Source organism: Dermacentor variabilis, chromosome 1 (genome assembly GCF_050947875.1).
Source record: "Dermacentor variabilis isolate Ectoservices chromosome 1, ASM5094787v1, whole genome shotgun sequence".
NCBI classification, from domain to species: domain Eukaryota; kingdom Metazoa; phylum Arthropoda; class Arachnida; order Ixodida; family Ixodidae; genus Dermacentor; species Dermacentor variabilis.
The window spans coordinates 31,294,802-31,583,159 of record NC_134568.1 but is presented as its reverse complement, the minus strand read 5'-3'; the positions used below and the strand labels follow the sequence as shown (position 1 = coordinate 31,583,159).

General features: G+C 46.5%; 3 protein-coding genes and 2 long non-coding RNA genes across 8 annotated transcripts; 3 read left to right on the top strand and 2 right to left on the bottom strand.

The window, feature by feature from the left end:
• The first annotated feature begins 37,111 nt into the window (after window positions 1-37,111).
• LOC142576251 (methionine aminopeptidase 1) lies at window positions 37,112-98,050 on the top strand. 4 transcript variants are annotated; one of them, XM_075686304.1, is made up of 15 exons: window positions 46,298-46,449; window positions 46,517-46,624; window positions 51,354-51,405; window positions 51,504-51,586; window positions 53,834-53,894; window positions 54,846-54,937; window positions 60,272-60,355; window positions 66,438-66,505; window positions 75,804-75,874; window positions 79,548-79,679; window positions 82,616-82,721; window positions 91,531-91,568; window positions 91,718-91,783; window positions 94,672-94,864; window positions 97,749-98,050. In XM_075686304.1, exons 2-14 carry the CDS (start codon window positions 46,577-46,579, stop codon window positions 94,833-94,835), a joined length of 1,065 nt encoding a protein of 354 aa, XP_075542419.1. In that variant the 5' UTR covers window positions 46,298-46,449; window positions 46,517-46,576; the 3' UTR covers window positions 94,836-94,864; window positions 97,749-98,050. The 4 variants fall into 4 exon arrangements, with proteins under 4 accessions (XP_075542424.1, XP_075542419.1, XP_075542413.1 ...); XM_075686309.1 differs by lacking the exons at window positions 46,298-46,449; window positions 46,517-46,624 and adding an exon at window positions 37,112-37,552; XM_075686298.1 differs by lacking the exons at window positions 46,298-46,449; window positions 46,517-46,624 and adding an exon at window positions 50,723-50,881 and having other exon boundaries at window positions 94,672-94,868.
• Window positions 98,051-103,634: 5,584 nt separating this feature from the next.
• On the top strand, window positions 103,635-104,705 carry lsn (vacuolar-sorting protein SNF8). Its single transcript, XM_075686284.1, has one exon. The coding sequence runs from the start codon at window positions 103,793-103,795 to the stop codon at window positions 104,522-104,524; it is 732 nt and encodes a 243-aa protein (XP_075542399.1). The 5' UTR covers window positions 103,635-103,792; the 3' UTR covers window positions 104,525-104,705.
• A 3,153-nt stretch (window positions 104,706-107,858) lies between these two features.
• Window positions 107,859-109,302, top strand: LOC142576238 (uncharacterized). The gene is made up of 2 exons (XR_012826808.1): window positions 107,859-107,931; window positions 109,136-109,302. It is a non-coding gene; the product is annotated as an uncharacterized LOC142576238 (long non-coding RNA).
• Window positions 109,303-123,751: 14,449 nt separating this feature from the next.
• LOC142576233 (uncharacterized) lies at window positions 123,752-126,220 on the bottom strand. Its single transcript, XR_012826807.1, has 2 exons — window positions 125,437-126,220; window positions 123,752-125,357 (listed from the first exon to the last, which is right to left on the bottom strand). It is a non-coding gene; the product is annotated as an uncharacterized LOC142576233 (long non-coding RNA).
• Window positions 126,221-134,799: 8,579 nt separating this feature from the next.
• Fatp1 (Fatty acid transport protein 1) lies at window positions 134,800-255,553 on the bottom strand. Its single transcript, XM_075686255.1, has 12 exons — window positions 255,234-255,553; window positions 159,503-159,653; window positions 157,986-158,223; window positions 155,483-155,644; window positions 151,829-151,898; window positions 149,009-149,210; window positions 147,737-147,929; window positions 146,479-146,622; window positions 144,500-144,637; window positions 143,168-143,332; window positions 141,901-142,047; window positions 134,800-136,641 (listed from the first exon to the last, which is right to left on the bottom strand). The coding sequence occupies exons 1-12, from the start codon at window positions 255,392-255,394 to the stop codon at window positions 136,484-136,486; spliced, it is 1,929 nt and encodes a 642-aa protein (XP_075542370.1). The 5' UTR covers window positions 255,395-255,553; the 3' UTR covers window positions 134,800-136,483.
• Between the last annotated feature and the right edge of the window lie 32,805 nt (window positions 255,554-288,358).

The following is a 288,358-nucleotide window of genomic DNA, read 5'->3' as shown; positions in this document are numbered from 1 at the left end:
AAAAAAACTTTGTGTCATCTTGTCACTTAGCTCTACGTGCAAAGCAAGTATGGACAACAGCAAAGTAACAACGTGTTGACGTCTTCTTCTGTGACCATGGCGGCTTCAAGCAGGAGGCTACATGTATTGTTAACACAACAACTTAGTCTGCGATATGATTTTCGCCTAATTGAATTCAGTGGCTTCAATTTTTTAATATTTTAAAACGAGCTTAGAAATAAGTTAGAAGCATAAAATTTGCAGTGTGTTTCTTTAACAAACCTAAATTTATTTTTAGAGAAATCACACTCACGAAATAAAAAAAACACATTTAGCACAAATCTAGGAAAATTTACGGAAATGTTTCATCCAATTTAGGGGGAAACTGGCTTCGCAGGCTGACAACAGGGGGTCACCAGGTGCTGTCTCGGTGGTTTGCGCACCGGCCCGCCGTAGCGCTTTTTTGTACCCCAGATGAAGTGAAACTGATGGTGCCTTCTTGGCTGTTAGTTCAGTCTATTGGTCCGCCGTGTTGACTTAGTCGAACGCCCAGAATCCTAACGTTTCGCTCACTTGGTCGCCAGAAAGGGCCGACCTGTCATTGTAAGGAGGACAATCACCCGTTCAAGGTCGTAGCCTCCCACCAGCAGAAAGTTGTAATTTTCTTTAATTTCACTGCCAGGCCTCTCATCACAAAGTTGAGGAGTATCAGAGACAGGATGGATTATTCCGGAACCTCCTTGGCGTTAGGAAAGTTCTTGGGTTAAGAATTCTTTCGCACCGGAGTTTATCTCAAACGTGCGGCCGGCCATGGAACAACTGTATGGAGTTTATAAACCTTGTGCTAGCGTCGGTATTCTCTGGAGCTGCCAGAAGCGCTGGATGTTGGACAGTATAACGTGCCTTATTTAGGGCTGACGCTGCGAGAACATCATTAGGGGTCCTGAGCGGGCCACGGCGCCCGCCAGCCTGCGCAGCAAAAGGCTGCCCTGCGTGCACTGGATCGGCCATAGGTCTATCTGGGCCACATCCAAAAAGACACGGTTCTTTTCCTCGAGGTGGTCGGTCACACGGATCAACACCATGCGCTCGAGCAGCTTACATAGCGTTCATGTCAACAATATTAGGCGGAGGTTGTCAATGCTGTTTGGCTTTCAGAATGAAATGCATAACTGAATGTTTCCATTCCAGAGTGAAGTCGACAGTACCCCAATAGTTCAGTTCATCGTGTAGTTCGAGCTTCCCGGCTCGTCGAGGTTGTGTAACGTTGGTAATGTACCGTCTTTAGCCAGGGGTACTGCGGGTGTTGGTGTCGTCCATAACAAGGAACGGTAAAGGTCCTTGTACGGGGAAGGGCGCCTCAGGTTTTATGTCACTTTTCAGGTCCTTTGCTTCATGGAAGTGCAGATCTGGCAGAGCTGTTACACTGACCTTCTTACACTGAAGGATTTCGAATTATAATAATGCACTTTTTGAACAACCATCAAGACCGCCAACATATTAGCTAGAAGCACTTACCTGACGAAATGCTGACGTGCAGTTGCAATTCTGTCCAAACTTGGGGAGAAAAATCATTGCATGCAGGACTCGAGAAGGACTCACGTGTGCGCGCGCGTGCGTGCGTGTGTGTGTGTGTGTGTGTGCGTGCGTGCGTGCGTGCGTGCGCGCGTGCGTGTGTGCGTGTGTGTGCGTGTGCGTGTGCGCGCGCGTCCGTGTGCGTGTGCTTGCGCGCGCCACTTACTCCACTGCAGGATAGAAATTCCGGCCAAGAATCCAAAACTCCTGTGTGCGTGCACCAATCATGCGTCATATATTACCGTACTTTCTTACCTCGGCACTCTGACGAAGGCTAAATTTTATCTGGCTTCAATATGATCCAAAATTACTGTCCAATAATTTGGTTTCTGCATGTGATTGGCGTTGCGCCGTGTGCTATTGATATACCATGTACTCATGAAAAAAAAAAGGAGGGACGGAGGAGAAGTCAAGATAGCAACACGTCTCTTTTAATGGCATCCTACTGCAGGTCGCGGCTGGCTTTTGGGGCGCCAGTCTATAACACTGAAGAAACGCCAATATTAACCCGGATGAAATAGCTGGAAAAGTTTGGAATAAGGCGCCGTGGGCAGAGCCGTTTCGTTTTTTCTGCGACGCCGGTTTCCAAACGCCAGCATGTGTCTGTGTCAAGGCTTCCACCTCCAACACGCAACCCGTTTATCATTTTGGAGAAGCGTGTCACAGCAGCCTTTGCTCGGAGTTTCGTTATCGCGCCGCTCACTCGGGCCCGCCGCCCATCATCAATCGCAAGCCAGGCCAGCGCGCTCATTGGAGCGATCAGGCCCGCTGGTGTGGCGGATGAAATTGTTTCGGCTGCGTTTACGAAAGGTTGGGCGGGGGGGTATTGTCGTTGTAAATGAACGAAAGCAACGAGCACTACTTCCGGCCGGGCTCGTCGTTGTTTCGCCCCCGAACTATACGCAGAATCTCGTCTAAATATGTTAACTATATCATATCTGTAATGAATAAAGGGCTTATTCAATTCGCCTTCTTAGGAAGCGGCAGTTTCAGCATGGCAATGCGAAGACAAATATGCAATGCAGTACGACAAATGCACGGTACGAAACAAGTGTTTAAAGTGATAATGCATGTGTTCCCCTTTGGCGCAACAAATGACAACGTTAAGCCCTCCCTGCAGGATGACGTTGACTAAATGCTCTACGAAGGACAGAGACAAACGCGGACAAAGTGTAACGGCACTGAAGGAGACGATCGTAAGGACAAGGCCTTCACCGCCGGTGCTTATCCAACGCATCAGTTCTGCTCTCGCTGGGCGCGGCGACTCAGCGGCTATGCGGACGCGGGTTCGATTGCCGGCCATGGGGACTCTATTCCGATGGCGACAGAGTGCAAAACAAGAAGGAGAAAAGAACGCTTGTGCGCTTAGATTCAGGTGCATGTTTGGATATGCGTTCTGATTAAAATTAATCGGAATCTCTATTTCGGCGCCTCGTATGACGCCCACTTAACTCTGAGACCTAAAATACTATCAACTATTTAATGTTGCAATAAACATATACTTTTTCCCAAATATGGGAGTGGAGTCTAATGAAAGAGTAGGATAAAATGCAGGTAAGGAACGAACACCGAAGTTCTCGGCGCCATAGTGTCTGAAATATTGTGTTCTTCACCTCATTTCTTTTTTGCGTTTTTTCCATAACCTACTCTTGATAGGAGCAAAGTACTTTTTGGCCATCAAATATTCATTTCGGGTCTTCTCATAACGCTCGTCAATAGCGGAATCGAATTTCAGGCCGAGCGATGTGCGCAGTATAATTTATCACGACAGCAGTTTGTTTTGTTATGGCCGTTTCTCCCACCTCGCAGTTTCATTTCTTTATCGCACATTTCGTAACGCCCCATCAAGTAACTAGCTAGGAAACGACAGCTCGGCTCGGCGCCACGACAAAGCAGCTTTCTCGGGCCCGAAGGCACACTTGCGAACTTGCTAACGATGCTGCTAATCTCCTTTATTAAAGAATTATCGATTAAAACCACCTTGTTAATTTCATTCGCTTCGCTGTACACCGGGGAGGTTTTCTCTTATTTCATTAACACCGCGCCATCTTTCCTTTCACGTCGAATGATTAATCGAGTTCCCCGACTCCTCTCGCACAATAAAGACTCAAAGCGCGCGGCGCGTACAAAGACGTCAACACAAACCCTCCGGTCATTTTTCGTTTGCTTGAACAAATAAAGGAAAGGACAAAGAAGATAAAGCAACTCGACCCGAAAGGGTACGCATACACCTTAACACAACTCTTGTCTTCGACGTCGCGCATAATTTGGAGCGTCTGCGAACCCAGATGCTCCTTTGAAAAGGAGCATCTGGTCAGCTCAAACTTTCCTTGAGAGGCACGACTATTCTTCGAGGAGATATTAATCAAGCTCACGCTTTCATCTAAGACCGTGGGCGTCATGAATATGCGCTTGCAGGTTTATCGCCCGCACGGAGAGTCCAGGCTGGACATGTCTTCTCACGGGGGCTCAGAAGTTGGCCTGCACACCACGTGCACGCGAGATGCGAAAAGGAGCGAGACAAATCAGCGGACAGTCGGGAGTGAATCTTCGAGAGGAGTCTACGAGACTAACAAGGGCGAAGGATCGGTGAATCGAGATTAAATGAGGCCTCTGGTTCTCAAGCGTTTAACAACTGCCTTAAACAATTCATTGGCTGCTGTCAGAATAAACTGTCAGCTAAGTCAAGTATATATATGCACTAAAGCTCTCGCTTATGCGCGAGGCTGATGATGGTCACTTGCCACCGTACTCGTTATCCGGTCACCTTGAGATTTCAATCTCCCGCCAGCAGGAAATATATCAGTAAATCTATTGTCAAACTGATATTGTTCAAGCGTCTACTCAGTCATGGCTTTTTTTTTTTTTTACTACGATAGCAATTACATGCACACTCCAGGCGAATTTCTGCCGTCTCCATCGCCGTGATGTTCTGTGTAAAATCCAAGGGCGATAACACCGTCGCCGCTCGTCGTAGGTTGTATGTGCGAGTGAACGCGTGCGAGGGTGAGCCTACGATGGCGGCTCAATATCGCGCGCGCAAGGCACATGAGGGAGGGGGAGAAGGTTCTACTCTGTTGACTGCTGCGTATGGCGCAGCCGCGCGGGCCCTATCTTGAAAGCGATCTGCGATGAAACAGAGCGCGTGCCGAGAGCTGATAGCTTCGTGTGCGCTGTGCTCTCGCCACTTAGTTCGCGTTGAAGCGAGAGGCAGCACGAAGGTCAATTCAGCGCGCTTCCTCACTCCAACATTTTGACAGCGAGTTTCCGCTGTCATCGAGTGAGATGTGCTCATGTTTGCTTGAGCACACGTGACACCATGCTTGTTAATTTGTTTAGTAAGCGAATGTTTACAAGTTTATACGGCCGATAAACCTACTATCCTTACTTCGTATAACTGTCTACTAATTTGCTATAGCAATCGATGCTTCGCTTAATTCTCGGGCGATACTGCGCTTTTTTTTTCATCTTTGGTTTCAACACTACGTAACCAAGAAAGAGCCTTACATTCGTCCAGGCTGCCTTCTGTATACAGGACACGGACAGCTGCTGCCTCCATCACAGCATATGGCTGCCCAAGCCCGGTCATGCGCATCTTCGCACTTCTTTGAGCCACCTGCGATGTTCCTCGAGCATTTGCAGATTTTAAGGCCAACCTCTCTTTGCCTACTATTCCATGGTATCACGTGGGTCGGTCGGTCGCTGGTCGGGTTCTTGCCGAGAAGATTCGCATTCACTTAAAGCAATTACGTCGGCGATATTCGAACCATGGCGCGTCGGCGGAGCATTCCCATGCTCTAACCACTAGGCCACAAGCATTTCTTTTCTTCCATGGTATTTATTACGAATATAAAACATACATGTGTAAGGTATTTACTTAGCGGCCAAGACAGCCATAGCCGCGTCTACAAGCACAAAACAAGCACTTATTTTGCCTTCCCGTCGGTGACTCAGGCACACGTTGTTGCAGAATAGGGTGGTTTAATCGAAGAATAGTAACCTACATGGCCACACAGGTGAGCTCACACGAGCATTGGCACACGTCTTCTTCTTTCACCGACCAGCCAACAACACTACGTGGGTCCCAGGCTTCAGTTAGGCCATAAAGAAATTCAACAAGAGGGGACACTCAGCGAAAACTGGCAACAGGAAACACGTCACCCCTAGTGTTCGGCCCATCCGTTAGCTGACGCGAGCATCGGAAAAAAAGAATGCGGAATGAACTTACAATGTTTTATTTTTTATTCTTTCCCGCTAAAAGTAAAAATTTTTGCGTATAAATGAAATTATACTTCGCGACTTAATTTTCTTCCGTCACCTAGCAACAAGCTAACGGCACGCCAGACACGCCAGATGCATGCGTCATGCGCCAGGCAGGCCGCCGAAGCGAGCGAGGCCGGCGGCGCATGTGAAGTTCGCCTGTTCGGCGATCCGTCTCTTTTCCTTTCTTGTCTTTTTTTTTCTCTCCCTTTTTTTTATTATGTAGGCTGGTTTGTTGGGCTCCTGGCGTATTCTTGCCTTCCTTCTGCACTTCGACACGGCACCACTGCACTATTGGACTACGGCAAGGTGTGCAATTTTGTTCGACAGTCTGCGACGCATTTCAAGCAATCTAGGCTTTCACGGAACGGAACTGAGACTTGTGACGCAGTTAGCGAAAAACAGCTTGGTCGTTATGGCTCAATTTATTTCAGTTAATGAGTTGTACTCGAAGATGTTTGCGACGTTTTCTATGGGTTTAAACATTAATGTAACTTATTCGGATAGTCTTTGAGGCACACTCGCCGCACCCGGCTTTGTGACGCAGTTAGCGAAGAGCAGCTCGGTCGTGTGACGCAGTTAGTTTCGCGTGTACTGAATCATATTGGGTCAAGTTCGTGACGCTTTCTTGGGCCGCCAACATTGTAATAAATTTCGTTACTTTTTCGGACACTCCTGGGGGCACACTCGCCTCACCTGCTGCGTTGTGACGCAGTTAGCAAAAAAAATCGCAGTTTCACCCAGAAAGGCAAAGCATCGATTGCGACAGCAAAATAGTAGACAGCTATACGAAGTAAGGAATGTAGTTTTATCGGCCGTATAAACTTAGAAACGTTCGCTTACTAACTGAATTAAGAAGCATGGTGTCAGTGCTCACAAGCAAACATGAACACATCACACTCCATGAGCGCGGACACTAGCTGTCAGAACGCTGCAGTAAGAAAACGCGGCGGCAGCAGCGAGCGAATTGACCTTCGTGCTGCCGCTCGCATCGACGCGAACTAATTAAGCCGCGAACTAAGCCGACGCGAACTAAGCCGAACTAAGAGTAAGCCAGCTCAATGGCTACAATTACGCTATCTGCTACAGGCGATTTTTAAAAATGTTCTATGGACTGAAATAAGTCGCAGTTTCGCTCGGAACGCGAAGCACCGATTGGGATCGCAAATTAATCGACAGCAATACGAAGTAAGGATAGTAGCTTTATCGGCCGTATAAACTTGTAAACATTCGCTTGCTAACTAAATTAACAATGATGCAAGTGTAAGCGTGACTGAACGAGGGCGTAGAAACAGACAGACACACAGAGACAATGCTGTCTCTGTGTGTCTGTTTCTTCCTATGTCCTCGTTCAGTCGCGCTTACACACTCTATCATGAATTCAAACCGACTAGTAGGCCAGCTATATGCCAGCTATATGCTGCTTATTTAACTATACAGGGTGTTCTTTTAGACCGTACAGATTTCTCATAAAGAAAGGCTATAAGCATAGCGAACGTGGCCGCTTCGCCGCTTATAACGTGAGTTTCAGAAGGCTAATTAAGAAACATGTTAATTACTTTTTATTAGAGTCTTGTGGCAGTTGTTTATAATAGAAAGTTGGAGGCTGTCACATTTTATCGCACCTTCTTTTTAAAGAAAATCACGGAAACTGTGCTTAATTCGAGATATTCATTGTCAACTTTCAATGCTCCATGCAGGCAATATTGAAACAAGCGCGAAGCTAAGACAGATCAATGTATACTAACCCTCGTTCCTATGATATCTGAACGATCACAGCACCAGAGACCCCTCTAGTGACTTCAGTTGGAAACTATGGTATGATGCACCGGCGCTTGGTCGGCCACGACGGTGAAGTGGACGCGAAAGCTTCGCTTACACCGACTCCCACAGTGCGTGACATCTTCGCGATTTCTCTTCCCTCGTGGTGGCGGAAAAAGTCCTTACGTTGAAGAAAATGTTCGGGCAATAATCGATTTCATGTGCGCGGACACCTATCCGGAATCCCGTAAGGCTGCCTACAATATTCACATGAAAAAGAATTGAAAAACACACAAAAAATATAAAAAGAAATATATACGGATCCAACGCAAGCGTTTTGATCTGTCTGAAACTAAGATTTAATGAAGTGGGTAATCAAATTGTTTACAACAAACGCCGATGCATACAATTTTGTTTACTTCCATGCTATGCAACGTGCAATCGAATGGAACCGTTTTTTGTTTATCCACCACAGGTCACAACTTTGTGGTCATGCAATTATTATATTTGCACGCACTACATCGCTCACAATATATGCTAAAATACAAACTTCAAATCATGCGGATGCGCACTGTGAGACTTATACGCAGCGTTGTCAAGAGGACGTAGGCGTCACCCCTTGCCCTTCGTTGTTGCTTCTTTTCTGGCTTATCAAGACTCCTCCATTCGCGGTAAGGCTGGCCTTTGTGTGGTATTGTAGAAGCGTAATACTGTACTACTACATCTCAGCCTACCTTTTTCTTCGGCGTCCCTTTAAAGAACTTTCGTAGGTAATCAAAATCACTTCGTAATCCACCAGCACTGCGTCTCTGAGAGTCCAGCTGTTGCTTCGGGAGTTTATATGAACTCCACCAAGTCGATCATTCTGCGCCTCCTCCGAAAGAAGTGCGAAATCATCAGGTCTGCGCCGGGGTATGGTGGTACGAAAAGGTGGTGTGGCGGCTCGAGGAGGCGTTCGGGCCAAAAATACACCAAGCCCATGGTCGAATACGTCCGGTAGTAGGAATGAAGGGAAAGGGGTTGATTTTACATTAGTTACAAGGCTTCAGTTACGGAAGCCCACTCCATGCAGGAGCGTATAAAACGTCGGAGTTATCATCAGGACACGTCAGCCACCCCGCACGAAATATCTCCGCTTTTAATACCGTCATCTTCCCTAGGCGACTAGACTATGGGATCTGATTACTGTATCGCGGCCAATCACGATAGTCGAACCGGTCGCAATACGCCGCCCATGATATCGCATCATTCCGCAGCACTCCACGTGCGATGGTATCAAATAGGGGACCGTATAGCGAACTGAGAATCCAAGGTCGAAGCCGTTGCCACGGTAGCATTCCGACGTTGGCTCTTTTTAAATTAATTCAGGCTGTCAGGTACTGGTAGGGGAACCTTTTGTGGACCCGTCAACAATCGTTGTCAACGCTGCGTTGACTTCTGAATACGCGCTGGTGGATGGGCGGGGTTGCCTCGTGGCAAACGTCTAATTAATGCCCTCGGCCGTGTTGAGACAGCAGCGGCGCCTTGAAACAGCTGCTGGGGGATGCCAACGATATGTCTTTCGAAAGACTGCATTGAGAAAAATACTTTCGTTGGGGGTGTGTTCTGAAAGACCACACGACACGTGCGTTCTGTCAAAATTATTACTATTATCATCCTTGGAAAGATTATTGCCGAGCAGCAGAGGAAAAAGATTACCCGTAGTAACTTATCAGTCTCTTCGCGCTTTTCTAACAGTCTTATGTATTACGCTGGTGGTGATGACGTTGTGTTCAGTGTAACACGGCCGCCGCGTTTCTCCTGCTGCCACGGGGAAAGGGCCTGAGTCGTACGACACTATTATTCTGGATTATCGCTTGTTTGGAAGAGTGTGGCTTGGGTCCTCGGGCACTATCGACAACTGAATACGGAAAATTCCACTGAGCAGTAGTGAAGCTCAATAGTGCAGCTCTTTGACTGGTCCACTTCCCGTACTCAATATAGAGTTTTAGAATAGGCGTTCAAAGAGCTTTGCGGGTGTTAGCGTTCGGGCACGCAGGAGTGAAGAGTTTTAGAATAGGGCTTTGCGTCTGCGGATAGCGTCTTGCGCTTGCAGCGCCACTACGGTGTCAAAGAAAATCTATCATTAAATAACTAAAGTATACCATTTTATGATCAGAAGACTAATTTTGACATTCGACTTTCCGCATTAAGTTACACTTTAGAGGTTATTCTATTAGCAGCAAGCAATTTGTTGCGCTTCGTTTTGAGTAACCAACTTTATACGTGACTTCATCAGTCAAGCTAAGCCGTGTTAGGCCTACGAGCCATGAAATCGACAATCGAATTCGGAATCAGCAGCGTCTAATGAATCAATCTTCATAAAACACGCTAGTTGAGAGAAAGCGATAACCAGTCACTTCTCCTAGCTTGCGAACTTCACGCGTTACCATGAACGGAACCTCGTTTGGTGCTAGGTTAGAGCCGTCGCTTCGATGGGTGCCGCCATGTTTGTTGAGGCAAAGCTTTTGTGGCAGCTTTTGGGGCTCCAGGCGAATCAGGGAAATAGTGTGCCCGGACCAAAACCCAAACGCATTTCGCGTCTCGCGCATGCCCAGTGGCTTCGACGCTATTTTTTGGGGCCCCAAAACGTTTGTGGCCCCTATTCTAAAACTCTCTAACGTTACGTCGCAATACGGCGTTGAGCTTTCCTTGGACGCTTCCGCGAGGCAATTCTTTCATCAGCGCTCACACAGAGGAAGCTGGGGCCCGACATAGACTGTGACACGCAAACAAAAGGAACTCACTTCCAGGTGACAACTACCACGGAGATCACTCTACCTGAACCTGACCTTGACAAGCTGTACTAATTGATGAAAGGGGCCAACGTCGAAGGCTACCGTGGGAACAGCGTCGACTTCGAATTCGCAGATTGCTACACGCTTGGGCCATATGCGTGGGGCGAAGGTGCAGCATAGGAGGCGGAGTCCAGTGGAACTGTGCGACATCATGGGAGGGATTTTGCGACCAATTCGACGATTTTGAATGGCTGAGATATAGTCATCAGATTCCCTAGCCTATTCTCCTAGAGAAGACTACTCTTTTAAAGGCGGAGACTCCTCGTGCAGTGAAGGTGGTGCTGACGTCTCCTGATGTGAACTCAGACGTTCAATATGCTCCTACATGGTGGGGGCTTCCCTCACTGGAGCCAGGGTAAATAATGTAAAATAAACCCTTTTTTCTTCATTCCTTCTACCGGCCGTACTCAATAGGCTTGGCGGATTTCTGGCCCAAACGCCACCTCGAGCCGCAACGTCATATATACGTGCGATTTGGATAAACTCAACCAATCTGAAACTCTACGGGGCATCGAAGACAGTCGTTAGCAATCCTACGTCATGCTGTCTAAGCTAAAGGTCGCATGTCAAACGCAGCCTTACGGTGATTAAGAAAACTAAAACAAATTATTCCTGACAGTAATGTCCTGAAAGCATGTAACCAGAGACATTGTAGATCTCCCTCTCAAAAAGACTCCCAATAACAAAACATTTTTTGCTGGGACTCATTGATGTTCACTATTCTTAAAAACATAAAGAAAAATTGCGGCAATTATTTGCGTAATTGCTGCTGTTTAAAAGAATTGTTTCGCAATAAATCCCCATTGTCTTCAGAAAAGCCTACATACACAAACAATACCAAGTCTAAGCGACTCGCAGTGGCTGTCAAGCACAATTCATACAGAGGGTACAGGTCATTGAACCGTTTATATTTTAACATCGTAACTGTCTTTTCTCCTCGAGGTAGCGCATCGACTACTTTATCTAATGCGGCATGAGACTCTTCGTTTCATTATATAGTCATTCATTTCGTCATTTCTAGGGAAAGAGTGTTCCAACGATTCTTTCAGTGACGCGTTCAATATTTGAATAGGTTCGTTCACCTCGAGCCTTCATCGCTCATGCCCCGTTAACAAATTGAAGCCATTGCACAAGAATACTACCAGATTTATGGTGGCAGTATTGATCAGGCCCAAGCGGCCTTAATGGTTAAAATTACAACTGGCTATAGGTCATTACTGGACCGACAAAGCACCCCTTCCATTTAGGTGGCGTGCCAAAAGCTAATAACTGCAGACGAATAACTAAATCCACCTGACACACATTTAACCTGCGCGCGTTCTCACACTTGCACGAATTCATTTAAACTGGCTTTAACTTCATTGCTTGGTCATAGGTAATTAGTGCTACCTCCGTTAATTCATAACTAATGTTTCACACCGTTTGCTGTTTCATTTTTAAACACAATTTAAACAAAAAAACTCTAAAGCCCATACACCTACAAAGAAAGAAAGACACCCGCCGCGGTGGCTTAGCGGCTGCAGTGTTGCACTGCTAAGCACGAGGTCGCGGGATCAAATGGCGGCCGCGGTAGTCGCATTTCGATGAGCGGCGAAATGCAAGAAACGCCCGTGTCCAATGCGCTGGGGGCACGTTAAGGATCCCCTGGTGCTCAAAATTAATCCGGAGTCCCCCCACTACGGCGTGCCTCATAATCAAATGATGGTTTTGCCACGTAAAACCTCAGGATTCAAAGAAAGGAATGCAGACACAAAGCTAGTGTCTGGCTTTTTTTACGTGAGTTGATGAAGTTTGCCTAGGGATTTTTTTTTCTCTCGATTTCTTTGAAGTGTTTGTCTGCATTATCAACGCAATATTTTGTCGTGGGCGTTCTTCACTCTTCTGGCGTTGATCACTTCTTTTGCTGATTTGCCTCTCTTCTGACACAATACGCCGAGTGGGACTATAACATAGACACTAAGTTATACGTACTTAGCTGAAAAGCTACTTGTAGGGGGTGTTTTGCTTATATTGTTTTATCTGCGCGAACATTTTGAACTTGAGCAAGCAGTAGCCGTTACCAAAAGTATTTGACTCTTCAGATCGCTGACCTTTAGATAAGGCGTAGAGAGAACGAGAGGATGTGTAGAAGCGCTACGAGGTTAGCCAGAAGCAGTTCTTGTAGGCTACACTGCACGTGCGGAAGGTACCACGTACAGACGTTACGTGATCTGTTCGTGTTGGGGTAGCCCGAGCTGCGGACGTAGCTGTAGATTTGGGGATAATAAGCATGCACAAGACAAGGCATAGGCGCCGACCTCGCGAAGCTTATGTAAGCTGCTCATAACGTTATACTCTATTTGCGCATCCTCCCCTTCACCCCCAGTATCGCGCGTGCCCCGCTCCTTAATTTTCTTAGCCTTACAGTATAGCTAGAATCTTTGCACCGCCACTGCACCATCTAGTGGCGTCTTGATGATATCGAGCGGTGTCCTCGTGCCGATTTTCAGCAGGAGGATCGGAGATATTAAGAAGTAAGTGAGTCGTCGTGCACTGCGCGGTGTTTTTCTTGCGCGCAGCTCTGGACGCGTAGAGAATGCACTTGTATACTCTCGCTGTCTTACACAAGGAAGCACACTCACGCACAGGTCTTCTGGGTACAAATTGCACTCACACTGGCTCCGCCGCGCGGTGATTCTGAAGTCCCCGAGGGAGACCGTGAGTATATTGCAACGCACGCGTAACGCGGACGTTGTGGGTTCTGCTCTCACCGGCGGCAATTTATCTTTTCGTCCACTTTCATTATGACGCGCAAGTATCACATGGCCCATCGAGAGAAAAAGCCGGCGTCTGTAGGAGCGAAATGACGCCTAAATTCCCATTGGCTGCCACGCCACGTCACGTTCGCTCCTCGACGGAGCAAAGCGGGTGAAAGTGAACACTTGCTGGCGCGCCAGGCATTGCGTCAGATGACAGGGCATCGCCGCGACGCCACGTCTCCCTCGCTCTCGAAGGCCTCTGTTATCCACACATTCCTAGTCCGAACAAGCTCTCACCTGCGTTCTGACTTCGTCTCGGTAATCGCTATGAAGAAGTGAATGTATAAAAATGCAGACTAAATTAGAAAAACGTTGGTGGTAGTGAGTTTAGAACCTACAGCCACACGCTCGGAAGCCGAATGCCTTGCCCACTGGACTAAACCAGCGCCTCTTTTATACCAGGCCTGTGCACTCTGCTTTATTACATCATCCTATTTGGACCGCAATTTCCATTGCCAAGTCCGGCGTGACGAAATCAGTGACGTCAGGATCACCGCGGCCAACTCGGGAGCCTCCCCATTAGACTCTATGGTAGTCGGATAAGGTAGCATGACGTCATGGATTGAAGTACACTGGCCTTGTGCTATATAGGAGGCGTTGGCTGGGCGTCTTAACGCGCTCACTTGCCTGCGAGGAGATCGTAACTCGAAGGACCGCTATGCGGCATTCAAGTGGACATGAATGTTTTCGCATTCACAATGAAGTGTACGTTTCCTGGGATTTGTTTTTCGTCATTAATTTAACATTTCGATTTAAGCCACAGTTAGTTTCCCCTATGCTTTCCTTGACTTCATTGACCGTTGGCTTATATGATTATATGATATTGTTACGTGTGGAAAGACACACACGAAAGATGCTGTTTACACGCTATTTACACTGGAGCCAGGCAGCCAGGCTGACACTCGCTCGTGCCAAGGGCACCGACCAACTTCTTCGTCGTTCTCGCGGCGGCTCGTCTCTTGAGCATCGCTCGATGATATCTTAATATTACCCCCCGGCGGCAAAAGCACCGTCACGGTGCTGTTAAATATCCAAGGTGCATGGAGAGTTGTAGGGCTTGAGTCGGGCAACGTGGACAATTTCACTTGTTGTCACAGCGGAGGACGTAGTGGGCGTGGCTAGAACGATTTCATAGGTGACATCGGTCACTTTGCGTATCACGCGATATGGGCCTGTGTAACAGGAAAGCAGTTTTTCACAAAAGCCGACTTTACCTGATGGTTACCAAAGCAACACGAGGGCGCCGGGCACAAACTGGACATCACGGTGACGGAGGTCGTAGCGTTGTCTCTGCTTGTCTTGAGACACTTGTAGACGAGCGCGCGCAAGTTGGCGAGCATGGTCAGCATGGGCGATTGCATCACGAGCATAATGGCTAGTTGAAGCTGTGGCGGACGGAAGCACAGTGTCCAGTGGTAGCGTCGGTTCGCGGCCATACAAAAGGTAAAACGGGGAAAAGCCAGCATGTTGGCTTTTATTATCGAAACTGCAGTTTCGAGACGGGAAGAGTTGTATGCAAAGGTAATGTAAGGTAGAGCCAGGTCCCAGTCACGGTGGTCGTCTGAAACGTATTTGGATAGCATGTCTGTAAAGGTGCGGTTCAAACGCTCAGTGAGGCCGTTCGTTTGGGGGTGGTAGGAGGTGGTAAATTTATGCTGTATTGAGCAGGCACGCATGATATAGTCAATGACTTTGGCCAAAAAGGTGCGGCCGCGGTCTGTAAGCAATTGACGCGGAGCACCATGCATCAAAATGATATCATGTAGGAGGAAGTCCGCAACATCAGTTGCGCAACTGGTCGGAAGAGCACGGGTTACCGCGTAGCGGGTCGCGTAGTCCGCCGCGACTGCAACCCACTTGTTTCTGATGTGGATTCCGGAAATGGGCCGAGAAGGTCCAAGCCGACACGATGGAAGGGTTCGGCAGGGATGTCGAGCGGCTGCAGGTAACCAGCGGGGAGCTGGGAAGACTTCTTGCGTCGTTCGCAAAGTTCACAAGCGGCGACGTAGCGTCGTACGGAACGGGCAAGGCCCGGCCAGAAAAAATGGCGACGTACACGGTCATAGGTTCGAGATACGCCGAGGTGTCCTGCCGTTGGTGCGTCGTGAAGATCTTCTAGAACGGTGGAGCGGAGGTGTTTAGGTATTACAAGCAGGAACTCAGAGCCGTCCGGATGAAGGTTACGACGGTACAGAGTACCGTCGCGGAGGACGAAGAGGCGTAGAGCAGCATCGGCCGGAGAGTGTTCAAAACGGTCGATGAGTGCTCTGATGTAGGCGTCACGGCGTTGCTCGTCGGCGAAATGAAGCAGCTGGGATACAGAGAACACGCAAGAAGCACTGGCAGTATTGGAGTAGTCAGAGTCGTCAACAGGGTAATGCGACAAACTGTCAGCGTCTTGGTGCAGGTGGCCAGACTTGTACACCACGGAATATGAAAATTCCTGCAGCCTCAAAGCCCATCGACCAAGCCGGCCTGTAGGATCTTTTAGCGATGAGAGCCAGCAGAGAGCATGATGGTCAGTGACTACGGAAAAATGGCGACCGTAAAGGTAAGGACGGAACTTCGCAACCGCCCAGACAACAGCAAGGCATTCGCGTTCCGTAATGGAATAGTTGGGCTCCGATGGTGCTATAGGAGGCGGCCCGCATAAGCAATAACGCGATCCTTGCCACGCTGACGCTGGGCTAAGACGGCACCTACGCCATGACCGCTGGCATCTGTACGTAATTCTGTAGGGGCATCAGGGTCGAAGTGGGCTAGAATGGGTGGTGAGGTTAGAAGAGTGACGAGACGAGAGAAGGCGGCGGCTTGTGCAGTACTCCACGAGAATTGTACGCCTTTCTTCAAAAAATTAGTTAGTGGCCTAGCAATTGTCGCAAAATCTCGAACAAAACGACGAAAGTACGAGCACAGCCCTACAAAACTTTGAACGTCTGCGGCTGTCTTCGGAACCGGAAACTCTCGTACAGCGCGAGTTTTGTCGGGATCAGGCTGTACTCCGGAAGCGTCAACGAGATGGCCCAGAAGAGTAATTTGTCGGTGGCCAAAACGACATTTGGACGAGTTAAGTTGCCGCTTCACCTTTCGAAATACATCAAGTATAGTTGTGAGACGCTCAAGGTGAGTGTCGAACGTTGGCGAGAAGACGATGACGTCGTCGAGGCAGCAGAGGCATGTGGACCATTTGAAACCTTGGAGCAAGGAGTCCATCATACGGTCAAAGGTGGCAGGGGCGTTGCATAATCCAAACGGCATTACTTTAAATTAGTATAGGCCATCAGGTGTGATGAACGCGGTTTTTTCTCTGTCCATATCGTCAACAGCAATCTGCCAATATCCCGAACGAAGATCAATAGACGAGAAATAGCTGGAACTGTGCAGGCAGTCAAGGGCGTCGTCTATAGGTGGGAGCGGGTAGACGTCCTTCTTAGCAATGTTGTTCAGATGGCGGTAGTCTACACAGAAGCGCCACGTGCCGTCGTTCTTCTTAACCAACACCACAGGTGACGCACAGGGACTCGATGAAGGCTCAATGATGTTTTTATCGAGCATTTTGTTCACTTCATCTTGAATTACTCGGCGTTCCGACGCAGAAACTCGATGCGGTCGTCGGTGAATAGGCGCAGCATCGCCAGTAAGAATCCTATGCTTGACCGCGAGCGTCTGGCCTAAAGGGCGATCGTCGAAGTCGAAAATATCGCGGTACGACGATAATACTTCGCAAAGGTCTTCAGCCTGCATAGAGGACAGGTCCATCGCAACCATTTTCTTTATGTTGGGATCAACGCCCGAGGCTGGCGCGAGGGGCATGCTAAGCTCGCGAGAACCATCGGTCGATAACGCTGCCATGTATTGGTCGCCGAGACAATCAACGGTGGCAATACCTTGCGGTAGAATTTGCTTTGCCAATCCAAAGTTACAGACAGGCATGCGAGCGTGGTTCGCAGTAATAGTAAGTATACTGTGAGGCACGGTGACGTCATACTGTATTGGGATGTCGGGCAGAGGAGTGACGAGGTACTCGCCATCAGGAACTGGTGGAAAAGACAACAGTTCAATGTAGGCTATGGACTTTGGCGGCAGGCGAAGAAAGCCGGTGGAGCGTAAGCTGCAGTGAGGTGCGTCAGAAGGTTCTGCAACATCGCCAACTCAAGGCGAAGGGTACTGGAAGAGCAGTCAATAAGAGCAGAATGGGCGGAGAGAATATCGAAGCCGAGAATGAGGTCGTGGGGGCAATGAGCAATTACAGTGAAGAGGACAGGAGTGTGGCGGCCGGCGATGCTGACACGTGCCGTACACATGCCGATGATAGGCACAGTACCGCCATCCGCAACGCGGACGACGCGTGCCGACGCTGGGGTGAGCAGCTTGTTCAGTCGTCGTCGGAAGGCAGCACTCATAATAGAAAGATGTGCGCCTGTATCGATGAGTGCCGTGAGAGGATAGCCATCAACGTCAACGTCAAGAAGGTTTTGGTTCGCGTTTAACGTGAGCAGAGGGTTTGAGGGCAGTGTAGACAACGCAGCTTCACCTCCAGAAGCTGCAGTGCCTAGTTTTCCGGCTGGGTCCGGGAGGCGATAGGCGGCGAAGAGAAGCGGCGGATCGTTGGGGCGAACGAGACTGGTGGCGTCGAGGTGAGGGCGAGCAGCTGTAGCGAAGGTTCGGAGCAGGGGCATCAGAGGTAGTGGGTTCATGGCGGGTGGCATAGGGTACAGAAGGTCCAAAGGTGCGGGAATAAGTGGCGGCGTAAGTCCGAGGAGGTGGTGGCCATCGGTTTCGGCAGTGACGGGCGACGTGGCCGATGCGACAGCAGTGGAAGCAGATCGGCCTGTCATCAGGGGTACGCCATTCGGACGGGTTGCGGCGGGATGTGGCAGAAAAGAACTGCCGGGGACGAGGAGGGCCGCTAGATAACTGGGGAACGCTGGGTCGAGACGCGGAACGCACAGTGTTCAGACCCATGTTTTCAATTTCCTGTCTGACGACGGCCTGAATCATCGCAATGGTGGTTGCTGGCGGATCGGGAGGCATCGTGTAGAAGGCTGGCGAACAGGCGGCCTCGAGTTCGCGGCGAACAATACGGGTGACGTCGTCGCAGGTGGTGGTCTGACGCGGTCGACCCTCACATGTCGACGTAGCAGCAGTGTTGGGTAGCCGCGTAATGTGGTGTGAGATACGGCGGCTCTTAGCCTGTTCAAGGCGACGGCATTCTTTTATAATGGCGTCGATAGTCGAGACATTGCCGAAAACAAGCAAATTGAAAGCGTCGTCGGCGATGCCTTTTAGCACATGTGCCACTTTATCTGGTTCAGACATAGCATCGTCAGCTTTACGGCATAGACGTTCTGGATGTAGAGACGTCGAGGATGTAGACGTCCAAGACGTCGAGGATGTAGGAAACGTATAGCTCTGTAGATGACTGAACACGAGACGCAAGAGCCTTTCTCGCGGCAGCCTTGCGCCCAATGGAGTCGCCGAACAGTTCCCGTAGGTTTTCTTTGAAACTGTCCCAACTGGTTATTTCGTCATCATGCGTTTGGTGCCACACGCGTGGGGTGCCGCCGAGATAAAAGATGACATTGGCGAGCATAATGGTTGGGTCCCACCTGTTATTAGCACTGGCGTGTTCATACAGCTTGATCCAGTCGTCGACATGCTGTCCCTCCAGGCCAGAGAACACACCTGGGTCACGGTGTGGGGCAACCGTGACGATTGGAGCAGTCGGACAAGCCGAAGCCGTTGCAGAGGCGGGCTCGTCACCGGGAGGCATGGTGACAAGCTCAGTGTGCCGACCACTTCGGAGTTCCGTGGTGAGGACGGGGATCGCTGACCTCCACCAGAAATGTTACGTGTGGAAAGACACAGACGAAAGATGCTATTTACACGCTATTGACACTGGAGCCAGGCAGCCAGGCTGACACTCGCTCGTGTTGTTGTTGTTGTTGTTGTTGTTGTTGTTGTTGTTGTTGTTGTTGTTGTTGTTGTTGTTGTTGTTGTTGTTGTTGTTGTTGTTGTTGTTGTTGTTGTTGTTGTTGTTGTTGTTGTTGTTGTTGTTGTTGTTGTTGTTGTTGTTGTTGTTGTTGTTGTTGTTGTTGTTGTTGTTGTTGTCCTGAGTGGCCGTGGCACATATCCACAGTGGGGAATTGGCCAAGAATCGGGTGGTTTAATTAGGTGCATAAAAATAATAATGATAACAAGGGAGTTAACAATTTGGGCGTGTGAGTTTAAAAGTAATCGTTTTGTGTTTGGAGAAAAAAGGATATAATCATATGAAGACCGGGTATAAAATAATAAAAATAATACCAAAGGCACCGACCAACTTCTTCCTCGTTCTCGCGGCGGCTCGTCTCTTGAGCATCGCTCGATGATATCGTAATCATATATATATATATATATATATATATATATATATATATATATATATATATATATATATATATATATACGACCTTTTTCTCCCCCTCCCCCCCACGTTTCGGTGGCATCTTCCCAAAACCAGAGTCCTCGATCAACGCCTGCTGCGTACTACCTTACCCGCAAAGCCCTGCCCATAGGTAGTGCGACTGAATTGGTGAAATTCTTCGTCGAGAACATCCTGCTACAATATGGTACCCTATGGGGCCCTTGAAGTCCTCATAGGCACGGCTTTTACAGCGCTGCTTACTCAAGAAATCCTGCAATACATACAAACAAGTCACCGCAGGACAACCGCCTATACCCGCCGCAGACGAATGGCCTTGTGGAGCGGCTGACTAAAACAATCGTTGACGTGTTACCAATCTACGTCGACGTCGAACACAAGACGCAGGTTCCCGTCCTTCCTTGCGCAACATTCGCTTACAGCATGAAACCGTTCAAGCTTACTTACGGAAGAAACCCGGCGTCGACGCTTGACGCTGCCGAACGCTGGCGACGAACGCAAGCTCGATGTCGCCGCCTATCTCCAGCGCGCCGAAGAAGCACGATAATTCGCCCGCCTGCACATCAAAAACCAGCATACGACCGACAGCCGACACTACTGCCTTCGACGACACTATGAGGAATACCTTAAAGAACCCCAGGGGGTCAAAATTAATACAGAGCCCCTCAATACGGCGGGCCTCGTAATCAAATCGTGGTCTTGGCACGTAAAATCCCAAAATTTAATTCACATTTTAACGAGCAATACCAGCCTAGTGATCCTTCGTTGACTTGGACGCCAACATTTCTGCATGGACTCGGTGAAAAACTACTTCGAAGTTATTTTCGACCATGCATTACACTCCGACATTACGACAGCGACGCAGCGTACGGTCTCAAGTCGCTCATATAGTGCGCCTTAAGCCATCCTGCATGCTTAAACGAACTTTGGGATTTTATTTCTTATGTGTTTTGTTATTTTTATTTTTCTACCCGTAATTGTTTTTCTCTCATGTTTGCAACACCGAGACGATCTGTTTCTTTTTTTTTTCTTTTTTTAAGAGGAGCCTTACCAAGCATGCATTGTTCTTTTTCCGGTGACCCTTTTTCACCGGCTGACAACTATTACAATGTTAGCGCTCGGCGTAAGACGCACCTTCGTGTATCGGAATTTTTTAGAATCTTGTCGCTGATTCTATATAGCAGAAGAATCTTCTCTAATCAGATTGCGTGCGCGATGCGAATAGTTGTACAGATATTATTTGCGGGTATTGCAGGCCCTTTCCGAGCCCTTGCAGGGGTGGTCTACACAGTCAGTACGTGAACAGCAACACAAAACTAAACTTCAGCAAAATTTGAAACAAGTGTAAACACAAGACTATACAAAATGCACAAGATTGGAAATCTCCCAAATTCTCTACACATTTCACGAACGATTCCAGAGCGGAACAGTTTACAGCGGCGTGAGATAGTTCGTTCCAATAATTTTTTCAATAATTAAAAAAAACGCTAGGTGACCCTAATCTTTGACTTAGGGGTCTCTTAGTGGCATTCGCACCTCGGCGTTGGTGTTCTTTTAGTTAACTTTAGGCGAACGCAACGCACGAACCCAACTCGGACGCAACTGTCTTCCATTAATTAACCGGTTAAATATCATGCCACCTTCTTGTGTGAGACGTCATTAGTGATGTCATTACTTCCGCATTCTACTTCCGGGTTTCCAGGAATTTCGCCGAAGTCGTGCGCGCGTGGCAGGTCTCTAAAGTCGGCGATTCTCTGCTTTGGTGTGCGGTAATCAGTTATTTCTAATTAATTCCTATTACTCGAGTCCCTTCAGTAACTCGTAACTAATACTCTGATATCATATCTATAATGAAACCTATGAATTTTGTATTATACAATTTTTTTTCTATTTTCTTCTGGTTTATTTGGAATTTCCTCCCCGATCGTCTCAGGAGGTGAACCGGAAGTGCTGCACAAGAAACAAGAGTGTCACTCGATGCTCGTGCCACTAAAAATTCACCCATGATTACGATACTCCCTAAAGCGAAATTTGAGCGCAGATCTACACGTGTTTTCATTTCGCGTGTCAATATTTTGTATTATGATAATATAGGTACACAGTTTATATTAGGAAAAGAACGCTGTGAGTAGCGCGCTTTGTTTCCATAGAGACGCCGTGCGCTACTCTGGCGCCATATCGAAGCCATCGTCTCTCGTCTTCTTCTCACGCTTTCGTTCAACAAACGACGAGAGCGGCCCGTCGTCGTGGGCACGGAGTAAGACATTTAGGAGGTGAAACTCCCGTCAGCGCGAGCTAGCGCGGGCGACCAGATAAGGTCACAATTGTTGTATGCGCCGACGGGGCCGTATGCAGTGGCGGCGCCATGCGGCGCGTCGAAGAAGCCGCAGCGAAAAAAAAAATGCAGCGCTCGGGCAGGCGGCTCCGGCGCGCGGCGCGCTCTCAACGGCGGTAATTTCTTTCCAGGCCGCCAGGCGCCGCCAGCACGATAACGGCTCCGCGGGCCTGTGACCTTTTCTGGTCGCCGCAAACAGCGGAGTTTCCACTCCTAAATGTTTCTTGCTCCGTGGCACGGAGTAAGACATTGGTCGTGGGGAAATCGTGCCACCATGCAGTTCTGAGCGGCGGCAACACCCAATAGAGCGTCAAGCCTTACTCGTAGCCGCTCACCATCGCCCCTTGCGAGAAAGAGGACGTTGTACTTCGGCCGGGCGCGGTCGCACGGGCCTTATCTTGAAAACGATCTGCTTTGGGGCACAGTCTAGGTAGGCCGACGGCTCGTAGCTTTGCGATCGCTGTGTTCTCACCGCTCAGTTTGAGTTGAAGCGATAGACAGCACGAAGGTCACGTCGCTCGCTGCTGCTGCCGCGATTCCTCACGCCAGCGTTTTGGCAACGAGTGTCCGCGGTCATCGAGTGTGAAGTGTTCATATTTGCTTGTGCGCGTGACACCATGCTAGGCACTTTAGCTAGTACGTAAGCGAACGTTTACAAGGGCGCGTTCTACTCCGTCGGCTGCTGCGTATGGCGCGGCCGCGCAAGCCCTGTCCTGAATACTCTTGTGTTAGTGCGCGTGCGTCGGTGTGCGTGTGTGGAGTGCGGTGTGTGCAATCAGTGCACGTGTGTGTGACGGGACTTGACGTCACCTTGATTGTTATTACTGCCGATATATAAGGCAGCCAACTTATGTTCAGATTGACTTTCCTTTCTGGAACTGTTACCGCCAATAAACCCTTATACATGTATAAGCCCAGGCGTTACGCACAGTCTCCTGAGGACATCACTGTGACGATGAGTGTGGGATTGCTGTCAAATTGAAGCACCGCTACCGGCACGCCTGCAGTACCTCAGTGGAAGGCGGCGACATGGCTGCGCATGGTCGATACGAACAGCTCGTCGAAGACGGGGACGAAGACTTCGAGTTGTACGTCGAGCGCTTCGAACGTTGCCTCCGAGCCACGCAGAGGCCGTATAACGTAAAGCTATTCCAATCTGTTTTTATTCCTAACTCATCACGTCAAACTTACGTAAGTAATGACTCAAGCATCGGGTGGTAACCAGCAGCGGTGTTTGAAACGCCCAATCAAACGTGTTCCTTATTTATAGGAGGTCACTTTATTGCTTTCAAAACGATTAGCATTGCCTACATTAACCAGTATTTCTTATCTAATTGGCTGACAAAATTTGAGAAGCACGCTCAGGTGGAGAGGGATTCGATGGGGCCGAGCCAGCGCAGTGAAACTAGATAACCGGATGAGGAGGATGGTGCAGGCGTCTGCGATTGGTCCACTTCCGCTTACTTAGCCTGCGGTGGCTGGTCGAAAATAACGGCGGCCTGCTACGGAAGGTTAAAAATGCTGCTAAAACGAATCCTCAGCAAAGAATAGTTGGCAGAGCGATGTCACATATGTGTGAAAGGGCTCCATAACGTTATACTAGTTGCCAGGCAGAATGTTTTATTACACGCAAATTCATGCTGCGTAAATCCATACACGTAAATCCAGAAGCTGCGAGTTGCCAGTGCCAGAGTTATTGGCAGGCAGCCATCTTGCATTCCTTTCAGAACGGAGCAGTTCCCGACTATTCGGAAAAAGTTCAGTTTTGTTCAGCATATTAATGCGTCTTTAACGCGTACACTTCACTTTGACGCGGTGAGTTTTTGCGGTTTTATGACGTCACGCGACATACAGGGCGCAGCTCGAAAACGTTTGACCAATAGCAGAGGGTAATAGCGGAAAAGGCGTCGAAACAGAAATAATTATTTTTCTTTCGTGTGGTAATAATAATATTTGGGGTTTTACGTGCCAAAACCACTTTCTGATTATGAGGCACGCCGTAGTGGAGGACTCCGGAAATTTTGACCACCTGGGGTTCTTTAACGTGACCTAAATCTAAGCACACGGGTGTTTTCGCATTTCGCACCCATCGAAATGCGGCCGCCGTGGCCGGGATTCGATCCCGCGACCTCGTGCTCAGCAGTCCAACACCATAGCCACTGAGCAACCACGGCGGGTTTTTTCGTTTGGTCTAATCACGCATAATCAGTGTGCATATATAATATCAGGTGGGGCGTTTTCGCGGTTTCGGTGACGTCATGTGACAGACAGGCGAAGTGGGGGTGGCCCGAAATTTTTTTTCACCAATCGTGGAGGGCTGCTTGCAGAATTGGCATAGAAACGTTTGGAATGGTCTTACGTTATAGCGCCTCAGGTGAGCGCCGAGTTGAAAGTATCGTTTTTGTAACAGCCATGGGGAAGTAAGCATATCAAACATTGAAGAACCTCCTGACTCCAAAAAAAAAACAGAAAACAAGGAGTATCAAGACCTGGCTAAGGTTCTAAAAGCTCACTACGCTCCAAAGAAGATAGTTGTCGCGGAAAGTTTCAGGTTTAACCGCAGAGTACAGCAAGAAAACGAGTCCGTGGCCATATTTCCTATTGAATTGAAACGGCTCGCCACATCGTGCGAATTTGGCGACTTCCTAAACAAAGTTTACCGCTTTGTCGCTGAATTAAGAATTAAGGTCACACAAGCAGAACTCCTGAAGAGGAGCAAATTGTCGTTCGTAGATGCATGCGATGTCGCGAAGAACATAGAGCTGGCCTACGCTGAGATAAAGAAAATACCTCCGAAATCGTCTAGGGAAACAGAAGAAATTATTACGGTCAAACGGGGCTTGTTCAATGCGAAAGGTTTGAACCAAGAACGCCTGGTAAAACGGCGGCAAAAGAGACATGGGCAAGGCAGGAGCACCAGGTACAAGGGTGTTTTCGATGTGGTCAGGACTACGCCGCCAACACTTGTACATTCCGGAAGTACCGGTGCCGTGTTTACCACCGAACGGGGCATCTAGCTAGGTGTTGTCAGACATCGTTACGTGCAATACAAATTGTTAAAGACAACGCAGAAAACATGGAAGAAATACATTGTGAAGGCGACGTACTACTGCATAATATGTTTTCCTGTACCTGTATCGGTCATATCTACACGGCGACTGTTAAAGTGTGGCCGGAATGTGCGAATGCAAATTGACACAGGGGTGTCTCTTTCTATCGCAGGGTGCTCATTATAAGAAATGTTGTCCTGACTGTCCTTTGGCCCCGTGCACCTTACGGTTGAAAACGTATCGTGGCGTTTCCTTAAAAGTACTAGGTAAATGTAATATGCTCGTTGAGAATCACAGCCAGAAAGTGAATCTGCCACTTGTGGTGGTACGAATGACACAAAAAATATGCGGAACCCTGTTGCTGAGCCGAGATTGGTTGGAGGCGTTAAAGCTAGACTGGATGAGCGTGTGCGGTATCAGTCTCGATAAAGCAACAACACTGACAGAGAAATTTGCCGAGATGTTTGAGCCAGCATTGGGATTATTACGTGGCAGTCCGGTAAAGTTGATCTCGAATGACAGCACAGTGCCGGTTTTCTGCAAGGCGAGACCGGTAGCTTTCGCGTTGCGAAGCGCCGTTGTTCAAGAGTTGCGTTCAGTGAATAACGGAGTGCTAGCTCCAGTTCAATAGAGCGAAGGGGCAACGCCCCTGGTAGTAGTCCCGAAACCCAATGGCAAAGTCGGGATTTACGGCGATTGCAAAGTGACTTGAATGCTCGTTTGCGGACTGACCATTACCCGTTACCCGGCATGGAAGACATCTTCGTAACCTTGCACGGATGCAGATACTTTACTGTATTGGATCTTTCTACAGCTTATCATCAACTACAGCTAGATTAGGCTTCCTAATTACTTGTCACAGCGAACACGCCTATGGGACTGTAGAAATACATGCGCTTGCCGTACGGAATCACCAGTGCCCCAGCGATTTTTCTAGCGGTTACGGATGAAGCGCTGAAGGAGTTGGATAGGGTGTCATGCGATCTAGATGATGTTATTATAACGGGGCAAACAGTGACAGAGTGTTATGAGAAAGTGGATTGTGTGCTAACGAGGTTCAAGGAGCGAGGAATCAAAGTGCGCAAGAAAAAATGCTAGTTTTTCGAGAAATCTGTAACCTACTTAGGGCATGTTCTTGACGAAAGAAGGTCAGGCCTTCTGATGGAAAGCCGCGATGGATTAAGGAAGCGCCTACACCTAAAAACAGGCAAAAGCTTCGGTCCTATCTCGGGCTGTTAAATTATTACGGCAAGTTTGTACCAAACATGTCGACACAGCTCTAGGCACTGTATGATCTGCTAACCAAGAAAACAAAATGGGAATGGACAGAAGAAACGGAGCAATGTTTTCGAATGACGAAGAAATGGCTGACGCAGGATTCCGTACTGTCTTTATATGACCCAACAAATGACCTTGGTCTCGTCTATGGTGCACCGTCCTACGGAGTTGGAGCAATACTATAGCATTCGCATCTAAAACGCTCAGCAAGGCGGAACAAAGCTACGCGCTGTTACGATCGGCCAGTGGCGGTAGTGACCTTCTAGCCTCTCCTGCCCCGCTGCGACGAAACAATGCGTCCCCTTCGGACAGGCGTGCAGCGCCAGTAAGGCGAGACACGTTTGGTGGACCGAATACTGTTTATTGGTTTACTGTTGCCTTCGCGGACCAATAGCACCAAGAACACTCCCGGAAATTGGTATTCTAAGGCATTTCCTCACTGACCCCTGTAACCGCCGCGGTCGGTTGACAACCCCCCCCCCCCCCCCAGCTAACTGCAGGGTCATCCCAGGAACCAAGAGGCGCCAGCTTGAGTCAAGCGTGACAACCCCTGTCTACGAGGCTCCCCTACTTTCTGTGTGTTCAGTGAACAAAGTTGCGGGAGTGAGTGTGCGAGCCCTCGCCCTCAACGCGGGTCCTTCGACGACTTTGAACACTCCGACTGGACAAAGATTCAACGGCAGTTTTCCCTGGCCTAGGTATCTAGGGAGGACAGAGGGGGTTTATAATCAGACGTTTTTCGGCTCCTCGTGTGCTTCACTTCAGTCATGCTTGCATCATGAAATGTAAAGTTCCCCACTCTTCATGTACATATTGTAAATAAATCCCAGTACTCCTCGTTCTCGATGATAACACGTACCTCCCTTCAACAACGTCCTTAGCGTGGGCGAGTCAGACGACAGCATGGGCCAGCCACCTCTTTCGACATGCCCGACCCCAACGCTTACAGCGCACATAGAGAAAGAGGCCCTTGAAGTGGTGTTTGGAGTACGCAAATTCCACAAATACTTGTTCGGCCGGAAGTTTTCCCTATATTCGCACCACCAACCGTTGCTCCGCATCTGAGGACACGATAAGCCGATCCCTGCCATGTCGGTAGCACGTGTACAGCGTTGGGCATTATTACTGGCCGCATACAACTACCAGTGTGCATATATACAGGGTGTCTACCAAGTTGACATTTCCAAATTCACCGAGTTTTCCAGGCTTTCCCTGAGTGCCTTTGCAAAATTCCCTGAGAACTTTGTTTTATGACAAGGAGGGCTGACGCCATGTCTCCCGATGTTGTCACTCTCTAGTAAGCATATTAAAAAAAACAACCCAGTTTGAATATTAAGGAGTAGTGTTTATCTTATTCAAATAGAAAATAGAAAGTATGTGTTAGTAAAATGCGCTGCGAATAAGATATCTCCGAAAAAAAAATGGCAAGGCCCATTGCAAATCGAGTCGAACATTGTCAGATACGAATAAAAAGAGATGCATACAAAAACAAATCTTTTCGAACATGAGCTACTTCTATCAATTGATGGCAAGCTACTTGGTATGAGGTACGAACTTTGTCACAAGCGTGGTTCTCTCTCAACAGCTGGTAAGTCAACCTCAACTGTCCCGACATGCTCTCAGCCCGCACACAACGCCTCAGTGTTGCGTTTTACTGCTTTAAAGAGTTTATATTGGTTCGGATGAGGGTCACCTGCATTTCGGCGTCAGCCAACACTGTTTATTGAGCTCAAGCTCCTTCAAAGAAGATGCGGCCCCCGACTTCCTTTCCCATTAATTCCTCAATGCGTCGGTCCTTTCTGTTCTCGTGCTCCTTCCGCCGCGCGTTCGCCCCATGGACGATTTGAAGCTTCCTCTGGGTCAGTTGTACAGTCAACGTCCGATTTTTAGGGCTCCCTAGAGGCCACGAAAACGTTCGGAAAATCGGGCAGTCCGAAAAAATAAATGGATGTTTTTTACTGCCCTTAAGGGCTCAAATCGCCACAGACACGTCCGATAAAGCTCTGAAGGCCTCCCAGTACACTTATTAGGCATATCGGTGCTCGTACTGTGACAGAATGCGGCGGGTGCACGCGTGTATAATTAAGGAATATATACTGTGTCCCATGACAATTACCCCTTGCCACGCTTGTTAAGCTTCGCCGCAATACTTTGCATATGCTGCACCGTGTAACATTTTTGTATTGAGGCAGAGCTGACTTTCGGAAACCGGCAATATGCGAAGCACCGCGTTTTCCGAGCTTCGAAGCCAGTCGTGAGGATTACAAAAGCAGAGTCGGTGCCATTGCTGACAGCGGCGAATTCTTTCAATGAAAAGCACGGGACCGAATGGCAAGAAGCTTAATAGCGAACGTCGAAGCAGCTAGGCCTAGCGTTGCCGCAGTGGTGGCTACGCCTCGAACTGGCGTGCGAGAGCCGAAATAATCGAAATGGCGGCGGTGGTGGCTTTGATTAATGCCGTTTCGGACCTGCGGTCACGGCAATAAGTTCGGAAAATCAGACGGCGAAGGGTTCTTGCGTCCGAAATTTCAGACGTTCTTAAACATTTACTCTATGGGGTACGTTGGTGGTGCCGCGAAGCCGTCCGAATTTTCGGGCATGTCCCAAAAATCGGGCGTCCGGAAAATCGGTCGTTGATTGTACACTGACAACTCCTAAAGCCGATGACACAGCTTCAAAGACGATTCGTTACGATTGTTCTGTTACTCGAGCCAGCCAGCACGCGGCAGTAATGCGCTTAGAATGTCCATATAGTTGCAATGAAAGTGCTTTCCCGAGCGTGAAAGAAGCCCGCAAATGCACGCAAAATTACCACGCGACTGGTCGCTCGAGGCACTTTGCATGTATTCGCGGGCTTCTTTCACCCTCAGGAAAACACTTTTATGTAGCACGTATTGAGCAACAGAAAGCTGTATGGGGAGTTTTTTTATGTTGCTCTACAATTTTCTCATTCCCACTTTTCATCTAATTACAATATTTGAGTTGATTATTTAAGAGTAATTATCTAATTAGGCGCAATGAAAAAATCATTTGAGTATCTCCAAGCGACAGCAAACAACATTACCTTGGTTCTGTCCAGCTACCTGGCATTCCCATACTTTTAAACTCTGGCTAAAGTTAGCAGGGGCACTCTGTATATATAAACAGGTTATTTTCACAATGTATACGCTCATTTCACCACATAACAAAAAATACCAGCTTATAGTTTTCAGCCTACTATAAGGGTTTGATTGAGAAAGACATCAGTTTGTTCTGCGAGGCACTCAATAACTGCTGTGGCATATTATTTATTTCACAGCACTGGATACGGTAGCCAACCGTTATTAAACCTCAGAATAAATTATTAGCACAATGCATATGATCAGGCACATAGCATTTTATTGCACTTTTTTAATTTATGCTTTCTTTTTAATTGTCACACTATAACAACATTGCACAAAAGCTACTGCACTGAAATAATATACTCGTACGTATTTGAAAAACAGAATTTTATACTACAATAATAATCAATCAATCAAATGTTTATTATAGTGCCCAGGAACATCTAGAGAGCCTTCGTACTGGTGCACTTAAAAAGCGCGAGCAAACATGTACGGACAACACAAATGTGGTAGACAAGACAATGTGAGATAGAGAAACAAACAAGGAAAAAGAAAACGAGGAAGCTTAAAAGGGAGTTAGTCATACAACATGATTATCTACATATATACAAGACACAGGAAATGAACTATGAAATATGTCAATACAGGCACAATTTTTATTATGTTTTTTGGAGTCAAGCAGTCTTAAATTCAAGAAGGCTAGCCAGGGAATGCGGAATGCTGCCTGGTATACTGTTGCAGCACGAAAAATTGCAAATGATCAAGAAGCTTTGGGAAATGTATAATGTCATGAACCGCCTTATACAGGAACAAAAGGTCTGATTAAGTCTCGAGTCTAGAGGTGCCAGTTGAGGTATGTTTGAGAAGACTGAACTATGGTCACCAGAATGGCAAAAGTGGTGCTTAAACATACGTGTCAATTTGTTCTAGGCGCGTTCAATGAGGTCAGAATTAGATTTGCACGTTGCACCCCCACCTACACAGGCATGCTCTAGTAGTAGAAGGCACAGAGCAAAATACAACGTCAGAGACAGAGCAGGTGAGTGGAATTTCTGCAATATACGACATACAATTCCAAGAGCATTAAAGGCACATTGAGCATATTTAACGTGTGTAGAGAAGCCTAGCATTTTGTCAAAGTACTCACCAAGATCTTTCATTTCATGGCCTCGCAGTCTCTAATTGGCGGACGCCGGCGACGCGTCGCAGCCTCTGATTGGTGCACGCCGGCGAAGCGTCGCCACGCGTCACCCTGTTCGCGAGCGACGCTTTTGACGCATTTGACGCATTGGCGCGTGCCTACGCGTGCCAGTGGTTGGGCCTTTACTCGTAGCTAGAGTGTACTAGAATATGGGGGGGGGGGGGTGGGGGGGGAGTGGGACGAGCGGCTGGAGCGCCGCATGCTTTGCGGTCAGGCGCGCGACGATCAAAAATAGTGTGGCGGCGCTGCGATCGAAGTAGATTGGGCCGCATCAAGGTCGCGCCGTTGGAAACTGCTGGCGATTCTGCTCGGCGGGGTCGTTTGCTTTGCGCGCTACTGTTCGCGATCACACCACTCAAATGGCGTTTATAATTGCATATGACATGTATTTATGCCTTAGGAATAGATGCCTTTCTTTCTCTTCTTTATTTCATTTTATTGATTTTTAAAGACGCTCGGTGACTGCGCGTGCATTGAGGCCGCAGTGTCGGCTTTCATTGTACTACGTTATTGTACAGTTCGCTTTGCAGAACAAATATTTTTCTTGTTCTTCGAGCAGCATGTATACCTCGTGTGAATTTTCGCGCATATAGTTTTTCATCAGTAGGTCTTGCGAAACGCAGACAGAAAGAACATATGTAAACGTCCTGCTTGCCGCTTCAAACAAATAAAACATGTCGGCCCCATCCGGCGCCCTGTACTCAGATTTACGGGAAGTATTCTTACAGAAAAAGAAAGAAACTGTCGTGCAGCCTACCGTGTTTGCGTCGTGCTTACGTAACAAAACGCGGAGTAATTCGCACGGGTTCTTTTATTGCGGTCGGCCCTCGGGTGCCGAAAACAGTTTTAGGTAGCGATTATATATGCTAATCTTTGGCCCGTAAGCCGTGTGAAATTTTTTGTCCAGTCCATGCTTAACAGCAACAAAACTCAGTGCCCTTCCACTCTGTGAAGAAGGATGACCAGCGATGCTCTGTATGTGTGCCCCTTCATAGCGAACTGCACCTCCGCCGCGGGTTGGCTCGGTATTGTACTATCTTCGGGATCGGCCCACGTCTGGGGAGTGCTTAACGTCTACGTCACCTCCGCCGCGGGTCGGCCTGGCATTGCACTATCTTCAGGAATTTTTCTACACGCGGACGCGATAGCGGGGAAATTAGCCCTTAACACCTTCGCTGTTAAGTGGATATGTCGTTGCGCTGCTAAACTCGAGCTCACGGGTCCAAACCAGGTCGCGGAATTCTATGGGAACGAAATGGAAAAACACTCGCGTAATTATGTTTACGTGCACGTTAAAGATCCCCAGGTGGTGAGAACTGAACAGGGTGCCTCATAAGTATATCGCCAGACGTGAAACTCTAGAATTTGTTCAATTAAAAAAAAAAGCAAGAAAAGAAGAAGGTAGCTGCGTCAGGCTTTTTTGTAGGGGTGTAAACGGGAAAACAAATTTTCTCTACATGTAATGCCGTTCCCGACTGTACGTCCGCTCAACTAAGCAGCTTCTGCAATATAAATGGCTTCTTTCAGTTATCCGGAGCACTATCATAAGGACAATAATGGAGCATCTAAAGGAACGGCATGTCTCATATAAACGTAGATATATTTGTAGATCTGCTGTGTTTGTTGAACACGATAAGTATGGTACCACATTGGGCACCCAGTTTTAATTGGTTACAGTTTTGCAGACATGGTGAAACTGTCAAAAGAATATTTTCCTTGCCTGAAACAACTTTGCAGGTTTACAGGCTGTGAATGACAGCTATGATTTGTTCCCCAGAACCGATTAGCACCCGTGCGTTAATTCTTTCAGGAACTGGTGCGCCTCTGCGCAACATCCACGACTCTCCAGTAGCACAATCATTCGGAATACGAGTCCTCACTTGCATCAGCCTCTCACCTTCGAGGCTTCAAAAGTTCTGTTATTCGTTACATTCGAACGCAAATGGCTATTCAATAATTTTTAATAGTGAGTTCTGAAGTCGAATACGATCTGAGTAGCAAACACGATGTGATTACACTATTTGTTTCTTCTTCATTTCGCCTGCTTGCACGTTGAAGGAGATCGCCAGACGAGCCACGGAGATTACTTTGGCAAAGACTTCCCGGTCTCCCCGATTGAGTCTGAGTACATAGACAATATCTTGTCCCTAACACTGTTGTTCATATTAACGTCCAATAGTTGCCTTGATTCCTTTTCTCCGAAAGCCTTTTGGTTCGCCTGGGGCTGGTGCAGCTTTTTGCCGACGCTGCTGCAGGTTTCACCGAGTTCACAATACGGACAGTTGAGCTGACTGAACCACTAGAAGTCCTACAACATCATTCTTTAAAATATAAAAACAAATTTTAGGTTAAACCTTACTGCGTGCTATCGCCATCTTTAACACATTGCTTAACTTCACCGTTAAGCGTAGGCTGGACTGCCTTTGAATCGCCGCGACGAAACGCGCGGCGACGAGCGCGCGGCAACTCCTGCATCGTTTGGGTGCGCGCCCTCTTCCTCCGCCGGGCGCGACGCGACGTCGAGTGAGCACGGTGCGTGCGGATGCGTTCCAATGCGTACGTCTGTTTGGGGCTTTACGCGTTCTGCACGCTGTGTCAGGTCGCGAACTTCGGTGATGAACTTATGGTTCCTAACGCACGCGTTGCGGCTGAAGACTTCAGCGGCTGCCATCAAAAAAAAAAAAAAAACCCCGCGCGGAATTCCGATCACAACGCACGCAGCTTGCCCGGGCTTGCCTGCACGCCACGCGAAGAATCGTTCCGGAAGTCACGTTGGTTCGACGTCGTCACGTGAGGCGCGTCGGGCGGGTGACGCGAGCGGCAGCTTCCGGCGCGGGCACAAGAAACCTAGCAGTGCAAGGTTTCCACGCCGCCGCGCGTCAACATGCGATGCAGCCTCCGCGCCTGACGCCGTACGCGTTCAGGCGCGCCGCTGCACGTGCGACGCGTAGCAGCGCGTACGTCTGGTTGGGGTTTTTAAACGCCGTCAGACAACGCCGACGCTCGCCGCAGGAGCACCACCCGTATACGCGTGCCTACGCGCACCCACGCATGCACAGACAGTGCGGCACGGCTGGTACGCGTCGAAACGCGCCGCAGGATCTCAGTGAACAGCTGCTCTGTTATCGCGAGCTTCGGCTGCCTCGCGTGGGCGCGCCAGGCGACGCAGCTACGGCGCGGTACATTCAACTCTCAGTGAAGCATATTTATATCGTGCAAGCAAGTGCTTAATATTTCCTTTTGTGCGTTGATCTAACAGCTCTAAAAATATAACAATTACGCTTACAGATATCGAAGCATTTTGAAATACTGTCAATAACAAAATACGAAGTGGCGTCTTCCAAGGCGTCTATGAGTGAACCCAGTGAACGCGTGCTGTCGCGCGCATGGAGGCGCTTCTTTGTGGATGCAAACAACCATTCCTCGCGAGGCGTGGCAGGCGCAAGACGCGTAGACGCGAGCTTCTGCGCGACCGCAAGCGTACATGTGGTCTGGGTTTAAGAGCTGCGCTCTAAAACATAAGCACATTTGTAATTTAAACGAAATAAACACATTCGGCGGCAAGCAATGAGAACATGCAATTTATTAACATTTCAGAGAGAAGACAAAACTGAGACTAGTAGCAATATTCCAAAATGCAAACAGTGTACTAAATGTAAACAAGGACTAAACAAGTGTAAAACAAAGACTAAACAAGTGTAGAATGAAAGTAGCTAGCGACTGTGATAATGAGCTTGGGTTACTTCATTCAGGCCCACATAGGTGTTACACTTAGATGCAAATAACTCTAAAAAAAGAGGTCGCTAAGATTCGCAATCAGTAACACAGCTTCTCGTGCAAGTCCTCCCATCGATTTCCCTGAGCACACTGTTTATACCCCCAGCCTCGAGGAAGTCGATCAACTAACCGGCACAAGCCCACTACCATCGTCGTTAGAATTTCCGGATACGGCTCAGTCACAGCACGTCATCATCACTAGAAATCACCACGCAATTTAGGCTGTCTTCATGAACCTGGAGAGGCATGGAATATGAAATTGTAGGCTCCTCGTAGCAACTCATCTCAAGTGAAATACAATCCCATTGGCGATTGATCTTTTGGGGCATGGAATAGGAAATTGTAGGCTCCTCGTAACAACCCATCTCTAGTGAAGTGCAATCCCATTGGCGATTGATCTTTTCCACTGGGCAATCCGGTGGGGAATCAGAAGTTGCAGTCTCTTCGTAACAACCCATCTCCAGCGAAATGCAAACGTCATCCTCCCCTTCGCATTTGGCATTTTCCAGTGGACAATCGTTCAAAACTTGCCGGTCGCAGCTTTGGTCGTCCCCAGTCGAAGAGGAGAAAGCGCACAGAGACTCTTTTGGTACGTCTTCGCTGTCCTTTGGCGCTAATGTTGAGTCGGACGGGCCAAAATCCCCCGGAAGTTGCTCGATGTTGCCACGAACTGCAATGCTCCTTTTGGCAGCAGCGGTAGGAACGCCACCAGTTCCAGACACTCCGGCTGCAGAATCTGTCGTAGCTTCACATCGCGCAGACGCCGCTCCCGGATAGTCTCCAGCCGCATCTAGTGTGGGAACGCTCTTGGTATCCCGGCCCGCCGCGACCTCACGGTGCGAGGGAGCCGATGCGAATATTTTATTGTCAGGAGCGTGCTGGCGGTCATCGGGCAGCGGCCGCAGCGGGCGTTGACTGCGCACTGGTGTTACCTGGTAAGGCGACTCGCGATCGTGGTACGGTGCCTCGTTGGAATACTGCCCCCTGTATCTGTGGTAGGGCGCTCTGTCGTCAACAGAGGTGGCAACATTGTGTCCCCCACCGTAAGAGAACGAAGGCTGCTGTGGTGTAGCACGACGCCTGAGGATCGGTCTCCACGGATTTAGGACCTGACCGCCGCCTGCCCATGGTAGCTGCAGTTCGAACCCGAGTGCTGGCCAGCTGACGCCTCGCCGTCGGCTACCTGCAAACGGTCGGATCCAGGCGCCAGGCAGGCGCCAGATGTCTTCGAAATTGAGGCCGCTCGTGTTGGACAAAACGTTGGAGGTGCCTCTGTTGCCTTGCACTGTTTCGTTGGAGACGCTGGGCACGTTGGCCAAACTATTTCGGGGCAGGTCGATTCTCTCACTTTGGTCGCCTTGAGTAACCGTACTTGATGCCGCGCGCAACGATGAACGCTGAGCGTTGCCATGTTCCATTCTCCGAACTCGTCGGTGACACGGTGCACACCACCAACAAACGTTATTAGAACGTTGCTACCAACGTTCTAGAACAAAAGAAAAAAACTTTCTGTGGCAGCATAGCCAAAGCTACGCGCACGCGCTCGCACGTGCGGAGCTTCTGCTCTTTTGTTATTGCGCCAAGTAGTGCCGGCGTTTTGCTTGCGATTTACACATGGAGGAAGCATTACGTCACGTAGCCAGCCTTGGCAAGCGAACGCTCCGTGAAGCCATAGTGGTGGCCCAACACGTGACCTCTTGCGCCGAGATCACGGAGCAAGAATCGAGATTTGTTGAGACCTTTGGTTGCCAGTAGCTATGCCAGTAGTTTTTATTTGGTGCGCGCTTATTCAGCTGCCCTGTCGTGGCTCTGCTGGCTCTGCCTGCAAAACGGGATAAGACCAACCGCGCACTTTGACGAGCGGTGCACGTGTTGGGCCACCAGGTCTGGCTTCAATCGCGTTGCGGTGTGCTCTCTCCTATCTTTTTCCTTCCTCCATGGGTTTACAGGGCGAGGAAAACCAGACATGGATATCACAAATCCAGAAAACCAGAAACAGCAAGAAACGAAAATCTTTTTTCTAAGCAAGCTTTTTATTTGTTATGACATAAATGTTGAACAAAAGCTAAATATATTAATTGGTACGGCTTGTTTTACGCTACGTAGCTTCCAGTTGCTTGCATTTGCGGACTACATGCAAATGCGCAGTAAAAAAATATGTACTTTGGCTCCGTAGCTTTGGCTGCGCTGCCACAGAAAGTTGCCGACGGGTGTAAGATTACTCCGCTGTCGAACCTCGGACGCTTCGCTACGGCTGCGGCCATGGGCTGTGGCCATGGCGACTACGTCCGCAACATAAAGTAGTGCGCCACCTGTTGCACGCTCGGAAGGAGAAATCCTGTCTATCCAGAACCAGAAACCATTACATATGCTCCAATGTTAAAAGTTACATGTGCACTAATTTCTGTCGAAGTAACTTCTGCATGCAGCTTGTTTCACATTTATGGAGTATTCAATTGGTCTTTTGAGAAAGCGCTGTGATGGTCGCGTAATACGACAAACTGTTTTACGGCAATAAATGACTTTAGTAACATTATCCTGGATTTGTTAGCAATATAGGTACGTGTTTATTGTCGTAATAAAGCTTAGTTACAGTGTTAAACGGCCTTTGAAGCCCAGCGCGAGTCCTGAGAAACGTCCAGCAGAATTTAATTTTCGTTTCGTTCACCATCGAGTTTTAGTCGGTCCGAACCGCGACACCTCTCTCTCCGCTATCATGTTTGGCTGGCCGAGTGCTGTGTTTGGTGAAGTTTCCGTAGTAATTGTGCAACGACGTGTACATCGGAAAAGGACGTAGTTGAAGCTCTGGCACTCACATCATCGTCTTTTTCCCGGCCAAGCAGTGCTGAGACGAGAGAGCGATGTTTGTTTTGTTTGATTTCTCGCGGAAGCCTCAAGTTGAACTTGCTTGTCGCGTTTGACTGTGATGCCGACAGTGCGTTCAGTCAGAAGCAGGAGTTACGCGCAAGTTGCGGTTCATGGTTCGCGTTGATAGAGGTTTGTCACGAGACACCGTAGCTTTTTGCGGTGAGCAAGGCAATGCCTTCAGGAGCTACGTGATCGTGCCGAACGGCTTCATTTTTTTCGGACAACGAGCAAGTAAATGCGTGCACACAGCGAGCACAACTTCGCTGGGAATTGCCTGAAGACAGCTCAAAGAAATGAAAACGTGGCAGGTACGGGCGTGGCAGGTCCCGCATTTGCTCTTCTTTATTTATTTTTGTATGAGGGGCTCCGTGCATCCAGTATTGTCGCTATTTTCACTAATCCCGTTATTGGCGGAAAGCCTGCCTTTGCTGCGTAAACGGTGTACACGCCTAAGTCAGGACTACGGGACGGGGAGGGACCGGGGCCGCAGCCGCTTCCCGTTGCTTCCACCATCATTATGATGATGAAAGTAACCAGACAGAGTTGCGATATGCACAAGTGCAGAGCGTGTATTAAGGAGATTGACATACTATATTTAATTGCTTTATATGCGTACATACCCAGTGACACATGTAAAGACCAAGCTAGTACAGACAACTTGGGTAACTGGGTATGTGAAAGAGGTTATATATGCGGACGGATACACAAACATACCACAAAGTCGGTAAAGTGGCAAAAGGGTGGTAATCGCGTTAAAAATAAGAGTTTGCGATGAACAAGAAGGGCTTTTAATGCAATAACATTCTTAAAGGGACCCTGAAACGATTTTGACGATTTTCTACAAACGTACTGAGTCGTTAGAATAGGTCCTTCTGAGCATTAATTGACGCATCTAAGTGCTCCGCGTAAAGCGTGTAATTTATTATAAGGTTTTAAAAAGGCACATCGCTGCCGATCGTAGCACACTGCTCGGTGGAATTTTAAGCCGCCCCCAGTGGCCGCCCCTACCCATATGACGGAAATCACTCATATGACGTCAGTGGGGCGAGCTATCCGATTGGCTGACCAGGGCGCGTGAAGGATAATTTTTCCAACATTATGGTAAACAAATGATATTCGTAATAGTTGGAATGTTAGTTAATTTGTTTTTATAAAAAGAAAGTAACATAAAGAGAATGCACAATAACAATTTTTCAGTACACGTAGCACTTCCGGCACACAGCAAGTGTCGTCTGCTTGTGTTACAACGTGCTCCGTCTTTGATGAGAACTCCGCCGTCAGTGTCGGTCTGTCTTTTCGCGAGCGCTATGATTCGACTTTGTTGCGCTTTGAACTGCAAACGTAGCGACTGGCAATATGTCAAGCTGCGACATCGTGTCCCTCTGCAAGCCAGTAGACGAGCGGACTGGCTGCAGCGCATCGGGCTGCCGCTACCCGATCGGCGCCAGGATTTGTGCGATTGCGGCCGTCACTTTACACCGGAAGATTACTAATGCAATAGCGTTTCGCGATTCCGGTATTAGGGTAAACCCAAGCACAAGGGCACAGGGCCTGGCCGTGTCCTCTTGCGTGTCGTTTAATGGAACGAACAGAAGCGCAAATGTGAGTGGTCTCTGCACGGTGCAGCCACCTGGTGGCATAGAGCTCAACCACACACAGTAGCAGCAACAAAATAAATTCTTTGCTGCTGTTGTAAATTTTTCGCAGGAGTGTAAGCGTTAACACGTTGTTTTTGTAAATGTTTAAAATGTTTTACACTTGGTTAGAGCAATATTAGCTCTTTGTTTGGCTGGTTAAGCTCTACGCCAACGGGTGGCTGGACCGTGGAGACCGATCAGGCAGCTCACGTACATCTACGCTAAAGTTTATGCCTCCACCATTGGGCCGAAACGTTCGGCTAGTGTGTTATTACCGGAATACCAGACACGTTCGGCGCTGCGACAGCATGCTCGCAACGCACGCTGCTTCGATATTGGCCTCGAGCTCCACCACTGGAAAAGCTGGCGCCACCGTCGGCGTGACGTGCTAGGAGGGATCACGTGGACATAGCGGCTGCGTCGGCTGCTTCGGGCGCGCCGAAGCGAGCTGAAAGCGAGTTTAAATTCCCTCGTACGCTGCGGTCCTCATTTAGTGGCGAAATTTTCCCGCTTCGAGTGTCTCCTTTACAACGCTTCAAAGCACTACAATAAGTAGCGGCTGCCTTTGAAGACGCGCACCATGGTAGGCTACTTCTCGGTGCCGCAGGGCCGGACGCACGTAACGAAGGCCGGCGTCAGCCTTATTCACACGTAGCCGCAGGACAAGAAGCTGCGTGAAGCTTGGCTCGCGAAACATAAAACCGGCAAACAGTCATCGGCTACAACTCGGGTATGCAGCAAGCACAGACGCGATGAAGATTTCTGCTACGGCGCCCGGTCTGCGATGTTCTGTAAACGCGCACTGAGACGCTCGCCCGAGTCCGCTGCCCGACTAATGTCATGACGGTTTGGTCTATGAACTTGTCGATGCTATAGATACTGGCAAGTTCACTGGAGTGGAAAGGGAGCGGGAAGAAGCACATATTAAAAAAAAAAAGCATGGCATATGGTCATGTTTGTGTTATGAATTAATGCACTGGATTACAAAAAAGAAGCAGCGGGAAATCGCACGCTGAGAACACCGATAAACATACAGTGCGACGCAACTCGAGAAATAATATTGAAACGACCAAGAATCTAGAAGAAAAAAAAAAGATTGAATCGTCGCGAAGGCACATCAGTCTCCGTAGGCGTCGAAGTCTCTACAATGAAATTATTTTTGAACAGCTCAGATAGCGCCAACGCAACAATGGTTGCTTGTATACTGTCAAATAATTCTGCGGCCTAAAGCTCATGGCACGTTGCGAAAACGCGCACGCGGCGAAAGCGAAACAGTGCGCGGACAAGCATGCAGACGCGCAGTCGGTCGCTGCGAATCTGTGCGATCGCTTCATTGAGGCTTCATTCTATTACGCTCTATTTAGTTATACAAACACTACAAGAACATATTTCACATATCTTGCTCTCAGCGTTTACCTAGCTTTCACACAAGAAGCCGGTTCGGGAGACTCCATCGCGGCGACCGCGCGCAGTGGCGTTCACTGTACGTATTCGGTAAAGAGATAGCGTCTGTAGACCATCCTGTGCTTTCTGCTTGCCTAAGATTATTAGTTAGACAATAACAAACTTTTCTCGTTTCGAAAGTACTTACAGAAATGTCCGGGAGAGCTCCCGCGTGGTGTTTTAAGTGAGCGCTGACAGCAAAACCTATGAGGAGCGCGCCACGTGATCCCTCATACTACGGCAGCGAGGCGCTTCCAATAGAGGGCGACTCCGTAACTCCTCGCCGCCAATAGCTCTCGCTTGGGGTCGACGGCCAAGCGGCTGGCGGAGAGGTTTCGCGCGGGCGGGGGCGGGCTCCAAAACAACCGGAAGTGGACGATTGACGTTGCATCGTGACGCAGAACCAGTGAAGGCGGAGCTCAGCCGCGATCGCTCGGCGAACGAGTTGAGGAGGAAAAGCATGACTAGGGAGGAGGGTAACTTCTAATCGCGTGTAGCTCCATTACTACGTAACGCTTCACTTAAATTGTGGGGCGAATGTTTTACTTAAGCTGTACCCTACGCGTCTACAAAATTTGTCCGAACTGTTTCAGGGTCCCTTTAAAGTACTTCACGCACTTTCTGGGGGCTGTGTATCCGTTTGTCTCTAACCGTTGTCCCGCCTACCTGGGTCACTGGGTGGTCAGTGGTCGAGTGGGTAACGCAACGCGCTGCTCTGCTGAGGTAACAGGGTTAGAAACCAACGATCGGACCAACATGGGTCACTGAGTATGGGACAATGTGTACAGACGTGCCATATATTCTTCAACGTAGTTCTTTTACGCCGGCATCTGCCACTGTAGGTACGGGAGTGAGTAGGCAGCGCTGTTCAGTGAAACTCTTTGACGCCGACTTGGAGCACTGGGTATGTGACACTCGGTCTGCGATGAACTTTGATGCCTATCAATCACTGGGCACCGGCGCGCCATGCTTCTCGTCTCGGAGACCACGCGCGGACTTATCGGCAGTGCCACTAGAGGGAGCAGCGTGTCCAGGAGGAAGCGCGAGAAAGTAGCCCGCGGTTGCGGCATGACGTGTTTCTCAGCGTTCGCATGCACCGCCGCGCCATGAATTTTGGAGGCTTCGCGGCGGCAGCGCTTGATTGCGCCGAGTGTTCTTAGGGAAGCGTGAAAGCGCAGTCCCGCTGCAGTACACGCCTCGTGCATAACTCGTTTCGACTGTGGCAATACGTCTTGCTAATGTATAGATTCAAGGCAATATTGCTGCGTGACTGGCAGCTCAAGGCACTTTGCGTGTATTCGCGGGCTTCTTTCACGCTCGGAAAAACACTTCTATGTAGCACGTATTGAGCAACAGAAAGCTGTATGAGGAGTTTTTCATGTTGCTTTACAATTTTTACACAGTGTGTCCCAACCATCATGCACCAACATTTAAAAATATGCAAATGCCACGTAACTGGACAGAACCAAGTTAATGTTGTTCGCCGTCGCTTCGAGATATTCAGCTTGTTGTGGTTTTTTTCCATCCAGCCTAATTACATAACTAGTCTTAATTAATTAACTTCTCAAATATTATAATTAGATTAAAAGTGTGGATGATAAAATTGCAGGGCAACCTGAAAAACTCCCGATACAGCTTTCTGTTGCTCAATACGTGCTACATAAAAGCGTTTTTCCTAGCGTGAAAGGAGCCAACGAATACATGCAAAAATGCCGCCCAATTGGCCGTTGGAGGCATTTTACAAACAATAAATTTATCGATGATCAAAGGATGGTAGCATGAGTTCGCTATGTGGAGTTCGCATGAGTTCGCCATGAGTTCGCCATGAGTTCGCTGTGCAGCAGAAGCTCCCTTCATCGCGATAGCGATGAAGGGAGCTTCTGCTGCACAGCTTAAGAACGACCATTCTCTTGAAGAAACACCCGCATGCAGCAGAAACTTCTAATCTAAGTGCTCAGCGCCTACTTCGGAAATTCGAGAGGAAGAACTACGTGGCAGTGCGGGGGAAGAACTACGTGGCAGTGCGGGGAAACCTACATGTCCAGCACTTCAATTACCTTCCAGAACAAGACATACATTGCAGTGAAGGTGTACTGCGGATAAAATACAGCAGGTGGAGCTAGCGCAGGGACCCAACTTTAGAAGTATTTTTCTTTCGTCAATAAAAACTCTCATTATATTTCCACAAACTAGTTATGTGACCTGCTGTCTAGTGAACTGTTATTGATATTTTTAGATGAACCCCAACAATAGGCCATTTGCAGCAAAACACACGGCAGAAGTGCCATTTTTCTCAGATTCAGGACCATGTTTTCTTTCCTGTTGTGTTTGTTGCAACGTTAAATAGCTGTCAAGTAGACGCGCAAGACTTGAACAAATAGAAATTTCAATCAGAACACGACACAGAAACGCTGTACTGCTCTCTCCTTCAACGTTTAAAGGGTCGGCTTTTTTTTTTTTTTTTTTTTGCAAAATGCGTCTTCGAGGGCGGATTTTTATAGCCGTGAATGAATCTTAAGTGAATGATTCGTAAGTAAAAAAAATTATACATTTTCTTTAGGTCACAACAAAGAGACGAAATATTTGCGTGCAGTATACATGATTTATTCTCAAATATCTGATCACACTGCACTACGTTGCATTCACAAACGTACTAAAATTCACACATCTTATTTTCTGTCTTCGCAAGAGCCGTAATTTGCATCTTCCTAACAGTTAGTTAACGCGTGGTACTTTATATAAACGTCCTCGGGAAGCACCCGCTCCCGAAATGTTCTTCCCGTTTCAGATTTCGAGCTCCTCTTTCAAGTGTGTGTCTGTGTGTGTTTGGGGGGGGGATGTGTGCTTGTGTGTGTGTGTTGGTGTGTGCGCTTCCTTTCTATGAGACGTGGTGAAATCATTCGAGTTCCATAGGGGCAGTGCACAATCACCGGGCATGGAGCGCAGCCCCGCCGCAATGCCAGTTTGAGAAAGCGGAAGCAAAACGCACCGACCGCTCTCATCGGGCAACTTCGTCGGTGCGGTCCTTCCCATTGATACCGCGCAGTGTCCCGGGCGCAGTGGCGTAGCAACAGGGGGGGCCGGGGGGCCGTGGGCCCCGGGTGCATGGGGCCAGTAGGGGAGGGGGGGTGTCATATACGTCTGAAGACACCCCTCTTTCCGCCGGCTACACCCGGGGGGTGGGGGGGTGACGGAAGACCTATGGGCCCCGGGTGCCAGACGACCTAGCTACGCCACTGCCCGGGCGCCATTCAGAAAGCACGTTATGTCCTTTGTCGTGGATGCAGCAGCAAGTTGTCAAATATTTCAGATCAGCTGTTAATCGGGTCCGTGGCACATTGCATTTTGTATGCTTTAAAGGGCTGCCTTAGATTCCCTTGTAAACTGACCACTATTGCGGTGGCTCCTGACTATAGCGCATGCAAGTGCAGGCAAGCTCTCACGTTGATGTAACGACAGGAGTTAGCTTCAACTCGATTTCGTTAGACTTCTCCGTAATACATTTTGCGCTCTATGGAGATACCTGTTCTTGGTGCAGGGAGCGGTCAACTCTTTCCCACGTAACGTGGACGTGTAAACTACGGCCTCCAAATTGTCTTCGCGCGGCGTTGAGGCGCATTAAGGGTGTCTGACGGGAGTAGTGGTGGGGTGTGATAGCCGATCCAGAGTATTTGTTCTGTGTTGGCTACGGTATTCGCATTCGGGAGGTTGGGAGTCTGCTGAGCCACAGATATGGCGAAGCCTATAGCAGCCTTGGGTATAGGGTGTTGGTTTGTGCCTGTCTTATGTGCGCGCCCTGTCTCCGCGGTGTAGTATTGTGCATATTTTTGGAGGCTCATCTGGCTTCATGATACTTCTTTAATATAAGGTGCGCGAGTTGTAACAGCATCTGGGTTGGTTCGGGGATATGCGTTGCTCGGAGTAGCGTTTCCAGAGCGAGCTCGTCAGCGCATTAATTTCCGGATGCTCCCACGTGTCCAAGGACACGTTTTTCTGTCGGTTTTGCGAGGACCATTTGTGTTTGTGTAGTCTTTTGCGTAACTTGGTTGGTAGGGATCCCGCTTGTAGCGTTCCAGCGATGGATGTTGCTTTTTCATTTACACTTGGAAATAGGTGTGTTCGTCTGCTGGGTAGTATTTGGCCGGGTACCTGGGTACGCCGGAGTATCCTGCCATCGCTTTGCGAGTAAACGCGAAAAGTACACGCTTTTCAGGTGAAAAACCCCTGGTCTTGCTTTCGTAGCTATGACGATACCGCCATCGAAGCCTTCTCAAGTCGCACGCAGACTATAGATGTAGATGCAGACTATGGTAGGTACCGCTTTAGTAGCCGTAGACCAGTGAATAACGACACGTCGTTACTTCGAATTCGTTTTATTGTAAACTATCCATTTGCAGGCTATACTGAAGTTCATGTTCATGGCTGGGCGGAGCACATATATATACGCAGAGCGGGCCCGTGTGGCACGTGCTGTAAAGATCGCCTCCCGTCGCCGACGACCCTGGCACTGCATGCAGCAGTGGCGCTGGCAAAATAGTGAGATCGCTGAAGTTGCACCGCGAAGCGGCAAGCCTTGTGTTATACGTGCGTCCCAATGACACGGGCCGACCACTGCCGACAAAAAAAAAAAAAAAGAACTGCCGCCTCACCGTTAAGGGCTCTGTATCGGCCGCTATTATCCCGTTTGGACGGAAGTTTAGGCGGTGGTTAAACGGTGTTGGGACTCAGGCTAGTCTAGAGGGGGTTGGCGTAGCCCATCGTAGTCAGCCGGTTGTTGCGACTCGGTGTCTGAGTGGCCTTTATGGTTCCGTGGCTGGTGATGTGTCAGGTGCCGGGCGATCGAGAAGTCCGGAGCGACGTCTAAGAAATGAGAAAAAAGGATTAATTTACATTTTTACATGTTGAGAGTTACATGCACTAGCACGAGTGCGAGCATGATCAGGAGCACACGTACATGTCAGAGCAGCCTCCCACAACAAGATCCACTTTTTATGCCTTCTTTTTCCCCTTGCTCTCGTGGGGGAAATTCACTGTTCTTTTTCTCGGCCAACCACAATCCTTGATCCGTTGGAAAAATCACGCCCATGACGTCGCGTCGTCCCTCGTATACGCCCCCGCATACGAGGCAGTGACGTGACAAGCTGGGAACACAATGTGAATATGAATATATCTTTATTTCCAACAGATTGGGGGAGACAGGGAAGAAAAGCTGCAAGTGCAGCTTGAAGTCGTTCCCACAGAGGTCCTAGACGTTGTCCGGTAGAGTGGCTGAGATTGTTTCCAGGAACGATGGCTGTTCTGTTGCCTCGACGAGCGCGCCTTTGTTGGCGTGTCACGTCTATGTCGAGTCAACTATCGTGCAGGCGGGCGCTCGTTTCGACCGTCAGCTTTGGTTACGCTGATTTGGTATGGTGCTTAAACGTCAATCGTAACAACGGGAAGCAAAGCGCGTCGTTCTCCGTATTGTGCTAGGCAAAGGGATATCTTGAGAAGCAAAAGTTCGCACCAAAATTCCCCAGCTTTCTGTCTGGGGACTTTCGGGTCGGGGAAACGCTAGAAAGAAGCTTTCGTGGCACTGACCCCTTCAGAGGCTGTCGCCACTCGGCACGCAGCGGCGGGCGAGGAGAACATCGAAGCACTCTAACCCAGGCTGACACGCGCGTGGAGCCCACAGGAAAGCCCCGCTAGTGTGCCAACGCTGTACGTTGCCATTCTGTCCCGTAAGAAAACCGGTGAACCCAGTCCCGGCCATTTTTACCCGCCCTTCAATGTTACAATATCGACGCGCGCGGCAGATGGAGATTTAGACGCGCCTTCACAGGCGCTTTATTTTACTCTCCTGGCCTTGGATTCGGGCCCTGGCATCACAAGGGTTTCGCTTCTTTTTCTGTCACACATGGCGAGCCAAGAAAACGAAGGCGCACGCAACACGCGTATGTCCGGAGGAACGGCACAGAAAACACGAGGGAGGAACGGCACAGAAAACACGAGCTGCGCGTGCTTCGCCATCGTCGCGTGGATCAGTGGGGCCGTCTCAGAAGGGAGGACAGCGTGCCAGCAAGGATAGAGAAATAGTCGTCCTCACCGCAAGGAGCAGCGGCGTGGACGGGTCACTCAGCTTCGTTGTAAGTCGCACTGAGCTAACTGCAACAAGCATCTCCCGTCTCTGATGCCGTCCCTCTGCGCACACAGGACGAGACAAGCATTGGCATTTGCCCCTGCTGCCGCGGTCGGACGCGTCTTGAAGAGACAATGGCGGCGGCCGACGTTGAAGGCTCTTCCTCCTCTTCGTCGGAAGAGGTGAGCGCCAAAATCGAAAACACCGGACGCCTGCTAGCCTTTACAATGTTGCCGCTGCACAAAACGTAAATGCTTTGTGCGCTAAGTGAGGGCTCGAGTGGCTGCATATTGCTGTGCCTTCCTTAAAAGAGCGATACCCATTACGATAAGCATTACAGACGCGGCCCCGTGGTGCGGCGCATGCGCGAAGCTGTCCCGTCTGCGCATTGGCAATAAAACCGAAGCCTATATACCAGGCATGAAGTCTGTATGAGAGTGGAAATTTGGGCTTGTCTGTCAGTGATACGAAAGTATTGGAGGAACCTGGTTATACTAGGTTTTTTTTTTTTTTTTACAAAATTTACTACAGACGGAGCTCTGGCTCTAGTGTCTTCGAGAGCTGCAAGCGTGGCAATTGCCCATCCAGCGTGGCACTGATGGTTGGCACACGGATTTGGCTGAACTTCGTCCTTCGGTCTTCAAGCGAGTTTACGACTTTGCAAAATTGATCATTTTCGACAGAATACTGCGTTATAAGTGAAACAATGCGTAATGATTATAAACGTGCATGCAGAGAGACTTGACTGCCTTAATCTGTATACAGAAGCATGAGCGCTTGGAAATTTGCGAGAAAAAATAAATTGTGGTTTTACGTGCCAAAACCACCATCTGATTATGGGGCGCGCCGTAGTGTGGTCAGGATTACTATTGACCATCCTGGGGTTCGTCAACGTGCACCAAACGCACGGCACCACGGGGGTTTTTGTATTTCGCCCCCATCGAAACGCGGCCGCCGCAGCCGAGTGCCTCGAGCGGCCAGTCGCGGGGCAGTTTTGCGTGTACTCGCGGCCTTCTTTGGACGCTCGCAAAAACACTTTTATGTAGCACGCATTGAGCAACACAAAGCTGTATCGGGCGTTTTTCATGTCGCTCTACAATTTTCTCCTTGGCACTTTTAATCTAACTGTAATATTTGAGAAGTAGAATAGTTAAGACTAATTATCTAATTAGAAGGAATGAAGAAAAAAAAGTGTTTGCGTAACTCCAAGCTCCGGCTACGTGGCATTCGCATATTTAAAAAAAAAAAAAAAACTCTGGCTAAAGTTAGCTCGGACACCCTGTATGCTCGTAGCGTGAGCCGTCAGAGCACCAGGTGTTCCGCGTGAGCTTCGCCGTGCGACCCGACCGCAATCCAGGACGTTCACGAAGTATACCCGTGCAATAAAAGCAACCAGCAAAGAAAACGAGATGAGCTGTGAGGGCCTCACCTAAGAGTTCCTAGTAGGCGAGGCAGACATGTGCTTTGCCCCTATAATACCGTGAGTTTCAGAATACTCGCAGAAAATTGTTCAGTAACTTTTTCGCCAGTGCTTCAGGGCAGTTGTCTAAATGGTCAATTTGGAGGCAGCCACATTTTAATGCCCCGCCCCCTTTTTTTTTTTAATCTTGAAAGTCGCACCTAATTCGAGATATTATTTGTGAAATTTTAAAGTCTATCTCGGCAGTATATAAACCGAGCTTTCCAGTGAAGACGGAAAGCCACATGATAGCCACATGATATTTTCATAATTCGCGGGCTTTCGTTCTTCTCCGTAAAGGAAGAAAGAAAGAAACTGACAAAAAGAAAGGCAGGTTGATGTGGACCTTGAGAAAAACATCTCATTTTAACGTCTCTTACGATTACCTACGACTGCCTAATTCGCATATTGACGATTGGGACAATAGTAAAAAATGGCAATTATTTTAATTAACTTATTTGATGTCAAGGAATTTAAAAAAAAGTAGTGGTTGTTTCTCAACTGTACTCTGAACAACATGCACTTGGTCTTATTCGTGTATGGTTATCCGTCTTCTTTCTTTAAGGCTCGGTGCATGGTAGCTGAGGCAGCCTGTATATTAACGACCTGCCGATTAACATTTTATTTCTCCATAAATGCGGTTATTCGTTGATGACTGCCTGCTCTATCGCCAAATTAACAATAATAACGACGTTTGGCTTTTCACTCTGATATCGGCCTAATCAAAGCAAGTCATCCATTCTATCTTTTCACCGCGGACCATCTATACATATACCATCCGCGAATACGTAATCTCTGGCAGCTGTCATGTGCTCCGTGAGCACCTATACAAGTATAGTGGGATCAGACTCTGCTCCAACCTATCTCGGTCTACCCATGTTGGCCTTATAACAAACGAAACTGTTACCTCCGCCGCAATCTTCTGTGAGCTCCCTCTTCCGTCAAACATTTAACTTATTGTACTATCGTCAAGCCTAATCTCGAATACGCATGCGTTCTCTGGAAACATAATCATGGATTCCAACATGCCCGTTGTGTCTGCAGAACTTTCTCATTAAAAATATGGCGGCCATTCTTTTCGAAGCTAACAAGAAATCAAGAGCTATACATTCAGTATATCGTGCGACGAAAACAACTGAAACTAAGTCTGCGTTCGTTAAAACGTTCTTACGCTAGAACTGTTAGTAAGAGCAGATGCCAGTGACGTTGTTGGACATTTTATTAGCGAAGGTGGCCGGCCAATGGTTAACAGCACGTACGAACGAAACGCCTTGTTAATTCGGCCCTTGGTGTTTTTACATGTTTTCTAAATGTTCTAAACTTCTAAATTGGCCATAATTTTAATCATTCATTATTCACTACAGAATAATTACCTCAGAAAAACACGAAACTCTGTAGGCTTCTTTAGGTAGCTGCAGAAAGATGCAGTAGGCTTTATCCACATCCGACTTGACCTTTTTAAAAACGCTTTGTGCACGTCAGCTGCGACACCCCGTATAATCGGAGAGCCGTAAAGGCGCTTAGAATACTGTTCAGCTTAAATACACTACAAGGTAAGCATGGTGTTTTATTGGGTAATTCGCTGTACTCGGAAGACGCAAAAGTCGTCAGTGGAATCACCATTGCAGGAACAGAGACAACAAGAGAGAGAAGCACGATAGGTAGTTAGGTTAACCAGATGCAAGTTCTGGGTTTGATACCCTGCACTGGATGGGGGTAAAGGGAGTTATAAAGTTGGGAGGAGGATAGCTTAAAAAGTACCATCAGAAAGAAATTAAGGATGACTGTGGACGTTAATGCCATTAAGCATTGAAGCAATCTAGCGATGCACCGCATTGCCAACGCCGAAGCGCGCCATGCACTGAAGCCGGGCTGGATGGATGGAGATGTATGTATGTATGTATGTATGTATGTATGTATGTATGTATGTATGTATGTATGTATGTATGTATGTATGTATGTATGTATGTATGTATGTATGTATGCATGCATGCATGCATGCATGCATGCATGTATGTATGTATGTATGTATGTATGTATGTATGTATGCATGCATGCATGCATGCATGCATGCATGCATGCATGTATGTATGTATGTATGTATGTATGTATGTATGTATGTATGTATGTATGTATGTATGTACGAAGGAGGAGGCTTGTTGAAAAACCTTTGCCTATAGGGAACCAGCGCAGGCCAGAAGGCGCTACGACAGTTTTAGCTTGCATCTAAAATATGCTGCCGCCGTCCGGTAGAGAGGCCACGGAAATGACATGGCATTATGAACGATAACAGGCGCACGCCTGTATCAAAATTTGCTTTAGCCCGATGCGTCCAACCAAAAGCGAACCGCAGATCGACGAGGGAACACGTCGATTAAAGAAAGAAAGCAAAGGAAACCGTCCGCACGCAGACAGGAGCGATCTCCTTATGCATGCCAGCTGGACTCTAGTCGGCCGCTGGAGCTGTCTGTTTGTACACAGGGCGCTAACAGTTTGTTCAGTGCCTACGGGCGAGTGTGCGAAATCATGCTGGCACCAACAATTCGTGTTTTTGCAGGACGTCATCTTGGCACGGAGTTAAATCTCCCGCCTAAATCCAATTGAATCGGTTATGTTTTTTTTATTTACTTTTTTCTATCTCTCTCATTTAAGTTAACCTGAACGTGCAGCTTTTTTTTTTTTTTCAACACTCTTTTTAATTCCACATTTTATGTTTGTTGATACATAAACCTAGTAAAATTGGTCCACGTTTGTACTAAAACGAAGTAAATCAAGACGGCGCTACCTACACCTCTGTTGCGAGGCGCGTACACGCGCCGTTCGTCCACTGACACTCATCATGGCGGCTGTAGACATGGAAGGTGCGCAAGGTGAAGTGTTGCAGAATATCTGTGGTACAGCAGGGTGCAATAGCTCTGCTAAGCTTCAGTGTCCAACATGCATAAAGCTGGGAATCAAGGGCTCGTATTTCTGCTCACAGGTGAGATCGCTCCTGGTGTGTTACTGCAACTAAAGCCTCCCGGCACATGCGCATCGCGCGACGTTCTTTCTGCCCATTCATGGAGAATACGGCCAGTCGCGCCGTTTTTAGACTGCACATGATCTGCTGATATTCAGAAGCTGTCGTGCGTACGAAATGTATCTCCGCGGTTTCCTCCCGCGCACGATCAGATTTCCTTTTTTATTATGGATTTCTGGCACGGAAATAGTCTTGCTTTTTCTGGCTACCTCGGGGTTAAAAACATCCTTGAGCGCCTGAAGATTACCGTTTTATTCATATAGTGGGGCTTCCTTAACAACTTGGGTAAATATTTTGTTGCTTTCATTGAAATATATCTTTATTGTAGGTTAGTTTACCAACGTGATGATCGCTAAACCTCTTCGCGATAGCCTTATATTTGGTGTGTACCGTAGCCGCGCTTTATCTTATGTAATTTTTTTTTCTACCGTAGGACTGCTTCAAAGGAAACTGGGATTCCCACAAACAAGTGCATCGGGTGGTCAGTGAGTAGAACATGTGCAAACAGCAGCGATATAACGTTGCATTGGTGTTCGAGCTGTCTGAAGGAACCGATTTCTCATTTTTTCTCTGACCGTTTCAGAAAATGCGAAGGCTGCTGCCAGTGCCATGTACAATCCGTGGCCTTCCTTTTCGTTCACCGGGAAACTGAGGCCGTTCCCTCTTGTAAGCGCACGTTCTTTCTTTATTTATTTTGGGGTGAAAAAGCACGGGCTTGTGAACTGTCGTGTGGAGCTTTGTTCGAGCAGAAGGTTACAGCTGTTGATAACGGCCCGTTATGAAACATTGGAGTGAGGTTTGCTTTGTTTATATATATGAGGAAACGCTATCACCGCTAAAACCTGGACGAAGGATCAGTGATAGCTTGGTGGCCTTCCCTCATTCTTCGTCTCTGATCAACTGATTGCTTCGTGAGAGCAGTGTGGAATCTTGTTGTCGACTTTTTGAGCCCATCATTTATAAGTTCCGAATGTAAAAGCACATCGGCGTGTTTTATTACTTGGCATCACTGTTACTAGATTCTTTACTAGACATGTTATTCAAGTGTCTGCTTGAAGACGAGTCTGTGTAGCTTGTCTGAAAACTACAGCAAATTTTGCTTCAAGACATGCATGTCCTTTTAAGCAGTGTTTTTCCTGAATAACGCTAATTGCTACTTGAGACGAGAATGAAAAACAAGCAGCTGCTTTTTTTTTTATCTGTCAGTGTTTTTATTGCTGCTTTCTCTGGCTCGTTCCATGGCCAAACATGATCGTGCTCCTTAGCAATGTGTTGACACAGCTTACGTAACCAGTGACATTAGTTTTACCTTAATCTCGGTACTCCATTAACCTCCTTTAAAAGTATGTTTGTGTTAGAATGCACAGGAACATTTCATGAGGCATGAATAGCATAATGATTCCCTATTCACAGCTTTCACATTTTGGCTGTAGATAAGAAAAGAGTGGATTGCAGTAGCACACTGCTCTTTGGGGTGCTCGTGTTACACTGTGTTGGCACTGTTTTAAATCCCTATAAGGGCACTTTAAAAGCAATTTGTAATATCTATGCCACTATCTTACTGCAGTGACACTTTACTGTCAAGAATCAGTGTCATGCAATATCTTGGCGATGGTGCTGTCACATCCACACAACATTGGAAAAGAAAAAAGAAAGCAGTGAACCTTGTCTCTTGCACGCAATAGGTGATGTCCTAAACATGGTGTCTGACGTGTTTCCGATCCCTGCAGTTGCTTTTGGCATGTGCATCCAGCAAAAGCATAGCCTTTGAGATCTGTTTCTGTTACCTAGAGAGAACTGTTGATGCGGGTATGGGCATCAACACCACCTATTAAGGGGAGATGCTTCGCGAAACCATTTTTCAGTTTTTTTAATTATTTGTACTAGAGGTTTGAAAATACTATCATTTATAGAGTTTTTTATTTAGATTTCAAACATATCTAGTTTTTCTGTAGCTGCTATAATTTTTTAGTTATGCGCCCTACACAATGACAAAATATAGCGATCATTGCGGGTGCTTTCTTGTGTATTAAATTTTCACAAAAAGCATCATGCTGTAGCTTATTTAGCTCATTGTAAACATCAAAGTGCCAATATCTATCCAAACAGCATGTAAAATTACTAGAACTATGAAAAAAAAAACAAGACATTTTAATTGTTTTTTTCACAATCCCATGAAATGTAACCTTGTACTTTTGCTACTACAGCTGATAGATATTACAATTTCAAGTAGATATCGGCACTCTACATATCTTGAAGTGTATGTATGCCAAATTTCTTTAGTATAGGACAAATATAAGTGCATTTGTCATTTCAAGTGCATTTGGTTATTTTCATGGGATTTTTAAAAAATTTAGCGGAAGTGTACTAATTTTTGTCATAGTTCCACTACTTGTACATGCTGTTTACATATCGGCACTTTGCAGTTTACAAAGAGCTAAATAAGCTACAGCGCGATGCTTCTTGTGAAAATTTAATGCACAAGAAAGTGCCTGCAAAGATCACTATATTTTGTTGTTGGGTAGGACATGGCTCAAGAAATATAGCAGCTCGACAAAAACTAACGACATATTCGAAATCTGTTTGAATAACTCTAGAATTGGCTCGATTTTTGAACCTCTAGTACAAATATCTCAGGGATGAAGTTGACAGGGCCATGTCCGAACCAGTAGTGATGCGAACTGAAGGCTTGCATTCTGTGTTGCTGTGAGGACTTCTGGGCAGTAAGTGAACATTTTTGGCCAGCCAGAACCCATCGACATGGCGAATGATTATGACTGGTCAGTCTTCACCACGCCACAGGTTGTCGCTTGTCACCGCCACTGGCCATTTGTGTGCATGGGTTTATCGCTATTAAAGTGTGAATGCTGCACGGCAAACTTAATACACTATCTGAAATTATCTTCTGTGCAGTCCCAAAAGCGCGAGGTTCCTGAGCACATCATGCGCCCTGACTACGCAGATCATCCAGATGGTCAGTCCTGTACTTGCATGCTGAACAGAAAGTTTCACCTTGTACTTTCTCTATTGGTCATGTAGGGGAGTGCAACATCAAAGCTGCCCATTTATTTTAGCCAGACGTGAGTGATTAAGTTTAGATGTCTTCAAATGCTAATTTGTGCTAAGTTGTGGCTCCGTGGCTGGGTTGTGTGGCTGAGCACGAGTTCACGGGTTCAATTCCTGACTGTGGCAGCCACATTTCAGTGAGGGCGAAATGCAAAAGCATTCATGTACTTAGATTTAAGTGCACGTGAAAGAGTGCCAAGGGACCAAAATTAATCCAGAGCCTTCCACTGTGGCAACACTCGTAGTCTGGGTTGTTTTGGGATGGTAAACCCCATAATTTAATTTCATAAAGTTTGTTTTACATTTGCTAGTTTCAACGAAGGCTGGAAGGTAAAAGCAGCAGTAGCTGCTCGTAGAATTGCATACGTTTAGATAAACCTATGCCCAGGAATTCAAAGTATGTTGTTTTAGGTGTCGACCCAGCATGCACAAGCTTTTGAGGAAAGTATTCAGATGTTACAACAAACGTGTTTATTATTTGCTTGTAGATAGTACATATTCCACTTCCCACCACAATTTTTAATAGTTCGTGTGCGTGTGTGTATGACCATGATTAAGGCAGAAAAAAAAACTGAATTATCTCATACAGTCACCAATCTATTCAAAAGGAGCCTGAAACTTGCACATAGAGCAAACCACTAAGATGGTAGAAATATAAGCAGCTTGATTGTGTCTTTTCCTTTATGGGACTAAAATGCAAAAACACTTGTGTACTATGCATTGGATGCATGTTAAAAAACCCCAGGTGTTCAAAATTAATCTGTAGTCCTCCACTATGGCTTGCCCTCATAATCATATCATGATTCTGGCACGTAAAACCCCAGAATTAATTTTTTGTCTTTTCTTTTTATCTTCTTAGGCATCCCACTGAGTGAACAAGCTGCTAAGCATTCATCAGCCATTAAGGTCTTGGATGAAGAGGAGATTGAAGGTGTTCGTCTGGCTTCTAAGGCAAGTGGCATTTAAAATAGACATGTAGAAATTATGCAAAATTTCTGTAGTGACAGCATATCGGATCTACAAAGTGTACCAACATAAATTTTGGCATTTGTTTAAATAGCACATAGTCTACTGTTTTTCCTGTACTATGTTGAGCAGTCTTTGAAACCGTTGCTCAAGAGAGTTTTACTTGAAGGGACATCAAATTGAATTTCAGTTTTGGTTGTATATTGTAGACCGTATTGTATAGACCAGTAATGCACCATTCTGGAATTCAGAGCTCTGATCTAAATATTCTTAGAACTCGGGAAGTGGAGAGACAGCTGGCAACTCTGTCAGCACAGGTGTGAACAGCTCCAGCGCACAAGCCTTTTGTGAACAAGTGTTGCCTACAAGTAACACATCAGAAGAAAAAAAAAATTATTGCTTAGTTTCACTATTGAATGCATAGTTTCAGGCTAAATGTCTTACGCCAACACCGAATGACAGGCAGCAAGTGTCATTTGTTAGTTTAGAGCAGGTGCACAGGATGAAAAAAAAGTTTGCCACGCAACTCACTCTCTTTTGAAAGCACGTTAAAGGAGACAGACCAGTGCAAGATCACACATGCAATGTAATGCAAATGCAATGTGCACCTGAGTTTATGTAAGTTCCAAATGACAAAACTAGAAGGGGGATGAAGCCACTTGTAGTTTTGTGCCTGGTGTTGGCCCCCTATTGCAGAGAAAGTTTCCCTAAAATATTTTTTGTTTTCATTGATGCTTATTTTTGGTGTATTCTGCGCATTAATGTGCAAATATATATACATATATATATATATATATATATATATATATATATATATATATATATATATATATATATATATATATATATATATATATATATATATGGGGGGGGGGGGAGGGTGTTTCTTCAAAGTTCAGCACGCAGAACCCAACGTAACATATGCAGGAAAAAAACGACAAACTTTTTTGAAGTAAGACGTGTTTACTTAACGTTATCGGCTGGTAGACCAGTCTTTGTCAAAGCACAGGGAGAGTGTGTGTGTGTGTGTGTGTGTGTGTGTGTGTGTGCGTGTGCGTGTGCGTGCGTGTGCGTGTGTGTGTGTAATTTTCCAGGTCATATCTCATCCTTGAAGGATTAACATGCACGTAGTTTGTCAACATCTTTATCTTTCTGTTGACTGCAGCTAAATTCGGTGCGACTGTGCTTAATTCATTTTGCATGGAAAGTGTACTTATGCTATAGTTGAATCTGAGACTTAAAGAAACAAAACGTGAGAATAAACAAGCTGTGGCACCTGCCCTCTCAGGTGCTGATCAATGCCTCCATCTGAAACTCTGCCTGCGCTCGCTTCAGAAAGGGTCCTGTAGTGTAGCTTTGGAAACCTAGATAGCACATCAACTCTGCGCCGGGAAGTAAATGAAAAACCATGGGACAACGCCCTAGCTTGGAGGAATGCGCATGGTAGCTTGCATTTCTGTGCACTATACTGAAATAATTTGCAAGCATGCCGGAACAACAATCCGTCTGTGGCACTGGCCTCTTGTGTGCACTGGAAAGATTGTTCCTCAAGGAAGGTGACTCGTAGGGCTTACATGCAAGTCTTTTAATTCCATTTTGGGCAACTCTAGCTAGCTAAGCTAATGTAATGAAGGCAAGCCAAAGGCATTGCACGCTTCTGGTATCATCTACTGTAATAAATATTGTACATCGTAAGCACTTACCTCATAACTTGCTCATATTATTGAGTCCCCTTTTCTACAGTCTGCTATATGAAAGGTGTAAACATGCTAGTATCTGGAGGAGGTAAGCCTACTATGTACTTATGTTTGTACCCCGAGCAAGTTTTGTGCAATTTAGTTAAGTGCTGTTGTGCCTCACAGACGTAAGGCACAAATGACCAGTGCTTTACAAAACTTATTTTGTGCCAAGTTCTGCTGTTAGGTGTTGAATGGCACTTCTGTGTGTGTGGGGGAGGGGGGGGAATTAACAAAATTATTTGGGAATGTGTTTTCCTGAGTATATAAGCAGTTAAAAAAAATAAAAGTAATCTTAGAGGGTCGATCTTGTGCCTGGTGTGTTTGGCATGGAATGATAGAGATAATACGTAGATCTTCCTTTAACTAGTGAGTTAATTTAACATCCCCTACCTTTTCAGAAAAACCATGTCATCGAATAACATGAATAGAATAAAGACATAGGCTTCTTATTTACATTTTACGATTGCTGAACATAGATTGTAGCATACAATTTCTAATCATGCCTCAGGTTTCTTGTTGCAATATATAGCCCTATTTCCCAGTGCAGTCGGCATCACCCTTGTGTGGGAACCGCTGTTGTGTGGGAAATGCCTCCGAAGCACTCGGGAGCCAGTCAGCGACGTCTAACGGTAGTTGCTGGGCCCAAACGTGCCCAGCAGCTATCTTTAGATGTCGCTGGCTGCCTATGGAGCACCCCAGAGGCCGCCATTCCCATGTTTTACACAAGGGCGACGCCAACTGTACATCACGGGTCATTGCTACTCCTCGGGCAGCCAGAATTTAATGTTATGAATGGGCAATACCTCGGAGCAAAAGCTGGAAAAAAGTGGACAGATAGGGCATGAAGGCTTGCCAAAAGCGGCCTATAACCAGCATGTTTCCCGAACAGTTGCCAGTGGGGTCTATTTACCGCAGGTCTTTTGCAAACACGCTTTTGGGAAGAACATACACAAGCCAACAATACCATACCGCCTAGAGCCATGGCAATTTGCCCCAAAAGCCCATGGTCAAGCAATTTTGCTCGCTATGTCTCGCAGGTTTTTTTTGGGGGGGGGGGGTTGGGTGACCTCTTACTGTATTTTATGAAATTGATGTTTTGCAAGGAGAGCAGGTTGGGCTGCATCTAACGTACATGCACATGGTATGCATGTGCATGCACTATGTTAATGTGTATATCCTTCTCAGAGCCAAAGACAGCTGAGGGATATAGTCACTTCTCAAATTAGTTCTTATGCTAAGTTAGTTCTTATCACCAACCAGTGTGTTAAGAACGTGAAAAAACTCGTTTTTAAAGCAAATCTTTCTGTACATCTTTCCCGGGGTTTAGCGTTGGTACTTGTTTCCTTGCCAGATGTATTTGTGGATACATCTAGATAACTTGTTGCTGGCTTCTGTCTGGCCTAGTAGTCAACTTGGGTCACTTGGCATGTAGCCATTATTTGCCAATCCCCCAGAGTGGATGTGCCACTGTGACTCAAGGAGTATGAAGCCTTAAATGTATTTAAGTAGATTTGTGTCGAATTTTCCTTTGCCATAGACCTCTCATTAGCATTCTTCCCTCGACAAGCATCATACATCATCTTCGTTCTTGTGATGCAGGCAGCTAACTGCTACAGGCGACGAGGCTGCGCTCGTGTCATCTGCTGCTACTGCTGCCTCATTAACTCAAACAAGCTTTGTGTCAATTAGATTCCATCATTGCCTTATATCTGCATGGTTTCTGTTTAAATACCACAGTTAGATGCTGAAGTCAGCATCTCCACGTGCACGGAGGAAGTAACAATCTCGTCATGTACCCTGTCATAAAAATTGCTTTTCTTTGCCTGAGCACAGAGGTGAAGGTGTAACATTGTGTGTCAAGGTTGGCATGTTGATGCTGGATCTCGGACTTTTGTGTCAACTCCTGGGGATTCTAAATATGCTTGACCCTTTGAGGGTCTATGATGTAAATATATGGCGCCTCGAACAAGTCCAAAAATGGTCGATGCCGTATATTTACGGCGCCGTCTGTACATTTAAAAAGCGCGCCAATTTCCTAACTTTTTCTTTTCTTTCATGTGCTGCCACTATGTGGGAATACAGGGAATTTTTTTCGCGCACCTCCCTCTGTCGGTTTTCGTTGCATGGTTTGTTTTAGAGCTAGTTTGCTCCCGTGCATCTATATACTACTGCTCGCGCATTGGCGCATGGGTGGGCGGGCGGGCAGTGGTTTGGTTTTTGTTCTGCTGGCGGTGTTGGCTTCTTGCACTTGCAAAACTGATGGCTATCTCGTTACTAATTGCTCAAAGGGCGACCGCTTGTTTCTCGCTCGTTTAGTGCTCACAGGGGTGTGCATAGGAAGGATGCCGCCGTGCATGCATTCCTGTTGCTTTTTTGTTTTTGACACATGAAAACTAATTGCCTCTAGTTGGCGATGAGATGAAGATTAGCGGAAGTTTGTCACACGTGTGGCTTTTTTTGATGCGCACACAACTACACAGTTTTCTTGAGTGTGCGCACCTATGCAGTTCGATTACGCTATGGATGTACATACTATTAGTGCAAGAGCAGAAACATTTGAGTCTTGCGAAATATTCTTGTGTGTGCATTTTCAAAGCCTTGAACTATGTGTAGAACAATGCATAGAATTTTTTATTCTTATAAGTTTATTTCCTTTTTTATTTTTGTTATTCATGAATGAAGAGTACATATGTACCAACGCAAAATATTTTTTTCTCACTTTACGATTACCCTAGAAAAATTACGGTAAATTTTTTTCTAAATAAGTCCCTAAGAAGAATTGGAACCTGCAATAAGATATATCGACCCCGGGCGGTCGCATATGGTGAAAAAGATTGACCCTCAATGGGTTATTGGGTACTTTTCCTCATCTGTGATGACACAACAATTTCAATCAAATTGGTCTGAAATTTCATGACAGCTGATGGCAAAAATTTAACCACATCCATACAGCCCCACATATCTGATTTTATATCTAGGATGACTATTTGGCATAATCACTTTCAAATTAATTTTAAAATTGATTGACAGCAATGTGCAGTATAATGTACTAGGGAGAGGGATCTCACGATGATGTATATGTGTATGACAGATTATACTGTTGGTGATGCCTTTGACCTCTTGGCAGACACCAAAAAACTGGCTTTTACGATAAATGCTGTCTTGGGGTCTTCAGTCAAGACTCAGGCTGGAGCAGGATTTAGGTTATGGGAAACGTGTACACGCTATTGCAAAAAAAGGTGAGGCCAGCAGGCCTCCTGGCCTTTATCTTTTTTGCGTAGGGTGCACAGTATAGCCCATATTTAAAGGAGACACCAAATTACTATTTTGAGAATGACAACTCAGTTTTGACACAAAGGCTTCGGTAATAATCTTTTACTATTATAGATGTATCTGACGCGCTGCATCAAGCATTTTTCTTATGATGTTCATGATTTGTTCCAAGTTATGTTGATTTCAACAATAATTCAGTGTTCCCTTTAACAGTTCACTGTAGTGTATATCATGGGCAACACTGGCCAAGTGTCATGGACAGGTTTATGAAACTAAGTGGCATTAAAGGTGTGCATTCATTTTTCAGCTTGCCAGAGAAGTGCTGGATGTTGCACTTGGTGCCGCCGAGGTTGGAGTTACTACTGATGAGCTGGACAGGCTTGTGCATGAGGTAGGTGGCCAGGAGGCACAATCAGGCTCAAAAGATTGCAAGACACAGGTTCCATGTTAGTTAGGAATTTCTGCACTGTTTATGCATGGAGCTTATCATTTAATTCATCACTATGTAGGTAATAAAAACTACTAATACTGATTAAAACATTAAATTCAAGGCTATCTGCCCAGGCTTTATGGGTATTCCACTTTTTCGCAAATAATGTTTCCCACAAACTTTTTTGGCAGACTGTGCAATACAAGTAGTGTGTTGTTTTGAAGCCTTCATGCAACATTTACAGGAAGTTGGACAGTTTTCTTTTTCATATGCTTTTCAAGCCTTGCAAAGTAATTGCTCAAGCTTTGCTTTTCCACAAGAATGGCATGACTTCTTGACTTGCAATGCATTTAAGTTTATGAAGAATGCCGATGACAAATTGGTGGGATGTTGCATTTAGTCGCAATGAATAGGCGTTTGACTTGGCATCTTTAAGGGAGTACTGACGGAAAATTCTTTGGGCTCTGTTCTTGCACTTACTCAGTAGCCATTGATCCAGTAATCATGCGAACGAAACTTGTTTGCTCCAGTGCACAATGATTTTCGTTTAGTTATATGTTCATTTCTCACGGCCAGTCCCGGTTTCGATTTCGAAGAGCACTTCCTGCCCCGTGATGTAAGAGGCATGCTTGTAAACAGCGATGATCATACGAGTGCGCAAACCTGTGATGCACACTAGCGCACTGTCTACTATGCCATCTGTGCTCCTGTTTCATCTGCTAGTTTGGTGGGAAACCTGTGCATTGCTACACTATTGTAGTGCTTTTTTGGGCAGTAGTCCACTAAGTATGATCCTGGCATTAGATAGTTTTAGCCACATTTTAGCATTTTCGCCAACTTCTGACTGTTTGCAGTTTACTGATTAGTACTAAAGAGGTGTATAGCAGGAATAACACTGGTAGCAACATCTGGTGACGCAGTGCTTAACCAGAGAGCACACAATACTGCAATTTATGTATTCTACCTAACTGTGGGTGTAAAACGCTGGTAGCAGCATAATGATTAACATAATGTACTTTTACGAGAATCCCCTTTGACAATAGTACTGACAAAAAAGAAAATTGAATGCATTGTAGTTGGACAAATTGTCACAAGATGCCACCACCAGCTTTGCTACTGCTAGCCACGGCACCAGTAACCTGGTAATTCGTAAATGGTAAGAAGTTTGCACGTACAAATGCTTTATGTGTGGTCAGTACAAGGCACCCAATGCAAAAGGCGCTGAAACGTCTTCCGAACATTGAGACAAGCCAATAACATTGCACGTCACCGAAATCAATTGCCAAAACTCGCGACATAACATTGTTTACAAATAAGACCTGCACTGATGACTGCATCGATGTGTGTGGCACTTTCCAATTCATTGCTCGCACAAACGTCACAGTGACATTAAAATGTATTCTAATCTGCCTTTGTCTATTGATACTTCACAGATGATACCTATGAGCTCACAGCTATGTAATTATTTCGAGTTAGAATTTTTGTCAGTACCCCACTAACCCGAAAACAGCACAGGAGGTTCTTGATTGTGCAATGCTTTTTGTGGCAGCTCTAAGGGCACAAGGTTAGCTTTGCCTACGTCATTTGTTTAAAGGCAGGTAAAATTTTGTAGGCTATAGATGCATGAAGTGAGAAATAGTCCTTTCATTTTGCTTCACCTAACTAACGTGAGCACAAACTCGTCCATTTGTGATTGCTTTGAAATTACAGTTACTGCTCTAAAACTTATCTGTACTTTCTTATGCGTTTTGTAGATTCTTTGTGTCTTGGTATTAGACTTTGTAATAGAGAGCTTTAGCTTGTCCGGCGTTCCAGCAAACGCAGGCGGACTGGGCGCTTTACCGGATGGGCGGGAGGCGTAAACATGATCGGCTTGACAGGTGCTGTCACCTTGTGGTGCAGAGCTGAACCACACAAACACAGAGCTAGCATTGCATCAACCAAGTATATTCCAAATAAAGGGAAAATGAGACATCCACCCAAACGTAGCTAAGTGCTACAAAGGAAACCCATACGGGTTCCTCGAAAGAAAACCTTCACAGTTGAAGAAAAATTCATCTTGGTCTAGGGCTCGAACCTGGGACCAACACCTTTCCGGGGCAGCCGCTCTACCATCTGAGCTAACCAGGCGGCTAGCAGATTACAGGCAAAGTCGAATTTAACAACTCAGAAGCAAAGGCAAGAGTTTGACGTAATAGTTCTGCGGAAACCCGCAAGGTGCAGAGAAGTAATTAATAAAGTGAAAATGAGACATCCACCCAAACGTAGCTAAGTGGGTAGATGTAGCACTTAGCTATGTTTGGGTGGATGTCTCATTTTTTATTTATTTATTACTTCTCTCCACCTTGTGTGTTTCCGCAGAACTATTACGTCAAGTATGTTCTACTTCGGTGCTGATGTAAATATTCAGCAGCGCTGAATCGTGACGCGAAAATTTAGACCAGCAGCAAAAAAGAACACACTTGGTTACTGCAATACAGTAGGGTAGCTGACGGATTTTTCGGACTCCAAAAATTAGGACTTGATATTCCGGACTTCATAAATGCACCGTCAGGATTCCCATAGAGCTAGTGCATTTTCTCGACCGATTTTTCGGACGAATTTAGGCCCAAAAGTTGGGTTTTGCAGACTAAATTGCTCATTTTGAGCCACGCTACGGGATCTTGGAGGCCACCATGTTGGATTTCGTGCCGGTTTGGCCAGGCTTGGCTTCCAGTGGCCCACTCATAGCCCCCAAGATTGGAGGTGCACGTTCTCAATAGAGAGTGCAGCCATCCTTCCGCCTCTGAGGCCATGCCCGCTCTCAGCTGACAAAATGCTCCAGGGGACGGCACTTTTATTGCAATAGCAATTATACGGACACTCCAGGTGCATTTCTGCCGTCGCCGTGAGGTTCTGTATGAGTGAAAGCGTGTGAGGGTGAGCTGGCGAACACGGTTAAATCTCGCGTGCGCGAGCAAGGAATGTGGCTCGGATGCGTGCCCTCTCCTGTGGTGCAGGAGGCAATGGGGGTCAGGCGAGGGAGGAGGGGTGGCTGCCAGGGTGTCTCGACGTTATCCTCGCCCGCCGCTCCGTACAGAGTGAAGACATTGCGGCATCTATGACGGCGTTGGCCACTTGAATCGCGGGCGCCATAGAGACGCGTTGCCGGCACTTGTTTCTTGAGAGCAATCTGTGACGCAGCCAAATGGCGCGCCCTTGCGGGCCTCATATTCAAAACGATCTGCAATGTTTGCAGAGTTTGCATAGTGCTGGTAGCTTCGTATGCACTGTGCTTTCGACGTTTTGTTCGTGTTGAAGCGACGGATGTACGGAGGTCAATTGGCTCTCGGCTCCTGCCGTGATTTCTAACTCCACCGTTTTCACACAGTTTCCACTGTCATTGAGCGAGATGTGTTCGTTTACCTGTGCGCGCGTGACACCATGCTGGTTAATTTAGTTAAAACACGTTGACGGGCTAGTTGGTTTGAATCCGTAATTGAAGGGGTAAGCGCAACTGAACAAGGACATAGGAAGAAGCAGACGCGAAACACAGCGCTGTCTCTGTGTGTGTTTCTTTCTGCATCCTCATTGACTCACGCTTACATATTCTATCAGAGTTAATTTAGTTAGTAAGTGAATGTTTACAAGTCTATACGGCCGACAAAACTACTATCCTTACTTCGTACAGCTATCTACTAATTTGCGATCGCAATCGGTGCTTCACCTTTTGGGTGGAACTGCGAAATTTTTTTTTTTGGTCTTTCTTTTTTTCAGTCAGCACTATTGTCATATTCATGTAATGCGGGATCAGTTTTGGTTAATACAGTCGCCGACCGTTTATTCGGACCTCACGGTGACTGCGGAAATGTCCGAATAAACAGGTGTCCGAAAAAGCAGATTAAGAAAAAAAAATGAAATCCTTTATTTCCACGCACTTATTCGGGCTCGGTAGTAGGCTTGAAGAAATCGTGAATGCGCGGTAGCACGCTGTTCCGTTTACGCGCAATCAGATATGCCTGAATCTCGGAGAGGGTCGTACGGTCACTATAGGCGGCTGAAAGCACAGTCACTGCTTGTACACGCTCCGCATGCGACGGCAGCGTAGCACATGGTGCGTCATCTTCCGACTCAAGAGTCGTCCGGCGGTGCAGCAGAAACCTGACGAATGATCTCGCCGTCATAGAGTTCTGCGCATGTCGGTACAGCAGCGTGAGCACCTGTGAAACTGCCAAATGAGACGGTGTCCGGAACCACTGCACAGGGCTCGGCAGAACATTTTTGGCGTCAGTAGCGTGCAAATCGGAAGGCGACAAATCCTAGCCTCCCGGCACCCGCTTGCCGGTATTCCCCAGCGCAGGCTGCGCGGGCACTGTCGGCGCCATTAGAGACTTGACGCGATGTTTCCGTATGCCGCGTCGGATCACCGAAACCTCGACACAGCACACAAAGCAAACACCACCGTGCCGACACCAGTCACACAAACGAAAAAACATGGCCTGCTCGCAGCGTTGGGTGGCTAGCAGCGTCGTGCGCGAAGAAACAAACCAGCTGCTGGATTTTCTTGACATGGCTTACTAAGCTGAAACCGGAACTGCTGCAGAGCCACTCTATCGAACCAGGCGGAAACGATGATGATGAGCGAGGATATTCAGTAGCGCCACTTCGTGGGGCAGCAAGGAAGGTCCGTTCAAAACAAAAATGGCGTTCAGCAAGTTGAACCATGCACCGGTCAGAGTCGGTGCATGGTGCTCTCGACTGAGTTGGCTCAAGGAGTGTCCGAAAAATCAGACGAGAGGTTGCAAGGTGTCCGAACTTTCGGCAGTTGTTATACATTATGGTCTATGGGGAGAATGGCGGTGCCGCGAAGCTGACCGAATAATCGGGCATGTCCGAATTTTTGGAGTCCGGAAAATCGGTCGGCGACTGTATTTTGCATGTGGTGTGTCCAAAGAGCAGGTGTGTCTTGGAGACGTTGCATCTTTGTGTGTGTTTGTGCAGCTTTGCATTTGAGTGATCGGCACCACCTCTTGTGCCTTCAGAAGAGCCAAGTGGTGCAAAGCAACGTGGCTCGTTTTTTCAATCTCCATGGCAATCTCTGTGGTGATGCTCTTGTCGACTGTATATGGAGACATCACTCTTGTGCAAATCCAAGCAAATCTGATCACCTCCAAGCGTATGAGGCAGGGCATTATTAGATTTTCTTTTTAAGCCACTCTAAGCCTAAGTTTTAATTTTTGGGGTGATCGAGTTTTTCGGACTGTTTGAGTTTTCAGACTATTTTTCCAACCCCGCGACGTTTGGAAAATCGGTCAGCGACTTTATTAGCTCTGTGTTTGTCTGGTTGAGCTCTGCCCCACCAGGTGGCTGCACTGCTCCGGCCGCTCACATTTATGCCTTCCGGTTAAATGCCCAGTCCGCCTGCATTAACCGGAGTACCGGACAAGCTAAATCTCTCTAATAGCACAGTTTGCATTCTTCACTCCAATTTTTTACTTGTTTCATGTCATGATGGGGTAGTGCATGTAAAAAAAAATCCACAGCTAGCAATGTGGTTGTGAGTGCACCATGCTGGCCAAGTAAAGTTACCCTCCAGATGTCAGTCTTGTGCAACTCATATTTCAACTGATAATTCAGTTCAGCTTAGTCACATCATGGAGATGTTAGCAGGCCCAGGCAAAAAGTGAAACACTTCACTTCTCTACCATTTGATAATAACTGCAGGCAATCGCTGCTTTGGAGGTTCTTGCTGTGCAGCACAACTAAATGCTAAATTGTCCTGCAAATTAGATGCAGGAAAGTCAAAAGCCTAATATGGTAGCTTTGCTGATATAACTGCAAGTGTAACTTGCTTTCTTTGCTTTGTTTCACTACATTTGTGCACTTTGGAGGCCATCTTAGGTACCTTCTTCAGTGAACACCAACAAACCTGGTTTTCACTTGTTGGAAGTTCTGCATGTGTTGCCATACAGGTTCTTGGCGTATTGGAAACTGTTTTCAGTGCAATGTTTTACAAGTGTGCATTATCAAAGTCTTACACTGCATTGTTTTTGCTTGGTTTCAGGCAAGCATCGAGCGTGACTGCTACCCATCTCCACTTAACTATTACAAGTTTCCCAAGTCATGTTGCACGTAAGATGGTGCTTTTACATTTTGTGCGGTACCTGGCTGTATATTCCTGTCATACTCGTATCTTGGCTGTTTCACCTTCTGGTCATCCAGGACGGGAAACCTATTTTGTGAGGGAACCATGGGGGCATCACATGTTCAAGCAGGGCGATGGTACAGCCACCCAACTTTTTAACAGTAGCAGCGTGGAGGAGCCAGGCTTGGTCACATTCAAGCGCATGCGAGTCACAGCGTCGTCTGCTAGGTTGTTCCACTTGCTGCAACCACATCTGCCCCGTAGCAAGGCACTGACACATTGATATTATAAAAGCATTGACATCTTTAAAGAATTGGGTCGGCTGTAGCCCCAGTTAATGACAGCTTAAGCTTGCAAGAAAGGCCCCTCCCACAAAAGAGAGATGCATCTGCTTCAGATTCCACTGAAATTCTGTAAAATGTTTGCCTTTTGGAGTGCACAATCTATCCTGCCAACATTTAAGATTTTATTGTAAAATGCTCAATTTTTTCAAGCTTGCTTACGATTGCCATATTGACGCCACCTAGTTTAGAGCAAAACTCGGAAAGAATACAAATAACCCCTTAACTTTATTATTTTGCCAAAAGTGACCATATTTTGCTTTTTTTTTTTAAGCACTTGTTCTCAAACTTCACTCCATCGAAAACCCTTTTAAAGCTTTTTCAACCAATTTGCTTCTTGTTTTAAAGGGACCCTGAAACGATTTTCACGATTTTCAGAAGGACCTAATCTAACTGAATCGTTAGATTAGGTCCTTCTGATCATTAATTGATGCATCTAAACGCTCTGCTTAAAGCATGTAATTTATTATAAAGATTTAAATATGTACATTGCCGCCTATCACAGCACACTGCTCGGCGGAATTTTCAGCTGCCCCACACATATGACGCTAATCGCCCAATTGACGTCAGTAGTGCGAGCTATCTGATTGGCTGCCCAGGGCACGTCAATGATAATTTTTCCACCTTTATGGTGAACAAATGATGTTCGTAATATAGTTGGAATGTTAGTTAATTTATTTCTATAAAAAGAAAGTAACAGAAAGAGAATGCACAAGAACAATTTCTCACTACACTTAAGCACTTCCGGCACACAGCTGGCATCGTCTGCTTGTGTTACAACGTAGTCGCCATGCTAAATTTCAAGCTATAGACAACAACACTTAGTTTGGTTTCTTAGCCTTTTTTTTTTCATTTCTTTTTCTTTTTTTCTTTCTTTTTACCCAGCCGGCGTGTCAACTGCGTCTGACACGCCAGCTAACACGCGGGTGTTAACACGTGCTTGACATTCGGCCAGGTCACTGGCCTTGTGCACAGCGCTTCTTTATTCTCAATTCGACACGGTGACACACCTTCGCTCGTTGCCGCACCTACCCGCCTTACACCCTCTCCCCTTTTGAAGAACCCCACCTATATATACTGTGGCAAGGAAAGCATATGTCGCCTTGAAGAAGACAAGTCCACTTGTTGAAACGTTGGCTCCTGCTTTCACCTTGTTCTCGTTTTGCTCATCGTCTTGAATTTCCTTCCCCGTGTTTTCCCAACGTAGTCGTGGTCATAGTGAGTCTCAGTCTTTTCGCGAGCACTGTGATTCGACTTCGTTGCGCTGTGGACTGCAAAAGTAGTGACTGGCAATATGTCAAGCTGCGACATTGTGTCTCTCTGCAAAGCAGCACACGAGTGGACTGGCTGCAGCGCATCGGACTGCCGCTGTCCGGTCGGCGCCAGGATTTGCGTGTTCACAGCCGTCACTTTACACCGGAAGATTACTAACACAATAGCGTTTCGTGAGTCCGGTTCTAGGGTAAACACAAGCATAAGGGGACAGGGCCTGATCATTTGATCGTGTCGTTTCACGGTATGAGCAGAAGCGCAAATGTGAATGGTCTGCACGGTGCAGCCACTTGGTGGCACAGAGCTCAACCACACACAGTAGCAGTAACGAAATGTATTCTTTTTTGCTGCTGGTGTAAATTTTTCGCAGAAGTGTAATCGTTAACACATTGTTTTTGTAAATGTTTACAATGTTTTACACTTGGTTAGAGCAATGTTAGCGCTTTGTTTGGCAGGTTAAGCTCTGTGCCGACAGGTGGCTGGACTGTGCAGATCGATCAGGCCGCTCACGTACATCTACGCTAAAGTTCCTTCATCAGCTTGAGTTAATGCCTCTAACCATCTATCGAAACACCCAGCTCGCCTGTGGTTACTGGAATACCAGACATGTTCGGCGCTGCAACAGAATGCTCGCAAAGCACACTGCTTCGATAGCTCTCAGTTGAGGTCAACTGCCTAGCAGCTGGTGGAGAGTTTGGAGAGGCTTCGCGTGCTCGCTCCTAGAGAACCGGAAGTCGACGACACGACGTGCCATCATGACGCGGAGCCAATGAAGGCGGAGCTTAGCCCTGATCACTCGGCGAACAAGTTGAGAAAATGCATGACTATGGAGCAGGGTAATTTGTAATCGTCCATAGCTCTTAATATGAGACCTTTCACACAAATTGTGGTGCAAATGATTAACTTCAGCTGTAACCTATGCGTCTACAAAATTTCTTCGAACCGTTTCAGGGGCCCTCTAAGGGTTTATTTTTGCTGGTTTATTTTTCGCCACCGAAAAATAAACCAGCAAAAGCAGCATTGCGATTGGGTGCAGTAGTCACGTTGGGCGCAGGGTGTGCTTCTATTGGCTGTTGTAGATTTTAATTGCTGATGAACCTCTCACGCGCGCATTTACGCAGCAGTGAGCTGCACGTTCCAATCAATGTGACTGACGATCATGGAAGCTTAACGCACATGTTCCATTATGAGCCCCAAAGGAAGCAAGTTTCAAACGGACCATGCATACGGGAAACCATGGAAAGTGTGGAACAGAGGGAGAAAACTTCTTGAAGCAGATGCCGCCGGCCTTGTTCGCGAGGCATGACCGGCGCGCATGGGTGAGCGTGTCTGCGTGCGATGCTGACGACGCGACTGTGGGCAATAGTGACAACGCAACAATGGGTTAAGGTGACGACGCGACTGCATGCGATGGTGACAATGCGTCCGTGTGTGGACGCGATGGCAACGTGACATGTGCGAGAGCAGAAGTTTTTGCATTAAATATTCAGCTGCGGATTTCAGCTCCAACTCTCACCAATGAAGCGATTGCACGAGAGGAGGCAAGAGTGGACGTTTTGAATGTGCTGTCATCTACCGTATTAATTTACTTGCATAATGGTCGCATCGCGCAATGATCACACCCGTGAATTTTGTCTTCAAATGATTTTTTTTCTTTCCCGCATAATGATAGCACCCTGAACTTGCCGCAGCAATATGTCGGGTGCCAAGTCTAGCTAATGATTGCACTTACCATCTGTCGAATGCTGCCGAATGCTACGCGAACGACTCTTAAGACATACCAAACGGTCTGCACGCACCAAACAGATTCTTAAGCAGATGCCCCATTTCATTCCTTTCATCACTTTCCGCACTTCCAAGAAAGAAAAAAAAAAGCTGCAACTAAACTTGCCTTGGCTTTATTGTTTTTAGGCTTTGTAATGGGGGAGGTTGTAGTCAACAACAATAACAAAAGAAGGCGCCTTTCAATTCCTCTCGTCTGCACACGTGGGCACGCAATGAATTGTGAGCGGCAACGATAGTAGCCACGTTTACACAGATATGTTAGAAGTGTACCCTATTCATACGCCGACTCTTGTAACACAGCTAAGATATTCGCCCACCCTTAGAGGAAACATGCTGTATTAGGATAGTAGTGAAGACAAATGCCGCAGTTTTCACAGCATGCCCGCCATGTGTTTCAATGTCACTGGCAACTAAGCGCGCCCATCTCTGTTTCTGTCCTCTCAAAGTGGACCTGGCTACATTATTGCTGCAAACTTGCCGATATTAACGATATTATTCATTACTGATACGGAAGAAACTGTTTGAATGCATGAGAAGAAGAAAATTCGCGTTCGGCACATTCGGTTTGCTCTGCCAGCCGCTATTTTTGTTTAGGTGTCCGCACTATTTCAGCGGCAACCACCTGTTTGTTGACCTGTTGTCATCCCGCAGCAAACACAGGATGAAAAAAAAATTTTTTTCTTCACTGAAAATTTTAACCTGCGTAATGATTGCACCCCCAATTTGCGTCAGATTTTTTTACAAAAAAAGTGCGATCATTATGCGAGTAAACACGGTACCTCTGCATGGCACATCAAAAAGGCAACTAAGGTCAAGTCAAGTCAGGTTTATTTACAGCATGTACAAAGTACAGTGTTGAAGGCCACCCTGGCAAGAAAGCTGTAAACATACAGCTTGACGAGGCCAGGGGGCCACCACCAGGCAACATCAGCATCGCACACATCCGCAGTACAAACAATAAGCTTTTGTAAGTACATAGCTTCATTAATACAACACGTGGTATATATCCACTTCCCTGGGCATGAATAGATCTTCATGCATGCATAATCATTACGACCGCATTGAAATTCAGGTGAATAACATTAGTGCCAGGGGAATATGCACTGTTACACTTTAAGAAATGAACATTATTAAAAGCAACAATAAAAAGGAAGTTAAGCAACAGTAAAGAATGTGCACATGCAACTTACAAGGAGCGAAATGAATATACATGTGATGAGTACATTCTGAATAGGTATGAAAACCAACTAATTTACAAATTTCAAACAGTTAGGTGAAATTTATCAAAGACAAAGATATCGCGCAATAGCATGCGTGATAGAACCGTGTCTCCATTTACGCACTTCTGCAGTTGATTTAATTGCGCAGGTACGTTGTATGTCAGGGTTTGCATAAAGTAATTTGTTCGATGGTGCCTTATCATCCATTTTTCCGATCCTCGTGTTACACGGGTGCTGGGTCATTCTACGAGGGCTGACACATTTTTAAGAATTGTATGGTTTTTTTATTTGCAAATTGTAATTGGTGTAGAAGACGGTATGCGTAAAGATCTTTGACGTTAATTATTCTGCTTTCTTGAAATAACGGTTTTGTAGGATGTAAATAGTGAACATTATGAATACAACGACTAGCTTTCTTTTCGAGCAGCAACAGCCTGTTAATGCTACGTTGTGTAGTCGTGTGATGCTGAAACTGGTGCATGAAAGGTGCATGAAACTGCTGCAAAGAAGTGAAAAACTACATCAAAATGAAAAATATGTGTCCTCACAGGCAAAGGACTACATCCTAGGCGGGCTTTAGGTGGTCAAAGTAAATATTTAAATGTTTACAATAAATGAAACTTTGAGCTCTGTTTTCTCATCTTTCCTTTTTTGTGCAGTTGCTTTCAGTCATCCCAGTGCCATTTCACAACAAATGAAGACAAAATCATTCTGTCTTTAGCACTTAGATCCTGAAACATTGATGAGTGCAATAAAGCCGTCCATATTTATCTGCACCTGATAAAAAAAATTTATAATGGGATTTTTGCAAAAATTGTTAGGAAGACAATATGCTTAGGAAATATTTTTTAAAAATGTTATGCTCATTTCGGCATATAAAAAATGCCGAAACCAATAGCTTTATTGCACAGAATGGGCATTTGTGAAGATGCCGACATGAAAGTAATTTGGGGATGACCATTTTTGAGGCTGTCAAGTGTTGTAACTAGAAAACTATAATAGATAGCACAAAACTGAATTCAGCGGTGATATCAGCATAACAAATCACACCTGTAAGCCAGATTTCATCAGTTTATTTCCATAAATTAAAAAAAAGTTTCCATTGCCACGTGCCCCCTTATGTGGGAAAACTTCATTTTACCTCTTCACTTGGTCATTTATTACCGTATTTACTCGCACAATGATCGCACTCACGTAATGATCACACCCCTGAATTTTGTCGTCAAAATTAATTTTTTTTAATTTCCCGTGTAATGATCGCACCCCGAACTTGCCGCAGTGATATGTTGTGTGCCAAGTCTAGCTAATATTGATCGCGCTTTCCATCTGTCGAATGCTACGTGAACGACTCTTCAAGACAATTAAGCAGTCTGCACGCACCAAACATTCTTAAGTATATGCCTCATCTCATTACTTTAATCACTTTCCGCACTTCCATGACTAAAAAGAAGCTGCAACCAAACTTGCCTTTATTATGTGTAGGCTTTGTAATGGTTGTGGTCAACAACAACAAAAAAAGGCGCCTTTCGATTCTTCTCATCTGCACTCATGGGCATGCAACAAATCGCAAGCGGCAACGATAGTAGCCACGTTTACACTGATACGTTAAATGTGTACCCTATTCATACGCCGACGCTTGTAACACAGCTAAGATATTCAACCCCTAGCGGAAACGTGCCGTATTAGGATAGTATTGAAGACATATGCCGCAGTTTCCGCAGCATGCCTGCAATGTGTTTCTGACCCCTCAAAGTGGACATGGCTACGTTCTTGCCGCAAACTTGCCGATATTAACAATATTATTCATTACTGATACGGAAGAAACTGTTTCAGTGCACGTAGTGTACTCAACGAGAAAAAAAAAAGATTGTGTTTGGCTTGCTCCGCTGGGCGCCATTTTTGTTTTGGTGTCCCGCAGCAAACGCGAGACGAAAAAAAAAATTTTTTCTTTTCGCGGGAAACTTAACCCGCGTAATGATCGCACCCCTGATTTTGCGCCAATTTCTCTGACAAAAAAGTGCGATCATTATGCAAGTAAATACGGTATATGTACTCGTCATTGCCGCATAGGGTACAGATGCCATTGTTCCAAATCTACCAAAAGGCACAAAAATCATGCGATACCAAAAACATGGTCTTTGAGTGCCTACAAATTGCTGCCTTTATGTAGTACTAGAAAGCAAAAGGCTGCAGTAAATGCGCCCTACTAACACTGACAAAATGCCTGCCATCTATGTTGTAGAACACAAAGACTGAATCAACGCGGCCTTCAAGGCGCTGAAAAAGTGCAGACATTTATGTAGTAAAACAAAAACGAGCGAAATAACCACGCATTTCAAGCACTGGCACTTCAGCCATCTACGTAGTAGAAGAAAAACTAAGTGGACATTCCGAGCTCGTCCAAATCACTTTGAAAACGCAATTATTGCTGTTGATGAGCTAAGCTTGTCTGAAACACAAGGGGATAGTCACTCGCCAATTTTTTGGACCCATCAATTATATGGACCTGCACGTGCAGGAGTGACACCGTTTGTAGAAACGATGTAAAGGCAATCGAAATTTCGTCTAGCGTTACATACACGTGCACACACACATAACTTACATACACAGTACCATTTAGTTCGGCACCCTTGACTGTGGCGTCGTGAGGAATAGAGTACACTTAAACATTGTTCGGCGCAGATATTTTACTCTGACTATAGAGCAAAGTGCCTGTTGACAGTGTCCCTACAGAACAAAGCGCGCAGATCTTTAATGAACCTTGAGTAGTGAGTAGTGAAAAAAGAGTTATAGTATTCTTTATTTTTTTGGCCACGACTACATTAAAGGGGTTGGGACACCAAATTTTGAGGCTATAAAAAGCATGTTGTAGGCTGCTTCCGTATGCAAGGACACCCAGAACGAGGTATTGGACGCTGCAAACATTTCAAAATAATTTTAATTCAGCTCCAAAGAGTCATTAAAAACTCCTTCTCGTAGTCGAGACCCATCGCTAGCGCGGCAGTTACTACGTCACAGAGGAGGAACGAAAATATTGACGTCATAGCACACCAGCACAAAAACGTGACGTATGATGAGTAGCGATGAAATGCCGATTACGGAGCCTGCTGAGCCGAGCAACCGAGCATAGCCTCCTCTACGACCGAGCTACAGGCATATAGAAATCCTTTCTTAATGCAAAGAAGGGGTAAGGCGTAAGGACGTAAGGGTAAGGACACAAGAGGAGAGAAGTGGACAACACGAACGCCGCACGCCGGCCCGCGAACGGCAAGCTGCGTGCGGCGAGTTGCCCTGTGGACGGGCCTTTACACGTTTGAGCGCTCGCCGCCGGCCGACTTCGAAAGGGACCAGGATATGCGGCGTTCGTGTTGTCTGCTTCTCTCCTCGCATAGCCGCATAGTTCGGCAGCTCGGAGCGGAATCTCCTTCGCTTGGCCTTTCCACGTTACCGGCCCGTCCACGTTACCGGCCCGTCCACGTTACCGGCACGGAAACTCGCCGCACGCCGTTTGCCGTTCGCGGGCCCCCATGCGACGGCGGTTTTGCTAGCGAACGGCGAGATTTCCTTGCCGTAGAGAGGACGGGCCCGGGACCCCTTTGTGCGGCAGCCGTACGGCGAAGAGGCCAATCAGCGACCGAGGAGTGGTCACTTTGGCATCGACGGCAGCTTCACCGCCTCTGATCGTTCAGCGCCGCCGATATCGTCGCTAGGCCTTTTCCGGTTCACTTCAAAGCTAAAGCTTACGGCGCTTCGGAATGAATCACCGACTCTCACAAGTGCTGGCAGAGCACGCGTATTCGCGAGCAGACGACGCAGCATAGTTTTACGTCACTATTTTTTGTGGGCCACGTGACCAAGCCATGTTGCGTTTCCTCCTCTGTGACGTCATAGCATCCCCTGGAGCCCAGAAACCGAAACCGAAATCGCTCGGTATAATAATGCTATTATGAAATTATTTATCGGATATATATGAATCCCGCTGTGTGTATCGTGCTCCCTGAAACGTTTGAATCAACAAACGCATGAACGAAAATTTTGATGTCTCCACCCCTTTAAGTTCAAGGGTTGGCAAATCTGCACAAGTGCCCCAGTCCTTGAGGACAGCAGTGAACAAGCGACGGTCACACAACACGCACAAAAAGCCAAGGTTGGCATGCCAAAGTACAATGAGCATGGTTCACACCATGCACACCCATGCACTAACATGCATAGAGAAAGAAGAAGAGAGACAGTAACAACGGGGAATGTTAAAAACATAAAGTTTGGTTAACCTGACCTTGTGTCTAAAAAACTAGTCACACGTGTGTGCACACACGCGCACACCCTTTCTCTCTGCATGACAGCAAAGAACATCCGCCTAGGAAAACTGGGTTTAATTGTGGTGCGAAATAAATTTGGCCAGCTGCTTTGCAAACAATAGAGAACCTAGTTGAGGCTAAGAGGGTGGTCACATCTACTTGACTGTCACATCGCTAGTGCTGGAGAAAGTGCTACGTTTTGCATATTTTTCACTGTTGGCACACATATCAACACGTGCAGTTTTGTCCTTAAGCCTTCTTTCAGAGTGTACGTTGTGCTTATCATTCTTTTCAAAGGCCTGTTCTCTCTTTTCTTGGAGAGAACTTTGAAATGCCTGTGTAACCATACATTGCATTCCATTTGTACAGGTCTGTGAATGAAGTGATCTGCCATGGGATCCCCGACATGCGGCCTCTTCAAGATGGTGACCTTTTGAATGGTGAGGAAGAGGTAATCTTCTGTTGGGCTGCATTCTGGACCAATGCAAGTTTGCATTTGTCCAAAATGACGCTTCACAAGTGTTATGTTGCGCAGTTGCTTACTTTCATCGGCAGAAATGTTAACTGTACAAGAAGTTTCTTCTTTGCCTTGGCTTCATATTGTAGCTTTGTAGGTGACTGCCTTGAGGTTAAATATTAAATTAGATGGAAGCATTTCCTGTGTGGCATAAGAATACTGCAGAAGGTCATCCTAGCGATTGTGTTCATTATAGCATTAGTATAGCTGAGCTAAGAGTGAATGTTAGCTATGGCCACTTATCTGATGCCTTCCTACAACATTTATTCGAATACAGTCGAACTTCAATATAATGAATGTGAATATTGTGAAGTAACCTACAATTTGATGGGTCATGCATTATTTAAGTATATAAATTATGGGGTTTTACGAGCCAAAACCACTTTCTGATTATGAGGCACACCGTAGTGGAGGACTCCGGAAATTCGGACCACCTGGGGTTCTTTAACGCGCTCCTAAATCTAAGTACACGGGTGTTTTCGCATTTGGCCCCCATCGAAATGCGGCCGCCGTGGCCGGGATTCGATCCCGCGACCTCGTGCTCAGCAGCCCAACACCACAGCCACTGAGCAACCACGGCGGGTGCTTTATTTAAGTAGAGTATTCTCCTGATGTAATGAAACTGAAAATGTGGGATTCAACGTGATGCCGGTTATAATGAAGCACAATTGTGTTTGCATGTGGCTCAGTAATTATCTTTTGCTAGCAGAAATGCCAAATACAGTTGCCAACAAATTATTTAGGCTCATCTTTCTGACCAGCATAATTGGACTTCCCCACAGCACTGCCACCTTTTCCTAGAAGCAATGTATAATGGAAACCGAAATTTCGTATGCTTCCTGAAAGAAAAAAAAAACTTCATAAAACTTTTTGAAACACAGGTAAGATGAGCAGTACATAAAGAAACAACTACAGCAGAACCACTGTGATACAGTCGTGCCTGATATGAATTTCGGGATTACAGTCGAACCCGGTTACATCGAATTATTCTGTATATCAAACAATTTCTGAACACAGTATAGTTACAATGAGTATATATAGCAAAAAATTACGCTTACATCGAGCAAAAAAAAAATAGCAGCGACTCCCTATATATCGAACGACAAGCAGCTCAAAAGTGCCCTCGTAAGTTGGCTTTCCCTCGCGGCGGGGAAACCCGGCGGTGTGGCTCCATCCAACCGTCGACACCCCCCTGCAAAAAATGATCCTGGCCCGCCCGCAGCTCTTGCTCAGACAGCCAGTCAGAGGCTCTTGTGCCCTCATCATGCAAGATGGTGCAAGTGCGAGTTGTCTCGCTGCCTTTCTGGTTCATTGTATTTGTGCCTTGTGGGCCTTCTCCCGCAGTGTTGCTATGATGAAGTGGCCGAATTTGCTTTTCGCCGTGAAGCTTGAGATCATAAGTCGGGTCGAACGCGGTGAGAAGTCGGATGACCCCATAGCGTGCAAGATGTCGAGGAGCACTCTCAGCACGATCTTGAAGAATAAGGAGGAAATTAGGGCTAAAGTGGACAACCTCGCAACCCGGTGCCCGTGGCACCTGACGCGTACGCAAGCCCATGTACAAGTGGTTCACCCGAGATTGCTTCAGACGTGCCGGCTTCCGCGTGTGCGGTGATGACTGTAAATTCTGATTAGTGCAACGAAGCCATTGCTGGTGTTGCCGAAGTTTGGAGCGAGCTGCCGGAATTTCTGGAATTCCGGCAGCTCAGAATTCTGGAATTTCTGGAGTGTAGATGATGGTGTCGTGACCACGGGAGAGCCTGAAAACGAAGACTACATTGATGACATCATACCGAGCACTAGTGAAAATGGCCACAATGAGGAAAGCAACGATGGTCCTTTGCCCACATCCTCCGAGGTGATTGGTGCGCTCGCACTAGTCCAGTGCTTCTGCGCGAATGTGGAGGGTTGCGGCCTCAGCTGCTCCGACTCTTTAGACAACGTGGAGAAGTGCGTGCGTCGCAGGCAGTGAAATTGCCCACGCAGAAGAAAATACAGAACTATTTCATGCAGAACTAAGCTAGTTTCATCTATAAAGTGATTTTATAAACGGTATGTGCCTTTATAACGGCCAATTCTTCAGCAGGTTTATATAGAATTATTCCCTATATCGAACTGATAGGCATTTCTTTTTGCAAGTTCGATATAGCCGGGTTCGACTGTATACGAATTTTTCAAGTCCATTAGCTTACAATGTGCTAAATTTCTAATCCCCCCCCCCCCCCGTGCCTGTGTGTGTCTGTGTCTGTCTGTCCGTCCAAAAAAGGGCTTTTGCATTGTTAGTGTCATGCAACTTGTCGGCAGTTTTCAAACGCCTTGTAACTTAATGAGAAAACAGCAATAGCACACGACCCAGTCTTGCCACGTCAGCAAAATCAATGGAATTAGTTCCCATGGGTAGCCTTAGCTCTGTGTTCCACGCCTTCCATCGTCTTAGGTGCCCAAAAACACTTACTTTTGCACCCGTCAGATTGCATTATACGAGTAGCTTTACCACTGCAAAGAAGAGTAAAGAGATTCCCTTATCTTATGCAAATCATGTCCTTATCACCATCGGGCAGCAGGTAGGACACAGCAATGAAATATACTCAAGATAACCCCACAGGTCTTGAAATGTCAGCCTCGGAACCCGCAAAGTGCACTGCTCGCTGCTGTCAAAATGGGCTTAAAACAAGCGCGCCAGTGATTCAAATTCATGTCAGCCATTAGGAGCTCTTCCTGGGCGCCACGTGACTGCACTAATGAATTGTGTCGCTGGTTTTGCCTTTCGCGCTCACTTTTGTTGTTTTTATTTCTGCCTGGAGAACTGTAGTGCTGAGGCCATCTCCGATCTCGTGTTCATGGCAATACCAAGATGGCAGCGCTGTGGCAATGGAAAGCCGTGCACACGCACTCATCGGTACAATAGCACCTCTCGAAGCTCGATGATTTCCTGATGTTGAAGACAACGCACTAAAAAACTGCACTTTTCTCAAGTTCTGCTGCGCATTTCTTCCACATATTTCACCAAGAGATAAAGGGAGATTTTAGGATTGTGGAAAAAAAATTCTTTAAATCTGAAATTTTGAGCAAGTCAACCATTTCATTGTCGCATCCTCCTGTATTTCCAGATTTCTTTAAAGACTTTTGGTGATGTGAATTTAGGGTGATACAATTTTTTCTGTTGCCCCAGGAGATTAATACCATTTAAACTCCGCTGTATTGAGGAACAAAATAAAGGACAAAATGTGCATGGTCAGTGTGCAGTGTCATGCACCTTGTTCAGTGCAGATCTTTTGTGTTATTGATATGTATGATAAATGGAACAAAACCACTGCATCTGCCTAATGAATTTTCTTTCATCTTGGTGAAATTCTCATTTTCTCTGCCCACTTTTCAGAGTGTGTTAACTAGTATTCTTGTTGCCTTCTAATACAAGAATGTGATGGAATGAAAACTGCAATAAGCGCTCTGTCTTGTGCTCTTGTTCGTCCTGTGTCACGCTGTTTCTGTTTTATTGCAGTAAGTGTTCGCTTGTGTGTTGGTGTTGGAAGGGGTCACCTTTGACCACATGCGAGAACTCACATGCCCCTCCTTTATTTCAACTGTGCTTGCAGTGGACATAACAGTGTACCACCGGGGCTTCCACGGGGATTTGAATGAAACGGTGTTCATCGGCAATGTGGATGAGAGCGGCCGCAAGCTGGTTCAGGTTACCTACGAGTGCCTCAGCAAAGCTATTGAAGCAGGTATTTAGCCCTTGTATATCATGCACTGCTTTCTCTCATTCAAGGATGAACTTGCCATCTGGCTGAAATCTGTGTGGAGTGGGCTACATCATCAGCACCATAGTTTGTGAAGTTATGTAAATATATACTGTAGATGCACTTGCCTATGGTGAGGCTGTTTGTCGTCGCCTTGTCCATTGGTTGTTGGTCATACCATGTTTAAGGGGTGACGAGGCACTTTAAGTTACTTTTTTATTTTCTTAAATAATTTTAACGAAATTTGCACAGTTCATGTTTTTTTACAGCTGACTTCAGAAATGCAATTATTTTTTTTTTCCTATGATGAATATTTTTCGTGCTATCCAAAGGATGATGTTCTTTGTTTAGGGCCTAATGAGCTAATTAACAGCAACTTGCATGGTAACGTATAGCACACTGAATTGATTCTGTATGTACAGTGTGTTGTAAGCTATAAATTGTTTTAGACAATTTTTGAGCAAAGTTATACGTTGTCAAACTTAGTCATAAAAAATACCCACATTGATGATAGAAACATATCAAGCTGGGCATTTGTTATGGCAAAGTTTGACAACCTATACTTCGCTTCAAAAAGGCCTAAAACAATGATTTGTAGCTTATGACACACTATGAACATTCATAATCTATTCTATCTGCTGTACATTGCCGTTCAAGTTGCCGTTAATTAGCTAATTAGGGCCTAAACAAAGAACATGCTGTTTTGGATATAAACAAATATTTATAATAAAAAGAATTATTTCACTTTTGAGACCAGCTGGCTAAAATACGTTAACTCTGCAAATTTTATTCAAATTGTTAAAAAAATAAAAAAAGTTTTTCGAAGTGCCTCGTCCCCCCTTAAAGTTAATTGGTGCAACCATTATGCAGTCGTAAGTGAACCATTGAGATACTGCTTTCGTGAACAAAAAATATGTATTGTTTACCCCAGATCTAATTGTTATTTGAGGAATAGTCATGAGATCCCGTCATGAAGTAGCCGCTCTAAATTTGCAGAAAGCTGTCAAGCTTTGCTTTATCACCATTAGTCTGACAAAAGCATTCATCCCTGCAATAGGTTGTCAAAACTCTCAAACTGGGCTCCACAAGTGGTGTTGCTTAGCTCCATAAATGTCTCAATAGAGGCGTTACAGCCCCACTCCCTCCTCAGACCTAATTTCTGCACATTTTTCAATATTTATTTACTCAATTCACATGTGGTTCGTGTCACCAGTGCCAAGGCAATGGCATGTACAGTGCCAAAGCTGCAAGCGTGGCATGTTGGACATGCAATTGCATCGAGTGCCGAGGGCAGGCCACGTCGTTTTCTTTGCCTCGCAATTCAGTGGCCTGGCATCTGCAGCCCACTTTTTTGTTGGAGTGTGAGCTTCTTGTCTTGTGTTTTTATCGTAGTAAAAGATCACCATGGCACTGTGCCATGAATGAATCTTGCTCCACCTGACAGTGTGAGCAATCAAATGTCATTGTCTTTTGATGAGCACATGCTTCATTAGGTTGTTTGATGATCTGCTCTTTTGTTTCCTGACTTTTTATTGTCTGTGTAAATTTCTGCTACATATTTAAGTAGTACTTTGTTGTTCTGGTGATACAGCAAAACTTCCTTAATTCAAACTCCAAATGGACTGCAAAATTGTTTGAATAAAGAAGAGTTTGGCCTGAATTGATAAGAATTTGCTCTTGCTACTAGCCCTCTAACGTGACAGCAAGGAATAAATGGTAATGTCATTTACTACTTGGTTTCACCTCACGCCGAGAGAAAATACGAGGGACATTTTGTCATTATTATGTAAATGAACTGTTTGTTTTGGTACTTTTCAACTTAATATGAATGAACTGTTTTGATGCTTTTCAACTTAATACCCCAACAAGCTGCAAAAGTGTTTAGGTTTGTACCTATCAGTTGGTGCCACGGCATCTAGCACTGGTCATGTATTGGCGACACGAAGCACCCTAAAAACCTAATTCTTCACTGCTTGATTATTTGACTTATCCACTGAAGTGCGATACATGATGAAAGTTTGCTAAAATGTTGATCAAGTGGCATCTTACCTCGATTCTATGGGGAGGCAGGCCACGGGCCTTACGTATTGAATATCACGCAAAGCTAAAATGCTAAATTTCTGGGATATGCAATGTAATGGCGGATAGCAACAGAGAACCTTGACCTTTTGCTCGTGTTTGAAGTGTAGTGTCAAAAGAACGGTTGTGTGGCTTTTGGAGTTTGCGTTCATGGGAGTTTTTCCCTGTTAAAGCACATGCGAATCTGCCAGGGCCAACCGAGCAGTTCAAATTACCTGTCACATTAATTAACATATTTATTATTACAGTGGACTCTCTTTGAATGGGTTCCACTTATCAGGAGTTCCATTTACTGAGAGGCAAAGCTGAATACAATTGCATGAATACAAAACCAACCGACCATGAGGTTTCGTTTCGTTTAAGAGGCAGTTCTGTTTAAGTGATTTCCATTTACCGAGATTCCACTGTACTGGGATTTCACTGCAACTGCCTATACTGTTCTACTACCAACATAGCATATGGCAAGTTAGCCTGCACTATTTTAAAATTAGTAAAGAGTGTTAGGAAACATGTCAGTAAGTTGTGCTCAAAACAAATTTCGAATCGCATAAAAGTTCAGAAAAGCTTTAGTGTGTCTCAGCAATGTGACCAGCATTCATGTGTATCCATACTTTGATGGGCACCTTAGTGTAGTGGGCATAAGAAAGCTGGCTGGGTTTTTCAATGCCTGAAAGTTAGGGATTCCGTGCTCTGGCAGTAGTACTTTTTAAAGTTGAAAAGGCTTGTGTTACTCATGTTACCTAACTGAAGCATAACTGAAGCATGTTACCTGTTCGTGTTTCATTATTTTCACTCGACTTTTGTCATGTTGACTAGAAGATGGTCATTATTTTTAAATGCAGTTCAACCAGGCATGCGGTACCGGGAGATTGGCAACATCATCCAGAAGCATGCCCAGTCTCATGGCTTTTCGGTTGTGCGCAGTTATTGTGGTCATGGCATTCACAGGTAAAAAGGCAGCTCTTCTTGTTGTGAAGGCTCGCATTCACTTGCAAGTGTAAACCCCCCTCCGCCTTTTTTTCTATCGTAAAGCTACAGCTTGCGCATTGCAGCAATGCAAAAACACATGTGAAATATGATAGGTCGGAATATAGTACATTCAAACAGCAATATAATTAGGATTAAACATTTTCTATTAAAAGTGGAAAAAATTTAAGTAGTACACCGTATTTAAAAAAAAAATGTTTGCCCCAAATTGCCCCCAGATGCCCCGAAATGGGTCGGTGAAAGCAAATTGACAAGACGGCAATAGGTGAATAGCTGCACGTGCTCTGATAAAAGGAGCCTGGGAAGGCCAAAGTCATGTGTCCAAACAATCTTTACTCTTTTTCTTATTTTTCTTATGTGTGCTTGTTTAGCCTGCTGCTGCAACAGAAATTGGAAGGGAGGTTTGAAGGGGAGGGGGTGGAGTACACAGAGGGGGCGCGGGAGCCCCGGACTGGGTCCTTGCAGTCTTCGCACTGTGGCTGCTGCAGTAGGTGAACCGGGCAATTTCATTGATGGTACCACAGGGTCATTCTACATAGTAATTTTTTCTGTAATATTCGTTGGAGTTCGGTGCCCGCACAATGTTACATATAAAATATAATTCTATTTGTATTTTTATAAACATACTCGCTCTTAGTTCCTGTATAGTGTCAGCACTGTATGGCATTGCGCCCTTGCTAGACTGCTTCTGAAAAACTGTTATTCTGTCTGTTAGATGAAACTACAGTGCTAAATTACAGGATCTGCAGTCATAAAGCATATTATAGCGTCAACAAAGTTAACGAACCAGACATTCGCCAGTAGAAGAAAAACTGGCAAGCTCAATGCAAAAGTTTATCCACCAAACAAGCCTTGAATGTTCATCTGGAAGAATATATAATTGGAAAAAGAGAGTTTTATCTTGCCATGGAAATGAAAACTGAAAACGCTGAACCCTAGTTATAATGAAGTCGCAAAGATACGTTTCTTGTATCCAGTACGACCGACGAATTTCCGTTAGACTCTGGTTAATTCAGTCCTAGCCAAAGGTGCTGGCTGGCACCCATATATTTCTATGGATCATATCTTTCATTATTTAGATCCTGAAGTTGGCCCTCACCGCATAATTCAAACTTGACTAGGGAGCATGCACACTCCTGACCCCATTGGTTACCCCCAGTCGTGACCACAACGGCTGTAGCATCTGTCTTGGAGGAGCTTAGTAGAGTTAACGCTTCAAAGACATGTTATCCCCCGCTGAAAATGCAGACTTTCAGCCTGCCTTTAGCCTGCCTTCAGCAAATTGCAAAGTGAAAATAGCAGCTCATAATAAACTACAGCCGACGACCAATAATTTGGACTCCACGGGGAACGTAAATAAGTCCGAACTATCGAATGTCCAAAAGAAAGAATGTATCCAAAGAAAAGATAATTTTACTTATGTTGTAAGATCCCTGTGCAAGGAAATAAGTGGTTGATTCGTTGCTGCACGCACTTCCGCTTATGTGCAACCAAGTAAGCCTGTACTTCTGCCAGTTTTGTGCTGTTGCTGTACGCCCGTGCAAGGACTGCAAAGGCTCGAGTCAGATCCGCATGTGAAGGCTCCGGAGCACACAGTACATCGTCATCATCAGAGTTAGAGTCGCTGTTTGGCGGTAGGAGAACTTGCTCAATTATTTTGTCATCGTTCAGATTGGCACATGACAACGCCATGCTGTCAACGTCTGCAAAGTCTTGCAATGTAACGGCGGCAAAAATCTGCACACCACAGCCTAGCAGGTCATCAATGTCGTCCACATTTAAGCTTCTTGTGGTAGGCGGCAGTTGAGGTTCTTCAGTTGCAGCTGGGCTCATTCGGACTGCGAGGGCACCTGCATTGGTTCCATTTGATGTGGCCTGTCTATAAGTTCACAAGAAAGACTTCTTGGAGCCAGCAGAGCACTGTCTGGAATGCAAACTTAAACAAGCACAGAATGGCGAGAGCAGAGGCTCAATTCTCAACACGCATGGTGGCTGCACGGCCGCCATTATCCGCCATATTGACTCTCTGGTTGGCTGTGGAGAGCTCACGTGCCTTGAAATTCGTTCAGGGAAATGGAAGTTTTGTGTTTTCATCAATATGACGAAACGTGACGTGGAGCTGCAAATTTTATCGACTAATGCACTTTTTTTTTCTTTTTGTCCTTGGCATCTATATTGCAATGTTAGTGCTTCAAAATGAGAGTGAGCAGTAGCGTACAGAAGCCAGTGCAATGCATCTGCAATTTTGCAATTATGTGACAGCAATGCAAGATAGGCACATGTCAGCTTGCTGATTGGCTGGAGAAATATGCCGTGGGGAGCGTCACAGGAAGGGCCGTTTTATAAACGTCAATTTGACGTTGCGTGACGTTGCGCTGGGCCTCCATTGCAGAGATTTTCCGCCATAATTTGTGCTGCGACGAGCCGCTCAAATTATGCAAATAAACAGCCATGTGCAATGGCGGCTGAGAGGAATGCTTACTGCCACATTTTCCCCGTCGTTTGGCGCCATGAAAATCTTTTGTCCATAATGTGTACTCATAGTATTTGCATCGCTCTCGGGTGGTGCTGGCATTGGGCCATTATTTTTAAAAGAATGTGTTTATATGAAATAATATTGGTCGAACATAGCAAACTTTCTGCAATGTTGTCCACTTTTCACTGCTTCATTTGTAATCGAGCACAGGAGTACAGGGTGCACCGCTGCACCTCGCAGAATTGAAGGCCTAGGTGCAGTGCACCGTGAATAGGAATACAAGGTGCATAGAAACTTGGCTGAATCGAATAGACCTTATCTGAGGTGTAGGGCTCCGACCAAGGCAAGGCTTCAGAGATTACCATCTAACATGCAATCCCTGAGGCTATACTTGATGCCTTGCCTCTCTGAGGCCATACTTGATGTCTCGTCGAGGTTGCCAGAGGAAATAATGGCGGCAGAATTGGCATACGCTGCAGCCACAGACGGAGTCCGGATAATCGAATGTAGAGGTGGCAGCTGTCCGAATTACCGAGCATGTCAGGATTATCGGTGACCGATTTATCAGTCAGTGACTGTATGCCTTTTCGCACAATCAGAAGTTATGACAACGGCGTCTTTTTAATTTATAAAAAGGAATGTACTTAAGGCGGCGCGTTGAAGTTTCCTCAGCGGCGCGAGTAACCAGCGAACTGAACAAGAGATCGCAGCGCCGGCGCTTACGTCGCTGAAGCGGACACCTATGGTACGCGCAACGCTATCGGTGATATTCGGTCGTTTCTCAGCCAGCAGAGTCGGGCTGAGTCACTTGCGTTTCACGAGCTAGCGATTACGTGGCCTAGAATGCGCTCATCACCACTGGTAGGTCACGTATGTTGTAACAAGGTAGAAAGCAAGCTCGTTGGCGCCAACATTCGATGACTCATTCTGTTACCCGGGACAGGCATCTTGGCTAATGAAGCAGACGACGGCTTGTACACAGCAGATGACGGAAGCGAGAAGCGTTTTCGATGGAATAATCATGCGCTTTGAGCTGCGGAGGAAACCTGTTTTGCTTTACTGAGAACCTTAGGTTCAGTGCCTTCATTTCAGTTTCTTAGGCAAAACGTCAAGTTTGCGTTGTGTTACGAAAGCAAAACGGGGCCATCAGCACCGTTTTCTACGTGTCCAGGCTATGCGCGGGGTTGCCGGAATAGCTGGAAGATGTGATAGCAATGTTGATGCAACCTATAATTCAGGCAAAGCCTCCAAGATCAGCACTTGCAGTTAAATATAGGTTTGTTCGATTCAGAACAAGGTTCACTGCACCACAAACGAAAAGGTGCAGAGAGTGCCAGTTATGGTGTGCTGGGCTGCACCCACTCGCTGCAAGGTTCAAGGGTGCGCTGCACCGTGGCGACACGTTGCCTTGCACCCCATTCAATCGAGCACAGGAGTACAGGGTGCACCGCTGCACCTCGCAGAATTGAAGGCCTAGGCGCAGTGCACCGTGAATAGGAATACAAGGTGCAGAGAAACTTGGCTGAATCGAATAGACCTTATCTGAGGTGTAGGGCTCCGACCAAGGCAAGGCTTCAGAGATTACCATCTAACATGCAATCCCTGAGGCTATTCTTGATGCCTTGCCTCTCTGAGGCCATACTTGATGTCTCGTCGAGGTTGCCAGAGGAAATAATGGCGGCAGAATTGGCATACGCTGCAGCCACAGACGAAGTCCGGATAATCGAATGTAGAGCTGGCAGCTGTCCGAATTACCGAGCATGTCAGGATTATCGGTGACCGATTTATCAGTCACTGACTGTATTGCTGTTTGCAGTTAAATATAATGCGCATCTTTCTTCCAGTTTGTCTTAAATTGCCAGTGTGTTAGTGTTGGATGTAAAAAAAAAAAAACTGCATTCATGGCATTTGCAACAGCCTGCCGTTACCAGTGTTGCCATTTAGAGTTTCTTTTTTTTTTTTTTTTCAATGCCTAGCAGGAAAACTTTTCTTGCAGGCAGCAGGTATTTTAGCAGTTTCCATGTACTGTTGGCTACTATCTTGGCAGTACAAAACCTAAATTTCTTTATGATGATTTGTGCTTCAGTTGAAGCAAAAATGCGGCTCATCCATGCCCCTTTGCAAGTAAAAGGGAATTACAATCAAAACTCATTAATTTGAACATACTTAATTCGAACTTCCGGTTTATGCGAACTGATGATGATGATGATGACACAAACTTATGCAAGTATTTGTGACGGTTAATTCGAACATAGTGCACTCCGACAATGCTCTGAGCAGCACGCCAAATCACGTGGTGGCGCCCCTGACCAGCATTGCTCTGACCCCGCCATAGAGGAAAAGCTTAGAAGCGACCCTTGAATGCCACGCATGAGGTTCCGTATAAAGTCCAAGGGCGATAACACCATCGCTACGTGCCCTACGCTGTATGTGTGAGGGGAGCCGACAATCACGGCTCAATCTCGCCCGCGCGAAAAGGATGGAGCTGGGAGGAAGCGTGCCGTTTTCCGTCGTGCGTGAGGCACCCAACATTGCAAGGTTGGGGGGTCCACTCCGGCCGCAATTGCGCATGTGGCGGCTGCGCACAGTCACGGGGCCATATCTTGAGAGCGATCTGCGTTGGGGGCAGTTTAGGTGCTTCGGCGGCTCGTAGCTTTGTGTGTGCAGTGTGTTCCGGGCGCTCACTTTTCGTTGAAGCGATAGACAGCACGAATGTCACTTCACTCGCTGCTGCTGCTGCATTTCCTCATGCCAGCATTTTGACAGCCTGTTTCCACGGTCATTGAGTGAGATGTGTTCATGTTTGCTTGTGCGTGCGTGGCACCATGCTTGTTAATTTAGTTGGTATGCCTATGTTCACAAGTTTATTGGCCGTTAAAACTACTATCCTTGCTTCGTATAGCTGTCCACTAATTTGCGATCGCAATCGATGCTTCGCCTTTCGAGTTTAACTACGACTTTTTTACAATGACGAGGCTAAACTGAGACGTCCCAATGGAAAGGTTGTCAGAGGCAGTGCGCCACATCCGATTTTGTACAACAAGACAGACCTTGAATACAAGGACGCGAAGGCAACACCCAGTACCTCATTCTCCTTATCTTTTGCATGCGGAAATGCCGCAACAGAAGGAAGCATATCTACATGGTTATGATCAGTGGTAACAACTTTGTCATCTTCATAAAACATGATGTGTCAAGAATGGAGAGTGAAAAACGTAAACACAACGCCGATCTATCAGCAGACGAAGGAAAAAGCATGCAAGCACGCAGAGGGAAGCAGCGGCGGAGGCCCAGTCCCGCTCGGCAACTCTGCTGTGGCAGTCTTAGGTGGCAGTAAGGGGGCTTAGGTGGCAGTAGGTGGCAGAGGTAATTAGCGCCATCCATCAAGCTGGCAGGAAAGCAAATCCGCTTCCCTCCCACTGCTTCTCGCAACTGCGCTCCCCTCGCCCTGCTTCTCAACTCCCTCACAACTACCTCACCTTCGATGGTTTCCACACAGGCCCGGTGCCAGCATAGCCTGCACCCTGAAGTTTAGTTTTCTGTCGTTATCTGGAAGCGAACGTTGGCCAGCATGGGCAGTTTCGTGTTCCTCGCTGGCTGTGTGCTTGTGCACCACAATATTTCTGACTCGCATCGTTCGTGCATCGTGCTATGGTGCATGAGCACTTTAAAAACAATTCCTCCTTTTAATTCGAACAAAATTTCGAGTCCCTCCGAGTTCAAATTATCGAGGTTCAAACAGTGTGCTTTGTATTTCTTCCTCCGTGTGTCCATGCCTTCTCCTAACTATAGCTCTGGCAGTTCATAGCAGTTTCATCGCTATTTTCGTAAACGCGCTTTAGAGGATTTTGCCTCCTGGAATGGCTTCAAGACTGGTGGATGGAAGTTCCAAGCCACGAAATGTTGAAAGCAAAACTTTCTACAAAACGCGGGAATTTAGTCACACACACTACCACAAAGAAACATTACAGCTGCTGCACCATTTCCTTCTGATAGGCACACAACACTGCAAGTAAGCACGTGTTGCCTGTTCACTGATGATGCCATCGATAAGGCATGCTGCAATCGCACCATATATGGAAACAAAGTGCTGCATGAGTGGAGGTCTGTCTGCAGCAGCTGTTGTGAATCATGCCCATGCGTCACCCACACACTGCCTCTCGCAATCTCCCAATTAGGAAGGCAATTGCGACACACTTTGCTCCGTTTGCAAGGTGCCGCAAGAGGCAAATTGTCTACACCAGCCAATATATTGCAAAATGAGAACATGTATAGCGGTGCACTCAAATTTCGCATTCTGGAGTATCGTAATCGTAGGTAAAATTTTTTTTAGCTATGTGCAAATACTGGAACATACAGATTCGCGAATTGAATATCTACTATTCTGTTTTCTGAATAGTAGCCAACATGTCAAGTTTGATGGCATAGAGCATTTGATGTGGCACAATTGCTTCAACATTGCAGGTCTGCGATTTTGTAGCATTGCTTTCCACTTGATTCTATGGCCACTATAATCCTTTACCTTTCACAGCCAGCTGATCCCATTGATAATGCAAGTGGAGGAGGTCGCTCTGACCACTGGTGAAGCATGAAAAGGATTAGCATTGATGAATGCATCACTACAAAATTGTGGCCTAGTTCTGTGGATTTAGCATTAAATATTTTGGTCACATGGCAAAATTTGATGCGTCTGTTTTAGACGAAAATTCTGTTGCAGTTCTTTATGCACCTGGCATGTAGCATGCAGGCTTGAGAATAGCCTCCTTTCGTGGTTGTGTGTTATCTTTTTTTATACAATATTTTAGTATTATACAGTAAAACCCCCGTTGATATGTTCCTCGCGCTTGTGTTTTCCCGGCCGCTACGTCACGTTTTTATTATGTTCCCTTTTGGTAAGTTGTCATTCTGTAATATTCCCACATCTTACATTGCTTTTGAATGCGACAGTCATGTAAATTTAGTGGTGCAGCCAGCCAGCATGTTGCAAGAAGGCACGTTGCAAGAAGGCACATTGCAATAAGTAACCCAAATTTGCAATAAGTGGTTGAAGCTGCACAGAGCAGTTGGCAAAGCACCCGAGGAAGTGTGCATTGGCTACTGGGAACCATGCACACTAGACCATATCCATCAAGCGCAGGACTACATTTATTTTGGGGCTGGCAAGTGTCTTACTTGCGTTGCATAATCGCCATTTCTCTTTAGTCAGCTTTGCCACAAGAGCCCTGTTATGCAGTGAAGCATATCAAAAGTTGAAAAGGGCCACTGTTGCAGAACATTGTACTTGTCTCTTAATTATACTCGAGCACACATGCCATCCCCAGTCACATTACCAGGCTTTGTACACCTCGTTGAAATCCTTGAAAGCCTTTCAATTTGCAGAAAGATTCAAGGGCCCTTAACACTCCTTGAAAATAAATGTGATCCTTGAATTCCTTGAAAATTGGGGTTGAGGGCGACTTTTTGAACATTCAAAGTAAGAAACTCCGCATCGGGGTTATGCCGTAAACACTGCCTGTTTGGAAACGATCCAATATATTCTTTTGAGAGTTTCGCTAAAAAATTTAAGGTGACGTTTCCGCAGGCACTGATTACAGTTTTGTTTAAATTACTATTGTCATCATGGAATCAGATCAGGTGATTAAGTTGTACCACTATGTTTGTTGTTTTGCTAGTAGGTTCACACTGCAGCCATCATGGCTTCATTTTTTAGCCCTAGGTTCTAGAAATGCCTGGTGGAAAGTAGTTTCAGCCATTTGGCTTTAATGCAGCGAGTCTCTTTGACTGAAGCCAAACACTACTAACCATCATGCAGGCAATTGACATTGTTACAAAGGGACAGTAAAATTTGAAAAGCTAACTAAAGAGTTTCAGACATGTCTCAAACTCAGCAGCTGAGATTTCGCTTTTTTTCCTATGTATATTGTACTTGAATTTTGGCCTTTGGCATCCTTGAAATATCCTTGAATTGTACTTCAGTTTTGTGTTGGATGTTCTGTATGAACCCTCGATTACAAGTGCCAAATCGTCTAAAATTTTGCTGGCAGCCATCCTAAGCTGTTACTCTTCTTTTTTCTCGGTCCCTTGAAAAACGTATCAAGGTTCTGCTGTAGTAGTTATTTTGCCATCTGTATTAAAAGTACACATTTTTTAAAGCAAGCTTATTGGACTGATAAAAGGTTGATAGTTTAGAGCCAATTTTTTGCTGCTGGAGCACACTTTTATTATGTGCAAGTCCCTGCTCCATCACATTCCTATCTCTGTATAACAGCAGTGCTCTTTTGCATCTTTTTCCAGATTATTTCACACAGCCCCTAGTGTCCCACACTATGCTAGTAAGTGAACTGCCAAGCTCTGTGCGTGGCCTTCCCTTTGAGTTGTTTTAAGCATCTGGCAGTGTTCTGGCATTATATCTTATCCAGATGTGATGTGTTAACCGATCATTCTCAGCATTTGTTCTCTCGCTGTATGCCTTGTCTTACAGAAAACAAAGCCATTGGTGTGATGAAAGCTGGCCACTGCTTCACTATCGAACCCATGATATCGGAAGGTGTGTGCAGCTCCAGTTCAAGTGCAGTCTTTCTCTTCTCTAGGTTTCCCAGAGTGCAAATTCATTTTGTCTAGGAGCTGAAGTATTGTGTTGCTGAATCAGTTGCCTTCCTTTATGGCTGGCACGTACAAGCATGTGTGAAACATGCCGAAATTGCTGTAAGCCACCTTGACAAGTGGCTGCAGGTTACATTGCTCATGGTCTGTTTCAGCATTGTTTGACAAATGCGAGGCTGCCGGCCCTAAAGCCCCTCCATACAAAAGCCGCCGCTGCTTTTGCTAAGCAACACCAACTTTTGAATGCGCCGCCGTTCCGTGATTCATCATTCACACCAGTTCCGCTCCTGGGGTTTCAAACTCCAACAGCTCTGCTTCTAGAATTTCTGCTTTTGCTGCTGTAGCATACTAGCACCTCTACGCAGTGGTAGCAGGCAGCAAATGGTGTCGCTTCTGCTCGGAACTAGATGCTGAAATGATGTACCGTATTTATTCGCATAATGAATGTACTTTTCCAGTGAAGTGGTGTGCTTGTTTGTTTTTCTTTTTCTCATGTAATGATCGCACCCTGTACTTGCTGCTGTGAAGTAGGAAACGCACGGTACAATTCGGCATCTGATATGGCGTCCGGCGGGTACGATTGTGTCTAACGCTGTGTCGGACGCCGAATCGTACCTTGTCTCCTACTTTAATTGTGATAGCAATTACATGGGCGTTCCAGGCACATTTTTGCCGTCATCGCCGCGCGCCGTGGTGCAGGGGCGAGGGAAGCCGACGATCGAGGCTCAATCTCTCGCGTACAAGGGAGTAAAGTGGGAAGGAAACACGCCATCTTCCATCGTGCGCATGGCACCAGGGGTGAGGGGAGAGAGTGGGGTGCACTGCGTTTTACGGGTTTTACTCCGGCAGCAACTGCGCATTGCGCGGCCGTGGTGCGCCCTGTCTTCAAACCGATCTGCTTCAGGGCTGAGTCGATGGCAGCTCATACCTTTGTGTGTGCTGTGTTCTCGCCGCTCACTTTACGTTGAAGCAAATGTTTGCAAGTTTACGTAGCCGTTAAAACTTCAATCTATACTTCGTGTAGTTGTCTACACGTTTGCTATCACAATCAATGGTTTGCATTTCGGGCGAAACTGACTTTTGTAGAGGTGGCCGCGGGAAAAAAAATTGCTCATAATTTTACCCCGCATAATGAACGCACTCCAACCTTGTGCATATATTTCGGAAAGAAAAGTGTGTTCATTATGCGAGTAAATATGGTAAGTTGTGCTTTACACCGGAGGCTGAGAGGATGACTGAGAGAGAGGAGCATAAAGGAGGAGGGTAGATCGGTGGTACTGAACCTGGTCGGCGGAAACATGTATAGGGTGTCTCTAGCTGGCCCTTTACTGCAAGATGGCTTTACAAGGGACACTAAAGGAAAGAAAATAATGAAAATGGAAAATCAGATTGCGGCCACCTGTCGTGGAATATACCTCTCTCGTGTGATGTGTGTTGTGACGTTAGGGCACTGGGAGATGGAGCTGAGGCAAGAGGTAAGCAGTTCGAGGAATGCCGGCAACGCAAGTTGAGAGAGAAGTGGCCGATTTGTTGATACCAGCGGAGGTGGTGACAAGGAGATTATGTCATGACCTCAGTTTTGGTGTGGGTGATTCAAATTGAGGAGCGGCAGTGGAATGTTCGGTGGCAGTTTTGTATGCAACAAAGTCATATATTGGGGCCCAGAAAACGATGATTGACTTCTAGCAGATAAGCTATCAAATAAACTCGACTTCAAATTTTCTTTTACTATCCCTTTACAGTTACACCTCACTCAACTGTGGTGAGGCAAGTGGCTATGGCACTGAGCTGCCAAGCCTGAAAACGCAGAATCAAATCTTGGCTGCCGTGGCCACATTTTGGTAGGGGCGAAATGCAAAAACGCTTGTGTACCATGCATCAAGTGCACATTAAGTAACCCCAGGTGGTCGAAATTAATCTGGAGTCCCCCACTTAGGCATGCCTCATGATCACATCGTGGTTTTGGCATGTAAAACCCCAAAATTATTTTTTTTTTAATCTTACCTAGTTATAAGTTGCATTCAATGCGAAAACAGCATAGTTAAATCCAATATTCACTATGAGCATATATTTGTTACAAGATGATGTTGTCGATAAGCATTTTGATTTAATTATGTCCCCTATATCAAGGTTCCACCGTATTTCAGTAAAGGTCTGATGTCTGCAAGAACACTCCTTTGTTGTTCTACTTTTATTAAAAAGTTTTCTTTCTCTCACTCTCTCTTTTGTAATCTTCTGTTTATTCGCTACAAGACTTTTGAATAAATAAAATGCAGGGCTTGATATATGAAGTTGCAGAGTTGACATTTAGGCTTGTTGGTAAAGCATTCTTATTGAAACAGCATGTTAACTGGGACAAGAAGAAACGAGAGAAACGCTGCCTTCTGCTTCCCTCGTTTCTTCTTATCCCAGTTAACGTGCTGTTTCAGTCAGATTGATATATGAGCATGGCAGAACCGGGGGCGAGCACCCTTTGTTCACTTTTCCTATGTTTCTCCTTTAGAATTGCATTCAAGTTGTGTTAAACAAGAACTTTTCATGAGTAGCAGTCAGTCTACAGGTATTATGTAGTTATCACTTGCATATGAAAATTCTGAAGTTACCACGAATTGGTCTGCACATTGAAAACTTGCTCCACAGCTTGCAAAGTTATGAAGAAGCAGATCATGGGCTCAGCTTCTTGTCGTATCATAGTTTCATTTTGCTTTGATGTGAAAATTAGCTTCTCACGTCAACATTGGGCCATTAGCTTGCTTTTTTTTTAAATGAATATGCATCTTTTGCCCATTTCCTCGCACTGACCTGCCCACATCCTTGTATCTGTGCATGCAGGGACATGGCACGATGAGGTGTGGCCTGACAACTGGACAGCAGTAACGGCAGATGGCAAGCGCTCAGCCCAGTTTGAGCAAACACTGCTTGTGACAGACACTGGCTGTGAGATACTGACGCGCCGGCGCACTCATGACGGGCAGCCCTGGTTCATGAACAAGTGACCCCTTTCTCCACAAGGGCAGTGTTTTGGGTGGGTGAGCAGTACTATACCTGGCAACAACTTTAATTTCCAGGTGAAGCAGTAGGAGCCGAAGTGCATGTGTGCTAAGAGTACTTCTGGATATAGTCCCAAGCTTCGTGGTTGTTTTAAAGATATTAATATTGTTTTTCTTTCTTTCCCTTATCTATGATGTTTGCTGAAATATGTACACTACAATTTATGTTTGCATCTGACCCAAGCCTAAATTTATATGAAAAGAACATGTGCACGCAATACCTGAACTGCAGCAAACATGGCGCCACCCATTCTTGATGCCTCAAATTGAGTTTAATTGCACTCAGGACAGATGAATAGCGCAGAATGTTTTCCCTTTCTCTAATTTTACTGCAGTTGATCCATGTCAGGGATAGTTTCTTTTCTGCGTGACATGGCATCCAGCCTTACACCTAGCTGAAGCAACAGGCATTTTGCCCGCGGTTTAGCCAGACTGCATCCACTTAAAATGGCATTCCAAGGCATGGCCAAACCAAAGTATGGCCCCTGACCCGGTTTTTTAAACCTCCGTGTGAGAGGCCGGGGTCGTTTATTATGGCACCCACTAACATGTGCCCCATACATAGTACCTGTGAGTAGGTTCACTGCCTCCACAAAGAGGAAGCTCTTGTCTGTTGACTCGCTGTGTCCACTGACCTCTTACTTGAACTATGCGTCTTCCACATGTCCAACTTCACCAGATCCCCTTCAGCACTGACAGGGATGACTCGACCATTCACCGTGTCTCCTCGCCTCATGTCCACTCACAGGCTGCCCATTAACACCCACGCACTGCCCGAACGCGACTCCATTGCGTCACACACACAACTTTTCGAGCTATCAGGCCGCTCCCAAGCTTAGAGTTTCACCAGCTGTTGCATCAGTTGGAAAACGCTGCTGTGGCAATGTGGCCACCCCGACTGGCAGTGCACCGCTGTTGCAGTCATGTGACAGCATGGAAATCTCGCCTCCTCTCTTTTACTCTGCATGCAAGTGCTAGATGTCGCTCACTTTCACCTGCATCTGCTGACAGATTGGCGTTGCTTTTACATTCTTCAGCCTTCATTCTTAATGTGAGTCATGCGAGGTGATGATTTCGTTGCCACTGTGAGCATAATAATGCTGGTATGCGCCCTTCTGTTGTGGTGGTACTGTGTTCAAAAGACAACGAGAAGGACGTACTGGGTGTCATCTCCATGTCCTTCTAGTCAGCATCCGTCTTGTCATACAGCATCTGATATGGGTGCACTATCTCCAAAAAACTTTTCATAAGGATGTCTCAGTTTAGAATCGTCATTGTAAAAACAATCACAAACCAAGCCAACCAAAACAGGCACGAACGAGACCAAACCAAGTCACCCAAAATAGGCGTGAACAAGAGCTGACGCGAAACAGGTGTGCGGCTGACACCGGGCATGAGTGCGAATCGAGCTGTCCAGCAGATCTGCATGACACCAGTTTCCCACGCGCACGTCACTGAAGGGGCCGCTCTCATCTGTCTCCTCTATTCACGGCGTGCGCCATGCCACGAGAAATGGCTCCATGACTGACCCCTTACATCATACAAGAAAGCTTCCACAGTGTGCCGAGCACGTTTTTCCTCCAGTGTGGCCATGCCTTTACATGACACTGTTATACAATCGTGCCCACCTGCTACTCCAACGCCTATCAATGCCTACCAATGCCATCGCTGGCCAGTGCTTCCAATAAACTGTCCACATTGGCTATTTGATCAAGCCATTTCCATAAGACGTCATCATAAGACCCACGTCACATAGGCACCCACAAACTCCTTTAGCTCTTTAGGATAAGGAAGTTGTGGTCGTGTCACACAGCCAATAACAAGTTTTTAAAAGTAGCCACCAGAGGTGCATTCAGTGGTGTTTGTTTTTTGTACAACTAATTATGCTTGTAGCTATTATAATGAACACTCCTTCCATAAGAATATTATTCAATAGATTTGATGCCAAAGGCATACACCTCATTAAGAATCAAAGTGCACTCGCTAAACGTAGCAGGGCTGACAGCAATGCTAGCCACCCTGTGCTTATGTGCGTTTTCCCAGCCACCATAGCATGGCGAGTAGGCGCTGCGTTCTGCTACGTGAACTGCTGCAAATTATACTAAAACGCAACATATCATGCACGGTGACCTCGTAGGCTTTTTTTTTTTAACACATGCAACAATAATTGAATTATCAGCTTTAGAACAACAAGTATGGGCACGAGAGTACTCCCTTCAGCCGCCAAGGGAGTTCACCGATCTCCCTTGACCAAAAGCGCCATTAAATTCCTTTAGCGAAAGGGCGACCGTGTGACACCAAGTGCATCTCCTTCGAGAAAAAGGCGACGGAACTAAAAGGAGTTTGCGGGTGCCCATGTGACAGGGGTATTATTGAGTGTACGTTAGTGACTGCTGCTTTGTTGTTTTTTATTATTGGTCTGCTATAGTTAGCAGTTGTAACTATTACTTAAACAAATGTAACATACTGGTGGTGGGCCAGCTGTGCACCAGTTTTCCTCTTGCAGTCTGCAGTGTAGAGGTTGCAGTTGGTGCAGTTTAAGGAGGCCTTCGAGTTTGGCCAAGCTTTAACTAAAGTGCATTGGTTAAAGTGAAACTGTTGAAGACTCAAACAGTTGTTTCAAGTTGAATGTGATCATACATTTATTGACAGCAATCCAAGGCTTAAATATAAAGTCATAAGTTGAGGTGAATGGGAAGCAGAATTTTAACCTGGCCACTATTCTTTTGCTGCCCCTATCTGTGAGGCTGGTCACTGCAGTTTCGTTACTTGGAAGAGTTATTACTTTCCTGATTGCATGAATTGGTGGAAATTTCATGAGTTATTTTAACATTCTCTCTTTTTGTTTTTACTGTGCAGGTCCTGAATGCCACTCTAAAAAAGGAGAAAGGATTTTGTCTGTGATTGTAAATTCAAATCATGTGATCCACCGTCACCGTGATCTTGGAAGATGAAACTATTTTTGCTTAGGACTAAACAACTGCCCTTGCAAGGTTTTACACATGAAAAAGTAAAACTTTTGAAGAGAGAGATGACAAGGTTGACTGATCTGGTATGAGGAGAGTGGACCTTAAGGTCTATATTCAGGATTGTTGTCAAGAAAATTACTAATCCATTGTTCTTGAAGCCTGCTTTCATAAAATAAAAACAGTTGATTTCTATCTTTTGATGATACAGTGTATGTTTGGTAGTGAGTGACTAAAGGGACTGTCTAACATTTTTCAAGAACCTTCTATGTTGTAAAGCAATAGAAAGCTTACCATTCAAAGTGTCAGAACTTGCAGTGGTTTCTTTGGAAAGCAAGTACAAAGTTCTTTAACATACATTTTAACGCGACAGCGTTAAGGAGCTCGTGTCGCAGAAAAGCCGGTGTCGTCGGCGGCGTTGGCCGTGAGCGATAAATCCCGGCAGGCACTTCATGAATAAAAAACAACTTGCAAGATGGGCTGGGTGAGAATCGAACCAGGGTCTCCGGAGTGTGAGACGGAGACGCTACCACTCAGCCACGAGTTCGATGCTTCAAAGCGGTACAAAAGCGCCACTAGTGAATGCGGTGTTGCCTTAGAAACGAGCTGTTTCTAAGGCTCAGGCGTGCACCGCTTGCTCAGGCGCACCTTTCGTTGCCACGCCGAACGCTTTGTTGCTCGACGCTCACCGCGTACGATGCGGGGCGCCTCGTAAGTGATCGCTGAGCCGTAGCCCATTGTCTTACACCCCTTGGCGGGTCGATGGGAACGCTGTCGCGTTCCACTCTTGAAGGCGAAGCTTAAGCGTCCTCCAATTTTTTTTATGTGCGTAGTCTCTTGTTAAAACTGTGTACAGGAGCCCGCAACACTGATTACTGTATGTGATGGCAATTCTGTGCCGGTAAAAGTGAGGAACTGTAAATGCATGGAGTTTCTACAGGAATGGTCTTGGCACGTAATCGGTTAAGTAAGTCATTGGTCATTCCCTCCCCCCTGGTCGCCTATAATCTCGCATATTTCCTACAAACACACTTTGTGTCTTTCTGTTGGCACTGCTGCAACAATCCAACCTTTTTCTGAAATGGCCTAGAAGGTACATTAGGGTAAGAAATGCCTACACTGGTGTTGTGACGATGTCAGCATGCCTTAAACAGCGCAGGAAATTTTAGACGTCCTCAAAATGACATGACTTTGCACAACTTCCACAGCTCTACTCGTGCTGTTGCACATCATGTCAAGAGGGCACACTTAAGGACCCGTTTGCACAACGTTCCATTCATCTGCACAAAGGCAGTGGCATTTTCTACATGCACAAATTGTAAATAAGAAAATTATGCTCTCTGATTCCAGGGTCAGTTTCCATTGGTGAGCAGAAATGCGAGCAGAAGTGTATAAACTACAATTTTAAGCAATGTGTTAATGCACCTAAGCAAAATAACTCTCTGCACAGGTTTTAAGTCGTGCGACAGTGAACAACTTGGTTTTCACTGTTTCGCTGTCAAGTGACACTACATGTCATTCTTGCACCACTTTCAAAGCTAAATTAAAAATATAATTCTATTAATGCAATGATAGCATGCTCATCTCCATCAATGTAACGCACTATTCTCATCCCCACCACAATCCAAGTACATGTTTCGAGCGGTAGACAGTCCCTTTAAAGCGTGGCCTGCAACAGGCGTCTTATGTTTTGTTAGATATTGCAGTGTGGGTTATGCAGGCACAGTAACTGAACCATCTACCAGTGTAGAAGAATAATAGAGTGCTGTGTATCATTGCAAATTGTTGTACTACTACTAATTGTAGTTGCCTCAGGTGGTTCTTGCTTAGACAAGCTGCAGTCATCATCTGCTAATACATTCAGTTTTGTGAATGCTATAGTGCACAAGAAATGGCTACTTATGTTTAGTGTGAGTGCCCTCATAATAAATTTATTCTTTGCAAAAAACAATAATGCAGATCTAACAAATGAGTTCTCAGAAAAATGGCGCAGGAGGATATTTTAATAGGGCATGATGCTTTCTTTTTAATGGGTGTTTTGCGAAGCCTAATTTTTGCAGCAGCAACAGCAGCTGCGTATAAACGCGTTTGCAACATACCGTTGTCCCAGGTCAGTGTTTCATATTTTGAACCTTTTCTTGCTACTCTTGGTGGTGGTGTAGTAACCACGAAGATTCGACTCTGGTATACATTACTGCTGAATTTTTAGCAGTTGTGAAAATTCAGGCTCCACACTTTTGCAAAAGTCTTTACACGGCCCTTTCATTCTTTGCACATGGCAAAGTTTCCAGCATTTTAAGGCTGCATACACGTCGGCCAAACTTGTAGATTAGAAGTGAACGCACAACAATGCTTGTGCACACCATGAACACAGTTTTCTTCTGCATAATTTATGCATCAATATACCTGCAGCACTTTCTTTCATAGGAACTCCTGCTAATCTCAAAAGCATAAACACATTTATTAATCATCGCGCATTACACACAAGCTCTGCCAGTGCTGCATAGCCTAACACTGGTACAAATTTTTGCCACCCATTCATGGCATGGCTGAGTCAATTTTTTCATGGCCCAAGGGTCGTATAGAATTGTTTTACGTTGGCACTAATCTGGTACATGTGGCCCTGCAGTTTCCAGCTTGCAGCAAATGAACCATGGCAAATACGAGTAGTATGACAAAGCTATGCAAGCAAGATGAAGCATGCCACTGGATATATTTCAACAATAGCATAGGCAAAAGCTTCTTTGCAAACGTGTTGTAAACTAGACAATGAAGAATCCAATATTTTCTTGGTCATGTTGAATACAAAGAGCACAGAAAAATAAGACGACAAAGGATAGACGAAAGCTTGAGCTTTTGTTCATCTTGTCTTGAATCTGTTTTTTGGGGCCCTTTGTATTCAACATGAATTGGATCCAACTATCCCAAGTTACTATCCCAAGTTGCTTTACTCTTGCAATGTTTTCTTGCCCGTCATACAGGCACCTTCTCTGTGCTATGGTAATCAATCAATGTTCACACCAAGTCCAGTTAAATGTGCTTGATACTGCTGTATTAAGTGGTGCTGCACTATAAACCATCCTCTAGGTTTCAGCAAACAAGCCATTGCTACTTGCGGTTTTGATGCATAAAAACAACATACAAGTGTAGAGAGCACTGGGAAAATGGAAGAAAGATCTGGCCCCTGCTTGCTGTTGCAGCAGCGAGGTGCAGAGTCGCTTTCTACGCAAGAATGATGGCAAAACCAGTTTCTCCAGTTGCGGAGTTCAGACTTGATACTATAATCACTATGGTTATGGCGGACTGTGTCAATGAAGACTTTACAGAAGACCTGTTGCATTAGCTTGGAAATTGAAAACCTCAAGTAATTAGCCTATTATTGTAGTCCAATTGGCCACAAGCCCTGCATTCGATCTACCTGTACAATTTTTGTTGCCATTTTCCGATGCTACATTCTTTTTATTCCTTAAATGTTCTTCGAAGGCAGATGAGGCGAAACCAAATATGAAAAAAAAAACATGGTTTTAACCAGTTTTGGTCTCTACTCGCCATGTCCACCATTTCTGATTTGATGAGAGCATCATTTCTCTGCCACGGGACAACGAAGCTCTTTCTGACTGGACATAGATGCCTGTAGATAGAAAGATACCCCCCCCCACTCTTGATAACACTGCCACATTAAAGTTCCGCACAAGTTGAAAAATGCTTTGCTCTAAACTTTTCAAACTTTGCAGCCTGTGTCACATGATATGGCCCTGCACCTACGTGTAAGTAAGGAGTGTGAGAGAAAAACAGTGTGCAATGGTAGCTCAGGATTTTTTTTTACCAGTGAACATGTAAACTGTTACTTATGGCTGTTTTCAGATGGGGATATGATGCGACATATAGAAATTAAAGAAACGACATAAGTAACTTAGGTCACTGTTCTGGGGTAGTGCTATAAAATTGAATTTGTACCTAGGATTAAGGTGAGTGTGCACTTGGTGCTTTTAGGAAATGAGTAACCAGAAACTCTATAGGAAAATATAAAGTCCAACATAAATTGTTGCAGAGCATATGAGACTGGGTTTCGTGCACCACCGTCACTGCGGTAATATTAATTTCAGTGTTACAAGTAACACCATAGAGCAATCAACTGACAGCAGGGCACAAGAACGGGAATAGTTTGTGGAAAGACCTACACAGGACGTCCTGCTGCATAGATTTTGAAGAAATTGTGCTCCCAGTCACAACTTGGGTCTTGTTACTGGATTGTTTCATTATCTAACATCGCTTCTTGACGAGAAGTTGCCTCTGGTGGCCTGCATCAATATCTAAGGCACAAAGTTGCATAGCCCATGGAGTGTTTGCTGAAAATTCTATGCGCACAGCATTGCAGCATACTGACTCCCTTTGCAGTGCCACAAAGCGCCCGCATGGATGTGTCGACAAGTGGTCCACATCATAGGGCATTGTGATACTGCCACATTATAATCACCGGATGGTTTTCTAAATGAGGGCAAATAAATGTAGAAACGGCTCATCATTATCCGATGACTTGGTCTCAGTAATATAATAGATGAGGAAATTATGCTAATGCTGCGTTCCAATTTTACGCTTCGGGTGCGACATGGCCTCCGAGATTGATTTCATCGTTTTTTTGCGCCGTGGTAGGCACAGTGATACACGATGTTAGTGGAAAACAAGGAACACACGACAAGCGCAAACTGTCGATTGAGTTTTAACTGCAGCAGCTGTGGGTTATATGATGAAGCTACACCTGGCTACACTTTTCCAAGCTCTGCCATGACTCAGCTTATTTTCACTACTCCGAGAGTGCAACGTTCAATGCGCATAAAGCCGGTCGTGGTGCCCACACTTCGTGCAGGCTCGTGTAGACGAGTGTAGTGCCAGGCAGAGGCTATGACGTTGCGCGCTGCACTTGGCTCGCTGGGCTGTAGCCAATGAGAGCAGGCAGCGCGTCGTCTTCAGCAGACGAAAACCGCCCGTCTCCGCACTTCGTCTTACTTTGCACTTACTGGTTACATATATGACATTGCCTGGAACTAAACGCCAATGTATGAGTTTTCTTTCATCAAAAATGTTAGACAAACCGCGACTACATACATTGCGAATGCGTAGTACACGAAAACAACTTCTCAATGCATATAATACAGCGCGGAGTCTGAAACAGCCCGCACCATCCGTGAGTAAGATAATTTTATCTTCTTGGACGATTAGCTCAACTTCCTCCGTAACACATGGTTACTCCAGCACTTCGTTACAGTCTTTGCAGCAAATATTCGCTATCGTCGCTACATCAGCGCCGACAGTATCAGACAAAATGGCACCGCGCGTTTGCAATGCCAGCCTGCTTGTTTGTCGTCTGCTGCCTACACTCATCGAAACCGCAGTGTAGAAAGTGTAGTTTTCATGCTTCGCTACAGCTGCAAAAATGGCTTCGTGTAGGAGGGCGAAGCTACACTTTTCTACGCCAAGTAAAAAGAATGGCGACTTTCTACACTAGCTAAAAATATATATGCCCTGAGCGTGTCACATCATGATCTCGGAGCCCATGCTGTGTACCGGAATGTCGTCGCTTGAGACAAGTGAGACCCGTATGGATCGTCCAGAGCGTCAAAAACGGTTCAAAGTCGACTCCTAAATGTGTCCTAAACAATATGCCTAAACGAATTTCTATACACACATTGTTCGCTCTTTTTGGGGCTGAAATTAGACATTTTTTTTAAATTAAATTAGTAACACTGTTGGAAGCGCCAGTTTGAAGGTAGCTGTGAAGCTAAGACTAGCCAAAGCCGCCAAAGGGCGTTTACCAATATCTAAAACCGTTGCGCCGGTAGTTTCTTGCTCAGTTTAGATTCAGTACATGTTGACATCTACGTAGCGCATTAAGGTAACCGAAAAGGCTGCAGCATAAGCTGTTTTCTGGTCGTCAGAATGCGGCGTCGCGTCGGCGGGGTTGGAGCCATCCAAAAGCAGCAGCTAACCCAGGCACGGTTCAAGGACCGCGGCACAGAGCTTGCTGAGGAGCAACTGCAGCAAATGACTCGGCAGATGGAGGCATTCCGGGCCAAGCTGCAGGGATTTGCTGCTAAGCATAAGAATGACATCCGCAAGAACCCGCAGTTTCGGCGACAGTTCCAAGAAATGTGCGCCACGGCCGGAGTTGACCCTCTGGCATCAAGCAAGGGCTTCTGGGCCGACATGCTTGGAGTCGGCGACTTCTACTACGAGCTTGGCGTCCAGATAATCGAAGTGTGTCTTGCGACATCGCACCGTAACGGTGGCCTAATGAGCCTCGAAGAGCTTAGGGAGAGGGTGACTAAATCTCGCAGTAGCGCCCATAGGCAAGAAGAGATAACACAGGACGACCTTCTGCGAGCCATCGAGAAGCTCAAGACGCTGGGAAAGGGATTCCAACTCATCTCCATCGGCTGTCGTTATTTAGTTCAATCAGTGCCTACAGAACTAAGCCTCGACCATACTAATGTCATTAAGCAGGCCGGAACTACAGGTTATGCTTCGGTAGGTTCTTTGGTGCAGGATTTGGGCTGGGACAACGACCGTGCGCAGAAAGCTCTCGAAGATCTGCTAAAGGAGGGCCTGGTTTGGTTGGACACGCAAGCGCCTAAGGAGCACCTCTACTGGTTTCCCGGACTCGTTCGATAGCTTGGAAGGGCAGGTGTGCTGCTCTGCCTAGGCCGTTTTGCCTTGCACGCCAATACAGGCGTTTTGTGTTGCTCGTGTGTACGACACTCGAATGTTGTTGCAGTGCCCTATGAGTCACTTTATATTGTCTCCAATTACGTTGCATCATGACAAAGTTGCAAAATAAAATGTTGCTATGCGACATGCCATTTACTGTGTCACATCACATTCAGCTTTAAAATGTGTGTGGTTGGGAAGGTGTGCTCCGTTTCGTGTGTTGTGAACACATTATCGAGCCATTTATCACGTTGCATGCTTTTAAAGCAGCCCTGAAACATCTTGTTGAATTTGCAGTTCCTCTGTTTAGGTTTTTCCTCATCTTGTGAAAGTGAGTGCAGTGGCTGGTACAGATATGGTTGGAGTATGTGTAATGCCTAACCAATCACGTACCTGAGCTATTTGTGATTTCACTGAACTTGTTGATTGCACAAGGAGAATGCCTAATGAGGGCTTTACTCTTCACTTGACACAATACAAGCAGTGAAAGTTTGCAAAGAGTAAAACACCGACAATTACGATGCTCCCTAGCGCTGCTCTATACGTGTTTTCATTTCGCTATATATTAGTTTGTGCGGACAATCTTTCTCGTGCGACTGCCTCGCTAATCTGGAGATTGTGAGAGCCAGCACGTGGGTGATGCATGCGCGCGATTCACAGCAACCACCGCAGACATACCTCCCAGACACGTGCTACTCTGGCACCATCGCGTAGCCATCGTCGCCGCACTGCACTTTTCTTCTACCCTCCTCCTCCTCCGCTTTCCTAGCATCTTTCATCCTCCGCTGCACTCCACGTTCTCTCTTTCATCCTTCGCTGTGTTTGTTCACTCGGTTACACCAATGCTCGCAACAGTAATGGAAGCTTCAGAGCTGTGCTCTACAAATCATCCAGAGGTGCTTCAGGGCCCACTTAGTATGTGCATGTTTACAACTATTACACCTGTTTATGCTGCCATGCAGTCCACTCAAGAATAGCTACTGGATTCTGTTGATGCGCAGCAGTTGTAACCGTGAAGTGCAGGTTATATAGCTGTTTACCCTTTGCTGCAGGAAACCTAGTGGCAACCGTGGAGATATTGAAAGCTAAGCTTTCTTTGTCTAGTTAACCATGGTTTCGTGTTGGTCAGTCGACCAGTATTTTGCATGTTAAGACCCAGCAAACTAGCTTATATAGCAAAGAATTGACCCACAGGATAGTGCCACTGGTTATGTGCCTCTTGACCAATACCATAAAACGGATATGTGACACTGTCACGCAAGATGAATAGAAAGAAGCCTGAAATGTATTAAAATTATTTGCCTACCCTCCCGCCGGTTTTGGTGTGGCTGCTGTTCCTGGCTGCTTTATGGTGCTGGGTAGGTATGTACCTCTGTGATATATATATATATATATATATATATATATATGTGTGTGTGTGTGTGTGTGTGTGTGTGTGTGTGTGTGTGTGTGTGTGTGTGTGTGTGTGTGTGTGTGTGTGTGTGTGTGTGTGTGTGTGTGTGTGTGTGTGTGTACAAACACATTTGAAGGTTACGTGTGTGCCGAATACAGGTATACCAGCGAAAGAGAGCTTATACTAGGTGGCCCAAGATAAAACACTCGTAGCAAGTGAAGAATGCATGAACTGTAACGTGGCATTATGCAAGTAGATGAAACACAAAAGCCTACATATGTGGGTTCCTCCATATCTACAGGTACTGTGAAATTTTGATTGCCATGGTCCAGGTACCGATGCCAGATGAACAACATTCCATGTATTAATATCGCATAGCAGTTAATGTGTTGTTCACTTGCTTTAGTTTCAGTTTATCTTGGGCCACCCTATATAACCCCGGTATGTTGTCAGGATTGGGTGCTCAATCCCATAGCTCGTAATCAGTTGTCAAGATTGGAGTCGGGCATGAATTAGAAGGTAGCTGGCCCATACCGTTGTCCAACTTATCCACGCTGAGGACGTTGATGAAGGGAAGGACTGCTTCTCATCGAGAACGAGAAATATGGGTTTATTTACAGTATCTACATAAAGATATTGCAGTTCATCAGTCTAGCATGACTGCGAGAGAAAGTACTGAGGAGCCGCACAACAGCGGTTTATAAACACTCGGTCCTCCCTCGATCCCAAGGTGAGGGAAACGTTCGTCCAGCCATCGTAAACAAGCCGTCTCTCTGCGGGACGGCTTACACACACACACTTCCGCACAGGTTCACGGTCCGGAGCCGACGTCAGACGGACTTCGTAGAACTCGGAGCTCACTCCAGGAAAGGCGCCTTTTATCCCTGAGCTGAGCCCCGCAGCGCGCCGCCAGGTGCCCATTGTCTTGCCTCGATCTTGAACGGCGCGTGGGAAGGAGCCTCGAACTACGTTCCCTCGGGGACTCCCTCGTTCACAGCAGACCAGGTTGGCGGTGGCGGGTTCAGCCACGGCCTGCTTCATTGCACTCATCTTGGCTCCAGCGACGGAGAGTCGAGGACGCGCGTATTGTTCTTCACACACAGTCGACTTAGTGACGCCATGACTAGAGGTTTGCGGTGGCGTTCCAGGAAAGTTGATGCCGCTGTCGCAACTGGCTGCCAAAACTTGCACGTCAGCTGGGCCATTCTTAATGATGTGGACTGGCGAAATAGGGCCAGTAAGCACACCTCTGTTCTGCATAGTAAAAGATGGATTCCTCCATAAAACCTGTACATGTAGTGCCCACTCATAGGTATCTCCAAAGCACACTGACCTCTTAAAATGGATTGTTTGATTTAATTAGAGGGTATGTGCCTTCCACTGGGAGTGTGCCTATTCTTGGACAACCCCGACATTACCACCATTGGATGGTTTGCCAAGGATAAAAGTAGACTCCATTCCAAAAACGTTCACTGCTCTTTCCAGTCCGTGAAGATTGTCGAACAGCGAAGCTGTGTTACACCAAGTGTTGCACCATGCAAGTCAAACTTTGCAAGCAGTGTTGTTGACGCTCACGATAGGCATGCTTCTTCCTCAGGTGTATGCACTACTCGGTCGTGGTCTTCCCATAGTTGTAGCTGGGATAGAATGTGCGGAACCACTAATCCAAAGTTCTGCTGTTTATTGGGCGCAAGGCCTACCACAGGAGATGCGGGTGCTGCAATCGTTTGACGACTGATGTGGCTGCCTGCACACACGCAAGAAATGCCGGCAGCCATGCGCTCCTAGTATCACATTTCAATGGCCGTGTCTGCTGTGCCCGGGGCACAGCAGACGAAAGGTGCCCGAAATGTCTACGTTCACCCATGACGTCACGTCCGCTATAACCCATGATGTCACATCCGCTTATTTCTATGGCGTCTGTCTTACGGAGCCGGCTGCGCTGCGAAGCGGTTCGTATTCCGTGCCCACTTAGAGCGTGAGTAATTCATCTTTCCACGCTATATGCGTGTAATAAAGGATTGGGGCTGTGAGCTGTTTGATGCGTTACCATTAGGTACCTTGTGCGCATATTTTGCCTCATAGCCGCGTCAAATTGCCACCGGCATGTGGAATGGGCCGTGGCATCTCATATGGAGCTGCTCATGTGAGTGGTATTGCCTCCATCAGGATCGTCAGTGCGTGCACAGAACCATTCAGTAGTCTGATGCAGGGGAGGGTGCGCGTAAGAACGAGGACGTAAGAAAACACTGGCATGACGAGCTGTTCCGTCAGATCGCGTTACATCGCGCTTTTTTTCTAAGACCATCTCGCTCGAGCGAGAGGATCTTAGAACAGCGTTACTACTGCTTTTTTACAGCTTTGCTGCGGCTCATTTAATCATCACCTGCATTCTTTTAATAATACAAATGGTATCGCTGCGCGGAAGAGCGTCTCTTGAAGTTTCCAAACAAGAGCCAATGCCCCCGTGCCTGCTGCATACACGCTTACCTTTCCTAACGCAGCTACGACGCTGCACTCGCTCTGCTACTGCGTGATACAGGGTCACTGTGATAATAAAATTAAAAAGAGCAAACGAAATTAATACAAAAAATGTCAAACGCTGCCAAGCGTGGTAAACGGACCTGCCTCGCTAGATGAGTTGAAGAAATCGGCGTCCTGAAGTCAGCTTCGCCGCAGTAGACTAGTGTTACGCGGTGAAGCATGTCAGAACTGAAGAGTGACCGCTTTCACCGACATATATAATATGTGTTGCTTAATAGTGTACGCGTGCACCTGCCGTCTCCTATTACATTACGCGCGCCGAGGCGCCTAAGTGTACTGGCCGGCCTTCAGCGCTATTTCGGACGTGGCTGTGATGCTTTGAACCGTTGGTTTGTCGACCTCGTAAGCCAGTTAATGTTTACACGGCCATTTTTTTCTGAACTGTTGATTTCTTCCATCTTTGTTGTGTGTGAAAAGGTGACAGATACACAATATGGGGAGAACGCATGCACTTTCATATTTTCTCGCGCTCAAAAAAAGCCGGAGGAATAAGGTTTCTTCACTGTGCCATAGAAACTATATGTTTGCTCTCAAAGGTAATTCTGATTCATTGGATATGTTCCTGTGCTGTGTTTATTTTCTTGAGTGTGCTTTACTTTTTGCACGTTAATGTTTCAAACTCGTTTTTATTTTCACAGACTGAACATCCCACGTCTTGGTTTGACTTCCTGGTACAGGATACTTGCACTTAGCATGGAGTGATGAAGCAGAGCAGTGTACTTTTATTAAATGTGCAGATTTTAGCAGTATAACAGCCGTTCATTAAAAAAACATGTGTGCTGAAAATAAAGTGTACTTACCCACATTCCTCGTTGTCTATTTATTTATTTATTAACACTGTCAACCCTCATAGAGGGTCATAACAGAGAGGACAATACAATTACATAAATCAAATATGGACATTGTCAATGTACGTAAAGTTGCTTAACACTTGTCAATTCACAGTGAATAAGATGTTCACTTGAATGCTGTTCAGCACACTTCTGACATTTATCAAATACGTACAATGAATATCAAGTAGCACATATCACTTGGCACTTCAAAACTAAATCGAAAACTCCCATAAATATGCCTCAGCAGCATTTTCAAAGTCGGTGACATCTTTTAGGCTAACAGTAGCGTTTGGCAATTGGTTCCACATTTCTATCGCATCCAGGAAAAATGAGTATCGATATGTATCGCTGTTGGTATGGTCTGGCTTTATGACGTAGTCGTGGTTAGTTCGCGGGTATCTTTTGCCTGGAGCATGTCGATATTTCAGCTTATCAATCTAAAGTTGATCCTGCATTATTTGATAAAGCCCCTTCAGCCTATATTTTTTCCTACGTACCTCAAGAAGATAGAAGTTGCAACGCTGTAACATAAGCGTGACCGATTCCTTCCTTCGGTATGTCGAACAAATAAAATGTGCCGCCAGACTCTGTATCCTTTCCAACTTCCTCTTAAGCGTCACTTGATGGGGACTCCAAACAACGGCTGAATATTCTAGTATCATCCTAATGAAAGGCGGTGTATGCAATAAGTTTTACATTACGTGATGCATGTTCCAGTTTTTTTTTTCTCAGAAAATATAACTTTTGATAGGCAGTCATGCAGACGTTATCTATATGTTGGTTCCATGTCAATTTTGCTCGTATTCCTGTATTCTCATCAGCAAAACCACTTATATGGGGAACCGATCATGATAAGTGCTCATGAGCATTTTAAAGAACAGCCTTGAACCCTACTCATGCACTGGTAAAATGTATAGATGCAGTGAAATTGAAACAGAAGGCAAAATAGGAAACATGATGCAGTATTTGTCAGACAATTATGTCAGCAATTTTTGCATAAAACAATTAGAGCATACTAGCACTACAAAGTACCCATCTTTCTTGTTAGGCATACATTACCACAAGCTCTTTAAATGTGGTCACAAGAGAGATGCTGGCTTTAATGAGGAACTATAGAGGTTAAAGGCAGCCATGAAAATGTATTAAGAAATAATGCAATGCATAGCATTTACTCAGTTCAGAGAGCTTCCAAAGTTGCCATAAGGCCTTGATAGCTGTGGGTGAGGGAACAGTTGTAGTCCAATTGGAGTATGAGAAATGAACATTAAGATCGAAAGAAGTAACAACTCGTAATGCAATTAAAAAATCTTGCTATACCTTTAAAAAGACAGTGAAATGAAATTAGTGTGACAATTTCCTTTTCCTTTTACTTCATTTAGGTTCAACATACTTATTTTAGTAACACAAAAAAGCAGAGGCGTGAAGCACATAAGAAAGATGCTAGTCTGTGTTTATATTCTGCCTTCTCTAAATTCAAAGTTCAGTAAAGTTAACTTAGAAAGCTACAGTGAAGCCATTGCGTCTGCCTGTATGGTGCATAACAGCAGCAATCGCCAGCCTAACTGCTTGGATTTACAGTGCCTTATTTGTATTGTATACCTTTTAAGTGCTGACATTGGAAGGTTGATTAAGGTGGCCAACATGCTGAGCCAGTAGTTTACTGAGTAAAATACATGGAGAAGGGTGGAAAGATAGGACAGAGCACAGGGGATGTATTCCGTGTCCACCTAGTGGAAATGTGCATTTCATCCGCTGCTGAAGTTCTGATTTGCTGGGCTGGGGTATGCATGAGAAGGAGACATGCTCCCCCAGCTAATTCAGCAGAAGAGGATATGGAAATGTCAACAAGATTAATACTTACAAAGCTATTTAATAAAGTACTTCTGTAACCAACATGCCTGCTATGCCATCCTTGCTTTCAATGTCTGTCTTAGTAAAAGTGTGAAAGAACCAGGTTTGTGCATGAACAGTCTTCCTGAGGGTGTGTGCCTTGAAGCCCTTAGTAGTAATCACAGGAAACGAGGGTGGATCCAGAGTAGCACCAAAGGGCAAGCCTTCATCGAAACAAATATGGAGGGAAGTGACTGCATGCTCAAACTTGTCAGCTCACAAGTTTGCCAAGACCAAGTGATGTCAGAAGCTGATGAAGCCTACATGGTTAATGTATAACCGCTTTGGTCAAAATTATTTAGATACTTTTTATGAGGGCTACGTATTTACTGGAAATCTCAAAATAATTATGTTAGTGCAGAATACCTTCCACTAGGTGTGACGTCCTTGAAAGAATGAAAATGTTTGAGTTGTACTTGTGTGGTGCATGAAGTTATTTAAAAAAAAAAGAACTCAACAATGGAAACAAAATGCAAAGAGTAGTATTCGAAATAAATTGCCACCTCTTTAGGGCTAGATGAATTCAAATAATAATAATAATAATAAGCAAATGAAGATCGGGCATACAAGATAGATGCTTCGGCTCCCACTTGAAAGCCTTGTTCGCAAAGATTGTGAACAAAGCTCCAGTTGAACCAGTTCTTATTTTTTATTTTTATGGTTAGCATCTAATTTTAAACTACTTACTGTGCCTCTTTTGACCCAACCAGACAGGCTGCCGTCAAACTCTTCACTACTTCAATGCAAATAATTGGAGGTTGGCAAATACATTTTTCTAATAGGAATAGCAGGTAACGAATAGTCAAACACTGATGCATACAGTAACAGCAGGCATATTTATCATGGAATTAAGCACCATGCTTACATTGTCTAGTAAAAAAAGGACAGCTATCAAAGAAGATTAGGAATATTTTTAAGCAAAAGCAATTATACCTCATATACTTGAAGCAGATGTAGTGCTTCTCAAGAATCACGTCCAAACTGCACACACTAAAACATTAAGCTGGGATATTCAAAAATACAAGTACATGTTTTGCTCGCCAAGTGACTTTTAATGTGCTCAATTATGTAAAGTGTGCTATTATATGATTAATGTAATTTGCTAATGTAAAGAAAGAACAAGCCAAGATCTCTTGCTTCATATATATGTGCTGAATCAAGAAAGTAATTAAGGAAGAAGAACACAAGAAATAAACACAAATATTTGTGTGCTTTCTGGCATAAAATAATTCTCATGTTAGCCACATAAAATGCTTTCCAAAGCATCCCCTACCTTAACTTACAGCTGCATCGCATGAAGGTACTTTTTAAGAACACACATGCTTCATGATCATTCACTGTGTTAGTGACTCCCACTGAAGTAGACTGAGAACATATCTGGGCATTACATTCAATAGCTGATGTAAAGTGAAAAGACTGCTGCTTGTAGGTATGAATGAACCAAGTGAATAAGAAATATAAGTTCTCAAACTTCTAGTACTAAGTGTGGCAGCACTTAAGAAGAACATATTGCAACTAAAAATTGCAACACATGATGAAATAACTGAAATAGCTAGGGAGTGTTTAATAGACCAATAAACAGGAAACTGCAAATTCCTAACATTTCTGAATACTTTTCTTCACATGTACTCACCTCATAAGTATGACTTCCCTTAATGCTCGAACCTCTGCCTTAATTTCATAATTCCCCATTCTCGCTGCTTTGCTCATGCTGATTGACATCTAACACAAAGGTTGGCAAAAGTAGCTGAGCATGTGCATGTGTTGTGAGGCAAGCTGCCCACATCTGGTAGCCGCATGCCAATTTCTCAGAGTAGATGAAAGGGAAGCCTTGAGGGTAAACCATAGAGAAGACGGATACCTTGGTTCAATGATAACTGAAAACACCAACATGGAAAATTTGGACAGCCCACAGAATCAGCAGAATTGACATAGTTTGGAAAAACTGAAAAGATGCATTATGATATCTATGTTACACAGGTTCCAGTCAAGTTGAAGATTTTCACTGTCTAATAAACTTATAAGAGAATACATGACCAGCAATACTGTATGGAACCTAAACAATTTTAATAAAGTCACCTAGAAGTCAGGATGGAGATGTGACTGAATTGAGGATGCTAAAATGGTTGAGGTGGAGGCTGATTGTGAAGGCAGGTTTTAAAAAATTAACATTCAACACACACTTAAGTTGGCAAAGATTGGACTCAGTGTTCAAGAAATTGACTAAGATAATTGATTGGTATACATACATGAGAGAGCAGCAACAATACAGCAGAGATAACTGTCATGCAAGAGGAAAGGATGTCAGTCTAAAAATTAACATTTGATCAGAAGAATGGTTATGCATGGGCTCAGGCTCCTGTACAATTCTGTATGGTACGCATGATGTCAGAGCTGCATTGCATAAGGAACTGTGGCCTTACATGCCTCGATTATGAAATGATGTGGGCCAAGAGTGGAACAAGGATAGCATCAAGAGGGGGCTCCTCCAAAAGGAGAACGGTAGGGAAACGGGGCGAGAGAGATTTTCTACGCAACAGATACAGAGTCATATGAGTCATAGTCATAGAAACCATGACCCAAGGAGCTGCACAACAAGGTATATAAATTCAAATCTTCATACAGTTAAGCCTCAGTATAACGAAATTCTCGATATAGCGAAGTATTTAACTTTTCATAACCTCTTCTCCATTGAACACCATGCATTTAGAGCCTCAATGTAAAGAAGTGTGTTTGTGTGCAATTTCAATATAACGAAATTTCGCTTCTGCCGCAGAGGAGTGCCAAGACAATCAATGGTAACTTCCGCGGACGCAGATAGTCAAATGATTGAATTACAAGCTGCTGCTTGCAAACGCACCTCTCAAACTGCGTGCAGCGCGACAAGACGAACAGCTTGGAGCCGCATCATGTTCCGTATAAATTAAGTCCAAGTGCGATCAGATCCTATCGCGCCCCGCGCACTTGTGCTTTAGGTGCGAGGGTGAGATAAGAAAGATGATGGCTTCATAAGTGCGGCCTTCCCACGCGAGCAATGGCAAAGTGGGGAAGGAAAGCGAGCTCGCGGTAACGCGATCAAGCGCGCGCGACGGGGCGGAGTAGGGGGGTAAGTTGGCGCGCGTCTCGGCCATGACTGCGCGTAGCTGTAAACGCGGCTGAGCGCATATGCAGCCGCGCACCCTGCTCTAGAGATAATCTGCTGCGTGTGGAAAGAGCGGGCATGCCAAGACGGCGTGGCATCATGTAAGCTAGCTGTTTTCCCGCACGTTTAGTATTGAAGGTTGCGCAATCTCGAGTTCTGATGACCCGTTGGAACGAGAAGCAGAAGAAGCATTCGCTCCTAGCTGCCGGCGCTTTTCATGATAGCGTCGTCGCAGTGTGACCGGGCGACGCTTTGGGGGCGGAGTGCACGCGAAAGCATATGGCGTCACTTAATTCGTGCCACTGATGTGAAGATATCAACGTGGCATGAAACCGCCGTGTCATTCATCGCTGACACCTATATTCGTCAAAATAAAATGTTTTCTCATTCAAACTTGCTTTCTTTTATTGCCCAATAATTCGGAAAATTGCATGGCCCCTTTCCGTGCAACAAAAATCGATCGGCGACTGTACTCATTTGCATAACAGATCGAATTTCAATACAAGGAAATTTCAATATAACGAAGCGAATTGCCGGTTTTACCTACTTTGTTATATCAAAGTTTAAGTGTATAACGAAATTTCCTGTTCTCTACACGGGGGCGGCAATGTGGGCTTGTTCGTTGATCATCATGGAACAGCATGTAGTGTAGCGCAGCAAAAACAAGAACACAAGAAGAAATGAAACACAGACACAAGCGCCTAATTATGTCTGTGTTTTGCTTTTTCTTGTGTCTTTGTTTTCGTTGCATTACACTACATGACGTTCAATACTTTCACTGTTACATTCATGAGCACTGAAAACCTAGAATCAACTATAATATCTTGCCTGATTTGCCATAATTAAAAAGAAAAATGTGGGTATAGTAGGCCTAATTGAGTTCTGGTGATTTTAGTATCACTGACATATAGCTTTTAAGAATGTTTAATCATTTCTTCTGTTAAGGCAGAGTACATGCTCAACTGCTACAGCAAGTGTGAACGTAGGCAAAAACGACAATTTTGTCTCTTGCATCAATTTTATGGCATGTTGCGTGATCTAATCAAGTGGTTTCAATTTGACAAAGTTCTCGATTTAACAAAATAAAACCTCACATCCCAATAAAATTTATTAACTAGACTTACTGTACTTTATCACCAAAGTACTGTATAACTATAAGCAGCTACAGCTGCCATGAGTGGCGAGCAGAATTGAAATGAAATTGCTTTAGTCGAAACATGCCGAGCGCTGCTGCTAAAGTATGCGCCACATGCATTGGGCGACTGCGGGAACCGCGGTACCACACGCAGTTATTCAAAGCAGCACATAAAAGTGCCGCGGACTCAAATTGGTTAGTAAATGCATTCGGAACCAGTCTTTCGATTACTCAATTGATATATCAGCCACACACTTGCATAGCACGGCCACGTGGCAAACGCGGCCATGCGAATGCTTCACTATGCACGGATCGGCTGGTTGCAATATTGGGGCACTCTATGGGTGCATGTTTAAAGCACAGCGTTTTTTGCCTATCGCGTGATCGTTGCGGGTGCCCCATGGCTGAGTGTATTGCATGGTACAGAATTGGCCCCAGTACCAAAAGTACACAGGTAGGGTGGTCCGTATAGATGAAGCGTGAACGCGAGCTCAACATAACCACATCGTCATTATAGATTATTTATGCGAAAGCGTCAAATGGCCCATTGAGCAAAAAAGCCGGCGTCTGTCGTCTCAGTGAAACAGCACCTCAAATCCCATTGGCTGCGACCACGTCACGAGTGCACCTCGACGAAACAGAGCGGGTGAAAGGGTACACCTGCTGTCGCTATAGTGCACCAGGTGTTGCGTGAGGGGAGAGGGCGTCGCCGCGATGCCCTCTCCCCTTAACTGCTGCGCGTGCCTGCCGGCCTTGGTGGCCACTGCTGTTTCCTGGTCTCTGGTCATGCAGCACGTCGGTGGCATGTGGTGTTGGCACCGCAGGCTGCTGCTGCTTGCTAGCTCGGGCCCAATGTAGCTCTAGGGTGCATCACTTGCAGCGTAAAACTCGGACTGCTCAACGGCGTTCAATTGGGCATTAATGCTTTCGCAATCACAACTCAGACAAAACATGCTTAGCTGTTCTCGTATGTTTTTCTTTAGTTGCCAAGTGGACGCATCATTGTTCACCATTCACAGTCTTCAATCTGTCGTCATCATTGCATTGTCATTTCAAACTTGTTGTAATATCACGCCGTCAGATGCTGCCGCCTTCACGCTGTGTAGTAGATATGCAGTCATTGCCATGCATGCACTCATCATCCCAGAGTCGTTATGCCTCAATCGTGATGACTCTAGAATTGTCATCCCATCGTCGATCATGCCATCGTTGTCACCGCATCAGCATCATACTGTTGTCGGCATTCGACAGATGCATTACACAGATTAGCATTACCTTTTCAGCCTCTAGAACAGAATGCACGTGGTGATCTACCGCAGTAATATTATGAGAGACACTTGGGCGGAACAATTGCTGGCCTCAATTGCCAAGCCTCCCTGTAACATCATTTATTTCAATCTCCATAATAATCCTAAATTGTGACCCAAAACTTCTACAACAAATGTCAACATGGTTTCCATAAGACCTTGTCTCTCATGAAAAACACAACTATATTGTCATGTTTACTAACTTGATCTCCTCCATTGAACTTAGTTCTTGCATTGAATGGATGCTTTTAGCGTTTCAAATTCTGCTACTTTGTGCCACTGCCTCCTTCTCCTGAATAAGCTAACTTAATATTGATCCACATGCAATTACTAAAATTCACTGAATGCTTTCTTCATGACTAAACACAATTTTTATGTTAACAACTCCAATTCACAAATCTGTCTTTTGTCACTTCTGGCATGCCACAATCCTGAGTGTTTAGGCCCTTGATTTTTCTCATTTTAGATCTCGCAAAGAACTTAATGTAGAAAACTAAACTTTCTGTCGACTGTGTGTCTTGTCGTGAAACAACCAAACTCTGGCAGGTCCGTTTCTGTTCAAACAGACTAAACAAATGGCCCACTGAGTAAAAAAGGCAGCGTCTGTCATCTCAGCGAAATGGAACCTCAAATCCCATTGGTTGTGACCACATTGCGAGCGTGCCTCTACGGAGCAGAGCGGGTGAAAGGGTACATCTGCCGTCGCTCTAGCGCGCCAGGTGTTGCGTGAGGGGAGAGGGCGCCGCCGCAATGTCACGTCATCCTTGCTCTCGCAAGCGGGCGCAAAGTCCATATCTCACCCCCACTGGGCTTAGCTGCTGCACGTGCCCAGTGGGGCAATGTCTCCAGTAATGTCTCTCCGGAGTGCCATCACTAGTTAAAAACCTAACATCAGTACCCTAGCAAAAAAAACCGATAGAAATTTCTATAGTCTCTTAGGAATATGTATAGGTTGTACGGGTCCTTCTAAGAGTGATATATATTCCTACCTGACCCATAGAACTCTTTACCAGACTGGCAGGCAGCAGATAGATCTCACTGTGCTGCCTACAAGCCCAAATAGCATGATGTACATATCAGTCTTTTAAACCCAGATAGAGATCATCATATGACATACAGAAATCTGATTGAGGCACTGAAAAAGCATGTTAGAAATAGCACACATGCCGGTGCCCACACGCCTGAAGAGACGTTTTTAAAATGAACTGAATATACAACCCTGAATGCATTGCCTGGCACGTGAACAGATTAACAAACACAGTTGGTATATTGGAGTATCAAATAAAAATGAAGTGTGTAAACTGTGCAATTATCAAAACTTTTTACAGCTTGTATGCAGATATATTATCCTAAACAGGTTTCAACATAAATTAACGCACACATTTTCAAAGCACAGCAGCGTTACTTAGCCTATGAAACTACATTGGGGAAGTTGCATGAGAAAAGTATCAGTCCATCTTTGTAGCAGGCGTGCTCCAGTTCTTTTAATACAAAATTACATTTACAAATTTTGTGAGACGGATGTGCAACATTTAATGCATATCCAAAACAGGATTACTGTCATCATCATCATCAGCAGCAGCATCATTATTATATTTATGTCCACTGCAGGACGAAAGCCTCTCCCTGCAATCTCTAATTACCCCTGTCCTGCGCCAACTGATTCCAGCTAGCACCCACAAATTTCCTAATTTTGGCGCACCACCTAGTCTTCTGCCATCCTCTACTGCACTTCCCTTCTCTTGGTACCCATTCTGTCACCCTAATGGTCCAACGGTTATCTAATCTGCGCATTACATGACCTGCCCAGTGCCATTTTTTTCTCTTAATTTCTATTAGAATATCATCTATACCTGTTTGATCTCTTGTCCAAACTGCTCTCTTTCTGTCTCTTAAAGTTATACTTAGCATTCTTCGTTCCATCCCTCTTTGCACAGCCCTTAACTTGTTCTCAAGCTTCTTTGTCAATCTCCAAATCTCTGCGCCATATGTCAGCACCCATAAAATGCACTGATTGTATACTTTCCTTTTCAATGATAATGGTAAGCTCCCAGTCAGGAGCTCACAATGTCTACCGTATGCGATCCAGCCCATTCTTATTCTTCTGTGAATTTCCTTCTCATGGTCAGGGTTTCCTGTGATTAGTTGACCTGGGTAGACGTACACCTTCACAGACTCTAGAGGCTGACTAGCGATCTTGAACTCTTGTTCCTTTGGCCGGTTATTTATCATTATCTTTGTCTTCAGCATATTAATCTTCAGCCCCACTCTTACACTCTCCCTGTTAAGGTCCTCCATCATTTGTTGTAACTCGTCCGCAGTGTTCCTGAATAGAACAATGTCATCGGCAAAACCGAATGTTCCTGAGGCGTCCGCCGTCGATCCCTACTCCTAAACCTTCCCAGTTTAATAGCTTGAATACTTCTTCCAAGCATGCAGTGAATAGCACTGCAGAGATTGTGTCTACTTGTCTGACTCCTTTCTTCATAGGTATCTTCCTACTGTTGTAATAAAGTTTATTTACAAAAGCAAAACAAAGCACTTTCAAGACTGTGGATAGTAACTGTAGCTCTAACATGTCCGGCTGAGTTTGTGAATGCCATAAATTAGACACTACCAACGTGATTTCATTAAAGCTACTTTCTGGGTTAGTTTGTGCGTACTTGATTTGAAAATTATAACAACAATAATGCATCCATCCACAAAGGAACAAGGACAAGACACAAGCAACATGACTACAAACATGACTAGGGTTTATTTTACACTCCACTATCTAAAGAATAAGCTAGCAACTTTAACCACATTTAAACAAACACATAAGAGCAAAAACACAGACTGAAGTACCAACTTCACTATGCCCATTTGTGCTCACAGATGCTGTATAGAACACCAGGTCTAATTGGCATATGCTTTTATAATATTACAACTTCATATGAAACTATTTTCTCTAGACTATGCATTTTTGCATTCATCCCAAAAGTGTCGTGATATGTGACAGAACACAAGTGAGCTTGTGCAAAAAGAACAAACTGGTATGGCACACTGACAGGAAGCAAGGAAACAGGACAAGCTTCGCTATTGGTACAAGATCTACAGCAATATATCAGAACATGACAATACAGCAATATTATTTAAGCAAAAGTGAGTACAGATCTGGGAACTTATTCAAGTAAGAACATGGATTTACCATTTTTAAAACCACATAATCATGAACAAAAACAGCTAAACATCAATGCACATATTGCAAAATCAGAAGACACAATTCTTCACTGGGTGCTAGTTCAACCACCGCACGTCGAAATGTGTAAAAGTGGTTTAACCTGTGTAGCCTTCAGCATGCGAAAGCAAAGAAGACTATCAGAACAGGCTTCATATATAGTGTTTGGAGTCTTTGATTCAAACCGTAATACACTGTTCAAATGAAATTTCAGAGTTTGCTTGTTTCATTCAGAAAAAAGATAGTGTCTTTGTCATGCTGCCACAGTTAACGGATAAACTTGCACCAGATACATTGAGTCAAAGGAGTAAATAAAGTGAGGCAGACAGATGCATCGTGTGAAAATGATGCTGTTGTATCAAGTAGCATAACTGCTCACTTGACATTCAGCTGCTTTCCATGCCTCTGCATACAGACTGAGAAGCTTTACCTCTTCACCGTCTGCTAGTGAAGCACTGTTTGTTCACTGTGATCATCCACTCAAGGCAGTCACGTGGTTAAGTAGGGCCCTTCGCTACATGTAAGGACACCGACCCGAAACTGTGCATAAGTCCTGTAAAATATTGTCATTTTTGGCTACTGCAGCTGTTCATCAGCAGCTGCATCACCACTGCCAACATGCAGACCATGCAATTCCCCAAGCACTTAATCAACAAGAGTACAATAATGAAGAGTGGCAAATTGGGCTAGCTGGTTCATTAGGAAAACAAGAAGCTAACGCAAGAAAAAATAAACACTCTAGAATTTTGATGGCTCTGGCTAGGTTAATATATTCAAACATCAAAAAGCTGATTATTACAGAATTCCATAAAGTGTGGTGCACTGTTACCAACTGTTTTTTTTTTAAAGCTATAACCTGTTATTACCAGACATTCATGTACCATGGCTGAAGACATACTGTTCATCATTGCCATGTCTTGAGCATGGGAATTAGTCTCTTTCATAAAGGTTTCGTATTGTCCATTCAAAAATATTGTTGTCTATTTCTATAAACACATAAAGGCGCATAACTTCGCTGGGTGTTACGTAAACTTGTGGCTCCTCTCTTCTGACGCAGACTGAAAGGTGCTTTGCATGGAGAATTTCAACAGGAAATAGTTTCTTGCATTTCAGAATTCTACAAGAATTCGCTCCAGTAAGAATTCTACAAATGAGAGAAAACGCACCTGAGAAGCTGACAAATGCACTGTATTTAGTCTTTATAGTTCAAGTGTACTGGAGAGAGTGGAATGTTTGTTGGTTGATGATCATTCACTAATATTCAGTGACACTTGTTGAGTCACAGCCACGGTTGTGGACTACAGCCTGTTTTTCACTTTCATCCAAGTTCAGGCACAGCTTTCCAGTGCCTAACAAAGCTGTCTGCTGACCAGCTCTCCTCTCCTGTACACCAAAAAAACTCACTGCTTCTGGTGAAAGATTTAAACTAGCTTTAGCTGCCTGTAACTTTCGAGCAAGTACATAACATTCCAATATTTGTAAAGGAACATCATTAGCTCTGCTGACAAATTTCACAAGAAGTTCATTTCCGCCTTCAAATACAAATGAAGAATGCGACCAATGAGGTCCTAGTTTAGCCGCACTTTTAGGAAGATGCAGGATTTGGTGTACATTGTATGTCATTGCACCCAATCCAAACAAAGACTGTGCTCTCACAACAAACTCCGAGAGAAGATCAGATGATCTCATTATGGTCATCTGAAGTGACGGTGTCTAGTAGAAGTATATAGACACCCTCTACAAGCAAACTGGAATGTCTGACTTACTTATCTGGCAAAAAGCCATGAAGGCATGGTAATGAATAATGAAGAACCCACCACTTCCATTCACTAGCTTTCTAGATTGTGAAGTCTAATAATCTTTGTGGCGTACGTATGAACCATTTCGGTGGCTTGATTGCCAATAACCTCCTGTTTAAAGAGGCTAAACTTTGTTGTGAACCAATCTAAACATCTTTTCTCTTTTAAATGTGATCACATTTTTATTCTTTTTAAGCTGTTGTATGGTGTATATTTGTTCCAACAATCTTTCCTTTCTGAATCCTGGGCTTCATATTTGATTTATATGTATTGTCTTTTCTGATAATATAAATGCATTATTTCTGACTCATTTTTCGGGCAAATGAGGAAGCTTGCTTCTCCTTGAGGCACATTACACCTATACAACACACATAGATACTGATAGACTATAGATCTGGCAAACTAATATGAATACACTATTACACTAATAAAAAGAATACACTAGTAGACTTGTACAAGCAGAATAGCACAGATGCGTCCAGAATAGAACTATAAAGTAATTTTATCAGTGTATCAGCTGTATCGTTTCATGATGCAATAGAAACAAACTGATATAATTTTTATTAGGTTGCCCTATCAGATTTTTCGCTAGTGATCTTTCAGTGTAAATGCATATCAACTTTTTGACTAATGCTAATAACTGAACACATGGCTTTTTTTGCTGCAAGTTTTCTTGGACTCCTGCTTCCCTTAAACTTATACTGTATAATATGCTTGCAAGATCAAAACTGGAGTATGCTTCATCAATCCGGGATACACCGACAAAAAACACAACTCTCATATTTAGTTGAAGCCATACAAAACCAACCTGTACATTTTATTGTAGCTGCTTATTCCCATACCGCAAGCATATCAACAATTACAACTTGCCTTGATTGGCCAGGCTTGTCAACAAAAAAACCTACCCATTTATTTCACAAATTCTCAATTGAAACATATGTTATTACCTCCTTGTATCTCATTGAGAATGAACTACAACCTCAAGGTACAGGTGCCAACTTGCCAAACCAATCTTTACTATTCCTGTAAAAGGCAGCCTCAGAACACACACACGCACACACACACACACACACACACACACACACACATATATATCAATGAGCTACAAGGAGGTAATAAAAACATGTTTCAATTGAGAATTTGTGAAATAAACAGGCAAGTTTTCTTGTTGCCTAGCCAATCAAGGCAACTTTTAATTGTTGATATGCTTACGGCATGGGAATAAGCAGCTACAATAAAATGTACAGGTTGGTTTTGTACGGCTTCAACTAAATATGAGAGTTGTGTTTTTTGTAGGTATATCCCGGATTGATGAAGCATACTCCAGTTTTGATCTTAGAAGCATATTATACAGTATAAGTTTAAGGGAAGGAGGAGTCCCAAGAAAACTCGCAGCACAAAAAGCCATGTGTTCAGTTATTAGCATTACTTAGAAAGTTTGCATTTGCAGTGAAAGATTATTAGTAATATGATTACCTATGTACAAGGTGCTTAATAAGAACAGAGTATTTAATTTTGTAGGTAAATGTGGTAAAAGGACCAGTCATGATGTGAAAATCTCTTCATTTTACTTTTACCACCCCACCTTACCACCATGTTACCTTTACACACACACACACACACACACACACACACACACACACACACAAACACACACACACACACACACACACACACACACATATATATATATATATATATATATATATATATATATATATATATATATATATATATATATATATATATATATATATATATATATATATATATATATATATATATATATATATATATACCATGGTGCCCATTTCGTAACTCTAATGCTCCATACGATAGAAAATACGATTGAAAATTGGGCAAGTTGTTGAAGCTTCATGGCAGCTACTGCATGACAGATGCCGACAAAAGTAATAGAATGGGACAGGACACAGCACTATCAAATGAAGTTTATTGAAAGAAAACAACCAATATATAACACACATCACGTGACCAACACCCGGCCCCCTAGCATATGCAGATACATACCAAAACAACCTTCACATCACCGAATGCACATGTTTTGACGGCAACACACATGTCACGGCTGATTAATCAATGTAAAAAAACAATTACTAAGGCACAATGCAGCTCAGTGGCTTTACTTAAGATCTAACACAGCAACCTCGCTATCTTGCAGCGAGATGGATGGCTGGCTAACACATAGTGAGCCTTTCTTTCTAATGTGATAAGCCTCCATTAATTCATGTGAGAGCTTTTCACAGTGTGTGAACAGCAGAATAGTACTTTCAAAAACTGGATGACGCCCAATGCTGCAACAATGCACAGAAAGGTGTGGATGCGCAAAAACCCTTCAAAAAACTATGGTACTTCCCTATAGTCGAATGTTTAAGCACCTTCCAGTCTGACTGATATATATTTCGTAGGCTTCAAGAAACAGGAATCGAATAAACATTATTTCGTGTGCAAGAGACAAACTGTATGCTATATTTCACTTTGCAGTCCTCCCTGCTCAGACACCCGTTGTGAAGAATGTGCTTGTTTATTGCTTCACATATTCCCTTCAGCTTATCTTTAAATGAAAACCCAATCCTCTCCTGGAACTTAGAAGCCACCTTTGTCTGCCTGTGCGACAATTAATAGAGGGGATAATGGCAACTTTGTTCCGCTCTTGCTCCTTAAGCTTCTTCCACCCTGGTCGCACCTTAAGTTCCTTAATTAACGTGCTTCAAGATAAAAAAACCACTGAAACTGAATAACCTGCCTCATTAAGCCTTGTCACCAGATTCCTTACACTTTCAAGGATAAGGTGAGGATAGCTCTTGGTTGGGGCATCTCTAATTGCGTGAGTGGCAATACTGTACTTAATAAGTTTTGAATGGCTAGACCTATAATCAAGAAGGAGCTTAGAAGTTCTCAACTGATATCCCCAGCATACGTGATCCCACATAAAAGTAAGCCTGACATAAGAAGTTGCAGCACATTTTTTTTCTGGAACTTCTAAAGTGAAGTTGAAACCTTGCTATTGTTCTCTATATAGCTTCAGTACTTCGATGAAAGCTCTGTGAAAGTTATCATTTGCTCATGAAAAACAAATAATCATCCACGTATCTGAAAATTTTAAGAGCAAGCCCACTCAGGTTTTGATTATCTTCTGGTCAATATAACTTAAAATATTACTGAGCACTGGTGCAACACCGGAACCTATGCAGATGCCAGCATTCTGGACACATATTTTACTTTCCCACCAGACCAAAATTGACCTTAAATAGAAATCAAGAAGCTCCAGAAAGTTTGCAACAAGAATTTTGCACCTTTCAGCAAATTCCAGCTAACCTGTTTGCTTGTGTATGCAGTCCTTAACAAACTGCAAGAGACGCACCTGCGGCAAAGAATTGTATAAATCTTCTGCATCTATACTAAAGCCTGCCCATTTTCCCAGATTATGCTCCTGCAGGAAGTGTACAACAGTCTGAGAGCTGGCAGCAAGGAATTGGTCGTTGATTCCCAGCCTGTCAAGGTGTGTCTGCAGAAATTCTGAAACATGAAGCTATGATTTATATAAAGTATATAAAGCTAGAAAAGTATATAATAGCTGTGTCTTACCAGTACTCACCTACGGGGCAGAAACCTGGAGGCTTACGAAAAGGGTTCTACTCAGATTGAGGACGACGCAACGAGCTATGGAAAGAAGAATGATAGGTGTAACATTAAGGGATAAGAAAAGAGCAGATTGGGTGAGGGAACAAACGCGAGTTAATGACATCTTAGTTGAAATCAAGAAAAAGAAATGGGCATGGGCAGGACATGTAATGAGGAGGGAAGATAACCGAAGGTGAATAAGGGTTACGGACTGGATCCCAAGGGAAGGGAAGCGTAGCCGGGGGCGGCAGAAAGTTAGGTGGGCGGATGAGATTAAGAAGTTTGCAGGCACGGCGTGGCCACAATTAGTACATGACCGGGGTTGTTGGAGAAATATGGGAGAGGCCTTTGCCCTGCAGTGGGCGTAACCAGGCTGATGATGATGATGATTTATATTCCGACACAATGGTTCTGAAATGGATGCCCTAAGCTTGTGTGTTTTGCACTGAAGAAGGCGCATAAAAGAAAACCTTTTTCCACCTTAACATCATTTGAGACTGTTGTCAAACCAAACTGATTCAACTTCGTGACAGCTCAACATTTTATGTCAGCTATATTGGTATAAATTTCATTAAAATTGATGTCAGTGGCTGACACACCCTCCTCCGGAAAAGTGCTTTCCAACATGACAACACAATGCCCTTTTTTGTCTCCAAGAAACCTCCAAGTTTCTCCCCCTTCGTTAGCTCAGGTAGAAGGCAATGATTCTATGCTTGATTGTACAAAATCATATATATATATATATATATATATATATATATATATATATATATATATATATATATATATATATATATATATAGCTTTGTATTCACCATCCAGGGCCAGGGAACAAGAGAAGCTAGACAGCACTGACCAATTTTTGACTAAAAGAATTAATTTTTGACCTTATACATCTTGTTTTTACTGTACATGTCCCTCACCTCCATCCAGGTTCCCAACATTTATATCTAAAAAGCTTGTCTATCACCACATACAGGGTCTGTCCTGAAAGTAATGTCAGTAAATTTATTGTGATGTGACTGTATGTCAGAGCGGTCTAACTCGTCGAAACTAGTAGTGACGGAATCCAGCTAAGCAGCGGTCCGTCAGTCAGTGTGCTCCGAACATCGGAGAGTGTCGGATGGGCCCGTCCGTGAGCTGTTTTTTATTCTTGTGCAAGTGAAAATGCAGCACTCATTAGAACAAAGATTTGCGATCAAGTTTTGTGTGAAACTTGGCAATACTGCTGCAGAAACTGTTACTATGCTCAAGACTGCTTATAAAGAACATGCCTGGTCAGATCGGCAAGTGTTTCGGTGGCACAAGGCCTTTTGGAAGGGCGGAAAGAGGGCGACGACAAGGACTGCGCTGGATGGCCATCCACGACCACTACGACTGACAATGTGACACGAGCGAGAGAACTGTTGAACTCAGACCAACGATTAAGTGTTCGTTTAATGGGCGACTCAAGTTCATGAAATTGTTACAAACAATATCGGCATACGGAAGGCGTGCACAAAAATGGTTCAAAAAGTGCTCACTGACAACGAAAAGTCACGCCGCGTTGAAACATGCCAAGAAAATCTCAACATGTGCAAACGTGAGCGAAAATTTTTGAACAACGTCATTACAGAAGACGAGACTTGGGTATTTGAATATGACCCGGCGACCAAAAGGCAATCATCTGAGTGGCACACACACTTGTCCCCTCCCCAGAAGAAAGCCAGGGTGAGCAAATCAAAGATCAAGATCATGCTCATTGTTTTTTTTTGACATCGACGGACTGGTTCATCATGAGTTTGAAGAACCTGGAACCACTGTGAACTCCAAATTTTATGTGGATGTCCTTGAAAGACTGAAACGCAGGGTTCAACATATCCGGCCGGACATTGCACACAACTGGAAGTTGCACCACGATAATGTGCTGGCCCACAGTGCCTTCATCGTCACCGACTACCTGGTTAATGCAGTGGGGCCAACGATCCCCCAGCCCCCGTACAGCCCGGGCTTGGCTCCCCCCTGACTTTTTTCTGTTTCCATGCCTCAAAACACCCCTGAAAGGCAATCATTTTGGGACAGCAGACGTGATTAAAGCAGCTAGCACCACAGCATTAAAGGCCATTCCGGAGGAGGACTACCGCAACGCATTCGAGAGCTGGAAGTCTCGCTGGAGCCGATGTATTGACGCAAAAGAAGAGTATTTTGAAGATTTTTAAATTTTTTGTAACAACAAATTCAATAAATGATTTTTAATCGCCTTACTGATATTACTCTCAGGACAGACCCTGTACATGCACTTTGAAGGTATGTATGTGGAAAGCATTTCAACCTCTGCTTGCTTTTCTGGCATGGAATAAAACGACCTTTTGTCCCTAAACCACTTACTTTTAAACTATTCCGTTTGGTTCATTTTTCTAACTTCTGCAGAGTTGCATTCACAACTTTCATAGTTAACCGGCTCCGTTTTCATTCTTGCTTCCTAAAATATGCCCTCCTGTCATGCATAATCTGGAAGGCCTTCTGTTAGCAATGGGTATTGTATTTCAAGACTATCAGTGCAATGTTGCATGAAGAAACCTATTCTTGGAGTGAATCATTGTTCAGCTTGATATCATGATATTGCTGCATGGTTGTTATTTAACTCTGCAAGAGAATGATCCTGCCATCCTACCAAGAGTGCATTTCATGGGTATTACTCTCTTTCTTGTGACATTAGTTTATGAGGCTTACAGATATGTATCTGTGTCAACAATAACACCTGACATCTAATTTTGTGCAACATGCACTACATTTAATCAGATAAAAGTTGCATGTTTTGTCTCTTGGACCAGTCTGCTCAGTGGTAGGAGGTCGAGACCACAAATGAGAATGGCTGGCCAAGATCTGTGGTGTATGTCCCGTGCTATGCATCTGACAAGATTTCATGGTGGCAAGAGGACATGTTGGACCTGATGTGATCTTTCTAATTATTGTGCACAGAGTTATCAGCATGATAATATCCTTAATGCTATAAAGAGTACCTCCAGCAAGCAGTCTATATGCTTATGCCTTTTTGTTGCTTATGGCAACAAAATCCAACATCCTTTAAAACATGCTTACTTGCTGTCTGATGCACAAAATGAAGAACGCTGCCTTCTCTAAATTTATTAGCAACAAGAAAGCCACTCTGGAAGCAATTATATACATACACAGCAACACACACTAAAACCTACAAATGGGAGAAAAAACACAAACTAGGCTAACAATAAAAGAAACCTGACACCCAACAAGTGTTACATGTTACTCAAGTATGCACATTCAACCTGAGTTAGAGAGATAGATGGTCAACTCCCGCACTCCTGTGCATGCATGTGGATATGTTAAGCCTCAGCTACTCTTTCTATATCATAACTGTCCCCATGTTTGTGAAATCTGGTGTACAACTGCAAGAACAATGATGGCTTGACAGGTGGTTTACCTTTCAATGAGCTCTATAAGGAGGATGCATCAACTCTTCCAGCCAATGTACACATTACCACATGAAAGCAGCAGCTTATATAAACAGTACAACACCATACAGCACAAATTATATATATGCCACATGTTATTAAACTTACATCATTAGAGTACATTAGAATTGGTGCTAAGGCTGGTGCGCAATATATGCATATACTTTAAACAATCATAAATAATGCAGGAGCTTGGAATATGATTGGCTATTCTCGGAACTGCTTTGATAATACAAAAGTCAAGGCTTTGTTTTTGGCATCACCCACTCCAATTCGTTTTCTTTCTTTTTCCAATTGAAGCATTGGCAAGGTTTGTGCCATGCGCTTCGACCGTGATTTTTCCTTGTTCGCGCACGGCCATGACCATGATACAAGAAAATCGCCCCAGTAATGCAGTGGTCCCTGCCTACTTTTTTATATACTTTACCGCAATACATTACGTATGCTTCACCGCATAACATGACTATTGCGGCAAAGCTGATTTTATGCAACTGACATTATGTAACGGACTTTTTGTTCTTCTGCTGCTAGCATGAGCATAAGCTCGAAAAACCACAAAATAAAGACTTGGCTTGCTGCTGGTTGAATTCTAGCTAACATTTCGAGACGTCCACGTTGTTTACAAAAACATCGGTGAAGTTTCTCGCGCTCGGACGCGCTTCAAAAGGCAGCGTGACCACCTATAATTAAGGCAGTCATAAGCAGCAACGAAATCCACACAAGGTACATCAACTTCCGCAAAGCTACTGGGCAACGCCATCAATAACTGGCACACGGGCCACCCAGGAGCTGGGAAACGCTGCGATGACATCCACACAAACCACGTCGCTTTCCACAAAGCCATTGGGCAACACGATCAGTCACAGGCACAGGTGAAGTCCGCAAAACACTACATGGGCAGAACTACTACGGCCATACTCAATCACTTCGCCACAAGCTCTCACATTTAACGACATCAAACAGCTACAATCACTTCTCCACAGCCACTGACACAGGTGAAGACCGCACAGGCAGAACGGAAGCACCGAGCGCCGCCTATTTAAAAATAATATACAGAGCCAAGCCAAATCATTATTTAGCGTCTATTTGGGTGAACCTAACGCTTTCGGGCCCTAACCGTTCGTACGACCAGGGCACGATAACGCTTACCCCCCCTTTCCACTCCTACGACCGGGTCGCAGGAACGGCGGCCCATTTCAATTTCTGGGCTCTGTTCATTGACCACAAACCACCAGCATAACATTTGTTTCTTTCACGGCAGGGTAGAATCAACCGTAGATAAATTTGATGCCAATCTGGCTCAATCGCCAAAAATGCAGATTCGCATATAAGATATAGCGTTCTCACAGGGGGAAAGGGGTCACTTGAACCCCTTTCCCCCTGTTGAGCTCTTCTTTTCCTCTCCCGCTAGGTCACGTGGCCCCTTTTTAGCGAAGTCGGACAGCGGCAGCACAGGGTCCGCATGAACAGCTTCGGTGTAAAATATGGATCCAGAAAAGAATCGAAAATGGCAGTCAAAAAGATTAAATATGATGCAGCAGACAGATGACAAAAACACATACTATACAGACGCCAGTCATAATGCAAAAATCAGCATTTTGGCATAGCTTGTGAGTGCTGTAATGCATAAACATAATAATTACATGAGATTAAATTTGTGGTGGATAAAAATTGCATGAGATTACACATTGCATAGGAAAGTAAACACAATTGTATGCATTGTTAATTGAATAGCATTAATGAACCGCTTCACATGGATTCTAACATTTGGGTTGGACCTGCATAATAATATACAAGTACCATATTCTTTTCGAATATTGTATTTCTCTCAGCATACACCTCTCCTCAGTCACCACTCTTCCCTCAACAAACATCACTTTCATCCTCATGACGTCACTGCATCAAATGCATAAAGCAAAAATTTTTTTAACTGCACAAATAAACGATCACAGAGAGTACACAAGGACAAGCATAGCACACAAAGACATCTGCGCCTGTCCTTGTGTGCTCTCTCTGTGATTGTTTATTCACGCAGTTAAAATTATGTTTGCTAATATGCACCAACTCACCCAACAAGACGTTCTTCTATACTACAGCATGTATAAACATTGCACAATATTAAAGTTCTTATCTGTGCAGCGTATGCACATAAACATTACATGAGGTTACATGTTGCATAGGATGAAAACAAACACAACTGTACACATTGCATTTGGTTGCATAGGATTTAATTAATGATTCCACTAGAGCTTTGCTTCACATACTGTATTTACTCTATTCTAATGCACACTTTCTGGAAAAATTTACTAAAATATGACAAGCATGTCAGATTTCAGCACAACCAAAACTCCGTTGGCATTAAAAATCATAGTTGTCCAAGCCACATGTTGCTGTACCTGTAAAGGCTGTGTTAGGTGAGAAACAAAGTGAGGAAAGACCTTTCCCAAATGTGAACTTGTCTGTTATGAGTAAACTTAGCTGCATGTAGTCTTATTACACCATAATAAGTATGAACCAACTATCCCAGCAACAAGTGTTGATATACTGTGTTAGCTTTGTGACCACTTTCCAAGTTGACTGGGCTGCCATGATATGCAAGGCATTTAAGAACTGCAGTAATCCCAAATGCCATAGAACGCTGAATATGAAATTCTCTGGGCTGTGGAAAGTGATAAGAAGGCAACCGACAGTGATGATCAGTGATACCCTGTCCAGAATAGTTGGAATGCAACAAAGTTGCCTTTTATAAGTCAGAACAAATCAACATTACTTTCGCTCTTACCATGAAAAAATGGTGACTGGACAATCAAGGGGATTGCATTTATGATTTCTAGCTGCAAAATTTGGGTGTGCACTACAATCAAGGGCATGGTAGAATTGAGTAATTATGCTAGATTCCAAGGCTGTCCATATTTTTTACTTGTTGGTTAATTTATATTTATTTGCAAATAGTGCTACTTTCCCTAGCAAGGCTTTGCAGGAGTGTGTGCAATATTGAAGACACAGCAGAGGAATATACGTGGTTATAGCTATAGTCATCCCAGAAATGAAAGAAGGAAAGCAAACCAACTGACATGATTAGGCAATTGGTTTACAAATTCATTGAGAGGTAGTTTACAAAGTGACCCTTCTCAATTATTTCACATTTCTAGTGTGGGGGAAAATTCAATCTAGAGATAACTTAATAGGGGTCATAGGTATTTAAAAGGTGTGCATATGGATGCTTGTATAGAACCATTTCTATAAACAATCTTGTGCAAAAAAATAATTCTCTTACACTATGTACTCTCTATAGACTATGGTGGGAGAAAAACTCTCCGGCATGCAAGTTGAAGACAAGAAATCAGTGATAATGGTGACAAGCTTATCTAATGGCTTTCTCCTGTGGAGATTCAAGTTTCTGTGCATCACACATATGAGGAAGTGAACATTCATAATGGTAATGTGTTCAAGGAAAGGTCCTACTGGAGATCTATAAGCAATTACATTCCTTTGGTGTGCTCCCAAGAGTGTTCAAACACTATAGAGGAATGTTGAACTAGGCTGTGGTCAAATATGCTTCTGCAATAGTGAAATGGCTGCTCTTACCATGAGAGGAGGCTTTGCAAGCCAGAAAACATGTGACAATCAACGATGGGTGGCGACATTGTCCTGAAGTACCCACTCCAGTTTGCTATGACGTCTTGGATTTTGAAAGCGTCTGCTCGGGTCTAGTTAATTATTGATAAAGGACTACACTGGCTTCTATAGGGTGTCCCGGCTAACATTAGCCACACGTTCAACGAAGATTAAATAAACAAAGTGCACAATACGATCTTAAGGCCTACGGTGTTCTCTCATGAGAGGTCTGACGACCGTACACCATAGGTCTTATAATCGTATCTTGCACCGAGTCGTCTAGAGTGCAGCTTTTAGGTGCCTTCCTGCTGTGAGTGACGGCATCGGTGTCGTCCATCGGTGCCCTCAAAACCGAGCGAACAAGCACGGCGAAGGATGAAAGAGTGAACACTGATGAAAGACAGCGATAGCGAAGAGAGAGTGAGGAGGAAAGCGGTGGAGGAGGGTATGGCAAAAGCAAGGCAAGAAAAGCCTAGAGCAGTGCAAGACAGGCTTTGCAACGATGATGACTACGAGATGGCGCCAGAGTAGCGCGTATTGTCTGTTCGCCGATGACACCACGAATTACATATATGGAAACAAAGCGCTGCATGAACGGAGGCCCGTCTTCTGTCTACGCCGGCTGCTGTCAATCGTGCCCATGCGTCACCCATGCGCTGCCTCTCACGATCTCCCGTTTAGTGAGACAGTCGCGCCACACTTCACTCCATTTGCAATGTGCCGCGTGAGACAGATTGTCCGCACCAGCCAATATACAGCGAAATGTAAACACGTATACAGCTGCGCTCAAATTTCGCATTAAGGAGCATTTAGTCTTTTTGGCTCATTGAACAGCTTGGCCAATGTTAGCTGGGACACATGGCATAGGAACTAAAGGCTTTCACTTTCTCAAGTAGTTTTCAACCTTTTTATCTTCCAGACGAAAATAGGAATCTGAAAGAATGTCTGAATACCTAGTTGTCTAAAGAAATTTGATCTTGGCCTTTAATGTCTCTTAAGCAACTCAAGTAACCCAGTTTGACTCTGCTTTCAGTGCTGATGATATCACTTTAAATTGGGTGCAAGAGCCTTTTTGGTAGATTTGGTGAAAATGTGGGTCGTTCGAATGCACACCCACACGAAAGTGGGATGGGTGTACATTGGTGAATAGGTGTATATAGGATGCCAGTGAAATACTTCTCCAAATCTCCTATTCAAGCAACCCATGTTGGGATATGTCATTTTGTTCCCCACACTTGGCGATTTTGGCTGCTTACGCATGTTATGTGCGGCCGTGGAGTCCTCAATGTTGATGAACAGCTGTGGATTTTCCTCGTCTCACCACCGACAACTTAAGACGCACTGTTTTCTGAAGCATGCAGACACAGAAGACAGGCGCATCATGTTTTCTTTTTTTTTCTTAGTGCAAAAGCGTCAAATGTCAGCAAGAACGCTAGCACCTGTCATCTGTAGCAGCGAAATGGCACCTAAACTCACATTACCATTGGCTGTGAAGCCTCGTCATGAGCATGTCTCGACAGAGCTCCGATTGGCTGTGTCACCATGCAATGAGCTGTGCCTTTCATTGATTTCACAGTAATAGACCCATTATTACAAGAAAAAATTCAGGTCAAAGTTATAATTTTTTAATTTCGTGCTGAAACCCCAGTGCTGGCAAGTCCTTGCAAACTTTGTAGTAAATTTTTTTTTTTTTTATCTGGGCCATTATGGCTCTGTAAAAGTTCTTCGAACTTGCTAAGTTCTATCTTTGGCTCTTTTAGAATGCCTTTTTTTTTCTGATAAAGAGAACTAGGCCTGAATAGAGCCACCAAAATTCAAGTCTCAGCAAGCTGGTCTGTGAACTTGTAGGCTCACCCATCTTTAATTCTTGCATGCTTTCTCGCTTATCAAGCCTCCTCACACTGTAAGAGACGTTTTTGTTATTGTAGAAGGGTAAATTACTAATGCAGCTCAACTTATCTCTTTAAGCTCTGTTTACAGTACAGTTTGTAACAGCGTACCCAAGACAAGGACAACAGAAGGAATGAAACGACGACACAGCGCCGTTTCGTCGTTTTATTCCTTCTGTCGTCCTTGGATGCGCTGTTACAAACCTTACCATGAATCCCAACCAAGTGGCCCAACTTGCCGTTCTGATGCAGTATACTTACGGTACAGTTATCAGGTGTGCATTTCATTAGCTTGCCTACTTCACACAGTCACACAAACTTGACATCCTGCTGATAAAGAAAAAAAGAAACATTCACAAATGGGTATTTGTAATATTTTTATTTTGCCTAAGTACAAAGGTTTGATTACAACAGGATGGCTTCAGCTGGTCTGGTCGTTTTTATCACAGAAGCCTAACAAAAAAACATTTCTCTCTTTCAGCACTATATGTACAATATCAACACGGGAACCCTCTTGCTTAGCAAGAAACAACATTCAACTTGCCCCCTCTTTTATAGTAAAAAAAAAATGTAAATGGCAAAACTTCCTCCCTCACCAAACTGCGGGCAACAGTGATAAAAAGTGCTCTCATAATAGCAAATGCATTTTTTCCCCCAAACATTGCACCAACAGTTTGTCTTTGCACATAACAAAATAAAATTCTGCGACGACCAACAGCAGGTCTTAAATGCCTCACGAACAACTGCGCCCTTGTATAGTGATGCACTGGGCGCCTTTATAATAATGTCTGCATCTCAATCTGCAGCACATGGCAAAGTGTGGAAGTGCTCATGGAATTCCCTCTCGTCTTGCCACCTAAAGCAAGGCAGGTGCAAGGCTACTGATGAGCTTCTACCACGAGGCTGGTGAAACCAATAGCCCAGCACTTCACTGGATTACTCTGTTAGGATATGTTAGTGCATAACTGGATGCAGTATAATCCAATTGCAATTTGCCCGCTAGCTTTCAATTAGGATAGAACCCACTAGACAAACTTGGGTGTACAGTGCTTGCCATTTGCAGTGCTAAAAACTTGCGACGCTTCATTTGGAACAGATCAAAACTGTCTACACTGCATTCGGAGCCTGCTAAACACAGCTGCCGGACAATAGGCCTAAAATAGCAATGAACACATGGTGCACACTTTTAGGCATCCAAATGCAAGGCTGCACCAACAGTTGTCATGCAACATTACAGAAGGGCTTGTAGTACACAAAGTAGCATATCTCCATAATCTCAAAGCAGCAGTGGCAAGATAATAGACAGCCTCATCACAAAAGCTTCACTGTTATAATGGAATGTGGGAGCAGCATGAAGCAAGAACAGCACACACTACTTCACAAGCAAGCACGTCTTCTTGCCTCTGCATAAGTACCACAAGAGTGTCAAATGCAGATTTTTCCAAATACAAAGCAGAAATGGCATGCCTTCCTTCTCTATGCAATGTGCCTGCAAATTGAGCAACATTTCGACAGTGACAACATTCTATCACATGGCATGTTATGAAAACAGTTTACGAATAGTGTAAAATTTAAAAAATACATGCAAGAGGCAGCTGCAACCTTCCTCCTAAACAAGTGGCCCTGCCCTCTTCTTTCCACAATATCCCAGCACCAATATTAAATGTGCTCTGCCACAATGTGGCAGGCTATTTGGCTTCAGAGATAACAATTAAAGACAGCAGCATCAACAGGTACTACTACCATTTCTGCAGAATATGTCTTATTTTGTTGCGATTTTTTATTTGTACTGCTCCTCTTCACTGAGTTGCATGACCCAAACTGGCCAGCCGTCAAAAAGCCAGTAGCACAAGACAAGGCAGTCAAAGATGAAAAGCAGTATGGGGAGACTCCAGTGTCACGGAAAGGCCACGACTACGGCAGCAGCCAACAGGACTTAGTTGCACAGCTGCTTCTCCAGGCTCTTTGCACGCACATATAACGTGTATGAAGCTGAGAATTTCATTGGTCCTCAAAGGGGGCAGCGTAGCATTGGCTGCAGCTTTCAGACCCTTGCCTCGCCTTTTTGAATCTTCTCATAGACAGCCCTGGTTAGAGGGACATACTCATTAGCCGTCAGGTCAAGGAAATACATTGGGTCATCAATCGTGTCGATGTCATACTGCTGCTTCTGGAGATCCACTTTCTTGATCTTGTAGGTACCTTTGTTTTGGGAAAAGGAAACCAAACAGTGTGACTAGGTTGTCAGCTGGGTTCAAATACATCTTCAGACATGCCAAACTCATAATTTGAAGAATACAACAACCGAAGCCACAAAACAAATTTTTTTTTAAATACTAAAAATTGCTTTATTACTCAGATACTGACTGTTTACTTAAAAGAAGTGCAGGATTTGTTCTGAAGGAGCAATGTCAATAGGTACTCTGCCCAATAGTCGTATCTAGAATGATCTGCATCATAGAAGAAAATATTCATGAACTTTGCTCACAAAAACTCGTGCAGACTGTCAAAATTTTGGTTACTATGTATTATGCACTGGTTCTAAGCAGCTGGCATTGCTGAAGGTAGACCAAATAATCCAACGGGTCTGAAAAACATTTTTTTTTTCTTTTTGCTATAACATAGGTTTAAAACAATGTTCTGTCTGTTAAAATTGTTCTTTGTTATAATGAGGTCAATTTTTTTGTTCATTACTTTTGAAATGTGGTATTTTAAATACATGTTAGCCACATAATACCTGCAAGTGGGCTACTTATTTTGCAAATGCTTTCTGTCAAAGTTTTTTCTTTTTTTCAAATTGTTCACCATTGACTTGTATTGAGCTCCTTGTTTCTTTCACTTTTTTGTAATCCTTAGGGTAAATAAAGAGAAAAAAAGAAAAACAGATTTTGTATTTTCTCAAAATCAGCCCTTCCCAAAACAGGTTGAAAATAAATATAGCAAAATTATTGCTTTCACTATAAAAATCATAAACAAGCACTGATGACTGGGAATCCTAAGCTAAAATCAAAATAGTTCGCAGGTATGCACCTGTAGCATAAGTTATTTGGCTTCTAGACAATGAAATTCTTGCGATAAACAAAGTATACAACGGCATAGCATGTGCTTTCTACCATGTACTAGCACTAATAAGGAATGGGCACAAATGTGAAACTTATTGCAGGGCTGGCTTGATTTACTGCAGGACCAATGTTTGTTCTGTAGAGTAATGACAGATGCACTCGTGCAAGCCATCAAGTTTAAGAAGAGCAATGTGGCCTAGTTGGTTGAAGTTTATGGTGTAATTATGCAGCGCAAAGCACTGAAGCGTGGAAATAAAGGTAAAAAGGATGAAGGAATAGCAAGAGAAGGACAAACATGAGCGCTGACTACCAACTGAATTTATTGGTCACAAAGCGCACACAAATATACACAAGGTGATATGGTTATCAAACACTGCATCAGGAGACACTAATCACATCGCTAGGTTAATTAACCAGCAGCAAAAACCAAACAATATTAGGTTTGGCATAGGCTCAAAAGCATGAACTCCTGACCATGTAAAGCCACTGACAGTTGAATGACGCATCTGTCGCCATATTTCTTAATATAATATGCCTCTGAAATTTCTCGCGTTACCTTAGTGTGGCAATCCAGCACACACCCTCCTTCAAACTGAGGCTGACAGCCACAGCCTTTGCAATACAACACTAAGTTAGAAGTTCTTCCTTTTGTTGAGCCATTTTTGTGCTCCCCTAACCGTTTGTTTACACAGGCTGCATGTTAATGGTATTCGACAAAAAACCCCCACGCAGCAATCCACAAATTTATTTTCATGTGTAACTGCGCACGTCCAGCTATATTTATTTGATGTCCCACTAAGGCATTCGTCTGTCTTTCTGCAACAATGTCCTGCAAACTAGAAGGGCAAAGAAAAAAGAAACCAGTAGCAGTTATCCCATATTTACACTACATCTCTCCTGGGCGGAAAAAGATCAGGCCACAATACAGTGTCGAGGTAGTCTTATCAGCCCCATGCAAAATCGGATGTATTTGCAGGACAACGGATTAACGCTTTAATGGAACATCAAATAAAAACAGCTGGATGTACACAGTTAAACATGAAAAGAAATTTGTGGATTGCTGCATGGGGGCTGTCTATCGAATACCATTAGCATGCTGCCCCAGTTATATAGAGCAAACAGGGCGCTGTGTAAACGAAAGGCCAGGGGAACGCAAAAGTGACTTAACAAAAGGAATGAGCAAAACGTGAACAAGGTGAATGCAGGAGCCAAAGTTTCGACAAGTAGACTTGTCTTCTTCAAGGCGACGTACGCTTTCCTCGCCACAGTATATATAGGTGGGGTTCTTCTAAAGGGGAGAGGGTGCGAGGCGGGAGGATGCAGACATGAGGGAAGGTGTGTTAGCGTGTCGAATTGAGAGTAAAGGAATGTTGTGCACAAGGCCAAAGCCAGTGCACCCCCCCCCCCCGCCCCCCGGTCTGTCAACGGTCTGGCAACGCACCCGTGTTAGCTGGCTTGTCAAGGGTGTCTGACATGCCGGCTGAAAAAAAAAAAAAAAAATAAAGCAAGAGAGAGGAATGGAAAGGAAAAAAAGAGAAAAAAAAAGGGGGGATACGCCAAGAAATCAAACTAAGTGTCGTTGCCTATAGCTTGAAGTTTAGCATAGCAATAAAACCAGCAGACAAAGGTGGCAGTATTGTAATCTGGCCTATAGAAAAGTACAAGAATGAGGCCTCTAAACAACTGAGCAACCACACCCATTACAGAAAACTTGACTCTAACCCAACTTCAGATTACAGCAATATTGTGATAAACACAATAACGGAGCTCCTGTCCAGGGAACTAATCACGCAATATGAAGATCGCTTCATAAAAAAAAGAAAAAAAAAACGCTATGCTAAACTTCAAGCTAAAGGCAACAAGTTTGATTTCTTGGCGTATCCCCCCCCCCCTTTTTCTCTCTTTTTTTTCCTTTCCATTCCTCTTTCTTTTTCTTTTTTTTCAGCCGGCTAACACGCTGTGTACGTTGACAGACCGGGTTGTTGGGGGGGCCTGGCTTTGGCCTTGTGCACAGTGTTCCTTTACTCTCAATTCAACATGCTAACACACCTTCCCTCGTCTCCATCTCCGCACCCTCCCGCCTCACACCCTCTCCCCTTTAGAAGAACCCCACCTATATATACTGTGGCGAGGAAAGCGTACATCGCCTTGAAGAAGACAAGTCCACTTGTTGAAACGTTGGCTCCTGCATTCACCTTGTTCACGTTTTGCTCATAGTCTTGAATTTCCATCTCCCGCATTCCCCGTGTTTTCCTTGCATTAACAAAAGGACGAATTTCTAACCTAGCATTGCACTGCAAAGACTGTGGCTGTCAGCCTCAGTTTGAAGGAGGGTGTGTGGTGGATCGCCATCCCGATAAGGGAACACCAGAAATTTCAGCAGCTATTACATTATGAAATACAGCAACAGATGCGTCATGCAACCATCAGTGGCTTTACATGATAAGGAGTTTGCGCTTTTAAGTCAAAGCCAACCCTAATCTTGTTTGGCTTGCACTGCTGGTTTATTAACCTACCGATGTGGCTAGTGTTCCTGATGCAGTGTTTGATAACCATATCACCTTGCGTATATGCAAGGTGATATGGTTATAGGTGATAGGTGATATGTATACGCACGTGCTTAGTGACCAATAAATTCAGTTCGTAGTCAGCGCTCATGTTTGCCCTTCTCATGCAATTCCTTCGTCCTTTTTACCGTTCCTTCCACACTTCAGTGCTTTGCGCTGCAGAAATTACACCATCAGGTTTGCTTCTAGTGCTCGCAAATGGCTGATATTGGCACAGTGGAGAATGCCAAATCGGCACAGCTAATGGACAGTCTTGAAACAGTTCATCAAATCCGCACTACACAAGTATTTTGCATTAGCCATGCTTCGCTTCGTGCACAATTTCACAAAATAAAGCTAGGATGAGTTTGTAGGCTACCACATCATCACATGCAGCCATCTAGATCATGGTTTTTATTTATTTGTTGTCTAATCTATCACCAAAAATCTATGATGCAAACATAAAACACTGTTGCAATCTATAGCTATCACAGCTGGTGCCTGGTCCATAACACAAAATGCAATTTCTTCCACAGCTTTACAAGCATATGGGATTTACTGTTCTTCCATAAATTAAATAATACCAGTTAATTTCACCAATGCATTTCCTGGATTCCTTGTCTGTTAGCTTCATAGCATTGCAACTAACAAAAAGATCGAGCCACTCAGTTCCCCTTATTCTTCTTGCTCACTGCATAATGAGGGCAACTTTGACAGCCTTGATGCTATGCGGTAGTATGAAGGTTTATTAGCCAGCCGCCTGCTCCCAAGTTCACATACTGCAGGTGAAAGAATGTTCCACATCCGCTGCCATGGTTGTTAGTGATGCTGGCTAACACCCATAGGTCTATGTTTACAACACGTACACAATACACAAGGAAGATGACGGGAGGACGGCCGCTGCATTAGCTTAATGGCAAAGCAGCACACGTGTAATGCAGAAGATTCGAGTTTGGCTCCCACCTATTGCAAGTTGTCTTTTCACCTTCCCTACTGTTTTTACATCTAAATGAAAAATAACATTTGATCTCCCCTATGCTTTCCCTGAGTGCACTGTTTGCTTGATAAGGTTGTAAAAAAAGAACTAGCTCCTCGGTTTCCCTTATTTCTCACTCAGAAAGTACACAGGAACTTCGTGCCACACAATATAGCATGCATTTAAATATTCAATAAGAAGTCCTTTATTGCTGGTAAAAAGTTTGGTTTAACCTCATTTGTAGTAAAATTCCAGATTAAGGCTCCTTTAAATTCCAATAATTTCTATCTATCAGTATTTCTACAGGCAGGCAGGTTGACATTATTAGCATAATCGCTCATGTAACGCATAGGCAAATGTAAATATGCTTAATGGAAATGGTTTAGCTTTAGTCCACACTTTACGAATGACCTAAAGGTAATAGGCCATTTGTTTAATGACTTTTGGGGTTTTATGTTGGGAATCCAATATGACAATCTGGGTCTCTCAGTGTTTTTACATTCCCACCCTATCACAATGCAAGTGCCGCAGCCAAAAAACAAATTTACAACTTTATGCTCAGCAGCAGAACACCATAGCTGCTGTCACTATGCTTAATCAGTATGACGAGTCCCTATGCAGAATTTGTGCAAAACAAGAGGAAATGGAAAATTCTATCTACACAAGGAAAAAAAGGCTTTCGAGCTATTCTATTTCAGAAATTCGTAGCCAGTGTGTACAACACTGCTTAGAGGTCACATGCACTGCTTCAAATGCGCTGACAAAAGTTAAGCACTTCGTGTGTCCTGTACCCCCTTTCTTTGTGTCTCCTAGTGCAAAAACCATTTCGCTATACCATATTGCCTACATTCGTTCCAAGAATGGTGTCCATGCTCACCTGTTGCTTCTAGATCCTTCACTACACGAATAAAGAGAGGTATTGCGTAAGCAGGGAGGGCATTTCGTACATCCCGCAAGAAAGTCTTGAGGTCAAGTTTGCCTTCGGGATCGCAGATGGCAGCCATGCCAGCCTTGCCTTCAGATCCTGGTGAAATGAAATGCACACAACATGTCTTATTAAGTGGAAAGTCCTTAAACACAATTGGTGTATTCATTTAAAAGGTGCAACACTGAATATGACAACAAGTTCATCAGCCCTGAATGAAGAACACAGTGTTCCTTCCAGCACGATAATTGAATAATAGAAGCAGCAGCAAGATACAGTCAGTAGCAGGGGCAAATCATTGAGCCCTAAAGCTTACGGAGCTTCGCAATTATTTAATTCATTTGTTTTGACACTGTTAGATAATTGAATAATAGAAGCAGCGGCAAGATACAGTCAGTAGCAGGGGCAAATCATTGAGCCCTAAAGCTTACGGAGCTTCGCAATTATTTAATTCATTTGTTTTGACACTGTTACTTCTCATCTTCCACTATGCACGCCACCAGAGGATTGTGCTGGTGATAATGGCAGAGTAGCATGCAACCCCATGACAAAAAGCTAGGTAGAATTCAACCTATTTCATCATGCTTACAGTGATGATAGCCTCTGCCACCTCACTTCTATGCTTTGGTGCAAGAAACATCAACAGATTGCCCAGGTTAGCCCCATTGTGGCAACAGTTGTTACTGGTGTTCTTGGATCAATGTATCTTTATTACATATGGATGTACAGTACAGTTCACTCTCAAAGGAAACACTTTAATTATTCCAGCCCTTACTGCAGCTCAGTTTTGATAAAAGGCCTGGAGAAATATTTTCCCATCAATATGTTTCTACATAACGCATCACCAAGCAATTACTCCTAATGAAGTTGACAATATATATAAATTATGTTGGCTCGACTACTAATTCTCTCTAAGATTGGACTGCACTGTACAAAATGAAAACAACAGGAAATCTGTCCCTCAAATAAGTGCACTTTCCCAGCCATGTTTGCTCCCATTCAGCCTGCTAAAAGATTCAACTACACAATCAGTCATTGTAGCCAGAGCATCATTGCGAAACATGGCAAACGGCAAAGTTATCCAGTTGAATCGAACTAGAGCAGAAATGTGATGTTCCCACCCAGTGTTTGCCATTTCACCCCACTGCCACATCATCACAAATGCCTGCTTCCTCTCCCCTCACATCTAAAAAAAGAAAAATGTGGCATCCCAGCTGACCTGGAATCTCAACTCCATAGATAGCACAGTCTGTAAGGCCTGCTATCCTCGCAACAACTCCTTCCACCTCCGATGTGGACACATTTTCTCCCTTCCAGCGGAAGGTGTCACCTGTTCTGTCCTTGAAGAACAAGTAGCCAAACTCGTCCATGACAAGCAGGTCTCCTGAAAGGCGAAACACATACATTAGCAAACAATAAGTTAGAAACAAACTTCCTACACTGCTTTTTTTTTTTTATAATGCTCTAATACTATGTCCAACGACAGTGGCTCCTTTCTGCTTTTGGTATCCCTTTCAGGCACTATGTACATAATCGTGTATGCCAGGATTGTGCAGCAAGAGCATTGGCGAAAGTAACAACAAATAAAATGTGTTGAATGCATTTTGTAACATTTCCAATTGCAATTGTGCTGCAATTTTGAATAATGTGTGCAAAATATTTTAGTAAAATTGGTGGGAAAGTAGATGGTTGGGTATTTCTGCTCAGTGTGGGTATGTCGTATGCAGCGGATTCACTTTTTTCATTGTTATTTTACAGTGTGTTGCACCAGGCAGAAGTTTCAAGTGGCTGGATAGGTGCTTTACAAATCTGCTAGGCATTAAATACTTGATGTTCTAATATCTGATGTTCCTGTAGTGAGTTGTTGCATGGAGTCCACATTCTGTAAACTTGACAAAATTCATGAAAGAAGTGAAAATTCTTAATCTATTTTCAGTAAGTTTTCAATCAACAGAGCAGATTGGTGCCTGAAAGAACTACACTCCACTGAAATATTTTACATATGCTTCACTGCATGAACAGTTCTGTACTGCGGCAAAGCTGACCTAAGAAAACCCGCCATTATGCAACGCGTATTAGACCGTTGCCTCATGCGCCCTCCTCAACACAGTTCTTGATCTGAAACTAAGTTATGCCCACACTGCCTGCACACAAATGGCTTGGATAAACATCTGACTTCGGCTAGCTACCTTGTCCATAATGGAAATTATGACGAGACTGTGCTGCATGAGGTGTCTTTTCTCCTTGTTTTTTTTTTTTTTCACAGTGGGGGGTTTGGCCAGATTTTTTTGAGATTTATGGCCATGTCCGCACAATCGGGAGGATTGGTCATAATTCAGTAGTCTCCCAAACAAATGTTTACATCTGTTAGATAGTGCCTACACTCAGATAATTGTCTATACAGATAGTGCACATAATTGCCTATACTCTGTAGATGTTTTGTGCCACAAAATACTATTAAAAACACTAAAAATCCAACGTTTGTGTGTTCTGCATTTCACTGAGGCAACAATGCAGATGGGTGACAAAGACAGATCATGTGTCAGCTCACCTGATGCAAAGGCTAAGTCGCCTTTCTTGAAGACATCCTTGTAGACCTTCTTGCTGGTGGCTGCCTTGTTTGCATAGCCATCGAATGAGTGAATGTGGTCATCACGCACAATGCGTCCCACAAGTTCGCCAACTTCATCTGAATCAAAAGGAGAGGGAGAGACAAACACAGACACCTTATTAGGCCGGAAGCAAGCGGAAAAAAAATGTTGCCACAAACACTCATGTAGCTATTGTTCAGGCAAATATGGCTAGCAGAATTGCTTCCCACCATGCCCTTTATCTTAAAACATAAATATGTTAATATTTTAGTTGAAATGAATAACAGCCACACAAATCTTGAAACGTCGACAGGAAAATATGAACTAGAACACATCTGATGTGCCAGTGATACATGATGTGAGGCTGCATCGCTGTGCAGACGACTGCTAAACTTAACCAAAGCCTAGTATTTCGTATCAAAGAGTGAATTGCATACGATATCTCGCACAGTGAAAATGTAAATATATGCATGCTAGTTAGTTTTGTCTTGTTCATATTTTAAACACACACACACACACACACACACACACACACACACACACACACACACACACACACACACACACACACACACACACACACACACACACACACACACACACACACACACACACACACACACACACACACACACACACAAACACATGATAAGAAGCACAATGAACTTCCTTCATTGGAAGTGCCATGCCACAGAAGCGGTTTAAAATAATGCTGTGTGGATTTAAGAGTGGCAGATGAATGAATGAACGAATGCCACAAAGCTATCAGGGAAGCACGGCTAACAGGGAAGCTCATCTTCCACCAGTGCTTGAGTGTATGCACTGAGGCTACTGTAAGGCTCCCTCTCCATGCGAGGTAATCATGTGTCTTGCACAGCAAAATCAGCATAGGAATTCTTAGCGTGCATACAACATTATGGCCACAGCTCCACAGTAATGGCTCACTGCAAGTAGCTGCAGTGTCAGCCAAGCATGAACCAACTATTTAAAGGGACCCTGAACCACCCCTCAGACTTCGTGAAACAACATAGTTCGCAGGTAGCATACGCTGCTGTGAACATCTCAGCCAAGTTTTGCTGTCGTACGTGGTGTGTGGAGCTCGCAAAGCAGACCACGCAGTCACCTTTTTCTCAAACGCTCTCCTTTCAACAGAAGGCCCTGCCCTCACTCTCTTCCAGATGCACTATTTCGTCATCGGACGCACTATTTCGTCATTCCCTTAGACCGCTGCTATTGGCTAATAGCCGATATCAAGCTGCAGTCGGCTACATGGCGTAGACACCGCGGCCGCCGCAAGGTGCTGCCACAAGTCCACTGGCTAAGTGCACTGTGGCTCGCTGAGGACAACTGTGTTTGGCTTATGTTTAGCACGTCATAGGGACCAGTGGCGGAAGAACTGGCGTCTACCTTAACATCCAAATTAAATTCTGAACTGCGAATCACGGTGACATTTAGAAGGCGGAGCGTTGTGGACACGCCTCACTGCGCTGAGCCTTCACAGCGCAAGGCACTGAAGAAGGAACGGGAGCACAGCGGATGCCATTCTTGATTGCCAATAACTCTGCTTTTGCTGAACGCATTGAAGTAGTTCTTGCAGAAAAGTATTTCTGACATAGCCTATTTTCACTTCAAATACCTTTCTCCACTTCTACAAAAGGTGGTTCAGGGCTCCTTTAAGCACTTCAGCAACCCATTGTAAACATACAGTGTACGTCAAGAGTGGATCCAAGATAGCATACATAAGGGAAGGATAGGGGAGCATTCTTTGAGTCACCTTTTGAATCATTCTTTTTAGCCATCTAATAGGGTAGTACATGCAAGCCAAGTACTTTCGTCATGCTTACACAGCACATATGGTTTACACAGCAGCATTAAAAGGTACTCTCACCATTCCGGCAAGTTTTGAAGGGAATGAAAATCGCAAGGATCCATTTCTCACCAGGTTCGCATGGGATGCAGAGCCCGTTCTTGTCCCTGAGTGGCTCACCAGTGGCTTCGTCTACTCGAATTAGCTTGACGGGATGGACATTGCCAGCAATCCGAGACACAAAACCAACGGACCCCACCTTGTTGTCGATGTTCACTGCACATTAAACAAGAGGTTAGCAGATCATTCTGCAGTACTTTACAGGTGAGGCAGCTTCCACACTTGTGCAAGAATGTTGTCTGCTTTAATTATTGGAATGAGAGACATTACTGTTGTGAGGTCACATACATAGCTATGAGAATTGAAACAACTGTTTGTGCTGCCTCCCAAAATACCCTAGTATTGATGCTGTCAATGCACATTTTTTCTGGAAGGATTCTGCTTGCTCACAATTGGCTGATTGTCACTGTCTCCTGAAAAGCATTGCTAAAACTTGCCCAAGCCACTAAATCGGTGCCACACTGCCACCTTGTTTTACATTAAAGTTGCAAAGGATTTGAAAAGAACTACGGAAAAAGTATGGGTAAACTAATAGGTAGAAGAGGCTAGAAATTGAAGAGAAAAATAAATAACTTGTGTCCAAGTCAGGTCGGAAAATTTAGCGTTCACTAAGAGCAAGTACGCTTTGCTTCACTTAGTGAGGTACATGCTGGCCTTGCATAATGAAGAAACCTTTGAAATATGATCTTGTGATCTTATTCTCCATTGCTTGACTATGCCAACTATTACTGTCCAAACTCAGTATGATGAAAGCACTTCCTTAGGCACCTAGGGCATGAAAAAGGATGCCTGCTTTTGCATTACCATCCTAGACAGTGACCGACAAGGCATTCACAAAGAAGTGACTGAAACAGAATAGTCGTGGGAATTTCCTTTCTTCCATTATTTCTGTTTCCTTAATCATTTTGATTGTGATGATGACACAAATTGTAGTGGCCCTTCAATTTTACTGAGGAGCTTCCCACCTGAATTCGTCTGGAAAGGGCATGTGTACTGAAGGACACAAACCATAAGTTTTAAAAATCTTTTTTTCCCATACTATTTTCTAGTATTTAGAAATGAAAAACGTAAGTATACATTCAGCTTTCAATTCAATATATATTTTTTTTATTCTGGAACTGCACCATTGGCATGCCTGTAATAGTTATCTGCAAAATCTCAAATGTTTTCTAGCAAAATTACAGTAAAAAGCAGCAAATTGCTTTTAAAATAATGTTTGTCTATCACCCCATGGTTTATCAGCACAAGATTGGTGTTGCTTGATACTCACAGACGTGCGCGTTTCCCTCTGTGGATCCATAGAGCTCACGAATGTCCCTGATGGCGAAGCGTTCTTGAAACTGGCTCCAAATTTGGGGCCGCAGGCCATTTCCAAACATCATGCGAATCTTGTGTTGCCTTTCCTGTGGACGCACCGGCTGAGCCAGTAGGTACCGGCAGATCTCACCAATGTACTGTGTCACCTGAAGCAAAAAGGCAAAAGATTTATTTCAGTTCTACAACATAAAAGTCATGCCAAGACGAGACAAAAAAAGACCCGAAGGCTTTATTGGGCACATACAGTTCCACATAAAAATGAAATAAAATTATCTCTACAGCAGTCATGTCAAACCTTAATTTTGAAAAACCCTTTTGACTGAATCTCAGCAAATCAATCAAAATATTTGCAGATCAACAAGGCACTGCAAGGCAGGAAACACTGTAGCCAGTTTAGAAAAGTGGAACCATGTTCTTAATCTGTTCAGAGTAAAGGGTAAAACAAACTTGGGCAATTTGTCAGCCATCCAATTCGGTATGTGCATGGTGTAATCTAACAGTTATGCCAAAAATGTTTTATTTTTTCCTGTGTACTTTTAAATTGTGACTGAAAGCCATGCTGCTTTTGCTTGGAGTGTTTTAGTGCTTATGACTTTCTTTTCTTACATTAAAAAATTCATGCACTGCACCTAGAGTTGTTTATCAGGAACATCCATAGACATTTTCACCTGATCTGATGCATCATTGTGTAATGTGTGTCTACGAAAAACTGAGAACATGCTTGAACTGTTAAAAATGCATTGATATTTTTTTCTTTTTCTCATTGAGCATCTTCTCTATTGTAAAGTGGAACATTTCACACTGTATGGAAACTTCTAAAGTGGCTTTTATTTGAGAAGTGCAGTTAAGAATTCGTGGGCCAGAATGGATGAAGTGAGTGTAGTTTCCATGGAGTGTTCACCTGCATTGGAAACTCCCTCTGTAGAGCTTCATTCTCAAAATGAAAGCTAGTTACAGATGAATGTGTTGTTGCTGTAACACTACCAATTATATACGCATAAATCCAGTATTCTCTTGCTTAAGCATCCTACCACAGTTTATTTAAGAGCTTACAATCTGTATGTTGCAAAATTGTGACAACCAGCTAGAAGAACAGCAGGTGATCATGTTGCAATGTGATCATGTTGCAATGTAATCTTGTGCAAACTTGAGTAAACTGAATATCAATGCTAAACAATTTTGCTGGAACTACTTTAAATAAGGTAGACTGTAGTTCTCTCCTTACAGTGCAGTCATATTTGATGCAGTCATCCCAGAAGCGGGAAGCAGAAAACTTGGATCGGATGGCAACCGTGTTTCCAAAAAGGAGAGCCTGCCCCACAGCAAGGATGCCACCTGCCGTATGGTACAGTGGCAGGGCAGTGTACAGGATGTCATCGGCCTTGATGGGCATCATGTACTTGGAAGCAGACACCATTGACAAATACCTGCATCCAGAACAAAATGTATGTAAGCATGCACTTAATTAAAGCCTGAACTCGTGAGATGAGCAGGTACAATAGGTGTAAGGTGCAGCAAACATAGGAGAGTCTCGACATCTGTGCAGCCATGGCAGAAGAAAGGAGTTCAATTGGTTCATGCCAAAACGAAATCTGGCAGGGGGGAGGGGGTGTTTTTAATGAAACAATGAGCACTTTTAGGTCCGAAAGGTTCAGAGCATGAGTGCCGAATGTGCAGGTGCTTCTAGCAGTCCATGTGGTCCTCTCGAACTTTCAACCCCTCTCCCCTTTCAACGTTGGCTCACTAAACTTTTATTGCTCTCCCCTGATATGCCACAGCGCCTCCCACGAGAAGCTACCAGTTATGTGTGTGGTAGGGTTCCCAATAAGGGTGTGTGAATATTAGAAAAGATCGGATATTATCAATAATATATTTTTAGTATCCGTATACAATTAAAAAAATACATATTTGGAAATGTTCGAATATTCAGTTGGATACGAACATTCGAACCAAATCGAATACATTGATGGCTGTGCAGGAGCAAACACGGTTTTTAACATTTGTTTATATCTAATCCAAGAATATTGGGGCGATCTTGCGCTGAATTTTGCAAGGATTTCGTGCTGCTAGCGAAACTTCGTTTGTAAAGCACACTTAGCCACTAGACGTCTAAACTTGCGGGAAAGCCAGCCTCTCAGTAGCAAGGGGCATGGGTTTGCGGGCAGCGAGGGTGCACTTTTTAGAGCTCAGCTCTTAATGGCCCGTTCCTGCAGTGAACGTCGGTATCGGCGGCGGCGTAACCGACCGATCGAGCACATAACTGCGAAGAGGCAGGGAAACTGGTTTCATGTGGACCCGCCCGACCGCTAGATACGTACTTCGTATCTGGTCTCAGCCAGACCGCTCGTTTCGTACCATCGTCTGCTCGCGTCAGCTCTCACTCGCGATTGTTCGGTTTGATCTCGTTCGCGCTTGTTTCAATTGTCACGGTTTGCGATTGTTTTGTAATCTGAGTGTATATGTCCGACACGAATTGTGTAGTACTTTCTGGAAACCATGCGGCACCAGCGATTACACTGGAACCCTCGACGAGTGATGTATAAAGGCCGACGCGCTTGACCCGCAGATCTCATTTTCGACGATCGCCGACTCTGATACAAGTCTCTCTCAAACTCTTTGCCTCAATATATCGCGAAATGAAAACACATATATAGCTGCGCTCAAATTTCACATTAGGGAGTATTGTAATCGTCGGCAGTGCCACCCCCAATTTTGAGCTTATTGCGACAGCATGTGCGGTGAGCGACGACTGGCACAGGGTGAAATGCCTCCGAGTTTACGGGCATTTGATGAGGTATAATAAGGCATAGTCTGGCAAGAACAGCTAGTGGAAATTACTAAATTTTCCTAGTTAACATGAGCCAAATACACAATGCTTTAGTATAACGGCTTACTGGTCTAGTTTAACATTGACAATCCAATTGCGATGTTCCAACATAAAGATATTTGATTTGTATTCAAAAACTGATATTTGCACACCCCTAGTTCCCAACATTAGTTTGAGACCTGTGGTTTACTGGCACTTTGCTGTCTACAGTTATTGACAGCCTACTACTAGGTACAAAACGCTAATGATAGCCATTGGCAACTATGGTTGCACACAACATACCCTAATGAGAACAGCAATATGACAGAGAGCACCTGAATTTGCATGGCAGCTCAATATATCTATGAAAAATAAGTGTACCCATGAGACAAAACATTCAGCGGGCAAGCCACTTGGTACATATATAAGCGTCCAGTTTTAATGGTGTCACGAGTGATCATTGCTCAAAAGCAAACTATGGTGTTCCCTCTCACATTGCTTATGAGCACTTATGCACTCGCTGCTTACAACAGAATGGTGCACTTGACATGCTGGCACTGCAACCTTATTGAATGCTCTACAGCCCATTAATTACACCATCTGGCTGGAACTGTTATCTAATATTCCATGTCACGCAGTCCTATGGCAAGTCTCTTAGTTCAGCACCTATAAGAATTAAAGATTCATAAACTGCTACCGAATAAGTAGAAGCAATTGTACTGGCTACAGCAAGTCAGAAGGTTGAAAGCAGCTTTGAAAACATGAGACTTGTGCAATCTGAACAAGTTTTGTCGAGTGTGTGTACGCTGCACAAGAGCATTGGATATAGCAAGGTGTGACAAAAATGTGCCACTTTACAGCATAAGCATGAAGACTTGTTCAGTTCAACATAACTTTTTCTCAGCTGCTGTATCTCAGTATCAGAGTGATATTGATACACCAGCAGATTAGTCTTAGTTTCACTTTTACACATGTCAAATTTAATTATGAGCACACAAATATGAATTTAGTTAACCATCTTATGTTCCTCACACATTTAAAAAGTAATGAATGGACAAATCACTGAATATACCAGCACATCTGTATGATCTGTTTGGTACAAGTGCCATCCAAGGTGTAACATACAGGGCGAAGTTCTTCTTTTTTATGCAAGTCTTGCCATGTTGAATTTGTCACCCTCTACACAGCAACATATGCACAAGTTGTCATGGCAGAACCAATAATGCAGTATGCGCTCACCTGCTGTGCTTTATGATAGCAGCCTTGGGAAGACCAGTGGTTCCAGAGGTGTAAATGTAGACAAGTTTATCTATAGAGAGAGAGATGCAAACAGAGCTTTTACAAATCGACCTTGTCTTGTGTGGATCCCCTGCCAAGACTAGAGAGTATGGCAAGTTCAGTTTTTAATCCCGTGCATGTAGTAAGATACACATATAATGCACCTTACAAGAACATTTACCCAAGTGGGTGCAACTATCAATGCTGTATGCACAAAGTGCAAATTTTTCAACACAACTTCATCCCTTGCTGTTCGTAAAAGTGACCGGAGCGATCACAAAGCACATATTCAGGCAGATTTCAGAATGTGAGAAATTATGCTCTAAGCATTAAAAAAGAAAGCTTACCTGAAACTGCATTCAATTTCTAACCTCACACTCAGAAAAAGAAAGTCAAATCTAGGCTGAAATTAAGCACTCGCTTGATTTCAACGTAGACTGAAGTCGTAGCACATGAGCCTGGATGCAATCGGCCTTATTTCAAGAAAGCAGCCTGCTGGGGTTTCTGACACAACTTGTTATGCCAAAATATGAATGAAATGAGACTTTTGCAGCAGGTGAAGGTATCAGATGATTTGGAAAATTTATCAATTATGGATACATCATAATGAATTGTCATTCAGAAGAAAACTGACAGCTTTACTGGGACATACAGCTGAAACTAAAAAGTCAAATCAAATTGTCGGGTTCAAGGTCACAAAGCAACACAAGAGCTATGAAAGACACCACAGTAAGGGGCCCCAGGTTATTTTTGACAACCCTTTAATACCATGCACTTAAATTTAAGTACATCGAAGTTTTTTTTCATTGTGCTCCAATCATATCATCATAGCCTTAAAGGGACACTAAAGACAAATATTAAGTCAGGCTAAAGGGATAGATCAGTGCTTGAGAAACTCCAAGGCCTCAATATTATTGTGAACAGGGCCTTAATAATCGAGACATTGAGGTAAATGCAGGACATGAATCGAGACTCCCCCGGGACAATCAAGTACTTGCCCAATGACGAAAGCACTCCTCAGTTAAATTCTGTCACTAGTACTCAACCACTCGTTCCCCAAAAATCCTTGTATTATAAGACGAAATAAAATGCCACTTGTCCAGTTTTATTTCACATTTAGAAAAAAAGTACTCATTGAAATAACGCGGACAACGATGCAGGCGGTCGAAGGGTTTCATTTTCTTGACTCTGTGCCACCCACACTTTCGAGTTTCTGTAGCTATCGCGGATTGCTGCACTGGTTTTGCTGGCTTGCAAAACTCGCACAAGCTGCTAGTAGTGAAGAATTCAACTTTCATGTGATGACGCCAGATGCCCGAATGGTCTACGCCCCTTGACCAAAACGCAGCTGCAGCGGCGAATCCGCCGATCTGTCTTTGCTCGGTACCGCCGTCTGTCGGGCTCACTAACGGCAGCAAAGGGTGGCAATGGCGTATGCAACATCACCACTCCCCTGGTTCGGTGGCGGCATATTTGAAATGCGATAAAGGTATTCGGACCCTTCAGATGCATTTTTCTCATAAATGAAGTCTTTTCTTGGCACGAGACAAGCGTTCCAAGGTTTCTGGAATGGTATTTAAATAGTCCACGTCGACTTCGTATTTGCTTTTAGTGTCCCTTTAGCTGACAGCCGAACTTGCAATCTGGCACCATAGCCAGTGCCCTTGAGCTACCCAGCGAGTCTGCTGAAAGTATTAGAGATATTTGCACAAACAGCCTATTTAATTAGTTCCATAAGCCTAGTTGGTTAAAGGTCCAGCTATCTGTATAGTACTCCCAAGTACAATACTTTTCTTACTTTGCTCAGTTTACTAATCACAATGTTCATAATTATTTATTATTTTAATTAATTAATGTACCAACATTGTCTCACATTATGAAAAAAAAGTAACAGATCACAAGAACAGTTATTAGGCTAAAATGTAATTGATTGCACTTATCAATGACAACCTCAAAAACTAGTTATGCAACATTACTTGCCTTTCACATCTCTTGTAGGAATTTCACGAATATACATACAAGCACAGAAGGATGTTTATGACACTCCACTGAAGAATGTTGATGAAAACATCAGCCCCACGATCCACAATTAACATTTCATCACAATGCCATACCTAAATGGAATTTTTCAAGTTTAGACATAGTTCCCTGCAAAGCCTTCACTTTTTTTTTTAAAGTGGCGGCCCCATGAACTTGCATGTGAGGGCATGCTCATGTTCAAGGCTTCTGTATAGCTTGACCATTGCTGCTATGCGATGAAGGAAGCGTTCCCTCTGGCAGCAATGCTTGGTGTCCTATTCACATGCCTGAATATCTATTATGTACTGTTCACAATTTCTTTGCAGGTCTCAAAAGGTCTATTCCAGTCGCCCTGCACTTTGTGAACTAGTTCTAGCCACTTCAGAACCAGTTCTTACTTGTGCAGAACCGGCACAGCACCACTGGCACAAACCCTGCACTACCTCTCTGCCGAGGGCAGAGAATGCTGCGAACTCGTCCTGCATGAAGCCTGCACTGGGTAAAACAAATGGCGACGTGTATGTTGAACTGATGAAATGAATAGAGAAGTGCAGCGCCCTCTAATTTAGTTCAGAAAGTGCAGGTGAATTGAATAAGACCAACAGCATAGGTTTAGTCAAGTGCAATTTGTTTTTACTGAGCTGATCCCATTCTTTCTGCCATTCAGCTATTATTGAATTTCTTATGTGACATCTGAAATTTTGGTGTTGTAATCGGGCATCAGAAAATGGTTCATCTTTAGCAGCTACAGCCAGTGCATCTGCTCTCTTAGTCACTGTAATCCAAATGTGGCTAGGAATCCAGCAGGAAGTTACCTCTAAATCTGCATTGTTGCACTGCATAGTTTTGTATTTTGCAGACCATTTGGTTTTTAACTTTATTTCCTGGAAGCCAGTGTTTTCATTGTGCTTAGTGAACCCATGAAGATGATGGCTTTTTCAATGTTGTACTGTGTATCCATTCTAAGGCATTCATTACTGCCTGTAGTTCTGTGGAAATCCTGGCATTGCTGGGTAGCCTCATTAGTGATTCATGGTTGCTTCCTGCTATTGCTGGCCAAACAATCTAGGCCTTTCAAGCCATCTGAGTAGTATTGGATGTGGCTATTGTAGCTGTACTGTTACTGTAATGGTAAAAGATTTGATGAAGTTGTATTTTGCCAACTTGGAATTGGCTAGACACATTCAACACACATGCATCTTTTCCTCGGGAGAGAAGAACCTGTCTGCAAAGCAGTTTTAACTGCAAACCATTTGTTAATATCATGTTCTTTATATGAAAACAGCAGGAAAATGTTTTTTGGCATTTATAGGACTATTAACATTCCACACTGATTATAAACAAATACAGCATTCACTCAAATATCAACAAATTATAAACACTGAACTGGCACATTATAGCCAAGCATAGCTGCCGCACCAAGAAATTTTTAGACAACAAATAACATAACTGAATGATTTCAGAAGACAATTAAGTGCTACTACTTGGAAAAATGTATACATTACAAAATTATTGTGGGAAGAACTATACTGACTAGACCATCCCAGCACACAGAGCCAAACCACAATCTGTGTATACATGTTGCTTGCAACCTACCATGAATGCTGCCTTTGTAGTCAATATCTGCAGGAACTGATGAGCTGTTTTTGATAAGTTCCTCCAGATCAACTGCTGGCAGAGGCTGGGTGTCACAAGCACCATACACATAGTACTGGTAGTCACCCTTCTCCATAAGGGAAGGGGCCACATCCTTCATGGCTGCACAAAGAAAGAACAAAAGGGTGTCACCATCAAGGTTCACAGCATACACTGTTAAGCTGGATTCACACGACAGGCCTGCTTGTGGACAAATCAATCATGTGATATACGGCATACATTGGATCACTTCACAGCTAGCAATCATGCCGTGAACAAAAGCAGACAATGCATACAGCTTAACCCTACTCTCGCTTTTCAAAGCATGGGCAACAGTGCAAACACATCAAAACACAGTGTGTGCTCACTCGTGGCAATCAAGCTAACCATACGAGCTAAGCATTTATTTACCATGTTTCAATGCAATGAGCAGTGTCGAATAGATTGCACACGGTAGCTGCCAAATTAAGGCGTTTTGCCATTGGTACCTTGGTATCTCGCCAAAAATCCCAAAAGTGATGCTTCTTTCGGCCTTATCGTGAATGACTTCACGAGGACCGAGTGAGCGCAGCACGAATGGGTGATGTATAATAGCGTTAAATGCAATTCGCAAACTGAAATTGTGATTCGCTCCGTCATGTGAATACAATTTCAGAGTCATAGATGCATATTGCATTAGGCTGAAATTCAGCACTCTGCAATCCTAAAGAATGCCTATAGACAGTCACTAAGCAGTCTTCTGAAAACCACACTTTGGCAAAGAGGCATGTTGCTTACTATGAAGAAAAGCCAATGCACCCTACACTAATTCAAGGGTTCTAGAATTGAAGAAAAAAATTAGTGTTCAAATTCTAGCCAATACAGTCACAAGTTACCACTCGCATGATTTTATAGTACTGCAATGGAAGCTAAAAACGGGGCATCTCCGTTACTTTTGAAGATATACACCCTAAAAATGAGGGTACAAGGTGACAAATGTGTACACTTCCGGCAAGAAGACAGTGACTGTAAAGAACTTGAAATACAATTATTAATTGTATGTAATGGGCATACTGAGAAATACTCCTGTTTGCTAGGGCATACACAATGTCCACAGAAACAGCACAAACATGCCTGAGACATTACACAAGTCAATCTATTTTTCCTTGTCCACACAATGTTCTACCTGGCTTCAAATATATAGACCAAAATGCTGTTTCCACCCTTCTGTGAATTTAGGTTCACAGAAAGGTGGAGCCACAGTAACAGCGAGCACACTTCACCAGCCATTTCAGACAGCAGAATGTGTCACTCAAACTTGTCTGTTATGCAGCTATGATACATACTATTTTGATCACAGTGAGTCCTGGCCTTAATGCAAATTATGATTTTGTATTGTTACAATGTTTAGAAGAAAAACATACAATCACTATATTCTGCCAGTGATAAGAACAGGGACACCAATAGAGAAACTTTAAAGAACTGTGCAGAGCAATGATAATATACATAACATTGAGATAATTATAGATCAAACATGTGTATATGATGTTCTAGTTGAGATTGAAAAGAAGTGGAGCTGGGCAGGCCATGCAATAAATGGGCTGTTAGAGTGACACAGTTGAAAGTGACAAGAGAATCGGAGAGAGAGGAGGGACTTGGAAACTTGTGGATATGGAGCACATTTGGGTGACACAGGACAAGGGGTGTGTGAATAGTGATTTTTGAAGCTGAATCAACTGCCGATTAAATAGCGTCAGAAGCAAATCAAATAAAATATTGAATACTTTTCTAATAATGAAATGCCATTAATAAATTAATAAAAAATTATGTTCACATCTTAACATTCTTAAAGTTAGCAAGTGTCTCTCACTACATAGTATGTCACATAGCATTGTTTATTAATAGCACAAACAAAGCATTAGGAGCAAGAAAGTGGATTCTTCGCATGCAAAAGGCTCTTTAGAGAGTGTCAATGATCACTGTACAGCCTGTGAAAAAGCCTGCTCCACTACGCAAGTTCTGATGTTTTATGTCTATAGTATGCCCGTGGGGGTGAAAATTTACCATACTTTTGTTCCAATTTTATGTTTACTAGGGCACAGTTGATGTTTTGAAAAATTCTAGAAGTATTCGAAAAGATATGAACATTCATTAATAGTGACTGTTCGATTTGAAGACCAAATGGAAAAGGACACCGTTCGATTCATTATTCGAAAGGTTTGAATGTTCGCACACCTCTAGTTAGAGATCTTTGGGACAGGCCTCTGTACTAGAATAAACTTTGGGCTGACAATGATGCCTCATGCATTTCTCTGGCTACATACCATATTGCTCATGAACTATGGTAAAAAGGTAGAATTTAAAGGATGTAAAACAATACAAGCAGCTAAATAAGGACCAGTGGTCATCGAGTGCCTGTCTAATTGCAAAGCTGCTCCAACATCTTCCACTACAATGGAGGCATGGTAAAAAAACTCATTCACACCATTGGCCTGTTCCTTGCCGAAGACAATGGCCTTGGCATTGATGCAGGTGAGGGAGTGCAGAAGCGGATCAGACTTGAGGTTAGTGTTGACCAGAGCAGCCACAATGCCCACTTTGGACATTCCCAGCCAAAGCATGACAAATTCTGGCCGAGAGTCCATAAACACGGCTACTTCATCACCAGGCCTCAGTCCCTGCTGCAGAAAGCAGTTGGCCACCCTGTTCGTGAAGTCATCCACCTGTGAACGAGCAATAACAGACATTCAATGCTCTTGAAAAGTTTCAGGGAAAATTGCAGTCAAATTCCTGTGGTGAAGAACTACCAAATAATTTTTCTGTCAGAGTGCAACATCTACACGATTTCCAGAAAATTTATACAGTCTGATAATTCCAAAATTTTGGTTGCATTTTTGTTGCATTGTGAAGCTGCTCAACTAAAGAAAAACATTTTATTATTTCCCTGTTTGGCTTCCTAAGGAGCAGAGCAACATGCAAAAAACCAGCCAACCAGTGAATATTCACAAGGCATGAATACCGAAAAGATGACATTACATATTACAAGCTACTGTTTACATTGATGAGCACTGCAACATATGGCACAGCAGTCTCGCATGTGAAGTTGTACACACATTCAAATGCAACCAGGCATCAAGATCATAATTATGTTTTCAACCATATCATACTCAACTTGAGATTATTCAAGTACCAAATAATTCAAGCTACTAAGGACCACTGAACTGTATATTTTGCTAGGCTTAAGAACTCGCCTGCAAAGAATCTTGGTGTGTACCTCTGTGACCATTTTACTAACATCGTGGTCTAAGAAAAAAAAAAAAGAAATGTACTAATATGTATACAACTACAATGATGACATTGTGTCTCCCTTTTACTATCAGGCCCTTCATAAATTAAATGGATATATATATTACCCGATTCTTACAGTAACAAGTTTACCTCCTACTTGATTTTGTTCTCCATACCACCACATGGTAAGTAGAGCAGAAAACAAAACCATTTTGTCTGATGCTGCTTTTCAGTAGGCTGCCTTTATATGCTGTATATTATCATTTCTTGATTGGAGGATAGGATTGGCAGTATTCAGCTCTCATCATTATTCCATGACAAGATGCTCACTTGTGCCCTTTGTTTTCATTATCTTCAAAGTATGTAGCACAATTAATTTCTTTCAACATGGAAACCATATTATGGATACAGTAGAGGGGTGGCGATAATGCTCATGACCACCTTCTGGACTCCTTGTGAAATTTTTTTTCCTTTTTTTTTTTTTTTGAAGCAAATTTCATTAGCCCACCATTTACACGAGCCTTTTTACTTTCCGCACACTATTCAATACTTCTCGACTACTTGTGTGAAACTCATCAGCACATACGAGTGCAAAGCACACCTGAGCAAGATCAAATGTACAACACCATGAGACAACATTTTCATTGTCGCACCACAGCTATCGTGTGTCCAATGTGAAGCATGGTGATGAACAAACATAACAGTCACATTTACCTGTTTGAATGTCCATCGGTTGTGCTCCATGATGAAACACACCTTGTCCATGTTCTTGTTGACCACGGACTGAAACACCATAGGCACCGTCCGATTGGCTTTGAGGCATGATTTGAAGTATAAGCCCGTCTTAGTGATCCGAATCAGGCCCCTGCATGAAGAAAAATTGGAAACACATGTTACTCTTGATTCTTGCCTTCATCCTACAATATGCATGCTACACACCACAACAATGGTTATAATTATGATTCAGCATTTTCGGTTTTTATTTTGAATGCATATTTTCGTTTTTTATCAGTTAATATCTATACAGCTAAACATTTATGTTTTCTGATTTTAGCATTGCTGTTAAAATAAACTGATGAATGAAGATGCCATCTTTATGCTAGTCATTTTACGTCAAACTAGGACAGGAAGAAAGAAACACGCACACACAAGTACAAGTGAGCGAGATATTGAGTCCACACAGCAACTGTACATTTCATTTCCAATCAAGTCACGATCTGATTATAATACATACAAATGCATTTTCCCAGGTTTTCTTCATTACTATGCACCCTTGCTTTTCTGTTTAATATACTAAATTTAGGGAATCCACTTTCAATGTTTACACTTGCAACAGGCACGCTAAGGAGGTGAAATGCCACAGTACCTAACATTGGTAAATCAATCAAATGCGATCACCAGGAGACAACCAGTACCACATTTTCGAGGACAGCATACTGCCGATATTCACACAGCTCTTGCTTCAGGGCTTGAATCGCATTAGTGCCACTAACAGCAAGTTACTAACAGTGAAGATGCTCTTGTAGATCAAGAAATATGGGGCATTTCAGGCTACACATTTGGGTCATTGATGTGCCCATTAAACCAGAACTATGTCAGTGCAGTGGTGTCTCCCATGGTACCCGAAACGTCCCTTATGACACTGTATTGCAAGCAAGGAATAGGCATTGCACACAAGCATGTCCTCAGATTCTAGCTTTTTCTGAGATTGTAAAAATCGAGGTTGAGTTTTCTCTAGATGCTGGTGGTATGGAAGTTCCATGACGGAGACAGATGACCCATCCACTGGCATTTCAACATGTCCACAAGAACGATCGAGAACATTCGAGCCACTCTGTTACTCATGCACCCAGTTGTTGAAATAACTGACCTTTTTCAGTTAAAACCGAATTCAGCAAAATGAATTTGGCAGACTTTTGTTTCCCCCCTTCCCCCTTTTACACCGAAAATGCTGAACCCTAGTAATAACATGGCTTGTACAAGATGCTTGGACTCATTTTTCCTTAAAGTCATATTGCAATATTATAATTCAGCGTCATTTATTACACAAGTCAAGTGTTTCCAAGCTTGGCTACGTATGAGGGTTTGATAAATATGTACTCTTCTCATAGCATGGTGCAACATCTCATGCTGCAAAAGTAGCAACAGCTAATAATATAAGTAGGGACCTCGCAGTTTGTGAATGGCCAGTTCATGAGACTAACAAGCTGAAGCACTGTTTTTCAATGCTGCTTCCAACAGCTCTAGCATTTCGCAAATTTTTTCGCTATTGGATATCTTGCACAAATTATTTAGGTAAACAAGAACTGGAGAGTTTGGACTGCAGGAGAAGTTTTGCAAGCAGAAATGAGCAGGAAATGAAGGCAATAAAGGCAACCTAAGCTAACATATTAAGCTGTAATCTAACTTAAGCTAATGTACAGTCAATGAAATGTGCTCCTCACACTGGGTTTTCATTTGCTATTAATTTTTTAACTATGCTTTATGCTTGCAACAGACATACACGATCGTCTGTTGTAGCATGTATGTAATACGGGTGTCACATGACCACTTTCGATCGCGATGATCAAACCCGATCCGCATCGAAATACTCGACCGCGATTGGCTCCCTGGCGCAGCTTACGCGAAGAAACCGATCACGACTGAGAAATTTGATCCCGATGGGGCTCGATTGCGATGAAAGGTGCGCCGTGTGATACCCTTATAAAACTTAAGGACCTGTAAAAAATACGTCAGGACACCACAGATTAAGTCCAGTATGTAAGAATTCGCTGCAATTCATCGGTCGGCAAATGTACACGGTGATTTTGTTTTCACGCAACGCATGACGCCCAGCACAACTTCCGCACATGTCTGCCACATTAGCGCAACACATTTATTTCAACCAGATTACTATCTGCGCCCTCTCTTTTTCCGTAGTTCGCAGCGACGACGTTAGGGTGCGTACGAAAATGCTAGCGGCGGCGGCGGCGACTGTAGAGGAAACACTGGCTGACTGGCACAGCAGCGCTTCCTCGACCAGTTGGCGCTGGGCGGACGCGCACCTCGCGTGCCCCCATGAGAGCGGCGGTAAAAAAACAGCGCGCCAGACAGACAGACAGACAGACGTAGTGACGCGCGGGGAACCACCGCCGCGCGCCCGAGGCCAGGAGAGCGGGTGCCAAGGATGAGAGAACGACGAACCGCCGTACGATAAAGCCCCTCCGCACGAATGTTTCCTTTTCCTTCCGACAAGAGAAAAACCAGTTTGCCGAGCAGCAGCTAGTTTTCACTCTTGCCGTTCTGCTGCTCCCATACTCGAACATGCGTGGAGCCTCACCCGCCCCGTAGAAAAGTAATGAAAAAGGTCGAATGCTTCGAGGAATGACCGCCGCAGGAGGAGGGAGAGGCATCGGAATGCTCGAACCGCAGAGATGTCGTACATACCGCCACGCTTCAGCTAAACAAAAAATTAGCGGGGAAAAAAATCAAATGCAACCCAGGGCGGTTTCTCTCTCTCTCTCTCTACTATGTGTGCGTGGGGGGGGGGGGGGGTAGAATAACTAAGAAACGTGCGAATACTGCTATTTGTAACCGAATCCAATAAAAAATTCGAACAGTTTCGAATAGTTTGTGGATGCCGAACTTGTTTCGTCGTGCACTGCAGAACAGCGAGGAAGTGCTCCGGTACCATCACGTGCCACAACATGAAGAATGCAAGCGCTTCCGTAACAGCGAAATTTACACTATAAGCAAGTAACCATGCAGCAGTACACTATAACCGAGTTGCATAACTGAAATGAACGTGAATGAACAACAATGAATGAATGAACGATAACTATGCTGTATATATTACCTAACACGAGCCCGGGGCACGATATTGGCACTTGCATAGTACAGAGTCGAATAATGATAGTCCATAAATGGAAGAGGGTATGAAACGTTGCTTGACGCTGAACTGTGCATGCCTGGGAGGTCGCAATTATTTCAACTGTCGTTCTCTAAAAACATGCAACACGGACCATGCTTCTCACATTTACCATTTGGTGATCGACTTACGGCAGTGGCGGCCAACCTTATCAGGCTATTATGTCTCTTCCTCTCACTTCTCGGTATGTGGCGGCGCAAACTTATATTTGGACAGGAAGCTGGCGGGAGACCTCGTCAGAAAACAGTCCGGCGCTAAAAAGAAGGCAAGTTTAATAACAGGGAAAAGTGTATCATTACAGAGAGGTCTGGCCGTGTCGCATCACCTGTAAGCGCCTGAGCGTACGGCAAAAAAGTCCGCCTTGTGTCTGAGGCAGAGAGAGGATTGCCATTTTGCCTATACACGGCCGACACGGAAATGTGGCACGGCTAAAATGCGCTACATTCTCCTACGTTTTCCTTGTTTTCATGTTATAGTAATCAGCTACTCGGTTACCCCGATTCTTTTTTGAGAACTTCTCGCAGACAACAAAGCGCTGCCACAGACAGCGTCACGTTAGGTTCCCTAAAGTAGATGGACTTGTAAAAAACGCCGCCGGTTATATCTTTCGTACACATCTCTTGCGTATACTCGGACGGCAGTGCAAAGGGTTTTGCTTTCTACTGTCGCATGAAAAGATAAATGGTTAACGAACGCAGGTGTTTGCAGAACTGACACCGGAAGCAGCGTCCGCGCCTTTTCACGCTACATGCGTGCGACGAATTTATGCCATGCTAGTCTGTCCGTTGCACTAAAGCGACTGTTATCAAACAGTAATCTCGATAAGGAAAACGATGTAGTTGGAAGCAAAATGTCCGCGACAGAAAGCCGTCGTTGAGCACCAAAACAATTTCGTCAAGTATACGAAAGCGAATTGTAACGTTCGAACACGCAACCGCAAGGGCGATAACAGAGCGCCAGTTGCGCTTGACCACAACTGGCTAAGCAAAAAAAAAAAAAAAAAAAAAAAGAAAGAAAAAAAATATCGCACTGAGTTTTTATGGAACTCTGAAGAGGACCGAAGAGGCTGCGTATAGTGTTATACCAATACTAATATTTGTGTGACGACGCGCAGTTGCCAACTTTCAAGTAGGCGAAGTCGGGAACGAGGGAATCTGGCGACCGACCCAGGAGCCGCTGGTCTGTACGTGTAACCATGTTCCATAAATTTCATTTATCCCTACCATGGTAGCGATTTACAACAAGAAAGGTGCAGTAGTTGCTTGGCTAACACGGCTAGCAATGCTGATAGAGGCTGGTGAACAGCCTACAACAGAACTAGAATTGCGAGAAAACAGAAACCGCCTTTATGTGGATGACAATGTAACCGAAGACAAAAGAGAAGAATGTGCAACCGAGCTGTCAGGCATCTCGTTTACTGTTTATTCGGTAGAAAAAAAAAAGGTAAACTAGGGACATTTGGCCGTACCGGCTGGGTCAAGTCGGGACTCGGGACATTTACTCAAAAGTGAGGATTGTCCCGCTAAATTCGGAACGGTTGGATATCCGGCCTTTAAGCTTCCGACACATAAGTAGGTGTGTCTGGGTCTGTTTTTCTCAGCTCCGCGACGCGAAAGTCAGCTAAGCTCTCTTCATTTAGCGGTCCTCCATTGTCGCGTAAGTGAGCCTCTGCTGTTTTCGTCAAAGGATTCCACGCACAAGCGGCACACGCTAGACGGGCACGAGGCACATCCTTACGTTGCTAATGGCGCTCAGCTCGAAATAGTTTTCTCCGCGCTAAGTTTCGCGCGCTCCGCGGCCTCGTTTGGTGGGTGGGTGGAGCGGTGGGCCGGTATAATGTACACCTGTCTGCCGGAGGGAACGGCGACCTCCCATAACGGATTCCTTCTGTCATGGCGAGTTTAGTCGGGGCTTATTTACAAAACATTGCGCAAGCTGTCATAGAAGCGCGATATCAGGTATTCCGGCGCAGCCACATAGAATATACTTTCTTTCTGGGTGCTGGGCTGAACCCCGGCATAGAGAACAAGCAGGCGGAGAAAAAAAAAAAAAGAAGAGAGGAGGTAATCCCGCCATGGACACACGCGCAATGTAGGGAGCATTACAACACGGATGTCGCCGCCTTTCAAACAACACCCCTCCTCCCACTTGCCACAGTTGAGGCATGCGCGAAGCTATCATGTCCCCCCTTCCACGCGGTCTACGAAATCCGTCAACATCCTCCAAAAGACCGAGCAACGTATGCGCGAAGGCTCGCGTGAAAGGCGCTCGACAGTATGTATTTCACGTGCGCACCTATTATTATACGTCTACGTGGACACAAGTTGCTCACAGCGAAACGTCGCGGTCGGTTTTGCCCTTCTTCCCGATAACACAGCGTTTTTCACAGTCGTCGACTGGTTCTCCCCAAGTGGAACCACGTGCAGAGCCGCGCCGCACTCGAGGGCAATGCAGCCCCATATACAGGCACACACGCACACACGCACGGAACCGTGACAGGAGAGGCCTCCTCCTCGAAGGCGCCCGCGCCGAGCACGAGAGTTGCGCACAGACACGCAATCAGGCGGCAGAGGAGACAAGACACTGTGCGAGGGCGGCTCGCCTTTCCAGACCGACCGTCGCGGCTGCAGCCGACCGAAGCAAGTGCGAGGAAGCGCGACACGCAATGAACGATCGATCACGCTCCGTGCGCGCGCAAGTAGGTGGACAGGCAGTACATGTCACGCGACCGACAGACAGCCTGCGACCATTAAGGGGCGCAACGAGCGGGAACAGTAATAAATAAATAAATAAATAAATAAAAACTGGACAAAGAGGGTAGAGGGATAGTGATGCTCGCGGAACACCTCTGACACCTGTAGTGCACACGTATTTAAATTTAACTAGAGGGCGCCAATTCCCGCATTGTACTTACATTGTACAATTCGAGCACAGTAAAATTCGATTAGCTCAAGCAGACTAGGTGAATATTTGTCGCCGCGATGCATAGTTTCTGTTTCAACATATTCTTTCAAAGTACGTACCGAATCAGTGACGAACAGATTGGAAGTGTTTTGGAATGCGCGGGAAAGGGACACTAGGTACAAGCATGTCCGCCTAAGTTCCCCTTAAGATGTGCGATCTTCGCTTTTATGCCCACCCACACCCTCCCCTCCACCTCGAACGTCATGAAGTGACGAGAGAATAGAAAAGAAAAACCGAAGAATGGAAATAGTGGGAAAGAAACGCGTGTAGTGCGTGCGGCGTACCGTTGGCCACGCGCCAGCCGCGACACCCGGGTGTCGCCGACGTGAGTGACAGGTTTTGCAAACCCACTGCCGCTACAGCCACGGAGTCGGGAGGAGAGAAAGCGCCGTTCTCAAGACACCGGCGAACACAGGCACAAGACAAGTGGAAGCGGCGGCGAAAGGATGATTGAAACGCCGTGGCGAGTTTGCCTGGCTTCTTCTGCCTCAGGTGGTCCCCTCCCCTCCTTGTATCTTCAATTACGCGACACGCCTTCCCCGCAGCTGGAAGATGCGCAAAGAGAGGTTTACAGTGCTACGGTGCTCATATGTGTAGCCATGTAGAGGCAGTCGAGTTTGCTGCTTCCAAAGGCATAGTGGAGAGGCAAGGTCACGCAGCACAGACCGCACCGCAACGAACCTCGATAGCGAGCTGTTTAAACTTGCGTACGCTGCCGCAAATCGTCAGGCCAGGTTATACTCAGGCGTGCGCTGCATGTTATGGCCCGTGTTCGGCTAGACGTTTGTTTCCAGGTTTCAGGTTTACAATATTATTGTTTGTAGCGGATTTATTTATTTTTTGTTTGTTTCTTTGCTTGCTTGCTTGTTTGTTTCATTCCCTGTTTTTGTTTCTCTCCAAGGTGCAATCCAGGTCGAACTTCCCCGTTTCTTAAAATCGGGTTTCAGCCAAGTCTCCGCGGTTCCGCTTCGGTACCTTTCCCCGAGTATGCCAGGTCAGCGTCACAAATCGTGAATGTCGTCGCCGTGCGATGAACGACGAGACGGAGCCCTAGAGATGTGCGCTTTGTGCACCCGACCATGTCCTCCGCTGGCTCTCGGCTTTGCACAGCGCTCCGTATCGCGCACGTGCGTACTTTAGAGAGAGAGAGGGGGGGGGGGGTAAACGCTTCACCCTCCTGCATTCAGCAGTCTTGCGCACCGTTTTAGCCTGGCCTGATCAAAAACAACACAAGGAAGAAAACGAGAAAAAAAATGCATAAATGCTTCAGCCCTCTTTATATGCTTTAAATGCATAAAGAGGGCTCAAACCTGTGTTAGTTTCTGCGTTATTGTAATGCCAGTGCAAGGACGTACCGAAGGCCCTCGCCCGAATCGCATCGTCCACGCCACAAGCTGTCCAAACGGACATGCCCCTTCGCATGCGCTCGGGTGCGTGCGCATGTGCTCTCGAGCACACGTACTACGCAGTGCGACACACGCGGCTCATCATCGCAGAGAGCTAGTCGGAGTTGGCACGCAGAAGTATACGCGCGACTGTGGCCTAATGGTTAAAGCATCAGTGGGGAAAGTTCGGGAGGGTCCGCACCTAAAAAAACACGCTAACCCAGAGACTCGCTTCATTCTTCCGAGTTTGTCAGCTGCAGGCGAAACAGGGACGCACAGAACCGACTTCGATTTCCAGATTAACCACCATTCCGGCAGATTATGAAGTCCCGCGCTGAGATTAGACGTCGCCGCGCAAGCAGGTGCAGGAAACTTCGAGGCAAATTGATGCTGCAAGTATCTAGACAGGGATCCAGGCCAAGTAAACCGTCGCACACTCTCTCCCTCTCCAGATTATATATATATATATTATACTGTAAATCATAATCTCGGTTTCGTTTTTCACTTCGCAGCCACGTAACAGGCTCTTGCCCACGTTTGCTGCCAAACCTGTTCTACTCCAGTGTGTGCGTAGAGAACACCACGGCCCACAATCGCGAGCTTTCATTCGTCAGCGTGCACGCTGACGTCATCTCTCAAACGTTGCGACCGCCGAGACACTCTTCCATTGTGAACCTATAATCCTTATTGTGGTCCCATTGGGAGCCGCCGCGGTGGTTCAGAGGCTGTGGTGTGCTACTGGTGCTGAACACGAGGTCGCGGGTTCGATTTCCCAGCGGCTGTATTCCGGCGGGGGCACAATGCAAACACGCTCGTGTACTCAGATTTAGATGCACGTCACAAAGAACTGCGGGTGGTCGAAATTAATCCGGAGCTCCCCACCACGGCAGTCTGTCATACATAGCCCGTGCGTTGCCTTGGGACGTTATACCCGAAGATTTGCAGAAGCGTGCGGTAATTGGGCTGGTTGAAAATATTTAGGAACTCGGAGGTAATAACGCTAAAAAACAGAACCAAGACGACAGTAAACAAACGGCTGCTTGTTAACTCTCATTTTGGTCACGTTTTTTTTTTTTTTTTTAAGCGCTGTCAGCTTCAAGTTCTCAAGATTTGATCTCTTTATCCCATTAAGTGATCCCACAATAACAAACAATGCGAGAATGTCAAAGATACTTCAGCACACAACAAAAAGCTACTACACAGGCGCTACACTGAACGTAATTGTAGCCGCCATTCCTCCAACGAGCAGCGAGAGCGCGACTACAGGCGCCGGACCGAGAAGGTCGCGCTGCGCCTCCTCCTCGGCGACGTTGTAAGCGACAAACAAGGGCGAGAAGAAAGGAAACCGAGGGGCCCGATTTTTTTATTAGTCAACAAGGGCGAGAGGCACTTATATATATATATACCGGGAGATGTGAAACACGTATTGCGCGAGACGCGGCCGCTGAGAAGATCCAAGCGGTGACAAACGCACGCGGAGGGATTCGCCTCGTTACGCACGACGTTCAAGGCCCAGTCCTTGAAACGAGGCGCTTGCACTGCGCACATCTTCATGCAATGCCTGAGTGCCACTCGGCGAAGCCACCGCCTGTAATCAGGCTCATTAAACCGCCGAGTATGCGCACGCGCTGACGGCGGGCAAATGCAAATACGTGCGAGTTGGGCGGCACGCCCGATTCGTGACGTCACATAATAAAGTCCTCTACGGGAAGGAGGTAGGGCCTTCAAAGACCTTTTTATTCGATAATGAGTCATCAACGCCGTATCACAATTGCGCTTAAGAGAAACCAGCGGCTTCTTGCATTCGCGAATTTACCGGAATATTTAACGAGCACAGATGCCTCATCTCACGATCGCGGTTTCGAATGATACGCTGAAATAACGGTCGCATAAGGGTTAGGCTCCCACCGGCAGGTAAAATTTTACTTTCCTTTATTACGAATAAGAAGGTTATGGTACATTTAACATTTATCTTGACTGAATTATACAGTTCAATGAAAGAAATTGTGTTTTTTTTTTACAATTAATTGTGCGTTGGTATCCTATTCATGTTAATGAATATCAAGCCCCTCGGTTAGTTCTCTCGCTTACCGAAAGGCGAGACAGTTAAGATACGCCCGGGGCCTTTGCCTTTCGAATGATGACACTAAAATATTACATGCTACATACAGTTCGGATAAGTCACTTTATTAAGTAAGGTGAAGAAAAAAAAATGACGCTAAAGGTACGTTTCCATTACACGCACGAGATCGCTATTGGTGCAGATAGGCAGTGCGCAAGGACAGTGATCTATAAGAGCTACGATCCTGTGCGACAAAACAGAAACCGAGACCTTGGTAGAGAGAAAGAAAGAAAATATATCTTTCCTACTCTAGCTATACACCTCGAAGGGAAAGTAAACGACAGGCTCATCAACGTGCGTGCGCGCGGACAAGATTAAAAGCTACTAGTGACGTTGGAGTCTTCGAAAGAAAGAGAGAGAGAGGTGGCCGCCGCCTGAGGGGAAAGGAAGAAAGGAAAAAAGAAGAACGCGAGACCTTCGGCGTTGTTGCGATACGCGCTCTTTAAATTCGTTTCCTGCTTTGTCTTCGGGCGCTTCGAGGAAACTAGAGGGGGCCAGCCACACCGAGGCGCCCGGCTGACTGCCCCTCGGGTGCGGAACGGACAGGCGCACTGTCTTTTTTTTTTTTTTGTCCTTTCCACGCACTCGCTCCAAGGTTCACGTCGCGCACACGCACACGCGCGCACCTTGGCAGCGGAGGCCCGCGAAAGGCCGTTTTCTGTGTTCCGTCTTCCTTCCTCTTGTTCACGTCACCCAAGTACAGTGCGTGGTGGTGCACACAGGCCAGGCCACGGCGAAGCTCGAATGGGAAGCAGCTCCTCGTCTACGCGTCTTCGCCCGTCAATTGGATTGATTCACGATGTTTAAGGTGCCGAAGCTACAGTTGGGGGCTATGCAAGACGTCGTATAGTGGAGGGCTCCGGATAGTATTTTTTTTTTTCGCCGCCTGCGATTAAATAACGTGCGCTCGAACGTAAGTGCACGAGCGGTCTCGCATCGGTATGCGGCGAGTCGAACCCACGACCTCGTGCTCAGCAACGGGACGCCCGAGCCAGGGCGACGGGTTGTAATGGACGGCGTTGTATGGCCGCCTCAAGAGAAAGGTAGGGTCAGCACAAAAAAGGCTGCCTGTGATGATGGAAAGAAGAGATATGTCGCACGCGGCATGTGCGGGAGAATTTCGCATCTTCGACGGCAATCAAGGCAGCCACACAACAAGCGTAAACTCGCAACTGTGTTCCTGACTTTAAGGCACTCCTTGACTTCACTTTAAGACGAAAGCCTTAGATGGCTGGACCGTCCGGTGTTATGATACCAAATTCAAGCGCATGCGCCGGTATTTTTTTTATCAATAATAATAATAATAATAATAATAATAATAATAATAATAATAATAAAAGCTCAATTATCTCTGTTCACGTTGAATGGTCACCTTTCTAAATACTCAGTGTGGCCATAAAAGTGTCTGCGTGTGGTTATCCCGATTTCGTTCTTTGCCGAGCAATGTACAGTTCTCACGGAATGAAACGCGTCAATTTAGGTCTAACTAATACACATACTTTCGTTTCCACCGGCTGCAGTTCGTGTCACATGGACGTAATTTTGGCGCGTACACTTAGATCGGAGTCCGAATCACGTTTGGTGACCAGATTCCTAGCGACATGACATGGTACTTTCGAGTTCTTTGCGCATATGCAGGGTTCTACTAAATGCTCCCTGTCGCGCTTCATTCCGTGAGCACTGTACAGGTGAGGAGTGTAAGTACGCGTGCGAGAACTGGAAATAAATCTGTTCTTGAAAGTTAGCGCTGTGTGTTTGTCTAACTTGCCTTTACGTGTGTCTCTCATTCTACCTGCGCTACAAGAAAGTAGCAGGCACCATATATATAAGCTCATGTAGTTACCCTCGCCAGTTGAAGTGTAAGAAAAAATACTTTAAAAAATGATTCAGTGAACCTGCGTATGTGTCTTAATGGCCTTCACAGACTTGCCGCGACCGTTCTAACGTGTCATTAACCCCGCCAAGCAGTGACGATGTCTAGGCGACAAAAAAAAAAAAAAAGAACAAGTAAAGAGAAAAACCAGTAATAGGAAGTAACAATGCATTCGAATTCGAATGTCAAAGTAATTTAAAGACTGCCTCGCGAGCGCGCAGGCTTTCGCCTTCATCCTCTTTATATATGCTAAAGTGACTGTCAACTTTCGTTTCCCCCCCCCCCTCTAACAATAATTGGCCATGGTACAGTTGCAACAGCGGCAGCAAGCAGTTGAAATGTGCACCCATGTAACGCTATGGTCGCTGGTCTCAACTCGTGGTACAGCGTGTCTTTTTCGCAAGACGAAAGCGGCGCAATAACCGCTATGGAGGAGGAGGGGCGTACAATGCGCAGACGCCCGCAACAAGGTAAAATAAACCCACGAGACGTAGCGTTCTTTCTTTCTTTGTACCGTGCATGTTGTACCGCATGCGCGGTTCAACATGCGCAGTTCTTTCTTTCCTTCTTTCTTTCTTTCTTTCTTTGTACCGCGCATGTTGTACCGCATGCGCGGTTCAACATGCGCAGTTCTTTCTTTCCTTCTTTCTTTCTTTCTTTCTTTGTACCGCGCATGTTGTACCGCATGCGCGGTTCAACATGCGCAGTGCCGTCTACGCTGGCCCGCTGAGCTTTAACTCTCTAATTACACGGTCCAATGAAATATTTTTCTTTTGCACTTGTCAGATAATTCTTTCTGAATTTTTGTCATTGAGCATTCGTGCTGCTCCCTGTGATCCCTACTGCATTTATTAAGCTCTTTCGCGTGATTTATTTGTGGTTATAGCTGTTGGTATACCGTAAGCGTTTGCTGAGTACTAATTTACATTTCCTTGTTATATCAGTGAGTTTATTGTACGTTATTAGTGTACACATTTTTACTAAAGCACTAGAGTCCAACTGTCTTGATCGATTGTGAACATGTTCTTTGTCGCTGTTACACGTATACGATTATTTTTTTTCTGCTCGTGCTCGCTACCACCCTGTATGCATTGTAATTTTATTTCCCTTCATTGTCTCCAGTGTTGCCTCGGATCGTCGAACACCGAGAAAAAGAAAGATCAAATAGTATGTTCGCGTCTTGTTCCCTCTCCTAAGGAATCAAATGTCGCTTCTATAACGAGACAAAAGAGGTGAACCGCTTTGACAACACTGCGGCAGCAACGTCTCACTTACGCGCCAAACAGCATAGCCACGGTTGAAAAACTTTAGCAACTGCTGCTAAGAAAGAGAGAGAGTGTGTGAACTTTAATGAGCACCAGCAGTTCAGTCGGCTGGGCCTAGGCCTCCCACGATGGGACGTCGAGGTCTTGCCTCTTCGCCGCTTCGTAGGCCTGCTGGGTCGCCCAGAGTTGGTCGTCGAGATGGGAGCTGCGCAGGGCGGCGTGCCATCTCGACGAGAGGGCCACGGGATTAAGGTCTGGGTATTGACGTTTGCACTCCCATAGCATGTGGGGGAGTGTTGTTGATTCAGTTTTACAGACCTTGTATGTCTGGCTCGGGTAGATGATAGCGTGTGAGGGAGGGGTATGTATTCGTCTGTAACAGGCGAAGGGTGGTTGCCTGTGCCCTGTTTAACTTGCGGTGAGGGGTGGGGAAGGTTCTTCTTGCGAGGTAAAATGATTTCACAAGGTCGTTGTATCTTGTAAGGCGGTCGCGTCCTGCGGGTGCACCAGCACCGTCTCCGGCACGGTTGACTAGTCCTCATGCTACGGAGTGTGTAACCTCGTTGAGGTTGGCGAGGTGCGGGTGGACAACGCCGGCGTGTGGTGAGGGAGAGAAAAAAATAAAACACCCGCACAAGGTCGGTATATCTAGCACCTATTCAACATCGCGAAACAATTAAGAACGCGAATCCAGAACGCAGTGGTAAATTTTGCTGAAAATGACACCTCGAAGAAGTATACGATTCCTCAGAAAAAAAAGAAAGAGTGGCCGCATTACCATTGCACAACGCTGTTACGCAGTGTACGAGAAAAAAAACTATGGCCGGCAATTAGGTAGCATGGCGAAACAATTCAATAAAATTCGAGATGGAAACAGCCCGTTTCGTCAAACAGCCACGGAATGCGGATGACGGAAGAGAAAAAGAGAAAGTAAATGCCGCGCAGACAAACATTGTTAAGAGAGGCCAGCAGTGTACGACTGCCGGACCTATACTGGATGAACTCGGCTTCCGTCATGTGTGCATACACATACCTATATATCGGGCGGAGGACTCGCTTCTTCGGGGACCGCCGTGGCATAGCGAGGGCTCAGCGACCGTCGAGTGACAGAAGTGGGTCAGAGGCAAACCGACGATTTGCAACTCCCTCGCGAGCCGCCGCCACCCGAGAAGGCAACGCGACGAAACGAGGCGATCGGAGCGGGGACGTGGAGGGGGATGCGGATGCTGCCAAACAAAGCAGCGCAGCAGCAGCAGCCTGCAGGCGTCCGTGTGTCGCAAAACGCGGCGCGTGGCGGCGGCAGCAGCGGGCTCAAGGGGAGCAGAAGAGACCGAGGTCGAAGCACGAAACGTCTCTGGAGAGCGGCGGAGCATGCCCCTCCTCGGGTCACGGGCTCGATTATTCTGGGGACGCATCCGACCTTTCCCTAGCTGCGCGCGTACACTCTCGCACCTGAACGACCAAGATACATGTTTTATAGCAGTCGCGTGCGAGTCACTCTCACCTTTAGAGATTACAGGTGCAGCTTGCCAAACGCCGCCACGCGCTTTAGGAAGGGGCGCTCGCCTATAGCTGACTGCCACTGAAAGATAGCTGGATAACTGCAGACAGGATACTGATATTTATGTGGCCCGTAGTTACGACCGCAACGAGAGGAAACTACGCTTCGACAAGCTGTCTTACTGGACCTGCTGTTCTCGTCGACTGATGGAGCGTTCGCTGCTAAAACAGAACATGGTTTTAAAAACGTCACGCGGCAGGAGTCTTGCGCCCGTCTGAGTGTTCCGCGGAAGAGTCTATAGAGATTCGACGTTGATTTCGATGCTGCGCCCCGAGGACAAGTTGGTGCACCTAGTCTACCTATTTGAATACGGAGCATCTCAACACTTACAATCACGTATTAACATCCATCGCGCCAAGGTGTCGAGCCTACAAACACGCGCTATAGCAGCGCCACCGGCCCCGCTCAGCTATTCAGTCGCTTTCACGAGCACCACGTGTACGCGATTAAAAAAACAAATCTGTAAACGACGTCAGGACTCGGAGATTCGAATTTTCCTCCTGGACGCCTTGCACGTTTCCCTACAAGGACGGAGCCCGGAATCTTCAAACGCTCTCCCAGCTAGAGTCACTGTAGGGCGCCAAAGGAGTGCTGACACTCCAGGAAGCAACTGATAACTCGGGTTTATTTTACACATTTACAAGGCATTAAGCTAAAGAGAAAGGTGCTCTCGAAAAAGATAGAAAGCGAGTACCGAATCTGTCGAAAATCCACACACAAAAAAAAATCCTCCCAACACACTTCGCGCTGCTCCTTTTTAAGCGCCCGTGTGCTCAATTATATGGGCGAGGGAAACGCACACGAACGCCACCGATAAATGGACACACATGCCGGTTCACCAAAGACTGCATACTTTTTTCGTCTCACGAAGGAGAGGTTCTTTCCATTTCGTGTCGCGGTATTTCTGTGCCGTGGCCTCTTTCTTTCGCCCGTGTCAGCCTTGCTGTCATGTCGCCATCCAGCAAATCTTTTCTCCGTGTCACTCCCACGTACAGTTATCATCTAGAAACGACTCCCCGTCTACTCGCAGCGGTAGCCCAGTGGCTATGGCGTTGCGCTGCTGAGCTAGAGGTCGCGGGTTAGAACCCCGGCCGCGACGGCTGCATTTCGATGGGGGCGAAATGCAACAACGCTCGTGAACGCAGATTCTCGCATATTCAGATTACAATCCGACGCCGTCATGTCTGTAGGTTGCGTGTAACTCGTACTTTACGAATTTTCTGACGCATTTATTTTACTTTGAGAAATTCAATTAGTTCAGTAACGCCGATGCGTCACGCGGAGGGCTTGCGTTGGTCAGGATGCGCGGTTTGGGATGATTTTTCCTCATACGGACATTGCCGCCGGCGCCGGATTTTCTGCCACACGGGGCCCTTAACGTTATCGCGTTAATAATCCCAAGGGGGGGGGGGGGCAAAATTAACCCGGACTTCCATACACGGCCTGTCTCCTAGTCGTATCGTGGTTTTCGCACGTGAGCCCACAAAATTTATAACCTAAAATCCATTGTGCGCAGTGCGATTATCGTCGGGCCAACAATAACTGCACATCTCGCACTGTCCTCGAACGAAGCATGGGCAGCAGGAGCGTTGCTGGTCGGATCCAACAACGGCTAAGGAGCCGCAACAGCGTGGCCCCGTGCCTGACCTTCGCCAACTAAACTCCAGCAAGCGATGCCGCAAGGCACGCTTTCGACACATGCTTGCGCGAAGGAACTAGCGAGGGGGGGGGGGGGACGCGAATACATCACGCTGAGCAACGCGCCTGTTTGCGCCCAGCACTTGTATGAAAGCCGCACGGAAGCGAAACCGTCTGCCTAAAGCATGCCTACTGCACTTTAGCATTTCGCACTTTACCCCCACGCAACTACACAAACAACTTAGGCAATATGCATAAAGACTGAAGGGCTACAGGGCGGTACGCTGAAAGTTTTGCAAAAACTGAAACAGCGAGACGTCGGCATACATCATCAGCACGACGAGTACATCGGGAAATTATTCCAAAACCAAGGCAAGGCCGCTAATCGGCGACGCTGGTAAACCACACAAGTGGAAAGCATGAGGGAAAGTACGTGGAGAACCGTCTTGCAGTAAAGCCTGCAACTATAGGCACTCGACGCGCTCCGTGGTTGTGAGTGCACCGACGCTGCGTGAGATAGAGATTCTTGTTTATGGAAGGAGAAAATTGGGGTAAAGTGCAGCGCAGTAACTGCCTCTCAGTTGAGTGACCGAAAGAGCCGCCTAGACGTCGGTCAGCATACGCATCCATTACCACTGGCGAAATACCAGCACCCCGCACGCCCAGTACTCTGGCCAACGAGGCACGAACGGGTCGCAGAGGCCGCGCTGCGAGTCGACGACCCTCCGCGGCCCCAACGTGCGCTGGGCATTTGGATTCGAGCGACTGCGATCTACGGAGCTGCGCTTCCAGGAAGCGCTCTGCGATTCAGCCAGCATGGTGTACTGTCCACTGACGCTCGCGCGTTGAAATGATTCAAAATTTGACGGGCGTTCAGAAAAAAAAAAAAGATCTGGTAGGCTGTACCGGGGACGCAGCCGCAGTGCGATGCGTGAAACGCCTTGCGCGTGCTGCCGAAGGTGTGCGGGCACTAAAGTGCAGAAATGACGTAACCGAACACATTCGTTACATTCGAAGTTACATTCATTCGCGCATTACAAATCCTACACGCGTAAGTTATCATCACCTAGTGGCGGGTCATACGGTCTAATCTTGCAATCGTGCTCGCTCCCCATTCGTATAGTGGGCCCGCCATGGTCAAATGTCCATGGCGTGCGCGATCTGGCATCTCTCTGCCCTGCTGCCCGAGCTTCTTCACGTCATTTCTGGACGCTACGCGTCGACCGCGGGGGAGCCATAGCCGATCAACCGTAGTATTTCTGCAACAAATGGCCCACTTGTAGGCCTTATAACTCCTGATGAGTACATGTTTGTGTTCTATGGATTAGATCTACTATGGGCGAGTGAGCTCTCTCAAACGCGACCGCTCACGCTCGGGTCCACAACCGTACTGCCGAATTATGCCTCTCTGAACGCCGAGCGAGAGGCTAAGTTTAGCTCCGACTGTGCCATGCGTGGCGCGATACCGACGCCATGTACGCACACGTGGTAGCACGTCCGGTTGCAAAGATATAAGCGATTATGCTATCACATGTTTTCGTTACATGCGGTTTTAGCAAGTGACCTCCTCTGCTCGTTTTGAAGAACATTATATGTAAAACCAAAAACTGCGGGTTCAGATTTAACGCGCATGCTGGAATCTACGCGAAGCAAAGCCATCGCAGGAGCGGTTAATTAACAGCTATGTATACAGCTATAAATGCGACGTGTAATTTTTTTTTTTATGCAGCGTGTAATCACGTGCAATGGTTATATACGTGCACTACACACAGGTCACAGTAATGTGTGAGGACGTGGGTTCTCAGACTCATCCGTAGCTCCTAAGAAAGGACCACGAACAGCTAAGGCTTAACCTTCTTCCCACGAAACCAGGCCAGCTCTCACAGCTCGGGGTTCCGAACACGCGAACCGAAGCTCGGACAGTGTCGCGCGCCACGGGGCGTCCTTTGCAAACCAGCAGCCGGCGAGAGCTACGGGCGCCCCGTACTCCTCTCCCCCCCCCCCCCCCCCCCCCTCTCCTCGCGGCTAGTCGACGATTCAGCGTTCAGGCGGGTGGATATCCACGGGAGAAGCCGTGACATCACAGCCACGGTTGGAAAGATATAAGCGATAATAGTACTAAGAGCCCCTATGCTGACTGGACTGAAAGACGTTTTACGCCAAAAAACGAAAATGGTGTGAATCGAGATACTGGTTGACGACTTGCCTCAAGGTACCCGCAGTGGAACTAGGGAATGGACCCTACCCACCACAGTCGGATGTTACGTGCCACTCGGCAACCAGAGCTTTCTCCCTGCACTTCGCTTCTGGGGAATTAGGGACATTTCGAGGGCCTCAATTGTATACATAACATAACAACCCCCCTCCCCCACCCCGCCATTACTTAGAGCTCTCGTTCTGGCTTTCACGATGCAAATAAATTAAGTTTCTGCAAATCTGCGTGTCATCACTGCCCGGTCTCCCAGTCTACAGACGCCCAAGGCCAGCCTCTCCGTCGACCACCTACCGTGTCGTGAAGTTGTATCCCAAGCAGCAGTCTTGAGCACCCCAACGTCGTAACACCATGCTGCGGAAATGTTCGGGGGCCGAATTGGCTAAGTTTACCATTCGTAAGTGCAGTTTGCCACAGGCCGGCCACCTTCGCTAGTAACACGTCCAACATCATGATCGGCTGTAATCTGTTCTTACGAAAGCTTTAGCGCAAGAACATTTTTGGGGGGATTGCGGCCCGGGTTCTTCACAGATGTCGCGCCCCACTAACTCATGATGTACACCCGGTCACAAAATATTACGGACCATGAAATCTGAGAAAAAGCTGAATATCTGCGCAACCTCACAAGACAGTCTGGTATTTGCATTTGGGGCCTCGACTAGAATATGCTAACAACATTGTCGCACACAGTTTTACTGGCTACTTCCAAAGGTCTGCTCGGGGATTGAACGTTTTCTTATATCCTGCGGTCCGTAAAACTTTGTGGCCGGGTGTAGATCGGCAAGTGCTTAAGGCATGTTTGAAGAGCGGTTGGAGCACGGTGGACATAATGCGAAAGTCGTCGTAAAAACAGATTTCCTCCTCGGATTTTTTTTTTTTTTCCTCGTGGCGTCGCTCATGGAAGGGGCCAATGGAAAACGTGCCCGAGGCAACGAGGAGCTGAGGAGAAGGATCGCGGACCAGCAAAGCGGAACACCCCACCACGGTCAAGCCCGTGCATCGTTTTCCTCCATTTTGTCCGCACCATGAAGGAGAGAAACGGCGCGGCCTTCATCCGGCCAGCCAGCGAATCGCACCCAGACACGCGAGTCGAGTCGATTGAGCCGAACGAACGACTCCCGTTGTCGACGGGAGGCAGGTCGCGATGCGGGCAGTTTGTCCCAAGCCACGCAAGCGCGACAGCTTACCAATGGACGCGGATGTTTACAGCCGATCGCGGAATCAAAGAGCGAAACGTAGCTTATTTTGCCGACTCCCATTTCCGCGCTGCATCCATGCAAAGTCGATGTTGCTACGCGAATAAACGAACTTCCTATCAGTTTCAATAATTTAGCTGTAATCCTGTATCCCAGACATAAGGTGCAAATCAAGTTACAGACTAATTAGGAATAAATGAATAATAAATAAATAAATAAATAAGTAAATAAATAAATAAATAAATAAATAATATTAATGATTCACACTGCAGGCATCGGGCAAACTGTAACGACGTGTCGTGAGGCCGGCAAAAAATAGCCATAAGCGAAGCTGTGAAACCCACGCGCGTGTTCCCCGAATTCGGCGCACGCCTATAAACGCGACACACGAGCGCGCACCTCAAACGCGCAGAAGAGCCTTTTACAATCGAATGCCAGACCTCGAAGCCCGGGAGCTGCGCTAAGCCTTAATACCCCGCCCGCCTTGTACGTCATTTGAATTCACCTGCGTTGTCGGCGCTTTCCGCCTGTTGCCGCGGCGATGGCGTCAGTGACGGCCGCGAATGACGTCAAGGGTAGCCGATTCCGTCTCGAGGTTATCATCAAGCGCGGAAAGAAGACTGCAGCACGGCCTGCCCGCGACCGATCCTCCCTTCCCTCCAACGCAGCGCCCTTCTCGCCGAATCTCCAGCTCTCCCCCTTTGCCCTCTCCCCCCTCCCCCCACCAACTTAAATCAGGTGATCCCTCTGCTATTTCTCATTACCGGCCAATCTCACTAACAAGCATACCATGAGTAAAGTTTTTTCTTCTTCTTCTTCTTCTTCTTCTTCTTCTTCTTCTTCTTCTTCTTCTTCCGCCGGGTTCTTCCTTCTTTGTGGTTTTTGTTCGCTCTCGGCTCTTCCTGAGCAGATGCCCTGCTCTCTGCTTCGGTATCTCGGCACTAACGATGCTGGATGTTTATCATTCGAACTGATTTATTTACAGGCAGATAGTAACGGTTACAAGGAGTATATAGCAAACAAGGAAAACGGGTTCACATTTACGAATGCGGCTGAGCAAGGCCTCGGAGCAGTCCGTCGCTCCGATCGGGCACCTGACGAGATCGGTCCGTCGTCTCTCAGGCCTCAGCTCACACTGCCCGCTCAGCCGCGCACATTATCACCTCCCCCCCCCCCCCCCCCCCCCCCCCCCCCCCCAGCCGCGGGACCATGTCTCCGGGCTGCGTAACTCGCACCGGCGGTGGCCGCCGCTCGAGCCCCCGCGGCGCCTCGGCCCGACTCAAATACTCCCCAAAGACACCCTTCTCCAGATGCCGCTACAGTGGCTCGCTGCGCGATTTATGGCACTCGCCAGACCCAGCACGCGAGAACCACTGCCGCTCACTTTTTCGCCGAACAGCGTCCTGCCACCGCCTTACCAAAGCAGGCGCTCCCTGGAAGCGGCCAGGGTGCGAGCCAACAGCACAACATTGCCATACAACACATACACAAAAACAGAGTGCGCCCCAGAGAAGTTGAGGAAGCACGCACTTAAGCAAAGAAAAAGAATGCACACATGAGCTTCACCAAGCCGAACATTCACAACGACCTTACACCATGTAAACGTCTTTAATACATTACCTCAACTGCAATTATGAAATATCTAACACGTAATAACTTCTTACCAAATCAGCATGGTTTCCAGCAAGGCCGTTCTGGCGAAACTCAGTTATTTGAACTAATTACAGATTCATGAAGCAATTCATAATAACATAAATACCGATGCTATATTCACAGATTTTGCGAAAGCATTCGATAAGGTTCCCCATAACCGTCCAAGTATGAAACTTACCCCCCTAAACATTAAGACTAAGATTTCTAATTGGATTGCTAGTTTTATTGCTAGTTTTCTGTCCAATCGTTATCAGTCCGTCTTTGTTAATGATACTTTATCCCCCATCGATAAAGGTAAAATTAGGCGCTTCGCAAGGTGCCGTGTTGGGGCCAATTAACGATATTAGTAACCACTTGTCATCACCAATCAGACTATTTCGCAGACGATTGCGTAGTATACAAGCAGATCGCTAATAGTGGCGATGTGAGTACACTGCAATCTGACATCAAATAGCGCACTGGTGCCAACAATGGCAGATGGAAATAAATGTATCAAAAACGAAGTATATAACGTTTACAAGATCTAGTAACTCCGAGCGGCACCCTTACATAATTAACAATGTAGCAGTCGAAAATATATCTACACTAAAATACTTAGGCGCATCCATCTTTCTTCTAACCTCTCATGGAATGCGCTTGTTGATGCAGTAACCAATAAGGTTTCAAAAGCAGTAGGATTTATGAAACGTAACTTCCACTCTGCCAACCCGTCTACTAAACTTCTTGCATACGTGACCTTAGTTCGCTTGGCAGCGGACAAACCTAGACGGCGGACAAACCTCCGCCGCCAAGGTTTGCGACTGGTAGCGCTGGCTAACACTCTCAGGGTTCCACTAGGAAACATAAATACCCAAGAAAGTGGATGGGGAAACGGCGCCGCGGTAGCTCAATTGGTAGAGCATCGCACGCGAAATGCGGAGGTTGTGAGAACGTTCCCCACCTGCAGCAAGTTGTTTTTTTCATCCACTTTCATTTCCTTTAATTTATTTCCACCGTTTATGTCATTTGTTAAGCACAAGTAATTTCCCCTATGTTGTCCTTGGTGTCAGTGTTTGTTGGTTTCTTATGATATGTGTGCTCATGTGATTTAGCAACAAAACTGAATTGGTATGCATTAATTTACTCGAGGTATACGAGGGTACTGAATGCTTCACGCGTCTCTGCACAACAAGACGCTCTATACCCAGTCCAACAACAAGAAAAGTTTGATGTTATGTCGCAAGTATGCCACAGACACCACACCTGTTAGTGTCGGTGCTGCGCTGGCCAAAACACACACACACACACACACACACACACACACACACACACACACACACACACACACACACACACACACACACACACACACACACACACACACACACACACACACACACACACACACACTTTTAGGGTTAGTTGAGCAATATACTCGTAATTCCAAGCCCCACCGCACATTGCGTGGTGGCCCCTTCATCCTAGACTGAATTCGCAATTCGGAACTGTGCAACGAACCATGCAGTGATCCCTAACAGCGGCGTAAACTGCAAAAGAAGTGTGCGTGAGTGTGTAAAGGGGGTGGAGGAGAGGGGAATAAGGGCCATAATGGCGTTTGTGCCCGCATTGAAGTTGTTCAAGCTCGCAGCTGTCTGGCAAACGACGCCGCAGCTGCATAGCAAGCAGCCGCAATGGATGTTGGCGCACTAACGACTACAGCTGAGGGAGTGTATATGGACGGCGTCAGATATAGAGCGGTTGAGAAGTAATAAGGATGCGACCGCCAGTAGCTACATGCAGAGGCTTTCCTTTCTCGGACGTTGTCCGTGGCGGTATAATACGAAACTGCGCGGTAACCGACACCTGCGATGTGTATAGTACTAGAAGTACATGCAGGTTACTCGTATTCCAATTCAGAGCGAGCGCTATTCAAATACTATAGAACAAAACTTTCCCACACCGTGCCTAGCTCAGCCGTGCCGACTGCGGACAGCGCCACAAGCTGTGTTCTCGTTTATACTGGTGCGAGGGCGTTGTACTGTTGTGCACTTGTGGTCACAAAACACAGTGCATTCAAACCGCCGGCAGGTGTACGGTGTGCTCTAGACGGAATGTGCGGTTTATTATTTATTTATTTATTTATTTATTTATTTATTTATTTATTGCCACCTACAGTCTTCACGTTCATCTAGGGCATTTGAGAAACAACGCTAACATTTACCGACCAAGCTTTATGGCGTCGGCGAACATCAGAATATGCGCATTAATCACCAGTTCAACAAATTTCAACTACTTCGCGTTCAATTTTGCTTACTTTAGGGGCATGTTGTAATTGCTGAATCCCTTTGAAGTCAGTCAGTACTCGAAGTACAACCTCTTACTAGAAAACTCTGCGCCTCGTACCAGTTCGATAAATAAGTACTCAAAATGTGCAGCAAACTACGTTGCTCTGCTAGGTGACATGATTTCGCGTGGAGTACGGAAAGTTTAACTGGAACAGCAAGGCATTTTACGGCGCACATGGAGTCCGTATGTCTTGGAATTGGTGCAAGGTAGAGAGTTTCTATAGTAAAAAGGCCATTGCTCCGAGTACTGACAGACTTCCGTTACAATGTGTCCCCTGAAATAACTAATTAAGCGATTAATCAGTGAATTTCTGTTCACGAATAACCGTATTGGCGACTATCGCGCAAATTCTGATGTCCGACGCTGCCACGAAGTTTGGTCATCAAAATTTATTAATTTTGTCTCAAATCCAGTATTTCTTTATTAATTTCACACAGTCGTCGCTAAAACACGCGGCATATGGCTGCGTGTTTGCAGCCATATGCCGTATAAACCTGCGTAGACATTGCAGCATGCCTCGGAAGATGTTTGTCGACTAACTTGAACGAAAGCGCTGCTACCGACACTCTGAACAACTCAGCTGCGGCCAGCCGAGTGCTTCAGTTTCCTTAGTCGCATACGGCCAATAATGTCTGCCGTTTACGTGAGCTCGACGCGAACGGGTCGAAATCAGAAGTCGAGCTGACCCCGCCCGACCTGACCGCGTTCACGCGCATCTTGCCAACCGGTTTGCGCGAGGCAACCCGCATCCTTGCAGTCGGGTTGACTGAAATCGGCTCGACGCTCGCTCGGCTCGACACGAACCCGGCGAATGGTTTTCGGCCCGACAAGCCGAGGACTCGGCCCAGTTTTATTGCGTTCATGCAAATGCAGCTAGTAGCGAACGAGCGTAGAAATATGGGTTACCCCTGCCTCCAAGCAGAGGAAGCTCGCAATCTCGAGCGCGGTGCTGCGTTCACAATTTCCCGCCGTTGAATGACACTTGATGATGGCAACAAGATTATATTTATAGCCCATAATAATAACGTACAGTCGCGCTAGCCAAACACACCACCACAGCAGTTTCGCATTTGCTGAAGTCCCGCAGGAAATCAGATCTCAGGTACTGTGAACGTGCACGAACGCAATTACGGCATATAAATGCTGTACAGCGAAATTGCTGAAATATTCAACGCGTTTTTCACGCTTGCATATAAACGTTGCAGCCTGTGTCATAGTATCGCCGACTATCACTAGCAGAAAAACCTCGATCCCGCAAGGATAGAGAACTGAAGGTTCCGTCACCTATAGCTCGCCTGGACTGTATAACCACATAAAGGCCATCGCCCTCGTCATTTAGTTCTGAAACCACCCCATCGATCTAATGGCAGGTATATCGTAGATCAGTAAAACTTGAGAACCACGAAGGCTGTCGACTCGGCGTCTATTTAAAGGCGTCGCGTGCTACGCGGTCCTTCAAGAACGGTTATGGTCTCTGCATACGTTATACGCGTCGAGAGATAACAATTCTGACGCCAATAAAAAGTACTTTGTTGACCATGTACGCGCAAACCAAAGTAGATAAGATATATCGCACAGTCACAGAAATCTTGCAAGAACAAAGTTTTATTTCTGATAGCTGTACGCACATTATCGCAGAGAAATCTGCAAACGTGCCACAAAAGACGGCATCTGCCCTTGGAGCATATACGGCGGACGAAATCAAAAGATATGTCCAAGGACTTTGCAGTGAATTGCTATAACGATTGTGAACGTAGGGGCCCACTATGCACAGCCTTTCCGCAATCTATTACCGGATACAGGCACTATCTTCATCTTTAGCGACCCTGCATGGGCTTCGGCGAAGCTCTACTGCCGCGTTCGAACAATTATCATTACGTGGAAGCCAAAGCGAGGTGATAACGATGCCCACGAAGAGAGGACCGGGGCGCGCCTTTCTTCGGGGACACGATTGGCATACCTTGGTGCCATTCATGGACATTACCGCTTCAACACACACACACACACACACACACACACACACACACACACACACACACACACACACACACACACACACACACACACACACGCACGCACGCACGCACGCACGCACGCACGCACGCGCATGAAGAGTGATGGGAAGAGAAAGAAGCGCTACTTTCTGCAACCCTTTCGGGAGCACGGCTCAGCGCCTGAAACAAGCGTAATCGAATGTATACACGTCAAGGCAGCGCATTACGTTCTTGCTATTTCACGTAACCTTGCCAGCATCCCTGAGAAGCCGCGAACTGCTTTTGGACGGTTACAAATCGATGCGTCGATAGGCAGTCGACGAAACGCCTTCGTTCTCGCGCGTATAATGTATACGCGCGCAACCGAAGCACGTGCAATCGGAGGTCGCTGCCATATTTCGCCTCGTTCACGGACAAACGGCGCGCAACAAACTTCAATAAGGCAGGCAACGCGCAACCACGCTCGCTTCCGGGGCGACCGACGAAGAGTTCGCCGCGCGAAACTGTCGCAACCTTGAACGGTCGTGCCACTTCGCACCGCTGCTCGGTCTTCGATGGATCTGCCGCAAGATCGCGAAACTGTCGGTATATCGCGCCGAAAACGGCGCAACACTGCCGCGCGCCTGATAAGATTGGCGATTTTGCCGCCCCAGAGAGCATACGCACTGAACCCCCCCTCCCGCCACGGAAGAGAACGCCAATAATGATGATAAAGAACTCGTTTCCCGAGGCGGCCGACACGTTCTCGCCGCCTGCGTGCTTACGAAGCGCGCTGGCACAAGGAACTACCGAAACTCGCGACGGGACCGAACAAGGGCTGCGCGGTTTTCGGCGGTTTCAAACACTGCCAAAATTCGGTAGCTTGATAGAATGCATACAACGACGCTTTAAGAAAGTAACTGGGACGCCAATGCATTTCTCCGCAAAGTTCGGCAATTAATATCTCGAAGCTGGTGTCATCCTGAGAATTCGTACCAAGTGGATTCAATGGCCTTGCGAACTTTTATTCGCCTTGCGAACTCGACGGCTAGGACTTGTAAATTGCAATATGGGCCATAAGGTAATTGGGCAAATGCTTAATTAGTGGATCTTGTTAATTTGTCGATTGCGCATGTCATTTTTTTTTCGTGGAAGTGGTGTCCACCTCTTCGAGTAGACCAGCTCATGAACTAGAATTGTGCTGTCTGCCGCAGGCAAATTTCAAAAAATTTTAGAAGCGTTCGATGAAACACCAGGTATAATGCTTTCGCGTTAAAATCACCACACCCTGTCCTTTACAATGATTAAAGCGCTTTTCCAATTGATGCTGAGAGTTACGTCAAACGAAATAGTCATTCCAGCCAAACTGCAAAAACGAAAGGGTCGCTCCTCGTGAGGGGCCATCCTAGGACTCGGGCCTGCCAGATCATAACTGAGCAGAATCTCAACAAAGTTGTTACCACCACCACCGCAGCGTCGTTCTCATTGTACGCTCTTGCGCTACCAGCGGTGCCTGCAAAACGCCAATGATCCCGGAATCGTCTCACAAGTCGCAGAAACGATAACGCCGCGAGCGTTCACACGGCGCTTTGTCCACAAAGACGCCGCTCTTCTGCGTACACTGATTCCGCAGCTCGAAGGTAGTCAGTCACGCGAAGGTGAACAGTGCAGAAAAAAAAAAAAAAAAAACCGAGGCGCCCAGGCTTCTCAAGCCCGCGCGCAGGAACGAAGACAAAAGTGGAAACCGACCGAGGGGTGCTGTCTTTATCTGTCAAGACGATTTGTCGGCGCGGTCAGAAGCCGAGCACAAAGAGGCAAAAGAGATTCCGAGATGGATGCGCTACAAAAGTGGCGCGCACGTCTAGCTGTAGAAAGCTGTCTCCACTGAGATTTCTATTCTCCAGTTTTTATCGGATCGATAAGTGTTCCGCGTAAGCGGATATCCGCGTTCCACAGATGCTGAACCGCTCAGTAGGCGACGTTCCGTATATTCGACCCCGATAGTCTTATCCAAATGGTGTCATCAGCCAACACGCGTGCATCCTAGATGACGTCAACCAGCACGCAGCGTACACATACTAGTGGCTGAAGAACACCCGCAATGCAAAGCGCCCCGACCTACTTGTGCAGCGAATGTAGTAAAACGGGCCATTTTTGTTCTCGTAATTTCGCTCGCGGTCGGTTTCGCGCCCCCACAAATTCAGAAAAAGAATGCAGAAATTCCACTGGAGTTGTCGAAGTATGCGTAAGCATACCCCCAAATTCAAGTTGGTCCGTCGCCAAATTTCAAGTTAACCCACCCGCAAATTTTAATAGAGAGAGAGGGGGGGAGGACAGGGAGGTTAACCAGAGGCGAGTTTTCGGTTTCCTACCCTGTACTGGGGTGGGGGATATAGGGGTTGTAAAGACGACATATTATAAACTATCTCATGCATCTTCTAAGGGGCCCCATGTATCCCTATGGATGTTATCACTATCTTTTGCTTCATTTTTTCCTTATCGCTTATAAAGCTACCAAACATCTACATTCCACTATTTTAACGATGAAATGTCTTAACCTTGCAAATTATGAATTCTTTTTTTCTGTAGCTACAAGGCATTACACTTTTCATGTGACGGGGCTGGGGTACTCGCCGAAGAATGCTTACGCATTTTATATGTTTTATACCGGCGCTTGTCACGCGCTCGGCACTGAACATCGTTTATAGCACTGCAGTTATATTTAGTCCGTTTTCTTTTTCAATTCTGGTGATTTTGCGTGCCAAAACCACGATCTGTTTATGAGACTCCGGATTAATTTCGACTACCACGGGGTTCTTTCGTGCGCACCCAATGCACGGTAGATGAGCGTTTTTCGCAGTTCACCCTCACCGAAATGCGGTCGCCGCGGCCGGGAATCGAACCCAGTACCTCGGGCTTAGAAGCGTAACGCCGTAGCCACAAAGCCACCACAGCGAGTTAGTCAGTTTTGTAAACGATACCAACAGCCACTTTTAATTTATAGTAGTATGCAATGAACCTCACGTTCTAGACGCATGATACATGACGTGTTACATACATACCAGGATGAGTATGCAAACTGGTCGTAAATGAGTGTCTTCCATTTTTAAAAGAAAATTCAAACAACGTCAAGCCTAGCCTAGCCCGACTGCTACACGTCAGCAAATATTGCTTGGTGTTACGACGCTACGATAATTTAGACGACGCAGGGTACGGCATTTCTAGGCCAACTTAAGCATAAAATTAAGTTACAAGTGTTTGCTGACTTTCATACTTGCTAACTGTCATCCTTTCGCGTGCGAGAAGCGTGTTGTATCGTTTCTATAACTTCGAAATAATGTGTGGGCGCTGTTTCGAACAGAAAGAAAAATGCAACAAACGAAGGGTCATCTATTCGACAAAAAGGAAGAGACGTCAATTTCTCTGACGCGCATTGATCCTTGCAGTACGCCTCTCACTGACGCAAAAGCTTGCGCTCTCTTATTTGTTCACGAGCTAACGCGTCTCCAGCTATTACGTACTATTTTCCCTCAACGATCTGTGACACAAATGATTTTGTGGACTTCACTCAGGCACCAGAGCAATATCGGTGTCTGAAACAAGTTCGTTTACGTCACCTGTCTATACAGCCGCAAGTGCTTTCGCAAGAATAGTATAGTGCACGCGTAATAGTATAGTGATACGTTAATTCGGCGCAGATCTTGAGAACCGTCTGTGAGCAAGAATTACTGTATTTTCGCGCCTACAATCGTAGGCGGACTAAAGATTATTTTTCTAAACATCGTAGGCACGCTTGAGAGAGAGAGAGAGAGAGAGAGAGAGAGAGAGAGAGAGAGAGAGAGAGAGAGAGAGAGAGAGAGAGAGAGAGAGAGGCAGCTGCGCATCAAACTTGTTACTGTGCTAAAACAGTCAATTCAGCTAAGAAAATGTAGTAATATGTAGTCTAATAAAGGACCTACGGTCTTACCACTCGATAAATAATTTTCTTGCTTAGCGGCTGTAGAGCGCTTGCGGCCCGTAACCCTCCCCTCCCCCCCCCCCCTTACACAAACAAACAAATTTGTGATCGATGTTTGGCCCCGCGGGCGGACCATATAGTCCGGAAAATACGGTACATACGTTCCGTGCTCGAAAGAAATGCTTCTTTCGTACAGCCGGTCGTCTCAGAATGCGCGGCGAACGCATACATACACGCTGCCTTGGCAGTATATACATGGAACCAGTCAAAGCGACGTTCGGAAAGTGCAAACACTGAAAGGGCCAGGAAAAAAGTGTGGCGTCGCCACAGCGCGATTCATCTCTCTTCCGCGCGCGCGCAGGTGTGCGCGTGTGTGTAGCGGCGGCCGCACGAGGAAGCTTGGTGCGCGGCATCGGCCGCCGTTCGCATTCCGAACTACTCCAGCGTTCAGAGAGAGAGAGGCAACCCTTTAGCTGCCACCAAAGGCGGAAGGAAAAAAAACACACAGCGGCCGCGCTCAGAGGCGCCCATCTGCAACGACTCGTGGACGACGCCTCCGCCTGGTATTGGAGAAGGAAAAAAGGGAAAACGAGCAAACAAACAAAAAGCCTCGCAACAGAAGAGGTGGGTGAATTAAGACGACGAAAGGACAAAGGGGGTGGCAGGGCCAACTTTGCGCGGCTATTCTTCTGTCCGCCAGGAGAGGTCTCTTTTTTCCTTTTGTCTCTATATCGCTCGTCTTTTCCAGCGCGATTTCCAAGAAAGGCGTTGTGCAACCAAGGACGAATTAAAGTGTGCGCGGCGGACGTGCAGGGCAGAATGGCTTCGGGCTGGCGAGACTAGAGCCCTGCCACCAACACCGTCGAAACTTGACGCAGAAAGAAAGAGACCAATGAAACAAGCGCCCGAAGCTGTTTTCCCGCCCAAAAGGCCACCAATTACCGCACCAAGAGGAAACCGAGGGCGAAAGCTTCGGAGAGGCCCTATAGTCAGAACATCGCTTTACCTGCTGGCGCAGAAAGGAACACTCTCATGGCTGGCACACTCGAGACGCGCGCGTCCGCGGACTACTGCGACTCGCAGGCACCGCGTTGGCGGAACATTTGGACCGCGATTCCAAGCCGCCAACGTGAAGCGTTTCACGGCTCAGCTGCAGAGACGTAGACAGACATTGACGTTGGGATTGAGCCAAGCGCGTCAAGTATTGTCCTCCATTGCGAACGGGCGCCGCTGATTTTCCTGGTCATAAGTTACCTCTCTACGGTAAGCGACAGGCGGCCACACGAGGAAGTACGCACTCGTCATTCAGTTCGAAGGGGCTACATTTCCTTTCAGCTACAAATGGATGTAGCCAAGAATGAAATAATGCACCACAAAATCCGGACAGTTTTTTTTTTCCCTCTTAAGTCGAACGTTCCAGCGCAGCGAGATGGCCATAACTTACCTTGAAGCCGACAACCGACTTGCTTTTTTTGTTGTTGTTTCACAGATTCCGTCAAAGCAGTCAATGTGCACGAACCACACGGGCGCGAGATGATTTATCCCGCAGAACATTATTTACAGAGCTCAAGGCCGTCGATACGAAAACGACTACGGAAAAACCGAAAAGCACGCGCTACAGGTAACTATCGTACATCAATCAATACTGGAGGCAGTCGAATTCAATTAAGCGGGCACTAATTGAAGCGCGATGTCGAGTAGGACCTTCGCGACAGGGGCAAGAACGTTCGCACACGCAATTTAATGGAGCCGATAATGACAGCGCGCGAGAGCGGATCGCCATTAGGAACAAAAAGGAAAACGTTGCTGAATTCGGGTCTAGGACTCGCGACTAATTTGTGTCTGCTGAGCAAGGACCCTCGGGCTTTCTCTCCTCTGGGGCGATTCACCCTGAGCGAGCACGGCCACTCCCTTCAGACGCGCTAATAAATACGACATAATCACGGCATTCAATCAAGAAATTTGTTACACTCGCAAGAAATTCTAGACAAGAATGCACCTTCTCCGAAGCAGCGCCTCTTCGAAGAAATCACAGTTAACATGCACGCACGCTGTTACGGCCGGCACTCCCCTATGAACAAGAGAGAGAGAGAGAGATGAACAAAAAAGGCAGGGAGGTTAACCAGATATCAGCCTCCGGTTTGCTACCCTACACTGGGGATGGGAGATAGGGGTTAGAAAGAGGAGAGAGAGGAAAGCGTTAAAGGAAGTGCTTCTCCGGCTAGCGTGCTGCTTTGAATTACGTCCTCGCCTCAAGGCTTGTCCGAAACATGAGAACAGGCAAAGATGCAAGCACTGAAATCAAGATTGATGAAGGGCGAGCGTCCCCAGAAGCTCAGCGCACGGCGGCTGCTAACCCACATTCCGGACACCGTAAACCCCACCGGTCAAGCCGGTGGGGTTTACTCGACCGGCCATGACAAACGTGTGCCGCGTTTTAAATGGTCGCTGTACATTCTCGTTTACGTATCCCTTGCATTAGTGCAGCAACACCTTAAGTCTAGGCACTGAAGACGTAATGCGCCACTGAGACACCAAGCAGAGCGCAAAACCTTTGTGGGAGCCGTGGCTCACAACACGCATTCACTTCTCGACACTTCGGTTGCCTGGATCATACAGCTCGACGACGCTTTTCGGCATCCTCTTCTCGCATTTCGTACAGACGATCTCAAGGAGACACTTAAAAAAAATGACGCTAGACTGCTTGATTATGGGAACTATCTTTGCATGCGATTTTCGAGCGACAGCTTTTGCCGTCGCTGTCGCTTAATAATATTTGGGGTTTTACGTGCCAAAACCACTTTCTGATTATGAGGCACGCCGTAGTGGAGGACTCCGGAAATTTTGACCACCTGGGGTTCTTTAACGTGCACCTAAATCTAATAAGCACACGGGTGTTTTCGCATTTCGCCCCCATCGAAATGCGGCCGCCGTGGCCGGGATTCGATCCCGCGACCTCGTGCTCAGCAGCCCAACACCATAGCCACTGAGCAACCACGGCGGGTGTCGCTGTCGCTTGTCGCCCTGAAGTCCGCGCGGCGACATCCGCTGAGGTCACAGCGTCATCAACATGGCAGCAAGCAGTTCGCACAGGAACCGCCCGCTTCGATCTGAATTCGCTCTTGCAACTTGCTCTCTGCCGTGACGGCAAAAAAAAAAGAAGTAAAATCAACCATCGCTTCGCCTCATCTCAAGCCGAGGACAAAGTATCGGCGCTCTCTTGCTATTATTGAGGTCGGTTGTTTGCTTCCACGCTGTTAGGCCGGAGACGCGAAAATGCGAACTTTTGCTCACCAGATGGCGCGACGACATTTCACGCTGGCGGCGTGGGACAGATTTCCACTGGGGGTGATAGCATATTAATTAAAGCTAGATCTATGTTAAAACGTTGACCTCGTGGTACATTTGAGATTACTTTACGAGCGCACGATAGCATTAATTCAGACAACAATGTAAATATGACGCTATTTTTTCGCAATCTGGCGTTCATGTGTTTGCTCCATGCCGCGAGGCGACTGTGCGATAGGGTGTGCCTGTCAAATACCGTCACGTCGCTTGAATATCGCGTGCATGTGGTTGCCGCTTCAAAAGAAAATGAAGCTAGACTGCTCGATATTGTAACTGTCTCTGCATCTTCTCAAAGCAAAAAAAAAAAAAAAAAAAAAGAAAACACACACACAAGCGAAAAAAGGAAAGAAGAAAAAAATCGCCTCCCAAGCACTTCGTACAGATGGTTAACCAGCGAAGCTGAAACGTGCGGCCCCCGTGTTTATCACGGGGTTATTGCTCATTGGCAGTTGCAGATTTATGGTTTCCTCTTCCTACTGTGTCACTATTTACACATTCTGTCTACTGAAATGTAATTTGCTGCGCTTCTTGTTGCTGTTATTGTTGTTGTCTTTATTTTGCCCCTCCTGCCAGGACCCATTTATGATCTGCAGTATGCTGTAAATAATAAATAACAATAATAATCCCGACGATTCATTAAACGACGGCTTGGTAGGCTGCCGGATCCTCGGTACGCAGTTGCTGCTTGCGCTCTGCTGCACGAGCCTGTTCTTGTGCCCGGGCTGCAGCATCGCCACGGCATAGACGAGCTCGTTCCCGGTTCTGCTCGCGGCGTTGCTGATCGAAAGTTGCTTGCTCCTCAGGAGTACGGATGACGCATGGCATAACCATTTCGGAACCGGAGAGAAACTGCTGCGCACGCGCTCGGTTGCGACGGAGAGCAACGACGTCAGTGGCGCAGCCAATCACGCGCCTCGCTTTTTTTTTTTTCGCGCATGCACATGGAGTTGCGCCGGAGGAGTTTTCGGCGTGCAGGCGACAGCTAGACGGACGGACGGACGAATCGGCTAGCCATAAACAGCTACGCTGTAAAATACATGCTTATCAGGGGAGTAAATGAAGGCAGAACTTCCGCCTTTTCGAATTTCATGCCCCAACCGCGGGGTCGTGAACGAGTGTAACAGCGCGTGACTTCCAACCTGACATTATATAGCTTAGTCATTCAGTATCCCTTCTAAAGTAACAACCACACGGAGCGCATTTCTGACGCATTTTCGCGGCTTGTTTCCTGGCGTCGTCGCGTCCATCTCACGTGCAGCATTGGCTGTGCTTTAAACGTCAGCCGGAGTGTGCTCCACGATGTTACCGTTTAAAGCAGATAAATGTTTTCCGCGTATTTTAGGCCCCACAGAGCGGCGCGGAACCGACGCGCCAACGTCAGGCGGTGCCACGTCACGTAGAAAAAAGGTCACAAATGCGCTCCATGCGGTTATCGCTTTGAGGAGCTGACACCTCCAGGGTTGCATGCGTCTGCATCACACCAAATGCAGCCGAAATTTTGCCTCGATTCTTCCACCACGGCAGCTAAGGAAGGAATTTCATTGTGCAGGGAAGCTACTTGGCGACTTTGGATGTGGTTTACGCTACGGATCTCAATTCATTCACATTGAGGGATCGTGACTTGAGGTCTATACATGCGCAAAGTGCCGTTAGCGTCCCGCATCCATGCATCAGCACTCGCGGTGGCATGCCAACGCAGCAGACAAGCGCGATCCTCTGTTCACCTTTGGTCCCGATAGTAGGCTGCCCTGTTACTCACAAGCATGTGCCACATATTCTCAGCTAGGCGCCCTGTATACAGAAGGCTCGAATGCTATCGGAACGATAAAAAGCCCGATGAACGCTTTAACCAACGCAATCTGGAATGATACTATCCGCCGAAAGATACCACGCAATATAAGAGGAGACTTACAGGGGGAGAAAACGTCAATAACAAGTATGCCGGATCTTTCAGCGAACACTTTCAAAATTTTTTAAAATTTCCTGTGGCAGATAGCTCAATTCTAGCTTTTGAGACAGTCTACTCGAAGCGGTGGACACTACTTGCAGAAAAAGAAAAAAATGCAAAATCGACTAATTAACAATTCACTAATTAACGTTTAGCTAATTATCTTATGACCCGTATTGCAATTTACAAATTCTAGCAGTGGACTTCGCAAGGCGGATCCACTTGGAACGAATTGTGAGGACGACACCAGTTTAGAGATTTAAATTCCCGAACATGGCGGAGAAATGCATTGGCGTTCCAGTTACTTGTGTGCTTCAATGCATGAAACGACGTTTTGTTAACAAATTAACTGGAACGCCAATGCACTGTAATAGGATAGCATTATCAGGTTCGGTCCACCTACGCCTATGATTGCACTGCCTCCAGGACAAGACCGGCATACAAACCACACTTAAGCTCTTTCGATGGCACACATCGTGCACTGGTATATGAAAGGCCCACCAAGTCATCACTGTCTATGTCGCAGTATCCGGGATCGGCCCACTTGGCGAGACACGCGAAACGCTAAACCACGGGAAGGTAGGCGAAGAAAGTTTCGCTTTATAGGAAGAACGGTACGTAGTGCGGCCAGCACGCAATATCGTAAGGTCCATATAGTACAGAAAGCTCGACACTGGCAACCATAGAGTTCCAATACAATTACTAGAGGGAACTGTGGCGCTAGTGTGTACGGGAGCTGCAAGCAGGGCAGTTCAGCCAGCATGGGAATGATCGGTACGTAATACTAGGGACGTTCCGAAAATAAGTTTCGTCGTTTATTTTCACACGGAAACTTTATTGAAAAAGGAAAATACACCACGGCATCATGAGCTATACATCTTGCACTTTCTTTCCCCATAGTCGCCACCGGCATTGAGATATTTGTAGCGTGCAATCAGTTTGAAGAAACCCCTCTGGTAAAACTCGGTGCCCTGCGACGCTAGACCTGAGGCATGACCTCTTCATCATGAACGATCTGTAGGCGTTCATTGAGGACGGACACACTAGTACCACATCCCCATTCACAGCGGACAACAGCGCGCACTTCCATTGGCGACCACGTTGTCAGCACACGTCTGTCTGCCATTGTGATTTACACTCGAATAACCTCGGGCACGCCGGTCTGCTGCTACTCTCTTCTTCGGCGCTCTGCGCATGCGTCATTCCTCCTCCGCTGACGCTCCTTCCGTCGTCGAACCAGCAACGGGCGTGGCTCCTTAAGGCGATTGTTTGTTTCACCTGGCGTACCAATTCTTTCAATAAAAAAAAAATGCCGCAGTTTACTTTCGGAATGTCCCTCGTACATGAATGTGCCTAAACTTCATCTTCCTGGCTTTAAATAGCTACGTGACTTTGCAAATTGATAATTTGAGAATGTAATGCGTTATAAATAATTAGACATTAAAATTGTCCGACGGCAGAATTCGAACTCAGGACCTCTAGCACAGAAGCCAGATACTGAAAGCGTTATGCCACGGGCGCATGGACAAGTGGGAACACTGCAATCAGCAGTGATTACGCGTGCGCGCAGTCTTATTACCCTATGCATTAAAAAAAATTATAAATATCTTTGAAATTTAGGCCAACTGATGCCCAGATAAAACGTTATAAACGAAGCCACAAGAGCGTCTGAAACCTCAAGCACGAAGGTCAGACAATCCACGTACTACCCATCATTCTCGTGGTTGCTGAAAGACAGCAGCGCCAGACTTTCCTCCAGTGATTGCAGGAAACTATGCTGGCAACCACTGCCGCCACAGTGCTGGTGCATACATGTTGACAAACCGGAGGACGAAAGAAAACAAGCACGTCACAGTCAAGCATAAAGAATACGCCACGTGGAAGCGACAAACGCTACGACGGAAATACCCGCGACCGGAGTGCATTTATGTATGCATGCGCGGACGTAATGAATTGCGCAGGATGAGACACGCGCCGGCGCGCACACAGGACGGCCTCGTCGCGGAACGCTCACGCAGAGCATACATACGCGAGCAATTGTCGAGGACGCGAACGAAGGTAAATGAGCGCCGCGTTGCAAAGCCGAGGATTAATTACAATGCATGGCCGGGCAAAGATCGATATCTCATTAAACGCAGGCTGGCGCTGCGCTGATGAACGATAAGGGCGACATGCGTATAGAACACGCTGCGGGTTACGTATACGCACGGGAAGGAGCTCTGTGAAGGTGTGAGAACGCCTTGTCCCTGACGAGCACCGATCATAGTTTTCTTTTTTTTTTTTTTTTTTTTTTTTTTTTTTGCGCGCGGCCTTTAGATAACGCGAGAAACTAAAAGAAAACGCCGAATGCCTGGGCGCACTAGTGATCGCCTCTCGACCACGCTGCTGCACGGTATCGACCGGCAGAGGCGATTAAAGGAAAGCGATAAAAAGCGCTTACTCAACGCTCAGATTCCGCACTCGCGGACACACTAGAAGCGTTGCTCGGCTTCGACGCGTCGGGTTTTTCTTAAGAGCCCGACCAGTTCACTCTGATACAGATCGACAATATCCGTTCGAGTGCCTAAGGCGCACAAGAACACAGTGGACACACACACACACACACACATCGCGTAACGCAGGAGAGAAAATAGCACTGAGACGATAAGCACCATTGTGGTGCACTAAGACCTTCGTGCACTGTTCGCAATGACGCCACGGTCGGTGGCTGATGGAATCACGATGGCGTCACATGACGCGACCGCCGCGCCCCTGTGCGTAGGGCGCGAGAAAGGCGCGCTCGCGCCACGGCCGGACTGAATGCAGCGCGCGCGCACGCACGCACGCACAGTTTCTTACCTCGCGGCATCGATGGCGGATCCCCCTCGGTCACGTCACCTGCCGCTCGCGGAAAACTAATAAAAGCGCGTCGCGGTCGACGGAAGGCCGCGTGGATGAGAACTAAACGCGGGGGCCGATCACAATCGGCTCCAACCGGGGGTGCAGCACGCCGTCGAAGAGATGCCCGGCGGCGGCGGGCGCACGGCCAAGGGCCAAGCAGGGAGACAGAATCTCCGATGGCGAGCGAGGTTAGCGTGGACAGAAGCTCGCGCGAGATATTACGTATAGCGCTTGACCGCACTGCTGTGCGCTCAGGGTTAGCAGCGTGCAGGACCGCCGATAAAGAGATTAGAGAACGCGCGTCTCTCTCTTCACTGCAACGCATAAGAATACAGGCGCGGGATCGCATCCCGGCCACGGCGGCCGCATTTCGATGGGGGCGAAATGCGAAAACACCCGTGTACTTAGCTTTAGGTGCACGTTAGAGAACCACAGGTGGTCGAAATTTCCGCTCCACTACGGCGTGCATCGTAATCAGAAAGTGGTTTTGGCAAGTAAAACCACATAATGTAATCTAATCTAAAAAATAAAGATCGCCATATTTCGGCGCTACAAAAAAGAAAGGCTAACTGGCTCGCCGCGCCGAGGTCAGCGGGTCGGTCAGGAGAGTGGGGAGAGGTGCGCAGTGCCAAAAACGTACACAGCCCTGGCGCCCGCGACTGGATATAAGTGCGATAAGCAACTTTTACAAATACGAAACGATAAAAAAAATACAAGGAAAAAAAAACAAGGAACAGAGGAAACGCATAAAAGCAACCCGCTGGCAATCGACGATCTCTTACAGGGCAAGCTAATACGAGGGCATCGAGATTGCCCTGACGATTGCAAAATCCTTGCGTCGACATTATCGCTGTCGTGCGCGGTAAACCTTCTAGGGCAGCCCGCTTCCCTATCTCTCACAACCTCCGAGAACATACAGATTGCAGCCGGATTACGGAAGGTTCCGCAGCTGAAGGAACGATGGAAGTCGACGATTGAAAGGCTTGACAACACCGAGAAAGCTAGCGCGTTTAATCACGCCCGCGCTTCCGTAACACTGGCGCTGCGATGCGGTTAACCACGCGCACCTGTCGCGGCACATCCAGTGCTCATTATACAGAAAGCGATACGGCTAAAACGCTCGATTCGCCAGCAGCTGTTTCCGCGTGGAGAAAATAAAAATAAATGTAGGGTATTCTCGCCGACTTCCTGCTAACAGGCAAATGAATTAGCTACTGCTGGATATGTGGCTTGCGCTCATATTAGAGCGAGGTATACGGAAAAAAAAGAACGAACTTTTAGAGCGAGGTACGGAAAGAAAGAACGAACGGGTTCGCGTACTGCTTCAACAAGATGGTCGAACGTCATCTCATAAAGCATCCAGCGCAACCCAGCGTCTTACACGCACTGAAGATTTCCTCGTGAGCGATGCTCTAGAGACTGTAGTTCGTTCTTGAATGTAGAAAAGACACAAATGGCAGGTCTCGAAAAAGTAGCGAACCACCTGAGGAAAACTAATGCGTGCCATCCAATTGCGTCTCAACAGACGTTTCAATGTAGCGATCATAAAGTCAATGAAAACACAACAGGCATGCACTATTCAAGACGAAATCGAGATTGTTTTCCACAGGAAAGAAGAAATAGGGGGGGGGGGGGGGCGTTGCCACGCCGAAAAAAGAAGACATTTCAGCACGCATTCAATTCGGCTCCTACGGCAGAAATAAAACTATAAAAACCTCATAATTTCTGGGCCAAATATTCCATAAAACCGGATCGTCGCGCGCACACGTGGCGATTAAGATTCAGTTTCCAAGGCCTGTGGAAAAAGGCACACAGAGCATCGTGCGTGGCGCGTTGCAGTCTTGCGGATTCATTCCTGTTGGAAATTCACGCGTGCAGTGCGAATAACGTCGGTTTAGAATGTACAGGTTGTCTGCTAAACACAAGTGGCTGCGCGCCGACATGAAAAGGAACACCACATTTGCGTTCAAAGCCGGCAATATCGCTTGCTCTTGCACTTAAATAGAGAAGTCCCATAACTTATTCATCAACACTACAACTACATAGCGAACAGCAGTTAGGTTCTAGTTCAAACGTGCGAAGAAGAAAGATTAAGTTGTTCCCTTGCGTACCGGCACAGACTGCACGCGTGTACCGACAAGATACTCGACTGCAAAATATTCCCCGAGCGAGGCTAACTCGCTAAACTCTGCAATTGATCAATTCGCTGTTTGGCCACGGCTTGGCACACGTATCGTTTAGCACCAACGATCTGCTGAACAACGCGAACAACTGTGGTGTTCGTCGACTGCCTTTTTCTTTTCTTGCTTATTTGCTTGGCCCCAAACTTTCGCGTGCCCTGAACTATATGACGAGTTTCACATCGCGAAATTCGCAAGATCTTGTGCGCCACGAGATAAACAGCGCCTTGCACTATAACGTCCTAAGCTGACACTGGGGCCAATGTTTACGCCAGTTGCGGAGATTTGTACACGCGTCGCTGATTACCGGTCAAGAGAGAGCAATCAATGTCGAATGCTACTGTCCCTCCATAGCACGTCAAGCGCCACAGACATGCGCGGCTTTGGGGACTGGCTTGCAAATCGGTCAAGGCTACCCCGCCATGACCAATATACCAGAGACCACTGTGGAATTTCGAAAGGTACGTAGAAAACACGCAGCGCAGTGGACGCGTGAAACCGGTGGCACGATCGCTACAGCGGAACCGAATGCAGGCTATTTTGGTGTATCTGATTTTACTTGTGAGAGCCATTTCCGCATAAGTGCTCGCACTTGTTCGTGAGGCACTTTTTCTGAAGTCGCTCGCGTGTCACGCGAACCTCTGAGATGTGCGATCACGCAAATCTATACTTCGCACGCTTATGTTTCACATGGTTCACACGCCATTTTTGTCTGAAGCTTCTTGCGTGTCATGTCTAATCGTGCAAGAACAAAGGCGGAAAAAAGAAAGACGCAAAGTTGTGCACCGAAATCTCGGTGGCAGCAGCCCTCACTCGCCACGTGCGTGCTCGACGGCGCCACAGTATTGCGCAGCAGAAGACTCGGAGGCTTCACTAAGGCGCGTGTTATCAACGTCTTGTTAGCCTGAAGCGCCGACTGATATGAGCAACATCGCGCACGTCAGCGGCATCATGCGTGTAAGAGAGACCAGAATTTGCTACACAGACTCCTTTCCGTGGCAGGTTTATGCGAACAGCCTGTAGTCCTTGTGTTTGTTTTACCCGCCGCGGTAGGTCAGTGGCTATGTATGGCATGGCGCTGCTCAGCACGAAGTTGAGAGTTCGATGCCCGGCCGCGGTGGCCACATTCCGATGGGGGCGGAATGCAAGAACGCTCGTGCACCGGAGTCCCACACTACGGCGTGGCCCTCATATTCAGATCGTGGTTTTCGCACGTGAAAACCCAGAATTGAACGTTCGTTTTTTTGCCCCCGTGGATATAACAATCTGCATACGGGCCACAAACCATAAGCGCGCCGAATTGTTTTTTTTTTCCTGGATAAAGCCGCTCTGCTTGACCGACAGCTGAAAAACGATATTACAGAATGTATCAAAAGCCGCGCGAAAGGCGTCCCTTTTATGTACTCAGCAACAGATCCGTAACCGAACAAGTTAATGCGGCCACACGAAGATGGAGAGTTGATTATTGCTGGGCGGACAAGGGAAGCCGATGTTTCCCTCACGAAGACAAGTCTTGCAGTCCAAACGTTGGCTGCGGGCTGAGGCTTCCCATGTCCGTCCACCTCTCAGCCAGTAACCACAACCAGAAATTTATTTTCGGGGTACTTTCAACCTGGCCTTAACTTAATGCATTATTCCTAGCCAGCTGGAAACCTGGTTCTTAGATGGCTTGTCTGAAATATCAGACCAACAGCGTAAAGCGGCGGGAGCGAACGAAAGCACCTCAATTCCTGATCTCTGAAGAGAGGACTTCAACACTGCTTTATCCCGCAACTGCGAGCCATACCATCGCCCCGGGCCTCCTCCTGGCCGCACACAAGGCAGACGGAACAGAAAAAAAGTTCGGGGCATTCATGCTGCTGCGTTGCAGCACGTGTGATGCTCCTGTGATGTCTTCGGAGATGGCCTTGGCCCGGTGAATGATCGCCCGGCGTGCCTCAGGAGTCCCACTGCGAAGGGCTACACTGCTCCATGGTGAGGATGGGTATGGGTGGGTAGGAAGAGAAGATGGGCGAGGGACTCATCTTGCCGTGGTCAGGACAAGCGACATGGTCAGATGAACCTCACGAGAGACATTCACTCCCAGGCACCGGTCAGTGCCAAAAAAGGAAAGGGCGCCTCGCTTTCGCTTTCCGCAATCCTTCTCTACTGCCCTTCAGCGCGAGTGGAGCGCATTCACTGTCACTTTCTAATTTAGCCCTGCCGTTTTCCCATGCGCCCACGGTGGACGCTGTCATGCGGACACGTCAGATCATTAGCGACGTTCGGCAGCTTGCACGCTCCAGGTTTTTATTTAGCGGGAGGCCAGCAGCAGCACTGAGTTGCGAAGGCCGCCTCTCCTCGCCGCGGCCTGGCTGGCCCCGGCGTCTCCGGGACTGCGAGGGGATGAGAGAGAGACTTCGCATACACACGAGCGAGCGTGAACTGCTCGCGCTCTATTCGGGTCAGGCGACGGGGAAGTCCTGGGCCGCGCGCACCGGTGGTGAATCGGCCGAGCGCAGAAAACGGTTCGCGCCGCCAACGGACAGAATTCGCGCGCCACGGCGGCTACCAGCTTCCTTCCTTCCTTCCTTCCTTCCTTCCTGCTTGGCCGGCCAGCGGGGGAAGGAAAAGAAATGAGAAAACGGCTCCGCCGAGCGCAACCATTGGCGCAACCGTCGATCGCTGAGAATGCGCCACGTCTCTACGGCGCGCCCGTTTTCACGTTATTCGTGTATAGGCGCGCCTTTCTGGAGGCTCGGGAATAAAATAGGGGGAAAAGAAAAGACATTTCCCTTATCATACAGTCGCTGTAACAACGTAAGCAGCGCAGGTGCCTGTGATACGAAATAAGCAGTTCACATTACAACTATACTAGCAGTGTGCGAAGCTTCGGGCCTGCTCAAACATGACAAAAAGAAAGATGAAGAAGAAGCAGGAAAAGAAGCTCTAACTGTGCTCAGTGACTATAGAGAGGTATAAAGAGACGCAAAGTGCACGTAAACGGAGCCTCTGCAGTACGTATCCACATTCCTCGCTCTGGCCCCAAAAATGCCATTTACTTTCCCTTATAAGGCGAACCTATGCCGCACGGAGCGATCGTTTATGCGCATTATGCAAGCATGACTCGTGCGAGGAAACTTTTTCAATATCCCATACGCGAGTCAATGTGGCGCTCCGCAAAACGTCAGTTGCGCGCGTCGCGTTTCCCCATAACGACCTCCATCGGGCACAGAACCTTCGTGAATTCAGCACACAGGCGACACGAACGCATCGCTGAAGCTCTTCGGCGATGAGTTCAGCTGCTTCCAGCGCGCTTGGCTGCGATGCCATGCAATCCTTCTCGAAACTCTTTACAGTGCACGACGTGTTACGCCGATCGCTTGTGTTGCGTTCGAATGGTGCAACCTGAATTATCGGACGAGGATCGTCGCTGTTCGAGAAGACGACTGCGCGGTCGCGAGAGTTGCGCCGTGCTTCCATGCCAGTCGCGGAGGAGTATTGCACAGCCAGAACCAGTTGTTTTTTTTTTTTTCTTCCACCGCGACAAGAGTCAGCTGATCGAGGAAGAGAAAACAGAACACAGTCGAAGAAGTCGGATCAGCTGTGTTGCTATTTTAGCCGAGAAAAATGTACGGCTTTGGCTCTCGCTGCGGCTCGCTTGATCGAACAAGCCGGAGCGACTGCCGAAACGCCGCAATGTCCTGATCCCATGTGACCACCTACTGCGTCGTGACGTCAAGACGCAGAGACCTCATGGGTAACGACACCGAAACTAGCGATAGACGGGTTATGAGAGATGCCGTAGCGATGGGGCTACGGAGCAATTTCTACTACCTAGGGTTCTCTTTAAGGTGCGCCTAAATCTGAGTGCGTTACTGCATTGTATTGTATTGTTTTGTATTGTATTGTATTGTGTTTTATGGCGCATAAGCAACTCAGGCTATCATGCGCCAAACACATGGTATAATTTATTTCAAAAATTGGGTATCCTCAGCGAAAGTCCTTGCCCGGACAAGGACTCTGAGGAGCCCAACAAATGGAGACCTCAGCCTTCTTCAAGATGGTGGTTTTGGCACATGAAACCTCAAAATGTACCTTTTTTTTTCTTTAACTGCCGCGGACTTGCAAGGAAAATGCGAGTCTACACCTAAGACCGCCACATGGGTGTTGATCGCGCATTATCTAACAGTGCAAGTAATTCGAGCCACGGGAACGCCACGGGCTGCAACTTCGAGATAGACGACTGCCTAACGACGAATGGGTGCTTTCGAGACAGCGTGGACGCAGCCCGTACAAAAGTGCGGTGCATCGAGTGGGCTACTCAAAATGAAACTCCATCACCCGAGGAATTCCCAATCTCCCTAGGCGATCGGCTTCTGGATACCTAATCTATAAGGATCTCGCTTCTGGCGCTAACACAACAGTGTCTAGTCATGCCAGCGCGGGAAAAGAACGTCCCGTAAGCAGGTTGTAGTGGAGCGCAATTAGGAAAGGGACTGTGAGAACAACGAAAACATATACTATCGCCCTTGGACAACTTTAGTTTGCCGGCTCTCATCCCCACCACGACGAACTAAGAAGCCAAGCCAGCAAACAAGACCATCACGGCCGCGGCGCGCGGGTCTTGTTTGCTCCTCCCCCTCCCCAATGGTAGCCAAACAGCGGTCAACAGCAGTACTCACTAGCATGTTTGGCGGTTCGCGCCAAGGTCGACCACGCGCAGCGCTGACGTCATAGTGACGACGACGGCAGCAGCCACCTCTCGCTGTTTCGTCAACGCTTGGGCGTAAGTCGCGCGAACGGTCGGATCAGACTCAAGAAAGGTACGTGTGCGTGCGTGCGTGCGTGCGTGCGTGTGAGTGAGTGAGTGAGTGAGTGAGTGAGTCGCGTAAGAGAGGGGGAGTGCGCAACGGTAGAGCGAGATAAAGACAAGCATTGGAAGGCGCAGAGACAAAATGGAAGGGAGGAAACTTGCCATACAACAGTACCAAAATTACACCGCGCTAAACGTTTAGTAGCATGAGCTCGAGCGAGCGGAAACGCTCGAGCTCAAAGTCGGAGGCACACGGTCGCGTCCCCCGTGCCCCGTTCTTGTTTTCTTGTAGCCTTCGCGTTTTCCTAAATTCGCGTGGAATCATGTCACTATGTATAGTATAACAACGCTACTCCGTGCAATTCGATTCGTCGCTCGGACTTCCGCCGACTAGAACAGCGACTTCGAACGAAAAAAGAAAGCCACAACAGGCCACAAATTACGCGTCAGTCGCATATACAGCAGTCACCGCGTAATAGCGCAGCACATACTCAGTATTACACGACATGGAACACTAGCTTAGACAAGATCGAAGTTAAAGGAGTAGCGACACGGAAATGTGTTCCGCTTTCTTAGCTTGTTTAGATATAGCTGTGGACACCATAATTACGGTACGAAGCCTTAATTCCTCGAGAGCCCCACATATATTTACTTACAACACCTTCTAAACGACACGTTCAAAAACGCGCGGCTTCTGACGTAAAAAAAAAAAAAAAAAAAAAAAAAAAGAGGAGGGGGGGGGAGGGTAGACTCGCACGCCGCCAAAATCGGAGGTGGCGTGTAAGCTAACGTCAGTCAGCTCGACGGGGCAAGAGTACTGAATGGAGGACATGGCTTTCGGCACTATATATAACCACAGGGTGTGCGTGTGTTGTGTGTGTGTGTCTTATCAGGTCCGAAGGCGCGCTGCTCTTTGCGCGCGCTTTGAAATGGTCGCATTAAAAGGTAACGTAATTCATTATTCGCAGCGGTCACGGGGAACTGAGGTTCCACAGCGTAATTACTGTGCCCGCGGCCATCCAATGAAGCAATAACAACGAAACAAAAGTGTTCTGTTAGCACTTCTTTAAAGACTTTTGTGCCAAGATCAGGTCTGATGGTGCTCTTTGCACGGGAGTAATATTGTTGCGAAATTCTTGAACTTATTTAAACAATGTTTGCATGCCATTCGCAAATGTTAGAACAGTGACGGTGACACTGTTTTCGAGTGAACGCGGAAACATGAGAAGTTCCTTGAGCACACTCCAGGTCTGAACATGATCCGTAAATAACCATGGGTCCCACATACACTATAGCGTTGATACCCATAGCATTGTCCCGAATCGCGTGAGGAAGGCTTTTCGAGACAACGCCAGCAAACGTCGAGGCATTTCGCCGCACGTTTTTGGGGATATATTTCTCGAACAGGAACGCCGGGACCCTTAGCCCCGAGCGTGGGCTGCAGCTGCTACTTCGAAATGACACGTTTGCCATGAAGTCACTGAGGAATTGTTGAAATTCTAAGCTGACTAGTGTGCTTGGCGATTGCCGCAAAAGTTCCGCCGCGGCGAAAACGTCTTGTCACAGGAAAAGAGAAAACCACATCTGCATATCTCTACTGCACTGCTGTCCGAGCAATTAGCCCCAGTAGCAAACGTCCCTGTATACACGCGAAGGCAGCTTCGAGGAACCCGCTTAAAAAAAAAAAAATTCAAGTGGTCGCAACACTCCAATCTTAGATGTGCCCGCCCGCCTGCCCTCCCGCAGCGACCTTTCCTCAACCAGGCTTCGCAGCATGCCTCTGGCGCAAGTGCATGCAAACAATGAGAACCGCGTTAAACGCCTCTCTCTGTATCTTGCACAACCGCTGAAGAACCACTCGCGGGTGTCTCGGGGCATGCGAAGACAAAGCGGCGCAAACCGAAGCAATCCTAAAGTGGGCGCCAAAGGAAGGATAAAAAAGAATGCATGCATGAATGCGCGACAATGTGGAGGAAAGTCGTCCGGCAAGTACTCGCAGGCTCGACATGGCACAATAGGCGGGGACAACAGTGACTGCTGCAAACCAAATTTTTTTCCTGGCGTTGGCGCGGGAACTTCCACGGCGGTGTCGTTCTTGTTGTGTGCTTTCTGGCTTACCAAGCTTCCTCTAGAGGGCCGTATGATTTATCAATATAGATCAAATTATTATTATTATTATTATTATTAGTGTGCGTGTGTGTGCGTGTGTGTGTGCGTGTGTGTGCGCGCGTGCGTGCGTGCTTGCGTGTGTGTGCGTGTGCGTGCGTGTGTGTGTGCGTATGCGTGCGTGCGTGCGTGTGCGCGTATGCGTGCGTGTGTGTGTGTGTGTGTGTGTGTGTGTGTGTGTGTGTGTGTGTGTGTGTGTGTGTGTGTGTGTGTGTGTGTGTGTGTGTGTGTGTGTGTGTGTGTGTGTGCGTGCGTGCGTGCGTGCGCGTGCGCAACTTTATCACTGTCCTTGCTGCGTTGTAGTATATACACCGTAGTCGTATGCACGCGTCTCCAGCCGCGCACCGAGCGCTGCGCGACAAGCACAAGTTGGGAAACCCGCGCGAAGGCCACAGACAATTCTCACCGCTGCTCTCGGGGGCTGCAAACAATGAAAAAAAAAAAAAATAAGAATAAGAATAATAATAAAAATGCAGAGCCGCGCATTTCGTCCCCTAGCGCGTCTCGTTTGCGGCGTCGGCTGTTTTGTGGTGGTTGGTTTAAGCGCATATGGGCGCGTAACCTTCGCGACCATTCTCGCTTTCGCGTCACGTGACAAGCGCGCTGTGTGCCACACGCTCTGCCAAGGACGACGCCTCTCTGAAGGGAAGACGGCACACCGAGCAGCAGCAGGACAGCGGGCGGGGTTGCACCAAATGAAACTACGCGACCGAGCGAGAGAGATGAAGAAATAATGAGACAATGCTGGCGTTAACCAATAGCCTCGTTGTCAAGAAGCGCCAGCAATATAAGCCAAGCATGGTAGCGAAATGGCCTTCATTTGGCCAACACCGGGCGGCAAGATTACATGTAGCTCGTATTAGGCAGATTATATACAGCTCAACTGAATGTGTTTCTTCAGTGCGCCTTCAACGCGAAACAGTTTTTCCCTGCAACGAACCGTGGAGATAAAAGTGACGACACCGCGTCAGAAGAGCGCCAACACGAACTAGACAAGGCACCCGCCGTGGTTGCTCAGTGGCTATGGTGTTAGGCTGCTGAGCACAATTGGTCGCGGGATCGAATCCCGGCCACGGCGGCCGCATGTCGATGGGGGCGAAATGCGAAAACACCCGTGTACTTAGATTTAGGTGCACGTTAAAGAACCCCAGGTGGTCGAAATTTCCGGAGTCCTCCACTACGGCGTGCCTCATAATCAGAAAGTGGTTTTGGCACGTAAAACCCCATAATTTAATTTTTTCTTTAACTAGACAAGGAAGTAGAGGGATTATCACGGAGGTCTAGAAGGTTACAGTCAAGTGTTCGACCCCATAAATCATATCGCTGACACAGAGAAATCTCATATGACATGGTTATGCCAAGAGATAGGACGAACTCGTATCGCAGAAAACGTTCCTGTGACAAACTATAGAGTGAACCAAAAGGGCCTGGGAATTCGGCATGGACGGACTAACTATTAGGCGTGTGCAACACAGATAATGAGTCAAGTAAGCCCTAACCAGGGGTGGGACCAGAGGCCCAAATTCATTTTGGAGCAATTTTTGGAGCAGTCTGGAGCAGACAAAATTGAATTTTGGAGCAGCGTGCTGCAGATTAAACTTTATTTTGGAGCAGCTTGGATCAGACTAATTTCATTTTGGAACAATTTGGAGCAGACCAATCTTAATTTTGATGAAATAATAGAATATGGCATCGCACTTTGAAACAACGACAAAACAAAATAAACCTGCACGAATCGTGTAGTGGAAGCTTGCTTTGTAGATAAGTAGTGTACTAGAATCTGGACCCGCCGTGGTTGCTCAGTGGCTATGGTGTTGGGCTGCTGAGCACGAGGTCGCGGGATCGAATCCCGGCCACGGCGGCCGCATTTCGATGGGGGCGAAATGCGAAAACACCCGTGTGCTTAGATTTAGGTACACGTTAAAGAACCCCAGGTGGTCAAAATTCCCGGAGTCCTCCACTACGGCGTGCCTCATAATCAGAAAGTGGTTTTGGCACGTAAAACCCCAAATATTATATTATTATTAGAATCTGGAAGAGTGGGTCGAGCGGCGGCACGGTGCAGGCTTTCCTGTAAAGCCGCAAGCATCGGTGGCGCTACGATCAAACTACGTATTCCCGCGCCGACGTTCATGATGATATCTGGAAATGTTCTGAAATTACGCAGTCCAATCGACGCGGTAACATAACTTCTGGGTCACCATGTCATCGCAGAGCCAGAGAGACGCAATTGGCCCTGGGTTTGATATAACTTAGAACTAGTCCAATCTGTTTCTATTGCCATAGCAACTATTTGGGCACTCTAGGCGCGTTTCCGCCGTCGCCTTCATATTCCGCATAAAGACCAGGGGCGAACACATCGTCGCTGAGCCCTGTATGCTGTATACGCGAATGAAAAAGCTCGCGAAGGTGAGCCGACGACGGCGGCGCAATCTCGCGCGCGCAAGGGAGGAAAGCGGGGGGGGGGGGGGGGAGAGCGTTCTCCGGCTGGATCTGTGTATGGCGCGGCTTTGCGGGCCCTATCTTGAAAGCGATCTGCGATGGGGATAGAGTGCGAGTGCTGACAGCTTCGTGTGCGCTTTGTTTTCGCCGCTTAGTTCGCGTTGATGCCAGAGGCAGCACGAAGGTCATTTCGCTCGCTGCCGCTGCCGCGCTTCCTCACTCCAGCGTTTTGACAGCGAGTTTCCGCGGTCATCGAGTCAGATTTCTTCATGTTTGATTGTGTGCGCGCGACACCATACTTAATTTGCTTAGTATGCCTATGTTTACAAGTTCATACCGTCGATAAAACTACTATCCGTGCATCGTATAGCTGTCTACTAATTCGCTATCGCAATCGATGGTTCGCCTTTCGGGCGAAACTGCAACTTTTTATTCCAAATCCGCCATTATAACCTTTCGTGATGGGTCAAAACGGCTCAGATCTCACCCATATGGGCATAAATACAGATTGGAATAGTTTTACGTTATGCCGGCCTTGGGGACAAATACGCCCACCCTCCGAACCCGCTGCAGCGCGCGCCTCCCTAATATCCAGTTCGCTCGCAGCGCCCTCGGCCTACTTTTCGTTGTTTTGCGCTTCAGCTAGGGAGCGCCGCGCAGCTCGGCCCGCTTAACCGTATTCTACTAAACTTATATAAAGCCGCCCTGGCCGTTCCGATAGGAGCGACAACAGCCGCGCGCGCGCCGGCTACTTGCCGGAAGCGCCGAAAAGTGCAGCGTTATAAGCTCGAAAATTACGAGAAACTGTGCGGGAGGCGCCGTCACATGGCATATGCGGAATGTGAACGGCTACACTTCTTTTCGGAGAACGAATCAGCTCGCGCATGCCGAGACCGTTCTGGCGCAGCGTGGCGCAATTTCGGTCAATTTGCTTGGCGCTGGAGTCCCACCTCTGCCTAACCACTAATTACGCACTACAACTAGGGAGAGAGGCAGGGGGGGGGGGCTGATTACAGCTTTCAAGTCGGCTCGTACGATAGAAATAAAGCGCATGTTCACAAAAGTTCTCATGGTAGAATCGATATATAAAGAAAGAAAAAGAAACGGCCCCGTTACTGTTATCAACGCAGTAGGTTAAATCATCACCGGCAGTACCAACGATGTCAAAAACAATTGTGCACGGAGAATTCTGAACGATGCAGGCCACAAAACATTTTGATACACAGAAACGCAGAACACGCACACGCACACACACACGCACACACACGCACACACGCACGCACACACGCACGCACACACGCACGCACACACGCATGCATCGCGCGAGAGTGCGAACATTGGAATTATCATTCAGGCGCTCAATTAACTCGGCGATCATCCAGGCGCTCATGAGCAACTGCGTCTGTACGTAAAGGCAGCGTCGCAAGTTCACGGACCACAGGGTCAGAGAAGAAGAATATTTTCGAAGGCTGCGCACGAAGCCGAGCATTCGGATATTTCTAGCTTGTGTCCCACTAGTGCATGCGAAAAACGTAGTGTTGCACTGTTTTGCTGGCTACGGTCATAAACTGCTCAGATATCCAAGGCTTTCTCGAATAATGCGGTCTGGAAAGTGCACATAATCAATTTCTGTGAACAGCTCTCCGTGGTGAACGAGTATACTCCCCACCAACGATGAAGGCTGGTTATCAGCTGCCGCACATGCGTCGGAGCGTTCACCACATCGACGCGCAGATACGGGCGACGCCCCTGCCGTTATCGTTGCAACAGATACGAACACGACCCTTCACGAACACACACGCACACGAAGTCGATGTCTCCGATTGTATCCAAATGCGCGTGGCTCTCGCTCAAGAGGCTCGCATGTCCAAACGCTATACAGAGTGTCCCACGTAACTTGAGCCAAGATTTTAAAACGAAAGGCGCGTCTGGAGCGAATTGAACCGAACGCATACTATTCGCACTAGCCTATAGTAACTCAGGTAATATTTTATTTTCCCCGTAACTCACTAATTAATTAAGTTTAATTACCAAACTTTCTTAACTATTGGCTGAGGACGCCAAGTAGGACACGCAGATTTGTAGAGCAACTTCAGAAACGACCGATCGAGTTATTACTTGTACCCGACACGTCTCACGTAGTCATTTTCTTTTTTTTTTTTCGTGTTGCAATGAAAGCCCGCGAAATAAGGAGGAAAAAAAACTACGTGACGGAACGGTTGGGGAGTGGTATTGTTGTTGAAAACTTCCATGACCGTTTAGCCTAAGTGTGGCTGAATTTTATTCATACAGCGCTCAATTTCCTCCTTCAAGGCGTGGGTGGTCGAACAGCGTCAAATCACATGATCTGGGCGGCCAGATTTGATCACCAAAACCAAACCTTGATTATATTTTAAAATATTCCTCAACAATAGAAACGCGTTCTTTCGTGTAGCGCTCCAGTTTTAACAACACTGAAACGTTGGCAACACTTTAACGCATAAATGGCACAAAATTCAAAAATCTTGCGTGAATTTTGGAACACCCTATACGTTAAGCTAGATGACGCGATCTCATCGCATTCTAAATCGCGCGTTAAATACGTTATACGTTTTTCGTGCGCACCAACAATGTGCGCTACAGTCTTTCGTCAGACTCTGAAGTGATGGCAAACAGCACGCCTTACTTTTTTTTTATATATATATAAGCTTGTTTCCTCCAGACGCTCCTCCTTCCCCCCACCCACGCCAAAAAAAAAAAAAAAAAATAAACGAGTGAACCAAAGAACAACGCGTCATCTCTGTTCACTTTTAGTAAAAAAAAAAAAAAAACCTTGGGGGCACGACGATCACATCCTTCCGCGCGAAATGTATTGAGGCCATGGTCTCAACTACCCCAGCGCAGCAAACAAACAAAACAGTGAAACGTCTTCAAAACGAAGTACATGAACGCAGCGCACCTATTATTACACGCACAAATTCGGAACAGTCGGAACATATCACACTTCTTTTGGCCACGTTCTTTGGCACGAGACCGAGAGGTCAATGAATGTAGGTCAGATCAATAACTGAAGTTGTGCACCCCTTTTGCAAGCGCAGCGCGAGCTGACGGACACGAACACACTGCCATCGAAGCGCAACGGTTCACGCGCAGTTTTTGCGTCCTGAGACGGGCACAGAGAGAGAGAGAGAGAGAGAGAGAGAGAGAGAGAGAGAGAGAGAGAGAGACGTGATCGGGCATCGCAGAGCCGAGAAACAGTATCAGCCAGGCTCCAGAAACGCTATCGCAACGCTATACAACCTCGAAGAATAGAGGCCATCGCTGGGTGCCAAGTTGGCGCGCCGCGAGCATAAATTGACAGTCTCCAAGTTTCGCGGACCATGCCAACGGCAACAAAACCCGCCAAGCGTATACGATGAAGATATCTGTTCACAATAAGCAAGTATCGGGAAGTCGAGAGTGGCATCTGCGGGGACATCGCAACAAACGCGAACCGGAAGCAAGGAGGTAAAAAACGAAGTGCCTTCTGCCTTGCGGGATTAGCCTTTGCAAGCAGACAGGCTGCGCTGATCGTAGGAATTTCTTAATTATTTTTTATTTGTTAGAGCGCAGTTCTTAAGCGCCCGTTCCTGCGTTGAGCGTCAACGTGCATCGGCGTCGGCAGCGTAACCGAGCGAAGGATGAAATAGCGAACGCTGAGCGCAGCGGGGGATGAAAAACGAGGATAGCGCGAGGAGGAAAGCGGAGGAAGAGGCTACAGACAAAGAATGAGGCGGAAAGTGCAGAGGGGGGTGGTATGGCGAAGGCGTGAGAAGAAAAGCATAGTGCGGCGACGATGGCTACGAGATGGCGCCAGAGTAGCACGCGTGATCTGTTCACCGATGGCATGCGGCGAGCGCGTAAAACGATACTACACAGGGTGTCCCAAACACCATGCACCAAGATTTAAATATATGCAAACGCCACGTAGCTGGACAGAACCAAGGTAACATTGTTTGTCGTCGCTTGGAGGTACTCAGATTGGTTTTTGCATTCCGCCTAATAAATATTATAATTAGAAGAAAAAGTGTCAATGAGAAAATTGTAGAGCAACACGAAAAAGCTCCCGATACAGCTTTCTGTTGCTCAATACGTGCTACATAGTGTTTTTCCGAGCGCGAAAGAAGCCAACGAATACAGGCAAAATTGCCGCGCGAGTGGCCGCTCGAGGCACTAGCGCGTATTCGCGGGCTTCTTTCACGCTCGAAAGAAAAAAAAAATGACATGCCGCTATAACACATAATTTTATTGCCCAGTTTCTTGCTATCATGCCGCGAAATACGCAGAGTGCAAAGAACAAGGAACACGTGACCAATCATTTCAACAAACATAACCTGATCGCCAGCAGTTCTGAAAGCCAGTCACTTAACTATTTAACTTAACGCCTCACTTCGTGCACAATATCCGTTTTCTTTTTCTTTTCTTTTTTTTATTGAGCTCGCGAACTCGAAATATCTGAAAAACCACATCCCGCATTTATATCTTACTGGCGTTTCCATGCATGATTAAACGGAGGCACACCACGGAGTTACGCCAATACCATCAATAATAGTAATAACAACAACAACAACAACAATAATAATAATAATAATCAAACGCACGGCCAAATAAAGTCGCTACCGGAATTACAGCGCGGAAGAAGCGAAACGGGGGAAGTTTAATAAAGGCGAGTCAGGCCGGAAACATTTCGAAAATGCATAGTATAACTTACGCAACAGTGCAAAGTATACAAGCACGCACTGCGCAAGTGTCCCTTCACCACGTAAGCGCCGCAGTATGACGAGTCGCATATGACGCATCACTCTTTTTGACGAGTCAGCTTTACTTTTAGACCCTTGCGCTGCTGGGGGGGGGGGGGGGGGGGGCAGCGACGCGGCCGCGCTTAGTCGAGCGGTGGAGAGAGCTTCAGTCAGAGCACACCTAGCAGCTGCTCCTTGGGGCACATATTACAGAGCTCGATCAAGGGGCGGCTTACGCGTTGAGCCAATGCGCCCGCACGCACTACGAAAATACAAGGTGACTCTTTCGCAAACTGGCATTGTATTCCATCATCCTCCCCCCTCCCGCTCTCTCTTTGGTGGCCTTCTTGCTCGAAAGTATAGAAACCAGGTTAAACTTTCACTTTCCTCTTTAAAACGGATGACTCCGCAGGATAGAAACGAGTCCACTTGTAAATCCTCGCCGAAACGAGCACCGAAAACGGAGCATTAATGGTGCGGAGATGAGGCGGGCGGGCAAAACACGGGTCGCCAGAACAACACAAAACGCCGACACGATGGCAATCGTGCGTTTAAGAACAAACAGAACAGCCTCGATTCTGCACACCAGAAAAGTTCACGAAGTGTGTGTATGTGCGAGAGAGAGAGAGAAAGAGAGAGAGCACGTAAGCTCTCTCCTTTGACTCCCGTACTGTTGCGAACAGTGTTCGTTTTAACGCGTTGTCTGTTTGTGTGTGAAAGAGAAATCTCTATGCAGGAGAACATGTCGGAACTCGTAGCCAAACAGTCACGTTTGGAATAATATTTCTGCGCTAGTTTGCCGTTGCTTTTAATTGGACAATAGTCATGCGTACACTAGCCGCCGTCCACGGCCCAAGTTGTGCGCCACGAGCGCCACGCGCGGGAGCACGTCGCGCGTTACTAGGCATCGCGTCCTCCCCCCCCCCCCCCCCCCCGCCCCACACACACACACACCACGCAGGGCCCACGACTTGGCGCGGGCGGCTGCACACGCGCAGCCCCCGCACAGCGACGCGCGCCACACCGCCAGGCGAGCAAGCGGCCCGAGGTGACAAGGCTTCGTCCGTGGCCGCCCGTCGTCGCTGCCGAACGCGCCTTCGGCGCCCCGCTTCGTCATCGCATGAAAGAATGACGGAAGCAGACGGGGGCCTCGATCACATATCTCTCGCTCCGACGACAATGGAAGCTGCCGGCGCGCCCCGCTGTGCAAGTACGAGGCGGCAGCCGCACGTGGCCTAACCTGTCGCGAACCTCCCGCCCCGGTGGGAGACTCGGGCGAGACGGCAGCACTGGGGAAGGAAGCAAAGGGAGCGCCGAAGAGGCTAGGCGAAGGAGAGAGCAGCAGTCCACGGCGGCGGCACAAAATCCCCGTTTCGAAAAGTGACGGCTTCACCGTCACACTCGGCCGCCCAGAAGCGCGGCGGGAAGGACGCCATAGAAGAAGGAGCCCGCGCGTCGCACCTTGCGGCCCCCTGGCCTCGGCCAGACGATCAGAAGGGGAGGCGCGCACAGAGCGCAATCGAAGGTCGCATTCTGTCGCATGCCGAAGCGGAATCGCCGAGAGCGCATACGTACAGGGTGTTTCAGCTAACTTGGGCAAAGTATTAAAAAAGAAAAAAACAGGCGTTGCGCGTGTCGAATTGGCGCAGTATTGTTCTGCGCCATATGGAGCGCGTCGTGATATATTTTTTTTTCAATCCGCCAAGCTGGGTAATTAACAAACATTGCTTAATTTGTTTTTTGAATGGTAACTCTAGCGAAAAATCTGCAATACGAAGTTTGTAGCGCTTGTTCAGAAACATCGGAATATTTCACCCATGCTAACTGCCCCTTCAATTTTTTTTTTCGCAGCCTTTCTTGAAAGTGCGCGAAAGCTAAAATATACCGAAATTTAAAATGCCGGCTAACGCGCCGCGTTTTTAATGCCCTCAACTGTGTGTTGAACGAATCAGCAAAGGCTACTGCTCCGCGTACAGAGATCGATTGAACAGGCTCTCGGTGACTGCGACGGACATTAAGTGACGAAAGGGGCGTACAGTTTCAAGAAAAAAAAAATTCTACAACGAAAAAGCGGCTGCCACGTGTGAATGCGATATGGTACCGGAAGCAGCACTTGACGCAGAGCCGGCAGTTTATTTTTCTTTCTTTCCGGATCAATGAAGAAACACGATGGAGGGGCCGAGGCTGATAGTGTGATGAAGGACGGAGATAAAAACCATGATGCCACAACTTTCGTATTGAAGACTTTTCGCTAGAGTTACTATTTAAATGGTTAATTCGGCAATTCTTTTTAATTAGCCAGTTTGGATGATGGGAAAAAAATATCATGACGCGCTTCATAATGCTCACAACAATATCGCAACAATATTAATTCGACACGCGTAGCGCCCCTACGATTTTTTTTTTCTTAATACTTCGCCCAAGTTAGCTGAAACACCCTGTACATGCGGCGAGGCCAACGGAGTCGAACCAGGACCATCACACGGGGCGCCATTACCCGCCAGAGCATTCGCATCGAGTGGTATCATCGCAAGGGCACAGCCCGTACTCTGCTCGAGGACCAACGGAAGGTAGCACGTTCGTGCTTCCCGCAACCGAGCAACGTCTCGTCGCTTCAGTAGGTCATAACTTTCTACTCGCGTTTAGTACCTTTTTCACGCCGCAGAGGCTGGAGCTCTCGCTTTCAATTCGGACTGAAAACGCCTTCCGAACACGGCTGTCACGATATCAGCGACTCTCGAGATCCGGCGGCCACTGCAGCCGCGGCTGACGAGCCCCGTCTGGACAACGGTCGCCGGTCAGTGGAGGTGCGTGGACTTGTCCAGGACGCGGCGGCGAGCCGCAGTGCGTTGACCCGGGCGCCTCCGCGCGCGTCCGCCGCGGTCGACTTGGAAGGGAAAGGGATTCCCGCACAAGGAGGCCACCCCATCTCGCGGCCATTACACTTCCGCCGCCCGCGGCACGCTACTCCACAAACCCCGCAGCGGCGCTGGCTCAACAAAGCGCCGGCCTGCGCGCGCGCAGACGCGGCCAAGATCTAGGTTGCACGCACACAAAACGTCCCACGCGCTTGCGTAACGCGCGCCAGCGCACACCAGGTACCTCAGCCGCACCACCATACAGCCGTGTGCAAGCGTGTCTGCGGCACCGCGTTCCTTTTTTTTTTTCCTCTCTGGAAGGCAGCCCACCAACACAGACTTGCACGTACGAACGATTCGATTATTTCACATTCGTGTTCCAGTACAGAGCCAACCTCACTGAACTGGCAGCCGCAGCTGCGACAGGGCACCCGGAGCCTGCAATGCGCGATGTCGTTGCGGGGACAATTAGGATTAAGAGATTCCAAAGATCGTTAATGACGATGGAAAGGGGGAGCGTTTACAACAATGGGGCAGAAAGTGTACCAGGTCGAAGCTGGAGTGGAAGAAAACGGCGGGGCCAAGCGAAATGACGGACGTCCTGATTACAGGACAATGCCATCGCTCTTCGGGAGAAAAAAAAAAAAAAAAAGGAGCACGCACAAGTGCCGAGGCGCGAATTGGTTCCGAAATCAAATGAACCACGAGATGCGCTATTAGACGTATGGGGGCGAAAGAACGTTACGCGCATCGGCGGCCGGCAAGATCCATGCGCTCGTTCTCCCTTATTGACACAGCGACCCACACCGATTGATTAATTTCGGCGCATATATTAACCTCACACAACGTTCGCCCGTATCAGTGGTCGCCAACCATTCATTTAGACCGGCGGTTCGCGCACTTGGAAAGAGATCGCGCGCGCGCAACCCTGACCAGGGTTCACAGAAAATATGCACACGAAAGGAAGGAAGACGACGAACAGAGCCCAGAACCAACGCCAGTTATAGGACACCGTTCATGCGTTTTCCGAACAGTCGACGTTGCGAAATGTTGCGGAAGAGTACGAACACTCGTCTTTTTTTTTTTTTTTTTTTTAATGAACGCGGCATGCCGTCCATGCTAGCGCTCAGAATGACGAAGTTGTCCGTTTCGTGTGAGCAAGAGGTGCAACGCGCGAGTTACTCAACGCCCCAACAACTTCTGCTACAAGGAAATTCCTCGGACCGTCCGATAAGTTTCCCAGGCACACGGAACACGAGCGCCACCTGGACATAATTAAACGATCGGCAGCGCTTTCAGCGCCGCCAACCAGCTTACGGAGTCGCCATCTATCGGAAGCGCTTCTCTGGCGTAGTATGAGGGATCACGCAGCGCGCTCCTCATAGGTTTTGCTGTCAGCGCTCACTGAAAACACCACACGCGAGCTCTCCCGGACATTTCTGTAAGTACTTTCGAAACGAGAGAAGTTGTTTACTGTCTAAGTAATAATCTTGGGCAAACTGAAAGCACACAATCATTTACAGACGCTATCTCTTTACCGAATACGTACAGTGAACGCCACTGCGCGCGGTCGCCGCGATGGAGTCTCCCGAACCGGCTTCTTGCGTGAAAGGTAGGTAAACGCTGAGAGCAAACTATGTGAAATATGTTCTTATAGTGTTTGTATAACTAAATGGAGCGTAATAGAAAGAAGCCTCAATGCAGCGATCGCGCAGATTCGCAGCGACCGACTGCGCCTCTGCACGCTTGTCCGCGCGCGCGTTCTCGCACCGTGCCATGAGCTTTATGCCGCAGAATATGAGCATTTGACAGTATACAAGCAACCATTGTTGCGTGAGAGCTATCAGAGCTGTAAAAAAATAATTTCATTGTATAGACTTCGACGCCTACAGGGACTATGATGTGCCGTCGCGACGATTCAATCTTTTTTTTCTTCTAAATTCTTTGAACTTTCAATATTGTTTCTCGAGTTGCGTCGCACTGTATGTTTATCGGTGTTCTCAGCGTGCAATTTCCCGCTGCTCTTTTTTTTTTTTTTTTGTAATCCAGTGCATTAATTCATAACACGAACATGACCATATGCCATGCTTTCTTTAAATGTGCTTCTTACCGCTGCCTTTCCACTCCACCGAACTTGCCAGTATCTGTAACATCAACAAGTTGATAGATCAAACCGTCATGACATTATAGTCGTGCAGCAGACTCGGGCGAGCGTCTCAGTGCGCGTCTTCAGAACATCGCAGACCGGGCGCCGTAGCAGAAATCTTCCTCGCGTCTGTGCTTGCTGCATACCCGAGTTGTAGCCGATGACTGTTTGCCGGTTTTATGTTTCGCGAGCCAAGCTTCACGCAGCTTCTTGTCCTGCGGCTACGTGTGAATAAGGCTGACACCGGCCTCCGTTACGTGCGTCCGGCCCTGCGGCACCGAGCAGTAGCCTACCATGTTGCGCGCCTTCAAAGGCAGCCACTACCCATTGTAGTGCTTTGAAGCGTTGTAAAGGAGACACTCGAAGCGGGAAAATTTCGCCACTAAATGAAGACCGCAGCATACGAGGGAATTCAAACTCGTTTTCAGCTCGCTTCGGCGCTCCCGAAGCAGCCGACGCGGCCGCTATATATGTCCACGTGATCCCTCCTAGCACGTCACGCCGACGGTGGCGCCAGCTTTTCCAGTGGTGGAGCTCGAGGCCAATATTATAGCTCGGCGGCTATGGCAATGCGCGCTGCTCAGCACGAGGTCCCGGGTTCGATGCCGGCCGCATTCCGATGGTGGCGGATTGCGGTAGTACGTTAAATGCGAAGCCCGTTAAATCGGCCCAGGTGACCAAAATTAATGCGGAGTTCCACTCCTCCACTACGGTGTGTCAGATCGTGGTTGTGGCAAGTAAAATGCCAGAATTTATTATTACTTTTTTTTCTTCATCACCGTTGAATTTCGCACCTGTATAGACTCGCAACGCGTTAGATACATAATAATAAAAGAAATCGCTCACTCAGGAGCCGGCTAGGTGATCAACGAAATGCAAAGAAAAACACAAATAGAGGGAAATTGTACGCGAAGGGGCAAGAATATCGTCTATACTTCCCTCGAAAAAGGAGAAAATGCGGCCTAGTCGCAGTTGGCCGCCGCCGGCAAAAAAAAAAAAAAAAAAAAAAAGAGGTTCTGAAATCCCGGAGTACCATCACGAGCAGAGCACCGAAAAGCAACGGCCGCAACACCGATAAGCTGGCATTAGTCGCGCCTTGTGGACACGGCCACGCGCCCAGGTCGGTGGAGCAGGCCGCACTGCTGCCGCTGCAGCACAGTTCAATCCCCTCGCGCCGATGCAGGTCTCACTTCGCGACCAGAAGCAGTGTAGTGGAAGAAATCGAAACACATCGAACCTCGAGCAAAGAGACAAAAAGGAAATAAAGCAATGTCGAGATATAAATTCAACCATAGGTGGCCTCCGTCACGCACGATGCACAAGAACCGGAAATCACGGCAACGCCAAGTCCCGCGTTGATCAAAGTCCCGTGGAGAAAGAAATGTACTTGCACGCATGACTTATCGGAGCTTTAATTTCGTATTCTTCACCGGAAGGTGAACATTCTTTTTAGAATATTCTGCTGACATTTTTTTCTCTTCAAGCATCGCGGCTGTGTGTAGCCAAACGTACAAACTAAATCTGCTAAGCTTTACAGAAAAACGTGGTAAAAAAAAAAGAAAAGTATTGTGTTCAAGCACATGAGGAAATGTAAAAGTTTTTTTGTCGTTGGCTTGAATATGTCATTTTGGTTTTCAAGGGTTTCCGAGGGCGCAAAAGATACGAACACCCCACTCGCTTTTCGCCCGTGCTCTTTCTCTGGAAAAAAAAAGAAAGAAAAGTGGGGATTTAATATCCCGAAACAGGGCGTTACGAGGGACAATGAGGACGATTAATTTTGACCACCTGCAGGGGTTCCTCAACGCGCGGTAAACGATCGTTTTTTTGCATTCCGCCGCGACTTCCGAGCTCAGCAGCGTAACGCTGCTGGCACCGAGCTACTATGGCTGGCAATTTACGAAAATTTGTTTTAAAAAAAAGCTCTTAGGGACTGGCTGACTTCTCCGCAATCCGTCTATTCTGAACTGGCAGTACTCCAAATCACGGTGTACGAATATATATATATATATATATATATATATATATATATATTATACACACTTATACTGTATACTTCTTACACCATGCTCCAAATGCACGCTTATCCCTCCCCTCTTGTTTTTACACAAGCAAGTTCACCAGCGCGTGGTTTCGAACTTTCACGAAAAGCCACCGCGAGGCAGCTCCTGTTGCCCGCCACCACATATTTTTTCCCCCTAGTCTAGCGCTTGTAAAACAGCGGCGCACAGCTAGCTTTTAAGGTTCGCAGCAAACTTCTTGGAAACGACAACGCGGGGTGCATCGTACCTGCTGATGAAACTTGCTTTTTTTTTTTTTTTCGCCGGGTGGAAGGAATACGAAGCGCGAAGCAACGCAGAAGTGCAGCGGTATAGATCGCAGACGACACCCTACTCAACTAGTCTTGGACGCATATCGTTACTTTTTGGCCAACCACCGTCCGACATGGCGCAATCCCCCCCCCCCCCCCCCGGGAACATGCCACTTGAACCAGAGTTGCGTAAACGCGATTACACAGGGTCGATGGGCGGGCGAGCAATGGAAGCGATACGCGGAGGAGACTGCACACAGCATACACGCGTCTTTCACCGAAGATTACACTGCTGCCCTTCGTCGGATGAACCCGCCACTATACGCATTAAAAAAAGAAAGGAGAGAGAGAGAGAGAGCTGTTCATTATCAAACGCTGACACGAGCGCACATCGTGGACGCCTCTGCAATCTGCTATGTGGTGCGACACAAGCTCCGCTGTGTCGCGGGTCTGCAGATATATATGCTCGACTGCAGACACGTCGCAGATACAGGCTCTGCCCACTTGCGAGCCGCAAATGCCCTCGAGGGTGTATATATATAGAAGGAGCGACTACTGGACGCCTACTTTTTAATGTTTTGTTTCTGTTCGCTATGGCACTTTCCGCCGCGTCGAGCCACTGTATACACGGCGCTCGGCTGACCCTGGAGACATCATCCGAACGCGCGCAGTAACGACTTCCCTCCGAGCATTACTGGACGCCGAGCCATCACTTCTCGTCCTCAGAGAGACCAACCAACAAGGTTTTCGGGATGATAAGCGGAGGGTGTTGATGAAGTTCCGACACCGAAGCGTCACGTGACCCCCGACCGCGCTACGTCCCTGCAAGCAGTTTCGTAGTTCTAGCAAAGACGTCGGGCTCGAGGGTGACGAGCTTTTCGACGATCGGGAATGAGTTCGGGGTTCAGTACACGGGCATACTGGTAAGCAAATTAGCTCCTCGTGTGCGTGAGATTATACTTGAAAACAGCACTAAACACGAATCGTCTTTCCCTCTGCTTTCAATCTGTGGCCATGCGAATCAAGTTATGGCGGCCACTAATGAGAAAAAATATATCGGAGCTGTATTAGTAAATTACCTTCTACAACAAATAAAAAAAAAGAAGTCCCTCTTATGTGACGAGAGGCATGGTAAGCCGTAAAAAAAAAAGAAAAAGAAAGAAAGGAAAGAAAGGAAGGAAGAGAAAACGCCATAGCTAAATATGGACGGCAACGTCACCTTGAAATTTCCGCACCCGTTCAATGTGACGTCATGGACGTTGACGGCGTCTCCCGAGACCTAGCCTTCTTTTCTTTTTTTTTTTTTTGTAAAGGTAGACTACATTGGTGATCTTAAGGAGCCAAAAACTGAACTTGCCAAGTTTCGAGAACCTTTAGAATGCCAAAGCAGCCCCAACAGGGGGAAAAACGTTTGAAATATGCGACGTCACATTGACGTGCCGTATAGGGAGTATACACGTGACGTCACCGAATGCCATTTTGTTCTGTTCACAGCCTCCACTGTGCTACTGGAGACAAGCGCATGGAGCCAAAGCTCAGCTTTGCGCCGTGCTGGCTGTGCAACAATATGGCGGCTTCGATGACGTCAGTGCATAGCCCCTATACCGTTGCTGGGGCTTCGGCGTGGAATGCAGAAAAAGATGAAAGCTTGGTTTTTATTTTTCTATTCTGATAATCACCATATTAGCGCGAAATAAACGAATAAGAGTTCAGCGTTTGATCGACCTCGTGGAGATGGTACAACACAAATCAGCGCGGTTTATTCTCTCTGACTTTCGGCGTACTTCAAGCGCAACCACTATGAAGACTACCCTGGGCCTAACTTCACTTGCACCACGACGCAAAATTGCACGCCTGTGCCTTATTCACAAAATATTTCATAGTGAGTCTATTTGCTACGAGTTACTTCTTCCCCCTTCATATACTTCACTCCGCACAGATCACATACATAAGGTAAGCATTTCGACGTGCAAAACTAAAACATTCTCGGATTCTTTTATTCCTCGCACGTCATATGACTGAAACCAGCTTCCTCCCTCAATTGTCACAATTCCTGACCCTGTATTGTTTCGGAATGCTGTTACCGCTTCTATTGAATGACATATTGTGTTGATCACTTATTCTAACTTATCTATGTTTTGGTAATTTATTGCTCTCTGCTGTTTGTATTTTCAGAGTAATTATGTATTTCCTACTCCCCTCTGTAATGCTTTGCCCTCAGGGTAAAATAAATAAATAAAAATAAACATAGTTTCCAAAGAATAGATGATCAGACTGAACTTTCTTTTGAGTCTCGAAGCTGCACATATACGAGGGACGCCGTAGTAGCCACCCCCGGGGTTCTTTAGCGTGCATCCGAAGCCGAGGCTGGAAGTCCAAACCCGCGAGCCTGTGGCTTGGCAACAAAACGCCGCAGCCATTGCATGAGCCACCGCGGCGGATTGGTCGTATGACTTAGCTAATTACCTTGCACACAGCAATTCGACGAGTAAGCTTCTCTGACCGATACGTTCTCGTGGCAGTTCATCCTTTGTGCGGTCGCTTCGAAACGTCACATGCATATTCACGATCTGTTGGAAGAGGAATATCGGTATCTCCTCGAGAAACAAGGACGACACCACCCGTGGCATCTACGAATCAACGTATCCTAGCTGATTAATGTTTACCGATACGGGCGATACCTGAGGGACGCGTCGTCGTAGAGTTGGCCTGCAGACACGAGCGACCGACCATCGAAGCTTCGCGTCCTATACTTACTGATCGTTTCCTAAAGCCCCGAACACACCTGTTCACTAGCCATACGAACAGAGAAATCAGGTATTTCTTAAAACCAGTTCCAGCTTTAATATTATTCGTCGCGTACGCTTCGTACGATCCTCGCAGAACGCACTTCTGAACTTTTCTTTCAAGCAGCTGTCGCCCAAAAGACGGCGAAGCCGGTCAGAATCGCTACATTCGGGCAAAAGCGGGACGTCGCAGGAAATAGCGCGTTTCTCAGATGGCCCGTACCAACACCACCTAGCCTCGGATTTCGTCTGTTCCCCAAAAATAGTAAAGCAAACAAAAGAAAAAGGGGAAACCCGTACCTAATAAAAAGCAATAACGGGTTTAGAGCCAATGAAAAGTAAACCACCTAGCCCGTACACACCCTAGCGCCGGCGAAAGAAGGCGATACGCTGGGCAACCTCGCACCCTACCAGGGGCCTGCGACTGGCCAGACTCGTCGTTGTGTATCAGCCAGCAGGGACCTCCTCGGTCGTGCGCGGCGGAAGGGCGCCACTAGAGAGTTTTAGTTTAGGGGACGCAAGGCGTTGGGGCCGCTAGCGCTTGGGTGCGTTTGCGTACGCAAGCAGAAGCACGTTATAGGTTAGCGGCCCCAAACGCAAGCCGCAGTGAGGTCGCATGCGCTCGCAGCGCCATCAACGTCTGATATTTGCTGAGTTATTTTTTAAAACATGAAATCAAGCATATGAAGTAAACCACATAAAGCTATTCTTATTAAAAGCAGTTAATGGAGAGGTTTAGAGTGTCCGGTATTCGGGTAAACGCAGGCTGGGGCGTTGGGGCGGAGCCATGAACGAGAGTACAGTGGTTAGAATAGGAGAAGTGCGGTGAGCGCGCCTGCTTCGCCGTGACGCTTTGCAGGGAACGGGACAGGTGGCGCTGTAACCCGCTTACACGTCAGGCGCTTGGAGCAGAAGCGTTGCCTAGGCCGCGCCCAGTTGCGTCTCTTTATTCGATTTAGCGTTCGTGTTGCTACACAGTCTAAAATAACATGGTGCAACGCAAGGATGTGGCAAAATCTTCTGTAGAAGTTTTTAAGCTAGCGAATGCGGAATGCATTTAACGAAATCCAAGCGACGGGCAGTCGCATACTCACGATAATGGCGTTTCCGTTCGACCTTGATTTTAAGCAGTGCCTTAATCAAAAGAGTGAGGGCCACAAATACTTTTATTGCCATAACAAGACTAAGTTTCCGACTCACAATATAGAAATACAGACGCGAAGCAGTCCCTTTTCGACTGAATGCTCATGTAAGACGACTGAGCTTCAGATGCTTTCTTTTCTCGCGAGATGATGCGCGTTCCTTGTTCAGGGACTTCGTGAAGAAGTGAAGGCGTGTGATGAAAAAAAAAAAGAACTTTATAATCTGGATCGTAAGGTCGATACCATGGCGTGCACAGCCGACGACGACATAATTTTTCTGCAGGCAGGAGGTCAGCTCATCCATACCGTCTTGGTGTAGTTCATTGTAGCTGAACCATGTCGTGAAGGTAATCTCAAGGGCATCCACAAAGGAGAAGAGCTTCTCCGAAGGATAAAGTAGGCCGCCATTATCACAAAAATCTGTAAGTACAGCGAGATCTCTGTTCGCCTTCTGCGGTGATACGAGAAGCTCATCAAAGCAGTCGCTGCAGCCGCTTTTTACTATAGTCTTCCTGGCAAGATACCCTGCTATGTAAAAGACAAGTCGGGCATCGCTTGTTTTTTCGGGATACACATGATCAGGAATGATCTTCGATTTCTTGAGAACCTCAGAAGCTTCTTCGAGTTTGCCTTTGTCAAGCAGTGAATCCACTTGTTTGGCCTCACTTCCATCGGCTAACAGAGAGGTAAGCGAGCCTCCCGCACAGTTCCCACTGCTTGGTGCCTTTACCAGATCATAGAAGCTTAGGCAGTTCACTGTGATTAAAAATTGGGTAGCTGTCGGGTGGTCGTTGCACCCTGAAAACTGACGGATAATGCCAAAGAACTTTACTATACAGTCTTGGCCGAGTCGGCTTGTGAGGACGTACTTGAAACAAAGTTTCTCATCGAGGTACTTTAGAAGGCCCAGAGTAGCATCGAAGGTGACTCTCAGTCCATCAGCGGTGCTTGCGGAACTGAATCCAAGCTTGGGACTGCCCAAGGAAGCTTCCCATTTGCTTAGGTACTCTTGAAAATCGATGATGTTCTTTTCCTGGGGAGAACCAACTTTAAGCCCTTTTGATGGGATGCGTGCTGTCATGGCCTCAATTAATTTTACCATCATGAGCACAAATGCTTGTGTTGGTGCCGGGTCACTCCAATGCTTAGATACATCACCCTTATAGAAGAATAGCCCACGGAGAACTTCAGCACTGAACAGGTGGAATGCGAAGTTTACTTTCATCTTTTCAAAGTTGTTGGGGCGAATGTGCGACATCGTGATTTTAGGCATCACTTTCAATGTTACTGCGCATTTATCTTCATCGTACGCCGCCTTGATGTGCTCCATGTAAATAGCACCATCTGGTGTTTTGTAAGGAGCTTTAATAAAGCCATTCCCGACACATTTCACCAAATGTGGAAAATCAGGAATGAAAAAAAGGCGCCTCCCTATCTCGACGGGATGTGGCACGGATGACTTTATCGAGGATGAGGTCCCAAATATCCCAAACTTGCGCCACATGGATCGATTCCATGAGGCTCCATCAGAGGTGATAAAATCCACCTTGAGGCCTGCTTTCTCTGTAAGAAGCACGGCTTCCATTAAGATCTTCGAAAGCAGTGCAACCTTCACATTTCCCCTGGAATCGAAACAACCCAGTATTTGGTGCCATGAACCTGTCAATGGTTGAAACATAATGACCAAACCATTATCACAAGGAATGTGTCGTTCGGTGTCAGGTGTAAACTCTCCCAAGTCCACAAGCCCTTCCACCTTTCCTCCTGCGCCAACACTCAAGCATTCTGACAACTTCATTTCATCCACTATGAGTCCGCCGTGTCGTTTGAATTCATCCATTGATTTTGTTTCCTGGGCAATCCCTGCCAAGACAGCAGAATTAAAGCCGAACCCACTCTTGTACTTGCGTGTGTAAACCTTGAGGCATGATCGACTAGGCAGCAGCAGTATGCCCTCCCGTCTCACGTGCTCATAGAGCCTTGGGCTCTTCATCCTCATTATCATGCATTCTAGTAGCCAATCCGGGTTGTACTTCATACCTTTCGGTGACTTCCGCGCACTCGCTTCTCCGAACGGTAACGCGAAGCGTCGACCCTTGCAGCACACGTGGACGACAGTCATTAAAAAAAAATAAAGATGGGAGGGGGGCAGGTGTTACATTACCGAAGAGAACGAGAAGGAGGCTAACCAAGGGGCCCGATTTTTATTAGTCATATCATGAGAAGCCAACAAACAAAGACACCAAGGAAAACATATGGGAAATCACTTGTACTTACGAATTCAATTAAAGAAATGATAAATTAATGGCAATGAAAGTGGATGAAAAAACAACTTGCCGCAGGTGGGGAACAATCCCACGTGTTCGCATTGCGCGTGCGTACGACACCGAAGAGAGAGAGACTGAAGTCCGCTTATGCGGACTCAGTCACACAGCCAGGCAAGGACGACTCGGCTGCACACGCGCTATGCAAGTGCTGCAGGAGAAAAAGAAAGAAAAAGAAGAAACCTGTTCCCTTCTTGCAGTGTAAAATGCAAGACGCAAAGTGCGCGTAAAACCGTACCCACGCACAGAAGTTCTTGTTTCTGGGTGTTTCAAATTACATGACGGCGTTAAATAAAGTGTGTGCGTGTGTGTGTGAGCGTGCGCGGAAGGGGGGGGGGAAGGGGCGAAGCGGCCTTGATTCGTTGGGCCATGATTAAGCGATGGGAAAGAGGGAGAGAGAAAAAGAAAAACTGCGAAGCCTGCGCTATATTCGTGAACTAATCAAGCCTCCAGTATGCTCCCCCCTAACCACCAACCCCTCCTCCCCCCCCCCCCGAAAAAAAAAAAAGAAATCTGGAGTTTTTGCATGCCAAAACCGCGATCTGATCATGAGGCACGCCGTAATTGGGGACTCCGGATTAATTTTGACCACCCGGGGTTCTTAACGCACACCCAGTGCACGGTAGACGAGCGTTTCTTGCATTCCGCCCCCTTCGGAATGCGGCCGCCTTGCGCTCTCAGCTACGTCGGCGGGTTCCCCGCGGGTGCCACGCGGCGCAGCCGCAACCGAAACGTTTCTCCTGGTCGCACATCGATGATTGACAGCTCTTAATCGCGCAGGGGCATCGCTGGCCAAGGAGCGCCATGACCATGTCTGTGGTCTAGCACGATTCTGTGTCAGCTCGAGACTAAATATTAAAGAAGATTATTAAAAAAGAAAGACGCCAATATTAAAAAAGATTGCCCTTTGGAGGGCACTATTAGCAAGTAAAGATATGCTCGTACGTTGTCCAATGGAAAAAAAAAAAAAGGTCATTTCATAAATGTGTGACGCAGTATCGTACAGACTGTCTGCTATAAGTCGCACACCGAGAAGCCTCAAAACGCCCGCCTAACTTCCTCGCTGCATGCTGACATGCCAAACGCGGCTACAAGACTTGCCTTGACGCTTACAATTGAACTGAAATACCACCCGTTGGTCACTGCAGTTAAAAAAAAGAAAGAAAGACGTTTCTAACGGCCCATGACGGCAGCTCTCAAACTGCTTCCTCGATACTCCAAACAGTTCATCAGTGATATAGGTGTAAATGAAGGCATAAATTCAGACCGGAAATTAAAACAGGAAAAGTTACACGGCTCTTTTTTCTGCGCTCACAATAACTTTTCTTCCCCTTTCTTTCAGCCAAAGGTAAGCGAATCAGAGTTCCGACAATAAAAGTCAACCAGTCATTTGGTCGTTCTATTTATAGACTGCCTTTTAAAATACGTCGCGGCGGGGTCGTTGCCTTGTCGTCGAACGCAAGAGGCAGCGCATGTGCAACCTGCCCGTTTTGATTATTCACATACATACATACAATAATAATTTTAATTATGGGGTTTTACGTACAAAAACCACTTTCTGATTATGAGGCACGCCATAGTGGGGGACTCCGGAAATTTCGACCACCCGGGGTTCTTTAACGTGCGCCTAAATCTAAGTACACGGGTGTTTTCGCATTTCGCCGGGATTCGATCCCGCGACCTCGTGACCAGCCCAACACCATAGCCACTGAGCAACCACGGCGGGCATACATACATACATACATACATACATACATACATACATACATACATACATACATACATACATACATACATACATACATACATACATACATACATACATACATACATACATACATACATACATACATACATACATACATACATACATACATACATACATACATACATACATACATACATACATACATACATACATACATACATACATACATACATACATACATACATACATACATACATACATACATACATACATACATACATACATACATACATACATACATACATACATACATACATTTTTTTGTTTAATAATCGGTAGCACTCGCTGACCAGTTCCATGACGCGGTGCCGCCGTAGGATCGACTGCGGTCCTCATCTGTGAAAGCGTGCAGCAACACAAGTGGCCGAACCTGTTCTTTCCTCAACTTCGTTTTTTCCTACACACACGGCGCTGCTTCAAACGCGACTATGTGTGTGACGACTGAAGGTATCGTTCGTTCAGCATCTTTCGACGACGCGGGCACATTCCTGACGTTCAGTAGGCGCTAAGGATATTGAGAATTCCTTACTAGAGCCGTCCATTGCGGCTTCTTACTCAACCCTCTCCATTCAATTGGGCGAAAGAAAAAAGAAAGTACGAGTTGAACATAAAAGTGCACGCAGCCAATTGCGCGTTCCGAAGCCCGAGAAAAGTCGGAAGGAAGAATGCAGAACAAAATCGAACATCGTGGAGGTAACAAATATAACATTTGCGTTAATTTCGCGTCACAGCGACGCAAATGCTAAACAGTCACACGACGTCGTCCAGTGCTAGTAAAAAGAAGGCAGGCCAGATAAAAACTTTTCATAACACGCTGCTCCACAATTCGGGACTTCCGATTCCACTCGCGCGTGAGAGAGCCCGCACATTGTGTTAACTGAGCGATCGTTACATACGAGATTGCTGAAAAATAAACGAATACTTATTAGATTATGGGGTTTTATGCGCAAAAACCACGATCTGATGATGACGCACGCTGCGGTGGGGGACTCCAGGTTAATTTTAACCACCTGGAGTTCGATGACGTGCACCTAAATCTTAAGTGCACGAGCGTTCTTTTTTCTTTTTTTCATTTCGCCCCCATCGAAATGCGGCCGCCGCGACCGGGACTCGCACCCGCGACTCGAGCTCAGCAGCGCAGCATGTTTCCGCTGCGGGCTAAACGAATATTTATCCAGAAACGCTAGACAGCTTTACTTTACCGTCTGCGTATAGCGGGGTTAAGGGAAATACCGTTACCGTTTCGCAAATGCAATTTTGCATAGCATAGCGTGATAGGTGTTTACGTACGTGATGCTATTCTACTACGCTTTAAATTTCGCATACATGGAGCACATAAGTAATTTCATCTATTCGCCAAGTTCTGTGTGTGCGTCCGAAACGTGCGAGATGGAGCAATGAACGCCGGGTGCGCGTTGTATTCGTACTCTCCGTGTTTGCCGATCCGCGGCGAAATCAGCACAAGCTGTCGAGCAAAGCCTCCGAGATGTTCTAATCTCAGAGGCCATAAGCCGTCGTGCCTATATACATCGACATGCACAGAGCGCTATGGGGATACAATAGGTACGAGGTCCTCCGAGGTATGTGGAAAGGTGTAATGGTTCCAGGACTTACTTTTGGAAATGCGGCTGTTTGGTTTAAATCAGGGGTACAATCAGGACTCGACGGGAACCAAAGGTCAGTGGGTCGCCTCGCATTGGGCGCTCGCGGGAAGACTACAAATGAAGCTGTGCAGGGTGATATGGGCTGGACTAGTTTTGAAGTGAGGGAAGCTCGCAGTAAAATTGATTATGAAAAACGACTGAGGAATATGGAAGAAAGTATATGGGCTGGGAGAGTGTTGAGGTATCTGTACAGGAAAAACATTGATTCATAGCGGAGGAAGAGAACTAGGAAGCTTACGAGCAAGTATGCGGCCTGTAGGGTGGGCAATACGGCAACAAAGAACGCCAAGCGGAAAGTCAGAGAGGCTCAAATAATCTCATGAGTGGCAGCAACGCAAAATAAGCCTGGTATGAGCAATTACTTAACAGGAAAAAGCGAAATCAGGAAAGAAATAATTTATGATAATTGAAATGGAAGCTCATTACTTTTCGAAGCGTGATCAGGATGCCTTAGAACACGCACTTATAAAGCGAGATACAACAAGGAAGAAGAAGCATGTGTTTGCTGCGGTAAAGCTAGGGAAACGATGGAGCACGTTTTATTATAATGTAACGACATCTGCCCAGCGGTCGATTTAGGCACCACTGGATACCTTGAAGCCCTTGGGCTCAGGAAGAGTAGGGGGAAAGTAAACATGTCCGCAATAGAGATTAGTAAGAGGCGATTGGAAGATTGGCGGAAGAAAACTAGAGAAACGACAAAAAAAAAAAAAAAACGGAGACATACAAAGGCAAAGTTCACCATAGGGGGTCAGGAAATTTGGCTGTGGGAGTTCATCGTGTTTTTTTTTTCTTTTCTTTTTTTACCCAGGTAGGACATTAGGCAGTATAATAGTATGAGCTTGGTGGCGCAACCGACCGCCCCGTTTCATTGGGGACGCTCATAGCATCCATCCATCCATTTAGAGTTACTGTATAGGCTTATACAGTAAGTAAGTCTAGGAAGTTTCTCTCGTTAGAATTCGACGCGTTCGAAACGAGAAGCGATCTGGAAACTCCACAAGAAGCGTCCTGAGACTAAGTGAAAGCCGTTTACACATTCGTTTGCTACGAAAGAAGAGAAACACAAAATTTGTGTTGACGATTTGTTGAGCGCACAAAGCGGCCCGGCCCTCGACTCGGCGCAGCCTCGGGAGTCACAGCTACGGTGACAATGCACCCGCCCGCGTTTGCAAGCACAAAACGCACGCCATCAATCGTTAAAGAATTGCAACGATTGCAACACTTTCAATCTTCTTTAAAGTTGCCATTTTAGCCCGTTGGCTCGTCTACCCGAAGAGGAGGGCATGCACAAAAGATTGAAATGCACAATGGAGAAATTAACAAAATTCCCGCAATTAAGTTTTAACTAATTATCATATGGCACATATTGCAATTTACAAATCCTAGCGGAACACTCCGGCTAGAATTTGAAAATTGCAATATGTACCATAATTAGCTAGAAACTTCATTAGTGGATTTGCTATTCAGTCGATCATGCATTTCAATTTTTTTCAGTAAGTAATGTCTGCCTCTTCGAGTAGACCAGCCGATGGACTAGAATCGTGTGTGCTATCTGCCAAAGGCAATATTATTATTATTATTATTATTATTATTATTATTATTATTATTATTATTATTATTTTACCATGTTCGCTGAAACACCCGGTACATCTTTTGCTGTAGTCTCATCTTCTACGACCAGATGGCGCTGTATGAGCACACCCGCCGAATGCGTCAACGCTAATCGAAAACCGATTCTTTTTCTGTTCAACCGCTGCGGCAGAGCGGGCGTATGCGAGCGCGGAGCAGAACACGTTCTGCTGAAACTGCTTCTTAACGTGAGTGGTACAAATTTCAAGCGCGGTGCAGGTGTCATCTGCAATCGCCCGTAAAGGAAAGACTAGTTGACCAGGGGGATTGAGAGAGAGCAACAAAAAGAAAGAAAGAAAGTAGAAGAAGAAGAAGAAGAAGAAGAAGCAGAGGTAATGACCAATAAACGCCACCCATGCAGGTAATGTCGCGGCGCGCGAACAGATCTTTCCTCCTCATTATGGTGCTGCGACGTCGTCCGCGTTCGGGGAAATCTCGCCATAGCGCCTCCGCGGCATCGCGCGTAAGCTTCCTCGAACGGGACAGCTACACAAAATTGCCGACTCCCCACCAAGGTCACAAAAGCAGGGGCGTTTGTTCGGGACGCACTTAAAATATACCGTCCTGAACGTTTGCGTGGGACGGAAAAAACGACAGGGAAAGAAAAGGGTTGAGGGGGGCGCATCGAGGCACGCGTATCGAAAGCATTATTAGCACGGCCGCGGCGCAAGGCTTTCCGGCGACCTTTTTCTTGTCTCTCTCTCGCAGAAGATGGCCCTAACTTTATAACAACCAGTGAAAATAAGCCCCACTAGGCGCTCTGCGCTGCCACGCCACTCACAAGGAACGGAAGGGCGGGCGTTGGGAGCTAACCGATTGCCGCACCGTCGGCAACGAATGGCTCTGCAGCAAAATTGGCAGGGCAACACTTTCCCTTTCGTGGAAGCAAGGCCGCGTACGTGCTTCGCTACCACGGGTAGCCGCGACGGAGTTAGTGTGAGCGGTGTGTGCGTGCAAGTGCGCACGCGCGTGTCTGATGAACAAAAGAAATGCTCGTTACAGTCGACACTACGTACTCTTCACGGCAGGCATTGGCCGAAATACTCGTTACGCCCGCAGCGGGTTCAGCATTCTCGTGGACTGGGCACAGCGGCAGCACACGGCAGCACAGCGTCCGCGAGAACCAGACACCTCGCACGGCGAGACGAAATGCAATCCCGCCGTCATATCGCAGCTCCCAGTGGCGCGGCCGACCACCTTGGGAGAGACGCTTTTCCTTTCAAACGCGCTCGCTTGACGCAACGCGACACCTCGACGACTGCAGAACGGCGCGTTCGTCGGAAACAGCAGTTCGCGCAATCAGTGCCTGTCTCAGCCGAAGAAATGAGGAGCTCGTTCTCAGGTCTAGAATAAAAAGTAAAGGCCGGTCGGCATCCGGCGAACGTTTTGTACACGAATGTCCCTCTTCAGCGCTACGTACGACGACGTGCGATGACGTCACCGAACGTTTGAATTCTGCGCAGTTTTAGTTCTTGATTTGTTTTTCTTTTATACGCGTACGAGCCCGTGGAGGCACCCCCACGTCGCGGGAAATGTCTATTTCAGGATCCGGCAAAACCACGCTATCAGTAATCCCCCAGGAGCACACTGGAGAGTTTTAGATTAGGGGAAGCAAACGGCTTGCGTACGCAAGAACTAAGGGCGACGGTACAGCGCATGCGCAGATCCAGATGTAGGGCTCTGCGCATGCGCAGTACTGTGGCCCTTACTTGCATACGCAAGCCGCTTGCGTCCCCTTATCTAAAGCTCTCTGTTGACGCGGCCGCTCTCGACGGCCCACCAGCGCGTTCTAATGTTGAGCTACCGCTGCGTGAATCTTCAGCGTGGCTGCAGCCGATGGTGGAGTCACAATTCAATATCATGTGATTCGAGCAGCACATACCAAGGAGTATTTGGTCGACAACGTCAAAGCCTACATTCACAATGCGAACAATTGCACGATAATCTACTGCAGTAGTAATGATCTCTGCCGTCGGGGTAAGTCTATTTCACAGTCGTCACCATAACGCGCGCACAAGAAAAAAAAAGGGGGGGGGAGAAAACCCTTAGATAAGAGGGGACAAGCTGTCCTCCTGCCTGATCTCAAGCGGTTTGTTTGGACTGTTGATTAGGGGACGCAAGCGGTTAGCGCACCCAAGGAGCCTACGTCTCCTTAGGTCTCGCTGCGACCCAAGCGGCTTGCATCCCCTAAACGGGAGTTCTCGAACAAGAAATCAATGCCTGCGAAGACACTGCGACGCAACGGGCCTTCCCACTTCCGGCGGCAACGACGGAAGCCCTGTGACGTTCCCCAACCAAACACACAGCGCACGCGAATGGCTCTCACTGCGAGAGACCACAGCCGCCGCAAATAAGCCGCATTCCGTATTCGGACCTCACGGGGGGGCCACCCGAACGAGGCCACGCGCACGGGAGCTGGCGGCGCGGCTCTCAGACGTACACAGCAACGTCGTCCTTGACTGCAGAGCGAGCCCACGCGTCGCAAGGTCGCTGTCTCTCTCCGGCGACCACACGACCGCGCCAGAGGTTATTCATTGGCGCCGGCGAAAACAAACACTGTTCGAGAGTCACCCGGGGCGTACGTGCGCCTTCAGCTCGTCGCCAGAACGAAAAAGAAAAAAAACTGAAAAGGCGAAGCTGCTAGAGCATCAGGGGCCGCGCTAACTTCCTCGAACCACGGCCGAAGAAGACGTCGCCCGATGAGGCCGGGCCGAGCGTACAATCGAAGACGCGTCCTGGACGAAGAGCGCGCAGCTGTTCAAATAGAAAAACTCCTCGGGAAGGAGCCGCGACAAGTGCGTCGGGCCCGAGCACGGATACAACTTGTCGCACTGGCGGAGAGTTCTCGGTGCTTTATCCGAACGGCGTTGGGAGCGCACAACGTGCACACAGCGCCGCGCGAAGTGCGCAGAGCTTCGTGCGTCTGTCGCACCTCCTCTGCTGCGCTTCGTGTTATCGAGCGCTCCCCGTTCAACCGTGGCTTCAAGTGGGCAACTGCGCAAATGCCCGGTGCCAAGATGCTAATGCACTTTGCCGTTGTTTCCCAGTTGCCCCCGTGAACGAACGTGGCACAACAGGCACTGAGAAGAAACGCATTGCTTTTCAGATGACAGCGACTCTCTCGGCGACTTTGCAGTAGCTCATTTCGCCCGCTTCGGGAAATCGCCTGCATAAACTTGTTCGAAGCAAGTATCCCTCTTGCATTCTATCACTACGAGAAGACTTCCAACGGGATGCCTTTTTTTTTTTCGTAAAACTTGATGCAACATTAGTAAAATCGTAAACGAGCCCAAATTCGTTAACATTGGGGAAAATCCGGGAAAGTTGCCAGGTGTGTCAGTGTGTTGACAGCGAGTTTATACCTAATTTTCCTCCCCGCATGCGACAGACCTGTAGAAAGCAGCTACGCTGACAATCTTTGGCCACAGAGGAATAGAGCGCTGATATTCGAACAACCAATCTTAGTTGTTACAATTCTCCACTCTACTCTATTAACCACCGTTCAGGCGTCAGCGGATACGCTGGACAGTAGCGGTGCGGTCAGCAAGAACTTGATTCCCATTTTTATTTTATAAAATATCAGACTACTAACACTTCTTCCGTTATTCCATACGAGATATGGAGGCGACGGGTTTTCTCCCACCTCAACCAGTTTGAGAGGAAAGATCGTCAGGAGGGTGTGGGGGCACCACTTTGGACTGCCCGAAAGGCGAGGCTGCAGCGAAGTTCACTCGACGGTTCTGCGCTGAACAATCAGCGGTGCGTGTCTTTAACCCACGGCGACAACCGTGCATGGGCAACAAATAAGCTTAAGCAGCGGACTCAAAAACACAAAGCCTCACTATGAGCCGAAACAGCTAAGTGTACCGCCACCCATTCCTCTTCGAATTCAGAATAAGCAACCACGACCCTAATTCTGGCTAAAGCCACGCTTTTAAGGTTCCTTCCCATAGAAAACAGTAAAACGGGTTTCTTGCACTACGATTCGGGCGAAGGCAAGCGGGTACAACAAGGCTGGTCTTTCTGAACTCTATTGTACTTTCTCTCAAGAGTAGGAAAGAAAAAATAGGGGGGGAAGGAAAAAAAAACGCGCCTAATTTATTTTCTCTCCTTTCTTTCCGAGGACCGCGCCATCGCACGCTCGTGACTGCGGCGGGAATCACCCGAGACTTCATTGTCGAAAGTCCGCTTCCCCCTTTCTTTTTATCTTATCCTCTTTTTACCGGCGTTAACACAAGGCGTCATTGTAGTAGCCGCGTCTGAGGAGAACAGGCGCAGCCACGGTGCAGGAACCAACCCCAAGTTTTCGCATACAATGTTGGAACCGAGCGTGGAGAGGCGCAAAAAAAAAAAAAAGAAAAGAAAAAACGCCTTCGAGAGCCGTGAATGACATGAATATATATTACACCCGACGGCGGCGGCACCTTCGGCCCTGACCCACACAGCGAACGTGTTTAAGCACCTCGAAATTATTTTCCTTCTTTCGCGGAAGCTGCCCGTGCACGAGAGTTCGCGAGGTACGCTGTGGACGACGGCTCCGGTCCCACCACGGGACAGGCGCGCGCTAGTCGCCCGGCGTATGCAGAAAAAAAAAAAAAAAAAGAAAAGAAAGGACCTCGTATGCAGAAAAAAAAAAAAAGAACCTCAAGTCCTCCATCACTGGACGAAACCGCGAATAAAAAATGGAGGCAGGTACGAACGACCCCCCCCCCCCGCCCCCCTCCCTGCAAACGTCCCCATCCTCGAGCGCGTACTGTTTGGATCTGACCTGCTGGTACGATCTGTTGGGAACTCGGCGCTGACGCCCGTGGTTGTACCTGGGTCGCAAGCCCCAAGGGTAGCGTTGGCCTGGCGGCCTGGGGTACAACTGGAAGCATCCGAAGGTCCCGGCAAAGCATGAGTCGACTGGTAACAACGAAACAACTTGTTTATTTTAACATCGCAAAGAGTTGGCGGTCAGGTTTGACCGAAGTAGAGAGACGGGAGAGCACTTTACTCAGCAGAAGAAATCGGAGCCCTCCTTTTGGCGTCCGGGGGCAGCTGTTTTTATACTCTCGCAGTTGAGGGCAAGAAGGAACCCCTCAAAAGACGAGCACGTGAATGTACAATGGGCTAATGGTGACGCACACTGTCGTAGCGATGCCGTAGCACCATGTCGAGCACGATCTCGTAGCACCCTGTCGTGGCGCTGCCGGTCGGACACAATGACTGTAATGAGAAGATGGTCCCTGCTTTGGCATCGCCTGTTTCGGGCATAATGACTGGAACGAGATCCCTGCTTTGGCATCGCCTGTTTCGGGCCCAATAACTGGAATGAGATCCCTGCTTTGGCATCGCCTGTTTCGGGCACAATGACTGGAACGAGATCCCTGCTTTGGCATCGCCTGTTTCGGGCCCAATAACTGGAATGAGATCCCTAGGCGGTCGCATCGCCGCAGTCGCGCCTGGAAACACCTGGCGATGAGTGTTGCGGCGACGACGATCGGGCCAAAATGTCTGCCGCCCCGCCGCAGTCGCGCCGGCAAAACCACGTGTCGCAGGCGAATCGCAACAGACCGCCCCGCCGGGGGAAGGAGATCCCGATGGACAGGGGACTGCATCCGCTGTCCGGAGGGATGTCGCTCGATGATGCTCATAACCGAAGTCGGGCGTCTTTCGACGTTTCTTGAGCGCAGCGCACAGAGAAGGCCTCGTTCTCTCGTTCAGGTTCGCACGGGACACTGCAAAGTGACTTCGGGAGAGTTCACATTTTTGTTCTCGTTCCCGGCAAGCGTTAGAACTACGCTGAAACTCAACCGCTCAGTCAGCAAGCACGGCACAACCCTCACTAAGCCCTGCCAGGCTCTTTCCCCTTGTTATACCACTGCCTAGTTCCTTACAGTAGTCTAGCATCACTCAGAACGCGTCCACAAATTGAAAAATTGCACTAGAAAGCATATCATCACTTTGAAACACTAAACAAAAGCAATATGTTAAAAAAAATCCTGCCTCAGGAAGAAAAACATCAGTAACAAACAATTTTGAGGCTGATTCCTACGTTAGGGGCTTCGACTTAAGCCATCGGCGTTACCGTTGAGACTCCCCTTTTTGTAACGCACCTCAAAGGAATATTGTTGTAAAGCGAGGCTCCAGCGCAGGAGGCGGCCATTTTTGGGAGAGATGGTCTGCAGCCATTGGAGAGGGCAGTGATCCGTCTCAATGATAAACCTCGAGCCGGCTAGATAGCATGACAATTTCTGAACGGCCCACACGAGACATGCACACTCTTTCTCGGTGGCGCTATACGCCTGCTCACGACTGGTCAGCTTACGACTAGCATACAGGACGGGGTGTTCTACTTCTCCATTTTCCCGTTGGCACAGTACAACGCCCATGCCTCGCTCACTAGCATCGCACTGAACAATGAACTCTTTTGTATAGTCTGGCGATCGTAGCACAGGCTGGCTTGTTAGGGCACTCTTTAGGGCGCTAAAAGCTCTTTCCTTGGTCTCGTCCCAGACGACTGTTTGAGGCTCTGTCTTTCTTAGAGCATCCGTCAGGGGAGCCGCGATATCAGAGTACCTAGGGATGTACCTCTGATAGTAGCCGGCGACACCCAAGAACGACCGAATATCGGTCTTTGTGCGCGGTTGCGGAAAGTCTCGCACAGCGGCCACTTTTATTTCAGAGGGGCGGCGACGACCCTGACCAATCACGTGACCGAGGTAGACAACCTCGGCCTGTGCTAACTGGCACTTAGGAGCCTTGACTGTCAAGCCTGCTTCGCGCAGGCGGGTTAGCACTGCCCGCAAGTGTGCCATATGCTCAGACCAGGATGCGGAGAATATCGCTACGTCGTCTAGATACGGTAAAGCGAATTCTTGCTGTCCCCGCAACACTTTATCCATGAGACTTGAAAAACAGTATGGCGCGTTCTTCAAACCAAAACTCAACACTTTAGGACGGAATGTTCCCATTGGTGAAATGAACGCCGCATACCTACTAGCCTCTTCTGTAAGTGGAACCTGCCAATAACCCCTGACAAGATCTAGGGTGGAAATAAACTGAGCGCTACTAACTTTCTCAAGGCGCTCCTCGATGTTAGGGATCGGATAAATTTGATCCTTAGTGATGGAATTAAGCCTGCGGTAGTCGACGCAAGGACGAGGTTCCTTGCCCGGTACCTCAACTAAAATCAAAGGGGAGGTATAATCACTCTCACCTGCCTCAATAACACCGAGCTGTAGCATTTTCTTTACCTCAGCCTCCATAATATCGCTCTGGCGGGGTGACACCCGATACGCCTTGGATCGTACTGGCTCTGGGGAGGTAAGTTCTATATCATGAGTAAGTACAGAAGTCCTACCAGGCCTCTCAGAGAACAGACCTTGAAACTCTTGTAATAGCTGGTGTAGTTCGGTTTTCTGCTCAGGCGACAGCGGTGCTTTACTGATAAGGTCACTAATGACTTGACCGGTGTCTTCCCTGTTCGTCACTGAGCCTAGTCCCGGAAGCTCGACCGGAAGCTCTTCAGGAACGTTTACCATCATGCACACCACTGCTTCCCTTTGTCTATAAGGTTTGAGCAGATTACAGTGGTAAACTTGCTGTGCTTTCCGCTTTCCTGGCAGACTTACCACGTAGTTAACGTCCGACAGTTTCTGAACAATTCGTGCTGGGCCCTCCCACTGCACGTCTAGTTTGTTGTTTAGCGATGTGCGCAATATCATGACCTCATCGCCAACCTCAAAACGACGGGCCCTGGCTGTCCGATCATAATAAACCTTGGCCCTCTGCTGGGCCTTTGTCATTGCTTCACCTGACAACTCCTGTGCCCTTCTTAAGCGTTCGAGGAGCTTAAGCACGTACTCCACCACGACTGGGTCGTCGCCCCTACCTTCCCATGATTCTCGAAGCATGCGAAGCGGAGATCGAAGCGAGCGACCGTACACCAGTTCAGCTGGCGAAAACCCCGTAGCCGCATGCGGCGCGGTCCTTAAAGCAAACATCACCCCAGGCAGACACAGCTCCCAGTCAGTTCGATGTTCAAAACACAACGCTCTCAACACGCGCTTCATGACGGAGTGGAGCTTCTCAACGGAATTCGACTGTGGGTGGTACACTGAGCTGTGTAGCAGCTTTACCCCACACCTTTCGAGAAAAGTTGTCGTCAAAGCGCTAGTAAACACTGTGCCCTGATCTGATTGAATTTCTGCAGGAAAACCAACTCGCGCAAATATGGACAGTAGTGCATTGACTATCTCAACTGAGCTGAGTTCTTTAAGCGGCACTGCTTCAGGGAACTTTGTCGCTGGGCAGATCACAGTCAAAATGTGTCTGTACCCCGTGGCTGTTACCGGCAGAGGTCCCACTGTATCAATAACGAGCCGTCTAAAAGGCTCCGTTATGATAGGTACCAATTTCAACGGCGCCCTTGATTTGTCCCCTGGTTTGCCCACCCGCTGACAAGTGTCACATGTCCTCACGAAATGGTCTGCGTCCCGAAAACACCCTGGCCAATAGTACTCTTGCAAGAGACGGTCCTTAGTTTTCTTAACTCCTAGGTGTCCGGACCACGAACCCCCGTGTGACAAGCGCAACAGATCCTGACGATAGCATTGAGGCACGACCAGCTGATCGAACTCCACTCCTCTTCGGTCTAGATACTTCCGGTACAGGACTCCACCCCTTTCCACAAAACGCGCAGTTTTCCTGGCGATACCTTCTTTGACATTGCAGCGCACGTTTTCCAGGCTGCCATCCTTTTTTTGCTCGGCTATCAAAGCCGACCGGCTGACTTTTAGCAACCTATCAAGTCCGTCTGACGTAGGCGCGATGAGCAAATCAGTAGATAGCTCTTCTAACTTTCCCGCATCGGGATTTTCCTCTCCAGTATCTGGCGCCTTTAACGTTACAGACTCAAGTTTATTCAGTTCGGGCGTGCTCTGAATATCAGCTTGCTGCGCCTCTGACCCTTTTTCGTTGTTTGATAATGTCGGCCCCGCAACTACCGCCTTTGCAGCGAGCTCCCGAACCTTCGATCTGGTTAAGGCCTGAACACTAGCTTCACCAAACAAAAGCCCCTTCTCGCGCAGGAGGTGATCGGACCTGTTTGAAAATAGGTACGGGTACTGGGGTGGCAGCATAGATGACACTGCCGCCTCCGTCTCAAGCGCTCCGAAAGGTCCTTCAATAAGCACCTTTGCTACCGGCAGACACACGCTATGAGCTTCCACGGCTTGCTTGATCCATGCGCACTCGCCCGTGAACATATGGGGTTCTACGTAAGATGGGTGAACTACATCCATCGTAGCTGCGGAATCGCGAAGCACTCGGCACTCTTTCCCGTTCACGAGGAGGTCTCGCATGTAAGGCTCGAGAAGCTTCATGTTCTCGTCCGTGCTGCCTATTGAAAAAAACACAACTTTTGGTGTTGTTTCCGGACACTGCGCCGAAAAGTGACCCGGCTTCTGGCACGTATAACAAACGCCCGCTCGCCTCATCTCGAACCGCTTTCTGCGTTCGGCTTCGGCTGCCGTCTCTTTACGTTTGGTCGGATTGCTTTCACTCGCATCCTCACTACGCGTGTCCCCCTTAAATCTCATGGGCGTGAACCTTGGCCTCTCAGACTTGGAGCCAAATTCACCCTTTTGACCGTCCTTAGCTCCGCGAGCTCGACGCGTCACAAACTCCTCGGCTAGCTCAGCGGCTCTAGCCACCGTACTCACGTCTGGCCTATCCAAGACCCAGTATCGCACGTTCTCCGGTAACCGACTATAAAACTGCTCTAGCCCGAAGCACTGCAGAACTTTATCGTGGTCACCAAACGCTTTCTCTTCTTTGAGCCACTCCTGCATGTTCGACATAAGCCTATACGCAAACTCTGTATATGACTCACTTTTGCCTTTCTCATTTTCCCGAAACTTCCGACGGAACGCCTCCGCAGACAGCCGGTACTTTTTTAGCAGACTCGATTTTACTTTGTCGAAATCCTCTGCTTCCTCTCTATCCAAGCGAGCGACTACGTCGGCCGCCTCGCCGGGTAACAAAGTGAGCAAGCGCTGTGGCCACGTTTCCCGAGAGAACCCCTGCTTCTCGCACGTTCGCTCAAAGTTAACCAGGAACAAACCAATGTCCTCTCCAAGCTTAAACGGCCGCATTAGGTCAGTCATTTTGAACAATACGCGTTCTCCTGCACCGTGTGCCTGACTTCCATTACGAGCGCGTTCCATCTCTATCTCGAGACGCTTCATTTCCAAAGCGTGTTGATGGTCACGCTCTTCTTTTTCTTTCTCTTTTTGTTCTTTAAGTTCGCGCTCCTGTCTTTTTGCAGTCTCCCTCTCTTCAATAGTCTCAAGGCATTCCGACAGCTCGTCATCCTCAGCCTCTAACTCAAGAATAGCCTTTATCAGTTCTGGTTTTCTGAGTTTGTCTGAGACATCCAGACCCAACTCTCTTGCAAGCTCCAACAATTTCGGTTTGCGCAACGACTTCAAATCCATGGCTGCTCTGAATGCTGCTTTCTCTACTGCCTATTATTGTCTTGCCGCAACTAACCCGGCAGCAACGACAACCACAATTACCAGCTCTGTTTCTAACACTAACAAAAGCCTGGCAAAGCTCAGAAGAAGAAAGTCCCGCACTCACCAAACCTCGCAGGCAGGAATTCCGCGCAGTCGTTCCGCTGCAGGCAACCAGTCGTCACACAGGGCTCGTTGCACTGCTCCCGGATCGTCGTTGAGCTGCTCTGCATACAGTCAACTGCATCTCTTCGCTGCTGGCCTCCGTTGTCGCGATCTCACCGCTGGCAGACAGTTGTTTGAAGTCGGAGGCGATCTCACCGCTGCCAACCAGATGTTTGGATCGGACTGCTGGTACGATCTGTTGGGAACTCGGCGCTGACGCCCGTGGTTGTACCTGGGTCGCAAGCCCCAAGGGTAGCGTTGGCCTGGCGGCCTGGGGTACAACTGGAAGCATCCGAAGGTCCCGGCAAAGCATGAGTCGACTGGTAACAACGAAACAACTTGTTTATTTTAACATCGCAAAGAGTTGGCGGTCAGGTTTGACCGTAGTAGAGAGACGGGAGAGCACTTTACTCAGCAGAAGAAATCGGAGCCCTCCTTTTGGCGTCCGGGGGCAGCTGTTTTTATACTCTCGCAGTTGAGGGCAAGAAGGAACCCCTCAAAAGACGAGCACGTGAATGTACAATGGGCTAATGGTGACGCACACTGTCGTAGCGATGCCGTAGCACCATGTCGAGCACGATCTCGTAGCACCCTGTCGTGGCGCTGCCGGTCGGACACAATGACTGTAATGAGAAGATGGTCCCTGCTTTGGCATCGCCTGTTTCGGGCATAATGACTGGAACGAGATCCCTGCTTTGGCATCGCCTGTTTCGGGCCCAATAACTGGAATGAGATCCCTGCTTTGGCATCGCCTGTTTCGGGCACAATGACTGGAACGAGATCCCTGCTTTGGCATCGCCTGTTTCGGGCCCAATAACTGGAATGAGATCCCTAGGCGGTCGCATCGCCGCAGTCGCGCCTGGAAACACCTGGCGATGAGTGTTGCGGCGACGACGATCGGGCCAAAATGTCTGCCGCCCCGCCGCAGTCGCGCCGGCAAAACCACGTGTCGCAGGCGAATCGCAACAGTACCCAAGTCCAAAGGTTGGTCGCATGTTTTTGTTCATTTTTATACCGCACATCACGGGCCTGGAAATTATGTCCACAGCTTTTCAATGATTCGAACAAAGTTTTATTGCATATATTCCCGTGCATTGGGGGCACATTAAAGATCCTCGGGTGGTCAAAATTAATCCGGAAGTCCCCGACTACGGCGTACGTGCCTCCATAATGAAACCGTGGTTCTGGCATGTAAAAACCCAAGAATTCAACGGTGCGAGCTTGCTTCTATCGCACAGAAGACCGAAGTTTCCAATTCAGTACTGGCGGATATTAAGTATACACGCGTATGAAGAAAAAAAGAAAGGTCTTTATGGAATAAACAGTTCATTACATCGAGAAGTCAAAGTAAGGCGATCTCCCTTTGTCCCGTAAAGCGCATAAAATGACGTCAACGACAAATCACCGATTATATCGGCATTAAAAAAATTTAAATGCTTGGTACAGGTCTTCAGATATTTCCGCAACCCCTTTCTTTCTATCACATTCCGACCATGCGGCAGTTCATGTCGTTACGTGTTCGTACGTACGTGTTCCGTTTTTTTTTTTTTTCGGTCATCCACGCTGACACAATTTTAGAAGCTAAGATGCCACCCTTCCTGCGTCTAATGATACATCGGGCGACGACTGGAGAGAATCGGCTATGCGCCCCCCCCCCCCATTCCCACTCGCCCTCTGCGCATTAGTAAAGCAACCGTGAAACAAGTAAACACGAGCGAAGCACGAACCGAATGCATCGGCATAAGCAATCGCGCTCACTGCACAACACGGGGTTCGGACTTCGGCGGCCTTGGTGCGCCACGAGGCAGCAGCGTACGACACGGCTGAAGCTCGCGTATACTACATATGTGACGCCCGCGGCTGAAAGGACGAACCATCGCCACGGCCGGCGATTGGCACAGGCTAACGGTGCCAGGTCCAGATCTCCAGCACGGAGAGCATCTCCAGCAGAGCATCGCAGGCGTAATGCGCAAGGTGTGGGTTCGGCTCCCATCGGCCGACAAGCTGTCATTTTCCTCCACTTTCACGTCCGTTTTTCTTATTATTTCTACACCTAAACCGATAACAACAGTTAACCACCCCTACGTTTTCATTGTATGTTGCCTTCGTGTAGTCGTAACGAAAAAAGAAAGAAAAGAAGCGGTTACTCGGTTTCTCTTTATTTTCTTTCCGCGCGTTCACTGCAACTCGAATGAAACGTAAAGCGTAGGCGCGGGCCATTTACAATGACATGCCTCGAACGGAGCAGGCGCCGCAAGGGTAATTCATGAAGGTTACATCGCAGCCCTGAATTGAACACGCACTCGTCCTCAGCGCTCTTTCGTGCCGTTAAAGGGTGCTATGAAGGCTCGACTATTACTGGAAAAGTGCCGACATTTCTTTTTTCCCCTGCCTCGCGGATTTCTTTTTGTCTTTTTTTTTCAGCCAGGAAACGTGCACCAACACCCTTTGCTGCAACCACAAGACGCCCACGAAGGACCAATGTAAAAAGTCAGGCCAGGGAGGGCAGCGAGAGAGGGAGAGAAAACGAAACAAACCAACGATGTCTTTCGTGGATCAGCAGGCAACAACATAATCAGGAAAGTACGTATAAAGGTCACAGCGGCGAGCGCCAAGGGTAGACGCACGCGACGGGTCCGCAAAATGTATACGCTTGTATAGTTTTTTTTCTTTTTTTTTTTTTTTTACATTCCATCCCAAAGGGGGGGCCCCGCTCCGGGGCATCGTGCGAAGGATGGCAACCTGGCGGAGAAAGATGATCGTTGCGTATCCAACAACCGGCCTTCACCAAGCGTGGCCCCCACCCCCCATCTCCCTTCGACGACCACACGCTCGCGATCGACGTAACGCGGCAAAGGCTGAAAGAGGAAACCGCGCCGCGTGCCCACGCGCGGCGGCGCTAATAAGGATGCTTCGCTGCAAGGCCCGTGATGTAATGCTGCTAGGGACCGACAAGTACCGCGACCAAACGAGCGTCCTCCGCCAGCCAGCCAACACATCGTGCACACACAAGCGGACACACGCTCAAAGATCGGTGGCACGCCAAAAACCCTCTGCCACAGTACGGTGCGCGAACGCAGTTATGAGCGCAGTATACGTGAAATGGTGCTGACAATGATTACCGAGCAATTGAACACGTGGTCGCTTGATCGGGTTTACGCGCCCCAAATCAACGTGTGGTCCTATAAGAGACGTAGTTGGGAAGGGATCCGGATTAATTTTTGAACACACCTGGGTTTCTTGAACGCGCATCTTAACAATACGAGCGTTTTTTCTTTTTCCTTCTTTGCATTCATTTTTAAGTTCGACGGTCGCTGTAGCCATTGCCTAATCACGGCAAGTTGCCATTCACCCAAGAGAAAAACGCTAGGCACGTCTAATCGTACGGCGTCGGTCCGACATACTCGCGTACTGTTGGAGTAAATGCGCGCCTCGCTCATTTGCGTGGCGTAGCGGCAAGTTTACGGAAGCGCCGACGGGCACGAGGGAGACCAGTTCTGGTTACGCGTTAACTTAGCGCGCTCGAAATAGCGACGCTTACGCCGCGAGTTGAAGGCTGTGGTCGTTCAATCATCTGCGTGCACACCCAAGACGTGTATAACCTAATTATCAATGAAAAAAACGCGACGCAGTTTTCTTTCCCCGCCTCCAGTGACGTGGCCATCCGAGGCTGCGCCGCGTGAACTAAGGGGCGCCTTAAATGCGAGGCCTGGGACGCGAACTGGTGCGAGACCAAACCGGGGCCCTAAATATATTTTTCATTTCTCTTCTCTTTATTTATTTTTTTCGCCGCCTTGCTCCACCCGCGCCACAGCCGACAAACGAGGTTCTCTGTTGTTTTCTAATCAGCGCGCGCAGGAAGGAAAATGAAAGCGGGCCAACACTTTCCGATAGAAAGAGAGAGAAACGTAACTGAGATGAATGTAACAGTGCGCGGGGCGTTGAGACTTACAACGCAAAGAGAGAGAGAGAGAAGGGGGATGACAAGAATAAATTTGGGTGGCAGGAGACAGCTGTACATGTTCAATTCAACGCCTTGTTACTCGCAAGTGATACTGGTTACGAGTGACAGCAACGAAAATTTGCGGGAGAAAGAAATTGTGCACGCGTAGTTAATATACTGGATTTTAATCCCAGTTATGTGCAGTTGTGGCACCTCCTACCGAAGAGTACGCTGTATGACAGTGTCCGTAAATACACCCCCTATCCGACCTTGCCAAAGTCGAACGCAGACGGGCGCTTATCTTCAGCTTGTCCCGAAATCCCGCGCCACACCGACGTTGCAATAAAGGCGTGTAACGCAGAACATACGCGCCCAGGTGTTGCGCGTGCCACCCGCGTCACAGATATGCCGCGTACTCTATCGCGCTCAGCGTGACCGAAGCGACGGTAGCAGCGCCATATATCGCCATGTAACAACCACGAGAACGATAACAGCGTCGGGACGCCTTGAGCTGTGGCGTCGCGCATGCGTTGATCGTCGTTCGCGGGCGTGTACTTTTAGCCAGTCGCTATAGTGTATCTCTACGAAAATAGCTACATCCTATCTTTGTAACATCTCCTATCTTGTCTCCCTGTCTTTTTGCTTCCCTACCTCCACCATCCGGCTGCTGACCGCCGTTCAGATAACAGACAGCGCTAGACCGTTACAGTGCGGTGTGCAGAAATGTCCCTTCTGTCCCTTCATTTCCTTTATTATTTAGTAAGAAATTGTTTTCTGCGGCTACAAGTTCAAGCCGCAGCGCACCCATCGCAGGTCATATACCGAGCGTGACAGCCAGCGCAGCTTCTGAGAAGCAAAAGTAAGGCAGTGCACACTTCTTCGCTTCCGTGGCGCCGTGCGCGGCGATAATCGCGCACATTGATTAATCGCTGATCGTTCGCGGTCGTCCCCTTCAGATCGTATGGTCGTCGTCCTAAAGCCAGAGTGACGTCCCGGATGCGGGGTAGCGTATGGGAGGCATTCCCAGAGCTCGGCAAGAGGTGCGGCGCAAGTCGACGCCGGCGAGCAAGCGCACGCACACCACTAGGCCGCGCGCAACCGGAAGAAGTTAACGCAGGCGCGCGCGCAACGGTTTTGCAGCGAGAAGCGCACCAAAAAACACGCGACGGTGTACTACCTACGCACCACGGCGTGCGCAAGGTAGCGTGACTGACAGCCCACGGGCGATGAGAACGAGCGGTGAGGGAAAGGAAAAGACGACCGTCGTCTGGGGGGGGGGGGGGGGGGGCATTTCGCGCGCGCTGGGCCCTTCGCGATTCTTTTCCGTTTATTCTTCCTGGAAACAAAAAGAAAGAAAACGGGGCGCACTTAAGTATGCACATATTTTTTTTCCTTTCCTCCTCCGTAGCTGCATTCACGATTGCCGCTGATCCAGGGGCAAGAGAAGCGTGCCAAAAGATAGATAAATAAACAGAATGGTGCCCCCCCCCCATTCTTCAAATAAGGGCAGCTTAGCGTGGATGGATATAGCGACCGAGAGCTACATATACCGCGCCGCAAGAGCGACCCCATGGCAGGCAGGCCTTACGATGTGTGAACACTTTGCACGCACGCACGCACGCACGCACACACGCACACACACACACACACACACACACACACACACACACACACACACACACACACACACACACACACACACACACACACACACACACACACACACACACACACACACACACACACACACACACACACACACACACACACAGTCGCCGCTTTGAAGGAAAAGCGAAAAAAATTGCGCGGAGAGTCCATAAAACGCGTGTTTGCAGTCATTCAGCGGCCAGTGAACCACGGCTTTGGTCTTAACCCTTTCGGCGGCGGAAAAAAAAGGAGAAAGCAAAAGAAAAAAAAATAAGAACACCGTGCCGCCGTGAGCCTAAGATGATGCGCTGCAGCACGCTCGGCATTGCTTCGCCAGGTCGGAATCGGACACTGTCGCGTCGAGGTACCACTTAAGGCTCACTCACACTAGACCGACCCGACACCGATTTCGGTCTGCCGACAGTCGGCGACAGCGCTTTTTACCTTCGTGTCGGCGCCTCTGTCACATTGTACCGATGCCGACAATCTGCCGACAGTCGGCGGAATGCTCGGCGATTGTGTTCACACCAAAGTTCGTGTTCCCCTCCACGATTGCAGAAATGACAGCGAGATGTGCAATATTCGTTAAAAACACCCGCCGTGGTTGCTCAGTGGCTATGGTGTTGGGCTGCTGAGCACGAGGTCGCGGGATCGAATCCCGGCCACGGCGGCCGCATTTCGATGGGGGCTAAATACCTGGGGTATGATGCCTGGCGTGTTAATATCGAAGGCCGGGGGGCTAAATGCGAAAACACCCGTGTGCTTAGATTTAGGCGCACGTTAAAGAACCCCAGGTGGTCAAAATTTCCGGAGTCCTCCACTACGGCGTGCCTCATAATCAGAAAGTGGTTTTGGCACGTAAAACCCCAAATATTATTATTATTAATATTCGTTAACTGCGCTTGCGCCCCCCGGACTTGGAGAAGCCGGTGAACCAGGCCAGGGAAGCAGCAAAGGGCAATGGCTAAGTGGACTGAGGACGTCACCTGCCTTGGGTGAAGAAAGAGCTTTCTCATTGATTCAGATTATTATACGTTTGTTCTCTCTCTGTCTCTACCCCACTCTCTTCCTCGCACCACGCAATGAAAAATTGCTCGCACGCATGTTACTTCTCCATTTGCTCGAATTTTGTGCCAATGCGCTTACGCATCGCCACCCCCCCTCCCCCTCGCCACAGGCGACGGCTCTCCGAAGACCTCTTCGCACACCTTCCACATATGCGCTTGCTGTGATGCCAGTGTGAGAGTGTGCAACAAGTACGTCATAGTGTTCGGATACCACCTTTTTCATGCGTCCAAGGCACCCCTGTGTTTCAAAATGTAGGGTTTAACATCCTGAAACTGCCCAGTGGGTTACGACTCACGAGGGACGCCGTGGTGGAGGGCTCCGGGTTTATTTTGACCAGCTGGGGTTCTTTTATTGTCCACCGAAATACAAGTACACGAGCTGCCGCAGGGTACCTACAAGTAGAATAGGCCCAAGCGCACTCCCGGCCTGGTGCTCGGCCACTGCGGCACCTCAACACTTGGAAAGGGGAAGTTTCTCCCTAACCCGGCGCAGTTCCTTGACAGAAATCCCCAACGAACGATGCGGCTCCTGCCGCTTGACGACAGCAGCAGCAGGACAGCCGGTGCCACCAGCGCGTCAGAACGTTCGACTAGGCGCAATGGCGTGAGAAACGGGCTCGGGTTCCAACGGATTTCACACAGGCCCAGCCGGGAACGCCACCGTCACGATAGCCAACAGGCTACCGAAACACGCGCTGCAATGCGATCTCGATAGAGCGCCGGTCTGCGATTCGCATTGTTCTCAGTGACCGACAATGAACGAACAGAAAGTAAGGGCGACAGCTTGGGACCAGCGCGCGACACACCGCCATTATCAGCGACTGCAGGAACGTTGGAAATACGATGGGTGTAGTGGCTGCAGAGTACGCTTACGAAACGAGATAGGGCGACCACCATTGCTGGGCATGCAAGGGGCACATTACGCGGAACAATGAGTGCCGAACGAGCGAAAAAAGAAAGCAATAACGGCGGGTGCCGAGTTGCAGTCAGCTAACACTACTTGAGAAGAAACCCTGCCGTAGCTTAGTGCCGTCCACGCACAGTAGAGCCGCGAAGTGACGGCTTGAATAAATGATTGGTGATTGGTGGATCAGCCTATCCACTTTCTCCAGATGGGCACACGCCTTGTTGATATGTCGGTTTATTTATTTATTTGCACGGACGAACGCTAACCTTTTCTCGGACAACACGAAATGTATTTGCACGGGACGTCGACTAGACGTGCAGAGGTTGTACCGAGCACGCGTCTTTCGGATGGGAAAGTTGGATGCTTGAAGAAATTTGCACATATTCGCAAGTTCGCAGAAAGGATAAAATAATGTTACACCGAGGACACTTCCAGGGTACGACAGCTCCACCTTTGCCACTAACCTCAACGAGCACAAGGAATTCTACGCGATATAACTTATTCTGTCACGCGCAATAAAAATATGCGCAAGCTTTATTATGAGGAGAAAAATAACAGCTTGAAATGTTACATGTCGCCAGTTGAAACTTTCTTTTTAACCTTCAATGACATGAATATAGATGCAGTCGCTGACTCAGGTTTACTCGGCTATATTTTACGTCTCACGACGTAAAATACAGCCAAGTAAACCTGAGTCAGCGACTTGCGAGAGAGGGAAATGATGCGTTTGTCTTGTTGCCAGCTTGCGTGTGCATCAACGCAACTTTACTTTTGAAAGAGCGGTCACAGGGTTACAGCGAACCATGTCCTGAAGATAGGTGATCGCGTGAAACTCTTTCGGCGCACCGCACGGCCGGTGGTCACTACTGTCGCCCACATTTACCGGGGGCACTGCAACGCCAGCCAGCGTACGGCCAAAGCATGGCGAAATGACGAACACCAGAGGTGAAACTACTAACGATCTGGCGTCACTTTAGCACTGCGGCGCGATCGATTTCGCCCGCAAGACTAGACACGACACACTTACGGTGAGCAGTGTTCGTGAGGAGTAGCCTGAAGAAGGGGGGGAAAAAAAACGAAACACCGAAGCGGTTGCCGCAAGAATTTTTTTTCTTTTAACAGACTCGTTAAAAAAAATGCCATGGCATGAAGATAACGTAATTCTGTCACATAAGCTGTAGTACTTGAAGAGGCGGGCGCAACTTGTACGACAAACGGCAGTGTGACGCTATCTATTTAACAAAGTATCACTAATATAATTCTAATTATTCTCTTTAGGTACAAGTTCGATTTGAAGATGTGGAATAATGAATTCTTAACCAGATAGCACGAATACCGCGCTTAGCATCGGTTTCGAGAGGTACGTCCTCTAAATACTGTGGCAACATGCGCTGCCCACCATGTCAACCGGAACATCAATGAATTTCGCCACAGTATTCAGAGGACGTGTTTCTACATTAAATTATGGGGTCCTGCGTGTCAAAGCCACGACCTGATCATGAGGCACGCCATAGTGGCGGACGCAGGATCGATTTTACAACGACTGACATTCGTTCGTAACGTCATTTGTTTGCTGTGCCACGAGAAAACGTAATGACATTCCTTCAAAACGACACTTTCAACTGCACGAGTTCACGATCGCATTCGATTTCGGACCGAATGTGTAGTCTCGACGTCAGGGCACGTTCTATAAAGTATCGCCAATGGCCCTCTTTGTAATAATTCTCTTTGTAATTAAGTTTTCTTTTAGTTGGTTTTACTACGTAAGTGCCAGTTTATTAACGTACTCATCACAATTTCTTTTTTGGCGAAAACCTACTCTTACTTGAGCGGCTGGACGCGGGTGTCAGCCATGTTTGTTTAGTCCCGGCAGTTCGGTCGTTCCCCGCGTTCGCAGAGCTAAAACGTTGCGCGCCGTGGATAGAAGCACACAGAGTTTGTATACAATTTCTAGATGCAACTAAGGCGCTGGTGTCTACGGGAGCTGCAAGCGGGGTACTTCAGCCGGCATGGGAATGATGGGCAGTAGGTGGATTTGCCTAAACTTCGTCCTTCTGGCTTTAAGATGGCTTCGCGACTTTGCAAAGCGATCATATTTTAAAAGAAATTACTACGTTATAAATACTTCAGTACGCATTATTAAAATTGTCCGACGGCAATATTCGAACACGGAACCTCTATAGCACACCAGGCCGATATTGAAACCATTACGGCGCGAACGCATGGACAAGCGGAACCGCAGCAATTAGCAGCGATTATACGCGCTTGCAGAATCTTGTTAGCCTCTATAATAAAGAAGTATAAATTGCTACGAAAGTTAGGACAATATAGGCCTAGACGAAGCGTAATAAACGAATCCAGGAGAACGTCTGAAGCCCCAAGCACAAAGATCATGTGATCCATGTACTACCATGTACCATGTGGTCCATGTACTTCGCATTATTCCTATGGTGCCTGAACGATCGCAGCGCCGCAGTTCCCTCTGGTAATTATTGTAGGAAACTCTATCGAATCAGAAACGTACGTTTTGATAAAAGTACAGCAAAGGCCATTTAAGAGACCTAATGTTTTTCGTTTGGCTTGGCTAAGCGTGATTTGACTTGTGCAGCTGTGAGAAATGGTCGAAAAAGGCTAAACCTATACTATTAACAAGTGTTATTTGAAATATATACACGTATTAAATGCAAGTTTTTGTTGGCTTTTTTTTTTTTTTACCCAAGGTCATGGTCATCATTTTCAAATGATTGTTGTCGCCGTGTGACGGCACGCAGGGAAAATTACATTAAGTTCACTTAATGCCATTCGATGGCAATGACATTAGAGTTGCCCAGTGACAGGGGTATAAATCTAACTACACTCCATTCTTGCAGTCCTCCCCGTCGAAATTATCAGGTCATGTTTATCGAAACCGGTGCTAAGACCGGTATTTGCTCGAATCGCGCAATTCGTACATGTACATAAAGAGAATTATCACACAGATAATTAATGAAAATTGTTAATTAGTTAACATCACAATGAGAGTTGTCGTACAAGTGGTCGCGGGTTCAACTCCCCGTCACGGCGGCCGCATTTTGATGGTGACGTAATGGAGAAGAAAAAAAGAACGCTCGTGTACCGTGCATTGGATGCACGTTAACAGAAAAAAAAAAAGAAACAGGCGGCCAAAATTAATTCGGAGACCCGCAGTACGGCGTGCCTCGGAATCCGATCGTGGTTTTGGCACGTAAAAACCCAGAATTTAATTTTTTAAATCTAAAGGTACACTATGCTGCATTTTTTGTGCCATTTTCTGGCTTCATGACCAAGCCACGGATATCTTGCAGTGTCACTCGTGAGTGTGCAGTAAGATCTTGCACGGTTTACACGCACATGAATCTGGTGCTAACTAAACACGACGAAGCGGGTACGAACTCCGGACGCGACGGCCTAAGTTATGGAAACGGAATACAATCATACGCGTAACAAACCCTCAGTGAACGCGTTAAGATTCTAAATATATATATATATAGCCGTTCACTGCACCGTCCCTCATAACCTGGGTGCAACATGCAACATTGGGACGTTAAGAAGCCCACCAATGAACCTGCACCCCCTGCAGGAATTTAACCTTAGAAAACGTCTGATGATCGCGATCGGAACAGTTCACTCAAAAGAGACTTCTCAACCAAACTTTTGACGTTACCGTCGCAACTTACAACTAAGAACGACGCCCTAGAAGCAGGAGCAACCGTAAACCCCCATCTGCTCCCGCACAAAACACGCTGCGGACGACACTGCACAGAGAGCCATGCGGAGCGTAATCCCCCAGACGCTGTTCGCAGGACCAGAATTTTCTCCAGGCCCTGTCATCACAAGCGGGCTCTGCGAATCGCGAGTTGTTCGTTTCAAACTGATATTCGTAGGCACCCGCGATAGCCGGCCATCGTTGTCAGATTGGGGGGAGAGCAGGCAACGACGAGAACTAGTGTTTGTGGACTCCTCGGCCGATTTCTCGCGAGAGAATTTACGGGGGGCAGTTGGATATCTTCTATTACAATCGCCCGGATCACAAGTACAGTGAGCCGAGGATGTAGGTCAGCCAAATGTATTTTACTGTCCTTTGATAGTAAACACTGCATACAGTGCGGTCGCGAGTCACCTGCAGGAACGTGTAGCCTTCAAGCTAGACTTCGCGCCATCGTTTTTTTTCACGGCGAGTGCAAGCACACAAACACGGGCGACCTTCGGGGCACATACTCTGTACGCGGAGGACAGTTCGCCGCTTTTGTTGCGTTTCGCATTAAACCTACCGCTTGAAAACAAACTTCTCGACAAAACGAAATTCTTGACATTGTTTCGGACGCGTGCCGCTACACCAAGGGACAGAAAAAGATAAAATAACAAAATAATATAAAAACCGGCGTGCGGCAAAACACGCTGACAGTGATAGTGTAAACGACAGCGGATAAACGCGGTGAACTTCATGATGCTAATGATTTCGCATCAACGACCTGAATAGAAGCTGAGGAACCCATCAGGTTCGTACATCAGTAACTTGCACACATCGGTCCTCGAGATTAAATTACGGCAAATAAATGTTATCCTGACCGGTACATTTTTACGAGCGGTGCTTCACGCACGTAATCATAACTGTCGCAGCACAGAACATATCATAGCAGTCGCTGAGAGTTCGATGGGTCAGCAGAAAAACATACGATGAACGCTGTGACAGGTGCAATAAAATACAGCGGCCTGCAGCTGCAGAGTTCATTCAGACGTGTCCGCGCACAACACCGCCGCAGTGTGATCTGCGGAAAGCCGAGTTGGGGCTGCTGTTCGGTATTTCCCTGTAGGAAGCATCGCAGCAGGTGACAAAAACAGCAGGTGACGTTTGTAAAACAATAAGCGAACTGCTGGTCGGAATCAAGCGAACAGTGCTCTCAGCTCGGTGGACGGCAACCGGCCGTCCACCGTAGCGTAAGCCACCGCTCGGCGTGAATTCCCAGCATGAGTAAAGAGACTAAACTTCGGGAAGGGTAGAAAATGTGGCATGTGTACTCACGTCAAGTCCCGGTGTGCCGTGTAGAAGACTATCCGGAGGAATCTCCATCCCCCTGTGATAACGTAGAGGAAGAAAGTGATGAATCCAGCCATCCAGACAGAGCACAGTGAGCCGAGCGAGAGCACGCTAAATGTTCCCAAGAGCCCGGCCTGCTTGAGCATACTACGAACCGCCCGACTCTGATGTGCGAGGGAGCAGGCTCGCCACTAAATGTAACCCGGTCGTCACAGTTTCCTGGGACACATTGGATGCGTTTTTCCTCCTTCATCGCAGGGGAGAAACACGGCCACCTCACATCACGTGGCGCAGTTGCCGATGGTAGCGCCCCTCCCTACGCCTGCGACATCTGGAGGCTTTCCGCATTGCTCCAGTGGTGGCGCCACCATTGGGAGCAGTAAGACTGTTTTTGATTGCGCCGGAGAGATGGCGCGACCGGCGCAGCGCTTATTTTGAACGTGTTAAGTGGCGAAACGCTATTGTAATCGTAGACGAAGCAATAAAACGAACCCGCTGAGCGGTTGCTTCGCAGGTACCGCATTATTGTCATCGTCAGAAAGTTACTTAGCAAGACTGAGAGTTGCCAGTGACTCAGAGCTCAGAATCCCCAACAACAGCCGTGCCACTTCATTTTTAGTTTGATATATAAACAAACATACATACAAGGAGGTTCGAGGGCATACAGCTTAAAGGGGACCTCCTATCAGAAAATGTATATAATACAGAAAATATGCAACACAAAAGAAACAGTAATGTATATATTGTATAGGTTAAAGCAAGGCAGGAAATATATAGCGCTACAGAAGCAGCAGTGTAATTGGTATAAAGCGTAACCAAATTACTTACAAGCTTTAAAAAGATAAAGTACACAATTTACAAGAAAAAAAAAGACGTAATGCACTTGACACTAGAAGGAATAATTTGGAGTATGCTGGAACAGTTAGCTATAATAAAAGATTATGCGGATCCCACGCACTGTGGGAATCGACGTAAGCGAAAGTTTTGGTGCTATTTACTTTGATTGACGATAATTAGCGGTGATGGTGAAAGCGATTTTTTTTTATTTCGTTAGCGTTTAGTGCAACACGAGAGTGGTAAGTTGATGGTAAATGTGACGCGGGTGTCACACGGTGCACCTTTGATCGCGATCAAGCCTGATCCTGATCGAATTCCTAGGTCGTGATTGGCTCCTTTGCGCAAGCTGCATGAGGGCGGACCCAATCACAGTCGATAATTTCAATCCGGATCGGGCTTAATCGCGATCAGAAGTGGTCGTGTGACACCGGTATTACCTTGCGTGCACCACTGCTGTTTGTCTGCGTAGTGCACAGAACACACAGCGAGACGTGTTTGTTTGAGGCGTTGTTGTGCGTCATTGTTCATAACCTCCGAAAAGGTTAGCATATGGGGCAATAAACGCTTTGCAAATTTTCAATTGGAGTCTATTAAAACCTTTCATCTTAAATGTTGGGCGACCAGTGCGAACACGGTTGGAGCGGATGTTAGCGCTCACCTGGCAGCCGCATTGAAGGCCGACGAAAATTTTCGCCCCTTCTGCATGGGCTCCGGCCGCTGCTGGACCAGCGCTGGAGTAAGCCTTGTTGTTGTTGTCTTTAACATAAGGCACATACCCACGAGGGTTGGGGGAGGGGGGGGGGGGGGTGTACCTCGCAAACTTCGTCCATTTAACGAAGAAGAAGAACAAAGTTTCATGAGCGAGGTTGGAATAGCGCATGATAACATAAAATTAAAGCCAATAATAAAGGAGTTTCTTTTAACTGAACATTTCCATGTCTCTGCCTTAGCTGAAACAAGAGGTAAAATTGAGCTAGAAGCCCAAATATACTTTCACCAATAACCATGCGGCTAACTGACTTCTCGTTCAGCTCGTCACACAAATCAGCCTATAGAGAAATTAAACTCGAATTACAGTAGAAAACGGTCTTAGAGTACATTAAATGTATAATCTAAATCCCATTTGATTTTTTCACAGACTGCGCGTCAGCTTTCAATTCCTCGCGAGTTAAGGCCGATGGGTAAAGATTGCATATTTTCGAAAAAAAAAGTAAAGCTCTTGTTAGCATGCATTAATGCTTTGACCGATAGGCTGTTGTCCGACCCATCGTGACAGCCAGAAATTACATTTAGGCGCAGGCTACGGATCGATCGGAAGGAGAAAGAATAATTTTGACTCCGCAGTATCCGATAGAACAACTGAGATGTTAATTCATGCCTAACCGGATAAGTTACTGCTGTTTCACAAGAGCGTACGCGCCTCGTGCACCTCGTATCGCTGCGCCAGCGCTCCCGAAAGCGACAGCGCCACTGCGGCCAGGTCGGGCATATTCTGCATATTCCCCGTGTTCATGTTTTTTAACCTTCTCTCTCTCAGCTATCGCATTCTCTTGCCCCTCCCCCAGTACAGGGTAGTCAACCGGAGATAATCTCTGGTTAACCTCCCTGTATTTCCTTTGCCTCTCTCTCTCTCTCTCTCCGGCGCGTTGCCCTTGGACGCCGTTAATCACTGCGCAAGGAAATGAATCAACCTCGCCGTCGGTTTGTCGAAAATCAACCGAAAGTGCGTAGGGCGAATAAAATAGCGTGGAGTACAGCGTGCGCGTATAGGCGTGAGCACACTGTTTCCTTGCTGGCCATTCCGGTTGTTATTGCAACGCCTGTTGTGTAATGCTTGCATTTATATGAAGGCTACGTTTGGAGCGTCCGCTTAAGCGTCAGGACTGCGCCAGTTCCGAGATATTAATATTCAAAGTGTCCGACAAAATACACTGGCGTTCCGGTGATTTTTTTAATAAAAAACGGTGTTTTATGCATTGAAGCACGAAACTAACTGGAACGCCAATGCATTTCGTCGGACATTTTGAAAATTAGTATCTCGAAACTGGTACAGCGCATAAAGTTCTTTGTTCCTTCAAAGTGCATTTAAGCCTGGCGAACTCGCCGGCTACAAATCGTAGGTTACAATATGTACCACAAACTAATTAACTACAAAGTTAATTAGTAAAATATGTTAATGATTCAATTAAACATTCTGATTTCTCGCAAAAGTAATGGCCTCCTTATCAAGTATTTAGATCAAGGATTATAATTGCGCTACCTGCAACAGGGAATTTTTTTTTTAATTGGTGCAGCTAAGAAAGAAAGCCCAGGACACCTAAGCAGTTCTTGTGAGTTGCGATTGCGAAAGAATTAGTGTCCAATTGAACGCCACTGGGCGGTCATTCGAGTTTGACGCTGCGAGTAATGTACCAGAGCGGTACGTGCTGCCCAAGCCAGCAAGCAGAGCAGTAGCCTGCGGTGCTGGCTCGGGCACCGCGCACTGGCTTCCGAGAGCAAGGGTGACGTGGCGTCGCGGCGATGACGTCTCCCCTCACGCAACACCTGGCGCGCTATAGCGAAGCAGGTGTTCCCTTTTGCTCGCTCTGCTCCATCGAGGCGCGCTCGCGACGCGGCGCCGCAGCCAATGGGAATTTAGGTGCCGCTTCGCTACTCCAGACGACAGACGCCGGCTTTTTCGCTCAATGGGCCACTGGCGCTTTTGCATCAAAACAGTTTGTATATAGGTACCAAAAACAGGTACACAGATTCTCACTTTATTGAACGCTTTCGAGAAATTGCGCAAAGCAAATGAGAAAAAAAGAATAGCACGCAGCTTGAAGGACTTTACAACAAAAAACATTTTGCCAGTCCACAGAAAGTCTGTACACATTTATCGATGAAGTCTCTTTGCCTTTAGAGTACTATCGAGTACAAAAGTTAACGGACCGCAGTCGTGGCGATAAAGACGTCATGTGGACGCGCGCGGCCTAGCATAGGTGTAGAAGTACATAAAGTTAAATGAATGCGGCCAGCCAGTGTAGGCAAAGAGAAGATCAATACGTTAACAAATAAGTGACGAATACGAATGCGTAGCACGTAACGAATACGGAGCACATGTATACGAAAACTTGCTACACCATGGCTTCCTTATATGCGAGGTCTTACTCCGTGCTGTCTAAGCATCTATAGGGAAGTGTACCTTTTAGATACACATAAATATACAAGTCACAGCTCTCAACTACGTTGCAAGCTGCGTTGTTCGAGTGCGACAATTTTTTCTTACTTTTTTTTTTCTTACTTCACCCGGGGTCCGCATACTTTTATTTCCGATAGTACATGGCACGTCAGTAGGCAAAAGAATAAATGTGTAGGGAGCCATCGTAAACGTAGGCCACACACCTGCAAACTTTCTGAATCTCTACAAGCAACTAATTTGAAATACAGCCCCAACTAACTTTGACCAACCTCATCGGGCACTCTTCGGTATATATGTTCCGGTATATAAGGAAATCGTAATAATTAATAATTTCTAGGGTTTCACGTGCCGAGACCGCGATCTGATTTTGGGGCACGCCGTAGTGAGGACTTCGGATCAATTTTGACCACTTGGGGTTCTTTAACGTGCACCCGATGCACTGTATACACGTTCTTTTTTTTTTTCTTCGTTCTTTCTTTTTTTAACCGTTTCGCGAAATGTCGCAGCCGCGGCCGAGTAAGGGGCTAGTATTCACGCCATATCGCGGACGCCATATTGTTATCTATTCACATACTCCACAGCAGCCGTTGATAGGCTGGAGATCGGGATAACGCTATTCATCATGCCAGCTATATACACAGCATCATGGCGGCTGCGACGACGTAAATACGAACATCTTACATTGTAGCAAGAAAGTATGAGTGTTCGAAATTGGCGCTACTATGGCCGATTTCAACTATGGTTCGTGTGCGAGGGACTGAGGATGCGGCTCCATCGAACGCCGATGCAAGGATGTGAACGTGCTGCAGCGTGCATCAGCTAGTCACTGCTGAGATGAAATATCCCTTTTCAGAGAAGACGAGATTAAAGTGAGGTTTTCTTTTTCTATCTCTCTCGCGTTCTTTTTCTTTCTCTCTTTCTTTCTTTTCCTTTTTTTTTTATTTGCGACAAGCTATCAGCGGTAGCGGACGTCGGGAAATACATGATACCCGAAAATGAGTAACAGGGTTCTTTAGTTCATTTTGCAGTTGCTGTAGTTTCAGGGCACGTGTTACGTGGAGAACGCACGTGGAAGGAAGAGCAAGTGCTCGGAGAAGATAGCTCTGAAGAGACTTTCGCTATCCGTCGCAATATCTAAATATGTTTTGCTTTGTAATATACTTCACGAGTCTTGGCCTTTCGGATTTTCGCTTTTAGGTGTATAGGTGCAGCGTACGTTTAAATGATTCGCTAGCCTATTCCGGGAAAATTTAAGAAGTAACATGTTGACATGAAGACATTATTAATACGGCATTATGCAGCTTCACTGGACATTCATTCGTGAATGTGAACGACGGGCCCAACGCGGTGCGTTTCACAGAGGCTGTGCATTGTTTTATCGCTCACTCAGAACCGGTGATTACGTGCAGGTGATTACGTGAAACGGTGATTACGTGCAGCTTTACTTGGCGTCTCATCGTGGAGAACACAATTAGCCTCATAGCGAACTAGCCATGGATGCGGTTGATAATTGTGGAGGCTGTTCGACGCGGCGTCACTTTAATTCCGGCTGCAGAGTTCTACTTTGGTATTTAGATTTGTCCTGTTGCTCTCCTTTCCTCTTTCCTTTTTCCTCCCCACCTTCCTATCTTCCATTTCTGTGTTGCTGTCACCTCCCTTCAGAAGAGTAGGCAGGCGTTGTGCCCCTTCCGGTGGCAGTTGCCAGCCTGCTCCTCGCTTTCCCTTTCCTGTTACCTGTGTATATGTGTTCAAAACAAATAATAATAATAATAATAATAATAATAATAATAATAATAATAATAATAATAATAATAATAATAATAATAATAATAATAATAATAATAATAATAATAATAATAGTGTGTGACAAATTTTGGGTGCCAGGAAACTCCACTCTGCAGCGGATAACTTCTGGTTATCAGGCTGATTGATTTGTCGCACCATAGTACCGACCATTTCGTTCGCGGCTACCGCAGTTACAGTACGACTCCAATCGCAAATTCACGGATTCAATTTCTGGCGGAGGCTGCAGTGCGAAGACGACCTGATAACCCTGCGACGCTCAAGAGCTGCAGGTGTTCGAGACGATCCGGAGCGCTGCACCGCGGCGTCTCGTATATTGTCCAGCGCGTACAGTCATGCCACAAGATTCAATCAATCAATCAATCAATCAATCAATCAATCAATCAATCAATCAATCAATCAATCAATCAATCAATCAATCAGTACGCAGCTGCCAAGTCTTTTTCAAAGGATGGGAAACTGTTTCGTTATCAGTGCAAGTCTTCTTTCTTTTGCCTTTGAAAGGAATAAACTAACTTTTATGATGCTCACTCACCGCAGCATTTAGTTTTTTGTGCGACCTGGCTAAACAGTATACTTGTCACCATATACAGTTTCCTACAAAAATTTCGGAAACTCCAGTGCAGTGAAAACTACACGGTAGCTTATCTTTGCGCTCGATTCCCCCTCTAATGGCGACGCTGTGACGTAAACAAAGGGAGTGAAAAGAAAGTTTCGCTTTTCCGCTCGCGTCAATCTTTTCGGTTTTATCTACAGGAAATTATTCGCCAAGCGGGTTCTGGCAAGGGGAACGAGGTGTCGGGGAGAGCAGTAAGAGATATGGCGGATAACCACCAAGGCTTCCTTTCGTAACGGCGGACGTTTGTTAGTAAGATCGTTGCGGAGGATCAACGGCAAGCATCGGGACAAGGTCACCGCGCGTGTCCTTCTCGACTCTGGCTGCGCCCTTTGCGCCGCCAACTATTGTGAGGCTATTATGAGGCGTCGTACATTTGCTCTTTTTTTTTTTTACGACGCACCTTGCGAACCGGTATTCACAAATATACTAGACCACGCGCACTCTGTAGATGTGTATCGAGGCTTGCGTCACTCCGCTGTAATGGAGGCCTCATATTCCGCGGCTCTAAAGGGGTGTCCGGCAAGCTTCTTCCCGCACTCGTTCATGCTGTATTGTTACGGAGCGAAGCATCTCCTTTTTATTCCTCCTCTTTGACTTGAATACTATCTCTCTCTTCTCGTCAGTTATCAGCTTTACCCGACTGGGTTGACACTTTTTTTTCTTGCTTTTTGTCACAAAAAAAACACTTCGCACGCATAATGCGAAAACATGGGTTCGTATTCCACCAGCAGCCACTTGTTTCTTACATACACTTTCATTTAATGTATTTATAATTTCTCTAATTCAATTAACAACTGCAGATTATTTCTCCTATGCTGTCCTTGGTGTCATTGAATTGTTGGCTTCTTATGATATCACTAATAAAAAATCGGGCCCCTCGTTTTTTTCCTTCTCTCTCTCTCTCTCTCTCTCTCTCTCTCTATATATATATATATATATATATATATATATATATATATATATATATATATATATATATATATATATATATATATATATATATATATATATAAGAGATCATCAAGCTTTACGGTAACGCACAGAGGTAAAGAAATAAAAGAATTGGCCCCTCTACTCTGCGGCACCGGAAGAAGTGAAACAAAGAAAACAGAAAAAGAAGACTGATCCGAAAGACTTGCTGACAACACACTGCCTAACGTTCGTAAACACACAAGTGCAAAAATATTACGAAAACAAGCGTAAGTGTACGCGTAATAATTAAGAGTCCACCGCTATTGCTGGGCACTATGCGATCCGGCAGCAAAGCGAAGCCCTACGGACTACAGTGTACGTGTTGTTCCGTATTTCTTGTCTGGTGCGCATTAATGCCTATATGAGCAATATTTGGTCGCCGCACAAAAAGCAACACTGTTAAGCTTGGCCCAGCTGCAAAGAAACGCTGCACAGTTTACCTAAAGTATAATAACTCGAGAATCTGAAAGAAGGTGTATTCTCTAGCTCTTCTCTAGCCTCTAGCTTCCCCGTAGCCTGAAGAACTTTGCGTCTGCGGTCGCCACATCACCACAGGTGAGTAAAAAGCATATCAGCACCCCCCCCCCCCCCCCCCCCCAACGTGGAAAAGCATGCATTACTAGCCGATATCGGCAAGGAGCGCCGTCGATTTCACTGCCCGAGTTCTCGAGTAATGTTCACTCTTTCCGAGTATCTTCTCCTTTTGTAACTCTACTGCGTACCTGAAAAGGAAAATTAGATGTTGCTCGGGGTCACGTTTTCCAAAGTTGCGCTGCTTTGATGACTTTACTGCGAGGCTGTACAACGGTTGTGACATACTGACACCTCAACGTGCAATTATTTGTGCGAACGTACTACCTGTAAACTTAATGTCTTTTGGATCAGATTTGGGTTTACTTGTGGATTAAGTGCCAAAAATAGGGTACGTGAGAAATGTTTCACCGCGTTTAGATTAGTTGCTCAGTGCCCGAGTTCATTGTGACACAAAATCAACTGAGCATGCTACTCCCGCTCGCATGGAAAGTCGGCTGCGCCTGAACGGAGCTGTAGAGTAAAATTTAATAAAAAAAACAGCTAGATAATCTAGCCGTTCTCTTCCTGGTGTGCAAGAATTCATTCACCGTTGACTCACCTCGCCGAGGACATGCAATGGCATGCTCCGACTGTAGCCGCCCTGCTACAATGTTCTCCACCCAGCCAGATAATTAAATATATTCACTTGCGTTGCTGCTGGCAGCAGCTCCGCATCTGCAGTGGCATCTGCGTCGACTCGTTGCTTCTGTAAGCGTCCACGCCGTGGCAGGTTACACTTGCTCGTAACTTGCCCACGTTGGAGCCAAAAAACCATCGCAAGCAGGCCTAAACTGCAGTACGAGCCAGTCACAGACGCGTTGTAGTCCACAGTGAGCGAACGAGAGATCCAAGCATGCTACCCATGCAGCAATGCCGACCGAAGGGACGGAACGGTAGACGTGACGTCACGTGAAAACTATGTATACATATTACAGTGCGCGGCTATGAAATGCGATTGTTTCTAGAAGCGCGTTGGGGGGGGGGGGGGGGGACCAATACCGCAGAAACTCTTGTTTCGGAACCACGAGCGTGCGCTGCTCAAATGCTGAACGAAGCTTTGCCAGTAGTCGTCACAGCAGAGGTCGTATATGGCTCTTTGAGGCCACCCACAAAAAAGAAAAAAAAGAGAGAAAAAGATAGAGAGCACGCGTCTTCTTCCGAATAAAAAGATGTCCCAACACAGAACAGCAAGTTTGATAAAATGATTTCGATATAGAAAAATAAAGTTATTGTTCTACAGACAAAGCGCAGCGGCCGCTTAATTTCACTATCGACGAAAATGTTAATTCTGCGCGCAAAGAAACGTAAAATTCACGAAATAACGTATACATGCTGTAAAAAGAAATAGAACACAATTACCAGCGTTTTTGTCGATCAGCGTCTTAACTTTGTTTGTTATATACTGCACATTTATTGATCTGTTCATGACTTCAGGACGAAAGCATTTCGCACGTCACAAATGGACATTCAAGTAAACATGAAGCACCGCAAGGTATTAGCAACTAAGCTAGGGTAAAACAAGGATCCCATAAGGCAACTTTGCTTGTACGATCAATGTACACCAAGATGTATTGCAGAATATAAATGTGTAAACCAGACACGTACCCAAGGGGGGGGGGGGCGCCCCCCCCTCTTTGCCCACGCCACCACTTCTCACACACATTCCTACAACACTGCCAAATCAATCTTGAGACTTGACAGCTATTCGGCGGTCAACATTTTGCTGCCTCTTTCACTGCGTTTGGATGGCGGTAGTTACCGGCATCTCCTGGGTTGTGAAGGCTAATTTTCTCATCGATTCGGTGCGCGCGCGATTAACTCGAGATGCGTTCAGTTGTCATCATCTATTGCGACGTTCACGCGCGTCGTTGTTGCTTCGTTAGTTCAACCTTCTTTGTTTACACTGATCCAGGGACCAGGAAAGAGATTCGGTTCGTAGCGCGCTTTAACGGGTGGCGGCCGGGGGAAAACGCCAGCTGTGTTTAACTTTTCCTTTTGCCTCATTACTTCCTCGAGTGACGGCTTGCCGCGACGCTGGCAGATCCTCGGAACCATATGCCCGCGATATGGATTGGAAAGGTGGAAAATAAGATCATGCGAAACAGCGTCCGTCATCAAACCCTGCAATAACCGTTAAACCCAGAAGCAATAGGAATGTCACCCGTTACCTCGTCTGGTTCTTCCCTAATCGTACAGCACTTTTCGCGCAAATTGGCAACTAGAAACAAGAGTCGCAAGGAGTTTAGAAATTACGCGATCTACCAAGGGAGAGAGCCGAGGCAGCAGCCAAAAAGGAAGGAAAAGTGAAAATTAATAAATTTAGCCGTTGTTCGTGAAAATATTTATGGATAAACATCTTTTCATTTAAAAAGGAAGTTGAAAAAACGCCGCCGTTAGTGGAGAATGATTCCGTGTGTTTTGAATGGCGCTTCTACAGTTATCAATCGAGTCGCTTGACGTAGCCACTTTTCTGCTTCTTACTGCGCGAGTCCATTTGATGCTGTTCCCTGTTTGTCAACTAAAGGAGAGGTGTATCTCACAGGCGTACTTATGAGCGTCACCTTATTTCATTTCTCTTTTGCGGGTTTACGCGTGTATACTAGTAAAAGTACCCCCCCCCCCACCCCTATTTTCACAGAAAAGTTACTTTGGCTTGGGCCCCCCGAAAAAAAAAAAATCCTGGGTAAGTGCCTGGTGTAAACGCATTCGAATGCCCGTAGACGGCAATGCCCTGTAGCGATCAGGGAGAAAATCACCTCGAGGAGGATAAGCAGACGACAACGCGCTACGGCCCCGTTTACACGTGCATGACTAGCCTAGTCCGGGCGGTGCCAACACCTGCCGAGCAGGTACATGCTTTTGTTTACCTCTTTCGCGCGTACGATGGTCAAGAAATGCAGTAGTAAACGCACGTGCTGCGTGACCCAGTAGAGAAACCCAGTTTTCCACAAGTTTCCTCCTTTCCGGCGAAATCCGCGGAGAAAGGATGACTGCTGAGGCAATGAATAGGCAAGCTTGTGACCCCACCGATGAGGCGGATTATGTGCCATTCCGGGAAGGGGCAGCGGGCGCTGCCTTTAAGAATAAAAAAGCGCGAACTGGACAGAAAATATAAAGAAAGGCACGCGCGCGCGCGGGTTCGGTCTACACTACTTTTATTGTTCTTTTTAGAGCGAAGCTTTACATGGCTATGCGAAACGAAAATCCGTCTATCCGCGCCTGTGTACAGAAAACTATCATCATCAGCAAAGGCTCGAGGGTCGTCGTCTGCTTCTACAGCTGGCTGGGGAGGCCGCGTTTACGGGTGTATGAGTAGAGGCGTAAGCGATTGAAAAAAAAAAAGAAGAAAATTGAAAGTGTAGGGCAAAAAACAGATTTTTTTTCGCTTGTTTCAACCAGGATAAAATTGAAAGAAAAAAAAATATAGCTTCCCCGTAGAATTCGTCTGTTGCGATGCGACGCTTTTCGGCGCATCTAAATGTTTGGTCAAAAGAAGGAGTTTGGCAGCTTGTGAGTAGGTGAATCCATCCACGTGGTGGGCAAGGACTTTGCTTCAACCAAGCCTTGAGCCCCCTCGCCTGTCGCGTACTGCAGATTCCAAAGCGTCTTCTGCGGGATGTGAAAGAAACTGGTCCGAGTTTGGAAAGGTGAACACCAAGCTACCCAGCAGGCTCGCAGGGGATCGCGTGCAAAAAGTTGTGCACGTGCACTCGAACCTCAACGTCTGGAAGGCTTCGTCCGCTGCGCAGGGAAGCGTTGACGCGTCAAGCGGAAATGAATCAGCCAGATTGATACAAATGTCGGTCTTGACGCTTTCATGTGAAATCAATGCCTTGACGCGAAAGCGTGCCCAGCTTTTGAATCCGGAAGCTCTGTTGGGGCTTTTGAGATGCAATAACGTAACAATTACATTCTTTTCAGTGTTAGAGAAATAAATGTGTCCGGTTTTTCTTAGCTCTGTGCACCACCGTCTTTTTGACAAATTTTTTCCTATTTTACAAAAAATAAACATGAAAGAAAACAGTTTTTTCTTTCACGCCCTTTAAAATTTCATGAAATTTTACATCTCTAGGTATGAACGTTGCGACCGTCAAGACAGCCTTCCATTGTCAACCTATAATCCTTATTGTGGTCCCATTGGGAGCCGCCGCGGTGGTTCAGAGGCTATGGTGTGCTATTGGTGCTGAACACGAGGTCGCGGGTTCGATTTCCCAGCGGCTGCATTCCAGCGGGGGCGGAATGCAAACACGCTCGTGTAGTCAGATTTAGATGCACGTCACAAAGACCTGCGGGTGGTCGAAAGTAATCCGGAGCTCCCCACCACGGCAGTCTGTCATACATAGCCCGTGCGTTGCCTTGGGACGTTATAGCTCAAGATTTGGAGAAGCGTGCGGTAATTGGGCCGGTTGAAAATATTTAGGAACTCGGAGGTAATAACGCTAAAAACAGAACCAAGACGACAGTAACCAAACGGTCGAATCCCGGCCACGGCGGCCGCATTTCGATGGGGGCGAAATGCGAAAAACACCCGTGTACTTAGATTTAGGTGCACGTTAAAGAACCCCAGGTGGTCAAAATTTCCGGAGTCCTCCACTACGGCGTGCCTCATAATCAGAAAGTGGTTTTGGCACGTAAAACCCCATAATTAAAAAAAAATTTAACCAAACGGCTGCTTGTTTACTCTCATCTTGGTTCTGTTTTTTTTTTTTTTTAAGCGCCGTCTGTCACCATCAAGTTCCCAAGATTTGATCTCTATATCCCATTAAGTGATCCCACAATAACAAACAATGCGAGAATGTCAAAGATATTTCAGCATACAACAAAAACCTACTACACGGGCGCTACACTGAACGCCATTCCTCCAAAGAGCAGCGAGAGTGCGGCTACAGGCCGGCTATATAAATAGAAGTTATTGCTCTCTCTCTCTCTCTCTCTCTAGGTATGAACCATTGCTCAAGGGGGTATGAGACATTCATTGTCTTACGTGACAAACAGATTTAGTTTTGAAGCAATTTAATTTTGAAGAATCGCTAGCGTCAATGCCGGGCGGATGCTGCTAACCATGCCACCGAGCAAACTCGAGAGAGACATCGAACGCAAGTGACAACGGCGGACTGCCGGCATTCTGTCACTGACGTCGCTCTCTCCATCGCACCCGAACGTGTGTGTAACCTCATTAAGAAACACAAAGACGTAACCAATGATTGAGGAAGACTTTAATGAACTGTCGGGATTAACCCAGTGATAAACATTGTGGCCGACGTTTCAGCTTCGCTGGTTAACCATCTGTACGGAGTGCTTGGACGCGGCGATATTTTTTTTTCGGCGCTCCGGTTGCATAACTTTCGGCTTTCATATTAAGTCAATAAAGGTTTTGTAGTACACTTATTGTCTAGGCTTATATATGTTATTATATGCTCAACGCGTTATAATTGATGTGGCATATGAAAAGCTGCATAAATTACGGTGAAAAGGTGTTTTTTTCCTAATGACCTCGCAAAGAACTCGAAGCAATATGTCTTCCAATACACTAAAGTATTTTCTTCTTCTTTTAATCTTTTAACCATATTAGTCACATTTCGCGTGCGTTGCAATACATTTGCTCCGAGTGGAAGCGTGGAAAAATGAAGTATGTGAAATATTGATTGTTCAGATAATAAAGATTACTACGAACATCGGTGAAGGGTTTTCCTCCCCCGCGCAATGTTTACCAAGCCGAACATCTGTAACTGTTTGAAGGACTACTTCATGCTTAAGGAAACTTGACAAATAGCTGAGAGATGAAATGGTTTTACCAATCGCACATTGCAGCATACAACGTTATTGTGTGTGTGAGTGTTTCTGTCTATGAGTGATAATCTAGCGCGTACACAAGAGCGGCGTTCACTCTGCGACGACGCCTGAAGAAAGATGACTACTATTATGTCACCAGGCTATTCTCGACGATAAGACGTTTGCTTATGGTTTATTCTTTCATGGTAGGTACATATACATGTATGCAGATGGGATCCCCGAACTCAAGTATGGGAGTTGAGGTAAGGGTAATTTTCGTCAAGAGTGATTTTTACTTGTGGTTCGGCAAACCGTTGAAAAAAGTAACTATAATAAGACCTTTGGATATGTAGGCAAGTCCGAGCTACTCCTACGTCAAAGGCAGTTCCCACACGCTTCGGAAGTGATACAGAGGTATGGTTTTGCCACGGCCCGAAACCTATCCGAGACTGTGCACGCGTAATTTCTTCGCTATACGCGAGCCTTTTCAAGCACTTCGCTATCTTAAAAACGTCACATTCCGGTCACCGCAAGAAAACAGTTGTGGAACTCCCCTCAACAGCTTCGCCGTAATACAGTACATGTGTATACATAATGACAACATATGCACATGTAGGATAGAAGACACTTGTAGTGCAAACAAAGGTGCTATATGGTTGGACAGAAATGACAAACTGTTCAATAACATGTAAAAATGACATGGGCCAGTCAACGTGTACGGGCCAGTCAACCGCAATAATAATAATAATAATAATAATAATAATAATAATAATAATAATAATAATAATAATAATAATAATAATAATAATAATAATAATAATAATAATAATAATAATAATAATAATAATAATAATAATAATAATAATAAAAGGACAGACCTACCACGTTCTGCATTTAGTTTATTTTTATTTTTTTCGCAAATGGACGCAGATTACCACCAAAAATACGCTGAAGATCAAACAAAGGAAGGTGATGATTAAATGGAATAGCCAGATGTGGACATGCAGGCCACTTAAAAAAATGATGGAAAGAAAGTGATATGAAAGCATGATTCGTTTGTGCCAATATAGATCAGCGTAAGATCGCAGTTATTTAGGAATTCTTAAAAATTAATTAAGGGTTTTGTAGCAAATGCCCTGGGCGTTATTTCGGGGAAAGCTTGCTCTTTCCACATAATCTCTGTACCGATAAATATAGAAAAAAATTGCAGAATAGGGCTATACACGAGCATGTCCCCGTTGTAGGGAAGCCAGAGAGAATAGACGAGCGCGCATGTACACGGCTGCGTGACTCACGCGTCTCTCGAAAGCTCCGTTTCTGTCGCTTGACTGGAGCTTGATCGAGGGCCTGCGGTGTCCCGGTCCAAGATCCAATGCTCAGCACAAACCGGTTTCCGAAGCGAGCGCGGAATGTGCGCGCACGTCAGCCCACGCGAAAGCGCACGGGGGACGGAGGACAGAGGACGAAAGGGGGGGGGGGGGGACGCTGCAATGAAATTGGCTATACTTGGCAGTCTATGAATTGCTCTATAGCTGTCCGTATTCACCATTGATAATACGGGTCGAAAGAATAGCGAGCAGCCTTTGCGCCATGCAGCAAGGAATCGTAGCTTTGTTTACCAACGGCAGTATATACACCGCGCCTCTGTTTCTTACCAAACTCAAGTTTATTTTAAAGAACATGCAACATAAATACAGACCCATGAACGTACAGTGTAAAGTATAAACCCCATGCAAGCGATCTTGCACGCGACAGCGACAGGCGACGCGATAGAGATGGCTGTCGCGTTCGCTCGTCGCCTACAAGTTGCACCCCATGCGAGCGATGACTTCGAGCGACGTCTCCCCAGTGTTGCCGGTATGAGGGCAGCAATATAGGCGCCGAAACTAGCGTGACGCGTGCTTTATTAACTTAAGTTGATGTATCTTACTGTAAAAAGCAGCATAAGATATTTCTGAAATTCTTGCAGTAGGTGCTTATCCTTGCACCTATAAAAATTCAATCGTTTCTTGTTCGGTGCGACAATCGGAAGTACTGGAGTTATGTACATCCAGTTCCGGCTTTGCGCTATTGGCTAGTCGCTCATAGCACTTCCGGGCGACGAGCGACGAATTCTAGATTTGCAAAACCGAGCGATCGCGCGACAAGACCTAGCGATCTGTTCAAGCGACGGCCTGATCCGTCGCGCGAACCCGTCGCTCGTCGCTGTCGCGCACAAAATCGCGCTAATGGGGTTTAGCCTTAATGCTCCCCAGCTTCGCGCTTAAAGCGAATCGCGCCACCAACCTTACCGAACACGACGTCGCGACGAACACCGAGGTGGGCATCCCGCCTCTTGGGTTATATAGTCTTCGTGGTAGGCTCCTTGCTGGCCGAACGGCAAGCGGCAGTTCAAAATCGGCCATCAAGAACATCAAGTCGAACCCGATTATAAATACTCGGATGAAGCGAATTATCTTTATATCGAACAGCTCTCTCATAGCGAACTGGACGTTGGATTTATGCTATCGAAATCGCGACGCGCGTTGCCATCTCCACAAAGCTGCTTGCTTACAGCGAACGCAGGGTTTGGGTGAGTAATTTTTATTCATTTTACGACACTTTTTCTTCGTTTCCTTTTCTCTTTTTCTGAGCAGGTCGTGCGAGAATGCTCACTGCGCCAGAAGCGTACCGAAGCGAACTTCTCTCGAGGCGCTTACACAATCTCGCTCACAGGGAAGGCCATTCTTAGTGAAGCTGAGAAACATCTCGAGAAAGAAAGTACTGCCTTCTACGCGTGGTTTTCTTTTCAAGAAAATGATTTCTTATTCGCTTGCGTTCTCCATCAGAGATAACAAATCCGTGTATCACGAACGCGCCACAGAAGTTAGTTTAGGTTCGTTATAGGCGAGCTTCTTTTTTATCGAATTGCCTGATATATCGAATTACTTCTAGCGAATAGGCCTATTCGTTATAACCGGGTTCGACTGCATACGTCAAACTGACCGGCTACTGGCCCACCGATGGATCGTGTACGCGACTGGAGTCTTTGAAAAGACGCTGAGTAGCTGCGACGAGGCTTCGAAGAGAAGGTACTCGAGACCAAATAAAGCGGAGACTCCTCCACTGCTCAAGAAATACGCAGTGACGGACAGGGAAAGCAGCGAGTGCTCTGGCTCGCTAATATTCAACGCATCGCGGCGCTGACATTACGTTGCAACGCAAAATTCCTCGACAAGGACAAACAGCCTTCCAAGTTGTTGGTCAACTGGTTCCGTGCCCAAGCATGCGTGAGAGGCGGGAACGATCACACCGTTGATAAAACAGACAAACAGAATGGTGAGTGTATGTTGTGCCATGCAGTAAGGAGTCGTAGCTGGTTCACAAACGGCAGCACGCAGCGATTTCTTTCCGTTCAAACTCAAATTTATTCAAAGAGTATGTACACATCACAAATGCAGATACGTGAACACATAGAAGGAGGTCCCTAAGTGATCCGCCGTGGGCGGTACCACCTGTGCAAGTAAAATACAGAAAAGAAAAGGAGTGTTGTGATCGGATCAGACTGCAGTTTAACGAGGTAAACGAGCAAAAACAAGAAATCGAGGTGTGGTTAATTGTAGCTGAATATAAATATTTGCAATTTCCTTTAAAACATACACAAAGCAGCTATTGCTTTCTAATCTGTATTTAAAGCGTTCCACAATGAAATAGCAGGAAAAAAAAGGAAGAGTAAAAAATAAAAAATAAAAACGCGCCTTCTGTATTCGCGTTTACAACAAGAATGCGGCGATAGACCGTAAAGAATGTCAACTGTAGGGACGCGCATGCGTCATTTGCTACGTTTAGCAGTGACTGACAGCCGTGACCAATTGTGGTTTCTCAGAAAGGACGGGCACCCTCAAGAAAATGATCCGGCTCGCACTATTCACGGGCCAACCATGCCCATAATTTGTCGCCGGGCGCTGAACCCTTACTCCCTTTGTCCAGCGTGCAGGAGAACGAACAGCGACGTCCGCAACTTGTCGCCGCACGTTGGCCCCTTTCTTCCCTGGTTCCACGGGCAACGAACACTCACCCCGATTGATCGCTCCCCCTAAATAGCAGTCGCCGCAGTCTTGGCTGCAACAGCAAGCTTGGAGTGACGCCTGACACCGGCAAAAGATGCCGAGAACGAGCGGGGCTCTACTAATCCAGGCACAACTAAATTAGGAAGGCCCACTAAGCTTCAACAAAGACACTCCCTCACCAGAATAGGAATTGGCCTCCCTGGTGCAGTATTCGGTCGGTCACTCCCTCCTGATTCCAACAGTTAACCCATGGCCCTCAGTCCCGAGCAGCTGCGGAGCATCTGACCAAGGCGGCGGTCAAACCTGTTACGCAGCAGAGGGTGCTAAGAATCATTGGACCCGGACAGGCCGCCAATGGAAACTGACCCTGGCAGCCTTTAACACCCAAACTCTGTCGAGTCAGGCTAGCTTAGCAGGACTCTTTGAGGAACTATCAGACATTGTTTGGGATATCATTGGCCTTAGTGAGATTAGAAGTGGTGAAGCTTATACAGTGCTGACTAACGGCCATGTCCTCTGCTATAGATTTCTTCCAGATAAGAAGCAATACGGGGCAGGATTCCTAATCCATGAGGACATTGCGGGCAACATTGACGAATTCTACAGCATTAATGAGGGCAAGAAAATTACACGCAGAGGCAAGAAACAGCGCGCGCTTTAGATCCTATAGATGAGATGAATATTTACAATTATTATTAGGGTTATAATTTATTCGAGTGCTGATTGCCGTGTTATAGTTTGTTAACGAAACTACCCCTCAAGTCTAAATATTGTAAGGCAGTTTGTCGTGTGCGTATCATGGCCACGCATGCTTATATCGTCTTTCCGTTTCTCTACCACGGTTGCGCTTTAAACCACGGCGCTGCAAGTTTGCTTTCCTTTCCTTCCCTCTTCTCCGCCCTTAAACTGGCTCTCTTAGCTACTACACGCAGAGACAAAGAAATAGCGCGCGCATGCGATCGCATAGATGAGATGAATACATATATATAGAAAAGCATCAGTCATAGCTCTCGAAGTATAATATAATATAATATAGAATAGCTCTCGAAGATAGCTATTCCGGCGGCTAGCTTCCCACGCTATGCGTGCCGCCCTCGCACCTGTGAAAGCTTTTCCTAGACGCTAGATCTATACTATTCCTGCGCAACCTTGAGCGATCGGAAAGCGCGTTTTCCACGCCTGGCCGGCGGAGAGGGGAGGCTTCGTTTCGGCCGCGAAGCTCTCCACATCCCCGTAAGGAGCCTGGTGGTGGTCTCGTGCTGACGATGCCCTCTCGGTGAGCGCATATTTCCCCCCTCATCTTTTAAGAGATTCAATACATACAAGCATTTGTCTCGCAAACCAGATTTATTTCAAGGGAATTTTCCACGTCTCAATAATTTATCTCGTCGTATTCGAGTGCTGATTGCCGTGTTATAGTTTGTTAACGAAGCTTCCCCTCAAGTGTAAATGTTGTAAGGCGGTTTGTCGTGTGCGTATCATGGCCACGTATGCTTATATCGCCTTTCCCTTTCTCTACCACGGTTGCGCTTTAAAACCACGGCGCTGCAAGTTTGCTTTCCTTTCCTTCCCTCTTCTCCGCCCTTAAACTGGCTCTCTTAACTACTACACGCAGAGACAAGAAACAGCGCGCGCTTTAGATCCTATAGATGAGATGAATATTTACAATTATTATTAGGGTTATAATTATATTCGAATGCTGATTGCCGTGTTATAGTTTGTTAACGAAACTACCCCTCAAGTCTAAATGTTGTAAGGCGGTTTGTCGTGTGCGTATCATGGCCACGCATGCTTATATCGCCTTTCCCTTTCTCTACCACGGTTGCGCTTTAAAACCACGGCGCTGCAAGTTTGCTTTCCTTTCCTTCCCTCTTCTCCGCCCTTAAACTGGCTCTCTTAACTACTACACGCAGAGACAAGAAACAGGGCGCGCTTTAGATCCTATAGATGAGATGAATATTTACAATTATTATTAGGGCTATAATTTATTCGAGTGCTGATTGCCGTGTTATAGTTTGTTAACGAAACTACCCCTCAAGTCTAAATATTGTAAGGCAGTTTGTCGTGTGCGTATCATGGCCACGCATGCTTATATCGTCTTTCCGTTTCTCTACCACGGTTGCGCTTTAAAACCACGGCGCTGCAAGTTTGCTTTCCTTTCCTTCCCTCTTCTCCGCCCTTAAACTGGCTCTCTTAACTACTACACGCAGAGGCAAGAAACAGCGCGCGCTTTAGATCCTATAGATGAGATGAATATTTAAAATTATTATTAGGGTTATAATTTATTCGAGTGCTGATTGCCGTGTTATAGTTTGTTAACGAAACTACCCCTCAAGTCTAAATATTGTAAGGCAGTTTGTCGTGTGCGTATCATGGCCACGCATGCTTATATCGTCTTTCCGTTTCTCTACCACGGTTGCGCTTTAAAACCACGGCGCTGCAAGTTTGCTTTCCTTTCCTTCCCTCTTCTCCGCCCTTAAACTGGCTCTCTTAACTACTACACGCAGAGACAAAGAAATAGCGCGCGCATGCGATCGCATAGATGAGATGAATACATATATATAGAAAAGCATCAGTCATAGCTCTCGAAGTATAATATAATATAATATAGAATAGCTCTCGAAGATAGCTATTCCGGCGGCTAGCTTCCCACGCTATGCGTGCCGCCCTCGCACCTGTGAAAGCTTTTCCTAGACGCTAGATCTATACTATTCCTGCGCAACCTTGAGCGATCGGAAAGCGCGTTTTCCACGCCTGGCCGGCGGAGAGGGGAGGCTTCGTTCCGGCCGCGAAGCTCTCCACATCCCCGTAAGGAGCCTGGTGGTGGTCTCGTGCTGACGATGCCCTCTCGGTGAGCGCATATTTCCCCCCTCATCTTTTAAGAGATTCAATACATACAAGCATTTGTCTCGCAAACCAGATTTATTTCAAGGGAATTTTCCACGTCTCAATAATTTCTCTCCTCGTATTCGAGTGCTGATTGTCGTGTTATAGTTTGTTAACGAAGCTTCCCCTCAAGTCTAAATGTTGTAAGGCGGTTTGTCGTGTGCGTATCATGGCCACGCATGCTTATATCGCCTTTCCCTTTCTCTACCACGGGTAGCAGTAGTCGTAATCAAATTTAATAAGAGGTATAGATTAAAGGTAGTACAAGCCTACGCTGCAACATCCACTCACGATGATGATAAAGTACATCAGTTTTATAAAGATGTTGAATTAGCGAGGAGTAAAAGTGTAAACTCAGTATACTGTAATAATAGGCGACTTCAATGCAAAAGTGGGGAAAAGCAGGCGGGTGAACAAGCAATTGGAAACTACGGCATCGATTCTAGAAGCGCTAGAGGAGAGATGCTGGTAGAATTCGCAGAAATAAGCTGAGAATAATGAACACCTTTTTCAGGAAGCGTAGCAACAGAAAGTGGACCTGGAAAAACCCTAAGGTGAAGCAAGAAATGAAATTGACTTCATACTTTCTGCTGATCCCAGCATAGTGGAGGATGTAAGAAGTGATAAGTAGGGTAAAGAGCAGTGATCATAAATTAACGAGGGTTACGATTCACCTCAATTTGAAGAGAGAAAGGGTAAAATTGATCAATAAGAAAGAGGTCAACCTAGAGGCAGTAAGGGCAAAAGGAGACAAATTCAGGCTGGTACTTGGAAACAAATATGCAACCTTAGAACAGAGAGATGAAGATGACATAGATGTAATGAATGAAACCGTAACTAGGCTGGCTTCAGAGGCAGCAATTTAAGTGGGAGGCAAGGCACAAAGGCAACCCATAGGCAAGCTCTCCCAACTAACGAAGGACCTAATAAAGAAGCGACAAAGAATGAAAGTGTCCAACTCAAGAGATAAGATAGAATTCGCGGAACTGTCAAAACTGATCAACAAGGCGAAAATAAGTGATACTCGAAATTATAACGTGAGAAAGACTGAAGAAGCCGTAAAAAATTGATGCAGCCTGCAATCAGTGAGAAGGAAACTTGACATAGGGCAAACCAAGATGTATGCACTAAAAGATAAGCAGGGTAATATCATCAGCAATCTTGAAGGTATAGTAGCAGCAGTGGGAGAATTCGATACTGGCCTGTACAGTACTCAGAGGAGTCAGAATGCCTCCATTCTAAGCAGTAATGAACAGGATACAGAAACTCCTCCTATAACTGACGACAAGGTCAGAAGGCCCTTGCAAGACACGAAACGGAGAAGAGCGGCAGGAAAAGATGGATTAACAGTCGATTTAATCGAAGATGGAGAAGACAATGCTTTTGAAAACTGGCGGCTCTCTATATGAAGTGTCTATTGACTCTAACGGTCCCAGAAAACTGGAAGAATGCAAACATTATACTAATCCACAAAAAGGGAGACGTTAAAGAATTGAAAATGTATAGGTCCATTAGCTTACTTTCAGTAATATGTAAAGTATTCCCCAAGATAATCTCCAATAGAATAAGGGCAACACTGGACTTTAGCCAAAAAAGGGAACATGCTGGCTTCACGAAGGGATGCTCTACAACGGATCACATCCATATCATTAATCAGGTAATTGAGAAATCCGCAGAGTACAATCAGCCTCTCTATATGGCTTTCATAGATTACGAAAAGGCATTTGGTTCGGTAGAGATACCAGCAGCCATAGAGGCATTACGTACAGGAGTACATACCACCTATGTAAACATCTTGGAAAATATCTACAGACATTCCACAGCTACCTTAATTCTGCACAAGAAAAGTACGAAGATACCTATAAAGAAAGGGGTCAGACAAGGAGACACGATCTCTCCAGTGCTATTGACCGCGTGCTTGGAAGAAGTATACAAGCTACTAAACTGGGATGGCTTAGGAGTAAGGATCGACGGCGAATATCTCAGCAACTTTTGGTTTGCCGATGACATTGTTCTATTCAGCAATACTGCAGATTAGTTATAACCAATGATTGATGACCTTAAAGGGCCCCTCACCAGGTCTGCCCATTTTGAGCTGACAAGCGCAGAGCATACATTGCGCGATAACCATCGTGTCTGCAAAGTATTACATCGCTACGCGCCGCGGAAAGATCTGAAATTTCAATCCGAACGCCGTTTCCCTCTTCACTCGCGGCCGCCGCGCGCCAAGCCGGACGGTGACGTAATCGTGCCCCTGCGCCTATGTAATCGTGTCCGCAATGTGTCGTCGCTCGTGGTGACACGTGATTTCGAGAATTATTCAAGACATCTGTTATCTGTGCGATCTGTTGCTTGAATTGACGAATTGAAGTTTATAGAAATAATAAAACACACAAACGGAATGTCTGCGGGTTTTTTTGTTTTACATCGCACAGAAGCAAGAGAGATGTACATCCGCTTCGTCTGCTTGTTCCCACGGTCGTGCGGTCACGTGCGCAGGTACCGAAACTATGCCATTTTCTACCGTGTTCCAGCGCGTGATCACGCTCTGCTATCCGCCTGTTCTGCCTCAGTATTCGTGTAGCACTGAATTATACCGCTAGTCATGTTTCCTTGTGCACAACGCGCAAAATAGTGCGCGGCGCGAACGAGACAATAGCTCGCGCGCGGCGCGGTCAGCGGTAATGCGTAACAAAAAACAAAAAAGCGAAAAAAAAATGAAGGCGGGGCCTGTGACGTATGCGTCACGTGATCCTTGAGGTGTGGTATGGGAGAACGCAGGGAAGGACTTTCGCTTGCGAAGGCTAGACGGGGCAAGTGGAGAGAGCGTATTTCTTGGCAGTGGAGCCCGCGTGCTGAACTCATGGGTTCGCGGCGCTGAAATATTTCTATCTCGGCTATTAATGGTGGGAGCCGATCTGAAAAATTTTTGCAGTAAAACGCTCCCTAGAGGACACGTCGCAACTTCCAGCGTACAGCCAAAATTTGCTATGGGGCCTGGTGAGGGGCCCTTTAACAGAGAGGGTGCAAGAGTAGGGGTGAAGATTAATATGCAGAAGACTAAGATAATCATGAATAGCCGGGAAAGGGAATAAGAGTTCAGGATCGCCAGTCAGCCTCTAGAGTCTGTGAAAGAGCACGTTTACCTGAGTCAATTAATTACAGGGAACCCTGATTATGAGAAGGAATTTCATAGAAGAATAAAAATGGGTTTGATCGCATATGGCAGACATTGTGAGCTCCTGACTGGAAGCTTACCATTATCATTGAAAAGTAAAGTGTACAATCAGTGCATTTCACCAGTGCTGACATGTGGGGCAGGGACTTGGAGACTGATAAAGAAGCTTGAGAACAAGTTAAGGACTGCGCAAAGAGCGATGGAACGAAGAATGCTATGCATAACGTTGACAGAAAGAGAGCGGTTTGGATCAGAGAGCAAACGGGTATAGTCGATATTCTAATTGACATTAAGAGAAAAAAAAAAGGAGCTGGGCAACTCATGTAATGCGCAGGTTAGATAACCGTTGGACCATTAGGGTTACAAAATGGGTACAGCGCAGTCGAGGACGGCAGAAAACTAGGTGGCGCGATGAAATTACGAAATTCGCGGGCGCTAGTTGGAATCGGTTGGCACAGGACAGAAGTAATTGGAGATCGCAGGGAGAGGCCTTTGTCCTGCAGCGGACATAAAATGGGCTGATGACAATGATGATGAAATAGCAGTCGGTGCAGTGTCCAACGGTCTCGCCACCTAGTGGCGACTGTAGTGTGAAGCCTACTATAGGCACCCTGCAATGAAGTTTGGCTTAGTTTGGCTTAGTGTCCCTGTATATGCTCCCACAGGGAGCAGAGTTGCGCATAGGTCCGCCGTTGTGTTCCAGCTCTGCAGTGAAGCAACTCCTCGCGCGCGCATGAGGCAGATACCGCGCGGTGTTCCATTTGCTTTTTTGTCTGCTGGTCACGGGCTGCATCCGGTAATTGTTCGCAAGCGCTGAACAAGATGACACTTTTTAATGCAGGCTACGCTAGAATGATCGGCGTAGCCAGAGGGATGCCAACCACCGAAAGTTTTCGTTGTATATATGTACATATATACACGCACATATACGTGCGTATAAAGAGTAGGAGCCCCCTCGAAATAAAATCACGACCACGCCCGTGGCTCGAACAGCTCAAAAATTCGCGTGCAAACGCGCATTGCCTTGCAACAAAAAGCGGTGCAATGTTTTTCGGCATGCATATAAAGTTCTCTCGCGGAGATCGGAAGGCAAGAAATGTTTTAAATAGTGTTTAAAGAAAACCTCACACACGTGTGGTGGACAATTGTGTGAGCACATTTTGGCTGCCGAGACCAGACGAAAAATGATCGTCGCCAAGGGAACTATCGCGCCTGCAGTGCCGTCAGTGACCGTTAACCATGACCGTCATTCATCACTAACCGTCGTTCACAGCTGCTGCGCGTTTTCGATATATGCGGTACAGACACGTAGATTTAAGCGCATTTCAAATGTTCACATGCACACATTTAATGCAAAGCTTATTTTTACGATTCATACCACGAACCTAGCAGCTGCTTCTTAGCAGCAAATCTGCAAGTGGAAAAAGATGCAAGATGCACGAGCTTGTCGATCAAATTTATTTCGTACGGAATGGATGAGCAATGGCTGGTGGCAGCAGGAGATGAGTTCTGGTTCTTGGAGGCTTGGGCGGGCAGGGGAGGCAGAATTCAAAGCCACTGGAAAGGCAGCAAGTTATTAAGAATAACAACAGATTATTTTTATTGCACTGAGCACATAAGATTGCAAACTTGCAAAGTAATTATTCACACATTGTAGACTGTAATATGACAACAAATTTTTCTTTATCTCTTCATACTGATAAGGTTAATTTAATATAAAACAGTGATTATTAGATGTACAAAAATAGTTCCACATTCCTGACGTCGACTAAGGCTGATCGAACATGCAACATATTGCAGGCGGTAAATGCTGAAGCTATCACAGCTTTCTCATTACCGAGAGCGCACGATGTTTTCACTTACTACAAAATAACGAACACTAGTACATCATCATCATCATCATCATCATCATCATCATCATCATCATCATCATCCTGGTTACGCCCACTGCAGGGCAAAGGCCTCTCCCATACTTCTCCAACAACCCCGGTCATGTACTAATTGTGGCCATGTCGTCCCTGCAAACTTCTTAATCTCATCCGCCCACCTAACTTTCTGCCGCCCCCTGCTTCGCTTCCCTTCCCTTGGAATCCAGTCCGTAACCCTTAATGACCATCGGCTATCTTCCCTCCTCATTAGATGTCCTGCTCATGCCCATTTCTTTTTCTTGATTTCAACTAAGATGTCATTAACTCGCGTTTGTTCCCTCACCCAATCTGCTTTTTTCTTATCCATTAACGTTACACCTATCATTCTTCTTTCCATAGCTAGTTGCGTCGTCCTCAATTTGAGCAGAACCCTTTTCGTAAGCCTCCAGGTTTCTGCCCCGTAGATGAGTACTGGTAAAACACAGCTATTATACTTTTCTCTTGAGGGATAATGGCAACCTGCTGTTCCTGATCTGAGAATGCCTGCCAAACGCACCCCAGCCCATTCTTATTCGTCTGATTATTTCCGTCTCATGATCCGGATCCGCCGTCACTACCTGCCCTAAGTAGGTGTATTCCCTTACCACTTCCAGTGCCTCGCTACCTCTTGTAAATTGCTGTTCTCTTCCGAGACTGTTAAACATTATTTTTGTTTTCTGCAGATTAATTTTTAGGCCCACTCTTCTGCTTTGCCTCTCCAGGTCAGTGAGCATGGATTGCAATTGGTCCCCTGAATTACTAAACAAGGCAATATCATCAGCGAATCGCAAGTTACTAAGGTATTCTCCATTAACTTTTATACCCAATTCTTCCCAATCCAGGTCTCTGAATACCTCCTGTAAACATGCTGTGAATAGCATTGGAGATATCGTATCTCCCTGTCTGACGCCTTTCTTTATTGGGATTTTGTTGCTTTCTTTATGGAGGACTGCGGTGGCTGTGGAGCCGCTATAGATATCTTTCAGTATTTTTACATATGGCTCGTCTACACCCTGGTTCCATAATGCTTCCATGACTGCTGAGGTTTCGACAGAATCAAGCGCTTTCTCGTAATCAATGAAAGCTATATATAAGGGTTGGTTATATAGAAAAAAAAAAGTTTACTCCGCCGAGGCGGATGCACACGAGCATCTACCAATGGGCGCGCACTCTGGACTGACGTCATAAGCCGGACAGCCGGTGACCCCGCCGACGGAGAAGATGGCCGCTCGCACTTCGAACGGCGAAGTCGCGTGCAGCTGTGTGCGTCAGCCCCTAGTCGGAGTTGATTCCTGAACTGTTTGTGATAGTCTATCATGCCGGAAACATTACTGCGAGCTTACGATGCATCATTTGTGCCGCGTGCCTTTATTCTGAGCCGTGATCCGGCGAAGAAACATTGCAGCGAGCATCGCTGACGCTGCGCTATACACTTTGCCTGAAAACTGGATCCGCGGCGACACACCGCTACAAACACACATCCTGCATGTTTGTTCCGTGTTGTTTTGTTTCGCTCCCGAGTGAAGTTACGACGAGGAAAGTTTGCCAAAGTCTGGTACCTACTGTTAGCGGCGGATGTGTTCGTGTACTGTGTTGCTACGTTCTTCGTTGGACGGGGTGAAGTGATGGAGCAAAACCGTTCTCAGTAGAAATGAGAAAAGCGTGCGCGCATGAAACAAACCTACTACTGTCTCAACAGAAAATAGTTGCAAAAGCAGCCTCCAACGCAAATTATTTGTTGCCGTCAACTTAGCGGAAACGATCGTTGTCAGCAGTGAGATAGCCGAGCGTCTAGCGGCGGTGTTCGACCGTTGCGAAGCACCGTCGACTGATTGCTGTCCTGCAGTGCTCACTGCACGCGCAAGCTGTAGAATGCGTGCTGTGACACAATCACGCATAAGATGTGGTGCCAGCGCTCGATATGCTTTCCCACAACACAGCTCCGCACTGGTTTTCGATTCTCGTGATATGTTGGTATTAAAAATTCCGAAGGCAGTGTTAAGGGAACGGGTTAAAAAAAAACGTACGAAAAGGTAGCCACTGCAGATTGTGAACCCGCTCCTAATACCTCTACCCGCGTCTGTTTGTAAATGTATGTGTGTGCATGTTTTCTGGCTTTTATCTAATTCTTCATTTCCCTCATTTCTTTATATTTGAGATTTTCTTAGTTTTCGCGTTTGTGTGTGAATATGTGCCTGCTTCCATGCCTGTTTGCGCTTACTCTTATTTATGTCCTTTTATTATAGCATTTGTTCTTGCAAGTTTTCTTTCAGAAAGTCGTTTTTACACATATTCATTAACCCATCTCATTCAAAGCACCAACTCCTATAAACTGCAGGGCTGGCCTCTTCCATCTCATTAAAGCCTTTCTCACTGGTCCCTACCTCGTCTTCTCAATCTGCCTACTCGCCGTTTTCTGTCCTTGCTTCTTGTGTTGTTGCCGCAATGTGATTATGATTTACCAACTTGCACAAAATAAATTTTGATCACCTATGAAAACAGGAAGGTTTACAGATACATTTTCTCAAAAGCGTCACGTGGGTCGCAGAGTAACTTTGCTTCTTACCCCTGTTCATGCTTATGTATCAGTGAATGCGGCAGCTCGCCAGAAGTGCACATGAAAGGGTGCCATATTGTGAAACAGCACCTTGCTATGTTGTTGCATTTTTCATGCTTGCAGTCTTAGGAAACGGACAGTTTCGCTGTTCATCATCATCATCATCTTGTTTTATGTGCACTGCAGGACGAAGGCCTCTCCCTGCGATCTCTAATTACCTCTGAACTGCGCCAACCGATTCCAACTAGCACCCGCGAATTTCCTAATTTCATCGCTACACCTAGTCTTCGGCCGTCCTCGACTGCGTTTCCCTACTCTTGGTACCCATTCTGTAACCCTAATGGTCCAACGGTTATCTAACCCGCGCATTACATCACCTGCCCCGCCCCATTTTTTTCTCTTGATGTCAATTAGCATATTGGCTATACCCGTTTGCTCTCTAATCCAAACCGCTCTCTTTCTGTCTCTTAACGTTATGCCTAGCAATATTCGTGCCATCGCTCTTCGCGCGGTCCTTAACTTGTTCTCAAGCTTCCTTGTCAGCCTCCAAGTCGATGCCCTATATGTAAGCACTGGTAAAATGCACTGATTGTAGACCTTCCTTTTCAATGATAATGGTAAGCTTCCAGTCAAGAGCTCACAATGTCTGCCGTATGCGATCCAACCCATTTTTATATTATGAATTTCCTTCTCATGATCAGGGTTCCGTGATTAATTGACCTAGGTAAACCTACTCCTTCACAGAGTCTAGAGGCTGACTGGCGATCCTGAACTCTTATTCCTTTACTCGGATATTCATCATTATCTATGTTATCTTTGTCACATATGCTGGTACAAATTTTCAATACGAATAACATTGTGCAGTGAGGTGTCATTTCCTGTCTGACGCTTTCATCGCTACAAAGACATTTTTCAGTGAATGGAGCCCAGCAAAGCAGTGCACTGAGAGCTTTTGCAACTTTCACAATTTATTACTTTACCAATGTCATTGTCTGAATCTGGCCGTCGCTATGCCGACGGCTTGTGAATTAAAAAATTGCCTCAATAAAACATATTCAACTTTACCAAGCATTTCTTAGTACAATCAATGCTAGCAGAGCTATGCAGGGTGAATAATTGTGCTTGCATTCGTGTTACTTGCCCAATCAGATAAACAAATTAAACAATGGCTACAGCGTGGAGGATCATGTTGCGTGAATCGCTATTCAGGATGTGGCCACTCTTGTTCTTCGTGTCGAGGCTCCTTGGTGGAGTGGACATCGAGGCGACACAATTGGCTCGTTCGGCAACAAAGGATCACATTCCGATGTCACCCCACTGCGCTCCATGGCGGAAAACTCGCACGGAATGCCTTGGCGAACTGGGGAGATTGCAGGCTTGAAAAAAAAAAAACGAAAAAAAAATACAACAACGTGAAAACGAAACAACAAAGTCTATCACATTCTTGAAAACAAGTTTGTGAAAACACAAAACAAAAGAATATATATATTTTATGCTATTTAAAAGCAAGAGTATTTATTTAAAACGATGAATGAAGCATTTTTGTACCTTTCCTGCCTCGACCGTATTCTCGCCCCAGGTTTGTAATGGTTGCGATAAATGCATTGTTTTTTTATAAGTTCTTGTTCATTAGCAACTGATTCATTTTAAGCTCGGAAAACGAGTAGTAAATGTGCCGTGTACATGTAAACCAGTGCGAAAGCCATACAGGAATGCATTATGTAACTGTGCAAACGACAACGGACGAAGAAGGAAACACACAGGACAAGCGCGGTGTGTTTCCTTCTTTGTCCCTTGTCGTTTGTGCAGTTACATAATGCATTCGAATATCGACCACCAACTAGCCCGCCTCTCCCTGTTAAATAAGCCACGCAGAGCTACTCTTTTCTACTTTTGTCACTCGCAATGAAGCTACAGAGAGCAGACGACGGGCAGCGTTGTAAGGCACGGGGTTATTTTTCTTTCGCGATCCGGCATGTGCTGTAGCACATGAGCGCTCTACTAAACCAGTCATCGAAATACAAAAGACTTTATTTATACCGAGAATTAAGCGTTTCAGAAGCACGATTTTTTGAGTGGGACTATTTTAGTCGCGGAAGCAATTGGCTGTCGCGCTTCGGTCATCTGGGCGCGGCCTCCGACTTTTTTCTAAAGTTGTACCCGACTATAGTTTCGTTATCGCGTAGTGCTGTGCTGGCTTTGCTGGCTCGCGAAACTCGCACAAACTGTCAGTATCAGAGAATTCAACTTCCATGAGATGTCGCGAATGCCCGAACGGCCTACGCCACTTGACCAAAAAGCTAGCTGCAGCGGCGAATCCACCGCTCTGTCTTGGCTCGGTACAGCGGTCTGTCGGGCGCCGTTTAACTCGCCGACGGCAGCAAAGAGTGGTGACGGCATATGCAACCTCATCACTCTCCCGGTTGGCTGGCGGGAGACTTAAACTTCAAAAAAGGCATTCGGACCCTTTAGATGCAATTTTCTCGTAAACTAAGTCTTGACGCGAAACAAGCGCTACGAGCTTTCTGGAATGGTATTTAAACAGTCCACATCGACTTATCATTTGCCTTTAGTGTCTCTTTAAAGCACCGCAGCATTAAGGCGACACCGCGCAAGCGGCCGTCCAGCAAATCAACACTTCTGTACCCGACGCGATATGTTATAGTGGGCATGGCGTTGCTCGAGGTCGCGGGTTCGATCTCAAATGAGACGGCCGCATTTCGACGGAAGCGAAATGAAAAGAAAAAGAAAGAAAAAGGAAGAAAACGCCCGTACGCTGAGAGTTAGGTGCACGTTAAAGAACCTCAGGTGGTCAAAATTAATCCGGACTGCCTGATAATCAGATTGTGGTTTTGGCACGTAAAGGGGGGGGGGATAAACTTTTAGTGTAGAACCAGCACTTTATGATGGCTGGGCCTAAGCCTCCCATGAGGGGACGTCGAGGGCTTGCCTCGCCGCCGCCTCGCCGGCGTGCTGGGTCGCCCAGGTTTGGTCGTCGAGGGCGGCGCTCCGCAGAGCCTCACGCCTCATGTGGTGTTAGTGAGTGTGTACTGTGCTGGGCACTCCCACAGTATATGCGGAAGCGTAGCCGGCTGAATGCCACAGCACCGGCAGTTAGGGTAGTGTAAACGTCTGGGAATATAAGGTGGAGGCGGGCGGGTGAAGGATACGTGTTTGTTTGTAGCAGACGCAGGGTAGTGGCCTGCGCCCGGCTGAACTTGGGGTGAGGTGAGGGGAAGGTTCGGCGACTGAGGTGAAAGACCTTAACGAGATCGTTATGAGTGGTGAGATTGTCCCTGGTGTCCAACTCGTCTCCAGTGACTCCGGCGCGGTTGACTAGGCCTCGCGCAATGGAGTGGGTGACCTGTTGAGATTGGGGAGGTGTGGGTGGACAGGGCCCGCATGGGCCGGGCTCCATGTCAGGAAGATCATGCTGTATTTAGAGTGTGGTACCTGGCAGAGGATGCGAAGAGCTTGGGGAGAAATACGGCCTTTCCTGAAGTTAGTGACGGCTGAGCGAAAGTCACACACGACGGTGTGACAGGTGGGATCTAGAGTGGCCAGGGCGATGACCACTTCTTCAGCCGTCTCGGCAGTGGGAGTAGTGACGCTGCAGGCGTGGTGTAGGACTTCATCCCGCGTGGCGACGGCCACAAATCGTGTGCCATGGCAATATTGGGCTGCATCAACAAATGTGACGCCATGTACGTGAGCAATTAAGGGCTTTTATGATAGCTGCGTCCCGAGCTTGGCGCCGGGCCCTGTTATATTCAGGGTGCACGTTTCTAAGGATAGGGTCTGTGTAGATCCAGCTACGGATGTCAGTCGAGATTGGTTGTTTGGGGCCCTGTTGCTGATGGTAGGTGAAGCCAAGCGTGGATAGAATAAAGCGTCCCGTTTTAGTAAGGGTGAGCCGTTCAAGCAGAGAGCGTTGTTGGGCTTCAATGAGTTCGGCATGGGTGTTGTGAACTCCCAGTTGGTTGAAGAGTTCAGTGCTGCATGGTGTTATGCGGGAGGCCAAGTGCTTGCTTGTAGACCCCTCGTATGAGAGTGTCGAGCTTGTTTTGCTCATCCCGGTACCAGTTGAGGTACGCAGCAACGTAGGTAACGTGACATATCACAAAGGACTGCACGAGGCGGAGAAGGCTTTGAGTCCCCCTCGTCGGTTAGAGATACGTTTAAGAAGGCGTAGGGTATTCTGAGATTGGGCACAGATCTTGTTGCGAGCCAAGGCGTTGGAGCCGTTGGTAGAGATGGTGAGACCGAGGACCCGGATACTAGGGACGTATGGGATAGGACTACCATGTTGAAGGCGTAGGGTGATGGTGTCACAGGGTCGGTGATAAGATTGGTGTTCGAGAGGGCGACCCCGCTGAATGGGCTTGTACAGAAGAAGCTCCGATTTAGCCGGCGAACAGCGCAGTCCAGTTCCTTGGAGATAGGCTTCAACCGTGTCAATCGCCGTTTGGAGGGCTGACTCCACTTGACCCTCACTGCCTCGGTACGCCTAAATGGTGATGTCGTCGGCGTAGATGGTATGGTTGATATTGTTACGTAGGAAGACACCGACGAAAAGCTATTTACAAGTATATTTACAAGGCGATACGCCGCAGTTGACCAAGAGGCAACAGCCCGCGCTAGCTTCCAATCGTCGTCTTCGTCTTCTTCCTGCTCGGCTCTTCGTCATTGGAAATACTACCCCGTAGCACTACCCCCGGCGGCAAAAGCGCCGTCCCGGAGCGACTAAAGGCCGGACGCTGAAGCAGTGTAGTAGCTCTT

Coding starts and splice junctions, on each gene's coding strand:
- LOC142576251 (XM_075686298.1), top strand. CDS start 50,741: ATGGCGGCTGTAGACATGGAAGGTGCGCAAGGTGAAGTGTTGCAGAAT. Junction 50,882..51,353: donor GCTCGTATTTCTGCTCACAG/GTGAGATCGCTC, acceptor TTTCTACCGTAG/GACTGCTTCAAAGGAAACTG. Junction 91,569..91,717: donor TAGTGTCCCACACTATGCTA/GTAAGTGAACTG, acceptor CTTGTCTTACAG/AAAACAAAGCCATTGGTGTG.
- lsn (XM_075686284.1), top strand. CDS start 103,793: ATGCGGCGTCGCGTCGGCGGGGTTGGAGCCATCCAAAAGCAGCAGCTA.
- Fatp1 (XM_075686255.1), bottom strand. CDS start 255,394: ATGCTCAAGCAGGCCGGGCTCTTGGGAACATTTAGCGTGCTCTCGCTC. Junction 144,638..146,478: donor CTGCATCCCATGCGAACCTG/GTGAGAAATGGA, acceptor CTTTTGATTCAG/ATGAAGTTGGCGAACTTGTG. Junction 136,642..141,900: donor GAAGGATCTAGAAGCAACAG/GTGAGCATGGAC, acceptor CCCAAAACAAAG/GTACCTACAAGATCAAGAAA.